This window comes from Acanthopagrus latus, chromosome 18, assembly GCF_904848185.1.
Source record: "Acanthopagrus latus isolate v.2019 chromosome 18, fAcaLat1.1, whole genome shotgun sequence".
Classification (NCBI taxonomy): domain Eukaryota; kingdom Metazoa; phylum Chordata; class Actinopteri; order Spariformes; family Sparidae; genus Acanthopagrus; species Acanthopagrus latus.
In genome coordinates, this window is record NC_051056.1 from 14,095,560 (window position 1) to 14,361,075 (window position 265,516).

At 43.9% G+C, this 265,516-nt stretch overlaps 12 protein-coding genes across 21 annotated transcripts in view; 5 read left to right on the plus strand and 7 right to left on the minus strand.

Moving 5' to 3' along the window:
* Positions 1–4,225: 4,225 nt before the first annotated feature.
* On the minus strand, positions 4,226–12,295 carry zc4h2 (zinc finger, C4H2 domain containing). 2 transcript variants are annotated; one of them, XM_037077726.1, is made up of 5 exons: positions 12,119–12,282; positions 11,208–11,379; positions 10,316–10,488; positions 5,330–5,492; positions 4,226–4,948 (listed from the first exon to the last, which is right to left on the minus strand). In XM_037077726.1, the coding sequence occupies exons 1-5, from the start codon at positions 12,169–12,171 to the stop codon at positions 4,835–4,837; spliced, it is 675 nt and encodes a 224-aa protein (XP_036933621.1). In that variant the 5' UTR covers positions 12,172–12,282; the 3' UTR covers positions 4,226–4,834. The 2 variants fall into 2 exon arrangements, with proteins under 2 accessions (XP_036933621.1, XP_036933622.1); XM_037077727.1 differs by lacking the exon at positions 5,330–5,492 and having other exon boundaries at positions 12,119–12,295.
* A 392-nt stretch (positions 12,296–12,687) lies between these two features.
* LOC119007810 (moesin-like) lies at positions 12,688–23,784 on the plus strand. 3 transcript variants are annotated; one of them, XM_037077721.1, is made up of 15 exons: positions 12,688–13,948; positions 14,413–14,460; positions 14,664–14,747; positions 14,824–14,919; positions 15,108–15,230; positions 16,066–16,217; positions 16,320–16,403; positions 16,494–16,640; positions 17,243–17,339; positions 17,995–18,158; positions 18,304–18,434; positions 18,621–18,781; positions 19,264–19,356; positions 20,620–20,883; positions 23,208–23,784. In XM_037077721.1, exons 1-15 carry the CDS (start codon positions 13,853–13,855, stop codon positions 23,370–23,372), a joined length of 1,905 nt encoding a protein of 634 aa, XP_036933616.1. In that variant the 5' UTR covers positions 12,688–13,852; the 3' UTR covers positions 23,373–23,784. The 3 variants fall into 3 exon arrangements, with proteins under 3 accessions (XP_036933616.1, XP_036933617.1, XP_036933619.1); XM_037077722.1 differs by having other exon boundaries at positions 20,650–20,883; XM_037077724.1 differs by having other exon boundaries at positions 12,688–14,460.
* Positions 23,785–26,077: 2,293 nt separating this feature from the next.
* Positions 26,078–35,962, plus strand: LOC119007809 (progesterone receptor-like). The gene is made up of 9 exons (XM_037077720.1): positions 26,078–26,931; positions 28,095–28,231; positions 28,477–28,593; positions 28,868–28,975; positions 29,055–29,261; positions 29,813–29,957; positions 31,239–31,369; positions 31,522–31,673; positions 34,763–35,962. The coding sequence occupies exons 1-9, from the start codon at positions 26,078–26,080 to the stop codon at positions 34,925–34,927; spliced, it is 2,016 nt and encodes a 671-aa protein (XP_036933615.1). The 3' UTR covers positions 34,928–35,962.
* Positions 35,963–70,500: 34,538 nt separating this feature from the next.
* On the minus strand, positions 70,501–135,310 carry efnb1 (ephrin-B1). The gene is made up of 5 exons (XM_037077725.1): positions 134,127–135,310; positions 107,869–108,146; positions 83,651–83,743; positions 77,008–77,124; positions 70,501–74,726 (listed from the first exon to the last, which is right to left on the minus strand). The coding sequence occupies exons 1-5, from the start codon at positions 134,240–134,242 to the stop codon at positions 74,332–74,334; spliced, it is 999 nt and encodes a 332-aa protein (XP_036933620.1). The 5' UTR covers positions 134,243–135,310; the 3' UTR covers positions 70,501–74,331.
* Positions 135,311–148,455: 13,145 nt separating this feature from the next.
* On the minus strand, positions 148,456–170,870 carry stag2b (stromal antigen 2b). Of its 3 annotated transcripts, none has more exons than XM_037076415.1 (34): positions 170,197–170,870; positions 168,035–168,162; positions 167,874–167,955; positions 167,552–167,695; positions 167,334–167,430; positions 167,141–167,217; positions 166,850–167,054; positions 165,432–165,583; positions 164,293–164,366; positions 164,060–164,183; positions 163,357–163,455; positions 163,128–163,207; positions 162,814–162,921; positions 162,121–162,232; positions 161,893–162,010; positions 161,695–161,798; positions 160,800–160,892; positions 160,603–160,692; positions 160,282–160,485; positions 159,805–159,875; positions 159,588–159,675; positions 159,392–159,472; positions 159,154–159,246; positions 158,573–158,747; positions 158,293–158,432; positions 157,977–158,078; positions 157,726–157,874; positions 156,610–156,738; positions 156,158–156,384; positions 155,098–155,317; positions 154,025–154,132; positions 153,809–153,935; positions 151,922–151,999; positions 148,456–150,361 (listed from the first exon to the last, which is right to left on the minus strand). In XM_037076415.1, the coding sequence occupies exons 2-34, from the start codon at positions 168,076–168,078 to the stop codon at positions 150,338–150,340; spliced, it is 3,819 nt and encodes a 1,272-aa protein (XP_036932310.1). In that variant the 5' UTR covers positions 168,079–168,162; positions 170,197–170,870; the 3' UTR covers positions 148,456–150,337. The 3 variants fall into 3 exon arrangements, with proteins under 3 accessions (XP_036932310.1, XP_036932309.1, XP_036932308.1); XM_037076414.1 differs by having other exon boundaries at positions 153,809–153,938; XM_037076413.1 differs by having other exon boundaries at positions 153,809–153,938; positions 167,552–167,713.
* Positions 170,871–171,023: 153 nt separating this feature from the next.
* On the minus strand, positions 171,024–177,201 carry LOC119007067 (X-linked inhibitor of apoptosis). 3 transcript variants are annotated; one of them, XM_037076416.1, is made up of 9 exons: positions 177,044–177,201; positions 174,647–174,938; positions 173,989–174,553; positions 173,798–173,897; positions 173,605–173,683; positions 172,372–172,411; positions 172,088–172,270; positions 171,665–171,949; positions 171,024–171,584 (listed from the first exon to the last, which is right to left on the minus strand). In XM_037076416.1, the coding sequence occupies exons 2-8, from the start codon at positions 174,884–174,886 to the stop codon at positions 171,756–171,758; spliced, it is 1,401 nt and encodes a 466-aa protein (XP_036932311.1). In that variant the 5' UTR covers positions 174,887–174,938; positions 177,044–177,201; the 3' UTR covers positions 171,024–171,584; positions 171,665–171,755. The 3 variants fall into 3 exon arrangements, with proteins under 3 accessions (XP_036932311.1, XP_036932312.1, XP_036932313.1); XM_037076417.1 differs by having other exon boundaries at positions 171,024–171,572; positions 171,651–171,949; XM_037076418.1 differs by having other exon boundaries at positions 177,049–177,200.
* Positions 177,202–177,770: 569 nt separating this feature from the next.
* psmd10 (proteasome 26S subunit, non-ATPase 10) lies at positions 177,771–180,469 on the minus strand. Its single transcript, XM_037076438.1, has 5 exons — positions 180,219–180,469; positions 180,029–180,127; positions 179,565–179,711; positions 178,512–178,678; positions 177,771–178,370 (listed from the first exon to the last, which is right to left on the minus strand). Exons 1-5 carry the CDS (start codon positions 180,330–180,332, stop codon positions 178,217–178,219), a joined length of 681 nt encoding a protein of 226 aa, XP_036932333.1. The 5' UTR covers positions 180,333–180,469; the 3' UTR covers positions 177,771–178,216.
* Positions 180,470–180,672: 203 nt separating this feature from the next.
* On the plus strand, positions 180,673–182,562 carry nxt2 (nuclear transport factor 2-like export factor 2). The gene is made up of 4 exons (XM_037076439.1): positions 180,673–180,837; positions 181,015–181,101; positions 181,640–181,784; positions 182,259–182,562. The coding sequence occupies exons 1-4, from the start codon at positions 180,823–180,825 to the stop codon at positions 182,441–182,443; spliced, it is 432 nt and encodes a 143-aa protein (XP_036932334.1). The 5' UTR covers positions 180,673–180,822; the 3' UTR covers positions 182,444–182,562.
* Positions 182,563–182,676: 114 nt separating this feature from the next.
* acsl4a (acyl-CoA synthetase long chain family member 4a) lies at positions 182,677–194,284 on the minus strand. The gene is made up of 15 exons (XM_037076437.1): positions 194,128–194,284; positions 191,676–192,135; positions 191,407–191,584; positions 191,205–191,314; positions 189,815–189,953; positions 189,564–189,714; positions 189,064–189,187; positions 188,837–188,908; positions 186,704–186,843; positions 186,442–186,614; positions 186,256–186,330; positions 185,930–186,118; positions 185,626–185,740; positions 184,080–184,237; positions 182,677–183,901 (listed from the first exon to the last, which is right to left on the minus strand). The coding sequence occupies exons 2-15, from the start codon at positions 192,030–192,032 to the stop codon at positions 183,744–183,746; spliced, it is 2,139 nt and encodes a 712-aa protein (XP_036932332.1). The 5' UTR covers positions 192,033–192,135; positions 194,128–194,284; the 3' UTR covers positions 182,677–183,743.
* A 2,771-nt stretch (positions 194,285–197,055) lies between these two features.
* eif4ebp3l (eukaryotic translation initiation factor 4E binding protein 3, like) lies at positions 197,056–201,131 on the plus strand. The gene is made up of 3 exons (XM_037076440.1): positions 197,056–197,504; positions 199,300–199,476; positions 200,552–201,131. The coding sequence occupies exons 1-3, from the start codon at positions 197,369–197,371 to the stop codon at positions 200,578–200,580; spliced, it is 342 nt and encodes a 113-aa protein (XP_036932335.1). The 5' UTR covers positions 197,056–197,368; the 3' UTR covers positions 200,581–201,131.
* A 5,616-nt stretch (positions 201,132–206,747) lies between these two features.
* LOC119007473 (cysteine-rich and transmembrane domain-containing protein 1-like) lies at positions 206,748–216,153 on the plus strand. The gene is made up of 3 exons (XM_037077195.1): positions 206,748–206,908; positions 211,211–211,503; positions 215,146–216,153. The coding sequence occupies exons 2-3, from the start codon at positions 211,230–211,232 to the stop codon at positions 215,247–215,249; spliced, it is 378 nt and encodes a 125-aa protein (XP_036933090.1). The 5' UTR covers positions 206,748–206,908; positions 211,211–211,229; the 3' UTR covers positions 215,250–216,153.
* Positions 216,154–221,669: 5,516 nt separating this feature from the next.
* Positions 221,670–265,516, minus strand: part of tenm2 (teneurin transmembrane protein 2) — a 253,418-nt gene continuing 209,571 nt past the window's right edge. For 2 of the 3 annotated variants that reach the window (XM_037077579.1, XM_037077580.1), the window contains exons 4-34: positions 258,650–258,772; positions 257,107–257,333; positions 256,205–256,400; positions 253,821–253,922; positions 253,124–253,318; positions 251,432–251,632; positions 249,420–249,605; positions 248,428–248,454; positions 242,974–243,120; positions 242,622–242,832; positions 240,809–240,928; positions 239,117–239,378; positions 238,586–238,853; positions 237,284–237,427; positions 235,720–235,969; positions 235,271–235,291; positions 234,901–235,130; positions 232,486–232,640; positions 232,092–232,193; positions 231,586–231,759; positions 230,618–231,255; positions 230,129–230,304; positions 227,446–227,681; positions 226,938–227,234; positions 226,156–226,713; positions 225,800–226,069; positions 225,261–225,671; positions 225,010–225,120; positions 224,563–224,830; positions 224,242–224,372; positions 221,670–224,088 (exon numbers count right to left, since the gene is read on the minus strand). In XM_037077579.1, coding sequence (XP_036933474.1) covers positions 223,351–224,088; positions 224,242–224,372; positions 224,563–224,830; positions 225,010–225,120; positions 225,261–225,671; positions 225,800–226,069; positions 226,156–226,713; positions 226,938–227,234; positions 227,446–227,681; positions 230,129–230,304; positions 230,618–231,255; positions 231,586–231,759; positions 232,092–232,193; positions 232,486–232,640; positions 234,901–235,130; positions 235,271–235,291; positions 235,720–235,969; positions 237,284–237,427; positions 238,586–238,853; positions 239,117–239,378; positions 240,809–240,928; positions 242,622–242,832; positions 242,974–243,120; positions 248,428–248,454; positions 249,420–249,605; positions 251,432–251,632; positions 253,124–253,318; positions 253,821–253,922; positions 256,205–256,400; positions 257,107–257,333; positions 258,650–258,772 — 7,175 coding nt within the window. In that variant the 3' untranslated portion in view covers positions 221,670–223,350. The remainder of the gene's footprint in view (positions 224,089–224,241; positions 224,373–224,562; positions 224,831–225,009; positions 225,121–225,260; positions 225,672–225,799; positions 226,070–226,155; positions 226,714–226,937; positions 227,235–227,445; positions 227,682–230,128; positions 230,305–230,617; positions 231,256–231,585; positions 231,760–232,091; positions 232,194–232,485; positions 232,641–234,900; positions 235,131–235,270; positions 235,292–235,719; positions 235,970–237,283; positions 237,428–238,585; positions 238,854–239,116; positions 239,379–240,808; positions 240,929–242,621; positions 242,833–242,973; positions 243,121–248,427; positions 248,455–249,419; positions 249,606–251,431; positions 251,633–253,123; positions 253,319–253,820; positions 253,923–256,204; positions 256,401–257,106; positions 257,334–258,649; positions 258,773–265,516) is intronic. The other variant, XM_037077578.1, reaches the window with a different exon arrangement.

Consider the following 265,516-nt stretch of genomic DNA (forward strand, 5'->3'; position numbering starts at 1 on the left):
CAAAACAAAAAATGAAATGGAGACGTCTCTGTGTTGTAACTCCAGTTTGTGTTTCAGCTCGTCAGACGGGCAGCTCCCCAGTGTGAGCGCTGCTGGTTGATTTGCCGCCTGCGCCCTGGTGTCACCCTGTTTCCCCATGATTCGCACCTATAGGCAGCCATGAGCGTCAGCTGCGGGACAGTCAGCTGTTCCTCTGCCCAAACCCACCCGTCTTCATACTGTCCCCTTGTTTGGGAGGGAGGCTCTGACTAACCACATTTTTTCAGCAGATGGCACGAGAGTCCAAATTCCTGGCATGGTACGAACACACGAGGGGACATCATTTATTCATCCACAGACGCGGAACAATCAAATGTGGGTGACTGAGCTTTTGCTTTTAATACCAATTTCCCGATTGCTGAATGTGAAAGTGAATGTGCTGTGCTGTAAATTCACTTAACTATCATTGTTACATATTCATTGTCAAGAATTGAACAAGCATCTTTGTTTTGACATTTTCTATAACTTTCTTTATATACCATTTGTGGATATATTCTCATACAATGCAGAAGCGAATGTGATCCAAGCATCCATCCAACAATGCAGTGATATTGCGACTGCACAAAGAGAGAACAAGTAAACTCAGTCCATTACCTTCCCTACGACTGCTGATAATGACCATAACGTACATTTCTTTACATGTAATAGAAAAGGGGGTACAGCCTAAATCAAGTCCATTTTATTTAAACGTTACAAATCACAATGCTCCAGGGGGCTTTACAACCTGCACAACGAACAACGCCCTCTTTCCTCAGATCCTCTGTCCAAGTAAGGGAAAACTCAGCCCCTCCAAAGAACCCTTCCAGCAGCGGAGAGACTGACAGAAACCTCCCACAGAGAGCCACAGATCAGGAATGCTTCGGAGTGCACATATTGTTTTTTTGTTTTGTTTTGTTTTTGTTTGTTTTTTTGTCGAAATGATACACAAGTTGTTTTAATCACCTGTGTTCAGCACATTTCTTTGGTTCGTTTTCACACATTGTTGCTGTTGGATTTACTGGTCTTGTGATCCTTGTCACCTTCACATGCGATTAATACGTATAATTAAACCAAATTATTAAATAAATACATATGCACATATTATGTACTTTAGCCACAGTTGTGTGTGTCACTTTACATTGCACTGTACACCCAGCATTCATTCATTTATTTATTTATTTATTTACAATGCAGTAAAAGTGATCAACATACACATATGATTTAGCACAGTACAAGGGGTATTGTTATTAAGAAAAGACAATGAACAAACAGGGTTGGAGAGAGAACAACCAAACGAACAAACCAAAAGCAATGCCAAAAAAGGGGGAGAGTAAAACCATTTCAATGCAATTAGACACATAAATAAAGGGCATACAGTTTTGCTTATACTTAATGAATACATATAGCTAAATATTTCCTATATGTAATGTATTTTTGTTGGATTAAGCTACAGTCTTGTGTGTCACATCAACATGTTTTTTGTTTGTTTTTTTTTCTTAATTCAGAATGCAATACAAGTGACGAAAACACACATATTTGACAAAGCACAGTACAAGGGGGACTAGACAAGACCAGTAAGAAAAGAGAATAGACAAAGTGTGAAAGGATGGAAGAGAGAATGCCACAACAGCAACAAAACATACAAAACTACAGCAAAGAGACAGGGAGAAAAATCAAATGCATACATAAAAAATGGTGCAATGTTTGGTTTATATTTTTTTTAATACAAATATGATTGAATGTCTAATATATGTACACACATAGCGTACATAAATAAAAGTCGCTCAGCATAAAATAATACGCCCGTGTTGTGCCTGATGTTCCCCTGTCGGCCACCAGATGGCGGTAGTGGCGCGCTGATGGCAGGAAGTGGCGCTGTAGTAACAGTAAAAGAAGCGTAAACAGACTGGCGAGGGGAAAATCAATGGTTGACTTTGGTCTTTACTAAGTTAGGTTTTCTTTTCACTCCTACATGCTTGACTAGGCTAAAAAGGAACGGGCTGGTAACGATACTCGTGGTTAATTTCCCTTTACAACACTGGACCACCGTTTAATTTCCAGGCTGCGTCACTGAGTAAATAATAACATCTGCTCCGGGATTCAGTCTCTCCACAGCGTGAGCGGTCAGGTGCTGTGTGTGTAGTTTAAAATGGAGGAGGAGGAGGAGGTGGCCCGAGCTAATCACTGCAGAGAAATGATTTCTCTTGTCCGGAGCAAACAGCAGCACCTCGAGTCCACTATGGAGACCAGGAGACTCGCACACAAAGGAACCGGAGGGAGGAAGAGGAGCGAGCGTGACAGACGAGAGAGGGACCAGAACTCCCCCGGTCGCAAATGTCAAGGTCCCGAAGTCCAGCCCGTCCCTCCTCAGCTCATCTCACTGCTGAGGCTCAAGACTTTCAAGGAGGACATGAGACGGGTCAGGAGGGGAAAACAACAACAACAACAACAACAACAACAACAACACATCTATTCTTAGGCAGTTCTTACACGAAGTCGTCAAAGTGTGATTAAAGACGTCGCCATATATTTCTCTAAACATGTTCATGAGTTTGTGTATTTCTTTCTCTTTTCTTTTCTTTTTTTCTTTTTTTTTGGCAGGCAGCGGAGGTGGAGCTCCACGACCCCGCCGTGTGCTGTGTGTGTGAGAAGGAACAGGCTTCTCTGGCCTTGAAGAGTTTTATCAGGAGGAAGACGACACAACTGCGGTACCAGTCACTGAAGGCCAGACTAAACACGCACTTGAGCTCTGGAGGAGGAGGAAGGGCAGCAGGGACGCAAAAAGTTATTAGTCTCAACTGACAACTAATATGAGCATCTATCCGGCTGATCGCCCAGACTTTTTACAGGATTTAAAGTGTTCTCTCTGCTATAGGAGGGTGCACGTCGGGAGAGTAGGTGCAGCGTCTCCCAGAGACCTTCATGACGCCTCTCACTAAATTCGGCTGCACTATCTGAATGCAACTAAGTACATTTATTCAAGTACAGTACAATTTTTTGTGGGTTACTGTAACTTTACTTGAGTATTTCCATTTGATGATTCTCTGCCCCACTACACCATAAATGCAGATGATGTACTTTTTACTCCCATTGTAATCATTTGACAGGTTTAATTACTGGTTACTTTGCAGGTTGAGATTATTAAAGGTGCACTGCATAGTTTTTGGGAAGACATTTTTACAAGACATTTTCTTTGACTGATTATTTACTTTTTTTAATGTCTCAAGAAACTAAAAATATACAAACTGTCTTTGTTTTCATTGCTGAATACACTGAATTAACAAACTGACCTTAAAGGAGAACACAGTTTCACCTGGTCTTACTTTGTTTATATGTGGCGGACCCTGCCACCTTTCTTAGCTTCAAACAGTGTTCCCGGGACCTGATTTTCCTCTGAGAACAGTTTGTTGATTAGATTATGGAAAAAATAAATATTTCTGAGTTTATTACCTCGAAAATTTTCAGTTTCAGTTTCTTCTCGAAAGCTACTATATAGTGTACCCTGTAAGGCAAAAATAATTGCAGAATAATTATTTTTACTTTTGGTAATTCAAGTGAAGTTTGACACCAGTAATATAGTTTTAATTTTCTTTAGAAAAAAAAAAAAAACTTTTACTGGTAACAGTATTTCAACATTACATCATTCATACTTTTACCAAAGTATCAAGTATAGTAGTATAGATCTGAGTGCTTCCACCACTGATTATTTCCTCCGGACTCAAGCTAGTCTCTCTGTTGGGAGAGTGTAGGCTCTTTGACAATGCTCCTCACTGGATTTGGGAGGAACTACTTGGTGGACACATGCGGGTCACAGCAACCTGGGGTTGCTGTAGCAACGACTCAGGAACGTGGAGTTGCCCTGGCAACAGATGAAATGAGGGGTTACCCTGACAAAAACACTATAGGAACTAATTTAGCAAGCCCTTGCTGTCCTTTTTCAGACAGATAGCTGCAGACATGACGGGCACAGTATTAATTCAGTGAAAGGGACAATGTTGTGGTGGAGTCAAACATATAACTACTCTCTTTACTCTCTTTATTTTGACACAGACTACACCCACCCATTTGCCCAGCAAACATTGATCCATATGCTGCTGGCGGTGTCCTTGTTCAGCCTGCTCAGCTGCAGCTGTGTTGATGTTCACACAGCTAAAAACACAACAAATGCCTAGCCTTTGTTTTAAGTGTAAAAAAACAACATGCTAACAAGGTTTGTACAAAACAGCAATTTATTTTCTCATCACTGTATTAAAATTAAACACACAACACAAATGAGTCTGGCATTTTTTCCCTCCTTTGTGGTCACTTGAACACTGTAAACATTAAAATAACATGTTTAATTTAACTTTGCAATTAAACCTATCTTATATTGGCAAAAAATACACAACAGATATCCATGGAAGCAAGCATGCATTGCAAATTAATGTAGAAAGTACAGTACAATATCTAAGGCAACAAACCATAGCAACATGGGCAAAAGTATTTAGACCAATGTTTCTTTTGTTGCATTAATTCAGCTACATGGTTAGGGGCTAGTAAACCTACTATAGGAGTCATACATTTACATATAACACATCCAAAGCACTGATTAAAACAAACAACAGGATGACATATCCAGATTCTCTATCAATCACTGACAGTTTATGAAAAAGGTACTAAGACAATTTGTTAAAGTGGGGACTGTTTGTGGAAATTGTCCAGTAGCACAAATCTGTTACTTCAGCCATATATTCCTTAATGTAAATGGCTGATCTGAGATCACTGTATCGGACTAGGTCCCTTTTAAATGGTACTTCAGCTGCAGGCAGGGTAGGATCTACTCATCTGGCTTCCTCTTGGGCTTCTTTGGGTTGCGGGAGCGGCTCTTGGCCTTGCACAGCGGGCAGATGGGAGCATTACGATGAATCTGCTGGTGGCAGGACAAGCAGGCCTGGGGAGAGGGGGAGGGGAATTATGTCGTATTATGTCCTTCTTGCTGTGCTATAAAGGTAAATAAGGAGATCAGTCAGGTTGTATCTGGGCGTGTTTGACTAAGCATTATCTTTTATTTATTCAAGCATCTTAATGGTGGTGTTTGGGATTGTTTGCTTACCATTTTCTCCAAATATGGTCTGATGAGGAGCCAATTAATATAGTGGATATTCAAAGTGCTTTTTCATTAATAACAAATAAGCAACAATGTGCAGCTTGATTCACTGTAACTTTGTCCTTAATTGAAAACAGTGGCTCTTCTGTTAGGTCAGCCCATCCACCATGAAACTAGAAAAATACAATATTTAGTCACGTCACATCCCATCAGTAAGACCAATACCTTCATCGGTGGTGGTTGCTGTCTAAAGGTGGCTGTCTGGCGTGCATCTTGCTTCCTGGACACCTGAAGCTGCTGAGCTGCCGCTGCAGCGGCAGCAAGAGATTCTGGAATGGCAGGCTCATGTGGCTCTTTCTGCCACTCAGCCTTCTGCTTCTCAAAGTAACTGTTGAAAATGAAGAAAGAGAGGAACCAGGCTAGCGGTGAAACTCATTTAGAGGTTATGAATCATGTCACAGTCGAGATTATCCCATCAACATGTCTCTCAAAATGTGGAGTGGCAAAAACAAATACAAAGGAGACATAAATTAGAATAGAACATTGTAGTCAGTCGCACACATTCTCTTTTTTAGGTAAAAAAAAAAAAAGTATAGTGATTGTGAGAGTGTTTGTCTGCATGCATGTGAATGTGTGTGGGCAGGGGAGGGCTGGGAAAGAAATTTGGCCTTGGACTTTATGCCTGACTGGCCCATTTTCAAATGTGAAAAAAGTGATATCCAATTTCTTTACGCTCTCTGGTTTCTCTCAAAATAGGTTTGTGATAGAGTTGAGCATTCTTAGAACAAATTTAATGGGTTGTATTTCCTGTAGCCATGATCCACCAAAGCCTCAAACACACCAATATTACAAATAATACACATTTATATGACATGGATTCTGTCTCATTCCTGCTTTCATATGATATTTTAGACACATTTTTTGCTATTACTGAGGTGTAGAGTGCTCATTCTTATGCTGGTATATCACTCAGAGTAAAATGTGCGAACTCCCCACAAGCCTGTGAGGTTTGATTTAATTTTCGACAAGCCTGCTGGATTACACCTTGTAAAACAATTACAGTGTTCACAATTACTGTTAGGTAAAATTTCCTTATGATTACTTTGCGGGCAGTAAGATGTCGAGGTGATAGTTTTAACATCTCCCCGGACATTATCATAATTTTCTCTCTGTGATGAGTTCTGTTTTCTGTTTTCTAAGAATAACCACTGAAGACCGACAGAGATAAGACTCAACTTTTTCTAAGTATCTCATAAACTCAAGGAGCACGCCACTGAGAAAGAAAAGAGAGACGACTACCATCTGGTAAGAAATGAACTCATCATCTGAGCTTCCACTCAGTGTGCAGCCGAACTGAGAACCCGGCCTGCCAACAATGCTGTCAGCGTGTAGAGCAGCAGCGGCACACTGCCTTACAAATAAAGCTCTTTATTTGTGAGCTAAATTTCAATTTGCAGTAGAGATAATATCCTCACAGTGAAAATGAAAAATTACAATTCAAATCAGAAATTCCCTATCGTCTCTCGACTTGTGGAACATTTCCCAAAAGTGAGCAGGAGAGACGCATCTTGGCAGCTGTACCCACGAGTGACGGACCAGATTAACAACTGGCAGATTCAGTACTGTCGAATTGGGTCTATATTTGATGGAGGAAAAAACTACAATATAAGAAGTATTTTTTCTACAACTATCCCAACCTACTTCAAAACATAAACCTTGGACACACAAAAACACCCCTGATCATAAACAAAACTAATTTGCAACAAGTGTGACCATGTAGGTGCTTGCATGCACAACACTAGACTGGTTTGGTGAATCCATTTGGACATAATGTGTGTTTTGGGCAAAAGGCCACTCCTAATTCCACGCCCCTTTCCCTTAAAGTCCTTGCCAAATCTCAGCCTCTTAGGGCAAATAACTGTTGCCAAAGGGTGGAGAAATTTTTGTGGACTGAGTGAGCAAGCTACAAAACTGCTAAAAATCTGCCATAATTATGCACACATCAAAGCAAACTTTTTAACACCCCTGACCACTTATCATTTATCACACAGGATCCAGGCCAGTAGCACGCTGTACCTTAGCTAAAACCATGAAGTTTTGCAGGTTTTCCTACCCAGCAAAATGTCTGATAAAAGCAAAAAGCAAACAAGACCTGATCGCCTCCTTCTCCTACACCGAGATCAACCCAACTTCCATATTCTAGCACCACCATGTTAGATTAGCTCTGCAGTAAACTGTCCAATTTAATGTCACCCACTGTTGATGGATATCAGACTGCAGTTTGTGCTGAGAGTCCAGCTGTCTGCCCCCCCATCATGTGCCTGCAATTTTTTGGATAACAGGGACATGTTGAGGCTTGATAACCAAATTATTGCTTGTTGGCATTTTTGCCAGTCTCTGTAGACAAAAGAATCTGGACAAATCGAAAGGAAAATTGAGTCTGATCTGAATGTCTGAATAGACATACAGACTTGTGAATCAAGAGTACATCTATCAGATACTTTTTAAGTCTTAAATTATTCAAATGCACTCCACATGACCACCATGACATGTTAAAGAATTTAAAATTAGCTCTTGAGAAACATATTTTCAGTAAATGATGAAAGAGAAAAAGGAACATTGGTATTTTATTAAGACTCAATGCAGCATTTTAACTATTAGTACTTAATAACTACATTTCAGGCACCTCAGTCACATGTTTTCCCACAATATCAAAGATAAGATGATCAACAGATGTCATGTTCAGTTGTTTACACTGGGGCTATGAAAGCTTGGTTATCATTACATAAAGATCAATGACTAAATATTGTAAAATCAGACAAATCAATCAGGTAATTCAGACCAATGAAATGATATTAACTGCTTCATAACCACACTGCCTCAAATTTAGCTTTGCTCCTCCTCACATTCTCTTGAGAATAAGCTCACACTACCCATCATAACATATGACACCCTGGTGACAAAAGAGTCAAGAGCTGCCATTCGCCCTTGACATTTGAGAAGACTGATGTGAACATATGATCCAAAACTTAAAACCCTCGTGACCTACAACCGTCTGTCATTTCAACCACTACCTTCACAGACTTTGATTTAAACCACCCCATGACATTCCTCAATGCCATAATCTCAACTGTCAGTAAAGCTATTTTGTTTGTGTCCTCGTGTTGTTGCACAATGCTACCTTGCTTCCGGGGAAATCTGACATAAGAAATCTCCCAACCTCTCTATTTATATAGTTCACGCTTCAAACATAACAAATTTGCTCATGTCCTCAACTACAACTGATGGAAACTTTGTATCCACAACAAGAGAGTGTGGTTTTGCTACTGACTCATGGATGTTACTGAGATATTTATCTAGCAAGCAGATTACATTCTGTTCTGTGGTTGTGTCTGAACATTTTATGGTTACTTGTGTGCAACCCTTGTGAAAAAAAAGCCTGATGCTTCTGCCACTAAGCTGTAATTCAGCAATTGATAAATTAAACCAAGTGTCCTTCTTAACAGACTGGGGAAATGACTTAATCTTCAGTCAGGTAAAGTTTCTTAGTAGGGCTGTCAACGAATATTCCAAATTCGAATATGTATTCGAACGGAGATTTGATTGTGAAAATGAATATTCATCACAAGCTCTTTGTCTGCAGCATGACAAGAGGCGTGCACAAAGAAACTTGCTTCGTTCACACACAAGGACATGAGACTGATCAGTATTGTTGATGGCACAGGCTTCAGAGAGTTGTCAATAAGTGGAATCGAGGTACCGCACTCCGAGCCCTGGAACAATCACCAATAGCATCGAAGAAATGTATAACACCTATGAACTATGTGTCTTTTTTAGAGGGAATATTCGGACGTCATTTTGGAGCAATTTTGACAGCCCTGTTTCTTACTCCACATTGCATTCCTTGTGCGTCACAGCAAAACAGCACTGCAGCATTATCCTGAACAATTTAAGTACTTGAGGACTTGCTTTAAAACGTCACAAAGCTTCAGGGAAGATTTCAGCTTATAAACGGGTGTAAATATTCTGCTCAAATCTGGACATGCCAGACCAGCTGTATGGAGCCAAATTAAGTGTATTTTCAGTTGTTTTCTTCACGTCCACATCTACTAAAGTTGTTGAGGACGTCGTTTTGCTGTGAGGCTCCATACATATTTTGTGGACAATGCAACGTATCCTTTAAAGGTACACTGTAGGTTGGGGATCAGTGGCTGATTATCTTATGACTAAAATGCTAAATAAAAAAGAAATTGTATAAACAAATTGACCTGAAAGGACAACACAATTTCAAACTGTCTGACTTTGTTTATATTTGTGGGACCCTGCCACCCTTCAAGGTTCAAACAGTGGGAATCTGACTGTCCTCTGAGAACAGCTTGTTTAAGCAACTAAATATTTCTGCACTAGTATTTTTACCTCATTATTATTGTAAATATTAATATTTACATATTAACATATTATATCATATTAATATTATATATTAAGTCTGAGTTTCAATTTCCTCTCTAAAACTACATAGTGCCCCTTTAAAGGACTGCACAGGAATAGGTTTCTTTGATTTGATGGTAATTCGAACATTTTGTGAATGTGTTTCTTCTCTCAAAGTCACTGATTACATGTACTAAAACTCTATGCTTGGACTTTGCTTGAGCTAAATTAATATGAACATAAACAAAATGTACTAATCTACTCACCAACACCTTCTCTACCCCTGCATCACTATATGGACCCAAACAGAAATGTCAACTGTTGCTGCACTCACTCTGTGAAAACTGTACACAAATGCACCTAGAGAGTGACCATGTATATCTTCCACTCTGCCATAAAGACAGTATTTCATATTCACTGTTCAATGTGCTTTTGAATTATAAGACTGTATTATATGATTGTTTATATGATAAAGGCATGATGGCAATGAAGGAAAGTAGCTTGTTGTCTTCAACTGTCTATCTTAAGTAATAATCATCTAGTCAGAAATGTTATGTACAGACTACACTCAATAAGAATTGGTTGTCAAAACCACTATGTTATTATGTTTACTATGTTAATATTATCATATTATCTTATGTGTAACTTTATGAGATCTTAAGATAACATAAACGACTGTTGTAAACACACTGTAAACTTAACAAGGAACATCTCTTCAAAAGAATTTCAGTGTGCCTTGGGGCAGTTTTGTGTGCTTGTGTCTGTTGATGTGTGTATACTGACTCCAGGGACAGCTTCTCCTCCTCTTCGTTCAGGTTAGGGAGTCTGTGTAGGCCTAAAGTCATCCTGAGGGCATCGACGTGCTCCTTCAGAGGTTTGTACTCATCATGCAGGCGGCGAGTCGTTTCTAGCAGTTTATTCAGGTCATTCTCCGACTGCTTGATGGTGCTCTCCATCTGAGGGGGACAGGGGCGGGTATTTTTCGGAACATAATAAATATGCAACATGCTCTGTATGTAATCTACATATACATTATAGATTTTTTTTGCTAATACACAATTATTATAATTGTTATTATCAGTAACAATGATCCTTAAAGGTGCTATTCATAAGAAAAGTAGATTTTTGAGTCCCATCTCATCAAATAATGACACTCTGGGATGGCGGGCTGACCTGTCCTACAATCCCAAAGCATCCATTTTTGACGAGTCAGGAATGAGACACAAAAATCAACCTTTCATACAAATAGCACATTTAATGGAATGAAAACAGGAGGGTTTATGTGGAGTTTTTTTGGCAAGGCATCTAACAAATGCTTTATTATAATTTCAAAAATATAATGTTCTGACAGATATAAAACTTGATGTAAACATGAACTACTTTTATATTATAACAACACTAACACTGCATAATTCAATACCACAGATAAACAAATGTACATGCTGTGAGAATTGACAACTTTCATACGACAATACATCTTGAAAAAAACGGTGTATCACTGCAACCCTTGTGGTTCTAACATGTAATTTTTATCTTTTACACTGAAAATAATAACGGCACAGCATTGCCGTTATGTGCTGTTGCTTCCCTCAGCACTGTTTCTGGATTGTACTGGCCTGAAAGCCAAACTGAGATTTCAGTAACACTTCCTCTTAAAATGGAGCTAGTAACTCACCACATTGATGTCAGCGTGGATGAGCCGCAGCTCTTCCACATGGGCCATTTTCTCTTGCAGGAGCAGGTCCATCTCTTGTTTGTACTCTTTCAGATGCTTCTCCTCAGACTCCAAAGCCTCAAACTCAACCTTCAGACGAGACTTGATCTTCTGCATCTGGACCGTCTTGTTCCTGTAGCCAGTGGCACAGACCACAGAGACAAAGGACACAAGCAGCTGTCAGGTATAATCCCTCACAGAAACTAAAAAAGACAGATATTCCTCTAATAAAAACAACAACATCTAAAATTAAAATACTCTTGTCCAGTCTCCATGCTTTGTTGTGATTTTTCTTTAACACGCTGAACAACTTAATAAACGCTCTCTTACAGTGATTTTAAGGAGGATGACCATTCCCTCAGCTGTGGGTTCACGTGTTTAAGTACACGGGTAAATGTAATCTGTACATCTCTTACACACTTAATACGTGTGACTGCCAAAGACACATCGGGGCAAACACAAACACCCTCCTACTAGCGCCGCTGCGTTCAGTGAGCTGTTGCCAGACCGACAAGCTTGCCAGCTAAGTAGCTAGCTTACCCACGGGAATAATTAGCAGTGCACATCTGGCATTTTGCTGGCACACATCTGGAATGTTGCTGCGTGTCAGATCCGAACCTGCACTTTGAGCACAGCTCGTTTGTATCTGTATTGTTTAACCCGTGGTGGCTGCATACCGAGCCCGTCGGCAACTAGCTTAAAGTAGAACAGCACTATTAACGGCAGGGTCCGCAGCGGACCGGCTAATATTAGCTAGCCCTGTGACAAAAGCGGAGCCAAAGGGGGGTTGTTCCTGGCCGGCTAACGTTAGCTAAGATAACGTTTCTCCGCACGCGTCAAACAGCTGACAGCGATTAATTTCCAGGTCCTACCGTATTTCCAGGATGTTTTCCAACTTGCACATTATTTCTTGCTCGTCCGCCATGGTTTAGCAGTCTCTCGTCGTTCAGTTGAGCAGCGCAGTCACTCGCAGGGCCACGGTGGTCTCCTTGTTGATAAAAACACAATAGCCGGGGTGAGCGCGCACGCGAGCACGCGGCCGCGATGTGAAACCGTTGCTACGTGTAGCAGCTCGAGCACTCCGCGCGCGCGCACACACAGCGTGTTATTAAACTCAAGTAGAAAGTGTAAACATTTACTTTGACCAGCTTTTCATTCATCTACTTTATACGTTTACATTACAGATAAAGGATTTTAAAAAATATTTACAATAGTGATGAGGTTATGAAACAGACACATCAGAAACATTTATGTTTCCAATACCTGATCAAACAAGCTGTTCTCGGTGGAAAATAAGGTCCCAAGAACACTTTGAAGCTAGAAAGGTGGCAGGGCCCGCCAAATATAAAATTGTGTTGTGTGGTTGGTTTGTTTATTCAGTTTATTCACTCGTGAAAACTAAAAGAGTTTGTTTATTTAGTTTTTGTTTAGGTGTAACAAACACATTTTCTCTTCTGATTAAAATGTATTTCCTATGTGGTGCACCTTTAAATCGGCATTTACACAACTTCTCTCCACCTAACCTCAGACTCACTTTTGATTTCTTCGCGGTGGAAGGAGCAGGTCAAGTACAACAAAAATATTATTGTCATATCAAGGAATAGTTGTCTCTAGACCTATGATTGACCTGTCAGGGCTGTGGCTGTGGGGAAAGAAATTGTCTGACATGTAACACTCAAAAATAGCCTCCACTTTTAGGTTATTGATTCTAAAATCAACTGCCCAAAATATGCAAATTTTACATTTTATATGTGAAATATCAGAGTGGACTCCATTTCTAAACTAACATGAGCTGCTGTTGGTTGAGGAGTGGAAAGGGGCCCTGAGACGAGGCCCTAGAGGACGTGCTAAACGTCACATCCTTTCAGCATTTGAGTAGCGTTAAACAGCTTAAAGAAATGGTCCACATGGGGCAACCGAGAGAGATGGGGAAGGTCTAATTTTTCACATTACATTAGAGGCTGCTCAGATATGGCCAAGGAAGTGATTCATTTGCTACAAACTGTTACACAGAGCCCCTTTAATCTTCAAAGTAAATACATGTGGTGCAGTAAATATTGCAATGTTTATGACATACAGTCAAATAGAAGTTTAAAAAAAAAAACTTACCAATGACTCCTCTCACAAGGATTTGTGTTCCTGGCTATGACCCTATAGACAACACAAACACTATATGTGTTGTTAGCATACAAGCCCTCAACCTAAACACCACACCATATGCCATAACAACATATGCTTCAAAAAATGAATTGGTAGGATTATTAGATTAGCAGAAAGTGGTTGTAGAGTTGGTGCTTCCACTGCTACTGGTACGTCAGGTGCTTCTGAGACACTGTCCAGTTGTGGTCCCTTTAAAAATAGATTTGAGAGACAAAGATCCTGGCTGGGTCCAGAATGAGTGACACACAGTCAAAACCAAATCAATAAAAAAAAAGAATAAAAAAAAAATTAAAAAAAAACACTTCACAGAGGATGAAGGCTGCCTCTCTGAACTGTGCGGGCCCCAGGCTGCCATTGGATTAACCAAGAGAAAGAAGTACTTGGGAACAATACAATGGCCCATTCTCACTCACCATAATCCTTGTAGGTATTGCAAGAAGTCTCATATGACTCCACGGAGAAAAGGCTACGACAAGTACCTCTCGGAAGGAGTGTTTCGGCTACAGATAAAAAAATCTTTTAAAAAAATACAAATGTCAACTGTAAGTATTATTTTTTTATGCATCTGTATTTTCTGTGTTTCATATCTAGTACACATGTTTAGTGTGACTGTAGTGGTTTGATTAGAGTTTGTGAACCTGCTCTGTAAAGGCTACGAAGTCAAGTCAAACTTTCTCCTCTTGCTCTTGTACGCTTTCATTGACGCAGTCTGTTGAGCAAAGATTACAGCTGCAGGGGTCGACAATGATTTTGCTGTGATTATTATAACGGAAGTCTATGAGGAATGGAGCCAGCTACTTCTACTCCTCTGCGCTGCTTTTCTTATTCCTGTTGTATACGTCAGTAACTGGAAATATGTGTTTCATGGTTCGAAACTAATGTGCAAGATTAACGCTTAACGGGTGTTACTGTTTTGACCCAGTCGTTAATACTATGCATCAATGAGTGGACCCCATGTTCTCAGTTGAGTCTAAAATCTACTTTGGGCTTCATTTCTTGATTGTAGTCCCCACCAACCTCTTGCGATTGGATGCTCCTGGTTGAACAGAAGAATGTAAGGAACACTCTTTTTGGTCATTTTGCTGTCAAAGAACCAACAAATTGTTTCAAAAGAACAAACAAAATGATCACAGTACACACTTTTTTTTTTCACCCAGCTCTGCATGTTCCTTGAAGCTTCTCCAGCGACACAGATGACTGAACAGCAGCGATTTTCTTTCTCTCCTGTATCTCACCATGAGTGTTTTCCCCCGGCAGATAAATGTCCGAGTTACAACCATGGACGCTGAGCTGGAGTTTGCCATCCTGCCCAGCACGACTGGCAAGCAGCTTTTTGACCAGGTACACTGATCATTACCAATCGAACGTGTGTTTTTAAAAGACAAGCACGCGGTGATTATGTAATGTGTTTGTTTAGATAGTGAAGACGATCGGGCTGAGGGAAACCTGGTTCTTTGGCCTCCAGTACCAGGACAGCAAAGGCTTCTCCACCTGGCTCAAACTGAACAAGAGGGTGAGGAGAATTTTTGTGTCAACTTTCCATCCCACAGGTGACATAGCTTGACTCCCCTGACAGCTAGATTTACGTGAAGATGTCATCATGGTTTTGGTTTTGTTAATGCTGATGATTCACTCCATCGAGGCTAATTAGCACCAATGTCTTTGCTCCGGCTTGCCCTCACTATGGCGTGCCGATCCCAGGTGACAGCTCAAGATGTGAAGAGGGACAACCCTTTGTTGATCAAGTTCAGGGCCAAGTTTTACCCTGAGGATGTCGCCGATGAACTGATCCAGGAGGCGACCCAGCGCCTCTTCTTCCTACAGGTTGGAGATGAGTACATGCACAAGGCCTGTGACATTTTTAAAGGGAATTCTATTGTAAATTTCCACTCCAGAAATGTGCCATAATTAGGGCATAATTGCACACCATTAGCAGAATCGCAATCCATTTATTTGAAGAACACACATTTAAATTCACATTAAGTGGATATCACAATGTAAAAACTTGCTGGCTTAGGCAAGCGTGATACCTTACAGGTGTAATGATAAATAACGAATCCACATCAAAACAAAATGCTGAACCTTTCTTAAAGACCAGTGGGGGTTCCATGATGACTCACCTGGATCTCTCTTGTGTTTTTCATGAGGGATTACTTGTAGACAAAAAATGGATCCAGGTGCTGTGACAGAAGCATCAAAACACGTAACTTAGCACTTCTCTTCGTGTGAGTTCCCTTAAAGGTCCAGTGCATAGGAATTAAGGGGATTCAGGGGTATAAATGGAATATAATATTCATTATTGTGTTTTTACTTGTGTAAATTCACCTGAGACGTAAGTTAGAATGAGCCTTTTTGTCTCTTAAGTCATAGTATTGATCAGAGCCAGTATAAATCTCCTTTGTCCTGTATCCTCTGTTGTCAGACTGACCTTAGTTGGTCTTGGAGGCTCTAGAGAAACTAGCTCCATGGCTGATTAAGTCATGAGCTAATAAGCAGTTATCTAAGTAGCTCACAACAGCCAAGGATAGCTAGCAAAGAGCAGCAGTTTTCCGTTATTCTGGTGATACGCTGCCCCCCTATATTTTTGTTTGGCCATATTCTACAAATGACATATTTAAAGCATTTTTTTAAAAAAAACAAACTTTTTTCTATGTTTCAGGTAAAAGAGTGCATCCTGAATGATGACATATACTGCCCACCTGAGACTGCCGTGCTCTTGGCCTCCTATGCCGTTCAGGTCAAACATGGGGACTACAAGAAAGATTATCATGTACCGGGATACCTCACCAGAGAGAAGATGCTGCCGCAGAGGTGCTGATTCCTGTGGATATTAGTTTTAACCAAAGTTGAACTTGATCCAAGTTTCAGTCATCTGAATTCTAACCGCTGTGTCCTCTTTAATCGTGACACCAGGGTTTTGGAGCAGCACAAGCTGAATAAGAATCAGTGGGAGGAAAGAATACAGGTGTGGCATCAAGAGCACAAGGGAATGCTGAGGTACAGCAGTCTATAACTACCACAAAGTCATCTATGCATTTCTTGCAAACAGGTTTTTTCTCTAGTTCATTAAATTGTCCCACAACACAGAGAAGACGCCATGGTGGAGTACCTGAAGATAGCCCAGGATCTGGAGATGTACGGGGTAAACTATTTCAACATCAAGAACAAAAAAGGATCAGAGCTGTGGCTGGGAGTGGATGCCCTGGGGCTAAACATCTATGACAAAAAGGACAGGTAAGTTACTTTTGAAAATGTACACTAGTGTACACTGTTGTGTTCTCCTGTATGGCAGGCAGTCCTGCAGTGACTTTGGTGATCCCTTAAACATCCCCTCCAGACATGCTTTAAAGTCAGATCAAACTTGAGCTCTGGGAAACTTTCCCCCTTCAGGATAAGAATGTGAGAACAGCCATCTGCACTTCGAAGGTCACACATCCAAATCAAGGAACCATAAACAAAACGTGTTTTAGCAGAGGGCGACTTGAACTTGACTATGAAGTCAAGCTTTTAGTATGTCCAAGACTTTGGTGTGTAAAACGTACATTTTCTGACACAGCTGTACTTGTGTTTATAGTGCTAATTAGCTGGATTTGGCAGGATAACACACCAAAATAAGACGGAGAGGAATGATGTACGTAGGTCATATTAGCATGCTGACATTAGCACTTAGCTGAAAAACACTGCGGTGTCACAACCTCACAGCTCGGTTGTGGACTCTGGTCTGACTTTTCTTTGTGTCATGACCATGTTTTAACTTTTTTGTAAATATTATGATGAACTCTGTAACCGTAAGTACACCAGTGACCATAATGGTTAACCATGCCAATATTTCACAGGATGACCCCAAAGATCGGCTTCCCCTGGAGCGAGATCAGAAATATTTCCTTCAATGACAAGAAGTTCCTCATCAAACCAATCGACAAGAAAGCTCCGGTATGCATTAACCATAATAAATGATCACATTATCACATTAAATGCAGTACATGACTTTTTTTTAAATTTATGGGATATTTGCTATTTTTTCAAACCTAAAGTCAGGCGGCTCGGTGGTATTCTGAACTGTGAGCTTATATTAGTCTCACAAACATTCCATTCATGGATGTTTGTGGATGGGATTAATAAAGTAACTACTCCCTCTGCAGAGCTCAGCATTAAGTAGTACTCATCTCCTCAGCATTAGCAATCTTTATGAAAACATTTTCACAACAACACGCAAGATCCCGAAATATTCTTTGCAGGATCTTTTTCATTATTATTCACTGTAGCTAGAAACAGGAGCTGTGAGAGAATCCCACATCCTCATGGCTGGTGAAATTACCAATTTTGCAGCGCATAAGTTACAGCAAGCAGTGCGATGAGAGCAGCTGCTACTTGATCTCATTCACAAACATGAATTTAGCCTCACACTTGAATTTGGCATCTGACAGCATGCACGGATTTAAGGAAAGCATCCAAGAGCTCAGAAAAATCAATGAAATTCTCCCAGACAAAACTATCCCATGAGACTATTTAAACCCGGCCTTAGCTGTTAAACAGCGCCAAGATGCTAATGGCGTGTGACCACTGACCGCTGATATTTGTGTTAAAGGACTTTGTTTTCTACGTGCCTCGTCTTCGCATCAACAAACGCATCCTGGCCCTTTGTATGGGCAATCATGACCTGTACATGCGCAGACGTAAACCTGACACCATTGAGGTGCAGCAGATGAAGGCACAGGCCAGGGAGGAGAAGAACAAGAGGCAGATGGAGAGGTGAGGAAGAAGGAAAAAAGGCTTTTTTTTTTTCTTTTCTTTTTTTTTACAGTTTATAGTGTGTTCTCTCTGCTTTAAGAAAGAACTGTCAGGAGATATAGCTTTTTTTTTCCAAATGTGTATTTATGCACAATTCTCCTGTCAGGGCTCTGCTCGAAAGTGAGAAAAAGAAGCGAGAAAATGCTGAGAAGGAAACAGAGAAGATTGCTCGTGAGACCATGGAGCTGATGGAGAGATTGAGACAGATTGAAGAGCAGACAAAGAGAGCCCAAGATGGTCTGGCAACTTTCTGAATACAAATGTTCCACAACTTGAGTTTTGTTTCTTCCTGTTTCAGAACATTAAAAGAATGGCTTAGTATACTGACATATTTTAACTTTTAGGATCTCTACGTAGCTAATGCCATATGGGCGTGTGTGTGTCTGGTGGATGTTTTTGCGCACATGTACGTGTGTGTTTCAGAGCTGGCGGAGCAGACTCGCAGGGCTCTTGAGCTGGAGAAGGAGAGAACAATTGCTCAGGAGGAGGCTGAGCGCCTGGACAAGGAACGCAGAGTTGCAGTGGAAGCTAAAGCAGCCCTGCTGTACCATTCTGAGACCCAGATCAAGAACCAGGAAAGCCTGGTACTTATACACACACACACACACACACACACACACACACACATAAACAAACACCTGCATGCTGTGTTTGATTAATTGTAAATGTAGCTGAATATATTTAAATATAAGATGTATTTTCTCCAAACCTATCTACTGTATAACTCTAAAGTCATCATTCAGCAATTATACTTTATTACCATCATCAAGGACTCATTACAATGTACTTATATATATTGATTAAGAACCCTTTAAGGTAGAAAAAACACTGGTAACATATTGACGCACAAGTGATTCACAAATTGAGCTTGATGGTATATTTCAAACAATTAACATTTTTAGCCGATTGAATAGGAAGTCAGTTGACCTGAGATGGTGCGTAGGAACAGACATACAAAGACACACATTCTCTATCTGACACGCCTGTGCACCCGCAGACAGAGCACAATGACCTCAGATCAGGAGCACTCTTAACTGTCTTCCCATTTGTGTGCGTGTGTGTATAGGCCACTGAGCTGGCGGAGCTTACCTCTAAGATCTCCCAGCTGGAAGACGCCAAGAAGAAAAAGGACGAGGAGGCACAGAGATGGCAGAAAAGGGTGAGAATTAATGAAAGAGAGAGCATGAGAGAGATAAAAGGTGAATCAAACATGAGCAAAGAGCCATGTCTGACACTACTAAGTATTCGACTCTGGTGAAATAGAAAGTGAGATGCCAGCCACAGACAAGTATATCACCCAGCTTTCAAGCTGTGATTATATGTTACACTGCACTGTCACATATAGCAGACCTCAACTCTGTGAAGCCGTAGTTGGCCGAAAAAAAACTGACATTCTGATGTAAGTATGTGCAGAAATAGTTGGTAATACCCTTGAGCAGATGCAAATAGTTGCATAAAAGTAAGGGGTACTGATTCTAATGCTAAACTTAAGTAGTGTCCCCATTATTTGGTAATGTTGCTGTCTATGATTATTTCTGTTTTCCATCCACCATGGGAGACTGTTGCACATAAAGACAAATCCTTCCAGTTATAGAAAACAACATGTTTAGGACATCAGGCCTTCATTAGTGAGTGATGTATCTTAAAGGGCAACTCAAATTTCACACATTATAGTGTGTTTACAGATCTTGAGGAGTACTTCTGCATATGTGGAAAAACTAAAGCCTTTCAAGACTCCAGCGGAAACTGCAGGTAAAATCTCATAATTTGCCTCCAGTGATGTCATTCAGTGGAAAGTTGGATCATGGGTAATGTGGGCGTCCAGTTTTGCAAAAAAAAAAAAAAAGCTGTGTGGAACAGAAAAGGAGGTATCTCTGCTTCGATTCTGACTGTCGAGTTTAAACCTCCATAATGAGTCCAACAGCGTAACAGGGGCGCAATAGATCAGTGCCCTGCTTTTCAGGACGCGGTGCCTACACTACCCACAATGCACCTTAGCCACTGAGTGAAATCACTGGAGTCAATTTATCAGATCTCATGCAGCCTCTTCTGGAGCGAGAAAAAAGCCTTTAAAACCATTTCTTTTGCTTACATGTAGCAGTACTTCCCAAGACCTTTGAACACACTAATGTGAAATTGGATTAGTTACCCTTTTACCAGGGATATGATTAGACAATATCTTCAGGGAGAGTGAAAAACAGTGCTATTGTCTGTGTATTTTGGGTCAAATATCTCTTTAGATATTACTAAACAGCAGAAGTGCCAGATGTTGCCATGGGTCACCCAGTTATCTTTTATTCTGAAAAAGTACCTTCATTTTTTTCAGTGTTGTGGCTTCATTTAGTCAGAATAGGAGGGTTTTGTCATCATTAAATCACATTTTGGACGAAATCTAGTAGGCTACTTTAATTTCCAACCACAGCACTTCACTGCAAGTCGTCTGTGTCGACAGGCCGTCGTGGTGGAATCCGATTTGGAGCGAACCAAAGAGGAACTGAAGACTAAACTCATGGGTGTCCATATCCAGGAGTCAGTCCACCCTCATATGCACGATCACGACGAGACAGATGAGAGCAGCGCAGAGGCAAGCGCTGAGCTGACTATTCCGGGCATGGTCCGGGATCGCAGCGAGGAGGAGAGAGTAACAGAGGCTCAGAAGAACCAGAGACTGCAGAAAAACCTCAAGGTAAGGTTAATGAAAACAATCAAATTTCCGATTTTGTGGATTCGTTGTTCTCTTGTTCGCCCTCAGGTCAGAGGACATGTATAGCAAGACATTAGCAGTCTTTGGACTGTCCCGGAGCTTTGGAGAGTGCAGACAAGCGAATCAAAAAAAGGTCTTCGATTTTCTTACTCAGTGGTTACGCACTTTGTAAATAAGGAACCATCCTAGCCAAATTCTGAGACCAGAGCATAATTGCCTCTGTCTGCATTTACTAAAACCCAACAAAAATAGAGTGCATTAAAATGAGCTCTCTCATAATACAAATGATCAAACATTTGCATTTGCTCTATGGCATAGCTCTATGACATTCATTGCCTGTTAAAAAGTCACTGCTATATGGGAATTCTGTACTGACATTCATGGTCCCCAGAGGATGACCGCTACTGAGTTGGTTGATCCCCTAACTTTTCATCTAGCATCACAACAAGGTCAACATCTTGTCTGGACAATTACTGGATGTATTCTCACGAAATGCAGAACAGATATATATGGTCCCCTGTCATGGCAACTGAAAATCAGTGCCGATGAGAGCTGGTCAAAACATCAAGTTTGACATAATATTTATTCTCTAGAAGTTCTTTAAGGTCAGTCATCAGCAGATGACGATGATGACTGAAGAGAGGGGGTCACCCTTAAAATACCAAAAAACAATAATCACAATTGTAGCGTAGTAAACAAGATTACATGTGATCTTGCTCCAGAAAATATTCTAATCACCTCCACATCCATCTGAGGGTACACATTAAACTTCATATACACTTCAGCCATTGTTGTGTGTCGCCAACCTAAGGTCAAAACACCACAGAAAGAGGCTTCACTGACCCCCGTTCAGGAAGAACTCCTTAACTAATTTCCTTTTGTTAATTTTCACAACACAGTATACCATACACCTTACATGATTACATCCAGTGCCACCAACAGGTTCCCACATTTTTTTTAAATTGCTTGATATCTACTTGTTGGATAGGCACCAAATTTTGACATTCCCTTGACTTTTCCTCTGAGGCCACCAACAGTTCAAAGATTCCACTTGGCATGGCTTGGTATCTACTTGTTGGATAGGCGCCAAGTTTTGTTCAGACGTTCAACTTTCCCAATTAATTTATTGCACTAACTTTGACTCCCTTGACTTTTTGGCTGATGACACTATGACGTTCACATTCTTGGTCTTGGTCTTTGGTGTTGGATGGATTTTTGTGACCTTTGTAACTGATAGTGAATGTCCCTAGACAGCCTCACAGAACTGCTGTCTGTAGACTCAAAATCTTGCTTCAATCCCTTGATTTAATTCTCCATAACTATTCATAGTAACCGTTTGATTTAGAACATTCAAGGCCTCATAAGTGTGACATGTGTCTAAGTATAGCACGATCAGCCATTGTTGCCGCCACTTCCTTGACCAACCTCATTTTTAAACCAAAGTCAGCACATGTATGCAGGTTTCTTTAGATGTGAGAGAACCAACTAACAATAGGCCATTGATTTCACCATCTGTAAGAATGTTACGGTTGCTTTTTTAAAAATATCTTTTACTCAAGTCTGTCTTTCAAACTCAAAGCTGACTGAACAATGTTCAGGTGTTGCTTGAATGGGGACAGATGGCAAAGTATTCTCTTGCTGCAATCCTTAACTTCAACATGCATCATAGCATGTGCCAGATGTCATGATTCTATTTTAGCGGGAGCTGATTAAATCACACATCGACTGCATAGTCAGTTGACCCAGGAATGAATGTTCCCTTCACCACAAAAGACAAAACCCACATGTTAATGGATGTTTGTGGGATTTTCTGACCAGTCTGAAAGAGGAATTATTATTGCTTACTGCTGTGTGGTGAAATAATTTTAAAGTGTTTTGGCTCATTAGTGGTTTTGTCCATAGTCACAGTCATATAGAGGCTATGACTCCGCTTTAAAGATGGCAGAATAATGGCACCAAAATGTGTGCTTTATGAGGAACTAAGTGCACTCCACATAATCAAACATTGATGCAGGTACAATATAATTTCTTGGGGCTTCATTTAGGTCGCAAATCTAATCCAGACAATCCAGGCCCATTCCAACTGAAATGAAATTGCTGTCTATCTCTCAACCAAAACAAGATATGATGTTGCATAGAGGACTCACCACAAAAATGGACTTAATATCTACGGACAATAGAGTGTCTTCAGATGGGGAGAGAGGGGAGGACAGGGGTGAGGCGAGGGGGGCGAGGCTCCTGAATAGTCTCCGAAAGACTCTCAGGGAAGTAGATTTAATTCACTGTGTGTTTGTGCTCTCTTTCAGTTCCTGAGCACCGAGCTGGCCGGAGCTGTAGACGAGAGCAAAAAGACCCCCAATGACCTGATCCACGCCGAGAATGTGAAGGCGGGCCGTGACAAATACAAGACTTTACGTCAGATTCGTCAGGGCAACACTAAACAACGCATTGATGAATTTGAGTCCATGTGAGAGAGGCTGCTGCGGGCCCAACCAAGACTGAGCACCAGATAAGAGTAGATGACACGTTGAGAGATTTTAGAAGTGTAGGTGTACATTATTGACATAATAGGATGAATATGATGGCAAATGATATTGTTACTGTGCGTTGATGCCTTTAATGTCTGTGATTTTAATGCAGTTTAATCTGGAGACCAGTCAGTGTAGAAAATACATGGTTAATCTCACAGGAACAAAAACATATTCATGGTCTGTTTCAGTGTTGAAAACGTCCATTAACCACACTCTCATTTATGAAAAGTGTCAATCTCAATATGCCAACTAATGAAAACCTTATTAATAGTGATAAATGAACGAAATGACATTAAAGATACTTGTTATTATTCCTTCTAAATGTTCAGTACGACAGAAATAAAATATATACTGAAACACTGTCAGTGTGTTGTGTGTGCATCACTTCCTATATGAACAGAGAAGCATCATCCAATGAGGCCAGCTGTTATTGTTGTTGATTTCTAATAGTCGATATAATATTAATAAACTGGAAACTTAAAGAAAACATTGCCACTTATGTGCTTTATAATCTGATGACTGCATCTCTGCCATGTCACTGCCTCCACCACTGCAAGAAACCAAGCAACCCAGAAACAAACAACAACACTCTTCTTTTAGTCACTTATCACTTGATAGCAGAAAGAAATGTGCCTATCATAAAAAAATGCCCTTAAATAGAATGGGATTTTTTTAATTGTGATGATTGTTGGCTCCACCTTTCTCTTCTTCTCGACATCCTCATCCATCACATGCTGTCCAAAACTACAAACAGATAGTAAAGTGAATAGCGTGAGTATTAGACCACCCAATGACCATCCCTGTACAAGATGTATTTTCCATTTTATTGTGAATATTTTGAGCTGTCTTCCATGTCACCTCTACTTTTTTGTGAATAAGCCTACAAACAAGCTTATTTAAAAAAAGTTGTTTGTAGAGTATTGTTTCCAGCTCGTTAAATACCTGTGCTTTGGGATTGTAGGTCAGTGGTGTCAGTGTCAGTATCTGATGAGATGGGAATGAGACTTAAGGATCTAGTCTCTTACAAGTGTTTACCTTTAAATAAATGTGGTTATTTTGGTTTAGTTTAGTTAGTAACTAAACCAAAATAATAATAATAAAAAAAAAACAACAATCATATTCTAAACAGACAGGGGAGCCTGCTCGTGTGTATACATGGGCATTCATGGCACAAACGATGGTTAAAAACTTTATTTCAGTGTTTAAATTTAAACTTTTCCATATATTTTTCATTAAACATACAAGCTGGTTTAATGTGTGGGAAAAACCACTATAGTGAACAAAATAAACCAACTCTCTCCATTTTCATGACTGGGTAAACTGAATAAATAAACAGAGCAGTTTCATACTGTTTTATTATGTTCATATGTGGTGGACCCTGACATCTTTCTAGCTTCGAACAGTGATCTGAGACCTTATTTTCCTCTGAGAAAAGGTTGTTTATTTAGTTATGGAAAAAGTAAATATTTCAGGGTTTACATAGTGCCCCAGTACAGACACAGTGAAATGATATGATATGTAATACACATATAAATCGAATAATACAGGTTTATACCTTTCCTATAACGCAAGAATGGCGTATGAAATGCAAATACATACACTATAGAACTTTGCCTAACTTCATGATTAGGTGTATATTTACGGTGAGTTATTAGTTTATTCATCTCTAGTTTATAGTTATTTCACTGTTAAACAATGAAATGCTTAAAAAAAAAAACTTGTATTAAAAGATAAAAGATTTTGCCACCTAATCCAAACAAATAGAAAGCAGCATGTCAAAGCAACCTGCTCAGCTGCAGTTAGCTCAGTTAGCTGTGCAGCAAGCAGTCTGGACTGGCAGCTCCGAGTATGCAGGGAAGGTGGGTTTTTTTTTTTTAAATTATAACATGTTAGACATGCTTTATTAAAGGAAAAAATACTTGGACAACAGTGTCAAATTTGATTCACTTTCTGTTCATAGTTGAAGTTTGACAGTCCTAAAGTTGCGGTTAATAAACACTTTGCAGTTCATCTTGAACTTTATTTTGATCCCTTCCTGTTGTAACTGTTAGGGGTTAGGCGCGACCAATGGTTTATGAAGCACCCCCTTGTTTGTTTCCAGTGTTTGTCACCAGTTGCACGTGCGCCACTGTGAGCTCCGTCCTGTGACTGGGCCCTGGACCAGCGGTCAGTCAGGGTGTTGCTGAGCTCCGTGACGCCTGTTGCGCTGGCTATCTCGCGAGACCTTGGGTTTTAGCGTCTGCGGCCATGTAACAGGACGCGCGGCGCTGCTGCGGCTCCAATTGAGATAATAAGTTAAAGTTAGCGCCGTCGTTCAGCTTGTAACCAGGTCACCGTGCCGGAGAGTGCAAAGTCCTCCTCCGTGTTCTCTTACGGTGACTTATGAAGTGAAGGCAGGCGGACTTCGGGCGAACAGAGCGTCTGTGTGAGGAAAACAGCTCACTTTGTAGAAAGTTCGTCAGCGCTTCTTCACAGGCGGAACAGATCGACGGGACGTCCCTTCCCTGTAGCTACTCACGGCGACAACGCCTCTGCGTTTTCCCTCCGCCTAGACACATGAGAGGAGTCTCGTCGTGGTAGGCGTCTTCTCGCCTACAAAAGTGTTGCCTGAGTTGTCCCACCCCTCACCAAAACTCTCACTGAGGATGGCCTCTCAGTCGAGCGTGTCTGATAGAGAAGAAACGTCAAAGTCATTAATAATGATGAATGAATCGGGGGATCGCTCGGATACCGCGGACGCTTGTGCGTGCCCGACCACAGCTGAACTCAGCAAGGCGGTGTCGGTGTCCTTGGGCTTGGATACGGTGTCATCTTCTCCGTTCGGCAACATGAACCAGTGCTCCTCGGGCAGCGCCTTTGCAGACTTCGGGTACACAGTGGAGAGCAGTCCTCGGGGTGCGCCGAATCTTGGAGCGCCTCGAAACATGAATTCGGGCTCGTACCCAGGAGGGGACGACTTTGGGGAGGTGTGCCACGGCACTGAGCAAGTGACCTGCATGGATCTGCTCAGATCGGGCGAGATGGAGAGCGCGCAAGCCGGGACGCGCGGCCCGGTGATATCCAGATGCGTGGCCAAGGAATCAAACTTGTACATCGCCCCGGTGACAGAGCTGCCCGCACCCCCGCAGGTGGACGGGTACACACCTGCGAAGCCGTACAATGCCTACTCTTCCAATCCAAGCCAATACAGGGATGCCCCGGGTGTGTGGTGCGCGTACAGCGGACGATCCGAGCCGGAGACGGGCGGATCCAATGGACGCACTTTGTTGTGTAAATACTGTAATTGCGGGCAAGCCTCCAATGGATCCAGGCAGGAGTGCCGCTGTGTCTGGTACGGCAAGGGGGAGCTGGGTCGCAATGGTGGCGCGCACACAGCGATGGCACATGAGTACGGTCAAGTGGAAAGTTACCAAAGTGCAGTTCCTCAAGGGCACGGCACTTTGCCCACTATCAAGAGCGAGCCTGCTGTTTGGATGGACTACACGGACCGCAATTTCAGGTAAATAACAGATTTTAACACGTTTTGTTGTTATTGTTGTTGTTAGGGTTTTATTGCAGGGAAATCCCGTCAACAGGTTGCCACAGGCATCCTCTCATCAGCCTCATCCTTCTCTCATCGGAATCAAATGGATAAAAAAAAAAATGCCGCGTGTGTTGTGGGTATGCTTTAATCTGCCAGGCTTTACACTTAAGCGTTAATGAGTGTTGCATTGTTGGATTTCCTGTGCTTTTGTGTGCGAATTTGACGCCTTATTAAACCCTTTTTTATCTCACTCTAAAGCTGCACTGTCCTCCTAGATCCTCTCGATATTTTTCTTCAAAGGAGCATTTAAACTGGGAAGCACAAATAAATCAAAGCCGACACAAACGTGCTCATTGTGTATTAGTTTTTAATTCCTCCTGTCGAAGCAGAACCATGCCCGGGAGGCAGCTGTGTGGCAGCACTTGAATCATTTTCTGCTCAGGACAGCCTCACACGCTCCTCTTGTCCTTGGCCAAGTTGTGTTACAGCACGCACAATCAAAGTTCACCCTATAACCAACCCCAGCTTTCCACAACTGGCCTTATTTGTGCTGTGACTAAGTTCGCACTAGATGAGAGCTAATATATCAGTGTCTCTATAAACAGGAGATAGAGCACCTGTTGCCGGTTCTGTGCTCCGAATGAAAGGGGATGTTTCTGGGAGTCCTCCTGAGCAAAAGCGTTAACTCTTTAATCGCAGCTTTGCTGTTATCTCATAGATAACTTCGCTTGTTGTCATACATTCAATCATAACAGGGAGAATCTCCTTTTGTAGTTGGATTGTATTTAGGGAATTAGTGCTCTGAATGCCACAGCAGGCGTCCTAGACACGCTGAGGGCAGACACAGTGACCTTAATCTGATCTTATTACAGGATTTGGTGTGTGTGTGTGTGTGTGTGTGTGTGTGTGTGTGTGTGGAAAGAACGCTGAAGGATCAAAGTCCCCTCTTGGCAGTTTCTTTACGAAAATTAAAAGAACACATTTGAAGTAATATTGTGCTAAGAGACATTAAGAGAAGTTTTACTATTCTGTGTTTGTATTTTCCAAATGACCAGAAACAGAGGTCCCATCTTAGATGATGGAGAAATATAGTGCCCTGTTAGCAATATTGATGTGTTCGTGTGTGTGTGTGTGTGCAGGCATGAAGATTTGTTTCCTGCCGTGTACCTGTCAGACCGGAGGGTGTGTCAGGTGTGCGGTGATGACGCCTCAGGTTGTCACTATGGAGCAGTCACCTGTGGCAGCTGCAAAGTTTTCTTCAAGAGAGCCGCTGCAGGTGGGTGGGACACACACGCACACACAGGCAAGCGCATCCACACAATTACCAGTCTGCCGATTTAATTTCGTACACCCACACGCCGGTTTATGCAGGCGGGCAGGGCGCGTTGACCTGACATTATGCGAGCGAGCAATTTGTTTTCAGCAAACACCCACATATCGTTGCTGTGAGTGGAAGCCCAAGCATTGTTGAACTCTCTTTTTTGTGTGTGTGTGTGTGTGTGTGCCTGTGTGTGCCACCAGGTAAGCAGAACCACCTTTGCGCCAGCCGCAACGACTGTACCATCGACAAGCTGAGGCGGAAGAACTGCGCGTCGTGTCGCTTGAAGAGGTGCTTCATGTCAGGAATGAGCCTCAAAGGTGAGGGAGATGACAGCAGAGAGAGGGAGGTATGAAGGAAGGTATAAGTGGTTTGTGTTTTTGGGAAAAAAAAACGGGGTCAGGGTGGTCAAATACCTTAAATGCACTGAAGTAGCAGTAGAAAAAATGCTCCAGCTTGAACACAGTGTAATAGATTAGTCATTCGTAGTGTAGGGTTACGTCTTGATTTGCAGAGCTGTCGCGTAAAAATCAGCTTGAAACGCGCGTCTCCTTTTTCACCCTCTTGTGTTCGATTTATCTTGGTGGGCTCTAGGTCGCAGGCTGAAGGGAGCCGGCCAGGCGAGGAACGGCGAGGAGGAGCAGCCTCAGGTTCATGGCAGCCAGAGGTTAGAGCCCGGAAGTGCAGCTGCCAGGGCTCAGGGTGAGGACTGGTGTCACATTGTCCCTTTTCTATTGTTCCTCCGTTCTGTGTGTCATTCTGTCTCTTTTACCTCCACCAGCGTCCCAGGCCCTCACGATGGCCATCCCCCCGACCCTGCGCTCCTGCTTCTCCCTCCTCAGCATCCTGCAGACCATCGAGCCGCCTGTGGTCAATGCTGGACACGACCATGCCCTGCCGGACAGCCCGGCATCCTTGCTCACCAGCCTCAACGAGCTGGGGGAGAGACAGCTGGTAACCGTGGTGCGCTGGGCCAAGGCGATACCAGGTAAATGCATCCCCCCGGGCCAAGGTAACACTTCTCAGATGAGTCCAGGCCACGTGGAAGTGTTTCTGCCAAGGCTGTGTGGGATAAATCGCTGCAGCAGTTGTTTCAGCTTTCGCGTAATCCTAAACAAACTATTCATGCCAAGAAACACACTGCAAGGCCAGACTCGTGTTGAGCAAGAGTGGACAATGAAGCACAAAGAAGTCCCATGAGAATAACCCCCATAAGGTTTAAAGCTCAAAAAAAGTAAATAATACGTTTGGCCTCAACACCATTCTCACTGTCACCAGAATTTTAAGCCTACTGAACTTGAATGATGGGGTCGGACAATCCCATGTACTGCAATCCTGTTCAAATATTAACCACTAGAGGGGGACATGTTCATAGTTAAGCCAAGAATGTCAGGCTGAAAATGGCCAGCTGTGTATGGTACTGTGATGTCTCTATTGTCACCAGTCAGAAGTCTTCACATTTATTTATTCAGCCTGTGAAGTGTCCATTTGTCATTCTCGCATCAGCAGATGTTTGATAAAAATGAGTGTTTCCAACAGGTTTCCGTGACCTCCATGTGGATGATCAGATGTCAGTGATTCAGCTGTCCTGGATGGGGGTGATGGTGTTCGCTTTGGGCTGGAGGTCCTACACACTCACCAACAGCTCCATGCTATACTTCGCTCCAGACCTTGTCTTCAACGAGTAAGTCGTGAAAAATGGACTGTTCTGTTGAGTCAAGTCAGTTCAAGTTATTTTTACAGACCCAAATCACAATCATGTTGCCTTAGAGGGCTTTACAGTCTGTAGAGTGAGCAACACCCTCTGTCCTTAGAAAAGCTCCCCAGAAAAACCACTGTAGCAGGGGGAAGACTGAGAGAAACCTCAGGAAGAGCCTCAAAGGGGGGATCCCTCTCCCAGGGTTAGGGTTAGATGTCTAGTGAAGCTTCAGCCACATGACATACTCTCCACCACGGTGAGGACTTAAAGAGGACGGGACGCACAAAATAAAAGTTAAGTTAAGGTAAACAAAGTTAGTCGAAGTTTTTTGAAGCCGGTGAATTCTCTTTATCAAACAAAGTTTGATAGGTTTGGGCCTAAACAGCCGCAGTAATCATCATGACATTGGGTTTGTTGGAGTTTCATGAGACTTCACCTGTCATCACGGTTGGAGAGAAAGACACAGTGGAATACGAGCTTCAGAGGAAGATTTTAAAAATCAGACGACGAATGTCGTCTCGTCTCGGCAAGACAGTAAACAAGTCTGTTCTGTTCCTACCGTTTCCTTTACGTCTGGTATACGTGGCCGCAGAGGGATCACCTCTGATGATTTATTCCGTTTCATCTTAACAACATTGAATTCTTTCCTTTTTTTCACTTTGACAAGTTTTCAACTTCCTCCAGCCTTGATCGAAACGTTTCTGACACCCCGACTCCTTGTCTTTTGTCTTTTCTTTGTACTTTGAGGAACTTAACACAGAGTTTGTGTAACAAATCACTGTACCTTGTACGAGTAACAATTCTACCTCCACTTATGAGCGAATTGTCTTAAGGAGGGTGTAGCTCAGAATGCTTAATCCAGCCACAGGCAGGCCCTCAGAGCAGCTTTCACTTGGCCGGTGTTCCGTGCAACATTAGCAAAACACTCATTCTGTCTGCATTAGACTTCTTTCACTCTATCGGGCTGCTTCTGACCTGCATGGTAATGGATACGCCTGCCCTTGCTGCTGACCCTCATTTTTCTCTGCCTCCCTGTCGTTCTTTTTTTCCATTATCCATCTCACTCATTTTTCTCACCTCTGCTGCTTTTTTCCTCTCTTCTTTTCCTCCACTCTCGCTCCTGCCATCGTTAATTGTCTTCCACCTCTCTGTGTCCCTCCCTGCCCGACCCTCTCTTGGCTTCTCACTTCTGCTCTTGTCGCACCGTGTGCTCCTTCTTCCTCCTCCTTACAACATTTTTTTTTTTTTTTTTTGTTCCCCTGACAGCCAGCGGATGCAGGTGTCCAGTATGTATGAACACTGTGTGAGGATGAAGCTGCTGTCCCAAAGGTTCTGCATGCTGAAGGTCACCCAGGAGGAGTTCCTCTGCATGAAGGCCCTGGTCCTCTTCAGCATCAGTGAGTCTGCTGGGGCCGGCTCTGAAATATTAAGTTTAATGTCAACTCAGAAAGTGAAATATGACAAATAGAACGCAGCCATACTTCAGAGGATTGACAGGATGGATAAAGTCTGTGAGAGTTATTGTTGTGTTCTGGCTTTGTGGTCACAGTGCCAGTGGAGGGCCTGAAGAGCCAGCGATGTTTTGATGAACTGCGGACCTCCTACATCAAGGAGCTGGACCGCTTGGCCAGTCACTGCGGGGAGACCACCCGTACACAGAGGCTGTTCCAGCTCACACAGCTGCTGGACTACCTCCAGTCGGTAATAGACACAACTCTGCCTCTCACATGAAAACAGCCGTGCTGTGACTCCATTAGCTGTTGTGTAAATGTAATTTTAGTTAGTGAGCAAGTAGATTAAAGTGCGGCTCCCACAAATCCACAGTCAAGAACGTTGGTTTGCAGCAAAATAGTGTAAACGTATTAACCAGTGTAATAGTAGTTGTAGTGCAAGCTACTTCAATCAGTTATTACAATTAAAATGTAAGCAAGGGGCCATTTTACATTCATGGAATTTAGCTTTTGTCCAAAGCAAATTACGGTAATTCATACATACATTCATACACTGATGGCGGTGGCTGCCGTGTGAGACGCCGACCAGCAAGCACATCAGGAGCAGTTTGGGGTTCACTATCTTGCCCAAAGACACTTTGACATGCAGACTAGGGAAACTGAACCAGCAGCCTTCCGATAACAAGATGCTGGCATTACCCCTGAGCCACAGCTGCCCTTGCCAGTTCATTTACAATATCAATAATATTAACACACAGAATGAATGAACATGAAAAGGCTGATAACTCATCTTCCTGTGAAAGCCGTTAGTTTCAAATGAACAGACTTATTTATTATTAACTAAATGAATGTATTCATGATTTGCACTGGGCCTGTGTGACAGCAATTTGCACAGCCATCATGCAAGGAACTTGTTACTAACAGCATAATTTATCCCACTGTACCAAACTGCAAAAGGAAACTACTGAACGTTCACTAATTGGGATAAACAAACCAAAACATGCAGTTTATGCCCCCACCCCCCCGTTTATTTCAGCTTTTGCTGGATTAACGTCCTAATTAGGGGAGGTTATTCAAAAAGATGTGAGTCTCTGTATTGTTTGACTCTGATGAAGATGCACCTGACGTCGAAACGTTAGTCCTTTAATAAAAAGTTTGTTTTCTGAATCCGTGTGCTCCACAACACTTCAGACCACATTCCTGAAGTCTCTCCTGATACAAGATTGCCCTACTTTTCCGTCAACTTCATGTGAAGCAGTTGAAACACTTCGGGGCAGGGTCTTCAGAGTCATCAGAGGTGTCCTGGGTTCGATTCCAGCCTGTGACACTGCATGTCACCCCCCCCCCCCCCCACTCCCTCTTCCCAATTCCTGTTATCTCTCAGAGCTGCTCCGTCTAAATAAAGGTTAAAAGATGTTTGGCAGGTCACCCAGCACCCTATTGCGGGTCCGATTTGACACGCTGTACTGCCAAGACACACGGCAGCCAAGGTCCAGATAGGCAGATATAATGAAATTACAGCAGTACGGAGGAGTTTCTCACTCCAGAAGAAGTCGAGGACAATTTTAAAGCAATAAAAGAAAATGTAGACTGAACAAATCCCGTTAAAGAACGTGAATTATTTGGACATCTGTGTATTTAATGGTACACTAATTCGCTACGGATAGTTGACTGTCTCTGGAGACAGTTAACACTTGAACAGACACACTTACAATTTAAGCTGCAGTCTTAAAAGCTGTTACAGTTTTACAGCCGCGAGCTGAATTTGAATTTAACATCCAGCGAAGGACAGTGTGACAACTTTATGTTTTATTTTGTCATGTAATTGTTTGCATTTAGCTGATGTGGGGTTAAGTGTTGTTGTTAAACCACAGACGCTTTCACAGCAAGCGACAGAGATGAGAACTGCCTTCAGCTCGTCAGATATGTGTAAACAGATATGCACTCACTGGCCACTTCATTAGGTACACCTGCACAAGGCAATGCAAACCAATTGAAGAGCTCTGATGTAAAATTAACATTTATAAAGCTTAAAATGTCTCTCTTTTTTTTTGGTGAGGTTCTCAGAGCAGTAATAATTCAACTTTGGGTTTATTATTTATGTCATAGGTGTTTGTCATGTTCTGCCCCTCTCATGAACATAAATGGCACCACTTCAAAAACCTCATTCATTAAATGTTTGTTTAGGTAAATACAAAGCAGAACATTATCACCTCTGTAAGGGCAATATTTATGCCACAGCTGTTGTACTGGATTATACATGACAGCATGCGGGTTGACCTGATGAGGTGGCCAGTGAGTGTCCACGTGTATTTGTATTGTTTTTTCCTTAAACAAAATCAAATAAAGTAAAACATTTTCTTCATAAAACTCAAATAACAAATGTACTGGGGTTTCAGATTTGAAGCCCCAGTTTACTTTAAGGTAACAATCCGACTTTAATGAGAGGTTTAACCAACCAAAATGCTCAAATTGAATGTTTTCTGCCGTCATTTATTGTATCATTCTTGGCTTTATTTTGGTCCATCCCCCTGCTTCATGTACGGGAGGTAGCCAAGATAATTAAAGTCTCTAAAATGTAAAAGAAAGCATGCTTAGAGAACTTTCTGAAAGCATTTATCGAGGCCCGAGTAGCTGATTATATTTGTACACATAAAACTGTTCACAGTGATTTTGGTCACGATGAAATGTCACTGTACGGGCTTAAAAACTAAGCTTTCATGGCTCTGAAACAGTAGTGTTCGGTGAATGGAGGTATAACTGATGATTCTTGGCTGCCTCCACTAGAGGGTGCAGATCAGCTGTTTTCCTCCTCAATACTACTTGAGCTTGTAATACTGATTGTGAGAAACAAACCGATTTCGAAGTAAACTCCTGACAGCGGTGTTTCGGGGCATGACCAGGCGAGCTGGAAAATGTCCCACCGCAGCAGTTTCAGCCTCGTGTCTTTCACTGTGGATTTACCCTTAAAGGCTCAGCTTTGTCTGTGTCCCACTCACATCTCAGATCGTCTAATGCCTTATGAGCTAGAGGGCAGACAGGGATTGTCTGGCAGGGCCCTTTAGGGCAGAGAACCATGCAGTTGATCAAGACTTTGCACTTCAGACCTCTTCCGGCTTTTCCCCTGCCTGCGGGGCTTAGACGGCCACAGCCAGTGTCATCTCTTTAAATCACCTCGTAGAGCTCGAAGACAGGCTTCAGTGCCATTTGTCATTTCCTCGTTTGTCCGTCGGCTTTGTTCTTTTTCAGTGTTGTACACATTAAAGCGTATCATCTTTGTTATTAATAACCCGATGCCTGATCTCTGTCTCTGTCTCTCTCTCTCTCTCTCATTCATAGATTGTGAGGAAGTTGCACCAATTCACCTATGATCTGTTCATCCAAGCCCAGTCCCTGCAGACGCGGGTCAACTTTCCAGAGATGATCTCAGAGATTGTGAGCGTTCACGTGCCCAAGATCCTCTCAGGCATGGTCAAGCCCATACTTTTCCACAATACCGCCTAGAGAGGAGTCGCTGTGATTGCCCTTTAGGTCACTTGATGCCCGGTAGCCAGCCCTTTTGACCATTTCTGGTAAAGCTCGAGAGGATATGTGATTTTATTAGGTGTAAAGCGCATGGACCCCCTTTTTACCTGCAGGGTGAGAGTGAAAAGAAGGGCATACTGCAGGTCTTTTTTTCCTCTGTAATTGCATCAGCTCCTTTTGTTCTTACTGCCTGTTATCTGTACCACGCACATCCAGTGTTTCTGGAGCCGATTAAAACACCTTTTAGCATGCATTCCTCCACATGAGCTCCTGAATGGCCAAACCACCTGGCACGCAGCCTTTCTTCACATCGATAACGTGACAGCATGTCATTTTTCGAGCGGCGAGACAGTAATGAGAAAAAACAGAGTTCACATCACCATAGCTTGTCTGTGCACAGTAGTATGACATTTGGACTCACTTTCTTCCACAATGAATGTTATTGTGTGCACCTGAGATGAACAAAGTCGTTGATTGACAGTTAATAAATGGCTGTGGCATGCATGCTAAGGAGAAAGCTGTCTTGCCTGAGGGCATAGAAAAAATGTTTTTTTCAACGCTGTTCTCATCCACAGAATTAATGGTCGACTAACAGTTTTAGGCAGCGACAAAATAAACTGCGAGCGACTGCAAGTTTCATGTATATTTATGAATGTTGGGATGTCAAAAGGGCAAACCGGAAACAATGATGAAAATAATTGCACAAAACACACTCTACTGGAATGACTCATTAGTCGACTAAATCTATGGGGGACTTTGTTTTGTTTTTTTTGTTGTCGTGCTTGTTTATGAGTGTCGAGTGTTATCCAAGTACAATTTTTTTCCAGATCGGACATTTCATACCGTTGGAACTTTTCTACTATTTTTAAAAGTGGTCTTTGCAAGCACTTTGTTGTGTACCATCATGTGTTCATTTGTAGCCTCTGACATTTTTGCTAAAGGTCCAGCCAAGAATCTGCTCATTTGTTGCAACCCTGACAGCTTAACACGTAATAAAACTGAAGCATGAGTGTGTATCTGTTTGCTGATAATGAGGGCAGGGTGAAAGACGTGCACATATCTCGTTAAAGTGGGGTCCCCTTTTGAGTGCATGCTAATGTTGATATGGTAATCTTCCTGTTTTTTCCTCCTGTCTGATAGATTCATTTCAGTCTGCAATGCAGTCAAGCGGGCGGGCAGGCTAAAGCGAACAGACAGTCGAGTCTTCTCTACCACAGCATTACCAAACCCTCAGGATTATCTCAGCCTCCACTCAGCCAGGTAATAGATCACAGCAGGGAACCAGAACATATCACAGGAGTCAAACAGGAGGCCTGGCTGACATACTTCATCTCATTATCCTGTGAGAAACAGCCATGTCTGCTTATCTGGTATCAGGAATTGGCTGTCTGTGCTTTGATACCATCTAGTGGCGGGTGTTGAATGTGCATCAGCAAACTGAAACTCAGCATTCGTGTGGTGAGACAACATCTGTTGGATCCATTGACATTTGCTTCGTAATGTAATTGGACACGGATTCACTCAGTGTTTGAACACGGTTACCGTTAAATCGTCAGAGTCACGAGATGGGAGTTTAGAGCAGTAAAGGAGACAAGTAAATAAAGAGAGCATTTCAATCAAGAGGGGGAGCTCAGGGTTTAACTGTGAAAGCTTAAAGAATACGTTCACCCAAAAATGAAAATTCAGTTATTATCTATTACAAAACTTCATCTGAATTTCCATCAGCATGTGGGTGAGAGGATAGGGACAGAATTTTCATTTTTGGGTGAACTTGTCCTTTAATCAATGAATTGGAAGTGAAAAAACAAACTTTATTAGAAGTTTTATTCATAAGAAAAAGTATAAATTGAATGAATAATATACTGTTTTGTTTTGGGGGTTTTTTGTAAACATTATTGACCCTTAATGGAGGATAGACTTGCTCCTTAAGTGTACTACAAAGAGTTTGTACCTGGTTATAAAACACTCTCAATTTCATTGATTGATGCCTCTATATGGCCCACATACGCAAACAAAAGCGTCAGTCTCACGAACTAGAGAAAGAAGCTGCTCTGCCTTCTGCTGGTATGGTATGACAATAAAACAGTTTATTTCATGGCCCTCAAAGATCAGGTCATGATAGAAAAAAAATGGAGGTTCCTTGTCATTGCTTTTAGTAAAAATATCAGTACTGGAGAGTTCAAATTGCTCTGTAACACCTAAATGTCCTGCGCAGGAAATCACACTCAAAGGTGGAATCTGTAAGAACTGTCCGGGACTGGATTTTGATGTTTGCACCAGATATACAGGAGGTTTAGAGCCGGACTGTGCTAGCAGGTTAGCATGCTAACTTCAGTATATATCTCTGTGGCACAAATACAAAGATGTCATGATGTCAAAACTGTTATTTTTGTAAGATAATTAAAAAAAAAAAAACATTGAAAAATAACCCTAACCGTTACATGATGCACATTTGACTAAAAGTACAAAGTATTAGTGTCAACAGTAAAAGTACTCATGATGCAGAATTGCCCATTTCTGAAAATTATATTTGATATCACTGGACAAAAAAATATTTGGTGCATTAATATGTTCATTACTTTAATGCTGCAGCTGGTAAAGGTGGTGCTAATTTTACAATACATCATACACAACATATTTTGATACATTAGAATATAGGGGTTGATTTAACTACATTTTTTAATCTGAACCTTCAAAGTAACCAGTAACTAAAGCGCTCGTGTAAATGTTGAGGAGTGAAAAGTAAAATATTTGCCTCCACAGTGTAGTGAAGTAGAAACAAAGAAGCGTGAAATGAAAATACCAAAGTTAAATACAAATACTTTGAAAATTGTGGTTATAAAAGTAAATGTCTGCAGAGCCGATGAGAAAATAACAATCTGTGAGAGCTGGTTTATTTTTACACGGTGCATTTAAAAGCCCCAACTGTAAAAGAAAAAGTCCGTCTGGGTGAACCTCCTCCGCCATTTTAAGTCCCATTTCCTGAACAACCTCTTTCAACAAGTATTTGTCCCTCTCATAAATGAATTGGAGCTGAACGAAGTTGGGAATCGAAAGACACGCTGAAATATCACTTATTTCTAAATATATTCCACCGCCGCACGGGCCCCTGTGGCTTCCCTTAAAAGGAATGGCGTCTCGTAGGTTTGCTGCGATCAAAAATGTATGTGTTGATGTCGACATTTGAACTTTCAGTTCAGATTCCATTTGATTTCTGTGTCTCTGCGAGTCTGCTCTGCATCAATATTACATGCCTACTCTAGCAGAAGAGGGATTTTTCCTGTTGGGTAACGGCAGCCGCAAAAAGCACAAACACACTGGCCACAAACAACAAAAGTTCAAACTGTTTCCTTATGTGGAGTTGGAGGAGAGATTAACAGGACTTTCAATGTGACGATTCGCTCCTCCAATGTGTGAGGATGGCACGGAGGAAAACAAAAGAGTGGAGAAGTGGAGCTGGTTCAAACTTGATGCCAAAGTAACTGAACACCCACGCTCCTCAAGCTGGCGAGGAAATGTGGTCGGCACGAGGTCCAGCACCGCTCGCAGGACCTTACATAAAACTCCAGCAGTAATGTCTTTAACACCAGGTTACGGCAACTCACGGCTACAGTGACCGGAAAACAATTAGATCGCGGAGGTGGTAAGATGACACCCCTGAATGGGTTGCTTCGGTGGCCTATCTAATGGAGGGTGATTCCTACCCAAGCACCAGTCCATTAACAACCAATTAAGTTCCTATTAATATTTTACCAGACAGGGCCTCTCATCCTGACGTGTTTTAAGGAGCTTTTCCCAGGAGTGTTTGAACATGAGCAGCTTTTAGCGCAGCATAAAGAGGCCTGTGTAATGGGCTGGAGGAGGAGGAGTGGCAACCTGATAGCACTGAGAGCAGGAGGAGGCGAGAGAGGAGAGGAGACAGACTTCTGCAGCTGGCCCAGGCCCGCGCCGGGCCAAGCCTGGGCCGGGCCGAACGCACACATTGCTGATTGCAGTGTTAGGAAAACCACAGTTTTTATGGCCGTGACACAAGATCAGGCATGAGTAACGACCCTGTGCCATGCGTGGGGTGTAATTGTGTTATGATAGTCGGAAGATGTGACTGATGAGTTTTCGCTTGTTTGCTCAAAATTGCAGCCGAGCAGCAGTTTTGCCCCGGGGACTGGAAGTGCTTCTCGCCCTCTCGGGCTGGGTCATAAAACAAGTCTTAAAACAGGAATATTCACCTTGCCACTGATCTGCCTTGAGCTAGTTTTGTGCTGCGTAAGCCTGGTTCGGGTGGACATTTAAAACTACAGTAGTGCAGGGGGAAACTCCCCGCCTTGAGACAACAAGGAGGAAGGAAAGAGAGAGAGAGGGAGGCAGAAAAGAAATAGAGGGAGGCCATTATGACTATAGCCCGAGGCTACTCCCAACGGATCAGGCATTTGTCTTCACTTGAAAGTATGATTTATTTTTCCACCAGTCAGAAGGGTTATGTTTGTCACCGCACACTGAAAGGACTTTTGGAAATAGCAGCAGAAGCAGATATGGAAAAAAAAAGAAAAAGAAAAGAAAAAGAAAGTGCGCTGGTTTTCTTTTCTTATGCGCCCTGCGTGTTTTCTCAAAGACTTCCCCTCTATGGTTACCTTGTTTGAGATCACTTTCAGTCTTCATTAACTTTAGTTAATCATACTGAACCTTGCGTGTAATTTATCAGCAGGAGGAGCATGTGTGTGCGTTGATGATTAAGAGAAAGCGGGGAATGTGTGTGTGCGTGTGTGTGTGTGTGTGTGTGTGTTGGGGGTGGAGTGGTGGGGGGGTAGATGTGGTTGTATCAGGTTCCCTCCACTGGGTGTAGATGTGGTCTTAGATTTCTCTCTGGGCTGCTGATTAACCGTGTGTGTGCATGTGTGTGTGTGTGTGTGTGTGTGTGTGTGTGTGTGTGTGTGTGTGTGTGTGTGTGTGTGTGTGTGTGTGTGTGTGTGTCTGTGTCTGCATGAGTGTGTGTGAGCTGGGAGTGCACCGAGGAGGAGAGGAACTTCAGCTTTAATTTCCCCCAGCTCCAGATATTACACCCCCGCGCTCTCTGTTTTTATTGGAACGGAGACCAAAAAACACCAAGTGTTTATGATGCATTAAAACACGGTGGGGAACTCGACTGTGGAATAGTAAATCTATACATTTGGCGCTGTCTCTCCGCAGCAAGAATTAATTCCTTTATAGAGGATTTCACGTGTTTTACGAAGACCGATGATTGTAACGCGCCACGAAATCATGTTTATCATCTCGACATGGAGGACAGGGGCTGGGGAAAATTCTCTCCGTCTAGGGGGAGAGAGAGAGAGGGAATGGAGGCAGGACTTCTGAGAACGAAATCCCAAAAAAACGGGCACAGGGGAGGTGGGAGGAGTTGTGGAGTTTTTAGGGGTTGCAGAAGGAAGGAATTATTCGGCATTACCCTAATGACCATTTGAACAAACGGATGGGTGAGGAGACCACATTACATTCTATTAACTCTGCTTTTGTTGTCAGTGAACTGTTAATGATGTACAAAGGGAGCTCTGCGCCGCGCTCCTGGACAATGCATGCTCTGTGCTTCTAATTATTCTCAGGAAAGTGCTGACAGCCTTTATACCTGGAGACACATTAGCTGCCTCTAATTAGAGTAAATATTCTTCTGGTATAACACTGGTATTGCCTCGCCAATCCGGCAGCGATTAGTGCTGTGTTTATCCGCGGGGCTGCTTATGCATTCCCAGCCCCTCTCCATCTCTCATTCTCCTTCTGTTTTTCGGTCTTCTTGATCATTGCCTGCGCCTCTTCCTCACTCTTGTCTTCCCTGCACTCAATTTACTTCCTCTCCTCTCCCCACCTCTCTCTCTCTCTCTCTCTCTCTCTCTCGCTCTCCGTGTCTCTTTTCTTTATCCCTTGCAGCAACAGGAGTAAGAACACCACTAGCTGTGACAGAATCACAGTGTCTGCCCATGCTCCCAAGCCATCTCCCAAGTTCATTATATCAGTACACAGTGTCCGTGCCCTCCGCCCCTCGCGGCCCCTCGTCGCTCCCGTGTTCCAGCCAAACGCAATGTGACAGCGCCGCCACAGCCCTCATTTAGAGCCATCACAGGACAGATTTCCCCCTTCCAAGGCTCCTGTCTGCAGCCTGATAGATGGCACCCGGCTTTTTTTTTTTTTTTTTCCTAGTGCATGCATGGTTGTGTGTGTTTGCCCGCGTCCCTGCATTCATCTAAGTCCACGTGTGTGTGAGGCCTAAGTCGGAATAGCGGCGTTGCCTGTCAGTAGTGATCCTTAAAACAATGTATTATAACATTACTGAGCTGAGTTTCCACCCTCTCTCACACACTGTTTTTATACTTAATGCACTCTGGATACATTGCACTGATTTTCTGCTTGCGCTTCCAGAGTGCTGCTCAGTTTTTGGAGTGCATAGCTAGTGTGTGTGCGCGTGTGTGTGCATGCGTGTGTGTGTGTGTAAGGCCTTCCATTCCTGTGGCGCACTTATTGGAGCACCCTTGGGGCGAGCTGCATCTTTAGGTGGGGAAAATGCCGCAGCACACCCTGGCTGCTACGCACACTTTTTGATATCTTGTCTCTCCCCTCCCCTAAATATTATACTTGTAGCCTCAGGCACCGGTTCTGTGTCGTACTGGGAAGGTCAAAAACAGACACGCGCACACCAGAAAAACGCACGGCGCACACACACTGGCGGATTTCAAATATCTCCATCAGGCCTCAGAGGATCAGATTGTTTTACGGGAAATCGTGTCACAGGTCAGATGATTGAATTATTAATGGAAAGTGCGGTGCAATAACAATCGGCCCTTGTCTGTTGTGATTCCGATGCGATATTCACAGGCCTAACTTGATACCACCATGTTACAATCCAAATCCAATAATGCCGACTCTGTAAAAGAATGCTCCCCCCTCCACTCCCACCATCCCACCATCAACCCTCCTCTATTGTTTCACCAGTCGAAGAGTGTCTTTAGTCTGTTGCCTTCACAGTGGAGAGCATTACCGAGTCTGTAGAACCATATCGACTGCTGCGCCACATTTCCAAGGACAAGGCGATACGTTCTCATCAAAACAGTCATGGTGAAGTAATTCACAATCATAGGACTCTTTCACAACACACTGGTCTATGAAAAGCGTGTGTGTTTTCATACATATTCGTGTGCCTGCTACAGATTGTGTGTGTGTGTGTGTGTAATCTGGCGTCGCTCACAATACACTAATCTTTGCCTCTCTTTACCAGTGCCAAATATGGATTTTGTTTTGGAGCATAACTGGAAATCAACCAAGCAAACCTAAGGCGAATTCATGATTCGCATTATGGAAATGGGAGCAGACTATTCCGAAGTCTCACATTTGCATATGTAAAGGAGCACACGGAGAGAGGTACAAGTATTTTAACCTTATTGGACGCATGAGGGATTCAATTGGAAGCAATGTGTTGCTTTATGGCGTTTTTTTTTTTTTTTGTTTTTTGTTCGAGAGGAGCTCCGTCACAACCGGAGGCAGCGCTCGCTCCCTTCAGGCCCGTTTCTCACGGAGTCGGTATGGAAATGAGTGTTATTGTAAAAACATCGGTGATGGATTCTTGACCTCGGCTCAGGAGGATTTCTCGCTCTGTTTTGAGAATGACTGTAGAGCAACACAGGGGAAAGAGACATAAGGTCACCCCTTTAGCATTTATTATCGGCCGGTGCCAGAAAACACAACTCTTTTAGACATCCTAAACATAGCACTCTGGACACATGGGCTGACAACTTCACTTAGGAGAAGGAAATCAAACAGGCTTGTTAATGCAGCTGCTGAAAACAGTCCCATTAGGAGCAGTCAGTCCTGTTCTTTGTTTTTTTATCATTTGTACTTGCCTTTTTTTAACGGCTCTCCCTATTGGGCACGGGGGCGGGGGGGGAGGAGAAAAAAGAACAGTGAAAAAGAAATGATACATGTTCCCTTAAACATTTAATGAAGACATTTCTCTCCCACTTATAGCACACGAAATGGATAGCATAGAGAATAAAGCAAGAAAAGGAAAGAAGAAAAAAAGAGTATGTTGTAATAGGTTTATTTTTTTTCCCCCCATATTCCTGAATGAAGGCGCTGCCGTGTCTAACTCCATCAAGCTTGTTTGCGTCATTATGCATTCTCATTACAGCTTAACAGAAGTTTCCCATCTGGAGAGGCAAAGTCCCTGTTTACAGCCCCGTCTTCTCCTCCTTCGCCTCCCATCTCAAACCCCATAGACGTTCTCTGAGGCCTAAATGAGCTTGAAGACAAAAAGAGCACCGTGTAGTGCAGTAGGTTTTTTTTTTTTCTTTTTTCTAATTTGCTCTTTCCCTCATTACGTTCCCGACTTTATGGGAAATAGAAAACATAAGGCGACATATGTAATTACTGCATGACTAAAGCGTAAACATGGCTCGTAGGATGAGGCTACGCTTTCGGCAGGAGGCTAATTGTAACTCTCCCCGTCTCCTTCAGAGTTATACGATAGCTCACAGTCAGACACGTGAACATGCGTTTGTGCTCACATGCAATGCACACACGCTCGCACAGACGCAGCCGTGCTGTGTGTGTGCGCAACCCAGTTCAGTTTCGCTTTCTGTCTCTCAAAAAACAGGATGTTTTCTCAATGTGGTTTTACGGTCTTTATTGCTTTATAGAGTCTGCTTTGTGACGTTCACGAGGGTATCGTATCACGAGGAAGCGATACTGCAGATATTCTATCAAGCACATGACTGTCATTGTATCTACACAGGTCCTGTGAAATATTGACCTGGAATGAGACAGATGCCTTTTGAAGGTTGATTTTTGCCCTCTGTCTGCTACTTCAGCAGACGCTATGAAAACTACAACAAAACAAAAGACATACTTCTCTCAGTTAGTCTCTCAAGCTAGTGTCCATTAATAAGCAGACCAAAAACCTGTTAGCACAATAGAAACGGGCTGTAATAAAAAATAAAAATGACTGAAAATGTATCACGACATTTTACATATATATGGAACAAATGACTTTTGGTGTGTGCGAGTAGAATCCTGACCCATAATGCTACTGAGCACATGACATCAGAACATTTAACACAATGCCCTCAACAAAACTGTGGTCCTTTTTAAATAAATCATAGCCAGCCAAAGTCAAGCCCCCTTCTAGTGAACCTCAAGGGACCTTATTTCGGAAAAAAATATGCAGAATACTGAATTGAGATCTATTTATTTTATCGTAGACTGTCATCTATTTTTGATCATGTTTGAAATGTGCTATGGATCAAATGATGCATGATGTTTATGAATTAACAAATAAATACGTTTCAAGTCAGTTAAGTCACTGTTTGTCGTTAAGGTAGTAAAATATCATCTAGTTCTGTGTGACAGCGCTCATTGAGCTACATTGTCTCGCTCAACATACGTCACCATCACCAGCATGGCCGCCGCCTCAGCACAGAAAAAGTACAGAAAACAGAACAAAAAAATGTATATATTGACAACATCAATTCTGCAAGCGAGCTGACAGGACCAGCTCTGTGGGATTTAACCATTAAAATTAGCTAGGAAGTGGTTGAATGCTAACTTAAGGTAACAGGTTCTTAAATATGTTGTCCCTCTAAATTCTCACTATTCATTATCTTTCAATCAGGAGGAGTTGAAATAATAAAATGTTTTTTTTTTTAAATTCCCTACGTTTATATGACTTACAACATGGAGCCCAGCAGGGTGACATGATCCCAGCAGCTTGAGTTTGACATCAGAGAAATATGGCCGCCTTGTGAGTACAGTCTGTTCTGCATTACATAGAGACCTTTTAGACACATTTCTTATTTACATTTGTAACACCTTATTTATTACATTTTTAATCACCTTTTAAAGACTTTATGAACTCACATAACAAGGGTTTACAACTGTGACTGTGTCAGCGACAGTTTCATTCAGATATTTATTGTGAATGTTTCAGTCACATATTTATATGGTCTGTGCTTTGTTCAGGTACCAAAGCAAATCTTTCTCCAACACACAAACAGGACTTGAGATTGCAGCAGGCCATGTGTTAAAACTACTGTATGGAACTCGCCAGCCGCAGCCTTAAAGTCTCCTCCGGCAGTTAAAACCACAACACTACAACCATGAATGGCATCCCGGCCTTGGTCTACACACACATCATTCCACACATTACTCCCCTTAGCTCTCCTTTTGATGTGTCAGAGAGAGAACTAGCCACTGTTCCACAGTTTTTTATTGCTCGCACAGCAACGTGTGTGTATATATATATGTGTGTGTGTGTGTGTGTGTGTGTGTGTGAGAGAGAGTGTTTGCTCTTCAAAGGCAGCAAAGGGGGTGCGCTACTTAAGGCCTATTAAACCTGGAGCTCTGTTCATTGTAGCCGGGAGAGAGAGCGCTGCGTGCTGAGGCAGACAAAACGGCGAAGGCATACCTTTGAACTGGAATCATGTGGGAGCTCACATTTTCACAAGTGCTGCAGAACTGAAAACAATGTTTTGGCGAGTCCCCTGATATGTGTGTTCCTTTTTTTCTTCCTCCTGTTAAGGACCAGCTAACAGAGAATCTGTTAGGGCTTTGCCCTGACGGTGTGATATTACAAGCCCACAGTACATAATCCAACATACTGTGAGTTATTAAAATATGACCATAGCAGCTCCCCGGGGCGGTATAACTCACACATAGACTGTCTCTCTCTCTCACGCACACACACTCTGGTGCAAATTCCAGTGGCACACATGCATGCACTCTCTCTCTCTCTCTCTCTCTCTCTCTCTCTCTCTCTCTCTCTCAGGCATGAACACTGTGTCTATCCAACAGCAGAAGAAGTAAACTTCACCCACAAATCAATACTTTAATGGAGTTTCATACCTCCATTACACACCTCACACTGCGGCCCTGCAAGGTGAATGAAAGCGCATCTCGGGGAATAGTCTGCCAGTCTACATGTTACTCTATATCACGGAGGTCCAGGAGATAAACATAGCCGAGTCCTCTCAGGAAGCAGGAAGGAAGAGAGTGAGACGCACTAAATCTGATCAATGCCGTAGACTGCAGTTTATGTACAGCGAATCTGAAAACGGGGAGGAATTATTATGACCTGCAGGGCGGGTTTTTGCGAAGCAGAGTAGACCCGGATTGATTTCCAAAAAACTCGTTCCAAATAAAAAGAAGCAAGCTGAGTGCGAGTCCTGTGGTAATGATAGATATGCCAGTATTGGATTCATTTATAGAGTGGGAGTGGAACACTATTGTTAGATCATAATTCAAACAACCTGCTTCTTTCAACTATGGTAGATGAGACTCCCAGGAGGATGCTGCTATAGTCATCTGCATTACGTGTGTGTTCGTGTGCATGCATATCCCACTCACACACACACACGCACACCCACACACACACATGTCCTGTGGATTCACGCGGACTTGCACGATTTTGGTGTTCGTGCAGTCCCCGGGGCGCAGAGCAGGACAGGAGATTTATGTTCTCTGTCGTCCAGACACGGTTCTCCCGGGTAGCTCCCCGCTCATTAGGGCTCCTACATGGTCATACGTGTTACTCTAACAAGCTGTATAGAGCCCCCCTCGAAAGCCTGATGGATTTCGAGGGGTGGAGTGATTCGCCTCCCCTGCAAGAAACCCGGAGGAGACGTCACAATGCATGAAGCATCGCAGGAACAACTTATCTCCATCGAGGCAGGAAGAGGACTATGAAGTCGTTCAGCCATCCATCACGGTTAGCCACGTTTATTAGGCCCTCGGTTTAATGATCCTTCCACAGACACGGAGATGCACTGAAATTAAAATGTTTGGTTTGCGCCCTGTTTGTGTAAAGCGGAGGCAGGGAGCGCTATTATCGGCGCCGCGATGGCAACCGAAGCGGGAGAGCGTGTTTGCTAATCTCTATAGTTACCTGATATGAAGTGAGTGTCGTTCTCATCCTCCGCTGGTTACAGAGAACGGAGCAAATACGAAGGCCAAATGAACAAACAGACGACTTGTTTGCGAGCCGCTCTGCTTACAGGCTTTATCAGTTTCGCTCCTAATCTGCTTGATAATGCACCCAGAGTCTATTTTGCAACTCATGTCTGACTGATCATGATGTGTACACGTGTCTGTCTGCGCTCGTCTGTGTGTCTTTGCGTGTGTGTTGTTCTCCGGCAGAGCTACTGACAGCTTCCTACGAGATCCCTGCTTGTCATGGAAATCGAACGCGATGGAGACGGGAGCTCTGCTTTGTTAAAACACCATTCCACGTGAGAAGCTCGGGCAATGCGTGGTAACATCACTGCCAATGAAGCTCATCTCATCTAAGTCTGCACCTTGGGATTTAATCCAAAAAAAAATCCCGTAGCTGTTCACTCGCAACCGGCGCGAATTTGGCTCTCTACTACTGAGGAATACATTAAGACAGTTTCTACAATGAAGATGTATTATTGCACATTCTCCAACAAACCATAGAGGCTGCGATCATAAAAAATAACTGAGCGAACCACAGCTAATGATCTCCCATCCGGCGTCCTTTTACAGCATGAGTTGCTCGCAGGTGAAGGCTGCAGGGGAGTAGGCAAATAGTGGGCCGATATAGACGGGAGGCGAGCGTCATTTACAACCTAGCGACTGCGAGATGAGCTCACAAGATAGACACCCACATGCTACACGTCCCCCCGTATTTCAAGCGGGGCCATCGAGAAGTGGCAAATAAAATGTCTGCAGTCAAATTTTACAGACCAGTAAAGTGTAACTTAATAAAGGCTGTGAAATGCCTGCTGTATTGACTGCTTTGTGCAACAACACTGATTCCAGAATGATGGAGGACACCATTAACGGCGTCATTAATGAGCCAACTCAGTGCCTTTGTAATCAAACGGCTCCGTTCGGCAGCCTAACTTCTTCTAACAGTGGGAAGTGAAAACAGTGGTGATAGCACAGGCACAGCCGCCAGTGCGTTCCTCCCCGAGCCTCCACTGATTAATCACGCTGCAATTTTTGCGCGCTAGGTCATTCACCTCGACAGCCTTGGCAACGGCGCGGAGTTTGATGGTTGCTGGAAAAGTGGCGCTTTATCATCGCTACCAAGTAGAAGGCTTTTTTAAATGCGGGACAGGTCACTTCGTTCAATCCAAAGCTGTTTGGGTTGGCATCCCGTGTCGGTTTTTAAAAAAAGATATTTGGGAGATCTGGAGAGGGGTCTCACTTTTCTAACACAACATCCAAAGTAAACCGTTTCATTTCCAATGATACTGAAGTGCAGCGCAGCAGAGACAGAGCGCGCTGCCATTGCACATTAATCAAGCTCGGGGAGGAGAAACAGGACAGAAAAAAAAAAGCATTCCTCAAGCTAGACAAACCCCAGCCCCCAGCTTGATGTGGGCAAGCCCTGGCTGTGATATGGCCGGTTTCCACGCTACGGAGCCAAAGCAAATCTAGAGCCGATGAAGTTGGCCAGGTCTGTTACAGTTAACCTCTGTGTTATCAGCACTCGAGCCAATTATCTCATATTGTCTGTCACTACCATGCACAGACACGAAGGGGGGGGGGACGGGAGCGGATGAGTGGCAGCGCAAAGTATTGCTCGTTTAGGGAAATGACAACAAAGTCGAGCTGTGTCTTCGGGGTTGCGTCCAGACACATTTCCGCCGCCGAGCCGCCGTCGCATTTGCTCCTCTTCCCTCTGATCCGGGGGGGAACACAGCGAAAGGGGAGACTGTGGTGTGGTGGAGGCAGTCCCAATCCAAGCTGCTCAGTCTGGGGGACACCGGGCCAGGCTGGCTGCGCGGCCCCTGCATGGAGACAGCGCTGGGTTTAATTATCCCCAGCTGTGCTTCATCTCCCTCCCCAGCTGGGCTCCGTGTCCCAGTGTCCTCTGCAAACACGCCGCATTCACACTGAAGTCAAGGTGAGACACACAGGCGAGCGAGCGTGCGCATACACACACACACACACACACACACCCAGCGTGCACAGACTGAAGTGCGGGCGACACAGAGGGAATATGCACGAACGGAGGCCGTGGACACAATAACGCGAACACCTGCGCAACGAGACGGTTTAATGTGATCACCCTGCAGTAAAAATATTAGCACTGCGATGTTCGGCTTTTTCGTCGCGCCTGTCAAAAATCTGTTCACTCAAATAGCTGTTTTTATGCCTCAAAATTGTGGTGCTGTTTTATTGGACTGAATTATAGTGTAGGGTGTGCTTGTAATTTTCTTCCCCCCCCTGCATGCTGCGTATAAACACAGGGGGTTCAAAATGATATGAAAACCCTCCGGGATAGTTAGCTTTCAAGGCTTTCAGGTACCCTAGCCAATTATCAAGACTAAATGTTGTCCTCTTACGTCATTCTTCATCAAACCAGATTTGTTTTTGGCTCAGTCTTTATACACCAGCAGCATCTTTTAAAGAATGCCAAGAAGGGTCAATTATCTCCTCCCATGCCTAAAATAATGAAAGACACTGTTTCAGAGCTTCTCAGATGGGAAGCTGTTACTGCTTTTCAATAGATATACTATTTCATGAAAAGTTAAGTACATTTTTGGAGATTTGGTACTTTGGACATTAAATAATCTCATTTTGGGGGCCTGTCTTTGATTTCTCTCCGGCTTTTATATGAATTCAGTCTCCTTAAAAAGTCCTGCAATATTTTCATTGATTTCTGCCGCTTTATACAATAAACAATACAAAACCTTCCAATAACATCTCTGTGAGCAGGGCTGCAGCTACCATTGAGGATACTCAGGGGATGTTGTTGGTATTTTTGTCCGTCAATTTTGGAGCATCAGCTGAAAGTTGATCTAAATGTTAGAATCAAAAATGAAGTCTTGATGATAGTTGTGTTTATTGTGCCTTCGGAATCTCTATTTGTGTCTGAGGCAATTATAAAACAAAATGTTACAGTGATTACAAACAAAAGATCGACATTTAACAACAAGCTGCTTCTCATCATCACCAACAATAGAAGAACATGAATATACCAAAATATTGTTGTGCTGGAATATCGTTGCTTGCTCACCTGTGTTCTCATGACAGGTTTTCATCAATGCCTGAAGGTATTTATATTCATTTATAACTTTAGTGTATTTCTTTAGTGTTGTAAGTATTTAGATGGAGAGACCTAACGTGACACCAATTAACAAACCCGTCCACACGTCCACCATACTTTGCTTCATCATCAGTGATCAAGTCAGCAGTTACTGTCATCAACATAACATGAGATGGGTTAGTCCGTTATTCATTAAATTAAAGATTAAATTATAAATTATTCATTGAAATATAGATTGTATAATGTGAAGCTCCAGTATTTTTCCACGTGTATACCTGTGGCACAGACCATGTTCATTTTCCTCTAACATCACTCCCGGGAACAGAAGATCAGATGTTGTACTGCTGCTCTCCAGGCTGTAAGTCACCAAAACAAAGTTAATCTGGCAATCTGTTATCCTTACTGTTTGATAGGTTACACAATACAATAGGAAAGGGTTAAATTAACTAAATGTCAACAAACAACTTGTACACATTTCTTTGAAAACTGGAAGTGCACAAGCACTGGATATAATCAAACAGTGATGTAAGCTAGGAAGTGGTTGGATGCTAACGTTAGCGGAGGGATTATCGAGGCCCTCCATATTTTCCCCATTGATCATCTTTTCAGTTGCTGATCACTCAGGAGGTGGTTGACATTCAATTTGCAAGATTTTCTATGTTTACATGATTTGCAACCTAGAAAACAACTTTATACCAGCACTTAAGCTTCCAGCACTGGGCATGATGTAAGAAGACAAGAGCTGGCAAAGACTTTGAAATGATGAATGCTTCATGTTGGGGAAAACAAACTTACAGAAATTGTTATTGAACAGTGTTGACCTCAGTACTCTAGCATCCTGTCTCTGTTGATGCTTTATAAAGCATAATTAAATATATTGTATAAGTTGTGCAGTTGCTGACATGGTTTGTGTTTATTGCTTGTGCGCCTGCCTAGACACACACACACACACACACACACACACACACACACACACACACACACACACGCTTACAGTGGCTTAAAACAGATGTGACTGTTGAGATAACAGAGCTCCACCGCCCCATACCGCTTCCACAACGAGACAAATGCTTATGAAAGCTGCCCCGGCGTGAGGCTTTTGCATGACCACCGCTCTGGCAGTTTTGATTGAATCCCGCTCTGACTGGGTTTGACTTGGTCCATCTGTGCGACTGTCCTTGGCCTCGGTTTAGGGTCTGGGGTAGAGGAGGGCTGCCGAGTTATCACACTGAGAGGCTGTTAGGGTCATTACAACCCCTCTGCTTCGATATTTCCACTTTTTTGATGGGAGCCAAATGTTGTGCTGGAATCCCCGTGTCTGTCTGTCTTTGTTCCCGTCTCTCACCATCCTGTCCAGGGCTATGCCAGCACAGCTGTGAGCGGCAGCGTGTAATAAAAGTCTAATGCGAGCAGCTGCTGGGGGTTTAAACTGTAATGAGATGGTGTGTGAGATTACCACACTTCGCTAGTCGCTGAGAGAAAGCTTGGCACCCCGACAATACTGTCCCCCCTACCCCAACGGTACAATTACACTTTAGATATGGCTAATAGAATATCCACACAACGCCTGTAAGCAAGAAGCATAATGAGCTTCAGCTTAGCTTCTTCTAACCTCTCTTTTCCTCTGTCTCTACATCTCTGTCTCACATGCCCACAGCTGTAACAGAGCGTCCACCCCAAGGAGTTGCTGTAAACTGCGAGGGGCTGATGTAGGAAACAGAGACAGCGTTTCTGAAATCAAAGGCACGCCTAGTCAGAAGATTCCCACAGAAGGGGGACAGATTTTCCCCTTCTTTTTTTTTTCGGGGCTTGATCGCTAGAAACAAAGTTTGCCTGCTTACATCAACCCAACAAATAATTCAGGCCTCGAGTCATGAATGGTTGAAAGCCCTGTGTCAACTTCATTAGTCATCATGGAGGAGTTGGTGGTACTGGATGTATGCGTACCCACATGGTGCCTTTACATTCAATAGTCGGGGGTTACAATGGAAAGGAGGCTTGCAGTGGAGTTGCTTTAGGCCGGCTGTGGAGCTTTTGTTATGCCCAACTTTATCATGCAAAATCCTTTCTTTTTCCCTCCTTTTCTCATTCTCTTGCTTATTCCCCATTATGGACTCTTCATTTGTGCTTGAGTTCATTTGTTTTCTCCTCCTCTTCTTTCTTCCTCTCCTCCCTGTCTGTCTCACCCTATTATCGCAGCTCTATCCCAGGCATGACAGGATGGATGTAGGAACATAAAAGTCCTTGTTATGATTCCGGCTCCTCCTCAGATGTGCTCTGTAACGAAAGTTCAGGGTGTCTTAGTGCGAAGCGTCTGTACCTGTCATGGCAGCCACTGTGATAATAGGCCCAAAGGTGCCACAGCCTCATCACGGCGAACGAGGAACTCTTCTGAATGTGTGCGGCTCTTCATTACCTCATGCAGAAGGCTAAACTCTAGATTCTCGGCTCTGCGGAGCTGGATATTGTGAATGTGACCCCAGGGAGCCGAGCAGTGGAATTTCAATATGCCACACGGCCGGTATTATTCCACACCTGAATGCAGAGCCTTCCAGACAATTAGTGGAGAATTGCAGAAGGCGAGGCGTTGGGTAATTTACAGAGTCCGTCTCGCCTCAGCCCTAGCCTTGGCCTCGCCAGGCAGCAGGGATCTTTCACTTTCTCACAGCAGGGGGGCTGTGATGCCGGCGGCAGGGGGAACGAAAATGGAAGCACTCAGGGAACTTAAATGGGAGCAAAGTCAATTTCTACAGGTATTTAAGAGGTGTCAAGTAAGGCGGCTCCGCACATTCAGTTTTGAAACGCTATAGTTAAGTGTCCCTGTGTCATGCTGATGTGTGCCTCCATCATTGTATTTACAGTGCGTCCATGTCTCAGTGCAGGTGGAGCCGGGCGTTTTGTGTTTAGCAAATGGCCTGTCACTGTTGCACACTGTAACCGTTTTATCAACACGCTGCAGACAACCTCAGTCCCATTATAAATGCAAAGGATGATCAAGTCATTAAAGTAATATTTGAGCCCGGACCGTGGCTAGGCAGCCTTATCAGTGTACTCCACCATCCCTTTCATTAGCCCACCTCATCATGCTATTATCATCAGCAGTAGATATAGTCTGCTGGAGATAACAGTTGTCATTTAACTCCACCACAGCCCCTTGATTAAAGTGCTCCATTAAGTGACACTCCGTCGTGATTTCACCAGAGATCCATCTCTTCATCTGCACGTTATGAGACGACATGAAAGTAATGGAAAAGTTGAGCGGGACTCCCGATCGCTCGACGACATCAAATTACAAAAAAAAAAAAAAAACACCTAAACAAATGATTGCCTTAATGCATCAGTCAGTTCACTCCTGTTCTCCTTGTCATCTGCTTGTCATGCGATGCCGCAGCTCACTGCTCGACGTGGAATGCTCATTGCCACATGAGATCTTCGCAGTATCCCAGCGCTCTCCCTCTGAAACGTGTGTTCCAGCTGTTACCACTCTGCGGAGTTGTGAGGTTATAATGAGCATGGAAGCAGCTGCTTCCTCCTACAGTAGAGGCCCCAGCCTTTCTAATCCTGATCATTAAGAAAGGGAAGGGTGTGGGGAGCCAGAGAGCACAGATTTGTGGGCCTCAGCACCCCAGGACACGCTGCAGAGACTTGGGTTACCCGACCATTTTATTGGTTGGGCCAGCAGGTATAGAACCTTATTGATCTGCCTGAAGTGGTAAAAGGGATTAACTTATGCAAGACAGCTGGAGCAAAGACTACAAAGAAGTGCAGCCGTTCCATTTTTCACCCGTCATTGTTCAAAGTCTGGCCTGAGTTTGGACATTCAGCAAAAAAAAAAAAAAAAAAAACTCTTCTTGCCACCACAGCGTGAATTTGCTCCGTCGAGAGACGGACACAGTCGCCTGATATTTCTGTATTCTCACAGCCCCAGCGTCACTATGCATAAACTCAATCTTACATAGAAAATATCAGATTATGAAATATTTATGTTCTGACCTTTCGCAGTAATGATTTCATGATTTAATTTTCTCTGGCTTTACCTTAAAGTGCTGAGAGAATACAAAACAGACCCAAGCAGCAGGCACAAGGGGGGAAAGAGATGATCTATTGAGACGATGACATTTGCATTCAGCTTGTAAATATCAACAACACTCAGACAGATTATTCATGGGCCCGGGCTTGCCTGTTTCACTCCTGTCTCTCAATAAGCCGTCAGACATTGGCACAGACACCGCTCTCTGTCTCGCAATTTCACTCTTAAATACTTTAAGCTGAAACAGTTGAGTGAGTGAAGTTTAAAAAGCACTGCGCTGTAAATCACAGACCATAACACAGCGCCGTTTAGATGAGATATATGCGAGCGTACACCATGGAATGTACTACTGTAAAGTTAATAGTGTTACATTTAGAATAACAAGCCCACTCAGCCTTGTCACGGTCGAGACGACGTGTAACTGCACCCAGAGCTGTGACTCTAACAAGACTACGTCTTTGGAGCAATTTTATGTAGATTAGTTATATGCTAATTTGAAGCATGACCTCGCTGTTTGCCAGAGAAAATCTGTCTCTTTTTTGATCTGCATATTAATGCGCAAAGAATAGATGGAAGTTGAGACATGAAAAGGTTTAATAAAATCAGCAGGTAAAAGGCAGCCTCATAATTAATCCGGCAAAGAGGACGGCTTCCACAGACAATGGCCGCACCTCAAATTCATAATTGGGCCCCTTTATTGATATTCCGCAGCCTCTCCAAGCGCATCACCTGAACCGGTGATTAATCTTCCACAGTTAAGAAAAAAAAACTGCGGCGAGACGTGCTCAACTTACCTCTCGCTATCTCTGGCACAGCTGGCTCGACCGATCAGAGCCCAGAAACTATCTCAGCCAGAATCATCGCCCCCCCAGGTGATAAATTCGCAAACTAGCAAAATTGCTAACCAAACTCATTTTTCAACTAGAAACACAAATGTGGGTGCAGTTCAGGGGGACAGGCCGGGGCTTTATGTGATGGGTCTGTCATTGCGTTTGCTCTACCTAACCTCTCCTGACACCTGGAGTCAGGGACCCCCCTCTAAATGTGTAATATTCAATCTTCCTGACAGCTCCACTAATGACCAGGAGGAACCAAAACAGAGGTAATAGGTGAGCCTCAAAATTGCTTTCAAATTATCCCTGATAATGATTCCCTTCCAAGTAATAAACTCAGTGGTGTGTGTGTGTGTGTGTGTGTGTGTGTGTGTGTGTGTGCGTGTGTGCGTCCGTGGGGTTTTGTGCATGTGTGTGTGACTGGCAGTGTGTTTACGTCGGGAGAATGTAGAATGGCAGGGCTAATTATCAGCACTATTAAAGGTAAGTACATCCAGCTGCATCCCGGACAAGTCCTAATGAAGGACAGCAGAGAGGCTGGACTCTTTCATCTGTCATCTGATGTTGGTCAATATCCACACCTTCGGACTGCCGCTCTGCTTCTCCTCCGACTTTGAGGAGAGAAGTTAAACACCTCACAGATGGATTGGTGTTATTTGTCTTTGTTTCAGTGGCATGCAGTTGAAAGTAAACCCGACGAAACCTCCTTTACCCACCTTTCCATTTGTGGCAACAAACTTGCCTCAAGATGATCGAAGGGATAAACTTTCACGCTGCAGAAAAGCAAAGTTATATTTTAAGATGATTAAATCTTTATTTTTTTCCCCTAACGACGATGAATATTTTTGTCAAGCACCATTTACAGTGAATTATTAACACAACACAACTGGTCTTAATTTGTCTCAGTGAGATGTTCAGCCTTCTTTTTTTCAGCTGGAGCTGACAGGAGACAAGTCTGGAAAGTTTATTGCATGCTTGTCAGACTTGTATCCCAAACATCTGTTACTGGAAGAGAAGACTAGATGGCTTTGCCTTGTTTAGTCTATTTAATCCACTTTTTGCTCAGATATGTACCTAAATAAATTATCCTCCTCTGGCAGTCTCAGAAAAGTCAGTAGAAAAAGCGATGTTTTATGTTTTGTTGCAATTGTGACAACACAGTTTGGCAACATGAGAATATAAGAGACGCTGTTTGAAGCTTGTTTATATAGGTACATCACTGAAATAGTAATTATCAGATTAACATGTTCATGCCTGAACAGGTTTACTGCAAACTCAAAACATAGGTAAACTTGCTGTAAGCACTGAACATACATCATCATACACCATTTCCATGTTTTGCTTTTGTTTCGTAAGGCGAATTTTAGTAGTTTTGAACGTTCGGTATTGTTGGTGTGGATTGTGCCGAGATTTGTGCAGTGTTGACTTTCAAACAACCTAAACAACCAAACTAAAAATGACTATGATGAGAGCTGAAAACAGCCTAAATATTTAATAACTAAAGCTCTGACAAAATGTGTGTTTTGTTTTTTGTTAATGAGATGGGACTAAAATGTTTGTGGTTTTTGGTTGAAAGAACATTACATTTCCCCCCTATTGTGCATTGACATGTGCAGATTCCCAGAATCCCTGGCGATGCCGTCACGACTGACAACACCATGGGTTTGTCAACCAAAGAAAACGATCAATGGACACACTTCATTTATAATTTGGCAGAAAGGAAAACACAGCATGGTAAAGGGCATCGGAGAGATGCCCTGTGCTAACGTATTAAGTGGGAAGAATACACCAACCTGGAGAGACACTTGAAGTGGTGCCATCCTGCTATTACAACCACGGTAAGTTAGCTAACTGTTGTTCTATTGTTAAATGTTAAGCGTATACTTTTGCAAACATTATGTCAGTGTCACTGGGCAACTAGCCACGTTAGCTTGTCCTGGCTGACGTTGGTTTAGCAAGCAAAAGCAGTTTGTTGCAAAATAATGAATGGATGAGCCTGGCTTCCAGGTTGATGTTGGCTAGGCTAATGTGTTAGCTAATGTAACTGAAGCTATCTGAGACAAGGAGGGCTTTAGAGTTACCGTTATGACTGGCTCAGGACACTTTTCACAGGTAAAAATGCAACATATGGGGAAAACCACACGTGATTAGCAGTCGTGGCATTTATGTAAACAGATGGAACCAAACACTTCCACTATGCTTCCTTTAGCTGTGGTGATTTCACTTCAGTTTCAGTGGAAATACTGGTGTTATCACAATGCAATTTGCCATTTATCTGGAGACAGAAGAACATGGGGGCGCTCGCAACTCATTCACAACTTCACGATGAAAGAACACTGCTTCACTACCTGGCACCTAGCTTTGCTTTACAGGCTAACATTAGCAACCCTCGCTCCTGTCCTGCCAGTCTGAACTGATATTAGAGGAGCGTACAAAGTGCAGCAGCGTCACTCCTGGACTTAAGTTGGAATCCAGGCTTTGTATGCAACCAGAGGACTTGAATGTAACATTGAGTTAAGTCAAAATGCGGGACTCTCATGCACAAATCAGCAAGAACACTGTAACATTAGCGAGCTAGGAAATGCATTAGCAAAGGACCACATTACAGCAGGGCCTTGCTGCCCTAACACTTTGCCCTATCCCTCCGTTTCAACAAGAATCGGGACGCTCTAACCTGAGGCGTTAATGTGCAAGATGGATGGGTAAAGCTAAGTGGCGGGGGAGAGACTGGAATTGGGCCGAGGCTAAATCTGAAATAGCTGCAAAAATGAACACTTGACCAAACAATTCTTGATGGCTGTTTTCTGATGTTGTTACCTTGTCCGCAATTGTTACAAATGCCTGCCACAAAAAAAAAAAGATCCATTCAAGTGTTTTCCAGTCTGTCAACTCCACGGTTAAGATTTGAGGCAAAAAAGACTTTGGTCATGTTTGAGACATGGTGGCCGTTGTTGTAGGCACTCACGGGCTGCTCGTGGGAGACGGCGGCATGGACAGAGTCCGCCGGTGAAACGTTTTGCAGGGAGAGGACGCTCGTTATCAACACGCAAGAGGACGCCTGACAAGGAAGATACGGAGGGAAGTCAGACGTGTGGCGCTTCTCTGACTTTTTGTGCAACAGATGGAAAATGCAACAGGACGACTCCATCATTTTGGAGTGTCTCATTTGCAAATTGTTTTGTTCCACACCAGCATTTCCAAAGATGACGCAATTGTGTTGCTTGTTTGCAGCGGGGAGATTTTGTGTAGGGAGTTAAGGCTTCAGACACAGTGGTAATGCACCGCTGCAGGAGGACTGCAGATCCTTTCCCCCAGATCTTCTTATACAGGGTGTTTAATGCTCAACACTGCAGAAATTGGCTCATTTAATAGAGGCAAAACTCCTGGAGTAAAGTCGAATGTATTTCAACACTTCGCCGCTCTGTGCTGTATGCCAACCTGCCATATATATCAGCCTCTATTTCACATCTTAGGCATGTAACACAGCAATTTGTACTTTTCCAATCAGTGCAGCGGAAATGCATCACTGTCAACACGCAGCACTCCAGCGGCTCCTTTTCTTCTCCTCAAATTATAACCAATGTAAGTGCCCTTAATTTTCCAGAGCTGGTGAATTATGAATGATATAAAATATTTAAAAACCAGCATAGAGCAACATTAGAGAGAGTTTCATAATCAAGCTAAGTATGCTGTGGCCCCTACTTAACCAAATGAGCCCAGAGTTGTGCACTGCGTAACTGTTTGACCTCTCTGCAGCACATTCATTTTTCCAAACATATGTTGGCTATTTCGCCACCTCTGGACTGTGAAACTGAGATGGGGGGGGATGGGTGGACGAGCTCTGTCATGCGTGTGAGCGTGATCTAAGTGGCTGTGAATACGGGGAACGGACCACTGGTTAGCGGTCGGGGAGCAAAAGTTTGGCACACCGAACGACATGTCGGTGTGATCTGATGCAGATTTCGTCTGAGGCGCTCTGAAGGAACCCGGAGGCCTCGGGGCTATGAACTTCAAATCATTCCCAAAACATGCATGAGCACACACGGAGAGGCACGAGTTATTATGCCACCAATCCAACTCCCCCCAACCCCCACCCACCACCACCACCACCAGCGTAAACACACTGGCAAGGTACAGCTGTTCCTGTGTGTCTGATATTAAATGACAAGGTGACTTGGTGTCCTGTAGGCCACCTGAGAGGTAGAGCTCCGCTAGGGGACACAGCAATCTATTCTCCTCAGCGCCGAGGGGAACTTACTCAAGCAGAGCAGCAGTTATTCCCCCTCTTTCTCTCTCTCTCTCTCTCTCCCGCTCTCTATCTCTTTCTCTCTTTCTCCCTCAGCTCTGCTCCCAATCCCTCCCGGTTTGCCTTCAAGTCAGCACCAGTTAGTAGCTTCTCCCGTGCATGCGTTGCGCGCGTCTGCGAGAGACTGCGCGCCGGGGCTAATTTCCACCGCGATGCACTGCGGTGTGCTGCGAGCCTTCTCCGGGATATTGATGTGCTGCATATTAGGGCAGCAGAGTGAATCAGCTCTGTGTGCTGTAAATATTCTATTGTCACTTTAATGCCTCTGTCAATGGCTTTGTCCGGGGTAATTCAGTCCGCCGCTGTTTCTGTCCCCTGTAGCTTCCACCGGCGAAGCATCGCGCACACACATCTGCGCGCGCGTCGTGCACACACACGCTGGTACTGCGAGAGTGAAACGGAGTAAATGAGGGACGAGGGGAGGGAAAGATGGGGAGGGCGGCCACGTCTCGCGCGCGCATGCACACACACACACACACACACACACATAGAGGGAGAGAGAGAGAGACGCACACACTTTGCCTCGGGTTTTTCTTGCCGTCACAGATGATCAGGCCCAGTTTTGGCTTCAGCTCAGCTCTGGCCAACCCCTGGTCCTGGAGCCAAACTGTTAAAAGACATTAAGTCAGCACAGAGACGCGCCACTGCCTCCTCTCCCCTGCTAACCACAGGACACTTATAGTGTGTGCGCTTGTGTGCGCTTATACCACGCATATGTGTGTGTGTGAGAGAGAGAGAGAGAGACTGCGGGCCCTGCACACATGTGCACCCTAATGAGTCTTTGCATGTACTGGCGCGCATGTGTAGCCCCTCTCCTTTGCTGAGGTCAGATGGAGAGAGGGGGCAGAATATTTGGAGCAGCCTTCCGGTCTCTCTGGGCGCACCACATGCCTGTCGCAGCTCAGTGAGCAGACTGTGAAAAGCTTATGTAAATGACGAGCCGCTCAGATGTGAAATCAGCCCTGTATTAAATTGTTTTGTTCCACTTGTCAGAGCTGATTAGTCCAAAAGCTCTCCAGAAGCTGCACAGGTATTGTGTTGATTGTATTCATATAGGAGGGCGTGCAAAGAAGGGGAAAAAAAAATATTTAAAAAAAAAAGCATAGATCACCTCGGGAAAGAGCATCTGTGTAGGAAGCAGGGTGCAATTGCTTTCTGAAGTGTGATCATTAGTCAGTTATCCCATGACAGATTAGTATGGTGGGGTTTTTTGAAGATGCTGGATGGCCCTTCACAGATGCACACTGATTGCTGTCCTCCCCCCCTATGTATCCTGAATCACTCCACCTGTCTCTTCAAAGGAGAGCCTGTTCTCGCCCCCTTACAAAAGACCAGATCACAGGTCCCATTAGCCTAACCTTAGTCCACTTCTGTCTGAATGTCATGGACCAGGAAGTACATCCCCCCCATCTCCCCCTCTCTTGTCTTTTTACACACACACACACACACACACACACACACACACACACACACACACACACACACACACACACACACACACCTCGTGGGACGCAGCACAGGTGGCACGGTATCTTAAAATTCTGAGCTGGGGAGAAATTAGAGTGGAGGAGAGAGGGATGCGAGTGAGAGAGGGTGATGGGAGGGAGGGAGAGAAAGCGAGGCAGCAAGTTCGGAAGAGATGTGTAGGCAGAGAGAAAGAGAGGGAGAGAGAGAGAGAGAGAGAGAGAGAGAGAGAGAGAAGCTACGAGGAGATTGCAGCACGACGGCTGGAGGGCTCCCAGCATAAAGCAGGTCTTTGAAAAGGGCAGACAAAGAGAAAAGGTCTCGGCCAAATACCTGAAAGAATGTTGAGAGGAAAGAGGAGCGCGGCCAGAGGGAGATAAGGCAGTTAGCCGCACACTGAGGCAGCTCCTGTGTCATTGGATCAGGTTACTTCTGGCCGGTGTGTGTGTGTGTGTGTGTGTGTGTGTGTTTGCATGCGCTCGTCTGTGCACTTGTCCATTTGAGCGCCGATGTCGATACCGGGCCTCGCCGACATTCCTGTCTGCGTTCATGGTCCAGTGAGGTCGCTGACAAAGGCGGGTTGGGGGCGATGCTGCGTGTGGCGCCTGCAGGGCGAGCCCCCAGGTTTCTCGGTACCCCCCAGATGTGAACCACAGCGCTGGGCTGCACGGCAGGGTTCAAGAGGGATGATAAAAAGTCTCAATATTTCTGTTAAACGCTGGAGAATTCTGGTTCCCATGCGTAGCTTTTTCAAGCTCTTCTCCTGGGCTTCAAAGCATCTTAAGAGGGGCGCCTGCTTTGAAAGTGATTTTCAAGTCTGGGCTTTATCTGTGTGTGGGAAATCACCCTCTAGCTATTTTGTAAGCTTAGCTACCTTTGAATAGAATAACAGAGCCTTAGGATAAAGGGGATCTACTGAGCCACCGTAGCAACAAACCCAAAAGAGGCGCAAACCAGCTTCTCCCCGCGTCGGTGTGGAAACGACAACAAATCTGGCAGGATATTAGAAGTGGATAATGTGAGGATCCAAACAAATCTAAGAAGTTATTAGTTGTGATTGAGGTCTGATAGCAATTAGTCCCGCTCCAGCACACAGACTGACTCCTGTCTAATGATGTCATTGACCTTGTCACCCCCCAGAGGTCAAAGTGTCCATGTTAAACCATGCGTAATGGTTCCGTGTTTAGACTACAAGGCCCTGTCCGGCTAAATGGTGATGGATCGCTTCTTTTCGCCGTTGGTGGTGTGTGTTGCATCAGATGATACGGGTCTCAACATGATACGCAGTTGATTAAATCAATACTCCAAGGAAATGTGTGGTGGGCTCCATTTCAATCCAATAACACAGGGGCCTTAGGTGTGTGTGTGTGTGTGTGTGTGTGTGTGTGTGTGTGTGTGTGTTTGTGTGTATCTGCGTGTACCCTTGAGGAGCGTTTGCACCGCACACAAAATAAAGGACAAGGACATTGTGTTTGTTTGCAATATGCTTTTTTCAAATGAGGTCATCAACAGTAAATGCACACCTTTAAAGAGGCACCATGATCATCTGCATCACATGAATGCAGAAATCTCTTTCCTCTGACAGGCCTGATGATGGTGGTCATTTACCGCCCCAGGTTCCCCTAAATCATAAGGGAGAGATGGAAGATGACAGACAGCCTGGCAGCCATGTGCAAAAAAAAAAAAAAAAAAAAAAATGAGGGACATTTTTCTATTTTCCTCCGTGTTTATTAGATTCGTTCGTCAAGAGGAGGGCCAGCTGCTGCTAAGGCGGAAAAAAAGGGAACAAGGCTGTTGGAGAGATGAAGGATGGCGGATTTGCATGCAGAATAGTCGATATGAAAGAATTTCCACCCATATGGCCACTGCTTTTCCGAGGTTTTGTCAGGGATTGTTAGCAGGACAGGTGCTGCCCTTAGGCTGTGCACATTAACAAATGCATGCACACTGTTCGTCACACGGTTCGCACAGCAGCACAAGCACGATGAAGTTACGAGAGAACGCAGGAGAAGGGAAAGAATCTGGGCTGTTATGCTGCCTGTTTTCTCTCCTTCTCCCCTCTTTTCCCCCCTTCTTTCTTTCTTTCTTTCTTTCTTTCTTTCTTTCTTTCTTTCTTTCTTTCTTTCTTTCTGTCTGAGCCCAGCGGTGACCCGTAGCAACCTCTAGTCTAATGACCGCCGCAGTTTGACACTCATTAAAGGTGGTCAATTAACCAGAGGGCCTGGAGTCACTTTCATTAGACGACTTGTAAAGGTCTATTTTAGTCTGGCTTTAAACACGGCGGGGGCACACAGGACTGGTGCTGGCTACCTGGACCTGGGGTCGGTTGTAGTAGTAGTGGCGGTAGGGGGGGAAGGGGCTGAGGTTTAAAACCTGCATGAAAATGAAGACAAAAAGAACCTCTGGAGAGTGATTTGTTTTGTTTGGTATTTGTTTTGTTGAACTGGATTCTGTTGGTGTTTTATGGAAACAAACTCAAATGGTGAAAAAACAGCGAAATTGCTGAACAGAGCACAGAAAATGAGATCTCATGAGAGGGAAGATGAAAAACAGAGCCATCTGCTCTGAGGGTTGGCTCTCTAAAGACGATCTGGTCTCATTTCAATCCTTTGTATCACTCCTTTTACAGTAAATCAAGGGAGAGACTATTTTTTCTTGGTTTAAGCTCGTGTGTGTGGGGCGTGTGTGTGTACTTATGGCTGCATGTGTGCATGCCTGCAAATACAGCTTCGAGTGCACTGAGGGGAATGTTTTTCCCATTGTGCATGCTTCGTGCTGTAACATATCTCTGTGCACGTGTGTGTGTGTGTGTGTGTGTGTGTGTGTGTGTGTGTGTCTGGTTTTAGGCAGAAAGCGTCTGCCGGTCCCAGGCCTCTGGAGTCATCAGCCTGTGAAGGTCAAGTCTGATTCAGAAAGAGACAAGGCAGATTGGCATGGAAATGGAATCTGCTGTCTCTGTGCCAAACGTCCAGACTGACTGACTGCCCTCAGCCTCTCATCACATCCAAGTCTATCCTCTCATCGCACCGTCCACTCCTCCTCCTCTTCTTTCGCCGCTGCCTCTGCATACCAATATGAGGCTATAACGCACAGGAGGAGCGGGCGCTGAAATGGGCCTGCTTAATAATCACGATGTCAAACAATGCCTGCATGAACGGGAAACATGAATCCAGCTGTTAGTTGCAGCAAAGGAACCATCTGCTTAAAAGCGGAGCTGTCTCTCCTCATTGCTTTTTTTCCTTTTTTTTTTCTGCATATGGCAGATGTAGCCTTAAGCCATTTTTAAGCAGTTATTTTATAATGAAACAAGAAATGCACTTATTGAGCTAATGGATTCATAAGCAGCCGCTACTAAGAGATATTGTTCAAATGTTTATTATGTCTTTATGAGAGAAGTCAAGTCAGATGAGTTGTACGAGACCTAATGTGTGTGTGTGTGTGTGTGTGTGTGTGTGTGTGTGTGTGTGTGTGTGTGTGTGCGTGCGTGCGTGCGTGCGTGTGTGCGTGTGTTCTGCTGTTGCATGTAATGAGCATGCGCTTTTGATATGAATGAGTGCAGTGAGGCGTGAGATGAGTATGTGCCTGCTGGTATGGAACAAGTCCTTGCACTTCTTGTGTGTGTACGATTATGTGACTGGACTATGTGTGTGCGTGTGTGTGTGTGTGTGTGAGAGAGAGAGGGGGGGGGGGAGTGTTCATTGGGCTGAAATGGGTCCCTGCCCTTCATGAATATTCAGTCACCCCCCGCGTTTCCACTGATGTCTCACTGATGTCAGCTTGCGTGTGGGAAAACGAGTTGCCCTGGTAACAATGTTCCCCCAAAGCTGGTCTTACTGCTGCAAAAAAACCACAGAAAAAAATCAGAAAAAGAGACAGAGAGAGACAGAGAGAGAGAGAAAGGGATTTCTACTGTAGTTCATCCCTAAAACTCAAAGCACCATGGTCCGCAGCCAGGAATAAAACACAGCTGAGTGAAATCTCCTTGATCTCATGTGGCACCCTTAAAACTAGGGCAGCACTTAGGTCACATGTTTAGGTCAGTCACCCTTCACTGGGGGATTCTCTAATGCATCCTGTCAACCGCTGTGCAGCCACAGCATCGCAGGGAGCACAAAGGCATGTCTGCGCCCGCTCATGATGCTTCCTGACTGCTCTTCTCAGTTTTAATTTTCTCAGCCGGCACTGTGCTGTGACTCTGTCTGGTAGAGCTGAAAAGCTCTCGTATAAAAAGTGTCTGTTTTGCTCTCTTTTCCATCGCGAGTGACATTGAGAGATCCTTCGCTGCTGCGCTGGCTGCGAGATGTTGTTATTCTGACGCTGTCATTGTCAAACTGACTTGCAGACAGGACACACACACACACACGGGGCATGCGCACTCGCACACACGCACTCCCCTATCCGCCATCATCCACCATCTCTGCCCCCACAGATGTTGCCCAGTATTTAGGTCAGTTCGTTTTCAGATGGGTGGTCAGCAACGCTTGTATTAGCTTGGGTTTCCAGGAACTGATACAATGAGCTAGTCAGCTCTGAGAGGCCACCCCAGAGAGGCCGGAAGTGCAGCTCTTTGTAATCATAACGGACAGTGTTCGCTTACGGATACCAAACAGCATTAAGGTCCGGCTAATGACTGCAGCTACAAGATTTAGACTGCTGTGAAAATCCACTGTACTGAAGATTAATGCTGGTGCTGGACCACGAAAGGCTGATCACATGACTGTGGACCGCTTACAGTATGTTACCGTACTGTACTTTTACCACTTAGTTAATCATTATTAAAGATTGTTGAATGTCAAACTGCATGACAGCACACGACACAAACAACAGATAATATCGAGATGTCACAGTTCATATTTCACTCTGTAGTGTGATTTGTTCAAATAACTGTCAAATCAAATACTTTATTGTTTGGTTATCATTCAGTGTATTCAAGTTTTCCTGAAATATTCATAAATTACTACACAAAGGTTCGTACAATGCTCTCAGCCCATTCAGCTTTTCGTTTAATTTTCTCAAGTTTTCCTTGAATATTCTCAAGTTCTCATTGAGACTTTTCCTGTTTTTTCTTGCTCAATTCTCAATTCTTCTTTCTTTAATTTCATCAATATTCACTCAATGTCTTGTTCAGAATTCTCTCACAATATTCTCAGGGGTTTGTTTACTTTAACATTCTCTGGTTTCTGTTCAGTATGGTAATGTTCTCATTCATATTCTCAAATTTGCATTCAGTTTTCTCAAACTCTCATCGAATATATCTTAGGATCTTGTTCAACATTTTCTACATCTAAGCGGCGACTGGACTTGCTTGAGTTTCTTAGAGACGTTTCAGTCAGCGCCCCCACAGACTTTAAAGCCAGCGACTCCCCTCCAGTCAGTTAGAACTGAAGAGGCCTGTTGGATGAGGCTGTATGGAGGCAACTGGACTTCCCTCCGTATAGCCTCATCCAACAGGCACTTAAATATAGCACGACGTGGATGAGTAAGAATCCTCACCAACATTCTCCAATGCGTTCCTCAATATTCTCAGTGTTCTGTTTTAGTGCTTATTTAATAGTCCCAAGTTATCATTTACAGTTTCCTGAATCAAGCTTACCTTCTCAAAACTAAAAACCATCTTGTCAAAAAATATCTCTCATTCTCTCGTCTCAAAACGGATTATTTCCACCTACACAATACGCAAAGCTGTTGTATTGCTCTCACAGACCATTAATTCAAACCCTGGTGTGATGAATTTAAAACCCTTCCAGCAAAATACTTTTTATCTATGTCAATATATGTCCTAAAACAAGTTGCACTGCATTGCTATTGTAATATATACAAACTGCATTGACATGATTATGCATGTTTGTCTATCCAATAAGCTTAAACTGGGCTAAACTCACAACCCAGCTGCCCGGAGTCACACTGAAAACTAATGGTTGACAACGAAAACATCTTCAGAGTTCAAACTCAGGTTGTGCAGATTTACTGTACTGTTTTTGATACACGAGCTTCGGGTTCACAGAACTGTGAACATAGTTCTAGTTTATGTGCGGATGGGGGAAAAAAAAACTGTAATAATTAACTTTTATTGAAATGTTTTGCTTTGTGTTCAGCGACTTTCTGGTATTTGCTCAATATCCACAAGTTGTCTTTCAGTATTAACAGGTTTTCATCCAATAGTTCAAGGTTTCATGTAACATTATCTGTTTATGCAGTTCTCAGTGTTTTCGCTCAGACATTGGTATTTCTCGAACAGCCCACGAGCGACTCGGTGCATTTAATTGTATTTTGGAAAGTCTGAAGACTTTAACTACCTTATTGTTTTTTTGCCAGACACACCTGTGGAGCTTCTTGTCCTTCACCTTACCGTCAGTCAGGGTACAAATCCTTGATGTAGCTCAAAAACAGGTTGAAAATAAAGTTTAGCAAACACAAACAATGACCAAAGAACAGACGGACCTTTACTCTAAAGTGCAAACGTGTGTCTGTATTTTCCGGGGTGACTCTTTTGTAGTGTTAAACATCAAGAGCAGTTTGAGTGAAAGGGGGGAAATGAGAGAGACAGAAGGAACCAAAGCTTCAAGGCATAATACTGTAATTGGAAAATTGTGCAAATGCGTTTTGGAGTCATGTTATATAAATGGCCAGCAGAGATAATGCCTGAGATTCGAGGCATGGCCTAATTGAGAGAAGGAGATGGAGGAGGAGAAGGGTGGTGACGCTGAGGGGGCGAATGAAGTGTGGGTTTTAAATTGGGTGAAGGAAATGTGGATGGAAATGGGATGTTTTCAAAGGCGCGGGGAGGAGGGAGGCCGAGTGTGAGCGAGCTGTTTCTCTTTAAAGGGGAGGGGGGGGGAAGAAAGCGAGGGAATAATTCCCACTTTCTCCCCTGGTCTCCACACCTGTGACCCAGCAGCCAGCCGCCCCAGCTATTTCTCCCATGAGTGTGTGTTCATTTTTTTTCCCTTTTCTTTTGCACTATGTGTGTAAGTCTCTCAGGTTCTCGCACTCCCCTGTATGATTGATGAGCCTCGGTCAGACCTGGATCCCTGCCACGGCCCAGACCTGATCAGGCATGTTCTGGTCATAACAATGCCATCAATATGTGGCTGACGGCTGTGCCTGCATATGTGTGTGTGTGTGTGCGCGTGTGTGCGTGTGTGTGTAATGAAACATGAAAAGGAAGGATACCATAACTCAAGAGGAGATGCTTTGCGTGGAATTGCCATTTCCTGCCCCTCTCAGGGATTAAAGAGGAACTTGTTTAGATATAGTTCCCCTCATTGATTGGAATTTGACTCACATTAATTAGCCCTTTCATGAACGATCCACATGTTACTGTTTGACTGATGAACTCCCCGCTCACTGGTTTTTCTTCTCCCAGTTTCCATCACTCGGTGCCAGCTCAGGTTTCCCTTCCGCGGCTCCGAAAGATTGACCAAAAATCTGCTTGATATTTGATGAGCAGCGTTTGATGAAAGGCATTAGCGGGCCTGCATTATTTATGACCGGCGAGTGATGCATTAACTCATTAAATATGTATATGTACATTACACGAGAACGAACATGTCCCATAGCATGTCATATTGATTCCGGTGTGAGTAACGTGTCCCCTTGCACGATCCATATATGAGAGAACATTAGGAGATGGCACACCAAAAATCGCTTAAGAGCAGTATTGACGAGCTTACCCCCCCCACCCCACACACACACACACACACACACACACACACACACACACACACACACACTGCCGGATGCACGGTCACAGTTGAGGAGCTTGCAGAGTTTCGAAACTTGCTCGCTTCGACGGATCAAGGGTAGTGTCTGCACATGCAGCAGATTTTGTGTGGGAGCGGAGTGTGTGAAATAACGTGAGGGGAAACCGAGATGCGGTGCCAACTTACACAGTTAAAGGCATGGTACCAGTGTTATTGAATTCTTTCCCTCATCTGGTTAGCTATCGCTTTACATCTCCCGCTGACAACGTTTTCATTTTCCAGCCATGGCTTCTTTTCGAGCTCCACTGGCCTCGTCACAAGCGAAAGCGGCTCGCCTCGAGCCTCGCGCAGGCAGTGATGTAGTCGCAAACATAATGATGAGTAAACTATGCTAATGCAGAACCGGTTGGTGATCATGTGAGGCTAACAACCGCCAGTGCAATCGAAAAATGAATTACTCAGCTCAGAAAAGGCATTAATCTAAGCTTCCCCACCTTAAAAGACCCCGCGCTCATTTAGTTTACTTCAGTTTGAGAGTAATTACTATGACGGCCACACGCTATGAATTTATATCCGTCAGCCGAGGAAGAAAGTTCAAGCTCGCTTCATTAATAAAAATGCGAGTGTGCTCTCAAAGGGACTCCATGAAAATCTCCAGCCAATTCCTCCTTTCTCCTCCACATTACACACTGTTGGTGGGAGGAAGTGGAATAATACAAAATAAAAGCTTCCTCGGAAGTGGCTCCCACAATTAGCATTCACGGTCACGGATGGAAATGCGTGTAAGTTAAATTGTTCCCAAGCCGCCTCAAAACTGCTGGCAGCTGTTGCTCTCCCAGGTGACTTGTTTTCATCTATAAAGACATGTGAGCCACCATGTCACACAATAATAAAAACAGAACAATCACACACACTCGGGGGTTTTGGCTGCTGTTTTAAAATGTACGGCTGTTTAAAAATGCAAATGGGGTCTTGAATGTGTAAACGCGAAGTGAGTGACATGTAAACGGACATAAATGATTCAAATTAAAGAGTCAACCCTCGATAAGCACAAGCCGAGGAAGTCTCCTAATGGTGAAGCAATATATATAGAAACATAGTATTAAAAATGCAACAGTTGAATCCACTGGACAATTGAATATTAAGCAAATATTTGATTAAATAAGGATCTGGAGGGTGTTCCCCCCCCCCCAAAAAAAAAAATGAAGGCCAAAAATGCTGCATTGCATTCTGCAACAGTAATATTCCCTTATTTTTGTGATGTTGACTCTGTTGTAGAACAACAGAAGAAGCCCATGGCAAATGATGCACACACACACACACACACACACACATAAACATGCAGTCTCACACACACAGTAGCTCAGTGGGGGGAAGGTTTTAATAAACCCACAGTAACGTGGATCTATGGGGGCGTCTCGGGACCGAGCCAGGAAACCAGATGAACGTACCTGCCCCGGGGCACGGAGAGAGAGAAACAGTGAGGGGCGGGGGTGATGGGTGGGGGAGGTGGAGGAGGTGGGGGAGCCAGTGAAGCCACAGGCACATTATGTCTCTCATTGCCCTTACTTTTCCTCCCTCCCGCCATCAGTCTCTTCACTCGCCTACTCCGTCTGCGCTCACGTCGTCAGCCACACGAACGCCGGGCCCACAAACACTGATGCGTTTGTTGGAGAGAATGCCCAATCACTTTAATAACATTTCATGCCATCTCTGCTTTCACCGAGGAGCTTAAGAGTTTGCTCCTCAGCCGGCTAAACACAGACTGTAATTTCAGACAAACGCAATGGAAATGCGGAGTGCAGCCAATCAGGTTTAATCATGTATGAAGAAATGTAATTTTGGAGGACACCAGGGCAGAGCGGGTTGATACGGGTATTAGTTACTATGCAAAAAGGCGTGTCTGTACTCCCCGAATATGAATTTATGAAGCCTGCTTGTGATTTCAATCTGACTAATGTATCAGAACAAACCCATCTGTGCAGCACTGACCCCTGAGGTAAGGGTTTAGGGGGTGGGGTGGTGGGGGGGGGTTGATTTGAGCGTGGGCGGCTGGTTTTTATGCTCCCACCGTGAACCGAGGTGGTCAGGGAGATGGGAAATGAAATCTTTGTAGCCACATTAAAAGGGAAAAAAAAAAACACAAAGAAAGAAGGAAACATCACTCCAGAACAAGTTCCATGGGAAAAATTTTATTTATCAATATGCGGTAGTTTCCAAACTGGTGGAACGTTATTTCCATTGTAGCTGGTGCCAATAGGTTACGCTGAGAAGCGGCGAGAAAAAGTGAATGGCAAAAAAAAAAAAAAAAAAAAAAAAAAAATGAAAATGAAAAGAAAATAACAAAACTTGACAGTTATGATTCAAACAAAGGGAAACAAATTCAACAGGTTTTGCTTACACATGCACGTTGAAAAATAATACTGTGGCTTCGAAACAATAGCAGAAATCAACCTACAGTGAGGCTCATACCAACATCCTTGTGCTAAATTAGGAAAGGAGGGAGAGAGCAACTTTAAAACAAAGGACCGCCTGGGAGATAATGAGTGGTGTAAACCGGATGATTTATTGGCGAGCGCTGCACGGTCACACTCTCATACATAGCCTCTTTTCTCCCTTTTCTCCCCCTTTCCCGCTCTTTCCCGCTGTCTGGCCCGATAGACTTATTAAAAAAAACGAGAAAAAAAGATTAATCTTTCTGGGCCAAAATGTTTTTGTTACATCTCATAATGGAGTGGAAAGTGTAGGTAACTCAAAGGCAGTGGAATAACACAGTCTTCATATGCAGAGTTAAGTGCAGTCTCCAACAGAGGAAAGGGAGCCTTATCATTCACGGTTTCAAAGACCTATCCGTTTCAAAGCTGCTCGGTGACAAAGCTTCAGTCCTGAACAGTTTCTGAGCAACACGAATCCCGTTGAATGGGCGATGTAAAAACTCTGAACCCCCGTTTTCTTTTCTTTTTTGTTGTTTTGTTTATTCTTTAACACGTGTGGTAACAAAGACTTTTTTTCTTGACAATACTGGACGCTGCAGAAAAAGACAGCTCACGTGTCCGTTGCAATATTCAGTTGAACTCCTAATGAAAAGAAAAAATAAAAACATATTGCAAACAGAGACCAAAAAAAAAAGAAAAAAAAATGCAAGGATTCATACAAAACACACTTTAAAAAGACAGCTATTTACAAACATCCTCCATTACAAAAATCTAATCTTAAATTTTTCTTATGAGCAGTGTTCAGGTGAAATTACATCTTAAATCGGGCTCTATCCATATATTTACATTTCTCTCTTTAATTCATTTTTTTTTTTCTTTTAACTCTCCCTCAAAAAATCTGAATAACATTAAGTGGTCACTAGGATGAATAAAAATGAGATATGGTTTGTGGTAATTTGGTAATGACTCCCTTGGCTGGTGTAGGTGAATGGATGCGCACCGATCCGAAACAAAAATATTTGATGTAGATGTGTTTCACAGAGGGGCTGCATGCTGAGTTAAAACACAGGGCCACAAAAGCACGAGCAGCTGTTTAGGTTGTTAACTCCGAGGTTAACGACACGCAAAAAGCCACTGGAGTCTTTCCCCGGGTCTTCAAGCTGGGCTGCCTTTTAACTCAGCAGTGTATATCCGTGGATGGCAATAGTATGTGGCAGCGGATGATGGGTGTCTCTGCCGGTGAATAAACATTAAATGGCAGTCTGACCGTTTGACTGGAGATAAACCTGGACCCGTCAGTCTTGGTGTGTCTAGGCGCGTGCATGCCTCTGTGTGTGTGTGCATGCGTGTGTGTGTGTGTGTGTGCACGTGAGCGTCAAACGTCAGCCCACGTCTGTGCGCTGAGCAATAGCTGTCCTTATCTGCTCCCCTCTCCTCTCACACATCATTAACTGGGACTGCGGCGCTCCGTACTTTGGCAGCCACACTGTTTGGAGCACCTAGTCCCGAAAACAAGTATGTTCGGCTGCTACACCACAGAGGCGTTCAACAATAACGCACACATACATACACACTTGCAGTGGGGGGGAAACTGCAAATATAAGCACAAATAACCCCCCCCCCCCCCCCCAAACACAACCTTAAATGAGAGCGCCGGTGTGCACACGTGCACATACTCCAGCTGCAGTAAATCCTGTCTTGGTGCCGCTGCCCTGGGCTGTGTGATAGCTGAGCTGCAGTGTCCTCGCTGGCTGAACACCTTGACTGTGGAATATTCTGCACAGCATTTTTATTCACAGCACAAGCCGGTGAGAGGATGGAAAAAAAATTAATGCTAAACTACCCCTGCCCCGCCACCTCACCCTTCACCCCGCCATCCCCATCCACTCCCCGCCATCTTCCTCTCAGGTTAAAGCCAAGTCACAGGAACATTTTCTCCTTTATCCACCGCTCTCTCCATCTCTCTCTCTCTCTCTCTGCCTCTCTCCTTTCCTCGCCCGGCTGGTGAGTGTGGGCACGGAGATGGCACACAGATTAGTCACACGCTGGCGACGACACTGACTGCGCACTCCACTGACTCATCTACAGATGGCGGCCAATTGGCATGTGACAGTACTGTATCTCAATGTTCGCCATCCAACTTATATATAGGGCATCCTACCTATGTAGGCCAGCCAATCAGTGCTGACGATCCAACCTACGCTCACCTCGCCCAGGCAGCAGGCACCAAACTGACTGTTTGATGCTTACACCGTAGCACCAGGAGCCAGAACAAACAAATATCAACCTGCCTGCTGTCTTTAAAAACCATCTCCCGGAAAGCTCATCAGGCGCGTGAAACCTTCAGTTGGTGCCAACTGGAGCACTGGAAAGGGTTTGGTGAGATCTCGGGCTTGTCTGTCTGTCAGCGCGTCAGTTTGAGTCTGTCTGTTTGAGGCTTACAACACAGTAACTTCTTCCCCAACAGCCAGTGCGTCTGCCCACAAACAGGACTGGTCTGGACATGCCCGAACACACACATACTCACCGAGGACACACCTTGTAATACACACAAGTAGGTCATAAATACCAGAGTAATGCTAAAGCTCATATCAGACCAGTGGAGAAGGGAGTATTCTCAGGAACACAAACACACACACACACACACACACACACACCTTGATATCAACAGTTCGGGGTCAAAGGTTTGTTCTCGGGAGAAACAATGCGCACGCTGGATGACATGGGTGGTGAGAAGATGGAGCGAAAAAATGATGATCTATTCAACTCTATACATTGTGCACTTGTAGGAAAAGTCTAACAAAATACAACTGCTTTGTGAACTGAATCAGGGTTCGAGGAAATCCTCCATCAAAAATAGTAAGTAAGGCAAACATCAGAGGTGCGAAGGGAGAGGAACACATTATTTCACACACTGTGTCTGATACCTGAGCTATCTGGAGAGTTCCCTGGCCCAGCGCGGAGCCCTGACTAACACACACGCACGCAGAGACACACACACACACGCGTTTTCTTTTCTTTTTTTTAATGCTTGCACACAAACTGCAGGCTGAGTGGCGTCCGGGGCCTGTGTCTGCCTGTTCCTGGCTAGTGTGCTCGGATGGTGTGTTTAATTGGGTGTAGCACAGACTGTACTTCAGGGAACTGAGATAAGTTATATCCTGCCCGTTAAAGGGGACAGCGAACCAGGAAGCAAGAGTTCCATCTGTTGGCTCACTCCAGCTCCGCCCCCCCTGTCGGAGCATGGCGGGGAGATGTAGAAGGTGGGAGGCAAGGTGAGGGGATGAGGTGGTGGAGGAGGACGAAGAGGAGGAGGGGGTGGGGGGGGGATTGTCGGACATCCCAAACAAACAGAATTAGCCTCTCTCATGGGTCAGCTCACAACCCCGCTGGTTACTGGTCAGTGCGCGTCTCTCCAGATTTGTGCAGCAGGTGGTAGAAATAACACGGGCTTGAAGAAACATCAAGTCCCCAAAATGCAAAGGAAAGTGTTTCTTCCCGAGAACGTAAATCAAGCGCTCCTCTCATTCTCCATCCTGCCCGTGTCGCTGGCTGTGCGGAGCGTGTCAGACTTTGTAGTAGATGTTGGCAGGGCTCTGCGGGGGCATCTCCTGGACAATGTAGACAGGGTGGCCATAGTCGCCGCTCACCTTCTCATAGTGAGGGCAGTAGTTGTTCTCTGTCCGCAGCGGAATGATGATGTCACTGGGCTCCGTGCCAGCCGTGCCCCCGGGCATCTTGGGATTGGACAGCGTGCTGAGCGACAGCGCCGACGGGCGGGGCTGCGAGTGGGCATTTTTCCTGGAGCGCTTGCGCATCTTGATGAGCAGGATGACGAGAAGGAGGATGAGCACGAGGAAGATGATGCAGCCGGCCCCGATGGCGGAGAACACGGCCACTTTGGAGCCGAGGATGCCGTCCGAGTTACCTGAGGAACCGGACTGGTCCTGATTCATGGTATCTACACAGAGACAGAAAGAGCGAGAGGGCTTACAGACGGTCCAAACATTGTAAGGGAGGGTGGCAGGCTCAGACAAGGGCATGCATGTTTTAATTCAATTTTATAGAGAGATAGACACAGATGTATATATATATATAGAGAGAGAGAGAGAGAGACACACACAGATGTGTATATATATATATATATATATATATATATATATATAGAGAGAGAGAGAGAGAGAGAGAGAGAGAGAAAGAGAGAGTGAGAGAGAGAGAGATTACAGCTGACAACTAATCAATTCATCAGTTTCAGCTCTACATGCCTGTTACATATGGTGGCTTTAGTAAAAACTAGTATTTAGCAGCTCTCTAATTCAAGAGAGAGCGAGAGTATACTGAATATTCACCATATTGTTACATCTGCAGTAGTTGTATTATTTTCAGATACTGGGAGGAGGATATTAAAGTTTCTTTCTAATTCAAACAAAACATTAATTTAACTTTAAAGGCTGCTTTCTGTGTAAAATGTAAGATCTGGCAGACCCCTGCACATGCAAATCATTTTCATACACTCCCTTGGAGACTGGTGAGTAATCAGAAGAGTAACGACATTTACAGTAAGCCTGTCCTGTCATGTGCAGCTCTAACTCTTCTGAGCCTAAATCAACTGTGATCACATCCCTGTTTGTTGTGTGCCCTACATGACTAACAGCCCCATTGATGTAATCTAATCAAATTAGCTCAATCAAAATAGCCCCCTAATGAAATCTGGAGTCATCACTCAACACAACAAAGATCCCGGCTCCGATATGATAGAGCCGGGGCAACTTGTACGGCATGTCGAGGCCATGTTTGTACGGCAAAGGCCAAGTGAGATATATGAAGAAAAATGAAAGGGGGCAAATCGGAACATCTGATTTTATTTTATCCTTTTGTCTGCGGGGCTCAGAGTGGAGGGGGTGCGGGGGGGGGGGGGACGGGGCAGGAATGGGGGCTGTTACTGTATGAGAGGGAGAATGACTGGCTCCTCCAGTGACTGAAATCTGAGAGGAACCAAATCTGTTTTCCATGTATGCATGCAGCTGCTGCCAAAGAGCAGCACTCACCTCCTCCTCCCCCCAGCACCACCACCACCACCTCTTTACTGTCCATGACCCCCCCAACAGGCACACAAAAGCCCCATAACTCTGGAGACTGCCGTCCACACTAATGACTGTGTCTCCGCACTCGGCTGACCACTCTGCACTTAACCATTTATAGAGGAGGGGATAACTGCGCCTTACGTCTTATCACAACTAAATGACATCACTGAAAGCTACCGTTTTCCAGCCTTATCAGTGAAATCAGAGGCGCGAGGAATTTCGTGCATTCTGGGCTCGGGAGAGCCCGAGAGAGCCTGTCAGAAATTTCATTCCTGAAATATCAGCCCTTCAAACCGCAGTGACACGTCCTTCATTCCACCCTCCACTACTTCACTTGACACAATCACTGATCTAACAATGGCAGACAGGTAAAAGCCCTGGTATGGGGGAAAAGTGACGCTAGAAAATCTTTTTATAGAGCAACTAATGTCAAATAAGCAATTATTAAATGAGGACGGCTTATCACATTGGGACAGGCGGAACAGACTGTACTTCGGAGGAAGTTTGTGGCTTACAAAGTTGTGGAGTAAGTCAAAAAGTTGAGAAGTGGTCCCTCCTGTGGATAGCAGTTACGAAAGGTGCTCACGGAAAACAGGAAGCGAGGAGGGCCCAGAGCAGCCGGGGAGGCTCGAGTGACTTCTTCAATTATCTTGGCTTTTAATCTCCATTTATTTGCAATTCTAATGAGTTTTAAGAAGATATATAATAAAGAAGCCTGTCTCTGAGTCTCCTTGGGTGCAGCACTGCCTTTGTGTGCAGCGTGAGTGAGTAAAGTGGCTCAGGGGTGAGCTTCTTTTGTTTTGGGTGCAGGTTCGTCTTGTTTATTAGAAGCTGCATTCTGATGTGTATGATTTCATTCTGTACAACACTGGTTTTACACCTATTTTAGCATGTTGACCCTCCAGAAATCAAAGGAATGCCCGCGGCGTGAAAAAAGCCATACGAGAGAATTCTTACTCAGCTGCGATTCTTATTTTCTCTTCTCAGGCTAATTGAGATTAATTATTAGAGGAACCCTTGAGGCTGTGAACATTCGTTTTTTTACATTTCAAAAACCTTTATTTTACTAAAATATTTGCACTCCAGAAACTGGAAAGCAGAGAAGAGTCTGAAGTTGCGGTTTTCTTGGGAATAACATTGGCCTGCCAATCTGCTCACCAGGGTTTCCTGGCACCTCGGGTCCAATCCGACCCTGGTCAGGCGGACTGGGACTGGACTCCGGTATGGCGTTGTCTTCTGGAGTCTCCGGCGCCGCGGGGTTCGCAGCGTTTGGGACTGTGGGAAAGAGAAAAAAAAAGCACAGAGAGACTCAGCCTTGGCAAGCTGCATGCGCTGAATTACAATGACTTGTAGCGGCTCTTCGTCAGCAAGGATTATTTTTTATTATCTTCTGATAAGTCTTTTATACTGAGAGAAGGTTATCTTCGCATGTGTTGAAAGCGTCTCAGAAGTGGAGATGAAAGCACAAAAACGAGGAAGGACAAGTTAGCGGGAGTCTGTGAAACACGGCAGTATCCCTGTCCTGTCGTAAAAAATGAGCTCACATCTACATCAGCCGCTCCTTCAGCAAACACTCAGACAGGCATTTCCAACACTGACATATTCATGAGAGCGAAGCACACACGCGCACACACACACACACACACACGTGCACACACACGTAAACACACACCTACAATATTCTTACAATACACTTAGGCATGGCAGAATGAGGGTAAAGTAGTTATATATTAACTTTTTATTGTTTTACATTATTCATCACGTTAAAAGGCCATAATATGCCTTATTTATTGCTCCGGCTTTAACTCTGGCTGAAAGAAGGACAGGAGGAGAAGAAGAGGAGAGAAGAGGAGAGGAGGAGGAGGAGGGGTGAAGGAGCTCTGAGGGGAACGCAAAGGAAACAGACAGTTTATCTGTCTGTCTGTTGTGATTTGAGCACACACACTTTGAAGTCTTTGTGCGGTAAACACCGGTGGGTCCGCGCTGGGGCTTTTACGAGGGCAGGGCCGGCAGACAGAAGACAGTTATAAACTATTACCGAAGTCGGTCGGATGGATTCCACAGCACACTATCAGATGCATCTCCTCCATTGGGCCTTATCTGCATCTGCCCGTAGGCTTGCTCAAGGGGTGTGTGCGAGAAATAGAGAGGAGGGCTTGTGAGGAGGCAATTTACATTTGAGTCCCTCGTGGCAACTTTGTGTGGCGTGTGTGTGTGAGTGTGTGTGAGTGTAAGGGGCCTAACAGTCTGGTAGTCTACTTTTCCATTTCCACCCCAGACACAGGCAGGGAGATGATTCGGGTGAAGGATGTCTGGAAGATATGACTGATATAAAAAAAAGAGAGAGAGAGAGAAGAAAAAGGGAGGATGTATGGAAAGAGGAAAGTCAAACAGGGACATAAATTCTAAATTTTCTTTTGGCATTCGGCAGACAAAACCGCACTATTAACAAATTGATCTCCTCTCCTCGCTCTATGTCCGCTCCATGTCCGGTCCACTGCATCGCCCCGTGCTGGTTGCAGCAGTGGTTGAACGTAGCCGTGAGCTGTTGTGCGCCATCAATAATTGATAAGGGAGGACAGGAGTGAGAAGTAGGAACATTCACGTATGGCAGAGGACACAGTGATCTGATTCACTCGGTGCACATAGCCCCAGCACTGTGTGTCACTGAGCATGTGCAGCGAGCGTTCTAATGTTCTGACCCATTTTTCTGTGTGTGTACTGCTGACATTTCCCTTAGCTATGCAGACAGCAACTACCTCAGAACTGCCAACCCGCCAGAAGGAGGGAGAGGGCTGGGGGAGGAGGAGGAGGAGGAGGAGGAGGAGTGAGAGCGAGAGTGAGGGAGACAATGATCGAGTGACAGAGGAGAGAGGGAGTAAGAGAGAGAGAGAAGGATTTGGAGAGGTAGGGGGAGAGAAAACGAGGAGGGGGTCGAGGTGCGTGCGAGGCGGTGAGTCAACATATTTCTAATGAGTGCAGAGATGTGATGTGTTGGAGGAGACGGGGAGCGCTGAACAACAGCGGATGTATAAAATACGGGCTCCTCGTATTTCCCCTTCAATCAATTTTCCTTCCTCTTTACTTCACGTTTCGTATAAAGACAAAAGACGGAACACGAGGCCTTTTAAAACACAATTACATATCGACATGTCGGGGCGCATAATTTCCCACTAACGGATGATTCAACGTGATTACGCTCGGGTGTGTCGCCACATAAAGGCAGTAAAAGAATGTGAACTTATTACACAGCGGGATGAGTCACCGTGATCTTATCCATAGAGCAAAGTGCAGAGGATCACGAGTGGACATATGGGAAGATCTTGGGGACTTGGCCACAGGAAGCGTTGGCATTCAGCTGCACAGGGAATGTGGCTTAAACACAATAGCATCTGGGGTCAGAGCCAAGCAGAGCCCAGGATTATTTTTTAATTTTTTTTTTTGTTTGTTTGTTGAAACAACATCGAGTGCAATTTGGCTGCAGAAGGGATAGAGTCTAGAGCCGCAAATATTGTTGGTTTTCATCTCTTATTGGTCTTTTTTAAGGACTTTTTCATTTAATTGATTCATCTGTTAGCGCATGAAATGTCAGGAAATAATGAAAAATGCCCATCACAATTTTCAGGAGCCCGAGGCTTTGTCTGACTGTCTGACAGGCTACAAGCTTAAAGGGGCACTGTGTAGTTTAAGAGAAGAAATTCAAACTCTGAATTTGAATACTGACAATATTGATGAAGCAGTAACACAAACTCAGAAATATTCATTTTTTCCTTAACTGAATAAACGAGTTGTTCTCAGAGAAAAATAAGGTCCCCGAACACTGTTTGAAGCTAAAAACCTCAAATTATGTTTATTCAGTGTATTCAGTCATGAATACAAGGAGAGTTTGTTTATATAATTTGTTTGGCACAAAAACTACATAATGCACCTTTAATACATGCAAAAAATAAAAACAGCCAATGCCATGTTTTAGAGGCTAGAACCAAGTTTTTGCTTCATAAATAATATTAATGTCAAAAACAATACTCATATTGTTGTCTTTTTTCAAGAACTTTCACAGATTTCTTTTAAACACTTTCTCAGTTAATCAAACAATCTGCTAGTCGGTAGCCAGTTGCACTGGTTTCATTATAGCTACAGGTGATATGACTGGTTGATGCATTGATGTGTTATTATAAACTGAATATATTTCAGAATGGCATCGGATAACAGAGGTGAAGAAAGTATCAAAGGTGCAATATGTACAAATTTTAGTTGAAAACATTACAAAATGTACAAAATGATCAAAGGAATGTGATTAACAGCCTTGATGTTATGACATCTATATGTCATCTTGCAAAGATATATATATAGATGTTAGCGTGGTAACCAGCTAGCCCCACGATCTTGTGCTTGAACCCTGGTTCTTTGAACACTAGCTGAGGAAACTCACTGACCCCGTCTGTTTTAAATTCAACATGCTGTCAATTCTTACATATTGCACCTGCAAGATATTTAATTAAGTAAAAGAACAAACAACACTGTCAAAACACCTCATTCCAAATTGAAAATGTCACATGGGGCATTTTTCTTTCTTCTTCTTTTTTTTAGAACTATTTTATGACATGTCATTGACAAAACAATTAACTGACTAATCAATACAAAAATCGACAGATGAATCAATAAGGACAAGAATCATTAGTTGCTGCACTAATAGTAAATTCTTTCCGTTTTATTAGCGAATCCATATAAGGCAGCCAAATCAAAGTTTCTGTCGGTGCTCTAATGCTTCTGGGCCCTTCTTCTAATAGCTACTGGGCTGGTCGAGCACATTATGCATCAAAAATTCCACTCACAGAAATAGATTTAAAAGTAGTAGCAGCTGGGCCAACAGCATCTTTTCTAACAGGGTTTTTAGGGCACGTTGATCGTGAGTGACAGCTTGCTTCGGACCGTTTTGGGAAATGAGCGCACGGCTCTGGCGAAGTTGAGGAACAGCCGGCAGCGAGAGAGACAAACTTGAGCGCAGAGGAACTTTCCTAGAACTTTCCTCGAATGAGACGTTTCCTTTTAACTCATTAATGTGAGTTCAGGGGTTTGTTTTTCCTCCCAGCTAATAGTTTAGAGCAAAAAAGCTGTGTTGCCTGCACTCATGCAACTGTGTTGTCATTTGTTGATGGTGTTGCAGGCCAGAGCTGTCGGATGCTCATACTGACCTACATGGGGAGATAATGCAGTGCCTGTCTGTTTCCGAGATGGCTGTGGGTATTTTTCTCTGTATCTGCTGAATTTGTTCCAACTCAGACCTTGCTAGCATCAGCAGCTTGTTAGCTTCTATATTCTCCCACTGAATGCCAGGATGCAACTGCTGTCATCCCACTAGCCACCATTCAAATGTCTGCACACAAATTTGCCAACACACACACAGACACACACACACACACACACACACACACACACACACACACACACACACACACACTGCAGATCTCTCAGTGAGTCTCAGTTTATTTCTGACATGCTAAGATCCAGCTCTTAAGCTGGAATCAGATCGTTGCGGTGGGCAGATGTTCCTCTCAGATGGTGGTTAGTGTCTGTTTCGGTCAAAACAACCGCGCGGAGGACGAGGGGAATGTTTACAGAGTAACACATCTGTGTACTGTACCCTGTCAGAGTCAGGATACAGACGTCCACATATCGGGTAAAAAAGCATCTAAAAGTGAAAAGTACGATTCAAACCAAATGTTGTGTCCAAGGATATCTAAACAAAGCACACTTGTTTACTTCTAGCATTTTTAGATGACTTAACCCGACCGTGCACTTTCATAGCAATTTCAAACACATTCTCATCCTGTATAAGAACCGAGCTGAGAAACAGCTGAGGAGCATCGCGGGACTTTTAACAATTTAGAAGTGGGGTCGTTCTTCAGAGTCATTTTCTATTTGTACGTTATTTCAGCGTGATCACACTGTTTACACAAACGTGTTTATGTATATAAAAAGATTTATTCAAAACTACTGAATATGACTAACAGGGGTGGGGGCCGTACGGATACAAAATAGATCGCCATCTGTGTGATTTTACTGCATAATATCCCTATATACTATGATCTCTAATGGAAATTAAATTGAGAAAGTGATCATGACTTATACCTAACTAAATATCTAATAAATCAGGGGAGAGCATCACAGCGAGGCAAAATTCCAGTAAATCCAATACTGCAGTCCATAAAGCAGTCCTGCCTATTGATTTCCAGCAGTGGCGGCGATGGCTTAATACAACCACAGAGCAATAGTAACCTCAGTATAATGTACGGCTAAAGATCTGATGGTAGACAAATCCCTGCTGTCTTTATGTGTGTATCACCACCTGACAGATGAAACATTAATGTGTTATTCAAAACGTAATCTGTAAGTCTGATGTGATTTGAATTACGTTTTCTACTACAATATATCTTTTTTATTACAGCCTATTTTAATCTCCTATTTAGCATTTATACACAGTATAAAAACATCACCAGATAGTATATAACATACTTTAATACACTTAACTGAGACAAACACATTGCAAGTGGTGTTTAGACAGCTACGAAATGACATGTGTGGCTGTCACCATATCAAATATAAATGTGAATTATTATGTATATACTTATTATATTCATTGATCATATTATTTGTATCATATATTCCATTAAAAGTCCCCTAATATAATATGTTCTTTGCATATGTTTTATTCGTGAATAACGCTTCTTTACGCCCAACAACAGAGCAAACTACATTGATGAAAACCACAAGATGTGGCTGAAAGCTCACAATGAAATATAGAAAGTCACCATTGAATATAGAGTTTAATACTTTTTTTTTTTTTTTTTAAATCAAACTACTCTTTCTTAGGTCAAGAATGAAACCTCAAATTGTGTCTCCTGTGAACACATTTATATGATTTGTGAATATGTGTCAGCAGCTAAAAATGCTTCACATCCTTACAACTATCTTCATGTCTGCTTTAAACAGAGGTGCCCAAACCTTTTTCACTGAGACTTAATGGACGTATTGTGTTGATAAGATGCAAAATGTGAAGTGTAAGTGAGAAAAGTAAGAAATCTGGTTTTCTTTCCCAACTCTGAAGTGTCTAAATAGTTTTCTCTCTTCTGTTTATGACTTCTATAAAAAGAAAGTTTTTGCCAGGATAAAATTTTAAAAGTTCCCTTTTCTTTCACTTGCCTCTCAGGGCTTCCGTAGACAAGACGTCCTGTACGCTATCTCTCTGCCCAATGTGCTAAGGTTATGAAAAGGTAATGAATAATTGGTGATCCTACATATTTAAAGAGCATTTTCACCTCTCAGAAGTAAAGTAAAACCAACCTTGGCCCGCTGGTCCCACTTTTGGCAGCCCAGTTCTAAACTAATGGGTAAGTGTATCAATACTGCTTATCAATGCTACATAGAGAAGTGTCAAGTGTTTTGTAAAAACTAATGAATAAATAAATAAAATAAACTGTGTTCCATTGATAATCATTAAATATTAATTTCATTTTTGCTTGGAATCATTCATTCGGATTTCAGAACTGGCAACATCACTTTGAGTCAATAACTGGCAAGAAATGAATTATCACCAAAACAAACATTTACAGTGGTGACACGTTCATTTCATCTCACAACTTTACAGCTTGTAGGGAGCAGGAACTGTTGGGGGCTGCTGGCGGACAAAGTCACGCTACGCACACATAGCGATAAATGAAAATGTCACACCAAAGTGAAACATGGCTTTGAGGCAGCACTGCTGTATTGTGTTCTACATGTGAGGTGAGCGCACACTTACCTTGCCCGACTTTCATGATGACTTTCATGGCTCGGCTCTTGCACACGCCTCCCTCCCGGTTCTCCAGGCCCTCGACCGTTCCATTGGAGGTCGCTGGAGGGGGGGAGGGGGGATGGAAGGAGGTGAGGAGAAAGGGGTGAAGGACAGGAGGAGGGAGGAGTCGATGGAGGGTGAAGAGACGGAAAAAGCAGGGAAAAGGGGAGAAGAAGGAGAGAGAAGATGACACACTGGTTAATGAGCACGTCCATAACGCACAGAACTAATCAATATTTACGACAAGCACTGATTAGCTGTTCCAGTGATTAGCCGTTCTCACCCTCAATCAACCGCCAGCTCCTCTCAACGGTATCTCTCATTAACACAATAAAGTGAAGTCAAATGAATGGAACAACATTAGAGCCTTCTGAGGGAGGGCGAGCGCTGAGGTGGAGAGACGGAACATGGTCAGACCTGTGTGTGTCTGTGTCTGTGTCTGTGTGTGTGTGTGTGTATGTGTGTGTTTCTGCCTGTGCATAGTTCAGCAGTGAGACATGCCAGCGAGAGTTCCAGCTGCTTGCCAACTCCTTGGAGCAGCTTACTCCCTCTGAGCCACATGTGTCATTACTTGCTGCTTGTGCTGAGAGCTAAATGCCTCCCTTAATGTTTGCGCGCCCGTGCGCGTGCATGCATCCATTTATACCTCGAAGGTTGCATGCGTGTGTGCGCGCGTGTGTGTGTTAGGCCCTCTCCATTTGTTTTCAAGAGTGGGTTCCGCTCAGACTTGAGGGGTCGAGGGTTGTTTATTCAATGTCACATTCACTTCAGACGCTGTGACACAATTGGCTGTCTATTTTAGGGCACATGATAATGACCTAGGGAGACAGAGTGTGACTCTGACCTTAACGCGGAGCACCGGCTAAGCACAAGGCTGTCGGTGCACGCTCATGTGCGCGCGTGTGCGTGTGTGGGCGTGTGTGTGGGCGTGCGTCTGGTGTGGGCGCACGCGATGGCAGCTCTAATTTTGGAATTCCCCAAATGATCTGCATCTCCGCTTAGTCTGCTGTTTCAACTCACTCCCTTCCTCTGAAATGCTTTTGTTTCTCTTCCTGTGTTATCCGTCTTATACTCTCTCTGCCTCTCTCTCTCTCTCTCTCTCTCTCTCCCTCTGTTTTTTCGCTCACTTCATTTAGTTTTTCTTTTTTATCGGAGCTATCTGACTCTGCCCCTCCCTTTTCCCTCCCTCTTAACTCAATGACCATCTCCCCGGGTGATTGCTTCAGATGGCACCCTCATTATGATGAGATAGTCTTGGAGAGGGTGCTTATCTAGTGATGACACAAAGAGGAGGCAGACGCAGCTACAGTTGGGCGTGGGGAGGGAGGAAGGGAGGAGTGGGGGAGGCTTGGGCTGCGTTCAAACAACGCACCACAAACATTTTAAATGCTTACTCTGGCTGGCATGGCGTTCCAGTGTTTCTACATGCGTCTCCCCGCTTTTGAACCGATGTCGGTGTTGAAATCTGGCTCCGCGGCAACGGAAAAGCTCATCTAGTTGATTTATGCCTTGTCATTCCTAAGTATTATTAATGTTGACATTCTGTTGCCCTGTGGGATTTCAGCTTTATGCTCAGCCGAAATTGAAGAAAAGCCAAATAATGAATTGCACTAATATTATGTTACATTATCAGATCAGACTCAGGGCTTCTAAATTACACAGGGAACCACAACATTTTGTTAGTGTGGCCGGACTACGTGATAATTTGTGAGAAAGATTGTGATAACATTGTGTCAGGATCTCTGTGGCACGGTCCCCCCCCCCGCCTCAACCCACCCAGCCGTAGACTCAACACAGCTGAGTGGACCGGACACTGGAACATATACGAGGGCCGCTTAGAGGCGCAGGAACAAAAAGATTTGAAAATTTACGTGGGGACATTAATGTGGATGAACACTCAAGGCTAAGTGAGTCCTCTGATTTATGTAAAGCCCATGCAGGGAGCATGTCTCTCTCTAAACGGGAACATTCAAAGACAGTGAGGTGAACAGGGCCTGTTTCCAGCCTTAAAGGAGCACACAGCTCGCTCTGAATGGCCCAGACGCTGCCACGAGCGCTAACCTCATCCTGCCATTTTCCAGCCAATTTCTCCTCTTCTTTCAATTTTTTAAATTTCCAGGGCAAGGTTATACTAAAAATGAGTTCTTTGAAGATCGAGCTCAAAGCCTTGAATAATCTGACTAAGAGCGAGCGTCATGCCATGAATTTTATATCCACTCGGGGAGAGCAAATCTTCTCAGTGTTAACTTACTCCTGTCATCTAAATTAACTATTCCTTCAGGACGACTGAGCGGACTCCTGCACTACTGATGTGGCGTGAGGATAAGTTGGGCCCTTGGGGTTGGGGGTGGTGGGGGTCTGTTTGGGGGGTGAACAACTGCAAAGGGAGCTGGATTTATAAAGAGATGATCACTTCATGTGTTGTTTGTACTCGGGCCATTTGAAATGTCAAATAATTCCAGTCCCTTTACTGTAACCGCTGGAAATTCATAATCCAATTAACCGTGTCCAATTTTAACCACATTTCCTTATGTGAGTCCGCCTTTTAAGTGCTATTCAAGATGGAAATCTGCTGCAGAAACAACTGTTGAGTGCATTAAATAATGTGCGGCGGGGAGAAGAAAAACACACAGACTGCTAAGCGCCACGCACTCCCTCTGTTCGTCGCCCTAACCCTTGCTTATATCACTGTATTGACATCTGTCATGTCATGGGTTCACTCAAAAAGAGATGATTGCCAGCCGCGATTCTCCAGCTCCCCTAACCCGGCTCCACAACAAGGACACACTGCCAGCTCTTTATTTTTAATCTGAAAGCCTCTCATTCACTCTATCTCCTCTTTTCCTCCCTCTCCCTATCTCTCTCTCTCTCTCTCTCGTTTCATCCCCGCGTCCTGACGTTAATCCAAATCTGGATTTCCAGATATTAAAAGGCCGACGGTCATGGCGTGTTTTGGAAAGAGGAAACTGGGGAATTGGGTCTTCCTGTGCGTCTCGATGGAGATAAAAACACTGGGGGATAAAGCAACGACCGGGCGAAGAACAAAGAGACTCCCATTCTGCTGCTGCTAATGATTTAGTGGAACAAACCGGTTCACCGTCAGCGGTCCAGAATACCCCAAGAACTGGTCATTGCATGAAGGAATGTTGCTTTTTTTTTCTTCTTCTTCTTCTTTTTTTTTTTTTAATAAAGCGGTCGGCTTTTTGGTATGATTTAAGGCCTCTCTTTGTGGGTGTGGATCACTGGCCGCAGAATGACTAGTGGGAGAACAAAAGATCTACAGCTGCTGAAGTCATAAGAGAAACCAGGTGCCAAATGTTGATGTTGGGAAATATCTACAGTGCAAATGTATCAGCCAAGAGCGAGCGAAGCCTTTGCTGGGGGAAAAGAGCTGGCCTGCAACAGAGGCTCCCGGTCCAGATATCATATACATACCACTACCGCTAGCACATTAACATGCACGCGTGAACACACAAATCCGCACAGATTTCACAAGGACGTTGAGGGTGGAGAGTGGAAAAGGGGGCTGCTCCCCTCGGCGCTCCGAGGAGAGGAGTGGGAGATGTGTGAGAGACGCGGTGCTGACTGGCCCAGACGACACAGGCTCGGGCTGGAGTGCGATGCGGTGGTCTATATTTATTCTCAGGTCTGCTAAATGAGGTCACTCAGGTGGTCCTGCTGAATACATTCCCCATCTCCATCATGAATCATCTGCTGCTTATTATTCCTGTCCAGCCCGTGGGGGCTTGCTTTCATACGGCACGATGGCGATGTGTGTCCGTGCGTGCGTGTGTGTGTGTATACGCGCGTGCTCCCTTGTGCGACATCTGCCCAAAGCACCGAACGATGGGGATAGATACAGCCCATGTGACAGACAGAGAGCAGGTTGTTTAATGAGAAAGTGGATGAGAGGTGACATTCATTGGCTACCTTTCACACACCGCCTCCCCTCCCTCCCTCCCTCCCCTCGTTCTCCCACTGCATTCAGACTTCCACTCAGACGAGCCCGAGCAGGCAGAGGAGGTAGTCACAGTAACCACCGGCGATAATGTCTACATTTTCAAAACAAACAAACAAAAAAGAAGAAAAAAAAAAAAAGCTAAATACATAAAGCACGATCTGATCACTCACACTTAGCATCAAGGACAAAAAAAAACAGAAGCACAAAGAGCCGTTTCATCCATTCGAGAGGGAAAAGCAGGGAGCTGAACACAGCAGTGTCACGGACGTGTGTGTGTGTGTGTGTGTGTCTGTATCAAACAGAGCGTCACAACAGAAAATGGCTATTTTTCTCATACCTGCGATATTGGTATCTCGCTTTTTGTTTACATTAGCGAACCGGAGTCGAGGCGGGGAGAAGGAGAGGAGAGCCTATTTGCACAAAATATTTCACTCCTGAATGAGCACAGAGAGGGTTAGATTAGGTTTATGGGCCTGATTCCAGAGATAACCCTTCCCTGGCAGATCTGGCATGCAAGCACAAACACACACACACACACACACACACACACACACACACACACACACACACACATATATGCACACACAAACATACAGAGTGAGGCTGGCAGACTGGAATAATTCTCGGGGATCTAGATGTTTGCACTTTGAACCTTTTCTAATCCTGAGTATAAGGGCATGGCTAAAGCCTGATTATGGCAGAATGAAATGGATCTAAATAGATGTCCCGGCCCATCAGCCCTTCATTTCTTTGTCCTAGAAATAGAAATGGAAATCAGTAATCAACCTCCAACCCCTCGCTCGCTCGCCGTCTCTCTCCCACGTAGCCTCCTGCGCAGGTTTGGCATGGGCAAAGAAAATTCATTCAGACTTCTCATATCATCTCAGATGAATTAGGGGCTCTCGGCTCGGCCAGTGTTTTCTTCTCCTGTTTCTTTTCAATAATAAAACCTGGCAGACAATATAAAATTGTCATATCTTTGACAGCGGGGCCGCACATTCTTCACGGTATTTTGAAAATCCGAGATTGAATTTAGGTCGGAATGAGTGTGGTTTGCAGTAATGTGCATGGACGCAGCTGATTTTCTCATCTTCATGTTCAACAACGGGGCTTTTTTTTTCTTTCCATTTAGCTCTTGCAAAGCATTATCACATTGCGGCTCTGATGTCGTGGCGTGCTGCCTGTTCCAGGAGCTCCTGCGCTGCATGTATATTAAGTAGGTATCAGCATTAGTGTCGAGGTTTAAGGTGGTGAGTGGCCCACTGTGCACAACTGTTGCTCTGCTCACTGCTCCAGCATACAGCCAGAGGGGGAGCTACTCTCCTGCACCCTGATTAGACTCCTCTCCCACGCACACACACTTACACACACACACACACACACACACACACACACACACACACAGAAGCAACAGGACACACAGCTGCACACACACACAAGCACAACCACACTTGAAATGGTCGCGAAAAAAATATACAGACATGTAAGCACTTGGGCCTACGGAGGCAAACACACACTGGAAGCACACACTGACGTGTGCGTGTGCACACACACACACACACACACATATGTGCACGGACACATTGGCTGCCTGTGTAGCCAGAAGATCAGGCAGGACTTAAGAGCTCCTCCGGCACCAAAATTACAGGGTTCCTCTGAATCCTTCCAGCAGAGAGCACTATGGGATAGCACGGGGTGCGGGGTGGGGGGGGGGGAATGGTGGGGGGAGGGAGGGAGGGAGGGAGGTGCAGTGGTGAGATGTGTGTGTGTGTGTGTGTGTGTGTGTGTGTGTGTGTGTGTGTGTGTGTGTGTGTGTGTGCAGGGTGAGGGGTGAGGTGTTTAGAGAGTGTATGGAAAGAGGAGTGTGGGGTGAGGGAGGGCAGGAGAGGAAGCGGGAGATTCCTTTTTTTGAAGACGGGAGAGTGTGCGAGTCGTGGAGGAGTGAGACCTGATCTGTCTGAAGTGTACTCGCATGCGAGTGTGTGTGTGCGTTGGGGGGGGGGGTGTCTGAGTGTGCGTGCATATGTCGGTGAGGGAATATGGAAGGAGGTGATGAAGTGAGGAGTTGAGAGGAGGAGGAGGAGAGCTCAGTTTGGAAAGAAGAAGAAGTGGGAGGTGATCTCTCTCTGTGCAGCAGAGGAAGCATATGCGTGTGTTGGATTGTGTGCATGTGAGTGCGTGCGTGTGTGTGTGTGTGTGGTGTGTCTGCCAGCTTGCTTTCTCACTCACTCACACTCACCATTTCTCTCATACACTCTCCCCTGAGTCTTGAGTTGTGTGTGTTTTGGCCTTTGTGCAACTCCACGTGTTTAGGCATCTCCCTGTTGACCTGTGTGTGTGTGTGTGTGTGTGTGTGTGTGTGTGTGTGTGTGTGCGCGTACACAGATATGTGCATGAGTGTGAATTTGTTCGGCATGTATATTAACGTGAATTTCGTGTGTGTGTGTGTGTGTGTGTGTGGTCTCTATCAGTCAAGACAGTCCCAGATTACCGAGCCAAAGGTTGGGCATTACGGACTTCCGTGGTCGGCACCACTGGGCTGGCGCTACAAGGCTACTTATGACTGCTTCTAACCTCTGCAGAGGACCTGTCAACGGCTCCCAAAGTGTCCGTGTGTGTATCCGCGAGTGTGTGTGTCTGTGTGTGTGTGTGTGTGTGTGTCTGTACAAGCCTCACAGCCCGCAGACACAGAGAGCTTCTGCATCATTTAGCTGCGGGTGTGTGTGTGTCACCTCTCCGGTGGATCCAGCGGGGCAGAGCTTTTACACCGCTGCACTTTCCACTCTCTATTTCCCAACTCAGCATGGCTTGCAAAACCCCCTTCGCTCCTGTTCAAAACTTAATCATGTGTCTGCACGGACACGCGCAAAGACACGGGAATGATGCCGTCATGAGCTCTTGCTGTATGCATTTTTTAAGTACACACACACCCACAGTCACACACACACACATGCAAACAAAAAAAGTACACACACGGTGAGGGCCGTCTGTTGGATCAGTAGGAGATAAAGGGCGCAGAATAACAGGGGGACCTTGGGGAGCGGAGCAAGTCATCTGTCTCAAACAGGAACAGACTGAGCTCCACTCCAACATGACAGATGTAGACAGACTCATCTCAGAGCACATCGCATCCACAACCCCTCTCTCTCTCTCTCCTGCCCCTCCAGTCCACACACACACGAGCACAAAACCAAACGGGGCTTGCTCAAAATGTGCACGCACACCTCTAAGCCGAAACCCACATAATAATCTGACAGGTGTGCACCGGAGGAGTTCAGATCATGGAATTGTAAAAAGAAACGGGTCGATTGGCACAATAACACAGTGCAGCCTGGAGGGAACTGGGGACTCGCAGCTTATAATACCATAAGCTGTTGCATATAGCATTAAAGTTATGAGACAGCAGCCCAAGCATCCAATATTAATTTCATAACCACGCTGCCTGTAAAGAAAATAAAAAATAACACAACTAAAGCCTCCCGTGGCTCCTAATATGGAACATTTCTTTTTTAGATATTAGCTGTTTCAACTTAACCAGCCATTCCAGCTCTGATGCATTCTGTTGTGTGCAGAAGTTTGCCAGTAGCCCACACAAACCCTCCCTAATGACAGAGTAGCTAATTGGCTGTAATGGCTCTTTTCACCGATATCATCGAGCTTGCAAGCCACAGAAAACCTCAGCAGTTTTTTTTTTTTTTTTTTTTTTTTTTACACAAATCATGTGTGGAGTACAAACACTGGGGGAACAAAAAAAAAACAGCCCGGAGAAGCAGCCTGTGTAACTCTTTCCGCTTCAGATGAGCGGCCACTTGCATACGCCTAGAAGCCCAGACTGGAGCCGTAAAAGGAAAAATAACGTTCCAGGAGGAGGTGACTGTTGTTTTCCTTTGTTAATCCTTATCAATTAGATGATTATTTACAAAAATAAATAAAAGTGGCACAGCCCTAGTGGGCGCACACCCATTAGCACCCTTGAGCACACAACAAAAACTAACAGGTGAACAAACACGCCCTCACAGGCAGAAAATCCCCCCCCCCCAACACACACACACACACACACACACTCTCTTTGAGACAGTACATCATTTAACTAACAGCAGCTGAAATGTTGCGTGTTGGGAGAAATAAGCAGAAAGGGGAAAACTGGGTCAGAGAGAAAAAGACCATACAATCACCTTCCTATTGGTTGGGAGCTAAAGGTTAGAAGAGATGCAACACATGCTGAGGTGCACATACACACACACACACACACACACACACACACACACACACACACACACACACACACACGCATGCTCACAGCTCGAGAAGCTAAAGGTTAATATTGTTCATGTGGGAGTTGCTGACTTAGTGTTTATCTCGCTCTTAACCAGTGTGTGTGTGTGTGTGTGTGTGTGTGTGTGCATGTGTGCGTAAGGCTCGCAGCAAACAATGAGCACACATTTTCATCCTGGTTTTAAGTCAGAGGAGAGCTCCACATAGTGTTTCATTAATCCCATCATCAAACCCCAGTGTTTCCTCAGTTACACTGCAGGAATCAAGTGGGCCAGATGCCAGCTCTTCTCAACCAAATGCCCATTAATCCACATCAACAACCTCCGCGCACATGACTTCCACTCCTCCTGTTGTATTCCTGTTGCCATGTTCACCTCGCTGAGGGCAGCGTCCGTGCTTTCTGATCCGCCGTCGCGCTATCTGAGCGTCTGTTTAAACTGACTGATCACTTCCTGCGTCAAATCAAAAAAGCTGCACACCTCAGCCGCGTCCTCCAGCCGTGCCCCGGGGTTAAGAACATTCTGGGACATTATACACAAAGAAATGGAGCATATTATTCAGTCTTCATTCTCCATTAATCATCATTTACGCCGGGGAGAATTGGAGTGAATGCCAAGAGAAATGGTGACAGGAGAGACAAGTATCTGCTGGCAACATTAAACCCAACTGTCCTGAAATGAACCACGAAGACGTGGCTGCAAGAGCATGTGTATTAATAAGAGTGCTGCACAATGTAGTTTTTTTTTTTTTGTTTTTTTTTGGGGGGGGGGGGGGGTTTAAGAAGAGAAAGATCTTCATTGACCTAAACAATCTAAACAAACAGTCTCTCTTCGATTTCACGACTGAATAAACCGAATAAACAAACTGACCTGAAAGGACAACGCAATCTGGTACTGTTTGACTTTGTTTATATTTGGCGGACCCTGCCACCTTTTCTAGCTTCAAACAGCGTTCTGGACCTCATTTTCCTCCGAGAACAGCTTGTTTATCCAGTTACGAATAAAATAAATATTTCTGAGTTTGTATTTCTAACCTCACTAATATTGTGAGTTTCAATTTATTCACCAGAACTACTCGGTGCCCCTTCAGTGGTTGGGATGCGTAAAATAAACTTTAATGTAATGTCAGAAAAACTCCTAGTATGTGTGTGCATGTTATCGTTTAACATTAGAACATATGTGTTGGGGCATTTTTCAGTATCTAAAATGTAGATTTAAAACATAATGTTGGTTAGCAGCTGTGCTAACTCACTCAAAGTGATTTGTGGTTCTCGATCCGTTTGGCTTGTGAGGCTAACTGTATTCTCTTTGTGATCTCTCATCACAGATTATGTATGGCCTGTGGACATTGTGTTTGAAAGCAGTAAAACCAGAGTGATTCCTCTGTCTTAACTGTTTCTTTTCATTTTCCCCCCGTCAAGCGCGCAAAGTATGAAGAATTTAATGGGGAGAAATGAGAGAAAAGTCAGAAAAACAGACGACTCTTTCATCAGAATCGACTGCTTTGGGAACCACCAGTCTACATGCAGATATGGACATTGTCAGTGCTTCTTGGTTTGTGGTTTTGGTTTTGTTGGCTACGTTTTTAGTTGGGCTCGCAAACAACAAGCTGTTTTTGCAGTTTGGGCACATTTCAAACCTCCAACATGTCATCAAAGTGAGCAGAACTTATTCCTCTTATTGCTCCTGTTGTTTGGAAAAGCCACAATGAATGCATCACGGCCGCTGATGGCAAGACGCCGATCCCCCAATTGCGCACATATTCAGAACACGAGGGGTGCAATTTTATGAAAATTGAAATAATATTGTCTCCAAATGCATTCGTAATATTCTCATTCAATTCCAACACATAAACCTTCAGCGAGGAGCACAGTAAAGCGTTCTGAGCACTTAATTAAACTCGGAAAATTACAAGAGCGAAAGAGAGAGTAAGTGCTCTGATTATCCTACTATTGTGTCTATTACAATGCCTTTGTAATAAACTTAAATCCCAGCCGTTATTCTCCCAAAACAACCACTAACATCCATTTCAGCGGGTGGTCTTGGTATTGTCAGGTTACATGTGTGCAATCAGCTGACAGATGCACACACAAGGTCTCTTAGTGCGCTTGTTACACAGCGGGAGGCTCATTGAAGTTCGCTCTCCGTGCTTCATTTGCACTGATAATCACACGAGGTGAACCATGGCTCGCCCACTAAATCCCAACAGATGATAGAACTGATCCTCTTCCGTCTCTTCCCTGGCCTTTGTGGCTGCCTACAAAGGTGATACGGGACTCTGGAGAGGAGTCGCCCGCCTCGATCTAAAAAAGGTCCACGAGCCACAAATCAGCCCTGCGCCGGCTGATAAAAGAAGCGCTGGGATGGATCGGAATGTGGTGGGAGATAGTAGTGGCATGTCAAAGGCCACGAGGCTCCAAAAATCTAGACGGACTAAAGAGCTAATCTGCGAGCTAACCCGTACCCAGGAGAGAAACCAGAGCGAAGCCCTGGAACAAGTTAACGAACATGAGCGGCTGCGGTGGTGTCGGGGGGGGGACGCAACTTCCTCAGAGAACTCCCCCGCTCGTGCTGCTGCATGCAAAAAAATATGTGCTCGCAGGGACAGCGTGTGTTTCTGTGCGCGTTTATGCTAATGTGTTTAGCCGTCCGAGCCTGTGTGCGTGTGTGTGTCTGTGTGCGCGCGCCGAAGCTCCCACACTGCGTCCATTCATCCTTTGTGGAGAGCGGAGCATCATTTTCACTGACCTTTTCAATCTGGCCTCCAGAAGAGAGTTATGACAACTGAGCCAGCCTTGTGTTCCTTGGCACAATAACACACATCAAAGATGGGAAACAAACAAACAAACAAACAATAACTCTTACCGCAGGCTCAGCAATTCCAATCCGCAAAACAGGCAATGCAAAACAAACCCAATGAGGTATGCTAAGTGAGAGGGAACGGCGCCGCGATCCAGTGTGCGAGGAGAGACAAGCGGAGTGCTGAGGCTCAGGTGAGAAAAACTGGCCTCGGGGTGATGAAGCTGCCTGGTGATCAGGTCAGAGAAAAGGAAAGATTCAGGGCTGGAACTAATGGCTTTTGCCATGTTTTTTTTTTCTTTCGAGTAATAGATTAATTTACAAATCAGCTACCACCGCACGATTAATGGAGATATTATGGAAATGCGGCCAAGTGCGAGATCCAAATCACAAAAAACACATTTCATTTTTGTTCAAGATAAAATATGTGACGAAACAGCATCACAATGAAGCGCTGGAGTGCTGCAGAGATGCCCTGGCCATGAATCTCGTTCCCCAGATGCAAGCAAACATCATGATTTGAATAGTTTGTTCAGTGAAAATGAAAATTGCAATGCAAAAATGCTCATTTCCACTAATCATGAATCATATCACCAAGCTCATTTCTCCCAAAATACCGGCAAAGTGATTTTTTTTTTTTCATCATACTGCGCAGCCCACATCATGATCACAGGCTTATGTTTACGCATGTCTCGCTTCATCCAAACCCCCAAATGCATTCAATTTACAATATGAAACAGGAAAAGCAGCAAGGCGTCGCATTTCAGAGGCTGGAACGAGCGAGCGTTTTGGGATAAATGACTGTAACGAAATACCTGACGAATGCACGACAGAGATTACAGCTCGGAGGGAAGGTAAAGAGAGCGAGATGGCCATAGAGAGAGATGTCAGAGACAGACAGAGCGAGAGACAGAGTGTACTTGTTATTTAGGAGAGAGGCGATGTCAGCCCATCTGGTGTCCGCAAATACAAAATCTGCAAGAGGCAGAACAAAGACAGCGAGAGAGAGAAAGAGAGAGAGAGAGTGAGAGAGGAGAGAGAGAGTGAGAGAGGAGAGAGAGTGAGAGAGAGAGAGCGTATGTGAGTGTGTGGGTGTGCGTCTGTCCCTGTGGCCGTGCACGTGTATTTGTGTGAGCGCATGTGTGTGTGTATGTGTGAGCCACGGTGTCTGAACCCTGGGGGAATCTCCTGTACCTGCTAACACGGAGGCGACTGAACAAAGCTGACTGCAGCCAACATGGGACCAGAGTCGGAGCAGCCCTGATAGGCACAGACACGCACACAGGCTGCGTGCAGCCGCTGACAGACACAAGGCGGCGGCGAGACAGATATATGATAGATGGAGGGTCTGATGTAGCCGATGTGTAAAGCGCCGGGGTCGCAGCGCGGCTCCAAACCGCAGCCAGGCTCCTCCAGCTCTGAGGCCGGGCTGCAACACAAGACGCAGGAAAAGAAACACTTTCCCTCCCTTCCCCTGTGATTCGCCAAAACCCCAATCAGAGAGCACAGCAGACCACAGAGAGAATGCTGCTGATTACATCCTAATACACACAAAGCCAGCAGCTGACGCACGTATACAAACACGCGCACACACACACACACACACACACACACACACACACACACTGATTACATCCTCCTCTGGTGCTCCTCTCTCCTCATCCCTAGTATCGGTTACACGGTAAAGCCACGCTGATCGAGGATCAGTGTTTTTGGGTGCAGGGCGGTGAAGGCGTTCGGGAGCTTAACCCCTAGTCTGAGAGCGGGGAGAAGCTGAGGCTCCGGACCCCCGCTTGCCCCCCCAGCACAAATAAACAGCTACAACACAAAAAATGTCTGGCAGACTCGAAACAATTTCCTGAAGGATCTGTCACTGTGCAGAGATGAGGAGGAGGAAGATGAGGGGAGGGGAGCAAGGGGGGGAGGTAAGATCTAAGAAGGAGAGAAAATAGGTGGAATGGCAAGGCGGAGGGAGAGAAAGATTAAGTTGCAGAAGAGGAAGAGAGAGAGAGAGAGAGAGAGAGAGAGAGAGAAATTGGACCCATGGGTTCGGGGAGGTAAAAATCGTTCCGTCGCTATCTACGAAGTCATCAACTCGCTGCGAGAGGCGGCGCAGCCTGAGCGCAAACAACAACACATATTTGTTTGAAGACGTGAGGCTTTTCTTTTCAGCATCCATCCATCCGTCAGGGAGGGTACACACGCACAAACTCTGACAGCACACACGCGTTCACACCCATGGGACCGCTGCCTGAAAATATCTCGCGCTCAGCTAAGCTACAGCTCTCTTGAATGTGCATTAACAGACGCACAATGCATACAGCAGCTCCTATTACGCAAGCAAATCTGTGCCGAGCGAAGGAGGAAGGACGTGTGAGCAAGCATTGTGTTTTTTGTCTGAGCATCTATTCGCATGACTGAGAGCTTATGAGTGTATATATGTATATATATTTATATATTTATATATATATATATATACATATATATATACACACATATATAAATATTGCTTATGTGGCTTGCTGCTTATTTATGCCTGTGTGTTTGTGCGCACACACGCCTCCTGTGTGTTTGTCTGCTCCTGTTACTGTGTTTGTGTGCCTGTGGTCATGCTGGAATGGAACATGGACATTTTGCCACCGAGCTGAATTCACAGAAACGGGCTTGGTCCTGGCCTGCAAAGCAGTATTTAGACTCTGTATTTATGTGTTGGACAACCACAGCAATCTCTATCACCGCCTTGTGATTCATGTTTGTTTGCTTTGCTCGGCGCTCATTCGATTCCATCAAGACGCTCCTTTTTCTGTCTTGTCCCCTCCACCCCCCACCACAAAAAAAATATGCTTTCCGCAAAGAAACGTTCACGCCATCTCCGGTCAGAGTTTCATCAGCCGCCGCTCATCGTAGCTGACCAAGCATGCAGTGGTTTCCATAGCGAGGATGCGACATTAAAACTAACAGCCTCTATAATTATACATCCATATTTCTCCGATGAGTTTGTGTAAACAGGCCCGGGCTCCAGCTCGGGGAGGCGGACTTCTTGGCAGGCCCTGGCCGAGGGTGCCACTGAATGGCTGTCGGAAAACAAAGCCATTTCAGAGTGCGCCTTGGAAAAGAGAAACCACTGTTCTAGGGATGGCGGGGAGAGAGAGAGCTCCAGCGGAGAGACACAGAGCTGTGATTTGAGCTTAGCTATTGGCCTGAGAAGAAAGACACTGAGAATATGTGTTGTTGGCAAAGCAGAGGGCAAACAACCTCAGACATCTCAGATGGAACGGGAAATGTGCATTTCTGAGTGTTTTAGATTATGGGCTGCCATTGTTTTATCCTGCGCTTATGCTTCTTTCTTTTAAACAGCAATACACCATTGTCCGTTACAATTTGCCTTATGGACAATGATGCTCATCTCCTCGTGTCCTACATTCACTTTTCCTAATCACCATGGACTCCACTCCAAAAGTGCATCCTTCCAGCGGTCTTCAGATGTCTCCTCTCCTTTTTGCCTGGAGCTATTTTAGTGTTGCTAAAGAAAAAAAAAACAAAAAAAAACACAGAGATGGTTTGAGCATGGCGTGTGGAATTAAAAAAGAAAACCAGGAAAGCAGCTTCCAACGACTGCGAGTCGCTCGTGGAGAAGGAGAGGCGAATGAGTTTGTGTTAGCTGAGAACGAAAAAACAAAAATCAACAGTGTCGCTCGCCGTTGTTTCGCCAGAGTTAGCTCTGTGGTCTGTCGCAGCCGGAGCACTGAAAGGAGATCTAAGCGATCAGTTAACAAAAATGACTCGAACACAAACTTCCCAGAGAGGCAGGATAATGGAAGGGGGGAAAAGGGGGTGGCTGGAGGAGTGGGAGCGAGGGGATGACACAGTGCGAGACAGACGCAGGATAAAATATTCTAATAAGATAAGCACGGAGCACAGCCGAGGAGGGATGAGTGTCTGCATTTGAAGATGCACGGAGCGGACTAATTGAGATGAATACATGAATATATCAGCTTCATCTAGCAGCGATGGGGTTCAGCCGTAACCAATGGTTACCATTCACTTGTACAGCCACGTGAGCAGCCCTCCCTCTAAAAAGAAAAGTCCTCATGGCCCCCCCTCCACTCTAAACAAACTCCTCTGTAATAAACGAAAGGCAATAACCAGCGACAATAACGCTGTGCCTGCTAACCCTCTCTGAATGAAATATCCAACGGAGAAGTAGCAGAGGCAGCCTGGATAGATTTGCAAAGCAAGCAGAAAGTCATATATTACACTGGCACTCTAATAAACACTGGGTTATGTTCACTCACGGGGGTGGGGTGGGATGGCGGTGGTGGTGATGGCGGGGAGGGTGGGTTAAATCTCCTTATCCCAGGCCATGCTGCTCCACCGGTGCTAACCTGACCTGTTAGCAGGGTTTACTTTGAAAACGAAATCCGTTAAGGCTTTAACGCTTAAAGCCCTAATCAGCAACATCAATGACAGCAACTCCGAGTCAATCCGGGACCGATTCTCCGACGGGAATCCAACTCTTGAAGCATTTTGCAAGTCATGGTGGTGCACTAATTGGAAAGCATGCAATAAACTGGAACGAAATGATTTATAACGGTGCCTTAAAACAATTTAATGGTTTACCAGTATCCCCTAGAATCAATATTTTGAGCTCAAATGTTTCTTTATCCCACCATGGTGTTCGAATCAGGACAGATATGAACATTTGCCAACAATGCTGCTCAATATTTCAAGTTCTGTAAGCGATTTTTAATGTCTGCAATCTGTAAAATATGCAATAAAACAATGGGTCCTTTGTTCTTTACGGCTAACACGCATGTGGGAGAGTCCACAGTGTCTCCGTCTTGTAATTAAAATACTTGAGCGTGATTTGACTGAGGGAGGTTACCAGATGTTAACATTTAGTCCTCTCAACAAAAAATCCATTTAATTGCGAGTTAGAAGTGTGTGAGTTATTTGCATCTCTATAATCTGACAATCAAAAAATGCCTTTGTCTTTTTTTCGAAACGCGCCGCTGACACATGTAACTGGCTTTCTTCTTCTCCAAGCGGCTGTGATTTGATTATGGTAATTTTATGTTAACTCCAAAAGATGACATTTAACACTTTTTTTTCTAATCAGATTACTGTTATTACACCGCAGCGAATCGAGCGATGAGCCAGCCAGTGTTTGTATTTATCAAACTCTGCACAAGCCTTCATTTTTACATTTTTTTTTTTTTTGTATATGTGTGTGTTCGTAAAGTATCTGTGTGGGAGCGCATACGAAGTGCACACATGTCACAGAGGAGCTGCTGCAGACCGGCCAAGGATTTCAGCCTTGACCTTCAACTCTCCCAAGGGCACGGAGCGGCGTTGCGAGGCAAGAGAATCTGCGTGCATACTGGCCCGACGGAGGAGGATTCCTTTGGGGGTTATTTGAATGGAGGGGTGCATGATGTGTAGGTTGTTGAGCAAAATATAACAGCGATACGGAAGAGCCCACGCAAAAAAAAGAAAAAGAAAAAAGAGAGCATGAATGTGAGTGATGTGCAGCATGCCTGCTAACCATAATCCTGCCAGGTGTGAGATCATCCCATAGCGTCGCATGCAGTTTGTCTGATGTATTCTTCGGCATTGTTTTTTTTTTTTTTTTTTTTTTTTAAGGACCGGGTCAGCACCTATGTCTGAAGGAGTCGTGAAATAAATAGAGCCTTTCCGTTACTAATCTATCCCCGAGCGCTTATCTGTGTTCCCGCAGTGGAGGCCGGACCGGATTTACCTGCAAAGTCAACGAAACCAAGCGACAGGCGTGAAAACGTCTTTGCTGTATCCGGCGCGAGAGACGAGCATTATGTATTTCACAGAGGCAATCTCCCGGAGGTGAGATAGCGCGCGTGCTCCGCTGCGGCAGTTATTCTGGTGGGGAAGTCGGTGTGTGTCAGAGTCCACGATGGTACACTGGGATGGAGAGTGACAGCTGTCAGGAGGGATCAGGCTTACCCTGCCCACTACACAGGAAATCAAGGGGGAAAAGGAGTGCACGACGACAGGCCGCCTCTGTTTACTGCCTCGTGGCCTTACCCTTATATAGAACAGAGACTCACTGGCCCCGGCTAACCACTGAAAACATATCAGCGAGCAGTCACGGTACATTATTTCAATGAGGAGCGAACGGGAGAGAAAATGGAGGGACTTTTTTTTTTTTTTTTTAACCCCAAATAAAGACTGTCTGTCTGCAGACGTGTGGGTACGTATGCTCGTCCCCTCTCTCTCGGTGCCGCTCCGTTGCTCCATTATATTCCCTCCGCTTTGAAAGCCTCCTGTCTGAAATCACTTCTTCCCTAAACACAGCTCGGCCACTTTCCTCACAAACAGCTCATTCCATATCCTGTGTTTAGACAACGGAATGAAATACAACCAGTTTTTCTGCTCTTTCGCCAGGTGGGCGGGAAGGTGTATGTATATAAATGTATACATGTGTGTACATAGGGGGCTGGTGGGCGCTGACGGACAGCGAGGGCTGGCGCTGGTCTGGGATTTAGATCAGTCCTGGGTTATCATTTACTGACCCCCTGGTGTGTTTCCGCGACCCCTCGTCCCTGAGTTTCGACCTCTAACCCCCCCACCCCCCCACTGCGACTCCTGTCGGATAGACGGGACCACGTGGACGGGACCCCCTGAGGTGAAGCGAAGACACGGGACACACAAACACATATGCACAAACAAACAGGCGCCATTTGTTGCTTACTTTACCCCGCGCCTTTTGTTGCTCTTGGAAGAGCAGGAGTAGGGACAGAAGTAGAAGCGGGGGTGGGGTGGAGTTGATCAAGGAAAAGACAGAGTGGAGACCGGGGGTGGGCAAGAAAAAGACTGCTGGAAGATTCAGTGGAATGTCCACTCCCTATGCATCTTCTTCTCGTCTCAAACGGTGTCTGCCACGTTTGACCGTTAATCAGGCCAGATAAGCCGGGTCTTTATAGGCCAGGCAGATTTACACCGCTCTGCTGGCCGCCTGGACTCCCTCCCAGCAGAGACGGTGGGATAACACACTCACATCTCCTCGGCGTGGATAAGCCGGCCTAAAGGGGCCTCAACACACACACACATACAAACACACACAAACACACACACAGGACTCTACTGTAAAGGCAAGAAAATATGCGGTGCAGGTGCTCGCTGTCTTGCTCTCCCAAGAAACACACACACACATATAACACACATGGCTATTATCTAAATGATAGATGAAGGGTGTCATGGTGTATGCACAGGCTGCGGTGGAATAAATAAAGCAAGCTCTTCCTGTTTCAAGGGACAACAACATTAACATAATACCAAGACAAATGCTACATCCAATTACTGCTGACGCGAGAGCGTTACAGTATATGAGCCTAACGATGATCTACCATCAGGCCGGATCCTGCACGTCCAGTCTCCCTTGTGAGGGATTTACAACGGGCTCTGGTTATGAGTTCACAGTCTTGAGGAAGAGTTAAGTATCCTCAACACTCGCACAAAACACACATCAGCGAGAAATGATGCTACACAGACACGAGAGAGCAAATTCAACCTAAAAGTACAGTTAATGTTTTCTCTTTGATGGCGGATCACGGCGTAGCGGAGATGCGTGCCCACGCACATGTCACTAATAGAGTTGGTTAAAATATTTATGATGTAATCAGGAGACAATATGTGGAGCAGCCCCAGCGAACAGCCGGGCTCGGGAAAAAACTTTGAGCAGACGCTGAGAGTTGCCCAAGGTGTTTTCTAAAGACATGTGGGGGTAATAAAGCTCAAAGAAATATTCCTTAAAGTCCACATGATGTGCAACAGGCGCGGTGCCACCCCCCCCCCCCCCCCCCAAAAAAAAAATGTTGCTTGATAACATCACAAGCTTCTTGCTTCCCCGTGTTCTGGCTTTGAGGGAATATCGATTGAACTGCTTCGGATCAGAAGAAAAAACACATGTGAGATTTAATTTAGCGTGGTATTTTCCACCAGAGGGAGGTGACACAAAGGAGCTTATTTTACTGTAAGGATAAAACGTAGCTTGAGTTTATTTTCCTTCCATGGATTAGATTTAACTTCATACTTTCCGAGGAATTTCAAAACTTTGAGAGATATTTTGTCAGATTGTTCAAATAAGCTTTTGATAAGAGCGCGAAGGAGGACAGAGGAGATGTGACAATGCTCTATATTATTCTTTCTCTTCCAAACTTCAACGTGCTTCACGAAAGATGATCAGTGGGGAATTAATTGTGACTGTGTCAGAAGCTCCTTTGGCATAGAAGAGGGCAGCATGTTGCGTGTTAGCTTAGATGTCATTTCTCTAATGTCACAATAGTCTCTGATCATTCCATCGATTCAGCAGAGTAATCGATCACAGATGCGGCAGAGTCCGCGACTGACAGTATCCTCAGACTAGATCGACCACAACACATGGTATGATTTTAAAAAAAAAAAACTGGTCAAGTCATTCCAGGAAATGTAGGAAATGACTAACTAAAGTAAAAATGAGATAAGGTCTGAGTGATGTCTGGAAAAACACGGCTGTCTTTTGCATTATGAAGTGAGTTACAGCGCGTTAGCATCTGAGCTAACAGCGTCTGGGATATCTTACGGCTCATCCGACAGATGAACTGTCTTCTTTGTGCCTTCCAGCCCACGACTTGAATGACAAAGCTGGCGTCAAAACACGATTTCTTACGGTCAACAAATCATATTTAAAGACTCAAACCAACAGCGCATTAGTCTGTGGCTAAATCTGAATTCCCCTCCATGTCTGTGGCACCTCCAAGCCCATTTGTTCCCTCTGAAGACCTACATCTTTGAAAACATGTTACACAAATGAGGTTTAATTCTTGCAACGAAAAAAAAAAAAAGATGAGTAATTTCCTAAAACAGTCTGTATTTTTATGGAGCCAGAACAGCGACAGACAATGTTGGCGTCGACAACAAAACCTGAACTGACCAAAGCAACACTGGCACTGAAATATAAAACACAGACACTGAAAAAAGATTTTTTTTCATTTTTTATATTTTGGGGGGATTTTTTAACGAAAATCTTCTCCAAAAGTGTGTTTTTTTTTAAATATCAAAATATAATGAAAAAAACCTTTTTGTGACTGTGTTATTTTTTTACAGCGTAATTTTTTTCATTGTCAAATATCTGTTGCAGTGCCAACACAACCTTTTCAAATACAGATGTCTTAGTGTCTCTTGTATCTTGTTCCTGTTTGGTTTTCACTGCCAAACTTCACAGTCACTGTTCTGGCTCCATAGTAATTTAGTTGTTTGTTTTGTTGAATAATACATTTGTTGGGGACTATATTTAACTGAGTATTTAGACACATTTAGTGCTTTATAGCGGTTCACAGCACCAGGACAGTGTCTGCAGGATGACCTACCACCGCACTGATTAATAATTAATTAGGGAACATGTAACCCAGTGTGGCTCATTCATTTGTTTTTGTGCTTTCTAAACAACAGTGGAAGATTATAGCGCAGAGGTTTTCGGCTACATCACGTGTAGGCTTCTCAGGCGATGCGTGTTAGCAGGTTAAATTTGAGTCTTTTCACGGGATTTAACGGCAATAAGAAAAACCTAGACCATCACAAGCCTCTTTATCCAAATATACCCAAGAGTGCAGCATCGTTTCACAGCACTGTCCTCAGGGTGCCGGCGGACTTTGCACTTTATTTAACAACAAGGAAGCTATAAAAGACGGGAGGGACGTTACGTCACCCGTTCCAACATTCTTGGTGCCAGATGTACATACAGGGAGAATGAAACCCAACATGCTGACGTCTTGTGACCTTTGATAAAGAACTGCCTCAAGTCAAAGTGCGCACCTCAGAGATCAGGCTCATCAGGCATTTCTCCAGATGGGTATATTAGTTTATTTGCTGTTGGTCTCCTAAACATGATCATAGATATACTTAACAGGGCTCTAGTTGAGTAAAAGTAAAAAATGCTCACTCTGGCAAATAAAAAAAGAAAATGCAAGTGAGGTGTCCCTTGAACATGATCCTAAAACTGTATTCTTCATTCTGTCTATATTCCCTTTGAATGTGGTATTATCAAGCACTCAAATTTAAACATTTACAAAACTCTTCTGAGTATTAAAGGTGTTATAAACTAACTAATCTTTAGCTATAACACAGTACGGGTATATATCAAAGCGATTAGAAAACAACAGGAAAACTTCTAACAACAAATTTTGATCATCCAAAAGTAAAACACTGTTATTATAAATGACGTGATCTCTAATATATAAGACCTGGCCACCATCGAGAACTGTGGACGAGCTCTAAGTTAGTTTAGTTACGGTATTATCACGGTTAATCTAATATAAATCTTACAGCCTGTTACTAACCTTAATCAGAAGCCCCAGTCCGTTATAAATCTGACATAAGTTCAGCTTAACTTGCATGCAAATAAATTACTCAATGGAAATACAAATCGAACGAAATGTGGCTAATAGCCAATTAGAGCTACAGATTCCACTATGACCCAGACTGATAACCTGTGAAACTAACAGGGGAGATATGGTGGAGCGGTCCGCCCATTCACCGCGACCCACCGTATGACCCCAGTGACATCATGACCCTTCCTTCTCTTCCAAGTTCCTACAGGACTGAAAAAAACTTTCAGCGCCGTCGAGCTTACCGTTATAACTTGTGAAACCTCGGCTGTCGCTCTGTGTTTGATCTCTGCCGCAAAATCTTGGCGGAGTTTTTAGGCTTTCCACATTTTTTAGATGTATTTTTAAACAGTGACTAAAACTAAAAATGATTCCTCATTTCCTTCAAAGGTGTTGTTTGAAACACCCATATATGATCGGGCTCTGCAGCAGCTCTGCCGGCACATAAACAGCTACAAGTCTCAGTTAAGACCCTACTATCCTTCTAAGCCCACACCAATATAAAATGCCAGATATATCTTTATACTGGGTCTTGTTATGGTTGAATATGACTTATCCTCTTCATGTTTTTTAGATTGCAACAGTGATGGAACTCCTACGACTTCAGCTGAAAAAAAAAACTAGATCCCAATCTCAGGTGACTGCTGATCAGTACGCAGTAAAGTACGCTGAGAGACCCTTGAACCTTGCTCATGTCACACTAATGTTGCTCTAATAAAGTAGAGCAGTAAAGATAAAGCTTGTCTTCAGTTTCTGTTTGAAGCCCGTGAGAGTTTGAACCAGGGGATTTTGATGATGAGGACTCCATGCCTCTTGTGATACTAGTAAGACGACAATCCTAACAGGACTTATGACAGTTTACAGTGAATTGTTACATTAAGCTTATTTCATCCTCTAACTTCGTCAAAAGTGAACTTAATAGTTAGTCTCTTGTTCCGGGTATGGGCAGTGAACGCCGTCATTAAAGTACGCGGTGCTGAGTTTGAAGCCAAGATGCTCCTCAACTCCCCCCGAGAGGCCGTACCTCCTAATTTCAAGTGAGTCACATTTGACACACATTCATTAACAGTTAAATTACAGTTATTTTAACATGTCTGTGATATTCTGAAGGGTTTTGAAAATTAATTTGAATGGCTTTGACCTACACACGCCTCTCAAAGTCCTCAGCTTGGCAAAAGACTACACACACACACAAACACACACTCACACACACACACACTGTGCGAGGTGTGTCAAATTGCTTAAATGCTCGACTGGTGTGAACGTGAAACCTGGAATATTTTTTTCCCATTCAGGTGTGAATGAAACGTGTGTCCTTCTAGTCCCTTTTTTTTTTTTTGCTGCTGTAATTGTTTCTTTTGTTAAACACAATCTTAGTAAAACTCCAAGTGTAATTGAATTGCAAGGTTATTTCTCAGCAGTTACCCGTCATGAGTCTGAAAACATGAATTACTGAAAAAGTCGTGTGTAGTGTGTAGAAAAGGGAAGTGCCCACAGCGTCTTCATGTATTTATGGAGGACAGAGAGGACATAATTATAAATATAATATATAATATATCTATGACAATTAAAAATGCTACATTAAAAAATTTTCTTTGGTAAAAGTACAATTACTTTTCTAATTTTCCAGGAATTTTCCACAAAGTAACATGTAATTTGCTACTGATTACAGGGGAAATTTTTCCTGAAAGAAAAGCTACATTTAGATCAAAATAAATATTAATCCACTGCTCACTTATCATTGGGAGTTTAAACATGCAGAATTGTGTTCTTGACTGTCGACGAATGTCACATTTTTTCATGTCGAGCTGCCCTGCTGAGCACTGACTCGCACATAATTAGAGGTGTACCGACTAAACACTGCCTCCATTTTCCAAATCATATTTGCTCTTTGCGGGAAACATCTTGGAAATTACTGAAGTGTTACAAACCGTTATAATAATACACAATTTTCCATTTGAACAAACAAATGGAACGAATGATGTTCAAGTACCTAAAAGGTTTACTTAAAGTGACGGTTCACCCAAATCAAAAAATACATACTTTCCCTCTCCAGCTTGGAACAGCTCAGCCAAATAGGACACCACTGATAATTACATCCTGCACTCTCACAAGTGTGAGCCTCTTCCCCATAAGTAGATTCAGGCTTCCTTCTGCGTGCGGATAGAAAGAAAATAGTCCCTATGTGAAACAGCTCATTACAAGTTCTGTGGATGATCTCGATTAACCGGGTCATGATTTCGTGACGGAGAGGTTGCTTTTCAGTTTTCTCAAATGTATTTATTTGCCACAAGCTGAGGGGCATCTAGCTCCAACATATCTGAAAGACGGCAGACATCTCTCCAGCTGCTAAATCCAAAAGTCCAAAAACAACCTCGAACATGTATTTTACAATTCTGAAGTGAACTGTGCCTTTAAGCAAAAGCAGTGCTTGAGCTTTTGCCAGCTGAGATTGTAGGCTTGTGCCCCGAAACTGACAGATGACTCTATCTCCCTGAAGGCCAACTCCCACTGTGCCACGAGCGAGAGACACGTCACCTCCAGTTGTTGCTGTGATGCTGCTGCAGGGGCCGTTAATATACAGTTTTACTGGGGAACTCCCGAGTGTGACTGTGTGTAACTGAGTGTGAAGCAGAGATTATTACTCCGATTGTTTCGTCAGGCTTCTCTGGTTAAATGAAGGTTAAAAAGCGTATTATCAGTAAATCAGTGGCTCCGATCTGAAGAGAAAAAAAAAAAAAAACAACTCACAGGTGATGTAGTAGTTGATGTTCCTCTTGAACTCCAGGCCCATGTAGTTGGGGCTGAACTCCTGGAATTTGATAGTGAACTTGATGTCCTTCTCCGGCTTGTTGCAGTTGACCAGGACGTTGGGATCGAGGACCGTACTGCAGCTCTCCGCCTGCTCCCTCTTCACCAGGTACAGCTTGTAGAACTCATATTCTCTGCCCTGGTCTGCTTTGGGACAGATGATGTCCAGTTTGTCCCCGATGTCCGGGTAGATCACCAGGCCCTTTCCAGCCACAAACCTGGGGGAAGAAAAAAAAAAGAAAGAAAGAAAGAAAGAAGACAAACTGTTATTAACACATAATAAAGGACGTCTGGAAAAGCCGCCACATAATTCAGCAACAGTTTATACAGTCTTAATACTTTGAGCTATAGGAGTTATGGGTTTAGATTTGTCTGGCGTGGGCTTTTAGGCAAAGCGCAGTTAATTTGGCCCCACAAAAACACTACATGTAGCAGCTTGAAACTGTTCGGCGCTAGTCGACAGAGCGTTTCACACAAATCCTCTAAAAGTTTTTTTTTTTTTTTTTTTCTCTCCTTCTCATACTTGGATCCGAATCAAAGCATACCAAAAGTTTATGAGGAGCGAAACAAAATGGCCAAACACAAAATGGCTGCCACAGAAATGGCTACAGATAGGATTACATCCAAAGAATGCCACGGATTCTTTTTTCATATTTCTGGACTTCCACGTAAGACTCCAGACTTTGGTGTAATATCTAGACTGCTTCGGCGTCGGGGTGTTGGAGTTTTCTGGAAGAAAACACTGTGCAGGGGTCAGCCGGTAGGTTAAGGCTTCCTGGTTCATCTTCCCTCTGCCGTGATCATCTACTGGAGGATTAAGATAATCCATCTGGCCTTACTGTACCGCTCCACCTCGCTCTCTGCTGCCAACTCAATCAGATCAGCGTTTGTTCTCCTTTATTCAGTAAAGGTGGGGAACAGGAGGAGACCCACTGTGTGTGTGTAAGTGTGTGTGAAGAGAGGGGGCGGGGGTACACCGAGTGCACTGAGTCGCAGTGTGTTTGGGCAGTGGTGTGTATGTTTATGCACGTCCGCATGTGTGTGCCTGTGTGTGCCTGTGTGTGCGCGAGTCGGTCAGCAAAACGGGCTGAGGTTGCGGTCTGGTGGGGGGGCAGACGGGCTGAATCATTGTTCTGGACTTGTTTGAGGCTTAAAATGTCAACATGGTTCAGCTCTGCTGTCCCAGTTAGCCAAGCATTAACCCAGACAGCCGGACTGACCACGGGTGTGTTTATGTGTGTGTGTGTGTGTGTGTGTGTGTGTGTGTGTGTTGTGGTCGCAGACAGCGAGCACAGCAGCGGGGCTATCTGCTAGATCTGCCCATGCCAGCGGATTTAAGCAGGATTTAGCGGCGCGCAATGCATTTGTTGTTCTTCCTGATCCCTCACGTTTTAACAAGACATCAGGGGCCGGGCCCCTCTCTGTCTCTCCCTGTCTCTGCCTTCTTTTTCTCTCGGAGGGTAATCTCACCTTATCTACAGCCCCTCATTTCATCATCACACACATCATTTCACCACTAAATAACTGACTCTTCAGACAGGCCCGGGGAAGGGAGGACGCTGATGCCTCCTGAAAGAGACTGATAGAGGAGTGCGTGAGTGTAGGGGGGAGCTTACGATCGCCATCCCTCCTCCTCTGATGTTAAACACTGGCGAACGGCCAGCCATTGTAAGAAAACGGTCATTTAAAAAGTCCCATTTTCTGAAGAAATACCCCCCATGAAAATGAACATGATTGGATTAAGGCCTTTTCAACATTCATGGCCATTCTTCTCAGACAGGGACATTACCAAATAAATGACTTCATTTACAAAGGAGATAAATGCAACGTGAAATGTGCAAAACCCTGTCCATCAAATACCCCCCACCCCAACCACCACCATCACCAACCACCGTTTTTTTTTTGTTTTGTTTTGTTTTTTTTTGGGCGGAATATGATGTCATGAAAGCCTGTGGCGATAGGACCTCTCGTATGAGCCTTGGGAGCGGGTGAGACGTTATTTCCACGCCATTGTCTGATGCTCATGGGGGTGAGGAGGGGGCCGGGGGTGAGAGGAGGGGTTGCGCTAATTCAAGGGCCGATAAGAGAGAGAGAGAACGCGGGGCATCCTTTGTCCTACCTCTCCTAACAATTTGCGGGTTTCTCAGCAGCAACACTTTGCATGTGTGTGTTTGAGCGTGCGTACAAGTGTACATATGTTTTTTCACGTGTGTGTGTGTGTGCGCGCGTGCATCATGCCGGGGTACACGTGCGTGTGTCTATGAAGACACGGACACAATCAGTCTCTAATTGGATCTACAAGATGCATCAGTGAGGCATAAACAAGTTTCCATGGCAACATTAGGCTTTGTTGCTGACCGCCCCCCCTCTCTCCTCCTCCCCGCCGTCTCTCTCTATTCCTCCCTCGTTCCTCCCCAATCTCAGCCCCCTCTATTTCTACAACCCAATCTCATTCCCTCCAGCTTTATCCTTCCCTCTCATTCACCTCTTCAACATTTCCCTCATTCTGTTTTCTCTCACCCTCCCCTCCTCTCCATCCTCCCCTCACTCCCCCCCCTGCCTTGCTCTCTCACTCCACACACACACACACACACACAAAAAAACACCTACAGAAAAACAAGCAAGAAGGGGAGAAAGAAAACGCCAGGGAAACATCACAATTAGACCTTGATCCGCTCAACAAGTAGGTGTTTTTTTTTCTTTGCTCTTTCTTTTGTCAAGAAATTGTTTGCGACTTCTTCTTCTTTTCTTTTTTTTTTTTTCAAATGTTCTGTTATAAATACGTAAAAAGAACGGCTCTCTAATAAAACAACGAGCCTCACACCCCACTTCTCACTTCTCACTTTTACAACCCATTTATTCCTTTATCAAAGCGAGCCGCGACCATTTAGATGAATAATTAAGATTTCCAAAATCTTAATATCTTAATATCCCTGAAGGATTTAATCACAAGCCGGCCCCTGTCATTGATTCAATTTTCCAAGCAGGCCTCCTAGTTGGCGGTTAGATAGCTATCCTAAGTGAATTCTCCGCTTCTGTTTCCCAGCCTTTGTTAACTGTCTGCTATAATGAGGCTCTGGCTGCTGTGGAGGTCTGGAAGCGCCATCGCAGATGGGAAAGAAGCAACATAAAAGAAATAGGGCAGCAATTAGTGTTTAGCCCAGTTTAAAAGCCCTCCACTTGGCAAGCTGCAGCCCAGCTCCAGTCCAGGATGTGAAACTAAACTGGTGGGCTGGGACTTTGTCTCCCGTTTGTCTCTCTGTTGGCTTAATCAGCGCCACTCCGGTGCTACACACAGCCACGCAATGGAGAGGAGGAGACGAGTGACTGAAGATTATTGTACTTTTGAGGAGGTCGAAAGGGAAAAAAGGGGGGAAAAGGGAGGTTGAATTGCATGTTTCATTCATGTTGTCTAGAGACTTTTTAAGACCTGTTGATGAAAGAGGCTCAAGTGCACAGAGGAAGCGCCGCGCAGATACAAACGATGTTTCTGGGAAATGACCCTGAACGCGAGAGAGCCTTTATTCCCCTCATGTCAAACGAGGTGGATCTGCCTGAACCAAACAAAATAAAGAGAATCATTTTCAAAACAACCAAATGAGGTTGGTTTTGTTTCATCTGGATGGCTCCACGGCGTGCTCAATCCTGTAAAGAGCTTATACAAACAGACCTACACTACAGCCCAGCAGAGAGAGAACAGAAAACAACGAAGCCGAGGAAAAAAAAAAAAAAGAGAGGAGAACCCCCCCCCCTCCTTCTTTCTTTTTACATTCCACTGGTGAATATGAGCACATGATCTCACATATGCTACACCACCCACCGCCGCCGCCACCTCCCCACACACATACACACACACACGGATGTGAGAGCGCACAAAAGCACTGTGGGGTGCATCCTGGACCTTCCCAGCCCAACTTCCCAGCCACCCCTATTCAAGCGCCCTGCCCTCACCGACTTTCATATAAAACGCCGCCTACACTAAGGCCCACTCAAAGCCCCTTACAGAGCCTCAAACCGCCCCCCCCCCCGTGTTCTCCAACCCCGTCCAGTCAACTCAGGCCTCTGCCCCGAGCGTAGCACTGGCAGGCAGCCTCGGCCTCGCTGAATGAATGGAGCCGAGACACAGGAACTGTGAGAGAAAGAGGCAGAAAAGGCTCATATCAACAGAATGGTGTCAAATTGATTTGTTCCTCCCGAGCAGCGGCATGAACATGCCATACATATCAATTCAAATCAATTATCCTCCATCACGTATGCAGGGAGATCCAGCGCTGCCGGGGGGGGAACATGCAGGTACTAAACCCTTCCTCTTTCTGCAGCCCAACATGTAGCTGCGCACTTGTTCTCTCTGGCCTTTAAAACACACAAGTGCGTCATGCAAAAACACACACACACACACTCCACACGCAATCAGCACCACAACAGGTACTCTATTCCCCTCGCTCTCTGCGTGGTAATTATCACGCCAGCAAAAGTGTTCCCTCACCAATTATCATTTCTCTTTTACATTATCCACAAAACCCGTGCAGCTGCCTCCCCCCGGTTATTACACACGACGCTCTGCGTACGGCAGCCATGTTTTTTAACGGCCTGTTCAATCACCAGCTCCGTAGGCTTACAGTTTGCATAGATTTTATGGCTCCTCATGAAACAAAACAGTAATTCACTCACACGACACGTGGTTACATTTAAGTCTCCTAAGAACACAAAGCTGCGTTATGCAAAGAGTACTGTAGTCAAGCTCTTGTGTAATATACTGTATTTATAATATATATATAATATAATATATATATATATATATATATAATATAATATATATATATATATATATATATATATATATATATATATATATATACACGACAGGAGGGATTTAAAGTCGAATCAGTAGCCTGAGGCGGTCGGCGTTTTGCGTAATCACAGGCTACAAACGCATCCTCCTCCCGCCCAAGTCAATCAATATTAAATAATTGTCTTCTAGCGGGAACTGTTTCTGCCTTTAACCACTTTCAGATCCATCAAGATAGAGCCACACGCTGGCTCTGCCTCACAATGGAAACATTCAAGCTGCAGCTTCTGAAATGGCTTCCTTCTTGATGTGTGGTTAAGATCCACTGAGGGCTGTTGACACAGTGTGATCATTTTATTCTTGGGAGAAACACTCGTATCATCAAACTGTCAGTGTGTTTGTGCGGCTCCAGAGAAATTTGCCACATCTGCAGTACAGTTGAGTCACGTTAACCGGCTGACCAGCTCTGGAACCAGTTTGCACCGTTTTTCCTGCAGCGTTCGAAGCGACACCATGGGTAAGGTGAGCCGGTCGTGGGTCTAGCCGGGGGCTCTGCCCAAAGTGCTTGTATACATAGCAGGCTTCTGTCAGGCCGTCGCAGGGGGAAGATGTTCTTAGGAAGGCCTGACTGTAAACACACACACATAAACACACGCCCCGCAGTGTACACACACCGGTTTCCTCACATGTCAAACACGGTAAACAAGTCGCCCCGATGCTGGTGCAGGCCACACACACACACAGAGGGACACAAGAACAAACACAAGAAATTAAGCAAAACAAGGCCCATCTGGTTCCAGAATTGTTTAGCAAAGCAGGAAGGATTTGACCCTTATAATAGAAAAAGCAGGACGAACCCGCCAACGGGTAGCGGTATTGGATAAACTATAAACTGAGTCCAAGTTGCATTTAAACTCCAGACTTGGCAACAGCAGCCTGCTGGAAAGCAGAACACTTGGTATTTTCCCTGCGCGCTGTCCCCATTAGTGGGACATAAATGAAGATGTCAGAAGCAAAAAAGACAGACAGAATATCCTGAATTCCACCCCGCCGAGAGCTGCTTTTGTACGTGTGAACACAGACACCCTCGCTCTCTCACAGACAAACACACACTAGCCTCAGTTAGCTCAGTCAACAGGCTGGCATGCAGAGCAAATCAGATTCAGCGTGACTCATAACAGTTGCACACAGGCGAGTTGGAACACACACGTGCGCACACACACATAAGAGTGCGGCTGACACACACCTCTCACGTTCGGCAAACAAGCTCAGTATGCTTGCCCTCGATCACTGTCACATGAGGGGCTAGCATAGCGCCATCGGCGGCCGTAATGAGCTAACAAGATGACGCCCAGATGGCCTCGCCGGAAAAGGGGGACAGAGGGAGAAGTGGACGGGACCAACAGGCCGAAGAGGACTGTGGAGCGAGAGGAGTGTCAGAAGTCATTAGGGAGGAGAAAGAGCATAATCTGTTTCTTCTTATGGCCTCTGTGGTTTCCGTCAGTGCCGAGCCCATCCCTCTCTAAGAGCAGGGGAGTTAAGGCGAGCCTGGGTGTATGCGGTTGTGATTGAACGTCATCCACGGTATCGCTGACAGCGAGAGAAGGCCCAGACTGTTGCACTCCGCGTCTCCACTTATTCATGCCGGAGCCCAGGGACTGAGCTCTTCCAGCTGGAGGGCTTGAGGGGTGAGGAGAGCAGAGGAAGAGGAGATTTGGCCGAGCCACACGAGAGAGCTTGGGTCAGTTTCAGCCTGAGTTTAGCCCTCGTTCTGGGCTCGCTCCGTGACCCACACAGACACAAGGCTCTCTCCTTCTCCCTTGGTTCCCTCCCTGGCCGGGACATAACGCATGCACAAGCACACACACTCATGCACACACAGCCAGCTGCCTCCCATCACTGAGGAGCAGCCACAGATGGGCTCTGCATGCTCCGTAAAGATCTCTCCACAGGCCCAGTCTACGGTCGCTGCCAAACCCGCCTGGCCCGAAACCCACTGTATGTGCGAGCGTGTTTGTGCGACTGTGTGTGCAGATACACGTGTGTCCATACATGCGTGAGCGGGTGACGGTGTGTGTTGGTGCGCCAGAGACCCTGAACGTGCCAGAGTTGGTGTGTGTGTGTGTGTGTGTGTGTGTGTGTGTGTTTGGGTGTGTGTGTGTGTGTGTGTGTGTGTGTGTGTGGGTGGGTGCGTGCGTGTGTGTGGTGGGGGGGCTGGACAGGATTCCCCCAGGACTCAGAGCTGGAGAGCAGAGAGTCAAGAGCTGGACGGGGATGCAAGGTTGTAATCAGTGCCGAGCAGAGCAGGAGGGGAGAGAGCAGGAGAACCTCCCGGACGAACAATGGCATCTCTCACACTCACCCAGTTGTGTTTCGTTCCCACTTGGGAGAGAAACTAGAGGGAAGAAAGAATCATAACCATTATCAAACCCACGCAGCTTTGCCCGGGTTGTTAACCAGCAGCCATTTTCTGCCGTGTATCTCCAAACCCCATCAATAAGCCCTCGGAAAGCATTTCTCAGAAAAAAAAAGCAGCCCTTTAATGTTTCTACTCAATCAACACATCACATGTACTAATAAACACACGAGCACTCACTCTCTCTCTCTCTCTCACACATACACACACACACACACACACACACTCCACAGCTCCATATTATACACTCGTTATTTAAATTCTGTTCTGGCTTCGATAGAGCCAGTCATGGTCGAATTCAATTTTTAACAATTGCCCTCCTATCTCAGCATGGTTAAAAATTACTCGAGGGATCACAGTTTTAGCCTGAATAATGAGGCAAAGTGAAAAAGCTCATTGAGGATGAGAGCCAGGCTACCGTTTGTGGCTAAAGTTAGCTATTTTTTTTCGAACTCGTGCTCAGAATGAGTCAGCTCTCAGATATACCGGGTTGGGTTGGTGGGGGGGTGCACGAGGAGGCGGTGGGAGGTTTAGCTGCCCTGCTCAGCGGTATATTTTGGCACCGACGCATCTGGGAATCAAATCAGCGAGCGATCAGCCACAAGACATCTTCCAAACAAACCCGACACCCTCTCCTAATGAGGTTTCTCTTCTTCGACATTTTTGGGGAAATATTTGCTTTCTTGCCTGGAGTAATTGGGGAGATTGATACCACTCTCCTTTCTATAAATATGAAGCCGGAGCCAACAGTCGGTTAGCTTAGCATAAAGACTAAACAAAAAACAAGGAGGAACAGCTTGCCTGGCTCCGACAAACACTGACCAGCACAACATGTGAAACTGCTGTGTCTTTTTACATTTTGTCTTTTGTACAGATTAAACAAGCAGGACCTACTGTGTTCTTTAGCGAGCATTAGAGGTGCCGGAGGCCACTTTAACCCTTTCACCCTGATTCCAGTCTTTAAGGATGTGTTATTTTGTAGAGTTCTGTACTTATATCATTAGAATATGTTTTTCTAAAAATGTTCCAACCCAATTTGGGCCTGATTAAGTTTTAGTCAAGGTCATGAGTTTGTCTGTTGCTGTAACTCGGAGAATCAGAGCGCGAGGAAGGACTTCGGCAAACATGGCTAAATATAACCGAGTAATGGCTAAATATAACCGAGCGAGACTTCATCACATTGCCTCTTCCATGAACAGTTTTGCCCGAGTCACGTCAGCAACATCCAAGACGATGGAAAGTGCAGTTCTGGTAGGAAATCGGGCATATTTAAATATTACCCGTTAGCTTCCGTTAGCCCATCTTGGACACATTTGTTTAAACCCGGAAGTGAACCGCACGGGACGTGACCAAATGGTAATGTTAGCAAGGTCGTGACTAAGTGCTAACATTAGTGGGTTATCAAATACGCTTCTTTACCTAAAAATGTAGCACCATGTCCCTCCAGACGTTCAATAACCATCGCCTTTTGAGTTGCTGATCAAACAGTGCGTGGTAAAAATGATGACGATTGGTTGGATTTCCTACGTTTAAACAGCGTGCAGCCTGAAACACGGCAGCTTAACATAACAGCTTGAGGTCGGTGGAAAAATGGCTGCCGCGTGTATATGGTTTACGGTGGTATTTAAAAATATAAAACAGAAACTCCCATGATCCCACGCTACTTCAGTCCTTTGTTTTTGTTTTGAGGAGACTGATTGACGTGCTATGAGTTTACGCTAAGATAAGCTAATTGACTGCTGTAGCTTGATAGCTTAGCGTACAAACACGAGAGTGGTGTCAATCTTCTCATCTGACTCAAGAAAATAAGCAGACCTCCTCGAATGCCCAACTAGGCCTATTTCTTTACTTGTAATAATATTGATCATTTGCAGGATATTTGTTGGGGTTTTTTTGCCTTCCCCCCGCCTGTCGTAAGCACAAGACTTACGTGTGTCACTTTCTGAATACGGAACGACCTCCCTCCAGCTTGAGTTTTATAGCAACACTTTATGATCAAGGGAGCACTGAATCGATATTTTACGAGTCTGTATGTTGTTAACAGGTGTTAATATGACACAGCTACAGAGAGTCTGGCAGGCTGGAGAGAAACCAAAGCCTTCCTGGAAGAACAAAGGGAAGACATGGCGCACAGAAAGCGAATCAATCAATCTCTGCCAGAGCACGTCTGGCTTTGACAGCACGGTTCTGAACCCAGAAGTAAAAAGATAGCGCGCAGCAAAGTTCAAAATACTTTCATTGTTCATCTGTCAGCGTGAGAGACAATTGCAAGGGAGAGGGAGGGAAAATACTAACACAATATTTATCTTGCGTCCCCTTCCCTCCTGACTCACTCTTTTTTAATGTATTCCTGCCATTGTGCGCAGCGCTGGGAGATGGATGGGTAGAGGAGTCCGGTTGGTGATATGTGTCTGCAACAAGCAGAGTGCAGTCACTCACACATTTCCCCTGTCTCCAATCTCAAGCAATGGCAATAATTCAGTCACCAACAAACAGCTCCGGGATTTTTTTTTTTTCTTCTTCTCCTTTTTCTTGTGGCATTTCAATTGTCGGTGGTTGGTGGTTTTTCTTCTGCATTGTTCTTGAAACTGCTTCCCTGGGAAACTGGGAAAGTCAAACAGCTGACGAGATGTCACCTCATGAACTCTCTCCTTGCTTTCACACACTCACAAACAGCCACGTCGGCGATCTGACACACACTCTCCCTCTCAAGCATTCTCTCTCTTTTTTTTTTTCCCCCTCCACACACGCGCGCACGCACACACATTGTAAGGATCTCTCATCAACTCCTTGTCAAGCTCAACGGCACACAACGCTGTCTAAACAGGCCGAGAGCCGCAGCTTCTCACATGCCGCTGACTGTTGCCTTTCGAGGCCAGTGACTCTTGATCATATCATGTCAGACATGCCGGTCTTATGATGGCTGCCGGCCTTTTCATTCGATCACAAGTCACGGTGGAAGCTCGCAGTAAATCTAAGGGATTTCCGTAGAGTGCAAACGCATTCCTCCTTTAACTTTTTCATTTAGCCTACAGCGGTGCAAAGCTTGGGAAAGCGTGTGTGGTGCAATAAAACTTCACTTAAACAGCCACGTCCCTGTAGCTATACCTGTTCACTGTGCATGCCCGTACCTGGGCCTCACACATGCCTGTTGTGACTGGTCATGCGGTGCTATACGGGGAGCAGGTATGACCTGAGGAATTATCCTGTGTTCGGACAGGGACACGTGCACGCATGAGTGCGCACCCACAAACTCACATGTACATTGCGCGCACACACACGCGCACATTCTTTAAAAGCCAACAGTAGCGAAACAAGAGAAGATGGGCCTCTCTGTGTGCAACTGACAGAGTGAATTACACGGTGAGCTAAAACACTAGCTTCCTGTCTCGCACAACAGCGCTAGATGGCTTTTCAGATGGATTTCGCCGAATCTTGTACAAACAGTGAGTCAATAACGGAGGGGGTAATGGCCAATCGTTGAGGAAGAACAATTCCGGAGTGATTTGTGGAGAAAATGTGTGTTTAGGCCACTTTGCACCACAGTCTGTCACCCAGCCACAACAAGGGCGCGCTGCCAATAGGTTCCATTTGCAGGGCCCGACACCAGAACTGCGTGCAGATACGCAAATATTCCCTGAGCCCTTAATATGTCACGCGATATACCTCATCGCAGACAGGCGTCGGAGAAAAAAAAAGAAAAAAAAAAGGAAATTCCGCTGATGAAAAGCTGATAATTCCGTCTCTAACGATTCCAGAAGCCATGAAATCAATGACAAATTTGTGTTATGAGCAAACGTACAAGACATTTTAATCCTTCAGCACTTTGCCTCTGATATTTATGTCTGTCGCCGGCGCTTTCATTATCATAAAGCGTGTTTAATATTTCTCAGCTGTGTGAGAGGACCGCCACACTACAGATGATTGAGTGCACTAGATTTAGAGGCTCTCTCTGTCTCCCCTTCTCTTCCTCCAGCTGTGTCCGTGTACTTCAGGTCCTATACACACGACCGTGTCAACCGAGCGAGAGGGCAACAGAGAGGAGGGGAAGAAGAGAGGGAGTGTGGTGGTGGTGGTGGGGGGAAGCAAGCACCGAGGACATGGTGCCAACCAGAGAGGCCCACCGTGCCTCAGTCCCATCTCTCCAGCTGAGGGCTTTGATTCGCCTGATTGTCTCCAATATTGAGACACACAATAAACACAACACTTGGCGGCCATTTGCAATTCTAATCAGTCCCTCTCAACCGGCCCGGACAACCCAGCTCCGACCCTCTGGGATATCACTCATCTGACTGCAAAATAATGACACAATCATCGCCATGGCTACGCTCCCGCCGCATCCCATGAGCAGCGGCGCGGGGAGGATATTAATACACAGGAGTGCTCGGAGGACTAAATGAATTAGCCAGGAGATTAGCTAGATACCAGGTTAATGAATGTGCCACGCAGGCAACTTCTTCCCGTCTAGCATTTGGGGAGTGTTCACACCTCCCCCCCCCCAAAATCACCAGCAGCAAGTAGGCGAGTAGCAGGTCCACACCTGCTTCTACAGGGCATGTTGCAACAGGATTTCAATAACCATCTCCTTCCAACACGGATTTCTGACTATGTAAACTTCAGATGATTGTTTTCTTGATAAAGCAGCAAACTTTTTTTTCCATCTATCTAACTATCTGATGTCGACATGCTGTAAAGTTACGATAGCATGCAGGCAGCAGATATGATCGTTATCCCACTCTGTGTTTATGTTGAACTATGTGAAATAGTTAGTTTGTTTTCGGATGTTGCGAATCCCCAAATCAATGCGATTTAAGAAGTTTAAGATAAGATGAAGGATTTTTTTTTTTTTTAAAAAAGGCTTTATCTTTAACAAACTCATACATCTGTGATTTATAAAAGCCCATCTGTTGGCTTTTTCCGGTGCCGTTTTCATTGGCTTGACGACGCGAACGGTAATAGATGCTTGCCGATAAATGAGAGCAAAGTGACACGCAATCATCCACGTTTTAGACGCCTTGATGTATTTGCTTTAACAGTCACCCGGAAGATGAGAAACTCAAATTTATTTCACAAAATAACAGGCACATCTTATGAAACTGGCTTATTTGACTTGCAAATCATTCAGATGATTCATAACGGCGACCGTGCTCTTCTCGTCTGCCCTCGTTTCCGAGCGTGCGCACGAGAGCGACGCCTGCACGCGTACGAGTGAGAGAGTGTGTGTGTGTGTGTGTATGTGTGTGTGTGTGTGTGTGTCGCAGAGGCATGTGAATGACAGCCTGTCAGTGAAAGATATGTCATTATCTGGCTGATGTCTGTGTGAGTTGCGACCGGGGGCAGGGTCACACCACGAGCTGGGAGCTGACACTCTGCGGACAGGAAACATTACTTTATGATTTCCCACTAGAGGGGAAACACTCCTGTCACAATCTGCAATGCCACCGTTTCGACCTCATTTCGAGGTTATTCCAATAGGCACGTGTGTGAGTGCAGAACACTCATGACAATGGCATGAAAGATGCTTATCTCTAAACCTTTTTTTCAGCAGGAGCTGTTGCTTAAAAAAAAAACACGTTAGATTCATTTTCTTTTGTTCGCAAAGCCTTGAAGAGACGAGTTGTGGTAAACCTCTCCCCTCCCCGTCCTTAACCCTTTGACTTTTTCTGTGTAACAACAATACGCGGGTTTTAGTTCAGTGTCCTGCAGTCGATCTGTTAGGACGCTGATAAGAGAGGCTGATGGATAGGTTTAATCAGCCGAGCCCAGGGATCAAGACCACGGGCTAGATCAATCAAATGCAGTGTGGTTTATAAAAGAAACAGCTTTTATCAGTGTCACAGGGGTCTCTGCCTTCACTTTCTTTTCACCGGGGGAAGAAACTAACATTAGCATTGTAAGCTCAATGCAAAAAGAAAAAATAGCATCTTTGGTGCATGTGTGTCTGCTGAAAGCTGCACTAACTAATGGGACTAAAAATAATAAGCCAAGCTCTGTAGGAATGAAAAGAAAGGCACATCTGTAATCACTAGCCGGAGACTATTAAACTTCTGCAGAAACTCTCCGATGAAGCATAAAGCTAAATGTCCCTGTTCTCTAACATACTAAACACCTCCTGACATAAACTGAAACAAAACTCCGGCTAAACCCCTTCTGAAGCGCCAAAACGGAACAGAAACTAAATATGCACAGGAATCTTAAAAAAGAAAACAACAGACAGACAAAAGCAGCTGAAAAGTATCTACACCAAACAAACAATAGATCTCCGTATGAGAGAGAGAGAGAGAGAGCGTCGGGCGTAGTTCTAACTAGGACACAGTGTTTTTAACACGCAGCTGCCTTCTCTCGTCTTAAAAGCGCCGTCTTATCAGCGGATTTGACTGACAAGTCTATTCTCTGCTTACAATCTCGGCTCATGATTGCAGAAGACAGCTACACATGTCCCCTCCAATCCAAGACAAATTAGTTGCTCTTTCTTGCCTCCCTTGGATGGGAGATCTTATCCAGGCGGACATGCTTAAGTTGTCAGTGGGTTTCTAAAACCCATATTGAACAGCATATTGACTGATGCAATCGCGGAGACACACATCATTAGGCTCATTAACAGTGGATGTAAAAAGGGGAGGACGGCCTAACTGGTGGAGCGGGAGCCTGTGTCTCCTCTGATAACACTCGCCTTTAACAAGCAGAGCGAGAGGCAAGATGCACGCTGCCGGTATTAAAATGAAATGTGTGTGTGTGTGTGTGTGTGTGTGTGAGTGTGTGATGTGTGTGCTAATAAATAGCTTGTTTGACATGACGCTATTCTCATTCACACAGTTTGCTCTGTGATAACCGGGCGGATTGTGGCCTCGTAAAAGACGCTCCATGTGTTGTTTTAGGAAGCCATTACAAACTGGGCCGTCTCCATTACAAGGGCTATCTGATCATTATTACCGCCATCTGTAACGCACACTCAAACCTTAATCTGCTCAAGCCAACCACAGCTGACACACACACACACACACACATACACACACACATACAGCCACAGCACCTTCCGCTGGGATATGGATATATATATATATATATATATATATATATATATATATATATATATATATATATATATATATATATATATATATATATATATATATATACACACACAAGTGTATGTATGTCTAAACGTGACACAGCAGCCGCTCTCTCGTCACATTGCAGCTTTCGGGCCGACACGTTTCAGCCCAGCCTGCCTGAGCGGAGCTGAACGGTGCACCACAATCCTGTTGAAGCCACCGGCTTGCAAGTCTCTTTGCAAGCCCCGAACCCCAACACCCGTGCAATGCAATCGCAATCTCCCAGCCAGAACTGCCCGCACCCTTCAAAGGCTCATCACAGGACGCACATCTAATGCAGAGAGAAGGCCGGTTAAAGCCTCAGCCAGGCACACTGCTTTGAAGCGACTGCTCCAGCCCCTCAAATAGGAGCCAAATCATTTCCCTTCCCTTCCACCATTCAGTTGTGTGAGAGGTGCACCAGGCGGCTCTATTTGGTGGTCGCATGTGGGGCGCCTTCAAGGATCACGCCACTCCATTCCAGAGCAGGGCCACCGCAGGAAATGAGACTCTCCCGGATGCACGGGGGCTTCTCGACGATAAATATATTCATGCATTCATGTATATTTCAAATACGAATTTGACTCAGCCCCGCATAATGCACATGCAAGGGTCCGACTTTGTGATTCCCGACATGCGCGAGGTGCTACAATCAGAGATGTATAAATAAATCAGAAAATGCAGCAAACAGAGCTACTAAAAGCGGCAGCAGCACGGGCCTGGGCCCCGGCGCTCAGAGAAAGGACTCACAGAGGTTTGTCTGCAAAGAAAAAGCTTTCATCTTGGAGACAGGAGAGGAGAGGAGTGATGTGGCGGAGGTTCGGGCTGTCATGTTTCACAGTGGGGGGATGTGAGAGACAGATGAGGAGAATAGCTAAAAGTAGTGAAAGTTTTCAGCGCAGGGTGGGGTGGAGTGGGGGTAGGTGGACTGAGGATGAGACAGCAGAGCAGCGCACATTAAGACGAGCGAGTTAAAATCACAGCATGAAATATTATATTACAGAGGAGAAGCGACCACGGCCACTCATTAAATCGAGCCTTCTTTCTCTGCATACTTCGCAATAAAGCGAGCGCGGAGGGGTTTTTAGGATATTGTGTTTGCTTTAGCAGACCTTCGCTCCTATTTCCAATATCGGGGAGATGAGAGGCTTCCAATGGCAAAGCACATCATGGGGGAGAATAAACACACATCTGATGGGAAACATGTGTGTGGGAGATGAAACGGCCTCCACTTCATATGAACGGGATGAAATATAGACCTGTGCCCTGCTGCGCTCCAATCACGGCTGTAAGAACTCGGCGTGGAGGGGAAACGGCAGACCCCCGACGGGCTCCCTCACTCACCACACACACACGCGCGCACACACACACACACACACACACACACACACACACACACACACACACAAGCTGCCAATATGGCCATTCTGGGGTGGATTCATGTGGAGGCCAGAGTCTGACAGTGACATCTCCATTCACTCTCAAATTCTTTTTCTCTTCCCAACATGCATGCACACACACACACACACACACACACACACACACACATGGAGAGCCAGAGGCCATGGGAGGAGGAGCAGCGCCGGGGCATAAAAAAGCCTTTCTCCCTGCCGTGGGTCTCTGTGGGGTTTAGCATGGCATTATGGGAAGATTAGACTTTAGAGTGCTCCACTATCTGATGTCATTGTTGGTTTTGCGTTGTGCGGACGGCTTGTGGAACTCGGACCTGATGGCAGGCACATTTCTCTCAGAACAAAACTGCTCGGGGCTGCAGTTGTGATTGATTGCAGGTTCCTATTGTATCTGTCTGGTATGGCTCTATTGGAAGAAGCATTAGTCGGGACAAAAACTCGCGGAAAAACGCTCCGCATCTGACTCCATCAATCAAGTCAGCAATCAGAATAATTCAATTATGAGAGTTAAATCCCGCTGGCTTACGAGTCCCTGCTCCAACAGCCCAGAGACAAACTCAATTTACTGACAATCCATACATGATAGCATTAACTTCACTTTTAGGCTCAAATCTTTTTCCATTACTTACATTTCCTAAATATCGGGGGAAATGCAAAGGAAACAGCCGAGTTACGCTGTTTACTTCGGCGAAGGACAACTCGCGGAAAAAATTAAATAAACAAGGGCAACTATAAATAATAAAATTGCAGACAGGCTGTCCAGACAAGTAAACTAATTTGCAAGTTGTTTAAAAGGAGGCCTTATTTGCACAACACAGAAACTTTAGAAATGTTTTTTATAGATCTGCTAAATGGCTTCACATCAGAAATGCAGGACTGTGGAAAGACTGGGAGAGGGAGGTCGCTGAATATGTGTGTAATTGTCTTTTTCCCCCCGTTTCCGAGGTGTGAAAGGGAATGCAGGGTTGCACTGGGGTGTCCCAGGGAGAGGCGATTGAAGCGTCAGTCACAGCTGCCACACAGAGCCCCGGCGCGCAAGCAAATCCCAGGCCCGGCCCTCGTGGGCGGAGGGGCCGCGACTGGGCCTGGGAGCAGCAGGAGTCCCATAGGCCCTTTCTTCCAGCTCCTCTCACCAGCACAAGGGGGACCAGGATCATGCTGGGAGTTTGCTTAGAAAAGGCTGAGCCAAGACTTGGCAGAATGGGTTAACGGAGGCACGCATACACACTCACACACAGACACACACACACACACACACACACACACACAGAAACTCGAATGCTTTTTGGGCTGTCTGTCTTTGCCTGTGGGCATGGTGGGAACGAGAAAGATGAAGTAGGGAAAAAAAAAATCAAAGATAAATCAAACTTCCAGTTACCGTCTGAAAATTTTTGGGACACACATTGAGAGACAGACAGACACACACAGACACACACACACACACAGTAAGAAAGGGGCTGCTGAAACAAGATTACTGGAGAAATGAGTGGTTTTTGCTCGATGCCTGGGGAGACTAATAGTGGTAAAGTCCTGAGGATTATACACTGTGCCATTTCCATGCTCCCCCTAATAGTCTCCATGTCCTGCCTCTGTATGCCATAGATGGATTATGATGCTTTATAATTAACATGGGGAGGGGGCTGGTGGTGGTGTTGGGAGTGGGGGGGCTCTGCGTGTTACAGTCCGCCCATCTGCCATGCTGACACACTTACGGGGGGTATCCCTCGGGAAAAAGGGGGCTGCTACCACACTATTCCATTACTTTATCATTCTATCATTCTATTATCCTACCACTCCATTCAATTACACTGTCACTCCATTAGTGCACTCATAACAGTGAACAAAGAGCTCCGTGATGATCATTAATGATATGTTCAGAGCTGGTCGGGTATGGTCATGCTTCATCCGGAGTCTGCTGGTAAAATATCATCTGTTACACAAGTAAAGCTCACTTTGGTTCCACTTTAGCAGCCACAGGTGAGTGATTCAACACTTCCCATTTATATTATATTATATTATATTATATTATATTATATTATATTATATTATATTATATTATATTATATTATATTGAGAGATATTACATTATTTTTTGAACACATTACATATATTTTCCTGTAAAGTTTGACGTGTTTAACAAAAAATAAAAAAGACAACTTAATTCAAGTTAATGGGAGGAGCCAAGATTTGTTTTGTTTTCTTGTTAGTTTGTGCTTTCTGTTAGTTTTATAGACAGGGCTGAAAAGTTCAGCAACGTACTACTAAATCACTAGTGAAGTAAGTAAGTTAAACTCCAGCTGAGTTGACTTGGAGAGGGGGAGGGGGTATCTACTCTATGGTTTGTAATTAGGAGATAAGGTTGAAAAAATTATTTCCAAGGGTAGTAAGTGGACCTTGAATTAAGATTTTTTATCTTATTATTTCGTAACATTTTGAATGTAAAAAAAAAAAAAAATGTCAGCAAAAATTTCTGCTAAAGCCAGTAAATTGAGTAAATTTGTTTTGAAGATGTGGTTTAAAGAAAAAAGAAAGAAAAAGTAAAATGTAGAATTGCTACCGAGGCTAGTATGTGGACACCGCCTGTCTTATTATTCTGCAATTTTGGATGTGTTTGAAAACTCATGGAAAAGCAAACATGTGAAGTTAGTAAGTGAACCTTGAGTAAGTTATTTTTTAAATATATATATATAAATAAACATTGGTATATAATTATACTGATCTGTTTGTAATTCAAGATATGGTTGTTCCAGAAAAAGTAAAACGCCTACTAAAGATGCAAAGTGGACCTGGAGTTAAGATATTTTGCAATTTCCCAGATGCGGTTGAAAGCGAGAGGGAGGACGTTTGTAAAGGATGAGTAATAAAACTAGTAATTGGACCTGGGGTTGTAATTGGATGTTGTAGTTTTGCAGCTGAAAGCTCCACAAAGGCCCATAAAACAACTTCATCTAAAAACATTTTCTGTTATCTTGCTTTTCCGCAGAAGGAAAAGAAAAAGGAGAAAAAGTCGTCCGCTCCCACATCGTAATTTAACAACCTCAAATTTTCAGCAAAACCATGTCATTTTTCTTTGTTAATAAACATGCACTCCTCGTCCTCTCCCACCCGTTTCTGTCATTGTTTGATCCCTCATCCCCTTCCCCAAAGTCTTGGCACACTAAATTCAAACCTTCCCACAAAAGTCTTTCGAGTGCCACAAACCGGGGGAAACAGATCCCTTGGAGCCTGTATGCCACTGACAACTCATGACGTCTTAAAGAACTTGCATTGCAGCTGGCTGTTAAGGTTGCCTGCCCGCTGCTTGGGCCTGGCGTCTGATGAGGTCTGCCTCCACAGCACAGAGGGGTTCTCTGAGAAAGAGTTAAGTCTATGAGGTCAGTCCAGAGGAGGAGGTTACGAGTTCCCGAGTCGGAGCCGCAGGGGTAATGGTTTTAGAGATGGCTGTCACACAGATCCGTTCCACTGTCCAACACCGCCGCTGATCTCCACCAATCCGAGTCCGCTCGCTTTTCAATCGCTCAACTTCTCTCTCCCCGTCCCGCTTTCTTCTTTTCTCCCTCTCTTCCCCCTCGCACTGACACATGGAAGTAATCTGGGAGCTCTACGGCGGACTGAAAGGATGTGCGGTTGAGCCCAGGGCCGCGTTTCAACGCTCTACATTAGCTTCCTTTCCTCTCCTGTTTAATCCCCTTATTTTCAACTGCTCTTATGTAAAAGAACTAAGATGGCAAACAAAAGGCAGACTTTTCCCTGCTTTTTGCCCAACTTTTTCCCCCACTTCCTGTAACTCTGCCTCCCTCCATTTTTGCACTCGATTCAGCTGAGGCGCAGGCGAGGTGACAAGAAGAAAAATCTTAAGGGAAGCCTTCCAGCACCAACGCCTGTGCCGCTGCTTGGCAGAGCTGGAGCTGATGGGAACTTCCTGGTTGCTGCCAGCCAGGCCTCTGTCTAATGAAGCCGGGTCACTAACTGCCTGTAAGGCAGCCACTGTTCAGCCACTCCACACTCGTCCACCGCTCGGCCCTCAACACTTTCACAGGGGCACACTGGCACGCTTCTAACACTTCCTTAATGCTCCACTGTGGCCATACAAAGAACAATGGCACACCGACACGCACTCTCAAGCACCCATTCACTTCCATAAGCTTATACTTGTGCCTTTCATATGAGACTTAGTGTTGCCTTAATTGTAGCGAGAACACATAAACTGAGTGAAAATGAACCGTACCCAGACCGACTCGCAATTTATTTGGCAATATAATTAGATGAGAAATTACTGCAGCAGATGAAGACAAAACATTTTTTTGAAAGCACTTTGTGTTTGGTTTGGCTGACTTGGGTCAAATTAGGTTAAAGTAGTTTGGTTTTTATTAGCGAAACAATTATGTTGATTATGAGTAATGCGGGGTTTCAACAGGTTTGTCAAAAGTTTTCAGTGACTCACAACCGACTAACTAAGCCCATGTCTGTCCCGCCTGTGTGGGAGTCTGTCGGGTTCAAGCTCTGGTTTTCAAGATTAAGATGCACAGTGTGTCCATTGTTTGCTCGAGGGCTGCAACCTATGATTACTTATGATGAGAAAATGCAGAAATGACTTAGTTAATTAATAAATGTATTCAAGTATGTTTTCTTTTGTTTGCTAACTTACAAGCAATTAGAGCTGAATTGATGAATTGATTTAGTTACCTACTTTTCAATTAAAGGTGCATTATGTAGATTTGGGGAAGAGATTTCAATCAGATAGATAAAGATCATCATTTTTTTTTTAATGCCGAATCAAACTAAATAAATAAACTCCTTGTTGTTGTGACTGAATAAACAACCTGACCTTGAAGGACAACACAGCTGACTGTGTTTTCATTTGGCGGACCCTGCCACCTGTCTAGCTTTAAACGGTGTTCTGGGGTTTGCACCATTATCTCATTAATACTGTAAATGTTTAAAAATTGAGTTTGAATTTCTTCTAAAAACTACATAGTGCCCCTTTAACCACCAACTTTTTTTGATAATTAATTCATTGTTTAGAGATTTTTTTTCATTCTCTATGACAGACAAATTAATTATCTTCGAGCTGTGGACAAAACATTGGAGGGCGTCATCTTGGGTTTTGGTAACAATGATCCGCAACATTCTCTGACATTCTGAAACCCAAACAGCCGATTAGTAGAGAAAATAATCAACAGATGAATCGACAATGAAAACAATCGTTAGTTGGAGCCCCGTGAGCGATTATTAATTATAGATGTGGGCGACAGGCAATAATACACCAGGAGAAAATGAAGAAAATAATTCAGCCATTTGCTTATTTTTCGTTGTCTATCTCTGGGCGTATTAGCTTGTATTAAAAAGGCTGTTGCATCGGGGTGATGAAGCGTCTTCATGCGTCGGGTTCTTAATTCCCTTGATAAACCTCTCAGACATTCCTGTCTGATTCATTTAGCAATCAACAGTTTCTCAACCGAGCTCCTACGAAATGTAACATATCACAATATATTGATATTGTGACACTGCTGGTGATTGCTTTTGATCAGCTAACTGATTAATTGACTAATCTTCGGAGCTCTCCTGCCGAGTGATTCATTGGATTCAGCTGTCGTCCAAGTTGTGAATCAGTCCCTGTAATATGTCTTCAAAGAAAACAAAAAAAAAGAAAAACAAGTGTAACTCTGGGTCACGAGGGGCCAGTCGGGGACTCGTACTCGCACACCAAAAGAAGAAAAAGCTAGAAAATTAGTTGCAAATGCTACAGTTCGGGGGAACGGAGCCGGGTTTCATGCGCACCACTGCTTGGAAATAAAGAAATGGACGCATCAATAACACACACACAAAAAAGCAGAATGATCAGTTTTCAGTGATGTGGCAGCCAAACCACCAGCGGATAAAGTGAGTCCATCTGGAGAGAGACCATGATGGAAAAAACTGTAATTTTTCACCGCCCCCCCCCCCTTGAAATAACCCAAAAGCACTGCAACCCTCTTTTCAGAGCCCAGGTGCCTCACGTAGATGACCAAATGAAGACGCCGTCGTTACACACCGCTGGAACAACAGACATGTCGACACAGAAGTGCACTGGCACATAAAAGCAAACGCAGCTGTCCTTATAGCGAGACACAGGGTGCCTTTGCAGCACCGAGGGCCAGTTGCTCTCCACAAGTATTTCTTATTGGTTGGCCCTCTCTCTTTCTCTCTGAGTGGGGCTCAGGCTCTAAGTCCTCTCTGTGTGTAATGAGATCTTTATCAGAGGGAAACACGATCAGAGTCGAAAGGGGGGAGACAGGGGGGGGACTCTGGGAGGCAGGGAGAGAGAAGGGAAGGTGTGTGTCGCGAGGGGGTAGAGGGGGCGAGCAGCAGGGAAGAAACAAAAACAGGCCTCTGACCCTCGCGGCAGTGACCCGCACTGCAGAGGGGAGCGTTCACCGGACTCGTCGCGAACGAACCAAATCCTGTTTCTGGTCTCGTCCCCAAGTTTCGTCCGGCTCTTGTTCAACAGGTTGCGGCAGTTTCGGGTTCCGCGGTTGCAGTTTGTTTTTTTAAGCACCCGCTTAAAAAAAAAATCCTCGTTTGGATTTAAATGTCAGCTTCTCTGAACACCACTTTGCAGAAGTCAAAGGTTTCTTGCTGTGACAGAGTGAACCTTTAAAACACTTTTGATAGCATCTGTTACTAAAAAACAAAGAACGAGCAGCTGTTTGTTCTTTTTTCACTAATTACCTCATAGGAAAAAAACTATTTCTTGCCCCCATTATCTTATTGGAAAAAAGCTAATTATGAAAACAAAACCTGATCTTTAATTAGGCCTTAGTGTGCTCGCATTCTGCTAATAGAAGGCAAATAAAAATAATGTTGTTTGGAAAACAGATCAACTTGCAACCTCATTATTTCCAGGTGGCTTTTTTTTTTTTTTAGATTTCTCTCAAAAAATCATAACACTTTTGTTTATCTTCTTTGGGGGGGGGAGAAAAATAACAAGTCAGAGCTAAATATCACTAAATATCACAGTGGTATTCAAAATCCAGCTTAATCATCAAACTCACTGAACCTTTAAACCGTGCAGGCATTGCAATAAACCAGCCCAGCCAACTGTTTAAACTGTATGCCAGGCAGCCGAGGTCAATGGACAGCAAAATAAGATGAGTAAGTAAAGACCCAGAGCAACGGAGGCTTCAGCTGACTTCCATCGACACAAACGCCTCTCTGCCTGCAACATTATTTTGTGCTCTTTTTTTTTTCTTTTTTTTTTTTCTTGCAGACATCAAAACCCGTCACGGGGGCCAGAGAATTTTTTCTGCAAACCGCTTCCAACTTTCATCGACATGCAGAGGAGTTCAAAATCAGTGCACACACTTCTGGCCGGCCCGCGGCTGTTTCCTCTTCTTCAGAGGTGTGCGAGTTTTTCTGTGCGTCTCCCCCTTCCCCCCCGTCACCATGTTTGTCTCCCGATCTGCTGCAAACAGGCCGACGTAGCTACAGGTCATGAGGTAAATATTAGCGGAGGAGGGTTAGAGGACGTGCAGGAGCCACTCATGGCAACCTTGTCAGATTATCCTTAAATTGGCGTCGCTGCAGCAGCGTTCCCGAGCACAGTATGACTGTGTGTATTTGTGTGTGTCTGTGTGTGTGTAGTATGCCTGTGCATTGCTGTGCCAGCTTCAGTCAAACCAATGGGACGTGATCAGTCATAACAAAGTGACATTTTCTGGCGTAATCCCACTCAGCTAAATGAGAGCTAATCCGATTTGCTCTGATCAAATGTTAGACGGTTCCTTACCGGCCGGGGACGTTGACACATTCAGCCTTCTTCTGCAAGGCTGCTCCTTCACCCAATCCTCCCCACCACCTTCCTCCCTCCCTCCTTCTCTCCCCCCCTCCCCTTCGCCATTTCACTCATCCAGCCTCAAATTAAATATCAAAAAGGTCTGATACAACCCGTAGCAGAACTAAAACTCGGGGATGTTTCCTCCTCCTCCTCCTCTTCCTCTTGTTCTTTTTTACCAGACGGCGCTACAGCGATGATGTATGTTGCCTGTTCAAGCGCGCTGGGGGGAAATCAATTAAGCAAACCCCAGTTATTGATAATGCAGGAGCCGGAGTGATAGCATCCTCACATGGAAATCCATAACAGCAGGAGTGCTCGGAGGGGCCTAAGCCTGCGCACACACACACACACACCGAAATAGAAGGGAAAACACACACATGCACGCCAGTGGCCCAAACCTGCTGGTTTCCTATACTTTGCCTCATAACTCACGGCCTGTAGGGAGGCGCTGGTATTGTTATATTTTGTGTGTATGTGGTACAGTGTGCAAGCAAGAGGGGCCAGATTAATTTATTAGCTGAGGCAGCATTGCTCCCCAAAGTGGGAACAGGAAGTAAGATGTCGTAAATCTAGATAAGTCACTAGATAGTGTACTGTACATTTCTATAGTCTCCCCTCCCTCTGTTATCACTGTGGAGCAATATGGGCCAAGGCGCAGAGACGGGGTTTAAAACAACAAACAGCGAAGACGGATGCTGATTGCCCTACAAGTATTCCTTTCTCATCGCCCATCAGACGCCGCTGTTGACTGATACATTTCAGAGGGAAAACAGGTTTGTCTTTTGTTATTGCAAAGCCAGCGCACAGCAAGATAATTGTCTATTGTTTTCTAAGCACAGAGAGGAGCGTGATAATTAGATTCGGAGTACGCTTCTTCTTCTTCTTCTTCCTCCTTTTCTTTCTTTTTTTTTTTTCAGAGCGCGTTATTGTTCCACTGTGAACTTTATGAAGTCCTCCAGCCCGGCGTGCACGGTGGGGACTTTTTACAAGGAGCCGAGAGGAGGGAACAGATGGAGAAATGATCTCCCCCCCCCCCCCAATCCCCTAAAAAAAAAAAAACAGCGTGGTAACCCTTCTGAGACATTCCCTCCAGGTGACATCATCAATCAATAAATTCCCCCCAACACTTCTTTTTTTTTTGGTGTGGGTTTTTTTTTTTTTGAGTGTGTGTGTGTCCTGCGTGCCAGTGTGAACGTGTGCCATCTCTCCTATCTGATGATGACGCTCATTGTTCCACTACCTCTGCAGTCAAATAAAAGCTGATGGGCCGTAGTCTCGCCATTAGGACCGGGCCACACACACACGCATAGCTACACACAGTCCAGTGAACATGGCAGCAATATTCATACTCGCTGACTGCACAACGAGCTCCTATGACATCTGACATTTGGGGGATAAATCATGGATTCACTTGAATGAGTAAGTTCTAGTTATAAGCTGGTCGAGCTACTCTCCGTTTCCCCTCGGTGCTGCGAGCTCGAGTGAAGGTCAGCTCCTCGGCTCCAAATACAGCAGAGGGTAGAAGGTTTTTTTTTCCTTTTTCATTTCTCCCTTTATAGTTACATTCCCCTACCACCACCACCCTCTCTCTCTCTCTCTCTCTCTCTCTTTCTTTCTCTCTCCCTCTCTCTTATGTGCTTTCCAGCATCATGCAAATGTGGGAGTCAAGTCTAAGTGGGTGATAATTGTTACCAGAGCGTATTTTATTATCAGCAGTCTGGGCTCACTCTGCTTGTTTTGATGGCAGTAATATGAATTTTTTTGAGAAACAGAAAAAAAAAAAAATGAAAAGAACAAAAAAAGAAAGAAAGAATGTCTGGCTTCAGCTGCCTGTTTTCTTTTTTGTTTTTTAAAAAAACTTGCCCCTGATTTTTGATGTGAAAAAAAAAAAAACGAGACTGGATCGAAGCCAGGACAATTAAGGGGGAATTTAAAATCATTTCCAGCGTTTGTTCTCTCTGAAATCTGCAACCATCTTATCACACATTTTGTGATATTTTGTGAGTGGTTGTGTGTGTGTGTGGGGGGGGGGGGGGAGTGAACTCAAACAGAGGAGAGCTGGGACGCAGTGAGGGCCTCCTCTCAGGGACCCAGGGCCCCCAGATCCCCTGTATAAACGGTGCTGGTACACCTTGACACACTTGGCACTCCTAGCCTTGACTTTTTCTCCCTTCATTCCTTCCTCGGCTAATGAACATCAATTAGGAAGAGAGTGTAAGAGAGGAGAAGTGGACGAACTCTCCCAACCCTCGTGACTGACGTGTCCGGGAGCAGACTTCGCCCTCGTGTGTGGTGATAAAAAAATTAAAAGATTTAAAAAAAAAAAAAAATGCAGCCATAAACTCTCTGTAATTAACCATCCATTATTGTGTTTTAAGTGAGGCCTACTGTGCACTGCGCGCCGCCTGTACCTACTGTGGTCTCTCCGGTGTTGGGGAAACTCCCCACTGAGGAATAAATCAACAGGAAAGACTCTCGCGGGGCGCAGGACTTCAACCCAAAACAAATGACACCGTTTCTTCACATTTAACACAAAATTCAAGCCAAGTTAAATGACACACAAAGGCAACTTTTCTCTCCCCCCCCCACCTCACAGTTATGTTAGTCCTCCATTACGCACACACACCCATTGAGTTTGGTATGCTTGTACAAACGAAACACGAGAACTTACTTGGAATTCTGCGAGCTCCAAATTATAGTCTCCAACGACTTGGCCGAGGGCAGCGCCGACCTGCACATTAGAATAAAGATCCAGAGGTAATACTTCCAACAACCGAGTCCCGCCATTCTGGACTGGACGTGCTGGACGAGTGAGCCGAGAACTCGGGAAGCGTCGGACAGCGCGCCTTGGCAAGCCTTTTATCTTCGGGAAGGTGAGCTACGATCAGTCGGGAGCATGTGAGGTCGATATCAGATACATGTCCTTCTGTCCGACTAGTTAAAAATCTGCTCCAGGCCCCCCCGTGTCCTTGACTGAACTGTCCGCAGGACGTGGCGAGAGATGGGGCAGAGGCAGAGGGAGAAGCTCCCCCCCGTTTGGTTCTTGATCGGATCGGAGAGGAAAGCGAGACCCCCCTCGAGTGTCCTGGTTGACCTGTGGCTGAGACAACCAACAAAAAGAAGAAGAAAAAAAAAACCCAACAGCCTCCTGGCGACCTGGGAGACAACTCAGCGATGCGATCTGATGAAAAATCACAGTCTTTTTTTTTTTCTAGTATTATTTTTCTGTCTGGAGACACAATTCGCGCGATGCGGCTGCCGATGAAGCGCTGCGCCGTGTCTTTGTCAGCGCTCCCCCGATGGTGTCTGTACCTGTCGCTGTATATAGCCTACAGATGACCACATTCATCCATCAGTCACAACTCCGCAGCACGCCGGGAATCCCGAGCTCCACTTCATTCCAGTGTTATCTTTCACTCCTCCTCCTCCTCCTCCTCCCTCTATTCTTCTCGAAAGGAATTGAGTTTGTATTGTAAATGTCCCCTCTCCCGGCTCTCAGCGTGCGTGTTGCGCTCCGGCAAGGGGTTACAGCCTCTAGTCCAACTCGGGCATGCTGCGTGGCCGGTGCGTAAAAACACGGGCACGTCTCTCCGTCTGTCTCTGTCTTGTTCCGTCGCCGCTCCGACAAGCGAAAAAAAAAAAGAGAGAAAAAGTGCCGCGGGATGATCAGACCTGCTCGCCAGCCCGACTCAAGCCTCTGATTCCGCTTGCCAACGCTCCCATGCCCGGTGTACGCTCTCCTTTTTTTTCTCTTTTCTTTTCTTTTTTTTTCCCCCTCTCCCTGTCGTGCAACAACACTCTCCGCGCTCCGCCGAGTGCAGCAGCTACAGCGCAACTGTAACCCGAGCCGAGCGGAGCGCAGGGGGAACAGCCCACAGTGCGAGCCGCGGCCAATCACAGCGCTCTGTCCGAACTTGGAAGCAGGAAGCGAAGGCATTTATGGGGACGTGGAGGGGTGGAGGGGTGGATGGTGGGTGGATAGAGGGAGGTGGGGGGGGGCTGCTGTTATTGAGTTGACCCCGCATCTCCACCCCCACCACCTCGGCCCGAGCCTTCGACCCAAATTGAAATGGACTTTGAAGTTATTCGTCATACTGAAGGCTCTCGTAGAAAAGACGAGCGCGATAGGCTATTGGAGCGTGCGTAAAAGTGCTTACCGGGGGGGGAAAGTTTGGCCCCTTTAAGTCCAGGACGAGCCTTCTTGTCCCTGTGGATCCCTGCACTAAACATTTATGCCATAACATCGCTATCATAGAGACCTATCAGAACCTCCCCGCGGAGGACTGTAATTAAATCTGCGGTGGGTGAGATAATATAGTTTGTTATATTTATACAGTAAAAGTTCAGCAACACATCTTTACAATATAGTGTGTTGGATTACAGTAGATGTTATTTTGGTCCTCTCTCTCTCTCTCTCTGTCTTTTTTTTCCTCCCTGAAAGGAATGATGATTAATGGCCTCGTTGGATCCCTTTCTAGTTGTCCCCTTTCGGGATAATGAACTGCATGAGAACTTAGTCTCCAGTGTCAATGGACAATGGACGGTCGGTAGCCTATAGTCATTGGGCCATTCATTCATTGAGGAAGAAATGCTTGACACATAATTGATCATGTCCATGTCTGTGCCCCCTTTGTGTTGCGTATGAGAGAGGGAGAAAGGAGAGTTTCTCTTAATTTCGATGCATTTATCCAATCAATGCCGCCCCCTAATGGTCGTGATGAAATCGATTCACGGGGGTTTGAACAGGAGGAGGAGGTGGTGGTGGCGGTGATGGTGGGGGGGATTCAGCATAATTGGAAAGGAACGATAACAGACATTTAAAGACACGTCTCATGGTTCCAGGAATTATTTTTTTATTACATCCTGTTGTGCCTTGACAGCCCATAAATCTCTGTAAAAAGCTCCACATCAGCTTCACACCCAAACCACTATGCACTCTCATTACGTGTATTTATAATGTATTGTATGCGGTCTGTGTGTGAGAGCCTGCGATAACAAGGGGGCCACATAAGTGTAGGGATTTCTGGCACAAGGGCGCCCACTTCTGAGGTGTGTGGACAAGGGGGGGGAAAAGTCTGAAGAGGTCATAAAGTTGTTCTTAAAACCACAAGTGTTGCTGGAGTCCTGCCATGGCTGCGTCCATCACGGTGTTGTCATAGCGACAGCAAACACAGGCCAGTTGCCACAAAAGCTGGCATGTCCCCCCCCCCCCCCGATGGCCAGGACGCCTGAGATACCTGATACTCCGGTGGCCAATCAAATGGTCGCGGACAGATACCTGATCCGCTGCCAGCCAATGAGACGCCTCCCGTGCCCCACTTTGACGAGTGGCACAGCTGTGGGCGAAACTGAGCGGCCAATAGGAACGTAGCTCCTGAGCGATGACCGTGGGCATGCCATGCTGTTGGTGTTTTAAAGGGGCACTATGTAGTTTTGGAGAAGACACTCATAATTTTAATGAGGTAATAACACAAACTCAGAGATGTTTATTGTGTCCGTAACTGAATAAACACGCTGTTCTCAGAGGAAAATGAGGTCCCAGAACACTAAAGTTAGAAAGGTGGCAGGGTCCGCCACATGTAAACAAAGTAAAACAGTGTAAAATTATGTTGTCTTTTAAGATCAGTTTGTCTGCTCATTTTATTCAGCCATGAAAACAAACAGAGCTTGTTTATTCAGTTTGTATAGACATAAACACATCAGCCAATGAGGGTCTTTCTCTTCTGAATAAAATGTCTTCCACAAAGCTATGTAATGCACCTTTAAGACTTTGATCGAGCCGGGATCAGCAGAATCAAAACGCTTACACATAATGCAGAGATTTACGCCAGTGCACGTGGCAGAGGAGCCACATGTCGTCATACACAGAGCGGGAGGATTATAGAGGCTATGTAACGGATATTGGACGGTTCACATTATTTGTCGTCAACGCAAAGCTTTGTGCAACGTGACACATTTGCCATACGCCTCTATAAGGGACAAAGCAGTGTAGGTTTCACATTCACACACCAGGCAGTAGAAGGCAATTGGATTTTTCTCCCCCCAGCTCAGACAGCCACCTACGAAACCGTGGCATTTTCAAGGAATGAGGTCACCGTGTTAATGTGTATAGGTGGCTGTGATTAGTGTGTCTATTAATAGCCTGAATGTACTTCGATACCACAGACGCTCTACAGACGCTTCAAAATGGAGGCGGGCTGCAACTTTGGATCATTTTCATGATTGATCATCGCTTTTTGATTACTGATGAATCATTTAGTCTACATTGTATGCAAGTTAACTGTTCCCAGAGCCTAAGGAGCCGTAATACCACGGCTCAAACACCTACAAGACCAATAGACTACAGCCAATGCTATTGACTCTGTGGGGTTGTACTTAGCTGAATGCTAGCATGCTCATAATGACAATGCTGACATGCTGACGCTAGGCGTGTACAGTGTTTAACATGTTCACGAGCTTAATTTGATACCGAATGCTATGTCATGAGTTCAGGGAAGGTTAAGTCGTAGTCAGAAGTACTGGGTGAAATCAAATTTTGAGCAGATGAGGCGATGACGCAAATGTCAAGAGATCACTAAAGTTCATCCTGAGGGGGGAAGTAACAAAGTTTCATGGTAATCTATCTGACAGTTGTTACTTCGTTTGAAACTACAAATGTCAGCCTCGTGGTGCCGGTCTCATAAATCTGCGTATAAATTATACAACTCAAAACACTAAAACTGCAGGAAGGTTGTCAGGTTAAGGCATCAAACCACTTCGTTAGGTTTAGGAAAAGAGAATGTGTACAAAGTAAGTTTGAAAAATGTTACCTGTTACAAGAAGCGGTTATTCTAAGGTAAAACAGTTACATAATGTTGATTTAAATAAGCTCAAACAAGTCATTCTTGACTTTTGAATGGGACCTGAACGACAGTCCCCTGGGGGAGAGTCCTGTGTTTGCTCGGACCCTCTCGCTCTTTGTACCTTGTCACCTGACACTGTTTGTGCACGGTTCTTCCACAGAACTGAAACGTGCAATATGTGACTTCTGCTGCGAGGGGGCTTTCTACCAAAAACAAAACAAAAGACATTGGCTGAGACTTGTGCAGGGGGGTTGGGCAGAGCGGCAGACCACTGCAGCTCTATAGGAGACAGTAGGGTAGAGAGCTGGACTTTCTGGAGGAATAAACACACAGAAAACTGGATTCTGCTTTGATCCAGAGCTGTTTACAGACGGGAGGAGAACTCAGATATTAATTTTTTAACTCTTGGGTTTATCTTACTATCATCCTGACAGCAGCAGCGATCGGGGGTGACCTCCCGGCGGGAGTGACCTCTTTTGCTGGTTGTTTACGTTCTGTAATGTTGACTTCTGACTGGAGGGAAACCTACTTTATTCTCTTTTCATGTAGACATTACAGAGAGGAGCGGGAAAGAGAAGAGAGCAAAACAGAGTCCCTTGTGAGTTCGGAATTCACTTAGAGTTGGCCTCAATTTAGAATCACAGACACACACACCCTTAGTATGCGACATCGTTGGCATTAACTTATGGCAAGTGTTTAGTAATGGCTGTTTGGGGATAAACACTGCATGAGTAACGCAAATAAACACAAATTATCCTGCGGTTAAACTGGCTTTGTTGGTAGTGAGCATACTATTAAACCGCCATTTTTGACGAGACTCTTATGTGACGGGCCACATTCATAAATGTTAATAAACAAGGTAGTGTTGTGAAGTTTCACTCACCTTTGATTAGTCTTTTTAGCTGACTTCACTATCACAGAAGCAGAAACACGTGCACCTTGTATCCATCTGTGGCTATGTAAGATCAATAACTGTAATATCACAATGGTGATATGAAGTAAACTTTGTCTTATTGACTGAACATTTAAACAACAATTTGGTGTTTTAAGTCCAAAGTCGTCATATTTGGACACAGATTGAAGTGACCGGGCTGCACCAGAGCGAAAGGATCCTAGTTTTTAGGACACATCCTCTGGGGACCGTGAATATCGAACCCTGCGCAACTGCTGTAACCAAGTCCAAAGCATCCACATCCAAAAGAGTAGTATGATGTTAACTGCCATAGAGCTGTGTCAATGCACACAGTGGAATTCACTATTTGATGCAAGACTAATATACTCTGTAAGAAATGTGCCAAAGGCCATCTTTTTACAGTATCGGTGTATTTTTTATGGCAAAATTACTGAGTCGCTTATTTCACTGTGGGCATCAAGCCAGATTGATTTCAACGACTCACAGACTACACCCACCTTTCTTTGAGAAAAAAACTGGGTGACACGCTGTCGCCCTTCCTTTTCTCTCTCCTGTCGTTTCCCTTTTTTCTTTCCTTTTTTGGAAACCTGACATCCTTTTAGGGAGCATGACCTTGGTGCTCCTCCAAAGGCTCACTGCACACGTCCTATCTGCTAGTAAACAGCGCTCTGGCAAGCACTGTTGCACTCTGGCAGGACCGTACCATTTTCATGGGCGTAAATAGGACCATTCCCTCTCCCCACCCCAGCATTAGAGGGAAAGTCAGAGGACGAACCCAGTTTTTATGATTCATCCTGTGGGGACCATGAATATCCATCCAAAAATGTGTACTGACGCTGTAGGATGTGTCACAACATAAGAGAAAACTTTACCCCTCTGGTGGCACTAAATAAAAATGGTCATCCTCTTGTGACTTTGAATGTCTGTGCAAAATTTAAATTCATGCAATAGTTGTTGTATTTCATTCAGTTTTGTATGCTGCAAAACAAAGAGAAGATTGATATCCTCTTGTTTACAGTTTTGCTTGATGAATGACTGAAGAGATGAATCAGTTATCTACTGTTTTGCAGATGAATACTCTGTTCAACGTCTAACGATTTGTTCCAGCTCTAAAATGGAGACTCATTCTCTGCAGCTTTTGTTTTCCTCTCTCTGAACCTCCAAGATGAACCCTGCTGCCAAGGACATAGTTCCTTCCCAATCTGATATTTACACATAGCAAACACTGAAACCATGACATCACCATTCCAGGGTGAAGCCGCTGCGGGCCCGCAGTCAAGCCCGGCAACCTCGCAGCGAAAATAAATCACAGTTAAAGTGGCCTCCTCTTGCTTTTAATCTGCCCTTAATGAAGTCTGGCACATTTCCCTCTGGTGTGGCTCCGTGACACGGCCGTGATCTACGGGGCCACGCTGGAGACCGGAGGGCTGTGGCCTCGGTGGAGCGGCGGGGAGACGTGGCTGCAGCCCGGGCCTTTAGATCCAGGTATGAGCGGAGCCCCCTTTGGCATGCACGGGGTCAAGTGGTTAACCCTCGTTATCTAAAGAGGACGAGGAACATGTGACTCGGACGTTCCAGCTGTAATCAATATCGAACAGCCATTAACCAGTGAGACAACACATCCTCACAAACACAGACAGACTCATACACACACACACCCACACACACACACACACACACATACAGACACACACTTAGCAGCAAGATTCCCGTCTGTGTCACGCACAGTAAAGTGCTCGCCAGAGGAAAACACAAGGGTATAAAGGCAAACAACATGGACATACTCCAAACACTTGGCCCCCGTGAAACAGTGGGAAAAACTCTGTTAATGTAAACGGACTATTTTCGGAGGCTGATACTTGAAAGTTGTTGTGTGAGCCGTTCATGCTGCTTTGATTTAAACTGTAACAGCGGCGAGGCCAAACACAACAGCTGGGGCATCCGCAGACTTACATTTCCTGTTTGTGGTACACTTGATTGCCGTCCAGACGTCTTCCTCTCCCTTCTCCCTCCCTCGCTTCACTCTACCTCCTCTCCTTTTTACTCATCTGAGCCGTCGTGACTGACAGGAAAGCACTGATTACAGACAAATAACAATCTGCGCTAAACATGTCCTCCTCAATTCAACATCCCAGCAGGAGATGCAAGCAAAAAAGAAGAAAAGAAAAAAAAACCCTCTCTCCTCTCCTTCTCTCATATCAGTAATTAGGTTTAATAACAAGCCGAGACAATAGCCGTTTCGTGTAACCATCTTTGTATACATATAAACATCTCGGAATCTTGATAACAATCCTGATTAGTAGCTGCTTGTGATCCTCCTATCTTAACTCTCCACAACTCCCCGCATTATACCTTTTTTAGCCTCTCCGATGAGATTAGAATTTGAAAAGAGAAATTGTTCTTTGATGCTTAATATCAAAGAACTCAATGCTCAACAATTCCAGATGAAAAAAAAACTAGGCTGAAAGTTGAACCACACACACACACACACACACACACACACACACACACACACACACAGAGAGAGACACACACACACACATACGTTATTAACTCGCTGTGATTATTTGTTAGCGTAAACTGGATTTTGCAGGCCCCTGGCCCAGAGGGTTTAGGGAAGAGCTAAATTGATGGAGAGAATATGCCAAATGCTGGCCTGGGGGGGATGTTCTGTCCATTCTAATAGAATTACAAGCTTCTGATAGATGAGTCTTTTCTCCAAGGCTACTTGTCTGTCAAACATTAGGTCACACTCAGCTTCCAGACCGGGAGGGGAGGGTGGGGCGGGGGGGGGGAAGCATAGCACTGCGAGAAGAAGAGGGGGATAGAAGGGGGCTCAAGGCACAGAGAAGAAAACGTCTGAAGAGGTGCCTCGCTCCCTGCCAAGAAAAGGAGGGCAACAAAAGTGAAAAAAGGGGTTAGGGGAGAGAGGGAGGAATGGGAGAAAGAGGAGAGGGTGGGAGCCGGTGAAAGAGAGTGAAATGAGTGAGGGTTGGGGGGTTAAAGAAAGAGGAGAGAGTGAGAAGGGTACAAAAGGGTGCATTCGAATCCACTCTAATTAAGGCCTGCGTGATGGACAGGACCTGCGGACGTGCCTCCTTTTCTTTTTGAGTGTGTGAGTGTGTGTGTGTGAGGGGACGGTGTGACGATGGGAGGGGCTGGGCCTCTAGTAGAGATGTCTACTGCCAGCAGCCCTGAATGGGACAAAGACCTGAATAGAAACTTCAAAGCGACCTCTGTGAGCTCAAAGCCCCCCCCCTCTTCTTCACAGTCTCTTGGCTGTGTGATGGTCAACAAGCCCCTGCTCAAGTGGTGTGTGTGTGTGTGCAATAGGCATGTGTGAGTCTGTTTTCCAGTCTGTTATTTTCTGACTGCTACATGCATTTCTTGGCAGCTATGTGTGCAGTGTGGATTTCAAAGTGTGTCTCTCGCTGTGTGTGTTTTTTGTCTTATGCAAGGGTGTGTGTGTGCGTGTGTGTGTGTGTGTGTGTGTGTGTGTGTGTGTGTGTGTGTGTGTTTGCTTTAAGGAGCGGACTGCAGGATGCAGATATAATTGGAGCAGAGGATCTGACTCATTGCTCTCCCCCTCTGAACTGTGCGCTGGCTCTCTTTGGCGGGATTGGAATTGAAACAAGTAGCCCACAGAGCTGACGTGCTGAAGAAATTATTGTTGCTAAATTATACAGAGGGCTTTCGCATCTAATTTGATCCCAGTGTCCTTACTGATTTTGGCCTGTGTTATGATCTTGCGGCGTGCGTCATCTAATTCTATTTGGCTCCCGCTCAGGCCGTCTAATGATCTCCCACTTATCACCCCCTCCTCTCTACAGTAGATACTCCCTCAGAGTGTCTCTCCCGGCAGAGCTAATGGCCTCACACGACTCTGACTGACTGCTGCAGAATGTTTGAGTCGTCCTGGGGCCCCCTGAGAAAAACAGGAAGACCAGGGGTGACGGCCAGGGCAGGCAGAAAGATAAGATTTGCGTGTGTGCATTGTGGGCTTTTGGCATTTGTGTGTGCGTGTGTGTGCGTAGCGTGAAGGTATCTGCCTCGGTCTGAGCCCACTTGCATCAGTCAAGAGTCAGGTCAGGCTCCAAAGCTCCTGGGATCAACGTGTCATTGTTGCTGGCTGGTGTCGCTGACATGTCCTCGGTGACATCATCACCCGGAGACACTGGGCAGATCATCTGTCCCTCTTCAGTGCCTCGGCTGAAGAGCCATTAGAGTCCACGTCTAATCAGACTGCTAAAGAAAAAGTAGCCCCGACATCCTCATCAGCATTGCCTTTTCTTTTTTTTTCTTTTTTTTCGCTTCCCCTGGCAGGTGCAGTGTAACAGCGTAGGCCGCCGCCTCTTTGATCGTGTATTTATATTTTAAGAGGTAGTACAGAAGCCCCTGCATGCAGGCCCAATCCCCATAATGACTGTGCCGGCAGAGAAACATCCTCTGAATACGTCTTTTATTTCAAATCGAGCGGGTTGCTGCCATGTTGCTACGGGGAGAAGGGAAGAAAAAAAAACACGTACATTTGAACCGTTGAAAATCACATTGAGATAACCTTATCTGCAGATAGAATGTTATCTGTCATCCTGATTATGTCATATGTTTTCAGCTGAGCGTGTTTCTGCGCGGCTATAAATAGAGAGGCTGTAAAAAATCCTGGAGGAGGTCTGTCGCGTATAATGCCCGCACACACACATGCACAGTTACCGTGGCACGCCTTTAAAACAAAGTCCCAGGAGTAATCTAATGTACACACTTGGGCACATGTCGGCACGCAGAACAAAAAAAAAAGAAAGAGGCACTGCACTCGAGCACGCACCGTTGCCCAAACACACCTTTGGCAATCGAAGATATACACCCAAGAAAAAAAGAAAAGAAAAAAAAAGGAACACTTTAAACCCGTGGAGACAAACTCCTAAATCTGAGGATGTCCTTGTTAGTAAGCAGCCGAGGGTACACGAGTGCTCTCAGCCACATCATCAAAGCCTCAGCAATTACTCCCATGCTCCCTCACTCTGGCATAAATCTGCTCTTATCTCGGCTCGCTGCAGGATCAGGGAATATCAGCTCCAGCATCTGCTCCATCTACAAACCCGGCCACTAAAAGCACAACAAAGTGGCTCTGCAGGCATAAATAAAAGGAGGGAGGGGCACCGGAAGAAGTGAGGGGGGCACATATAGAGAAATCGGAGAATGAAAGATAGGCAGAGGGCGGCGGGGGGTGGGGGGGGCTGTATGTGTTGCCTGCTTGTCTCATTTGCCTCGAGCGTTCGGGGCGCTGTCACACTGTGATCTGTCAATCAGGGACAAAGAAAAACTTGACTCAGGCTGATTTCCAAGCGGCTCTGGATAGATTCTACGGGAGGAAATTAAGACATACGGGGGGAGAGAATGTCGACGGCTCGGGTTGGGGCGGGCAAAGAGGTCAGAGTTGAAGATTTACTGGTCAGGGGCAGATATGATGGTGAGGCCGACGTGTCATGTTTTCATCGGAGGGGGTTAAGACAGCCACTGACCCCGTTTTGTCGTAGGGGGCCTACATGAACTCCAGAGAAGTTAGGATCAATGGACACTTTTTGGAATACATTATGAACCAAGTTTGTGCAGAGGAGTCAGCAGATACCAGAGAGCAGAGCTGCTCACACCTGGATGAAAGATGAACAGGTCGCCCCAAACTATTTTTAGGAGGATGTTTGTTTTCCTCGCCGCTGGACTGAAGCAACATCTTTCATGCTGACCCCTTTATCGCAGCTGTGACCCTGACCTCGCTGCCTCCTCCTCCTCCTCCAGCTCCCCCGTTCTGCCTCTCGTCCCTCCCTGTCCTCTCCGCGTTTCCTCCTTCCTCTTCTCTGGTGTTTGCCCCTCGGTCATCCACTCCCTTTCCCTTCAAATATACACCCTGCGAGACAGACGGAGAGACACACAGAGAGGGAGAGAGACACACAGAGAGAGAGAGAGACACAGAGAGAGAGCTAAAGCTGGTACATTTTTTTCCCTCTTTCTCCAGCAGATAGCACTCAAATTTACAGCCATTCAAGGACTATTCAGCTCCTCGGACCCGCCGGTCGTGAATCAGTTATAGAGACAAAATGTTACAAGTGAGTGTTATGAGGGAAATACCTCAGCTCCAGGTGTTTGGCTAGCTGGGAGGGGTCGCCGGGTGAGAGGTGAGGGGTCACACGCCACCCCTCAGGGCGCCCTGACCCCCACAAGACTGATGAATAGCGTGCTAACAAGGACCAGCTCTCTCCATCTCTCTCGCTGTGTCTGCACTCTCTCTTCTTGTCTTTGGCTACCTCTAATTTTTTTTTTTTCCTCCCCGCACCCCTCGCTCTCCGGAGGGCCGATCTGGCAGAGGCAGAGTAGTAATACTTATACCTGCTGAACCTTTAAAGTACCTCGCCATCTGTCGTCTCCCCTGGATTTATAATTATCATCATATCACATTCAAACTAGGCACTGTCGCACTCTTACATAACCTAACCCCTATCTACCGGCGCATGCGATACTTAAGAATAGATTGAATAAATTATTATTGGGTGAGGTGTTAAATCTTGGCCGGCGATAGAGGCGCTTTCTTTCTAATGAGGCTCCCCCGCTGCAGAGAGCTGGAGCGAGGGAGCTAAACCAGCGGCACATGTATCATGTATGGGCCGCCCGCCCCTCCCGCGCATGTCACGCGTCACGCGCACACCCAGTCAAACACACACATGCACAAACGGACACAGCGCACATTTGACGAACACCCTCCCCTCCCTCCTCCCCGGGGCCGTTTGCACAGTCATATCATAGAGCCAATTAAAGAGATGAGTCTTATTAGTGGAGGTGTCCTGGCCCTCGTTAATCACCGGGGTTTCCTGGCAGGGGCTGGTGACATGCAGGGGGCTCTCCGTCATCTTTATGGGAACTGTCTCATCACGCCCTTATAAGACACTCATCCAAACTTTACCGAGACTCATGATTTAGCAGAGCTTTCTTGGCCCAGAAACGCGTTCAGTCATCGGCGGGTCACCTTTGAATGAGCTTCAAGGGATTTGGAAAATGGAGGCGCGGAAATGTAGGCCTCACTGCGGCGCATTGCTCCCTCGCAGGCTTGCGTGTTTCTCAGAGTTCCCCCACCACCACCACCCATCCACCCATCCATTCCTAATTGAAAAAAACATAATCTGGTTTCCTCTTCCTTGCAGGGGGAAGAAAGAAAAAAAAATCACTATTCTCCTCACTGCACAGCTCAAGCCCGCTGGGACGAGCCAAAGTGGCTTCACAACAATGATGTGAGGTGAGGAGAGGAGGTGTAGAGAATCAGATTCCAGGGTTACCCAGGGTAAATATCACTCGAGTCCCCGCTGAAAACCCAACTTGTTTTCTCGCTTTGCCGGGGTCCAGTGCCCTGCACAGACCACCTGCAGCTCTGCCGATGACAGATCCCCTCCACACATTGGACCATCTCAGCTCCTCAGTGTCAAAGAGGGACTAATCCTCCTGCTTCTGTCCTCCGAGCACAATAGCCCCGTCACTCGTTCACTCACTGAGCATACCTTTAGCTGCTCTGCCTGTGTGTCAATACGAAGAAAAGCCGACAGGAGGCAGACAGTAGGTTCCCACGGCGCTCTATTCATAGCTTTCCACTGGAATCTCTGACCTGTTCTGGCCTGTCTCATGAAACCTGCTCCTCATAATGAAGGGCATTGATCCTTTTTCTCATTTCACATTCACCTTGACATCTCTGTTACGGCCCACGGAGCGTCTCCTCTTAATCCGGGAGAGATTCTTTCCCTTTATTTGGATACCGGATATTTTATTGGGTGCATGGTCGGCGCTCAGAAATGTCAAGGATGGGGGTTACTGTGGTGCAGCAGAAGATGAGTGTGGACATCTGAGCATCAGTGGGCTAGAAGTTTGCGTGTTGTCCCTGTTCCTAATCTGAGGCCCTGGTAAATGATTTTCCAGAGGTCAGCTGCTTTCTTATGCCCTTTCAAGCTGAGGAGATTACCACCAATGCTCCCATTGATGATTTAACCACGGAATTAAAATTCTGCAGGCCATCTTCGCGCAGAACGCTGGAAAAGTCTCCTCCTCCATGCACAACAGCCCTGCAAAGATCTTCATCTTCCTTATCGTGAGTGGCTGCGCTAAATGCAGAGTCGATATGTTCATTCTGAATTCCCATGAAATACTTCTCAGTCCCTGTTCGACAAGTTTCCCCAGTGAACTCTGCACATGCACGTGTGATATCACGAATACCAGTCCTCCTTGACCCTCTCTGAGGTCTCAGCACCAGCTGAACTGATAGGGCCTGCAGGTTATCAGAGGTAAATACAAGCTGGCCCTGCAGACGCTGTGGCTCTGATTTAAACTCAGCAGCCCTGACCTCAGTAACGCACCTTCACCTAACTCAGCCCTGCAAGATGCGCCGCTGTGGGAACAAATGAGCGAGAAAAATGTAGAGGGAAAATAATCCATCGCGATGTGGACATAAAACACCTCCTCAGTGCTCATAAAACTGGTTTGACAACCTGACAACAGCCATACAGCGGTATAAACGCTCTCTCTCTCTGGTCTTTTTCTGCATGAGCAACACTAACAGCGCATTAGAAAAAGAGGCTGACAGCTCAGAAGACAGGCTAAAGTGCTTTCCCGCACATTACTCCGACGCGCGACATGCAACAAGCAGACTGACGTAGTGATAGATGAGCCTCTTCATGTATCACAGGGCTGGACATGAAAGGGAGCTCTGTGCCAGGTCCTATTCTAACACGCCCGCATTGATCTGAGCTCCTCTTTATTAATCATGCACTTAGCACAGAAGTATCTGCCGCTTTCATCGGCTACCTCGTGTCCTCACTTTTATCATTTACAGCAACTACGGCGCTCTTTTGTCTGCGGTGAACAAGACATTACTCTCGCTACAATGGGCCCTTTTTATACAGATGTAAAAGCTGTCACATACAGTGAGATGTGTGCATTGAAGATGCAGAGGGCCTGAGAATACATATTCATAGCCTTTTCAGTAAAGGGAAAAAAAAGACACATATTAAAAGAGAGTGACACCTAGTGCAGTGACAGCAGACTGCATGTCTGCCTTAGACTATACTGCCCCCTAGAGCCACGACAGTGGATAACTCAACCATCTCCCCAAAGAAACTTTGCTCAGCCCAGGAACTTAGTGCAGCCTGGATGTGATTAACCCCAGTTTCACCTGTAGCTAGTTCATTGTGGTCAAAAGTAAAAAGTGCCACAGATGAAATGTGTTGATTTTTATTCAAAAGTTACTGTCTCCAGACAAGTACAAATCAGAAAACAGAGTGACTGAAAGAGGAGGATGGGATAATAGACAACAACTTAGAGTGTAGGCAAGAGTGCAGAAAAAACAAAACAAAAAAAAACAACACAGAAATGGCCAAAAGGAAGGAAAAAAAATTAAATTTTGTATATATACACATGATCTAATAAGAATTTATACCAATGTAGTGGTAAGTAACAAACAATAAACAGTACTTTTTCCTTAAAAGAATTTTCTTTTTTACTTACATAAAATAATTAGGCAAAACACATATAGGCTGTTCATCTACTTTATCACATTACATCTGACCACCTCATGTTTCATGTTCTAAGAAGCCAATTATCCACCTTTAAACATGACTGATCCTCTGACATGGAAGATTTACTGTGAGAGAAGGTGACCTTCACAAGCATGTTTAAGGCTTAAGCATGGAATGACTACAAAATAACAAGCTCAGTAGACAAAACATTTCATTAAAACTTGTGTGTGACAAATATATGTCAAAATCTAAGCTTTGTCTAGCTGCCACAGCGCTGCTGAATAACTTTCATCTTCAGTATTGTCTGAATGACTACCTTTCACGGTTTACATTTGAAATCTTTTTAAGTATTTTTGTGACAGGACTTATCATGTTGAGAAAACCTTAAAGCTGAATTTCACAAGTCTTTTCATTAGTTTTATCCAAACTAATTTACATGTAGGAAAAAAGGTAGAAACCCGAAGACATTATCAAGACAAAAAGAAAAAAAAAGAACAAAAAACGTAAAAATACAAATTTAAAAATCTTCCTTGACGCATGGCTTGACATGCTTTCATTTTTTTTTGTTTTACTTACACATTTCTCAAACTTTGTGACTGAAGGTTGAAAAGTTGAAAATAAGAAAACAAAAAGCACATATATAAAATCAGCACCGATTCATATATAACTTTTATTTAAAATGTAGAGATACCCATTTCAACATTATGCTGCTGGATTTTAAGAGAAAAAGATGTGTAATTCTTTGACCGAGCTGCTTTCTGCCAGAGCCCACACAGTGGCACTACTGGGATAAAAATCTGCTCGTTGTTGGGAGGGGGGGGGACACAATTCTCTCGTAGATGGTGGTTAAGGAGTTGTCCAAATCTTGGGGGCAAGCTCGAGGACTTACTGCTTAACAATGTGGAGCGTTCAGTGGACTCTGGGAATCTTCACAGCATAAAGGGATCATGACTGATTCTACGTGACATCTAACCATCTTAACCACCAGTGGTTATCAGGACCTCACATCAGGCCCAACAACAGGGAAACAAAACTTAAGAGATAGAGGGAGGAGAAAAAAAAAAAAAAGAGAGCACAGAAACATAAAAGACCTCCATCCACTTGGCTAACACAGTACAAGCAAGCTACTACAGTCTGTTTATAAATTACTACTTCACACCTGGTAACTTACTACAATTGTAAAAAGGGTTAGACATAAACAAAAAATGTTTCTTAAGTTAAACACACCAATTCATCCCCGTTTAAAAAAAAAAAAAGGAAAGAGGAAAAAAAAGCTATATGGATTTTTCTTTCTTCAGACATGTCTCATCTCTAATAGGTTTGGAAGTGGCCTGTTACACTATTTCTGAACAGGAAGAGCTTACCCAAGATTATAAAAGTAAATATTTGAAACAAAGTCCTCTCTGAGCAAGCAACACTGAGTGTGGGTCGTCATTGGTCCACGTGGAGTACAAGCCAGAATTTTTTTTGTTGTTTTGTTTTTTTTCTTACAGAAAACACTTCTGTTTTCGCATCTAAAATTCTCTTTAAATACAAAGCGCCTCTTCTGTTATCCCAGCGTCAAAATCATCTGGCTATTAGCTTAAAACATGGACACCCCAAGGACCTAGAAGGAAAAACAAAAACAAAACAAAAAAAACACACTTTAATCATCAGTTTTCAAGTTTAAAAAACTCACATTTAATATGAGAAGAAGCATTTGTAGAAATATGAAATGCAGCTATCAAATAAAAATCCAACCTTTTTTCTTACATATAGCATTTACAAAAATAGTAACCTTTGTTAAATACACAACTACTTAATAAATTATTATATGTAATATAATAATATAAGTAATTAAATTAAATAAAGAACATTTGGGTCATATTTGTTAAAACTCAAACTAGTTGTATCTCTGAATAGTCACTCATCATTACAGGATATGTTCTCAAGGTGTTAAAGATAAGGTTTGCAGCTTAAAGAGTGAAATTCAAGCACTTTTAGCACTTTCAAGGTGCACAGAATAAACATTTACAGACTAAAAGCCTTTACAATCACATCCAAATTGTCAGCATAAAGTTAACAGACTTATACCCACAGCAATCAATGTACAGTCATTGTTTTTTTGTTTTGTTTTTTTACCAGCTGTTCATATTAACTTTGTTTTGTTGATGATTATTTTTTCTTGTGAATTTCAACATCGGGACACATCAGACAAACAAATGATAACAGGTCTGTTAAAGTTCAAGATTCAAGAACTCTGTGATGAGGGATTGTGTGAATGAAACACCGAATTGTGTTGAAAACAAGCATTTTTCAGTTATTTTCTTCGTCAGACCACCTCATCTACAGCCACATCATTACCAACGCTGTGTACGGAGCAGAGGAGAATGGATGTGTGGCAGACTTGTTGCGAGCTAGGGTGCAGCGGTGTCGAGCTGTAAAAGCTGAGCTGTTAAGTGTGCTGCATGTTGGTTCTTTGCTCACAGAAAAGCTTAATGGAACAAGACGCGAAGTGTTTGGTGGAGAGAAAACAGATTTCTGCTGTGATATTTTTCGTGACAATGAAATTATTTTGAGTTGACACAAAACACTCTCTGCACTGAGCGTGTCTCTGGGGGAGCCCTGCATTTCAAAAGGCCAATGTAAGAACAAACCCTGAGGCAAATCCCTAGGGTTTCCTAGGGTTGTGACAGGCTGAAATAAGAATTTAAGTCCAGCAGCACAATCTGAAACAAATACAATGTGGCGTGTTTACATGGGCAAAAAAGGTAGCTCTGAAATCGATGAGAAATGTTGGACTTGGCTGCAGTGCATACAGGGCGGTCAGCTGAACTTGTCTGAATGTTTTGCACAGCTGCACTGACTGACCCAAATACAACATGCTTGCGAGTGGTCCATCTAATGTGATTGGTTGTGAGCCACTGTGTACTAGCATCCACAGTCAATCTAATTTTAGTTCCAACTCGGTTTACTTTGTTAGAGGAAATCACAAATCGTGTCAGCTCTCAGTGAGCCTCACAAGCTTCTCCAGCTGGCCATTACACAAACACACCTGGACTCTTTGTTGTTTTACATATAACTGCGATCTATGGGCACATTCAAATTTCAACTACATCATCAGCCCACTGGCAGTCAGACAACAAGGTGAAACCGATCTACGTGATACATTGTAGATACTACTCACCGATTCATCCATGATAGAAGCAGGGTCAAAGTAGTCTGGCTTGAGCTCAGATCTCTCACGGCGGTTCTTAGAGGGTGGCTGGAAGAGAAAGGAAGCACGTTACTCCAACAACTTTTCCTGTTCCAACAGCTGTTTTGGCAGACAACCAATGTATATTAGAACAATCTTTGCCCTTACTAAGAATTAGGGGTGAACGACACTGTGAATAAAACATTAACATTTTGACATTATGGATTTTTTAAATGTGCAACACAATATTAAAGAAAGAGGAGAGGCATAATTTTCAGCAGCACTGAACTCCTGCAGCTCAATTTGGAAAGAATTTATCACGCAAACAACGACTGGAGTGAATTTAGAGAAACCAGGCCAGTTGTTCAATTTTCTGGTAGATTCAATATGACATTTGGAACCTTTCTCATGGAGTGCAGCTCAAGCGTAAGCATCCAACATAGACAAATGTCTCGGATAAAATTTAATACTGGCTTTACACTGACCATACATGGTTTTGTGGTGTTGGCGTCAATGGTCATATAAATTAGTCATGTTGCCTCATGTTGTACCAACAGTTGCAAGACCCCGTTGACACATTACATTTTTCATCATCTTTTTAAAAACCAAAAGGCAGATATCCCCTTCCTCGGAGCCAACTATTCCTTTTGATCATTTCCTTTTGTCTTCCTTGCTCACTTTGAAGTTAAATGCAAAAATCAACACAAGATGCTCATTATAATGGTTGTGTGCTAAACAAAGCAGTCTTTTCATAAAACGACTGACTGATTTCTCCCCAGGCAGGCAGAGAATTCATGCGAAACCAGCAAAAAAATGTAATAAATTTAGGATATATTATAAACTTGGTCGTGAAAAAGATAACTTGCTTAGTTGAGCTTCAATAAAAATCAAACTGAGTGGAAAAACTGAGAGGGGCTGGTAAATTCTGCAAACCAATTTACCATGAAACAAAACAAAAAAGGACTACAGTATTTTACTGTGGGTATTTAAAATGATTAGTGCTGAGCTGCCTTCACATATACAGACATAGATTACATAAAAAGGAGAAAAAAAATGTCTTTTAAAACTGGAGTTTCCTTCTATTTGTTCCCTGTTAAATCCTTTTAGTGGGAGATTTTTCCTTATGCGACTCTAGGGTCTAAACTTCCATGTCATATGCTGAACACACTTGTAAAGCCCTTTGAGGCAAATTTGTGATACTTAGCCATATAAATAATAATTGATTAGATGTTAAACCAACTAGTCAGAAGAAGTGGAGAAATTATGCAAATAAATGTATTAAATACATTAAAATCATGTACTTTCACAGCCTAATCTCCATAATGCTGGTCTTTAAAAAGGCAGTCGATTTTTTTTGTGCGGCTCCATACGGACCCAAGATGGTGCCGCTGACTGCCTGCGCTGCAGTCTGGCAGGCAGGGTCTTTGGGCTGCTACTTCTTAGCATGCAATCTGAGGCTGCCAACTATGAACATACAGGGCTTCATGAGAATTTCAGGCTGTTCGGAGATTTCTTTCGTCACCTCAGTGTTTCGAGGTATTAAAATTATGTCAACATTAACATGTTTGAGGAAATGTTTCTTGCTACTCGACTTTACAGCCGGTATTGTGACTATAAAATCACCAGACCATAATGGATCTCCAGATGTCACATCTGGCCTTACTGTGCTACGACCAGATGTTACATTAGTAGAAACAACAGCAAATAATGTTGCTTCGGGACGAAATCTTATGAGGTGTATAAAATAACGGTAATTTGCGTTCTATTGATGTGATTTGATCTTCTGAGACAGTCTGATAGTTGAGTGAGGTAAGAGACTAATGCAGGACACTAAGGTCAAATTTAATTAACACTAATTCAGCGAAATGTGTATCTCACCAGATCAATGTCCATGGTGTCAAAGTCCATGCCTTCATTGAGGTCATCCATACGACCCTCAGATGACATCATCACATCCTCCACAATTGGCTCTTCGTCTTCCTCCATAAGCCCAGTGCCGCGACGACTGCTAAAACAAACCATTGCATAATTATAGAACCCTGCTTTACATTACATTTTCACTTGCACATCTATGTGCACGTGTGTGTGTCTTACATAGCATGCTGCAGATTGGTCCTGAGCTTGGCATAGTTCATGGCTCTTTCCTGCTGCTGGCGTGCCTCTTCTTGCTGTCTCTGTGCCAGCATCCACGTCACCTGGGAACTGAATGCACAAGGGTGTTTAATTAGCAATGATTTTAATACACATACATTTGGTGATTTAACTCGAGATAACAGTAGGATGTCAGATACAACAACAGTATAGAGATGGCTCACTGGGCAAGCTCCTGTGAAAAGTCAGGTTGGATAAATAAACTAGTCAGTCACCATCCCAGTAGGGCCAACACTTGGCAGGCTGTTAAGTACGAGCATTTTGCTACCATTTGCCCTCAAAACTAATAGCATGCAAATGGGAAATTACACTGAACCCTGTCCTAATGTATTTTGGCTCATATTCCCATCCTCTGCTTACATTCTCAGAGAATAAGTTATCCACTGAACTAAATGATGAGCCTGGATGTGGGCCTAGATATCTCTATAAAATCTTGTGGTCAGAAGCATTAAGACATAAGGAAATAACAGATACTTAATTAAAATAAAATGGTCATTAAAGAGATTCTAAAATGCTGGGGCAACGCAGCAAATGAGGAGATGAAACGTTAATGCTGGATTGTGGAAGTTAATAGTGTAGAAAACGTTTTGTGTGTACACCATGGAGTTGTGAGAAATGTCCATATTAATTATGTCCCCCTAAAGCAACTTATCTTAATAGATGTACATTAAAACCAAGAGTTAACACTAATGACATAAACAGCATCAGTGAACTGTAGCAACTTTCATAGTAAAAATTGTTACCAAAGATATTAGTTTCTGGCGATCTGACAACCGTGGTATTGAAATTTAGTAGAAAACTACAACAAAAACTGAAGAAAGACAAAAATGGTGAAACCTGAAAACTGTTCAGTTTGCATGTTATGCCTATGAAGGACTTAATCTACTGTGACATTTAACCTTTGTTAAACATATCTTGTATGTACTGAACCGTGACCCCCTGTAACGTGTATTGTACCAAACTGTGAAGTGACTGCATCGTTACACTTCAGGAATGCAACAGTGGGGTATGCATACTTGTAATCCATGGGTGTCTGGTGGTGCTGAGGCGTCTGTTGATGGTGCTGTGGGTGTTGGTGGGGCTGCTGCTGGTCGTGAGGAAGGGGATATACCCCCATGAAGCTGTCATCACGACCCCTCTTGGGGTCTCGCATGGCAGTGGAGGTGAGGTGCGGGGACGGCAACATGACTGGGGTCTGCATGCTCTGCTGCCACACCTCGCTGCTGCTGCTCTCCTCTGGAAAGGAGGGTACCAAAGTGTTAGATAAAGTCAAAGCAAACATGTACATTCATCTGACAGCCCAACATTTTGCCAAAGTTGACAAAATCTCTTAAATATGAATTATGAGTTTCTGAACAAGGATATGAGGTCTAAAGAGATGCAGAATATTGGTACTGTGTTACTGATTTCAAATATGGCATATTCCAAAACGACATGGAACACGATACTGGGTGGTGCTGACCGTACACCCAGTGTACCTTGAGTGCTGAATATGGAATATAAGAATTATGGTTAAGTAGAGAACACCAGAAATAATCCAGAGAAATCCAAAACTAGGAAAAGGGGTTGCAACCCCACCAAAATGTGAAGAAGTATCCCTGAAACCAATTTGATTTGAACCACACTATAATCTTGTGCCGTTTTTTTTCCACTGGGCACTGCATGTTGCAGCCATATAAATGGAATGATTTATCAATTTCATAATTAAATATTCTACAGACATCCTTGGTCATAAGCAAACCCACAGATATTCAAACTTACAAAGACTAATTTAAGTGACTGTATGTGCTCGGTAAGGAGCAGTTTGACTCTTTCCCACCATCTGCTGTTTAATCTCCTCACCCATCAGCTGAGCCAGGCTGCATTTGGGTTAATCTGGGCTCCAACCCTGCTTTTGTAACATCAGTGCTGTGCTGCACTGTAATTTATGTGGTTCTCATTGAGACATATTCTCAGTGCACCTGACTGGTGTTTATAGGTCACAATAGAAAACTCAGTTTTGAGGCTGCCTGCATTAACTGAACCACACTCCACTTAACCCAAAGCCAATTTTTCTGATGCCTATGCGTGCAATACCTTCTGGCAACTTCCTCTTGGCTGCTGAAGTTCCAGCTGTAGCAACAGGAGGCTTGGTCTTCTTGGAGCGGATGGAGGAGCCTCTGCTGGAATAGCCACTCATCACTGACATGGTATCGTCATCACCGCCAGCCTGCAGGGAATTCCTGTAGGAAATGAGCGGGAGCCAGCAGTCCTCTCGCTGCAGTGCCATCTGGAACGTCATGAAGCGCTCCAGGTACATGTGGCTGTGGAGGCGCAGAGGGTCACATAGACAAGATGAACAAACTCATAGATCTATGAAGAGAACAAAATTTACACACAAAACCAGGTGCACATTCCAACTGGAGGCCTCACTTCAACCACTCACGCATCAGAACCACCAGTTGCACCAGTTGTCACAAACACCTGTTAGACTGAGACAGTGAAGCCCCCCATATCCATCAGCTAAGCAGAAAAAAACAAAAACTTACACAGTCCTCTTGTCTTGTCTCATAAGCTTGGAGGAGAACTCGCTGAGGATGTCCAAGAAAGCCAGGTTGAGGGGAGGGCCTCCTTCTCCCTGGGGACTAGGATCCTTGAACGCAAACTCGATACCATCCCTGGGAGATGCAGAGAGAGAGAGAGAAGAATAACAAACTGTGAGCAGAGATAAAGAATTGCTTGTAGGGACACAGTTGACATAAAAATCTGGAATGAAACTAACAAAAATCCAATGTGTCAAACAGTCATCAATATTCTTTGGTTTCCCTCAGAATGTTTTTCAGCAGGGCAGAGAAATGTGTCAACACTGAAAGTCAAACCACAAATCTCCTTGCAACCAAGGATATTGTGGTTATAATAAAACCTTCATTAATACTGGATAGTAATCTGACTGGTCTTGATGATCAAACTCGATTAGTATGTCAGGTTTGAATAAGTCCTTTTTAATTAAACAAATTCCAAACCAAAGATATCTGATTCTTATTAAAAAACAAATCCTATGCATCACTGCATATTACACTTGTCTACACCCAGCAGTCATCTCACATCGTGATATAATATAATGCTTTGCTTTATCACATTGAAAGTTTAAACATTTGACATGGTAGTAAGAAACCAAGCACAATCTTTAGCCTGTCTTTCATTACTTTAACACCAGTTGCACACCCAGCATATCACATTACATAGTGCGCCCATATGGTGCACAACTGTAGCAGACACCCAAGCTAACATAGCAACCTCGCATACATCAGCTTTCCTGGAACCTCACTGAGATTGTAATTCAATAATTTACGTGTCTGATTTTGTATACTCAATTACAAAGAGATAACAAGGAACATGTTGTGCCGCTCCTCTGATTAGCATGTGGGTTGCTTTTTTTTTTTTTTTTTTTAACAATTTTCTACAACACTTTTGATGCATGGGAACAGGCAAAATTGCAACATATTATCCTTTAATACTCTCTGAAATCCAGAGAAAAAAAAATAACACGGGAAGAGGAAACACAGTATTCAAGGAGTAATTTGTCCAACATGACAGTTCCCAGATGCAAGGCCAAAAATGCAAGAAGAGCAATGCACTATATTAACAGCAGAATAAAGTCTTACTTGTGCAGCATCGCAATGGCATCTCTGGTTTTGACTTGGTCGAGACCGAAGGTTAGAGAAAAACGACGGGCCAACTCTTTGATTCCACAGAACGCAGAGGAGGAGCGATCAAACCCATGACCCAATTCAGACAGCATTTCATTGAACAACTAGCAGGGAGAGAGGTGTGAAAAACAGATCAACAACCGCAGAAACAAAAGGGTCAGAACTTTCGTCAGAATTAATCAATGAGCGAAAGTGTGTAAACTGACCTGCTGCAGACTGAGGATGAGTGTCTTGGCACACTGAATCTTGTCGATTTGCCGAGTCTTACTCATAGTCTCCTTGATGATGTCACCATAATCATTGTAATACTGTGAAGAAAAGGCAAAAATACTGGAAAATGAAAAATCATCACAGCATTCGCCAGTTAATTATCATGCTGTTAATGTAAAACAGACTTTGTTTTAATCCCTGCAGTACATCAGATGCGTCTGTGAAAACCATGTGTTGCTCCTGCACAGTGTTCCTTATAATGTACAACTGCAAATTTAATGTTTGTTTTTAAAAGCTAAAACTTCAACTTACCCTCATGTACTGTTTGAATATGTCTGCTCCAGTCCTCATTTCTACCACACAGTAGATGATCAGTTTGCAGTAGGCCGCCAAGAGGTTTCTCCTCTTGTGCAGAGCTTCAATCTTTACTGCCTCATCGTCCTGCTGGCCATCTGGTCGACAAACAAAAAAATAGGTGACAGTTTAAAGTCTGTATACTGAATTTCAAAACCATCCTTCTTGCTCTCTCCTTGTCTACTGGAGCAGAGGAGAAAGTAAATGAGCTGCTTGAACTACACATTTGCATTTGTACCTGTGCTATTTGTGTCATCGTCCTGGTCTATGAAGACATGGTTCAGGATGAAGGAGAGCAGTTCGGACTGCAGCGAGTCCTCTGGGGAATAGACCAGAGGCTCCAGGTGTTCTCTGCCTCCGGACACCATCTGGTGGCTGAAGATGAGCAGGAGATCACACAGGATGGTGAATGCCTGCAGGAGAGAGGAAAAATTAGGACAAAACCTCAGCACGTGTAGGTGCAATACAAATGGACTCTTTGCACATAAGTTTTTAACCTAGGTTGTTGAGTGTAATTCTAAAGGGCACCTTGTTAGTTTGTGAAAGATAGACTTCTTACATCAGTTGTGAGGCACAGATGGCTTTAGCAAAAAGTTTTTCCATCACATACTGACAAGTAAAATAAAAAAAGAGGAGCTATGCATTGAACAAGCCACTGTGATTCCAATAAATGGCAGCAAACCTCGTAAGAGCAAATGGGTTTTACAAAAATATTTTTAGTTGTTGGTGACCATTTTAAACATTACACCCTTCTCTTGCTTTGCTTTTAAGCAGATCTTATTACTACATGTAGATTTGCTATAGTCGCGTTTGTGTCACCTGTTCTTTGACAGCTGTGTTGACATTGGTGAGGTAGCGCTGACACATCATACAGAATGCCCTCATCTGCTTCCTCAGGGTCACCAGGTCATCCTGTTAATTTTTTGATATAAGAAAAAAAACAAAGACATTTTTAGTGGCACACTCCCACTTGTGTATGCAGTTCAAAACAGTGCAGGGAATTAATGAGGGACATAAAGAATACAGGGATGATGGGGTTGTCTTAAGGAGGCCTCACCTTCCTGGAGCTGCCTTCAGATGACTTGGCCAGATGCCACAGGATCACGTAGTGGGTACACTGCAGTGAGTGGATGACTATCTGCTCACAAGACAAAAAAAAAAAAAAATCAGATGGGTTCAAATTTATCATTACACATGAAAAACTGATATTTTTTGAGTCATGTAACAGTTGGTGCCTGTGTATAATTATCAACCTGTTCAGGCATGTCTCCATTCTCTATGCCTGTGTTGAGAAGCTTAAAGTTGCTGGTGAAAAGGTCCCATCCCGACAGGTCATGTGCACTGTAACCGAAAAGAGAAAGTCTCAGCCAGTTTTAGACACAAGCACAGAATTACAGCTACATTTTTGTTAACTGTAAAGGGGAATATGAAGAAAATGAACAGGTTCTCCAGAGAGAATAAATTTCATACTTGTGAAATGCTGTGATCCTCTTTAGAGTTGACAAAACTTGATATGCATCATCTTCATCAGCATCTTCACCCTGGAAAAGGAGACATTTCACACACACACAAGATATTTACTCATCTGATAAAGACTTAATCATGTGGAACAGAAATGAATGCAAGTTTTTCAGATTCTTCAAATAAAACTGAAATATCTATGAGTGAAAGTGTGAGAAATGACATGGTATGTGAAGAAGCATTAAAGTTTGACATCCTTGTTAGGTATGTTCTAATTATTCAAGTTTGAGACTGAATTTTATTTGTGGAATGAGAGTTTAGTGTTTATTGTGAAATTTACTGTCACCATTTAGTTGATGGTGGTGATAATATGAAGGAGTAGTGGAGCTGTTGGATGTAAGAGGTTTAGGTCCACTTTAATGAAAAACAACTGACAACAAACATGCATAATTAAGTGTACGAACATGTGCATGTAGTCACTCCTACCTCTTGTAGAAAATCCTCCAATAGCCTGTTGAACTTGTCCACCAGCTCATCTAGCAGCTGGGAACGGGCAATGTCCACCCTATTAAAGATTGTGAACTCCTCATTGCAGAGGGCATGGTAAGTCTTGGAGCAGACCTCCAAAACTTCAGTGTCTGTGTGCTTCTCTACAATTTCCCTGATCTGACGCAGCAGGGACTCCAGATGCTGGATTAGAGAGAGAAAAAGTGACACATCACGTGAGACTGCAGTCAATGATGAAAATAAACCCATTTGATTATTGTGTTAATTTAACTGACTGCGTCTGTCTGACAGGTGTCCTACCTTCTCCAGACGTCCTGTAGTATAAATTTCAAGGTCAAAGAACTGAGGCAGTTGCAGCAAGTTAGTGACCTTCTCTGCATCCACAGCGTACTGTAAAACAAACATTGAACATAATATATTATGATTGAGGAATACACATTTGAAGCCAGCAGCGCTTTAGAGTACTGGTTAGAAAGCACAGAATAGATGTAACAAACCTTGGCCAGTAGAGGGGGCAAAGCCACAGCAAACAACTCAGTCATTCTGGTTCTGTCATCCATCTGAGTCTTCTTCTCTTTAGCCGTCATCACCTGATTAGAGATTCAGAAAGTTGGATGTTTGTCCTCACAACTAGTTTGTGTTCATTTAGGGAAAGGTGTAGTCTTGAACAATTTGTACATTTTGTTCTCCAACCAGGCTAATTCAATTGCAGTTTTCACACATTTAAACACATTTAAAGACAAAAACAACCTCTAACAGTTAAATCCAATAGAAATGTAGGAATCATCTCACAATCTTCGCAGGCTTGAGGTTATTAATTAGTTGGAATGTCAGATTTTGTAAACAGAACAGTCAAGAGGCAAATTATAGCTACGCCTCAGCTTATTTTGAATATTGCAAATGTTTTGCAGGTTCTGCCATCTCAAACCTGACATCACAGAAAGCGTGTGTCAACATGAGCACCAAACATCGAAGCATATTCATCACCGTCAGTATTTAATGTATTAAAAAAATAAATAAATTTACTGTGACACTCCACAAACACAATCAACCATGTGTAGAGAACAATCCTTTTATCTATGAAAATGTCTTCACTGTTGCAAACACAGCTGTCACACACACAACAAAGAGGTAAGCAAAGGTTGAAAAACAATCAGATACAAGACTAGCATTTATAATAGCTGGAGCACGGTTATTTAAGGGCACATTAACTGTTCACGTGCTGTGAGAAGGGAATGTTTAAACATGTCTGTGGATTCAGCTTTCACTCACTCAGGACTCAAGTTGAGTGATCAGTTTTCAACATATCTTTCAGTGTCACAGTCAGGCAATACCTGACTCACCCTTAAACCAATTTTGGTCAAATGCTGAAAGTGTGCCAGCCATTCTTACCCGTTTCCCTGTGCCTCTTCCAACAGGGGGGTGGCATTCAGCGGCCTGGCGTACAGTGCACAGCATGATTTCAATCAACGCCGTTTCTTGTCTTTCTGTTAGCGCTGGAGATAAACAAACAAAAACATATAAGAATCAGAATGATCAATGTCACATTTGTAATCTGCAACATAGGCTTGTGAGGAACCAGTGCCATACCTTCCTCTCCTGGCAAAGGGTCATCTAGCAGTAAGCTGATCATACACTCCCAGTCCTTCAGTAGCTCTGCACCACATTCCCAGAGGGAGTCTACTAGGTAGGCTGCATGCTCATGGAGCTAAAGAGAGACATTAATGCAGATGAAGGATGGATGATTGGCTTGCTTAAAAGTCTGACAGAAATTGTAGCCTGTGTGCAACAGTTAAGGAAATTAGCCTGATAATATACCTCACTCTCCAGGAAGAAGAAGACAGTGGTCTTAATGAGGTTGGCATTGGGGCTTTGTCTGCCTCTCCTCTTGGGGGCCCCCTCCTCCTCTGGTTCCCGCTGGCTGAACAATCTTTGAGATTATTAATCATTAGTTTGGTATCCCACAAAAGCAAAAGGTCCACGTAATCCTCCAGCCGCATTACTTAAAAAGCAGCAAGAGATCTGCTAAATTTATACTGCCACACCACAAGCTAAGCTGAACGGACTGAATTGTAAAATTAAACTTCAGAGAGCAGCTGTTGATCATCTTACAAACTTCACTTCTGAGTTTCAATTGGCGTTAATGTTGACGTGAACAGAAAAATTTACAGTGGCGTGAAAGCGAGTTGTTTGCATGCACACAGAAGTATTAAATGCATTTTCCCTTTTTGTCTCAAATGAATAACCTTTAAAAAGTGACTCAACACCTGGTGGAAAAGCAGTGTTTTTTCTACCTTAAGTACACCTCTACCTCATGTCAGCAGAGTAAAATATCTATTCACTGGAAGTCAGCAAAGGCAAGATTTCAGTGGGGTGTTAAATTACTCTTTAAATTCTCACTTGCCCCCTTTTCATTCTTCTCCTTCTCTGAACTGCCTCCGCACTAATTTTCCTGAACTCGCTCAGATCTGACTCCAGTTCAGTGATATATTTCATTAATGATGGACATACTTCTTAAAGAGGAATTCTCCAGCTGCGATGGCAACAGGCCTGTGTGCTGAGTAGACCAAGTGATAGACACTCTCACAGTCTTCAGGGGTCAACACCTCATCTGTACTACTGTAAAGACAAACACAAAGAGACAGTCAACTTAAGTTCCAAAATAGTTGTGACTAGAACACATACACTTGATGTAATTCTTGATAGGTTTGTACAGAGCCTTGTCATTGACGTTAACACTACATCCCACTCATATGTGGTAAGCCACTTGAAAGCTGGGACAACATGCACACGCATCATGTTCCATCAAGAACACAGCCACTTACTTCAAGACCAGAGTGAGTAGTTTGATTGCTTGTACTGCGACGTCATACTCTTTGTCAAGAGTCATGGAGACGATGCGGTCCTGTGAAAAGAGAGATGAGTCATTTGGTCAAAAGGATTAATTGGAACAGTCAGTTCAATCACACGTGTTTTCACAGGGCATCAGCCCAGTGTTTGTGTGAATTGAGAAAAAGTTTGAGGTGTTGAAGTTGTCCAGCAGGTGGTGCTGACCTTGAAGCGACTAGTGAAGAGCTCCAGTCTTGCGTTGAGTTCTCGGTTGTAGTAGAGGCCCTGCAGAGCTGTCAGACACTTCAGACGTACCTCGCCTTGCTGGAGTAGAGAATTAAAAAACAGCCATTTATCCTGTGCATAATTGCAGTACGCAGCAGCAATCAGTAACTTTTAACATATGTAAATTATATACTCCAAGAAATAAAGAAGGTTTTTAGACTGATCAAACTTGAAAACACAGGCCTGTTTACCAGTGTTTACCCAAAGATTTTATTAGGAAATAAACGTTAAAACACCTGGAAAAAAAGTCAGATGCACCTGTTTTTATTTTTGTTTGCCTATTAGACCTGTCAATCAATGCTAGAATAGCAGCGGGTTTCATTCCTTTGTTCTGACTCTTTGTAACTACACTTTGCAATTGAATCACTGATTGTACCTTCAACAACCGTGCACGCCCACACGGGTGTTTTCACTTACTCTGACTGATTACACATCTGTACAGATTCATGTTGTGCACTGCTGAGAATTATGCATCATTGCCAGACTTCATGTAATAACAACACTGAAGTTATCCCAGAGTAACAGGTGTAACTAAACGAACAGCATAGTGAAGGAGACTGGATTCTGTGCGTGCCCATACACTCCTGGGACAAATGCCAATGTGAGAAAAAAAAAGACGTCAAGAAATCTTCATGTGACCCACCTTATCATGCATTGTCCATCCCACATACTTCAGATAGCTGTCGTTGAGGAAGGCATCGCTATAGAGTTTCATCCACACTCCAATCTCTTCTATACAGATTGCCCTGATTTCTGCTATCGAGTCACTGTTAAAACATTGCACAAGTATTTGTTAAACAGAATATAGAAAGTCTTCTGTGACACTATAAAAGATTTAATGTTTTGAAAATATATGTGCATTGTGTGAAGACATACCGATATCGGTGAACGAACACGCCTTTGAAGATTGCATTCATCATGTTTTCAATCTCGTCCTGATTTTCTTGGAGCTGAAATGAAGAGCAGAACAATACACATGAGCAAATGTATGCGGTCAAATGCAAAGCCTGAGTGACTAGAATGCTACAACACGAAGTGACCAGGAGGCATTGTTAACGTAACAAGACATGTGTGACAGCTAACTATGCCACCATGCTGTGGTGTGGCTCCGAAGAGAACTAACAGATGGATGCCCGGTGGGGCCTGCTGTTACGTAACCTAACAAACCGACAATGCTAGCTAAATAACACTCAGCGTTAACACAGTCACGGCAGGTCTACCACCTGCAGAGGTGTTGCCGTTCTAAAAATGGGGGGAAAAAATGATGGTTACAAGCTAGAGTCATTCACAGCTATTTACTCTTACACATATTGCCTAGACTTGTTAACTTGGGTAGAAGGGGTGGCGTGTGCAGGTGTCTTTCATGATTTGCATTAAGAAGGTGGCATTCCAAAACAAATACTGTTTTTATTTCAACAGGTTTCCCATAACTCTGTATGGGTATTCATTTTACATACATGATATTAAAGATTAGTGCATATACATCACAGTGAGAGCACACTAATGTACACAACTACAGAAAGTACTAATGTACACAACTACAGAAAGTCACAACTACAGACATTAACTGTGTGTTTGTGATTTTCTGTCCAAGTTAAGCAAAACTTCTCTTCAGCTTGGGGTGTTCCACATTGGCTGATGGACCCGATAAACAGCTTTTAAAAAATCTCCTGATACTTGATGTGACATTTGTTTGATTCTGTACCAAAGAAATATGAGTTCTTACATCCGGAGAAAAAGATGTATAGGCCAGGACTTCATTATAATGAAATAATGTATTCCTCACACATTTGACATGTATCAAATGTTGCAGCTTCTGCGATTTGGATATTGCACTTGACCATATTGGAATTTTAATCATATTTCAATTAATTGTGCAGCCCTACAGGCCATCTGCAATCGAGTCAGAATTTGAATAATGCAATGTGTTTGTTCGTCTAAATGCAAAAGGCTTGTGGCTTGGGTAAGAGGTGCTCTGAAACAAATCTGGCAAATTTCGAAGGGACAACTCTTACCTCTTTGCGTTTCTGCAGGAGCAGCTCCAGCCTGTCATTTGCCCTTTTGGCCACAATTTTATTCCTCTCTGCCTCATACTGGCGCTGGGTGTTGTCCATGTTGATGCTCAGGTTGAGAGCTACATTCACCAGGGCTGTCATCAGCTTCATGGCTGCCAAAAGCACAAGTAACATCAGTAATAAGAAGAAGCAACACATAACAGTAAACCTTTACAGTAATGATATTGTCAGCCAATTATTAACTGAATTGAGTGAGTTTCCACACCTTTTCCATTTGTATTTGTCTACAGTCTAATGGGTGTATGACATAAACAAGCCACTGACCAAATCAAGATGCTTCCGTGACCAAACATCAAAAGAAGATAAAATATGGAAAAACTGAAACTAATGTTTCTGTAACCGAGAGAAAATAATTGAGACGCTGTTATCCTTTAGACTTTTAACTAATTAATGTTCAAGTTAAACAAAGTCAACAAACTCCATGAACTTAGAATCAAAATCACACCACCTTAAGTTGCACCCAATACATTCTTTACCTCACCTGCTTGCAGTTAAACATTAGAAACAGGGTGCCATCTTAAATAGCTCTATACCAACTGACTTGCTTCAAGCTGGCAGTTACAACCAGCAGTGACACCAAAACAACAAAACACAAAATCAAGTCAGAGGTGAACACTTACAGGTAAAGATGACTTCCTACACCATATAATACATGAATGTTCAGTGGTCACGCCTACTCAATTATAACCATTGTTGTAAAATGTACAATGCTGTTGCATAGCTGATATTGGCTGCGTGTTCTGCATGCCAGTGTTTATTGTTGAGCACAAAATATGGACCCGGCAGGTGTCTATGAAATTTTACCTTAGCAGGTAAATCCAGCTATGCCATGCTAAGTTAATGATAAAAGTGTACGGTGTCCAGCTCTTACCAGTGCTACAAATCTAAAAGGCGGTCCAATGAGGGTAAATAAGTTGTACACATGTTAGTCTGCCATGGCCGTTTAGTGGCTTTATCAGGCATTATATTCATCCTGCACATCACCCACAACACTACAGAAACACATGTCTGACAATATAAAACTTCATATCATGCAAGTCTAGTTTCTACAGTTCAAAATATTTGAAATCAGGAGGAAACTGCTCAGTATTTGCACTGATTTTCTTTCATTCTCTTTTCTTTTTTTTTTACTTCTTCTGTTAAACAGAAATCCTGCTGTGCAATCCTCCATCAACCTTCAAGAGTTGAGCACTTAAAATGTTTGAGAGCACTAGAATTAAGCACATAGAGCAAAAGCTTTTTCCATTGGTACTGTGCCCCCAAAGTTAACCTAGCTGGCTAGCTCTGCATGCTCGAAGAACATGCCAATCACTGCAAATCAGCACTGACATTCAAATGTCACACACAGATCGTCTTACCTGCCAGTGTTGAAGTGTGTCTGAAGGCTCGGACTTGGGAGTCCGATAGTCCGGTGAGAAGGGAGATGACTGTGTCCATCATGTACTCATCATAGATGATACTGTATTGACACTGGCGCACTAACACCGAAATGAATTCACAGAAGCTTGATTTGAACTTCTTCCACTGGGGCCCTGCTATGGTTAGAGGGTAGTCACCACTATCCTACAGAAGCCACAGGGGGAACATCATCAGCAATGCAGTGACGAAAGAACTGACCAAAGTAATTATCGTATATGAAGTGAAGTTACCTCATCAAATTCTTCTGTCATTCGTCGGATGATTTCAGAGTTCTGCATGTTACGGAACATTTCCCCGCTGACCACACCTGATAAACACAGAGAGATGGGACAGAAGACAATTAACTAAATGGTCAAGAAGAACTACATTTTTTCCTGATATATTATAGCGAGTCAATCATGGAGCAGGATCACTCAAACATACCTTTACATCCTGAACACTGGATGAAGAAATTGATGAGATCTAGCAGAGCAACGTCTCTGTCGTGTTTGTAAGCGACAATCCAGTCATCAACAACAGACTGCAGGAAGACAGCAAATTTATAATCATACATCACTTTGGACCATTTGGTTGTTCATACAAAAAGGAAAAAAACTTGGAAAAAGCAAATAAAATAAAAATGTACTTAATGGCAATCCTACCTGCATCGCACTCCTGCCCATCTTCACCACCTCAAATAGCATCATGTTTTCCATGCCATTCTCCTGGTGGTGGCCATTTAACCGACCTGCTCCCTTCCCACCTTTGCCTTTCTCCCCTGCCGCCTTCTTCCCCTTCTTCCCACCCTGGAACAGAAGAGAAGACTGTGAAGGATAATTCAGTGTGGGAATCATCACAGAGATTAAGAGAAGACAAAGCTAATTAGGCATCATTATCACAAACTAAAATAATCCAATATTGAGTCATATGATCAGGATATCCTGAACCAAACCAAGGGCAAAGGGCATTGTGTGCCTTCAATACCTTTCCTTTCGCCAAGCTTGGATTCCTTCCATCAGGATCCTCAGAGAAGTCTGTGTCTGAAGAGAATCGGGTGTCTGTGTCCCTAGTAGACACAAACAAATATTAGAATGAAAATTACATTAAATGACAACCTTACAATTTGAGTGGAAGCAAGCACTTACTGAGTATAGGAGTACTCTGATGGTATTTCTGGTGCTGCTATCATTTCTGTAACATCTTCTGGATAACTTCAACTTATGACTGGCTTGAGATCCTCAGAAAATACCAGACAGGGGATGTAGCATGTGACCTAGAATATGAAGCACACTAATTTAGAGAGCTACACACAGTATTATTTCACATTTCAACACAGCAGGCACAATACAACGAAGGTGTTTATGTTCACTGAAATCACATCCTCCATAGTGAGCGAGTGTTTCTTTGATGCCTTTCAGAAAAAAAAGAAAGGGTTTCACATGGTAACAGGGGGCGGACACTAACGCTCCTGTCAGGCTCAGCTGTCTGGCCATTGGCTCCCTCTCTTTCTCTGCTCCCCTCGGTTTACAGACAACGTCAAGCTAGGAAAACTGAGTATCTTCCTCAATGACCATATATGGACGTGGACTATCCGCCCCACAAACATCTCAACCAATCCAAATCGAGTATCAACATCAACAAGATACTGCAGGCCACAGAGAAACTATGGCATGGCTGTGATGTGTAAATTGGTGGCACATACATCAAAGGGAAGAAAGAGCAAAGAAACTTTTCAAATCAGGATTCTCGCTTTGTCCGTGATTCAGGGACAATGTGAATGTGAACAGCAGACAGGGTAGTCAATGAAAATACTCGGGAGGACAACTGTTCAGTCTTGAAAAAGGCAAACTTAAACTCCACCCATCACATAAACCCCTTTGGGTGCTGTAGGCAAATCTCCTAGTACACGCAGTGGTGACATGCAAGTGTGTAATTCTTAAATTACGATACCATTTATGAGAAGTGGTTTGGGGGAGAAAAACACACACACACACACACGTAACATTAGCCATAACATGCTCTCAAAATGCACACGGTGGCCTATGTATGCTAAATTAGGGATCGTACCAGACACATATTTAACACAATGAATTTTAAAAAAGCCCAATGTAAAATTACCCACGACTTCACAGGCGGCGAGTCGTGCAACATCAGTATTATTCATGTGGTAATTAGGATTTGGTGAGATTAAACTTAACCGGGATATGTACTGGCTTATAATTAAGACACTGTTAACGTGCCTATTTCCGTGGTAGCGAGGGGATAACGTTACTGCATGACAAGACGACGGGATTCTATGGGTGTAGACTGAAAAAGTGGCGCCAAATCGCCCAGTGTATCCAATAAACTTGTTCCTGCGAAGCGAGACAAAACGATTTTTCATGAGACGAATTTCTGAAACCCAACAGTGTGGATTCCTGCAAGTCAACTGTGGCACAAACTACCGGCACAGTTCCCTCCAACCACGCCGACACGGCTGCGCTCTTCGTCGGCGCCTGTCAAAATTGACGCCGGTGCGCCGCTAGTGCTAGCGCCACTAGCTACGCAACCGAGGTTTTGGCGTCTTTTCCCAAGCGTCAGCTGCTTGAAATTTAATAAAGTAAGCCTACGATACTCATTGTGAAAAAACTTCGATTTACCTAACAACAGCGGTCGGAGCAACGCCTCGACGTTAGATATCGAGAACACGCCAGCATTTATTAACGCTACCGTAGTTGGATCATAATAACAAAACAACGCAAGCCCTACTGTACTAGCGCATGCTAATTTCGGCTTGAACACAATACTAACGTTTCCGAAGACAAAAACTGCCCTCTGTCCACACAATGGTCACGTCCATTGCACACCCGAAGATAAACCAAATACTCACAACGCTGGTGCGACAATTAACGAGCTGATAATAACTCTCGGTAGTTAGCTATGCTAACAGCTAATGCTAACGTTACCTAAAAAAACATCACGTCCTTGCGTCCTCCATCTTGCCTCGGGAGTTCCAGTACCGTATTGCATAAGCAACAAACACTTTGTTTACAAATATATAAAGTGCAACTAAGTCGCTTGAAACAATAAAATGCTTCGTTTGGCAACGAACTCAATATTTTGCGTTTCTGTGGCCAAAATCCAGTTCGTTAGCCTGCTAACAACCGAAGTAGCCATGTACCGCGAGCTAGCGAAGCGACTTGGTTCAGGCAGACATCCGCGCTCTGGGCTCATCCAACATTAGCGCTAGCCTGGCTAGCGAGACGGCTAGCAAAATACAAATCAACTAACTTCCAGATAGCTCTCCGCCATTTTACAGCTAACTTACCTTGTTGTGAAATGTAGTCCCGGCAGAATCGTAACTTTAACTATACTTATGCAGCCTCCGTCTGAATCCCACTACAAATCTGTAAAAAGAGTTTAAAAGTCGCGGTCAGAGGCGGTTTCGGACGTTCTCTCACCCCGCTTGCTCCGTAGTTCGGTTTGTTGTTTCGACGACCTGGGAGGAGGAAATCCTGGTGCAGAGCTACCACCTAGCGGCCACAATGTCCGTATTAGATACGCCGTTGCTGATCTGACATCGAGTGGCCACTGACGGGTACTGCAGCTGAAGAATGCTACTTCTCGGTGTTTGTCCTCTTCGAGGCGAATGTGAAAAACGACACAGAATTAAGTCCAGACGTCTGACCTATTTCAATAAAACACTCACTTTAATCCATCTCACTCTAATTGGTTTTGAACAAGGGAGGACGAATTGAGAATGTCATTAAGATCTCATTACGTTACAGTGTAACTGCCTTCCATTGTTTGAGAACCAAACACTAAAATGATTAATTTAAGTACATTTTAATTTGGCCACCATCAATCAATCTGCTGATAATTAATGTAGGTTATCGATATTAATTTCTATATCTATAATCTATTTGAGATATTAATATCCACAGGTCTTAGCAAACCTCAACTGACCAGGTTTCCAGCTGATAAGATTCTTAATGGTCTAATTCATCCCGTAAATGCAAAAATATTTGTTATAATAATTTTATTTAAGCCATACAAACTTGACCTGAATTGGTCTTTTCGAAAACTCTCAATCCAACATTTTTATTTAAAAAAAAGTCTAAATGTTGCAGTAATCCAAGAGAAACACATTTCATGTGGAGTTATTAAAATTTTATTCACTCTTGAAGACACACACAGATCGCATGATGGAATAGTAAACTAATTTCAAACCACACTGATTAATTGCAGGCCCTAACCTAGAAACAATTTTTGTCAGTTGTAAAGCAAACTCTTTATGGATTTACCTTTATACATTTCTATACAGAGCAGCAACCATTGGGAAAACCAAGTCTTAAACATTCAGTACGCAGGAAAAAATAGAAGAGAGGGGAGAAATTGATATTGATACTGATATTACACCTCATGAACTAAACAGTTTATAAAACTAAATAAATCAACAAAAAGAGACACAAGTATTAAACCTAGAGAAAGGCACCTCTGGCATGAAATAGTGTTGCAAAATTGGGTTTTATCCTTTAGTGTGTATTTACAGGTTTCAGACCTCATTAATGAGAATAAAGAAAATCAACACCACTTATTAATATTATCTCATCTCAGTATCAACAGCTATTTACCATCTCAGTGACTATGAAAATATTCTTTCATCATCATACGCATACAAGCAACACAGACTGTACAGATTTTATATATATATATATATATATATATATATATATATATATATATATATATATATATATATATATATATATATATATATATATATATATATATATTTTACAGGCTATCTACATTTAATAATAAAATAAAATATTATGAAGATTGTGAGAAAGCAGCATTGGCATTTGGCATGTTTCTGTGATTCCCTTATGCAATATAGGTCTTGATCTTCTGTGTTATGGATGCACAGCAGATTGGACACTTATGGAGTGATAGTGAACACTCCTTACAAGACACCAGATGACCACACGGAATGAAGACCATGCAAATATCTCTGTCCATACATATTTTGCACTGCCTCTCCCTCTGCAGCTTCCGTAGTTTCTCCATTGGGTCCTCCTCTAGAGGAAAAAGTCATAAAAACATCAACGTGTGTTAGCTCACATTCAAATCACAGCTGCCCAAGCTCTGTTTTGTGTAATCAACATTGGTGTGTGTTTATGCCATGCGCCTGGTTCAGTGTACAGGAGGAACGGTACCTTCTTCCGGTGATTCAGCTGCATCACTCCTTGGTGTGTTGTTAAGACAATCCTCCATAAGTGCTTCCAGGCTGGAGTAGCCGGAGCCCGTCCTACTGATTTTCTCCAGGGTGGTCCTTTCTACCACACTGGGATCCAGACCCATCTCTATGGCCTTCTGAGCCATGGCAGACCGCAGCACCTCTGTGCACAAAGAGAAAACATTAGTGTACACAAACAAATTTTAAAATTATTGTTAAATGCTCAAAAAGGGGTAGTCAAATGTAAAAAATATAAATGTTTACCATTTCTATCTCCTGAAAATCCATTCTGATGACTTGCAGCCTGGGAAGAAACATGGTCATGGTTACTTTCAGAATAACCCAAATAAAATAAATAAAATTTAAAAAAAGCCCTAGCAACCAAATGGATTTTTGACATTTTCCAATGATTGACTTTTCTGAATCAAGACGTAATTTTACAACATAGAATTACATTTTCTACCTCAACCCCCATTCAATTGTCGGTCTGGTTGGACATTGAGCATTTTCTGCAAACCATTCACATGAAATAAGATCTAGCGCAATCTGACTGTTCTGAGTTAAGCTTTAGTGGCAGGTGATTCCAAAAATGCAGCATATGTTGTAAAGTTTATAGCAAACAGTTCGGTAATAAGTATTATACTTCATTTCATCATCTGTCCAACTGAATGCTAAAATTCTGTATGTACATCAGTTTGGTTAACACCAGGTCCAACCAAGTCCACTTTTTACAGTACATGCCCATATGTAGACAAAGCTATTTGTTGCTATAATTGGTTCTCCTGCCTACAAACAGATCTGCTCCTAAAGTGATTTCAATGTTAGAGATGAGGGATAAAATCAGCTTCAGTGCTGCAATGGACAGTGTTTGCTTAAGGATAGTAGCACAAAGAGGGAATTTTGTGCTGAAATCATATTGGGAGGTATCTGCAGTGCTTGATTTGTTTAGACTGATGAAGCCTCATAAAAGCTTTGGTTGAACTTAAGTCATTTAAACAAACAATGAGGACAAAAGCCACTTTACAATAATGTTTTAAAATTACAAATGGTCGGACAGACTGGCTGGCAGATATAAATCAGACTGAACATGTGTACATGCACAGAAGGAACCAGGCCATGCAGAGAAATTGGATAGATATTTTCTAGTCTGGTACATTGAGATTTTCCTTTCTGTGCGTATGTGTCCAAATACTCACCTGTAAAAAATGAGTTGATTGAAATATTTCCTACACAACAAAGTACCACTTTGAGTGACAAGGTTTCCTTTAATCCAAACACACTGCTGTCACAGCAACAATTTTTCTATCCTGGGGCGCACATGTGCAACACATGGTTATAAAATCGTCAGGAAATCAAGTATTCACTGGGTTTTACTACACTGTTATTTTGATTAAAGAAATCTGGTTTCTAGTTTACATGAGGTTTATAAAATCAGATTTCAAAGTCAACAACAACAACTCAGACACTTAAGTGCACGTAAAAATAGTGAGTGCTTACTGCTCTGTTTCGACGAGGTTCTTGTAGCTGGATGTTGTTGACAAATTCTTGTCCTTTTTCTGACAACAGGAAGCTGCATCTGATTTAAAAAAACAAAAAACAAAAAACAAACAAAGCATATAATTGTATTAAAACAAAAAACAAATGGTATATGAATGGCATAAGGGACAGAACACACTGAGGTTGTTATTACCCAGGGTAGTGTTTGGCATGTTCTTCCCAAGGGTCTTCCTCGGGCTGCCAGCCTTTCAAACCTCCACCACAGCGGAAACACAACACCATGTCTCCAGTCCCTGTGAGGACACACACAATTTAATCTCGCACAAATATTGCCTTAATTTTTAAATGTTGCTTGTGCTTTCTGTAGTCCCATCAGCACTCTACCTTTGCTGTAGAAGCCAGCTCTGGCAAGCCTCTCTGGGTCTATAGGGTGCTGCATGCCTGCAAAGCTACCAAGCCTCTCCTCAAATCTCCCCATTGAGACACGAGTGCTTGAATTTTGACTGGGGCTGTACTCCTCCTCCATACCCCCCTGGAATGGGATGTTTCCCACATCGTGCCCGAGGATGAAGAAGCAGTGGGGATAATGTTTGTTGTGTTCTCCCCATGCGGTGTCCCCTGCTTCCCAGTTGCCCAACATGCCACCACAGCAGAAACACTTCACCCGGTCGCACTCCATTATGTAGTAGAGGCCGGCCTGGGCCAAAGCTCGGGGACTCACAGGAGCACTAGAGGGCCAGGAGGAGAAGGTCTTAAGCCTGGCCTCCTCACTCCTCATGTGAGGGACCACTGGGTAAGTGGACTCATCAACAACCTCTCCTGTTCTCAAACGATATTGCATGTCCTCTACTTCCTCATTGTAGGTTGAGCCGTTAGTCAGTGTAGTATCATAAAGCGGGTTACAACCGGTGCGGTGGGTGCAGCTGAGAAATCTGCATGTTGGGGACACCTGCAAAAGCAAGAAAGTATGATTTTTCAATTAAGAAAAGAATGAAAACAATAAATGTCATCATGTGTGTTTTCCCATTTCCATTATGATTACCTCCTTATGCCTCTCTGCAGGTGTGTCTCCCCTGCACCAGTTTTCCACCGTCTTCTGGCAGCTGAAACAGCGGACCTGATCAGCATGGCCAGTAAAGTAGAAGCCGGCCCTGGCCAATCTTTCTGGGGACACCTGCTGGGCCAGGCTGGAGCCACGGAATGAGTCCAGGCGACTGTTCATCAGGGAAAAATCCTCAGAGTGATCTGTCTCCAAATCATCGTCTTGTCTGAGATCACACATGATAGAGCCAGGCAGGAAACTGCTGAGTGGACTAAGTTGAGGGACAGAATGCCTGCAAATAAAAGAGAAAGAAAACTAAAATTACCACTTTGCTGTTGTACAGATCCATGCGTAACTCAAGTTGAATTTTACATCGATCTCTATCCAGAAAACCATGATATATGTTGTAAAGACTTTGAAGGAAATACTACCTGGCTAAATGGACAGTATCACTGTACTGATATGTACAATTCTAGTGAATTCTAGTGAACGACCATAAGAGTATTGTTGCAGAACATAGTGATCTCACAGTGAAGTTGACCTCATGGATATAAAATTATATTACTAAATCATTTTATCCTGACAGGCGTGTGTGTAACTTTGTCAAAGTCTTGAGTTATCGATGTGTTTTGTGAGGTCAAATTGGCCTTTGACCACAAAAATCCCTAAGTCCAAGATGATATTAGTTCCAAATTTGAAGAACTTCCCTCACGGCATTGTTGAGATATAGCATTCACATGAATGGACAGACAGACTGAGAAACAACCTGAAAATATAATGCCTATAACCACAGAATAAAAATATGCCGGCGGTATTAGATGTGTTTACGCTGAGAAGCACATTTTCTAAAGACAGTCAAATAATATCATAGAAATCACTTTTTGGTACAATGATGTGCGTCTAACTTCAGAAAAAAGTGAACAACCTATTTGGAGGCCAGCAATACGATGTATGTCAATTCAGAAAGCTGCGCAGCACATTAAATGGTTGCTGTGCCTTTAAGAGGAGCAGCCAGACTGTATTCACATGGAGTTATTGGATATTCCATGTGAGGGATGGGCACTGGAGAGGCAGGATTACACAGGGCACTGCTAAACACTGGTATTGTAAAGGGTGCCGCCTAGGAACAGACACTAGGCCATAAGACAATAACAATTTCTCATAAAGGATGGTACAGAATAATAAGCCATACACTGACTGATAAGATATGTCTCATATGATAAGTAGGATGTACAACTAGAGAGAACAGCTGTATAGAGGTGTGGAATTACATTTTAGGAAGTAAAGGTACACAGTGTCTATGTTGCAACACGTCATGAGAACAGCATGCCACACACCCACTCATATTTTCCCAGAGGGTGGAACTATCATGTTCATAGTTTCACCACGGGGAGGTTTTTTTTTCTTTATATGAGACTTCATGTTTACATTTTTTAACTGCATATTGTACTGAATGTATGACATAAACAGAGTCAATCCCAGCATAGATGCAGCAAAGGAAATGAGTGCTGTTTCCCCAACAACTGTCAATTGGAGGCTACAACACAAGTAAAAAATAAACTTAAAAAATAAACTTTATTCAACTTAAGTTTTGACTTAAGTATCACATATTAATATAAAAGACGTGTTGTCGCTACATCAAGTTAGCGTTGGTTGCGTAACTTTTAATCAACTGCTATCTCTAAAGAAGTATGTTTACTTTATTGAGCGGAGCAGCTTGTGATCTTTGAACTGCGTTGCGTGTCGACATTCATTCAAGAAACAATCACCAGATCGAGGGCAAAGTTCAGGCATAAAGTTGCGTTATAAACAGTCACAGATGCTAAGATTTCATGACATTTTTAAAGACTCTCGCTGCATCTGATGGTACTGCAATCAAGCGTACATCATACGTCAAACCATGTGAGAGCAAGTCATGCCTCAAGACATCAACACACCATCACGTATACCATAAGTAAGATTGGATGACTTATCCTGCAAACTCCAGAAAGATCATGAACGTTTGAGTTAAACAATGGCGACACAATGGCCCCATAGTTCAGGGCAGGCAAACATCGATCGTATAAAAACTGGCTGCTGCTCACGTTTGACAACGACACCGCGCTAACCAGACACACACACACACGTACACTGCATTAGCTTACTGGTCAGACGAATTAAGCAAAATGAGCTACAAGTACACTCGTCAGTAAGACAGAGAAACAGTTGGTTTGAACTTTAAGCGGTGCTCTTGAAACTGTAATGTTAGGTAAACGTTAGTTAACAGATGTAATATAACGCTAGCTACAAACATTAGCTAGCTAACTTAAGTTAGCTTAGCTCATCTACCTAACGTTAGAGAGGTCGAAAAGTTATTTCATGAACTATCGTTGCAAAACAATAATTAACGTCTAGTACCTTACAGCCAGCTCGTCGGTCTCAAATTTCAGACAGTCTCTGGTGTGAACACCGCCTACAGCGGAGTCCAATAATTGAAGAGGACTGTTTTATTTGACGCGACCTCAGTTTGAGGAAGTGAAAGCAATCAGTGTTGCGCGCACCCTCTCCTGCGCATCCCAGGTGACCACTCGTGTGACGTCAGGAACCTTCGGAAGAAATCTGCGGGAACTAGCTGGGGGTTTGCCAAGGAAACCCCAAAGTTAACCATAACACACTATGTTGGCGTTAGCTGTCAATGTTGGGGAGCAGTATACATCACCTAATCTACGCTCAGTCCCTACAGAACAACAAACCACAGAAGTCTGTCAGAATGAAGCCTTTGCCAATTTAGGCAGAAGAGACCATCTCAATGAATTAAATAAATAAAAAATATTCTCTATTCTCTCAGATGGGATGGTTGATGTTTCCTATGTCAAAAGGGTACTGTTTGTTGTTGCCAAGAAGCAATTTTACAGCTTTGTGACTTGATGGGAACCACAGATAAAGAATCAGAAATGTGTAATTGCATATCTTGAGAAAAATGGGTTAAAAATTGAAAACATCAGCTGCCGTCTGCTTCTATTCAGCCCTGTGTTTAAAAAGACACACTGTCCACTGTGGAAAGATACTCACAAAACCCCACATACAGAACTTGGAACAGAGCTACTGGGTCAGGCTATGAATAAAACAACAAATACAGACTAAACATTGTCCAGTGTGTGGAGAGAAACCATCGCTTTAATCACTGAAGGTAGCAACAGGTCAAAAGCTAGACAGCAAACAACACTTTCTGGATCCAATTCTTGTATGGACAATGAATAAATCATCTCAAACATACTTTATTAACTGGCTGTACGCTGATCTTTATTAAGTCATTTTAGCATTTTCATTCAAACTTCATAGAAAAGAGGCTGCAGTGTATGATAGACTGAGCATAGTGCAGAGTGTTTTTAGTCAGACATCTAAGGTCTGAGCAGTTTCACTGTCCCATCTGAGGAACAGGATGCAGTACAGTCCAACATTTCTCCCTGCCACCGTCTTATCTTCCACCTGCAACACATCTGAATGTGTCACACCATGCCGCTCAGGAAGAACTGACTAGAATGAGAATTCTCATTATGTAACTTATTAATAGTTCTCAACTCAAATGTATCAACCCTCTACAATCCGTTGGAGTAAGTTGCTCAGGCCACCTTTGGCTAACTGGAGGGGGGTCTTCTCTTCCTTGTTCTCAATGTAGATGCTGGCCCCATGTTCCACCAGCAACTTGGCTGCCTCTACACGCTCCTCGTCACATGCCAGGTGGCTGGTGGGGAAAAGAAATGCAGGCAGAAAAAGGCAAGTGAAAAAACAGGTTTTCAATTCAGGTGAACTGACCTTTTAAAAAGGTTTGTGTCTGTGTTTAGTGTACTATATGTTTGTGTCACTTTTACTTATTTACACATACAGCGCTGTGTTGCCCTGTGAGTCCTGGATGTTGGTTGATGCACTCTGTTTGAGAAGCAGCTGGATGAGCCGGTAGTTTCCCTTGGCAGATGCTCTGTGGAGGGGAGTGGATTCCAACTTGTCGGTGGCATTGGGGTCCGCTCCATTTTCCAACAACATCACGGCAATCTGTAAAGAGGGAAGGGCGGGTTCCTCACACATCATCGACAAGTAATTCACTTTCAATCCAGTCACTTCCCTACTATGGAAAATACATGTTTTCAGATCCTGTCCTGCTGGTTTCAGAGAGGAAGACAATTTATACATGTAATTCCATGTAATGTTGCTAAAATTAGCATACAATAAATACAACTGGGCTAGGTATATTAAACTAAACATCTAGTTAGTTCTTAATGTTGGTATGTGATTTCATGTATGCCAGAACTACCTCCCTGACAAGTGATTATATATCAAATACACAAATACTTTTACTTTCATGATTGTTTAAACGGTTCTCACACCACCATAAGAAAGTCATTATGTAATAATTTCAGTCTGGCGATGGAGGGATTGTATTCTGTTTAGCTTTTTAACTTACAGCATATCACACACCAAATGAATGGGAGGGGATCAAGTAGCCTTATCAGTTCTGAACCAAAAGCTACTTTATCAGGAACTATCCATTGACACCTATGGTACAACAGTATAAAGTGATGTTGTTCTCAAATATGAACTGCACTGTCCAACTAAATTATTAAAACTACATCTTGAAAATTATTATATCATACAGTGTACTGTACATGTACATACCAGGGCCATAACCAGCCATCACTTTCATAAACGATACATATGACAATTATTTTCTGGATGGAAAGTTTGGCTGTTACATCATCAGAATACAGTACCTAAGAAGAATACACCACCACCACCAACACCAAAATGTTTGGAGTTGTTTTTACAAATACATACATCTAAATATTGGAAATAGAAAATGATTGTAAATAAAATATATTTTTGTCAGCATGTATGGAATTATGTGTGTGGCATTGTACATATAAAAACTGTCAAACCTTACCTCATATCGGTCTTTAGAGGCTGCATAGTGCAGAGGGGTGCATCCATTTTGATTGACTGAATTCAGCTGAGCTCCTTTAGATATTAGAGCCCTCACTATGTCTTCTCTGCCAGCTGACGCTGCAATGTGAAGAGGGGTCCACGAAGCCTGGGAAGTTACACATCATTTGTAATTATTCCTATATAACAAAAACAAGGTAAACTGAATTAATTTGCCATCAGAAATAGCCCCACTATGTCTAGTTGTAACTGCAAATATTTAATTTCAGTTCCCTGGTTGCAAGGGGTGAAAGAGTCTCAGAAAGGTATTAATGTATTAACTTCTCTGCCACAGATTTGCTTGCTTTTGTCGTTGTAGTATTACATTAGAAGATACACCTTTCTATTATTAAATATCACCCCATTCACCAGCTAGAGGATAAACATGCAGCATAACACCTCCTGTATAAAAGCCAGTAGACCTACATCATCTTGCAGATTCACTTCAACTCCCAGGTCAAGCAGAAACTCCACAATGTTGGTGTGGCCAGCAGAACAAGCCCAATGCAGAGCGGTTCTATGGTCCTAGAGTCACAGAGAGTCAGAGAGTCGAGGGTAAAAAAGGTGGAAATCATGACGACGCATTTTTCATTATGTTTAAAACGTGCTTTCTTACCTGGTCCGTTTTGCACGCAAGCGATTTATCTGTCAGGATGCACTGTTTTAATTTATCAAACTGCCCCGTGTAGGCAAAGTTACAGACCTCCACATTAGATACAGTGCCCTCCATTGTTAAATATACTTTAAATGCCAAACTGAAAGTATAGTAGCCTACTAAGAGTCGTGATGTCTGAGAAATGTGGGTATCAATACATTGGATTTGAGGAGCAATGACTCAGGAAATTATGAACTCTACTTCCGCATGTGCCGTTTGTTTTCTCTTCAAAATAAAATACATCTCCTAAAAATACGAGACTGAATTTACACGATCATTTATTAATCCATTAGTTATTATCCTATTTCAATCATGAAACAAACAACGAATGTGGAAAGTGATTCAATAGAATGAAACCAGGCAATATTTGTCCTTTACTGTATTTTACGGCATTATTTTGGCAGGCTGTCTTGGTTGCCCGGGGGAAGTACTTTCTATAGCAAAATGGCCGTGTTGGCTGCTAAATGAACTAGAAATAGAAAAGCAACTTAAATTGATGCTTATGAAGATTTTCCAGTGTCCTGTTGATAAAAGTGTTCATTAGCGTCCCAATTCAATTCATACTATGGCCACCACTCTCGTAAGTTTCAAACTTTCGCTTCAATTTCGATGAAACCAAGCAGCTAATGCTTCGCGTGCTAACTGCTAGCTATCATTACTTTCCAATGTGCGCCAAGCTAAACAGCCGTTGATAACCTGTACACCAGTTCCCTATCATTAATATGAATCGGCATTTAATAAATGATTGTCCCACTAGGATTTCCGGACGCATGTCGACCAGTCATGCAGGTATTCTGAAGAGTTTGTCAACATATATTATGACTGCATGGATAAGAAAAGGAGGGTGAGTGAAGGTCTTGTTTTGCTCTATGAAATAACTGCTACAGTTCTGTGTGATGATTTGTATGAGCACATTAAAGCGTGACCGATATATCGACATGGACAATAGTAACGTCAAATTCCAGGTTCACAGATATATCGGTGTGTAATTGCTAAAAGATGTGTGTGCGGTAACTCACCGCGTTTCATTTCTTAGTTTGCTCACTAGGGAGCAGTGAACACTTCGTTTTCAACTGTAACTTAAGAGTCCCATTCAACACTCATGGTATGAAATAAGGGATCCAAACCTAATCCTAACCTTGTATATTTCTGTGAGGCACTTTGAGATACTTTTTCTGTATGAAAAGCGCCATATAAATAAAGATTGATTTGATTTGATTTGATTTGAAAACGTTCTCAGTTGATATTGTTTTTTTCTTCTCAAAGATCAACAACAGTATTGGCCATGCTGTAGAGCACACTGCCATAGTCTGTTGATTGTCCATGCCATTGTTGCTTGCACTGTTCTCAACAATCATAATGTACTGGTTCCTGTGTCTCAGAACTTGACCCGACTCTACCTGGACAAGGCGACCCTGGTGTGGAATGGCAATGCTGTGTCAGGACAGGATGCTCTGGCCGAGTTTTTTGAGTCGCTGCCATCGAGCGAGTTCCAAGTTCACACACTGGACTGTCAGCCAGTTCATGGTTAGTGGGGCCATTTCAAAATTGGGAATGCTTGATGTGGATAATACGAATAAATACGTAGCTGATAACATCACATTTCTGTATTTTATAAAGAGGTTTATAAGCTGTACTTTATGCACATTTGAGGGTAAAAGAACACTTTATGATGTAGTGAGCTGAATGATGATTTAATATTTTGTAGCTCTAATAAGATTTGTTGTGCTAAATCTTATTTTCTCCTCTGGAAAAAAAATAAAAATGTCGACACAGGTGACAACAATTATGGCTCTCTATGATAAAGTCATAATATAAAGCTCACATAATCAGTGTGTGCATCCCTACTCAAAATGCATCCAAGTGCTATAGTTGATTTTCAGATGTGTCTCATAGAGTAAAATAAAGCAGGGCATTTCATGTCAAGCATATCAAATTAAATTGAGGTGTAAAAAAGTGAAGGCCCACTGATCCAGCATCAATATACCCTTTCTTTCACAGAACAAGCAACCCAAGGCCAGACCACACTGCTCGTGGTGACTGGAGGGACAGTAAAGTTCGAAGGGAACAAACAGCGCTTCTTCAACCAGAACTTTCTCTTGACAGCTCAGGCTACACCCAACAATGACCAGCCTGTTTGGAAGATTGCTAGTGACTGTTTCCGATTTCAAGACTGGAATAGCTAATGGGTTTCCTCATCTGCCCTCTAAAATGTATAAACACCCAACCGCCGAGATCTCGGAAAAATCTGAATGCGTTTTGTTAATTTCCATATTTTTTGTAATAAAAATCAAAATGTCATACACTTGAGTAAGAAAAGACTTTTACTCTCAAAATGTTGAACAAGGCATGTGCTCATAATGGAGTAATAAATACAAAGAGGATCACCAAACGACCAACTGTACAGTGACTGTCAATGTCTGCGTTCTTGAAGTTTTAATGATGAAAAGCCATCAACACGACAACACCTTGAAAAATACAAAGACACTCCTATAATATTAAAATGAACTTCAGATAATCCTATGATACCAAATTGTACATTAACCTGTTAACTGAGGTAAAATACGCACAGTATTACAGTATGCCAGTTCTGACTAGCTAATGCTAATAAGCATTTTAGTAGTAAGTTAGTAGTTTCGCATGCTTGCTCTTTAATAAATAAGGTGCCAACAAGAATTTTGACAGAAGCACATTGAACCCACCATTTGATAACTCCATATATTAAACATTTGCTTATCTTCCTGAGTCATTTATGTTTACACATTTTGGTCTTACTTTCTGAATAAATTGAAACAATAAACATATAAATAAAAAGTCAGAAAAAAATAAGTGGACAAGCAGACATGATCATGCCGTAACTTTTCTTTGCTCTTTTCCAAGAGTGATGTCAATGCATCGCAGGGTGGGGATCTTTAGCTTGAACACCTCAAGTAAACTTCACATGGCGGTTTAGCCATTTTTTGTAACAAAAGCGTAAACTATTTTTTGTTTTTATCTAGATGCCACTTCTGCTTCATTACACACAAGTACTGCAGACTGAAGGCACAGTAACATCAGTACTCCAACTTTACAAAAGAGCATAACAAGCCTCCGTGATGATTACAGTTGTTAATATTTCTCAAATGGAATTAACAACAAAGCATCAGCAACATATGGAGGACAGCAGTACTTTTTAAAGGCTACAAACTAAGCGCCAAAGGACTGAAGTGGATGGCAGTTGAGTGCTGTAATGGTTTCGGACCCTTACCGTGGAATAGGAGTTGCCTCTAGAGTGCATCTCTTTGACAATCAGAACTTCTACACACAAGAAAAGCAGCACACATGGATCAACAGCTACAACTATCTACAGCTTCAGCTTTTTTGTTCAAGAAATCTTCATTTGGACGCCTGTAGTTCACAAACAGCATCAAATTCTATTGGGTACCGGGAATATTATTTACAAATCAAAGCAGTGGTAGTGGTGATAATTTTGACTCTTGGGAGAAATTATTTGCCCCCATACATTCTCTCTATGTGGTGGATATAGTGGTTCTTCAGCTCTTTCCTCTTCAGCTTGAACGCATCTGTGACAAGACCTGTCTCGGGGGTCCACGGCTCTGGGCTCAAAACCACCTTCACCGGTATCTCAAATCGCTGGAGTTTAACTGTATGGATGAGGTAAAGAGGAAGAGACAAACAAAGGACAGTACAATTGATAATTTGTTCCTTTTCCACTGAAATATTAGTACATACAGGTCGACAAAGGACAGAAGCATGTGTAAAGGTTAAGATAATTAGTATAGCCTTATCACAACATCATGAAAACAAATGATCAACTCTTACTGCTTGAAGCGACCTCCTTGATCTCCCTCAGAACCTCTCTTTCCATGTCGGGGTGAGTGCAGAGCTCCTCCCATGTTGCCACGATGCCTCTCTGTTTGGCCAGTTCTGTCAGCTTTTTCTGGTTGGGTACCACAAAGCTGATCACATAGTTCTGTTCACTGCAATGATCAACATTAGAAACAAGGTTGGCCAAAAGTCTAAGAAAGGGTGAAAAGCTACTAGAAGAATTATGTGTGGGCCCACTGTCAATACACTGAAAATAGGGATGTGTAGGGATGTCAGGTTTTTTTTTTAACCCCAATTCAAGTCATTTAATATTTAGTATCTGCCGATACCGAGTCCCGATCCGATACTTAGTCTTAACTAATTTTCCTGGATAATACAGCTGCATTAAGAAAAAAAAGTACCTGCATCCAAGCTGTTTCTTAATAGGTTTTAACATTAAACTTAATATGTTCTAACTTGAAAGTGAAATCAGTGTAATGTAATGATAGGGCATACCGGGGATTCAATAACTCCAGATGAGCTGGTTATCCAGAGCAATGTGTCGCTGTGTCAAGGATATTTCCCTTTCCTTTTGAGGGTATCCGTGAGTTTGTTGCTTTTGTGTCTTTGCCTGTATTGCTTGAGTGAACTTGTATTCTTTGAGTGTTTGTTTTTTCTATGTGCCGTATCAAATGTGTATCAAATGTGTTACCCTCTCGCGAAACCGTCGTATTGCAGATGTTACATGTTGCCGTTGGACTGCTTTTGCTTTCCATTTTAAGTTAATTCCACACTGCAGACATTTTATCCACAGGTTTGGTAGAGTTACGTTACATGCGCGTCTGCCACAAATTGTGCTCTGATGAAAAAATAAAAAACTCGGCCTTGGGTCCACGTTCAAAATTGCAGATTCCCAATCAGTGAAAAAATGCCAATATCGGCCGTGATCCAGATCCTGCAGATCGGATCGGAACATCCCTAATTGAAAGCAAATGCGACCACGTCTTCAGTGGATTCAACATATTCTTAGCCCTGGGCTAAAATTATGTAGTGTGAAAAGCCCTCAGAAAGGTTGTAGCTTGCACCAGAGTGCATACCTACATGAAAGAGTGGCTTCATATGACTGACAAGACTGTCATTAATAAGACATAAATGGATATGTTTCATGGTGTCTTTCCTTAAGTCCTAATTCTTCTTCCCAATCGTCTAATTAAACAGCTTATAACATTCTGGGATATGGTTGCCATTTTAGGTTTTCAGTAACATTAAATACCTTGTACAGTAGTCCACATGTATTCCTACCCTTGGACGCATAAGAAATGTGACTTCACATTTCTTCTAATTTTGAAAAGGTGCAATATGTATGAATTGGCAGCATTTCATCTGAGTAATGGCGCACCAGGAGGTTATTGCTGTTTACATCACTCACACAGGAATGTTGCTAGCTGCTAGGCATGCTAACTTCAGTAGACATCTTTGTCACGTCAAAGCTGTTCTTTCTTCATTCTGTTGATAATTTTACTAAAAAAAAAAAAAAAAAGTTTTAGGATGACTAACTCACCTGTTTGCATATGCGCAGATGTTGTCTATGAGTGCGCAGTTTTTCAGAGCAGACTCGACCTTACCGAGAGACACATACTCTCCGGCCTGCAGTTTCACCAGGTCCTTCTTGCGGTCTGAAGGATAATATAAAAATGTGCTCACAACACAGTGCTATGCTACTGAGTTAAAACAGTTTGTGTGTCAGAAGACACAGCCACACTGACATCAGAACGACACTGTGAAATTAAGTATGAATAGAGTGCCTTTATAAACAGATACCAATGGAAGTATAGTGATATTGCTTTAGGAACAAATATACACACCCACTATTTGTAGACAGCCATCTGGGTATATCTCTCCTACATCTCCGGTGCAGAACCATCTCTGCCCATTTTCATCAGCAAAGAAGTCCTGATTGTTGCTGTCATTCCTGTAGTAACCCATGGTGACATTTGGGCCACCAATCAGGATCTCCCCTCTTGGATTTGGCTTGTCTTTGCTAGTGTAGCCACCTGAAAAAATTGAAGAAGAATGAAGAAGCTCAACACACCTAAGTAACTACCCTGTAATTAAGACTCGAAATACCACTTTTAGTTACATACCAATCCTTTTCATTTTGCATTGTGAGGAGCATGTTTTATTGTCATACCTTCAACCCAGTCCCTGAGTCTGATCTCACAGCACAGAAGAGGAGCTCCGACGCGGCCGGTGCTGATGTCTGCAACTACACAATGAGAAAATGATCTTAATAACATAACTAAATTAAAATGTCAAGCTAAACCTAATTTCAAGCTTCACACCCTATTCCTAGACGTCACTTTAAATATCTTCTTACCCTCTGTGATGGTGCCTGCTCCACAGGTTTCAGTGAGGCCATAGCCCTGGCCCACTGGACAACAGAAGCACACGTTCATAAATCTCTGAGTGGCTGCAGACAGGGGGGCCCCTCCAGACAACATCATCCTCACCCGTCCACCTAACAGCTTCTTGACTTTCCTGAACAACAGGCTACAAAGAAAGATTGCTGTGTGTGAGATCTGAAATTGTTACACAAGCACATTTATCTGGGGTCTGAAGGAGACATGGTGGCTTCTTACGCATTGCAGAGTGGTGCATCATAGCCTCTCCTGATCTGCTCCAGTTTATAATTGTAGCCCAGTGTAAACAGCTTCTTCTGAATGAAACTCATTTCCTGCACTTTGCTCATCACGTTTTTGTTGATGCGGTCCATAATTTCCTTTTAAAGGAGAAAACATTCATTGAAAGGATTAATTCATACAACTGATGATTAGTAGGTTAAAAAAAGATTGCATGGAAGAGTGGGCAAACACAGAGAGGATGAAGACCAGAGAGAAGGAGATTGAGAGTGCCCAGGAACAAGAACTTTGTTGATTTTTTTAAAACCAGCTTTGTATAACTACAGTTCTGGTAGTATGCACACAAAAACCTGCCAAAAACATGTCATATGGCAGCTGTAAGGCTGTTCTATCAAATTCAGATTCTTGGACAGAGAGTGTAGTCAGATCTTGAATGAGGGGACGTCTCACTAAACTTCAACTGAACTGACTAAACTAGACAGTGCTGATGACTATACACAAGGATTCTGTTACTTCACTGCCTATTTCTCACTTAAAATGTTTTCAAAAACATATTTCAGCAGATGTTTTAGCTGCAACGGAACTGGAAGTCACCGTCATGTTTGTTTTTGTACTGGGAAAACAAAACTGTGGAACACTGCTGTACTGATCCAATATGAACCACAATCCTGTCCATTGTGTATTTTTCTCCACAAATGTGTTCAGGAACATATTTTAATGTTCCGCTTAGATGTAATAAAATATTTTTTTCTGTTTCAATACCAACTCCAAGCCAAAATCAAGTACTGCCCAACTGACAATATGTCAGCCATTGGCAGGAGCGATTAATGATCAAAGCCAGCCAACCTTGAAGAAAACTGGGACCACCATCTTATGCCCAAAAAGTAAATTTCAGCTAATGTAGGCCCGTATGTCTAATCTCATCAGTTCTTTTTCATTAGTAAATAATAGATTAAAAAAAATACATTATTTGAAAAAAAAAAAAAAAAAGATTATATGCAGAACAGGATAGGCATTTATTTATACATCAAATATAACTACAAGTTACTGTTAGAGTAGCAACAGTATTGTTTAGACTATATACTCTCACGTGAAAAAAAATCTGATGTAAGGTGAATTAATATTTTTCTTTACACAATACAACTTGGATGAAGAACACAGAAAGCAGTCAATATGAGTGGGCTAAGTATGTCGGAGCCTTCAATCATTCCTTCTGTCCTCCTCCCTCTGCAGAGGTGATTCACTGCCTGCAGGCATCTGACTGCTGCTGGAGGGAGGAGGGGCTGCAGCAGCAGTTAACAATCATTTTACAAAATTTTAAGATTTGGGGCACAGAATGCTCACCATAGTATGTAGACTCCATACATATAGCCTTTTGTTTTGTCTTGTTTGTAACATGGACTGAGCTGGCACCTTGTGCAGACGGAGCAGATTGAAATGTTGCCTTTCTACATGTTTATGCTCAATGCACCAGTGTTTTGATGTGTGCTTTACTCACAAAAGTTTTATGGCACTTGACATAGACAGGGCTGGGAGAGCAGAGGAGTCTGTCAGAGATGACAGCCCACAAAACATTAAAAATGCGCGTCGGAGCTTATTAAAACAGTGCTCACTTAAGTGTCTTTAATAATGAAGGGAGAATGAGCTGGATAAAAGTCATGGTCAAGAGTGTTGCTATCGATTTGTGGATCCTAGCAAGTCTCTTAAAATGACATTATGCATTTTATCAATCATCCCCACTTTGGTTGGCTACATGCTTCTTGGTGTATTGCTGCAGTACTGTTGCATAATTGGTCAATTCAATGGTAGCTTGACAAAACGTAGCAGCATACTCAAGAGATGACAAAATGCGTATGAGTTGGAAGGTTTTCACTGCATAGAAAGCCCATCTTAATGCAAGGGCCATCCTTCCAGCAGTGTAGTACTTTTCTTTTGCATGATAGACCTTGAAATATTATATTAAAGGATTAAAAGCAATTAGATAAAATTGCTTGTGGCAATTAAGTTAAATTCCCTCACAAATTAAAATTTAAGTTGACCTAACAACTTTTAAGGCCTTAAGACATTTCAAACACTCTTAAAAAGAACTGCAAATCCCCTGTGAGAGTAGTGATAGAAAAACATGAATCTTACTGGCACAGCTGCCATCAGGGTGGGTCTGAGCACAGAGCTGTCTCCTTTGCTTCCTTTCTTTATCTTAGTGGACTAAAGGGAACAAAACAAAAAGGAAAGACAGCACCAATGATTAAGCTAATAGCAAACATGTGGTCAAACAGCAACCACACCCAGGTATATTACAAAGACATATAGCATACACAATGACAGACCCAACATAACCCGCGGTTGGTGCTGGGTATTACCTGGTCTGACAGTGTCTGAGGGGATGAGTAGCCGATCCGACAGCCATATGTGACACAGGAGATTTCAGCTGTCATTTCCAGAACATGAGCCAGGGGCAGATAGGCAATGTAGGTGTCGTCAGGCCTGTCATCATACAGTGAGAGAAAGTAAAGGTTAGGGCCAGCAGCTACATTTTTCTGTTCCTCTTTCCAGTTTACACACCAAGACTATCATTGTGTGGTTTCTCAGTTTTTGATACAGACAGCATAGAGACATCCACCTCTAACTAGCTGATGTGTGTGTGTCTGGGTTATTCTAATCGCAGAAGCCTGTCCAAGCACACATTTATGTGGAAAATTCCAACGTTATCAATGTTGTTTTCATTGGACTAGACAAAGAACATTAAAGGAAAACATTCTCCAATGGGAGCTGTGAGGTTGGGGCAAGAATGGTAAAAGAAACCTTGCTGTGAATATTGTATTCTTCTAAATCTTATACAATGACCAACGCTGAAACTCACCCAAGTCCAGGAATGCGTTCACACTGGCCCGTCATTCCTGCAATAAGGTTACTGTGGACGATCATGACTCCTTTGGGTCTGCCTGTAGAGCCACTGGTGTACATCACCACAGCCAGATCAGACGGCTGTGGCTTAACAAGAGCCCTCCCCACTGCAAGACAAAACAAACAGTTATTGTCTTCCACTGTATGCGTGAGCACTTTCACCACTGAATATGACAAAGAAGCAATGCGAGTCAGAGAAATACACACTATTCTCAGGCAGCGCGCCCAGCTCTTGTACGGCCTGCATGCTGTGGATGGAGAGCCCTGCTGGGTAGCCTTCTGTGCTCACTTTCTTCTGGTCCACATAGATCACATGCTTTAGTTTCGGGATCTGTGGTAGCACATTCTGGACAGACAGAGAGGACAAATCCGTTATCACAATCACATGATATCCTTTTACAAATAAGGATTTCCAGCCACATATTCACTGACATAGTCTTTTTAATGGGCAGGAGTTTGGCTGACTTAATAATAGAAATCATCCACTATTGGAAGACCGACAAAAATGTTTAAAGAAATCAGGGAATCTATAAAGCCAATTGGAGGCCTTCTACAGAGGTGCAAACATTTTAAATCAAATCTATACATAGAACTCCCCATTTCTCACAGTTTTCCCCTGACCTTTCCCATAATGAGGATTATCTCTCTATATAGGAAGGTACACCAGCTGAAAAGCAACTACCGGTATACAGTAAGAACAAATAATGCATTTCTCAACAGAAACTGTGTTCATTAATTCATCCAGGCAGCTGCTGTCAAGACACTATATTTTTCAGGTTCTAATACCAACTATTATTGTCGGTGTAGTTTCAAATGATCATCTTATAATGATTTGTGCTACTCCGCCTCTCTGTCCGTATGAAACTTACAGATGCGGAGAAAAGGGAACAGTTTTGCTGCGGCTCGGATGCACTTTCAGAGGCAAGCCTGCGTTTGTGAATGGAAAAGCTGGAAATGCAGATCAGGGATGTGACAATCCGATGTTGTTCACATGAAGTAAAAGAGATATGACCCACACCTCAACCCACAAAGCAACATTACAGGAACAAAGAACAGTTATGTGGTAATTGGTAGCGTCTTTGGTAACTTATATGAGAAAAGAAATCTTTCAACTATATGTGGAAAAGCTTCATGGGGTCTTTCCTTCCCACTCTTCATTGCATTGCTGCAATTGTCCCTGGCAGCAGAGCCAGGTGGCTCCTGCAGGTATAGTGATGAATATGTGACATAATTCAGAGTAAAAAACTTGCTGGTCTTATGGTGATAATGTAATTATGTAATTTAGAGCAAAAAACCTAACTTTGTCACTTTCAAGGCAGGATGCATGATGGGTCAGGATCTCAACCACAACACATTATAACTGCATCCGTATGATTATAAACAGTCGTAGGATATGTATTTAGATTAACAAGTGGAAACACGTTGAAAGAAACCACAGAGAACTGCTATGTAACGTCATGCCTCTTTGTCTAAATTTACACATTGGTGTGGCTTGACTCCGCCACTGCTTGGTTCAGTATGAACAAACAAAAGGTGGACAAAAGGCAAGCCTTTGCTGGACCAATAATGCTCTTTGTGAAAAGAGCTACTGACTCACTTTCAGTTTTGTCTCAAGCAGTTCGACACTGGTAACTAGATGTGTAACTCCAGTCTCGTTAAGTCCAAATGCTATCGCCTCCTCTCCCAGTGTTGCGTAAAATGTCACCACTGTAATGAAAACAAAGCACAAAAATAGCAGTTAACGCACTGTTTACATTTTGTAACGTAACATCTTGTACTATACTGTATAATTTACTTACATGGAAAATTACGCTTGAAGCATGCCTGGGCAGTGATCATCCACTCTGCTCTGGTCTCACAGAAGATTGCAATACTGCTTTTGGGCTGCTGCCCCAGAGCTGCCAGTCCACTGCCAAACTTGGTGGTTATAGTGTCAAGGTCATTGTAGGACATCCATCTATACTCTCCCAGGATCAGCTAGTAGGAGAAACAGTCAGTTAAAAAATCAGACGATTTTTCCTCTAAACCATTGCTCACAAAAAAAAAATATAGCAACAAGAATCCTCACCTTTTTAAATACTTTACCGCTGGGTTGAACCTCATTCTCTTCGCTCAGTACATCACGGGTGCCGAGACACTGTCCATCTCCAAAGCGCTGCACCGCATGCTGGAATAACTTATCAAGCGTGTCTTTGCCTGGGAAGTCCTCCCTGGCGAGGGAATCGAAGTGGTCAACAGAGCGATACGGTCCCTCAGCACGGCCTGAAGTGGAGCGTGCCTTTATCCGATTGGACAGAGCTTTTCTTTCCCCTGCACCTGTGATATAGTACCAGGGCAGGAAGGACAAGACAGAGTACAGCCATACCAGAAGGTGGATTGGAAAGAGGAGAATAGATTGGAGGGCCGAGTCTGACTGGAGACCCATAGTGGAAAGAAAAGTGAGCAGCAGCTGAGGTCCAACTAGTTTTGAATGGTGCGTTGGTCCAAAAGATGTCCGAGTACAGTCCACTACTCCAAAAATGTCACACCTTGGAATAAAAAAGAAAATAACATCAGATAAAAATGTACACAGCACACGTGGAAAAATCTACGATGAATAAATGCAATTTACAGACAAAGACAAAAGACAAAGAAAAAAAACAGCCTGGACTCTGGACTGTTTTTCACCCCAGACATCAGTCAGATGTTAACAGCTGCCTGGAAGAGGAAGCTGGTTGCCTGGTGGCACACTTCCCATAAAATAAGAAATAAAAAACAGAACGCAGACAGTGGTTTATCAAAATAAGTTGGCTACTAACTACAAGCTATAACCCCTCACTATCTGAATGATGTTTAAACCAATCCTTTTATACCATCTGGCTGACTAAGGACTACACTCAAGTGCTCATGAGAGACTCACCTCCTTCACGCTCTGTACCAAACAGTTACTGTATGTCTATCTATCAGCTTTATATTGCTCAATCACATGGGAGGTATGAGCAACTGTCCGCCTTTCACCAATAAAAAGCAGGTTATCTGAGGGGTCATGGAAGAGGAAAATGTGCTAAGACATGGCCCCCTCCGACCAGTCTGGCCTCTGTCCAATGACCACAGCCCAGTGAGTTTTGTTGAAGAGGATCAGGCAGCGGACAACCAATGACAATACTCTTGAAGCTCACCCCATGCGGGTGGCCAGTGAAAGGCCACTGTAGGTCAAGCTCTGCTTGCTAGTAACCTCACAGTGGAAGGTGGATGTGATGGAGATGGAGATGATGGGGGACACTTGTGAAAATGTGAAGCTGTTGTGGCTAGTTGCTGTCATGTAAGACCTACTTTGATGTCACAAAATAGATAAAAGATACAACCTTAACAACAATATTAGATAGAAAAAGCAACTTCCTCTACAGGGGTATTAACAAAACCAAGAACCCTATCACCTATATTCCTAATCTATGATAAAACAGAAACATCAGCGATGTGGAAATGCACCCAAAAACGTCAGTGATTTACAAATTTAACAAATCCTCCCTATCCCCTCCTTACACATAGGAGTGTGATTCACATCCCGATGAATCATGTCTCGAATCTACGTCACACGCATCTGTTTTAAACATCTGGCTGTACTCCAGAAGGTAAATAAAGACTGTGAAGATGTTTGAAAGACGGAATTTTTGCCTTCAGGCACTGAAAGCAATTCAGTTCACTGTAACAGTAGCGAGCTGGCACGCATACTTGTGTGATAACAGCGTATAAAGTAACATGCGTGCACTTGTTCAGTCACTTATGTCTTTTGAATATGGGACTTGAATTAGCAGGCAAACTCAAATAACTTTATTTGCAGAGCATTACGGGAGACAAACGGGCCACTGCTGTGCCTGTGGCGAATGCAAATAATGTTGAGCACCATATTTATAGCATGGTGTCAATGAAAAAGCCTACTTGACGTTTCGCACTTGATAACTGCTCTTACATTGGGCCCAATTGTCCAAATTTCCTGTCATGCAGTTGTCACGTTTAACGGGTTATCTCTATGGCAACATAACGTGGCCATTTTGGGTCGATATTGCTATTTTAACCCGCGTTTTACGATTATATACCAAGCAGTACGCAAATTCAGTGGGACCAGGGAAGTCCGAGTGTTCAAGGACGCATTTAAAAAAAACACTTAAAAAGGTTATATTTTACAGAAACACATAACATACTTATTTATCAGAGATAACCATCAACGCAATAAGATGACGTATGAGCTACACGAGCCCCGGTACACGGCGGTTATTTCACAATAGCACAGGAAGCGGGATGGTAGCGCAAATGATGACAAAGCCGCCCCACGCTGCTGGTACAGCTCACTGAGCAACCGGCGGCAAGTCCATTAACGTTAGCGGCAAGGATGTAGCTAACACCAATTCAACATTGCCAACACGAATTAACCCGAAATCAAATCTACAAAAGGATAAAGGCTTTATAATGAGATTACCGTAACCGGTAGCCAAGCTAGAGGGTGATACCCTGCTTAACTGGCAAGCTTGAGGCGTTCTTACCGTCAGCAGTGTTGAAAACCCCGGCCGGTCGGTCGTGTGTGTATGGCTGTCTGTGAAATGACCGACAGTTACCTCTTCACAGACATAGAAAACCCGGAATTACTACGTCATCTGATTCCATATTTCTGGACCAATGAGCAGCCGGAGCACTCGGTTTTTTTCCTCTACGTCCGCCAGATGAGACGTTTGCATTTACAGGAAGTAAGCACCGTCTCTGCCCTCAGATGTTCCTGACGCTGGAGGGTGTGTGTGTATGCGTTCCTTCGAGTTTGTATTGGTTACATATATGTTTGGGAGCCATTTGTGTATTTTCTGTAAACATACTGATAAGTAAGGACATAAAAAAAACTGATGCAGAAAAAACAAACCCAAACCGCTATTTCCTTTTCCTTTAAAGCTACTTAGAGTTTGTTTTAGTAAGATATCTCATTTAAATGTTAAACCTCTTTCACCTTGACTTTAAATTCATATGTGTATGGCCAATGTATTAAGAAACTAAACCATAAACATCCCGGGTAGCCTAGACTATATACGTGTTTTGTTCATAAAATCTTTGGCCTTAAATATTCTGGCCGATGTTGCCATCGATGGTTGTGCAATAGGAGCAACTTCCGCTTAGGAAACTGGAAAAGAGCTGAAAGTGAGAGGTGAGATTACAAAGCATTTCTGATGTATCACTGTAATATGAATATAATACGAATGGCCCTAGATAAGCACTTTAGCAATTTTATAGCCGTTTTTCCACCAATGTTGTCTTTCTAATACATATTTTTAAGTGGAAAAAATAGTGAGAATACACATTTTAAGCGGAATTGATTCAAAAGGTGGAGTTGCCTTTCTCGTCATTTTGTTTCTGCTGTATAGAAACTGATATTGCTGAAAAAACAGGCTTAGAAAAGCTATCTTTTCAAATAATGGCTTTTCAAACTGCCACCAATTGCATGAGAATGTGTTCTTTTCTTTTAATTAAATGTATATATTCTGGTTTGAGTAGTATTTGAGTAGTAAGGTGGTCTTACTATGCATAGGTTGATCTAAAGTGAAACAAAACCACTGGATTATGTCGATATTCACATATTCAGTTAAGTTCATATATACTTATTTACTAAATGTCTTTACTATATCCATGAAAGCAGTTTCTCTGAACTGAATTTGAAGCTTTAAATGTTCTTGTCTCATGACATGAACTTTATTTATAGCCCCATGCATGTGTTTTGTAAAACCAAATAAGAAAAATATGTGGTTAATGTCTGTTAATAAGTTCCTGTTCTGTACAGTTGGCTAGGAGGAGCCTTATTTGAATTGATAAGAGCTTGTGTGTAGCCTCAGGACACAGTGTGTACCGGAAAAGCATGCAGCCTCTGTTCTCTAATGTTGACACTGATAACTTATTTATTTGACAAAACATGATACTGATTACATCTGAAGAAGAAAAAAAAAAGATATTATAATTGTATCCTCTCACACCTCTGTTACAGTCCTTCAATCTCTCTCATATAGTCCAATTTGTTCATAAATGAATTACAAAAAGTACATCCCACTGTACTGAGATGTCACATGCATAGACCTTTAAACACTGCCCCCCCCTGTAGTTCCATCGATGTCGCCCTCAAGTGGTTGGGAAATAGGAGTCTAACTTCCTCATAGGAAACAAGGAAGGAACTGTCAACACAAATAATCATTTAAAACAAACCCTGAATTGCTTTAAATATTATAGATAAAGGGTGAACAAAAAAGGACAAAATCACATCGTGCATCACCTCATTATATCAACACAGGCACTTACTACAGGCTGTAATAATAAATGTATTGATGGTGTTGCAATCGATGTGCAGCTGTAGTATGCTCTGCGTGAGAAACGTGCTCACTGGTCCACACATTGAGACGCCGGCAGGGGGCACTGTAGTGGAGTGAGTCCACGAGGCGGAGGTACGCGTGTTTTGGGGAACCAGAGAAGCTCTGGGCTGCAAGTTTCTCTTTAAAACACAGATTTTAAGGTATGTATTTTAACCCATTCAACCAAAGATCAATTTAGTGTTACATTGGTTGTATAGTGCAACCTCTCTGTTTAGCCTCATAAATGCAGTGTTTTCTTATTTTTTAAACTATAGATTATTATTCTAACGTAGTGAAAAATCTCATACAGTCGGGTCTAGAAAATGCTTGTGTGCATCTCCCCATAAAACATTTATTCGAAAGCCCATTTCTGCCAGTTAAAGAAAAGAAAAAAAACATGAAAATTTTAACTTTCTTATGTGAAAAGTCACGAGACAAAAAGTCATAAATATGTATTTAAAAGACGAAATGAAGACATAACAGTTGACATTTAAATCAAATCAGATCAAATGAATTTTATTTCTACAGGCCAAAATCACGGGCTTTAGCATTTGTACAGAGAATTACATCCTCTGTCCTTAAACCCCTGGGGGGGGGGAACTCTTTCAATGGGGGGGTTGAAAGAAACCCCAGGAAGAGCCACAGAGGAGGGATCCCTCTCCCAGGACAGAAAGACATGCAGTAGATGTCACATGTACAGAACAGAACAACAAAATCACAGTTTACAAGTTTCATCGACTGAATATGTGATAGAAATTGACACAAATTTATATCTCATATTGTTTATACTTATTTAATGGTAATGACTTTTCATGTCATAATTTTGACCTTTTAATCTCAGTTACGATTTTTATCTCACAATTCTAACTTTATAGCTCATAATTTACTTTTCCTAACTATTTATATGTCATTTTCACTTAATATGAAATCACTTTTACTTTTTATTTATCATGCTAACTTTTTATCCCATTATTACATTATATCCGATTATTTCTTTATTTCATAACTTTTTTCTACACTGTCACCGCCCCTACGGACTGTGCTGTATGAGAAAACATTCGGCCCACAAGCCCATTGCCCCACCACGTGTCCCATCGCTCCTGCACAAAAACATCACGAGTGGCTGCTGCAGCTGCGATGCTACACATTACCACCATCTATATATACAGCACATGGTAGCTACTTGTAGCGACGGACAACACTGAGCCCCCACCTTTGTGTCTGCAGCACTTTTCCACTTCACAAGTTAAAGTTGTGAAACTTTTACATTAGTTGTAACGTGCTCACAACTTGGAAGCCATTTTTTCGTTGTTGAAGGCTGTGAGCGAGTGTTGCAAAGGCGAGTTTGAGGACTTTTAAAAACAGCAGTACCCCTCCACCCGCAGTAGCAGGAGCAGGAGCTAGCATGTCGACCGCCGCCGCAAAAGAAGTGAAAAGCTGCCCCATCCCGACCAAGGTGCTCACCCTGAAGGACTGGTCCCAGCTACCCGACTGTTACAGCCAGACCCCCGGGGGAACCCTCTTCTCCACCACGCCTGGAGGTAAGGACCGTGGTGACGCGCAACTTCCGAGCGCTGCGTTTTCCCTCTAAGGACTATTATTTCATATTTTAGTCTGTTTCAGCTTTGTTTTGTTTTCTGTTACACCTGGAAGAGAAATGTAGCTTACTAAAGCTGTAACTCGCCAGTTTTTGTGCATACGTGCAAATACGCAGCTGAACAAGTTCTCGCGAGACGCTGCAGAACAATACACGCATGGATAAAACAGCTGACTAAAGTTTTGATTTAAAATTCGACTCGAGCTCGAACTTATGATGGACCTGTATGAACAGTTACATAAATAGGATAAACGTGTATACAGGCTTTGTTGCTCACGTTGATTGCAGCCCCCCTGTTGTCAACAAGTCTGCTGTTGTCTGATGACTAGTCAAAGTGAACCAAGAACTGAAATCATGTAGTACTTTCCCCCTATAAGTAGTGTGGAGTGTTGTCAGGATTTCGTTTTTTACTCTTCTTTTTACAATTGAAACAATACAGTAGTAACATAACCATGTGTTTTTGAAATGTCTAACAATGGTAAATTTGACATGAATATTGAACATGCATATTTCAAATTAAAATTTTTATGTGACCCTTCCCACACATGCTGAGGTGCTGATCCCACAGTCAGCCACTTGCTGCTGCATCAAAAAAAACAAACCCTGACTGCTAAACACAACAAGAGCCCTCTAACCCCGTGACTTGGGGTTTGAAGAAGGGTGTATGTGACCAGCTGCCAGAGCAGCCAAGCGATTGGCCCCTGCATTGGTGGAGGAGTTGGAGGCCGTCCTATCCGTGCTGCTCTCTGCCATGCATTTCAGGAACTGTAGAGAACATTCTGTACAAGTTGAGAGGAGGAGGGAGAGGAACTGTCTAATGCATGGGGAGCACGAGCAACATGTTTGTTTTATCTGTGCCACAAAATTGACAGCATTGGTAAACATGGCGTGTGTCGAAGTTGCACACAGTTTTTGACTTTAATTCCACTTTCATTTCAGTCTACTGGTCTCATGCCATGTGTTGCCCCCATGTTTTGCATAACTGCCCTGCACTGTAATGCAGCCTTGCAATGCGTTGCTTGCGTTAAAGCATGCATTCCAGCCCCCCTTCCTCACCCCACTTCCCCCCCCTGCTTTGGTTCCCTTTGTCCAGGATGAACTGCAGCTGTTACATAACATGTTTTTCCTTGTCGAGGGGTGAAGCATATACTGTATGTAACAGTTCAAACTCCAGTAAAAAATATCAGCAGAGCACTCCTTGACTCAGCCATGTCCTGGTCAAACTTATCACAAGACAGCCTTTATGATACTGTTTGTTTGGAGTTGGCCCAAGTCCAAATAGCTGACGTAATACGTGCCTTTATTTCGATATCTTGAGAAAAGCCATCCTTGAGTTGATACTTACCTAGTTAGCTCGTTCCCTCTGCTGTCAATGTTAAAGCTTTTACTCAAAAATAAAAACATGTGGCTTCAATCTCATTTCAGTCTCCCCCCCTGGCTTCAAAGACAGAATGTTTTGTGCTCTTATTTCCTAGAACTCATTTCAGGGACAGCCTTCATCCCTCCCCTCTGCGCACACGCTGAACCCTCCTTTCCCCTCTAAAATTCCCTCCTGTAGAGGGTAATGATATATAACGCTGCAGATATGTATTTCGCAGAGATTCATAGGCCCAACTAGGCCCTATTTTGATTGTGATATTTCAGCATTCAGTCTGTTGTCTGTAACCTTTTTAGGAAGTCATATCTAAAGTTTGCTAAATGCAGATCAAACATCAGATTTTCTCTTTTTAAAACCACAGGTACCCGCATCATCTATGACAGGAAGTTCCTGTTGGATTGTCGAAACTCCCCTATCGCCCGGACCCCCCCATGCTGTCTGCCCCAGATCCCAGGGGTAACAGTACCTGCTACACACCCCATAGGCAAATTGCAGGATCTCAAAGAAGAGGTAGAGGAGGAAGAGAAAGACATGGCAGGTAATCATACCAGTACTTAGTTCTTGTTTTCTCTTAGCTTGACTAGTTTTATACACACTCCTTAATGTCTGCGAGCACATACAGACGCATACAAAACAGATATATTGAGGTTTTTTTATTTTTTTTTTAAATGAACTTCACAATGCACAATTTCTAGCGTTATCTAATAGAACAGCACACATTACGGCTTTCCTTCTCACCATGCTGCTTCCATGAACTTGCAACCCTTTTGTTTTCCACACTGAGTCGTCATGAGTATTCATCATGTGCTAATACGGCAAATAGGTGCAGCATGTGTCTCTGCAGTGCCATGCCTACATTTTTGCAGCCTGGCAGTTGTGCAGTGTCGAGGACTGGGTCAGGAGTGTTCAGTAATTATCGCCATGCACTCGTTTAGTCTTTCACGGGTCGTGCCTTCATGGACATAACAGGCTTTCAGAACTAGGCCAGTGGCTTTGTACTGAATGATTACTGTGTTTCATACCTCATAAGATGGGCGATCTCTTGTTTTCTGGCTGTTAGGTTGTTGTTGAGGGCTGAAGGATATCAATAACAGTAATGTAACAGTTATACGATTTTACTGAGGTGTCTGTATTCCTGACGGCCCTCTCCAGGGGATGTAATGCCCTGTTTGAGATCAAAGAGCTCATTTTGGCAGTGGTTCTCTTGTGGGGCTGCCTGATCCAAGGTTTGGGCTCATGGGCAAGTTGAGACAGCTATTTACTATTGAGTGAAACCGACCAAACATCAGTCTGTCTCTCCATTCCTTCTGTCAAACCAAAGACCATAGGGATTAAGGATGACCCCCTTTTTTTCCCCCCTTCCCCCCTTGTCGGTGTTGGTAAACACAGGACAATTCATGCCGTTTGGATTTGTGAGCTACACCCTTTTTAGTCTGTTTGTTTTTTCTCTTGACAGTTAGGGTTGATAAAGTCTGTACTCTGTGTCCTCTCTGTAGTCCGTTGAGGTGTGGTTGTGCTTAGGTTGCAAATACAAAACTTTTTGCTGCCAGCTGACTATCAGATATCTTCCTTATTAATCTTTTAACGGTTTCCTTCTCTCCCTTCTTCAACAGATGACAACCAGTTTGAGATGGACATCTGAGCTCCAGTACTACCTCCTGTGGAGAGTTATTAGTTAAAACACCTCCAAGGTCATTACTGACTGTAATGCATTGCATATTAAAGCTTTTTTTCACCTTTTTTTTAAATAAAAAGCTTTTTGTGAGGAACCAAAAAGAATGGAAAAGTTAAACTATAGGATGTTTTTGATCCTAAAAAAAAGTATGTTAAGCAAAGACATGGTGTTATGGGTTGATTTGGTTGCTCACTCACTTCAGAGCTGCAGCAGGATTTGAAAAAAATCTGTTTTGATTTAGCTTTTTTTTTATCTTTTGTAAATAAGAAAATTGTACTATGTAGCCTATTTTTAAGTTGGGGAATATGAGATGATTACATTACGACATGTAGAAATTTTTACTGCAGGCATCAGTTATGTTTTGTTGTATTTCCCCAGAAATAAGGACAGCTTACTTTCTGTGATAGGCAAACACGCGTCTCCTAATAACTGGGGCCGTGCCTACTGAAAATCAGCTCTTACTGTTTTGTATGGAAATGTGAATAATTTCAAATAAAGGCTGTTCCAACAGTCGGCAATTATGTGTTTTGTTTTTTATTTTTCTTATTCAAAGGTTACTCTGATAAATGTACACATTTTTATTGTGTTTACAAGTCTTGGGGAGTACTACTGCCTCTTGAAAAAAGTACTATTAAGCCGTTTGTGGCTTTCGAGGAAGCTGCATGTAATTGGATGAACTGCTTCCAGTGCTGTCACTCAGTTACGTTGTCGGCAGTGTTGATGCCAGGTTTTGAAAAGAAGAATGCATGGAATAAAAAAAGGTGACGTGACAGAATGAGTTCAGCAGTGTTGTAGGAGTACAATGGAAGACCAATGGACTGCTTTTTTGCCCACAATGCAACTCACTGGAGGGAACTTATTAGATTGCATGCAGCTTCCTCTAGAGCCACAAAAGGCTTTCTATGTGGAAAATTGATGGAGATACCCTTAGAATGTATACCTCATTATATATTAAGTAATGTTCACGACTAGAGCCTACCTATATATTGGTTGACTGATACTTGCCTATTGAATATATATTGTAGCGGAGTATTTTGTCCGATATGAAAACAGTTTTTGTTTTATTTTACAGATTATAATGCCGAAAAATAATACTGGGGTGATAAAGACATGGTATCAAATGTATGTATGTATACTTTAATATGTATATATGAAGTTTTTTCAGGCCATTTATGATATTTAAAACTCCCAGTTAACTGTTTCATTGTACTGTAACAGTATATGAAGAATATAACATTTGTTCACATTGGAATCTTTTGTCTATTAGTGATCACAGTGTCAGTGTTGTCTAAAGTCTAGTAAAAAACGTTCATTATGTAATATTTTCTTCCCTCATATAGCTGCATGCTGTCAAGGAGCTCAACCATGTGCAAATATAACACTGAAAATTGATTACACATTTATAGTGGGAAACAAAGTCTAATTTACTTCTTAGCCAATTAATTTTTGTGTTTTTTTTGTTCATTTGTTAAAGTGTTTCCCTCAACTGAATTTGAAGTCTTTCATAACATGAAACTTTGTCTTCTGAAGCGCTTTGCATATGTTTTATAAGAGCATACAGGGTAAATCTCTGCTTAATGTCTGTTCATGCCTGCTTACTGTACAGTGTCCACAACAACAGAGCCTCAGAACACCTTGTGTAATGGAAAAACATGTGGCCTCAAAAAACCTAAAGGTTAAGCAGTTCACCTGCTGCATAACCATCTATGTATGGAGTGGTATCTGTCTGTGCGCTGCCCCAACACAGCCAGACTGTGTTGAATTGATTACAATTTTTAAGTAGTCGCCTCGGGCAGATTTATTCGCTTTAAGATCAGTCTTATAACTCATAACTTTATGTTGCTCAAGATAGAATATTGAACAGTATCTCATCTTTGCACACGTCTTAATCAAGACTTAATGACTAGTGAAGATCGACAAATATTTTCAGATTTGTTCAGTGGATTCAGACCATTAGCACACGTTAATGAAAGGCTGAAGGAGCCTTAGCCCTGTGTGCACTGTGTATTTGGCCTCTCACTTTATCCACAGGGTCAGGTCTACATACAGTATGCCTGCCTGTTTTAGACGCTTATCTGTAGAATACAAGAGCTGAATGCAGGAGCAGGCCTGCTCCTAAGGAATGAGGGCAGCTGCAGCCCAAAGACAAGCCAGACATATTAAAACCACCCTGCAATGTAGGGGTGGCATGTGGGGTGTGACACCTGCTGGTATTTGACCAGGCAGTCATCTCAAATATGTAATTGTGGATTTACTGAGGATGTACTGTATGGCTTGTGCTGAGGCAGATATGGCCACAATAAATAATTGTTTCAGCACTGATGACATGTCGGGGTGTATCTTCAGAACTGAGCAGAGAGCAGATAAGCAGGTCATGTATGATGTGGGTCAGTCTGCACAGCTGTTCTTATTCCACAGCCTTGCAGATGTGGCAAGAACTTTGATTTGCATTAAAGCTAATTACTGTTTTTCGGAAAGGAGGCTCTGATTTATTGACTTTATCTGAAATAATAAAATTCTGAGCAGGTTTACCATGTGCTTAGTATTTGGTCATTCTCATTTAATAGATGCAAAGTTAACGTGCTGTGAGCCATAGTGCAACTCTGCCCTACTGCAAACACCAGACCGACATGGGACCGACAGAGGCACAGAACGATAACGATAACTTTTTTGCCAGAAATCAGGGTAATGCTTAATCAGTTGACATTTTGTGTGCACTTGGCTGTTTTTGTCAAACGTGCCTACTGACCTGCATGTACTGTTTGAACAAGTGTGCGTTTGTGTGTTTGTGCAAGGAACATGTGAGAAGAAGACCAGGTGACTGAGAGGAACGCCACGTGATCCCGTCATGTAGTTTTGAGGGCTGTCCTGTCTGGCAGACACGGAGATATGAAACTGAAAATAATACGCAAATCCACTCCTTATTTGTCATATGCACCATGATTAGTGGCCACTTTAATTTGATGTAAACATCACGTAAAAGTCACTGCAACGTCAAATCACTCATGCAAATGATTTCCAACACATAGTAATCTCTTGTTTTTAATTAACCTTGAATTTATGAGTGGGTTTACAACTAGAAATGTATCCAGAGGTGATGTATTGGCCACAGTAGGAGGTCCTTGCTAGTGCATATTTTTTCAGTGAGCATGTGACATTGACACATGAGCATGTAAGTAACTATCAGGACAAGGTACGCGTCATTGAGCCAAAACTGTTTGCAACAAAACAAATGTTTCACAATGCTTGTTTTAATGTCTAGACAAGTAATGCATTGTATAAACCTCCATACAGTGCTGTCTAACTGCATCACACAGATTACACTGAATCCAATTAGTGACCATAAATGTGTAAATCTTACACATTTCTTGTTTCTCACATAAAGCCGATCAATGGTTTGATTGTACATACATCAACAAAAACAACGCCTTGTCACATTAGCCACTCCACTACAGACGACCAGCCTTTTAGTTTCGGTGAACTCTGGTTAACTTGCTCCATTGCCCTTTTCCATAAACAAAATATCTTCCGTCTTCTTCTCCTTTCCCCCCCTGCTCCCCCTACACTTTCCACTGTAAGAGGGTCAGCTTGACTGGTAGACGAGGCTCTATTTTTGTCATCCTGCTCCCGTCGAAGCCTTTGGTGCAGACTCAGGCTGAATTGCCGGGGTGACGATGTAAACAGACACTGTAACACACAACCTGTTTGATCACATCTATCATGGTAGGGAGGGGACAGGGACTGAAGTGGGCAGCTTGTTTGTCTCATGTATGCACACACACTCTCAGACTTTAGATTCACATTTCATTTATTTAAACATTTACACAGCAGTAATTCAGACAGCTCTTTAAAAGAGTCACTTTTGTTAAGTCTGTTTACACCAGTGAAATAATGCTAAATTCCTTTATCACTGCTACGCTCTGAAATGAAAGTCACAAGCTGCTCTTTGGATCATGCTCGATTCATATACAAGGATGTTCAACATTGATTCAACCTGTCTCCTGGCTCCTCTTGGCGAGGTTTCAACAAAAGACGGTGTATTGAAATTTTGAAAATATAAAAAAATCAAAAGAAGAAGAAACACTTTTGACCTGTCAGCTTAAGCTAGGTTGATAACAAACCTTGGCTTTGTTCACTATGCAACAAATATATGCAGAATGACAAGGCAGAATATGCTGATTTACCATGAATTTGGCTCAATCTTAGGATAACGCCTGTGGCGGCCAATGGACCAGCCCAGTTACGACATTTGTTTATCACATTCACATGAAATGCTTATCAGCCACCTTCCACATCAGGAGGCAGAGGTGATGGCTGCCAAACAGTATCTCTGTACTCTATCGTAACATACTTTACCATGTGTTGCATCTGTCAAAAGTCAGGTCCTTGTTTTTTGGAGTCACCACTGATCTACAACTCTGTCTGTTTACATAAGCTGCCTATTGTACATACTCATAGTGCAAGCCTCATCACATGTTGCTTGACACTCTGGTATCACCTTGCAGAATAGAGACCATTTCCTTTTAAGTTCCACTGTCAGTGGCAGCTGGCATGTTGGCTCTCTGCCACCATGCTACTATATTCACACTGAAGTCATGTAATGTCATGCCTGGTGGAGGAACTGAAACCAAGTTTCACAGCCCTGTCTACCAGCTATATGACCCGTTGCATGTGTGCACGGTCCATATGCATGGGTGTGTTTATCTGACAGCTGTAGTGACTTTGTACTTTACAGACTGATAATATACATACAAATCTTATCTCCATCTCATAGAATATGATACTTGTAAAGTGGAAAAGCAGCTGAAGCTATCAAATATTATAAAATTATTTAACACTTACAGATGGCACTCTGCAGTATAATGTGTACTTGATACTTGTGGCATATTCTGCTGATTGCACTGTTTAACATTCTGAATGCAGGACTTTTGTTTGTAATGGACTATTTTAAGCGGTGGTATTGCCACTTTTACTTTTCTTCCACCGCTGGCTTTCATGTGCTGCATATGTATATGCACTATACATGTGTGCACTTGCACTTCAGTCTGTCTGTGAGGCGTCCCGTCGCCGCTCATCTAAAAAGGAGCACTGACACTGACACTGAGTTAAAGCCCAACATGTGCAGTGAGGCCCCTGAGCCATAGTTCTGGCTTGTCATAACAGAAACCGAGCAGGCTCACTCAGATATAGGCTACTCTTCTGTGAAGAAAAACATAGCTTAAAAATTGTTCAGACATAGTGTTTGGACCTTATAGACCAAATAATTGCCAATGACTGCATTAGTTCAAAGGCATTCAGTCTCCTTTGTCTTAAACTGTACTTTAAATGAAAGCTGAACCTTTCTCAACAAAGCTGTGTACCATTATTATTGTAACACTCTTTCTAAGAAAACTATTCAGGTCTTGAAAGTGTTTGGCTGACAGAAAAAGATGTTTAAATCAAGTGCTCCTTGTGTGCTGGATCTACAGCAGAGGGCCCTCTTTGAGTAGCAGGTGTTGCTGATCATTACATTTCCATATCAAAACTAAACCACAACAAATGTCTAATACCTAACAACACAACATTTACACAACCGGTCGCCCTTTAAAAAGGCAGAACAGCAACAGCAAGCAGTTAAGAGTATAATAGACTGGGAATACACTGACATCTGCTGGAAGAAAGCCAGCAATACACCCAAACGGGTCTGCCGTTTGTGTCGTGGATGAAAACACAATCGTGCGGTAAACAGGAGCTCCAAAATTCTTTTAAATTTTTATACACACTCATTTGTTTATCAGCTAAAAGTTTTCATAAGCTCATTAAAAATCTGAAATCAAATTCCAAGGGCGAAACAAATACGGTCACTAAGTAATGATTAACGTTTATTGGTCACTCATCTCAATTTATTTGTCACCCACCTGAGCTACCCTGCCCCCTCCTCTGTATTTCCTCATGAGCGAGGTGATGCCTGTTCAATCTTTTATCAAGTCAGGTGATCAGGAGTCAACGCTTTTCACCCTTGACGTCCCTCTCGTCATCGCTGTGGCTCGTGATTGGACGCACCGAGCAGCGGGCAGTCGCAGCAGCCAATCACGGCCTCAGCTGCCCACGCAGCACTCCCCGTCCGTAGCTTACAAATGACATCACGTCCCGCAAACCGTCCGTGATACGCACCGGGTTTCTGGTGACAAGAGGGTCGCTCATTGCGGTAAACGAAATTAAAAGAATAGCGATAAACAGTGACGACAGAAGAAGTTTCTTTCTCAGCTGACATCGCCGCTGTTTACCTCACACCAGGATACTATTTTTTTTAAAGGTAGGCTGTTTACTCGTGTCAGTAACTTCTCTATTTTAATATGTTTAGGAGCCGAGTCATCATTAACTTGGGGGGCTGGAAAAACCTTAACAGGACTACGGTTGGGGGTTGTGGCCTGCAGGGGCCACTTCCCTTTTTAGAAGCTTTTAATATTTCTTAAACATTATATTGATAATTGATAATACGAAAAATGCACCTGTTCCCCACTACTACCAATGTAAATATTCATAGGCCACTAATAGGTATGAAGGCTAATATAGTGTTTTAGCTAACACACTAGCTTAATAGCTAGACCAATCATGATGCTATCTGTTAGTTTAGCACGTGGCAGCAAGGAGTTTTTCTTCCTTTACCGTGAATTGGTAATTTTTTTTGTGGAATCAGTTTTTTGTCGCGACTTTGCTCTGGTGGGGTGTCTTCCTCTAAACCCATTATTCCTGCGATGTCTCCAGATGTGGAGAAGGTAGACACAGATTGCCAGACAACGCAGCTGCATATACAGCTCAGCCTATGTAAGCACAGTCGTAATAAAATTAAGCTCCTTTGTCTCTCTGTGAACTAGGCCAACGCAGCCTTGTTCTGTACACCTGCATAAAGAAAAAGGCTCTAAATACATACATCCCTCATACATTTAGGGATGGAAAATCATTTGTTGTATTAGTGTGTAATATTTCTTCTCTTATCTTTAGATGTCGACATTACATGTGGTACATTTCCTGTTCCTGTTCTATATAGTTCTCCCAGTATCGTTATTATGCTATTAATCTATAACCACAACATTGCCATGTACTGTATATCAGCTTAACCTCATTTGGAACTGGCACCACTGAGTGGGTTTTACAGAGTTTAATTTAGATTTACTTGATCTTGTGCCCTGTTGTGTTCTTTTCTTAGCCTACAGAGGTAGCATTTTAATTCAAATTCTCCATTTTAGAGGATTTTTTATATTGTTAATTGTTTAATGCTCCTATCGTAATCAAACATTAGCAAACTGACTACGCCCTTTCACTCCTTATGTCAATATTGCCATTAGGTACAAATGGATTTAATGGATTCAGAGACGTGTGGTGCTCTATCCATGTGTGTATTATCACCATGATTCTGTTGTGGAAACACTGTCTTAGCTCACACGGCTTACACACAGGGGAAAACCAAATGACACACATGCAAATGAACACACTTGTACAATAAGAATACACAAATGCTGGGTAACCTTTATATGCTGCTGGAGACACCCTCATTGGTTTCACATTACTGATTATTTGGAAGCTCCCTTTGAAAGCAGTAAGGTAACACTCTCTCGACACACATGAGCGAAACAAAGGTGAGACAGCCATCACAGAAACCTTCCTGTTAACAGTGAGAAAGAGAGATCTGATAACTGTGTTGTTTTACCACTCCTCGTTGCCTAAAGGTACTAAGAAAACAAATCACCAGAGACCACTGTGCTTTGTCTGGAACATGGTAACCGTTGTTAGAGAGGCCTTGCCATCTGTCAGTGGCTTTAAGGACGCGTTCAGGTAAAGAGACGTCCAACAATCTTTTTAAAAGCACTGCACACAGAAGGCTATTGCTGATGGTAAACCAAGAGATAATAATTGAGACATTTCCCTTTGGGGGAACTGTGATTGTATTCAGAAATTAGGTGGGGGCGACCAGAGAGCCAACCATAAAACTTGTTGGCTCAGTAATATTATTACTAGATCATAGAGATTAAAAACATTGCTGTTATACTTTGAACCCAATAAATACAATGTAAGTTTTTCCAGAACAGATAACAAGAGTTACTAATGCGTCATATGTTTATTATCTACCAGTGCAGGAAATGTCTCATGACACGATTCGGTTTACTGCTACAGCTACTGCATTGCTTCATTAGAGGCAGGAGATTGGATATGGGTGGAGTGGCGGAGCAGAAGGGACTTGGAGTGCTATTTGGATGTTTATAGTGTAAATGCACAATGTGACTGAGGAATCCAGGGAGGCCTAGCAGTTTTCCATCTGGCTCAATATCCTTTGTAATGTCTATTCTACATGAGCAAATCCAGTGAAGGAGGCTAACACGAGGATAGTGGTGGACCCAGATCTTATCAGAAGCTATTGCTGTTGGGAAATGATGACTTCTTACTTAATCGGTCTAGAGTAGAAAATATAACCTTCAGACACTCAATTGTTTGCAGACATTTATTGCATTTACTAAATCAGTCAAACATTAAAACAGATAGGTGGCAGCATCAGGAGGAAGCATTTTGTAAGTCTTCTTTCCCATGTTGTCTCACACAAACTATCAATGTGTGATGTGTGATGATTTGATATTCACACTTATGCGTTTGTGTGTCTCTGCCTCCAAGTCGAAGTGAAAACCAAGTGTGAAAATTGTTAAGCACTTCCTCTGGACAAACAACCCAGTCATAATTAAAATCTTAGATCATGTGACTTAAGTGCTCCTCCTATGTTGGGTCTTGAGGGCCTCTTGGAGGGCCACGTGATGTGATGAAGCACACTGCCAAAAAAATGAAAAAATGAAATGTCAAATACCTTGGCCCACACACAACCACCCAAGTACAACAATGCATTGCTTGTTAAAAGCCAAAACAGCAACCACCTGCACATCTGAGAAGAATATACTTGAAGCAGTCTGACATCTGCTGGGAGAAAACCAGTAATACAGCTCACTCAAACAGGTCTGCTGTTGTATGGTGAATAAAATCCGAATGATGTTGTTAAACAAAAGCTTTCAAATATGTGTTAATATGATATTGTATTTGCTAATTTCCACGAGTTTATTCAAATCTGATGTGGACCGATTCAGTCTTGTATCAAATCAGATAATCAGGAGTCAACGCTATCTCCTGTCGTTCCGCTGGTCATCGCTCTGGCTTGTGATTGGAAGCCATAAGCAAGCACTTAGTTGTCGCAGCAGCCAATCGCTGTCTTTTGTTGCTCCCTGAATGCCCCCATCGTACCCCCCATAACCTACAAATGACATCAGGTCAAGCTAACGAGATACGCATTTGTTTCCATTGACAAGGGTCAGCCAAAAATAGTGATAAGCACTGAGGACGGCGGAAACTTCTTTCTAAAAAGACACTGCTACTTTCTTATCACACACTACGATGCTATTTATCCAAAGGTGGGTGGTCCACACACGTCTTTTGTGGTTATAACATTAATTTATTTTTTGGACTGCAGATGCCACTTCTGAACGTTAGTAGCGTCAACATTATATTGATAGCCTTACCAAATGTTGTAATGTCCGTGTGAAAATGTTCCAATACTACTCCCAATATTGATATACGTAGCCCATTAATAAGCTACCAATAAATGCAAAGCATTAACGTTAAGCTAGTAACAAGCGAGCTTAATAGCCAAATTCTAAACAATGTTAGGCTTAATGTAACTTGATTTTGTAGCAACAAGTTTTTTCTTACTTCACCATAAATTATATATTTTTGTGATACCAGTTGGGCTCAGTTCATAAGGTTTCTTATGTGTGTTTGTCTGTGTGTGTATGTGACACAGTTGTGGTTCTGATTCTTCCTAATTAGGTCCAATGGGGAGTTTGTCTATACACCTGTTAGTCCTGCGATGTCTCCAGATATACAGAAAGTAAACATAGGCTGCCAGGCTACAGAGCTGCAGAGCTGCAATGGACAGCACAGGAAAACCAAGTGCACAGATACAACTAGTACAGGCCGGTATAGCCTCTGCAGTCTATCCGTCTCATTCCCATGGTTCAATTGATTGGCCTCACCCTGTACATTGTGAACCCTGCTTCTCACAGCATTTGTAAAGCCTGTGGCTAAACAGTCAGATAATGGAACTTATATGTGGTAAGGCTGATGTGGGTTGATATTGACCGTTCACTCACAAGACGCCTTCAACCATAAAATGATATCTTCCTGTGTGGTTGTGTAAGCTACGTTGTTGCCATATAAGACCACAAAGACGTTAAATGATGCAAGACACATCGAATGATCATGACACACACTAAACCGTCTTTGGTCTGGGAAGCAGTTGCATCATTTTATTGCCTGTCTGATAATGTTGTGTTCTCGTAACTGGACCCATAGGAATTTGCTAGTTAATGTGACTCTGGAGGGTACAATTTTGTACAATTTTGTATTCTCAGCTGGCATTGGTGAAAACACACGACATACTATACATTCTCTGTCTTCACTGTAGTTGTTACACTTTTTACTATTACTACTATTAATAGTAATAATAGTACCACTATTTACTATTTAAAATTAGAAAAATGCATTTTTTTTTTATATCATCACTGCTTTTTTTGTCATTTAGGCCTTTCTCCACACCAAAGATGAATTTTGAGCAGCCCCCTCCATACACAAACAATGCCCCCTCAGCTCCAGGCTACCCAGGCCAGGGGGTACCTCAGGGTTACCCTCCACCGGTGAACATGGCACAGCCAAATCCAGCTTACCCTAACTACCCTCCTGGACCAATGGGACCTGGAGGTCCTTATCCTGGCCCAGGACAGCCTCCTTATCAAGGCTACCCTGGACAACCACAGTATGGCTGGCAGGGGGGACCGCCTCCTGGGCCTATGTATGGGGAAGCTCCCAAAAACACAGGTGAGTGGTAACACACAAAAGAGATTGGTGCAAGTGCGTACAGTATTCAGTAATCATGTCAAAACAGAAATGTGGACCTCTGACGATTTGAGAAGAGTTATCCTGAACAAACAAATGTTGACAGGCAAAAGTAAAGTAAATGTGCTTTTGAATGCAGGATTTTCCACGGATGGTGTCAATTGAGTTTAGCAAAAATAAGCAGTCCCATATGTAGAAAAAAATGTATACAAAAGAAAAATTCAAAAAGAATCCATAATCTTGACCAAAATGTTCCCCTTTTGTCACATTTTCTCACATTGTGTTACATTTTGCAACTGGAATAAATTGACTTTTTTTTGCAGCTAGCCTGTTAATCTGATGCGTTAGTGTGCAGCCAGGCAGATTTTCTACTGAATGGAGCTGAAGACTGGAACTAGAGCAGTATGGACAGAGTCTAAATTGACCACTTTGACCAGCAAGGTGATGGTCATGTGACTGACCGTTTTAGCCGAGCTAGCACTACCACTAGCTAGCTAGCTAATCTGCTTGCATCTTTACTTATGGTTGAGTACTTGTGTTTGAAACATAGCTGTACTTTTACTTGAGTACAGATTTTGGCATCTCTACCAGCCTTTATACTATACACATTTAAGTAGCTACTCTTTATTGAAAAGGATATATTTTAACAGAGTAGAACTTAGCTGTGCTCTCTCTATTATCTGATATTTCTCCTACTAGATAATCTGAACAAAGGTAGTGGAATTTGCTATGTGACAGATTCACACATTAAACAGTCCGTGGGAAATTATTGTGATAGAGTGATTGAGAAAGAAGGGGATCTTTACATATTGTTGTCAAAATCTGACCAACTAGGTGTTATATTTACATGAATATTCATAATAAAACTATTTCTCAATGTATTTCTTCCACAATCAATGAAAATTTTCATTTTTATTGCATTGTTCAGATCACAATTTTCGAAACCAAATGGAGGTTTCTTCCAGTACTACTTTTAACTGGCCTACCAGTGCAAAGCTTCCCTCTTGCAGTCTGTAGATTGTCACCCTATCTGTTTTTATGGAAGACATTTTGACACGTCACAGTAGAAAAAAGCACAGGTTTAAAAGATCAACATCTATCATTTATCTATCGCTTTCTTAGCCTGACCAACAGACCAGAACACTAAGATATTCACTTTACTGTCATGTAAAACAAGGACCAGCACGAAATCCCTATGGTTGACCCATCAGGCTTTTCTGTTAAAAGAATTACTTAAGTATCCAAATGTTTCTCAAAATAGTTGCCCACAATTAAGTTATTGTACTTGTCTGCTGACTGATAGAAAAATTAACTGATCATTTATAATACTGAGACTGCAAAAATTCCAAACATATCAGTACAAGTGAGCAGTCAAGCCAAGCTAAAAGAGTAACTTCTGTATTTTTAAACCTGAACCTTATTTTTGTGTCAAAGTGACTGATGGGAACAACAGTTTTTGAGAATGGTCCGGTATTGAGCGAGACCACTGCAGCTGCAAAGGAGGCTGCAGTGTAATTCTTCATGGCGATTGCGTGCTGTCAATGTACGTCCACTAACAATGCTTGTTTTTGCCATTGTTATAGGTGTCTGACAAAATTATTGAAAGGGCACAACAGAGTAATAAAACACTGCTCTTGCTTTCTGCAAAAAACATTTTCCTTGCCAGTATTCAACAGCATAACATTCATATTTGAAGCTTTGTAATCCATCACAAGCTCATTGGTTTTGCTGATAATGAGTTTCAGGCAGTTGTCGTTGCATCATGTGACAGAGCTCCTATCAGTCTTCTGTTCTCCTTCGTAAAATTAATTGAAGACAGCATCTTTCTCACTGGAAACTGTTCACTGGACTTATACATGTCATATATAGTATATGAGTCTTGACAGACGTGGATGTAAGGCATACAACTGCACCGTGGAAACCCTAGTATGAACTGTGAACCATACAGAGATACTCTAGCCTGGTCCCAGAATAAAATAGCTGTAATAGAGCTTAATATGTCCACTTTAAAACAAGTAGTGAGGAGTGATTGCTCTCCTCTGTGACTTTAGATAAGAGTGGCTGATCAAAGGAGACTGCTCTTGAGAACCTTCCATTGAGTCATTTTGATCGTGACCCTTTTGAATATTGGCCAATCATTAAACAGTACCCTATCATATTCAGTCTATGTAATGAACAGCTGGTCAGCAGGGTTGGGACAGTTCTTGGGTGAATATATTGGCTTTTGCTGGTTGTTTTTTTTTTTGGATGATTTTGGTTTTATCTAATGATCTACCACCAAAGACGAAGGCTGGTATTCTGCAGGCTAAACCAATAGCACTAAGGTGCCAGCCACAGCGGAGAGAGGCAGCAGGGAGATGCAGCTTGTGGAGCCAGAACATTTATACATCTAATTTGGTGAATTAAGTGTTTGCTGTGGCCCGATCAGATTAAGTTATTTTCAGAAGCATGAAAAGATAACAGAGACTGTTTTGGTGAGTTTTAAATAAACTTTGGAACCAAAACAGTGGCTGGTGTAGGTTCGCAAGTGAGTGAAAGGAACCTGCTTACTTTAAAGACACGTTCTTGTCATCACTGAGGTATTAGGGACTCCCTGCCCTCTGTGTGTGCTGCACACAGCAAAATGGTTCATTAACTGTGTTTATATAGCACTTTTTGAGTCTACCGATCACTCAAAGCACTTCACAACACTTCACACATTCATGCATGTGGCAGAGGCTGCCATGAAAGGTGCCAACTTGCTCATCAGGTGCGATACAGCGCTCCAAAGCTCCCGCTGACATGCTCACCCAGTCACATACACAGACACACACCAGTGGAACAACCATTGGGAGCAATTTGTGATTCAGTATCTGGTTCGCAGAGGATATAAACTCCCACCTTCTGATTTGTGGAGGACCCCCTACATCTACTGAACCACGTGTGCAAATATATCAAAAACCGTTGTTTGTCTGGCTGACGGCCTGTTGGAAAATTTTAACATGTCACCTAACCCTGCTGGTCACCTTGGCAACACAGTCACCTTTGTCATGAGTCACTGCTCCTGGTTGTTAAAGGCTCGATGAGAGTGTCCCTTCACATGAATGATTAATCACCAACACATGGAAGGGGATATATATTTGTTCAGGCCTGCTGTTTGTGTGTTTTATTTATTATTTTTTTTATTGAACAGATGGTGATGTTCACATATGGGTACCACATCTTTTACCCTGACTCATTTAGACGTATTGACCAAAGGTGAAGTAAAGGGAAGTACCTTGTTGGGGCATGGGAGTGTGTAGCTCTGAAAGCTCTCATTTTATTGGTTTAATGATACCTCAAAGCAGTGTTAATGTTACTCAACTGGAACACTGTCTGATAATGGCTCTGGGCTGCTATGGCATTACCATGGTGATGTGCCTCCCATGATGAATGTAATTAGAGGAAAATCATAGCAGCCATGGTTACACTTGAACTCACTGCTGAAGACTTGATGGTGTAATTCTGAGAATTATCTTTGGTTGTATGCAATTTCAGAAAAAAAGAAGTCACTAATTGCCTTTTTTTAAGTTTGTCCTCCCTTCTTCTGTATACCACCACCTTGACTCTTTCATCCTATGTTTCTTTCTCTTTTTCTCTCTCCAGTGTATGTGGTGGAGGACAGGAGAAGAGACGACACAGGAGACACGTGTCTGACAGCCTGCTGGACAGCTCTGTGTTGCTGCTGTCTCTGGGACATGCTCACATAACGTATTCCCCAACTGTTCACTCCTATTACCCACTTGCCCCCTGTTTCTGTGCCTCGAATCCCATCGCTCTCTCCCCTGCCTCGCGCTCCCTTGAAACTACCCTTCTATTTCCCCCTTGATGTCTTTAGCTCGCCTATAATTATAATCTTCAAGCCCCCCGTCTTGATGTGAAGCCCTCCACACTGACTGACAGACTGACCCTGTCTGGGGGCTACTCTGTAGCAGCTTGTAACTGAGCTTCTATACATAACCTGAATCTCAGGCTGCTTATATAATCTCACACACAACATGCTCACACACACACGCACACACACCAAGGTAGATACATAACAACACTTACACACATACAGTGTATTTTGATCTCAGGCACAACTTGTGTGAGGCTCTTTGGCACTTTATGATGATTACCTCTGTAAGATACAATTCCTGCCTGCCCTTTCAATCATCTCTAACCCTCCCCCCTTCAGCTCTGCTACGTCCCATTGCCAAGGACAACCCCTTATCCTGCACACTCCATGCCCCAAAGTCCATGGAGACCCTGGCAGCCAATGAGCCACAGGGTGCTCTTAGGAAGCTGATGCTTGAAATGTAACCCTTTCAATTGCACAGAAGCTGTTTTTTGCCGACGTTTGTCCTTAAGTAAAATCACATGGCAGTGATTCGTGTTTAATTACTGTTAATGTTTGATGGCCTCGATGTTTCATTTTTTCATGGCGATCTTGATATAAAGAATTATTCCACTTTTATTTTTATTACATATTGTACCTTGCAGATAAGACTGAAAATATGAACCAACATAAAAGCAGTGATTGCCTAACAGAAGAAACCAAATGATCTGTCAGATGCCTTTTTTGCTTTGGATGATATTCTTGCAGTAAAATAATTTATTATCCCATGAAATGGAGGGCTTTGTCATTTGTGTTTATTTGAGGATTGCAGTATATGTGTGTGACTGGGGTGTGTGGGAGGTTAAAAGAGAGCAGGGAGTATAGATCAATTTACTGTAGCTGCCATGTCCTGGCTGCATCTGTGTGACTATTTATAACACAGCTGCTGGAGCACGATGTTGGTTACAACATGGCTACCTGCCTGATGCAATTCACAAAAGCTACTTAATACTTAGACTAGTACAGAGGGGAATACTTTACTCCCCCCCTCCCCCACTCCATAAATCTGACAGGAACAGCTACTAATTAAGATTTTACATTCAAAACAAAGAACTACTTCATAAATTATGATGCATTGTTATAGATTAAACTACCCAACAGTATATAAATTAATGAAAATTAACACCACCAGAAACAAATTCAAGTACTGATTAGGTTTTAACAATGATGGATTATTCTATCTAATCATAATCAGTACTTCTACATGTGATGCCTTTTGTTTCTGGTAATATTGCTGTAACCAGTAATTATGTTTAATTGCCCACTTGGGGGCACCTGAACCAAGTTGTGAGCACAATTTTGACATGATTATCACCCTTAAAGGTGAAACAGCCTCGTGTTAGCAAACTTTTACATTTACACATCCATCAAGATTAACATTTTGCCGTTAATTTGGAGAGCTCTTTGGGGTCCACTCGGTGAATGTACGTCTGTTATTGACTCTCACTTTAGCTTTATTTTTTAGCCACGTATGATATCCAGGTCTTGTCTTTCCTGTGTGGCATATTCTGCGCCTGTTTGTAAATGTTATGTTCTTGTTTCTGCACTCCGAGGAATTCTTGCTAGAAATTGCTAGAGGCTGAATTACACACACAGGCACACACATGTCTACCCAGAATAGATACACTGTTCTGATATCTCACTTTCATTGATAAAAATGTAATTAAGGTGCATTTAAATCTATAAAACAAACAAATGTAACAAATGTAAAATAACATGTAAACAGGCCTTTACAGCTTTGTGATATATTTAGATATGAGAGCATTTGAGAATGAGAAAGAGTAATAGATTTTAATAAGAATACGTATAGTGAAGGAATTAAGAGGTAAGTAAGAATAAAATATGCAAGTAATATATAAAATAACTAAAAGAATAATGTTATTAAGCCATATGTGGCAACTATATATGTATTCAGATTCATAAAGAATTTCTACTAGAAAGAGATGTAAGATATGTGCATAGTACAACATGATATTGACTAATGATATTGACTAATATTGATGATGATATTGATATTGACTAATGATATTGACTAATATTGATGATGACATTGATATTGACTAATATTGCAGCATGTATTAGTTGACAGTTGTTAATAAAATGAACAAATGCTACAAATAACAGCAGAATATTGCACCTGATACTGCACGGACATGTGGCACTTGTGTTATTGAACTGTATTATTATATATTCTCTACTGGGACTGATGAACACATGAGACACACATCCTCTGGCAGTAGTGGTAACACTTAGCGGACTAATTCAAATGAATAATGAACCATTGTTTACACCATCACGGCTGTCCACGTGTTATTAAGCTAATTTTTCAAACCAGAGATGAATTCTGCAAATATATCCGGTATTCATAACGGTGTCAGAACAGAATGGCTGGAGGACCACTGAGTTTTTGATCTAAATAATTGTTGACAGGAAAAAGTAAAGTTGAAGACCTGTGAAAAACCCAAGTTTTTCCAAAGATGGTGTCTGGTGTCTGATGAATTGGAAGAAAAAAAAAGTGTATATATATATATATACATATACACACACTTTTTATATATACATATATGCTTTTGGGGGTGAATAAACACTAACTTGAGTAAAACGAAACAGTAAAACAGTAATTATCTGGTAGGGGCGAGGAGCACCAGAGCCTCATTGTCTCCTCAGATTGCAGACATTTTCAACGCTGTTCCTTTTCTTTGAGTTAGCTGCTAACTGCAGTCAGCTGCTTCTTAACTCCCCTGATGGTGGTTGACACACATACTATGTTAGCAGCGATCATCGATTCGGCACTTCTAGTAGCTAGACTACTTGCTGAAAGGCACAATAACGAGCCCCATACAGATCAAGCAGGAGTAATGACACACTCCATCGCCATGAGCGGGCTGTGTAACAGTGGCTAATATTGAGAATATTGAGTCTGGATCCATCAAATGTCTGTCTTTTCCACTTCAATTCATTGATTCTCAAAATAGTTGCCCATTAATTTCCCGTCTGTGTTGACTAACTGATTCGTGAATGAATCGATTCAGCAACTAGGACTGTAAAAATGACGAGTCTGTAAACATGTAGAGAGATTTAAAAAAAAAAAGAAAAAAAAAGGAGGGTGTTAAAAAGTGTGAAGTCATGCCAGGTTTAAGATAAAAGGTGCGTTTAATGCTGTAGCACCTACCAACTGAGCACCCAGAGAAGGGTGTTGCACAAGCTGTGAAACAAAAAAGCACACGTCACCGTGAAATATTCAGAATGAATGCACAAAAAGAACAGCCTAGAACACAGTTATCACCTTTATGTATTACAGCAAGCAGTGAGCCATTACTGCTCCTGTGGCTTGCTTCTGATAAGCATGGCTGATCAAAGGTGAGCACTCTGCTATCAAGACTGTTGCCTTGAGTCATTTTGATAGTGACGTTGAAATTTAAACATTGATCATTAATCAGTTCTTTGTCATGTCATTATCAGAGTTCAGCTCCTGATAAGTAGTCAGTGAGCTTTATCGGTTGAACAGGAGCCGGTCACCTTGGCACCTCGGTAACACACTCACCTGTGTTGGGAGTCCACGCACCTGGTGGTTAAATGCTACGACTGCCTCCCTCCAGACGAGCAATTAATCACTGACATAAGGAAGGGGAGATGTATTTGTTCAGGCCTGTTGGTTTCATGCAATTTCAGAAATGGAATCACTAATTGCTTTCTTTAAATTGCCTTCCATTCTCGCCCCCTCTCGTCTTCATCACCTCGTCAGCTCTTCTTGTTCTTTCAGCCTCTGCTCCTCTGACTCTCTCTCCCTCCAGTGAGCGAAGATGACAAAAACTTCTCATGACTGGAATGCTCCCTGGTCAATCTGTCCGTTGTCTGCGCCCCTCTCAGAAACATGCCGATTTCTGAAACCGCTTAGACCAACCTGCCCCCCCCTCCCCCCTTTTATTTCATCCTAACTGAACGCCTTTGTCAGGCAGGTACACACCTAACCTCTGTATGGTGTTGAGGACAAGCTCTCAGGTTAAAGTCACTTGATCATTCTTTACAAAAAAGTTTTAAATACTAACATTGGGTAAATGTCCAGTGTGTAGGATTTACTGGCACCCTGTGGTGACGGTGCAGATTGCAAACAACAGAGCAGCAGAACCTCGCCTCACCCTCGAACACACAAAAAGAAAGTATTTTGTTTTTGACCATTATCATCATCTTAAATCCTTCAACCAGAATTGAATTCTTCTTCCTCTGTAGTTCAGCTTCTCCCACTGAGAAATAATTGGTAGCTGACCCCGCCTCGGCAACTTCCCGTCGCCGAGGACAGCTACTTACCCATGATGCTCAGTAAAAGTCCACCAAGACCCCAGCAGCTAATGAGCCACAGTTGGGTCTTAACTTGCTGAAAAATACATCCCTTTTATTTGCACAGAAGCTGCGTTCAAGTGAATTCACATGAGAGTGCATGGAATGCAGCTTTAGAGAAGACAGTGATTTATGTTTTATTAAATGGCTTAAATGTTTCTTTTGTTTTCATGGTGATCTTGATATGAAGCATTATTCCAGTTTCATTTATATTGCATACCTTGTCGACAAAACTGAAGATAGGTTGTGGTTTGTCAACAGAAGATGATTCGGCTTTGGATGAGAATATCACATTGAAATAAGATTTACTCATGAGAGGGAAGGGTCCATCATGTGTGTTTGTGTGGGGCATTGGATCATATGCGTGTTAGTTAGGGTGTGGTTATAAGAGAGTATGGACCAGTCCACTGGAGGTGCGACGGCCGGGCTGGATCCATTCAACTGTCTGTAACACAGCTGCCAGTGCAGGATGTCGGTCACAACATGGCCGCCTGCCTGATGCACTGACATGTCTCACACAAGCTTTGCTTCTTAATCTGGTTCGCCGCAACAGTTCAGTTTTTACTCCATCCCATTTATCTGACAGGCTGTGTCACCAGTTCCTTTTTTTTTGTTTTTTTTGTTTTTTTTTTTAAGATTTTCTGAGGCATAGACACCTTTATTTGACAGTGGATGGATCAGAAAGGGGAGAGAGACATGCAGTACAGGTCCTCTGGCCAGATTTGAACCAGGGTCCCCTGTGTTCGCGGCATGCGCACTAACCACTAGACGACCTGCGTGCTCTTAAATCTTTTTTTTTTATATATATATATGACGCATTGTTATAGATTAGCCTAGACTACCAAACAGAATGTGAGGAAATAGAAAATAGTAACTCCACTTTTGACCAATTAGAACATTAGGCGAATGTTATTTGGGATTCAAATGTTAACACTGACAGGGAGCATTCATCAGAATAAAAAAAAAAAACAAACAAAAAAAACGTAGACTTTTCTTAATCTAATTATTTTTTGTCGTTGCTGAACTACTTTAGTTTTGTCACTGACAACCACTTCCTAACTAAACCAGCAATAACTGATTTTAATTGCCCACTCAGGGCAATGGAAACGAGCTGCGAACACAACATTGGGACAATTAACACCTCTTAAGCTAAAACTGCACGTGTTAGTAACTGTTTTACACAGTGTTAGTGTGTTAGTAAACTGTTTTCCACATCCAGGAGGAAAGGGAGCGGTGGTAAGAAGTTATGTGGGATCCTGTTTGTGTCCACTTGGTGAATGTAGGTTTAATACTCAGCCTCCTTTTGGCTCCTTACAGAAATATACTGTGGCTGGATCTGTAGTTGCTAAAGGTAGCATGCAGTTGGTTTGTACACTAAAAACCTCTTATCTCGTTATACATTGCCATTTGATCCACTGTCATTGTTCAAATATTGATTAATCACACTTTAGCCTGTAGAGAAGGCGACGCGGCATCTCAAACTGAATAGAATGAAATGATCCCAGGAAATAACATTTATCTGTAAGCACTTAGGAGTTAACAGGGGTAATTGTAATGGCTACTTAACAAGCACATCCGGATCGATGAACAGTAAGTGTAAAAATATTTTGCTTTTGCTTATCAGCTGGCGATCAAGAATGTAATCAATGAGTTGCTGTGTGCGCTCGCTCACTGGCATGCCATTAAGACAACACTGTGCCTTTTATGCATTCGCTCTTTAGATTGCGTTATCAGTGAGGCTGATGCATAATTGACAAAGGAGGGGGAGAAAAAAAAAAAAAACCCTGCTCGTTACAACAACACTCCAAAGACTGTGTTGAAATGCAACCGATGTTAATGCGTGTCAGAAAAAGGAACATCAATAATCTTCAAACACAAAAAAAAAAAACCGAGATGAAAGTGAACTACACGTCGCTCAGTTGAAGTAAACAATTATGTTTTATTGATAAGGTTCTCAGAAGAGTCTCGTTTCAGTGAATGTATAAGAATCATCCTTTGATAATACTGATTTGGTACATTATGACATCCAGCACGAGTCTCTTCACAGTGAGAGGGATCCATTACTGCTACTGCTGTTGGGATCTAGGACAGAAATATCTCTGCTTCCAAACAAAAAACAGTCAAAAACAACAAACTGGGGATCGATATTGTAGATATGGAATATTAGAGTGCCACAAAACTCTAGAGTAGTAAGACCAGCTAAAGATTTTGCACATTACAAGCCACTTCCTCTTAGAAATATAAAACTTGATATTCTGGACAATATTCTACTGTGCTGCATAAAGGTAGGTCTATACACTGTACATCGAAATATATTTCGAAAAAACAGATTTCACAGTTTTAAAGACTTTATTTAAAGTATAAACCGTTTTTTTTTAAAACACTTTATTACATAAATTATTCTTTTTGAGAGTGACTATTATTTGCCCTGGCAGCAAACTGAAATTAATACAAAAACAAAATGAACATTTCTTACATATTTTACAAAAGAAAATAAACTCATCCATTAATGTTCATTTGGAATAGAACTGGTGACTCATTCATGATTGTCATATAGTACTAAGAATAAATAAATAAAAAAGAATAAAATAAATACTAACTTAGCATGTTTTCTGGACTGTGAGTGTTGTGTTTGATCGTTCTGTACAGAAGTGCCTTGGTGAAAGTCTCACAATTCTACCGCGACTGAAACGTACAAAACTACGGCATCTACAGTATACGCAACATCCTGAAATTTAGTGTAGTCAGACACATATGTAGTAATATGATTCTTCTCCCCATTTCAAAATAAACAATGCTGTGTGTGATACCACTGTCCACAAATATAGCCATCACTTTTTTTTTTTTCACTTTGTTTTTTTAAAAAGTTTATTCTTCTAGTCCAGTAACAGCTCGGATTTTGTTCAAGGATGCTGTTAGCTTGTGTCTCGCTTGGTTGGATGTGCGCTGCCGCAGCAGCAGAGGACTGGTCCGTGGTGGACAATGGGAGGCCTGAGACAGGGAGACGACTCATAGTATTGGACGACCTTTAACATTGCCTTATCTGTCGCTGTTTTATGATGTCCTCCGTTGATGTGTAGTTGTAATGGCTGCACTCTGAAGTGGCTTTGTCTCCGCTTTGGTCCCTATGCCTTCAGTGTCTAATAGAGACGGACAAGCCTTCGCCCGCAGATGCCAGCACAGTACAACTCCACCGTGTGTTCAGTAGCTGTCATGGCCGCTCTCAGTGTGACCCAAAAAATATGGGCGAAAATATCACTATCTTTTTTAAAAAGGGGAATCTTCTTATTCATTAAGCAACAGTTCTCAAAGTTCTTCAGTGCTTTTTCAGTTGTTCAAAGTTTTTTCCAAAGAAAAAAACAAAAAGGAACCATTTGACCAAACTTTAAATTTTTTGCCTGTGGCAGTAAAATCAACAATATGTTTTCTGATAAGTCATTCTTTTCAAAAGTCCCTGCAGCGTTCCGCGAATTACCCCGTTGGTTGGTTAATTCTCCATGGGTATTTGAGAGGAGTAGGGCTGAGGAGGCTGGGTAGGAGAAGGGAGCAGGATCTAGAGAAGTGAAAGTGCCCTTTACGCAAGTTCAGGTGGGCTGTTACCTCCTGCCCATCTCGTTCTGTCTGAGGAACTGGATGTTGTTGCTGCTGTCAGCCAGTTCTGGATACTGCTCCACAGGCAATACATAGTAGCCATCGTAGCCTTGTACTCGGCCTGTCGTTAGGAGCTGCTGTCTCTCCCCCTCCGTCCAGAGGCGACTGCCTCCCTTCCCGTCCCTGGCCCTCTGCTGCTCCTTGGCCCAGGCACCTGCCAGGGCTCTCTGCCTGGCCAGCTCCAACAGTCTTACCTTCTCTTCATCCACCACGTCCACAGCCAGTCCATACCGAACACTCAGTACTAACGACGGAACCGCGAACTCCACAGTCACTCCTCTTCTCGAGCGGCCACTCACCGTCACATTGATGCCGCTCTCCAGTGACTTGCGCCCGTTGGTGAGCCCCAGGGCCAACAGGTCACTGTCTGCGGAGCCAACTTTTACAAAGTAGTGGCAGTCCTTCCCATCCTGGGTGTAATGTGTGCCCTCCAGGTACTGGGCGCCATTGAGCACCAGGGTCACTTTACGGCTGTCGTCGCTGGCTAAAGCTGACACACCAGCCACCACTCGGCCTTCCTTCAGAGCTAGCATTACTCCTCGGCCAATGATGGGGGTGCTGGTGCCGAACCAGTGACCGGGCTTGTTCTTGCGTCTTCGTCGCTCCTTGTTGAGGAGACGCCCCTCCAGGGCCATGAAGGCCTGGTTGTGACGCTCTGCTGCCTGCTGCACACCGGTGATGAGCTGCACGAGAAAACAGAAGAAAGAAGCAATGTATTAACACACAACTGACGACTAGTATCTATCAACATGTGTATTCATGCATAAAGCTGAATCAATGTCATGGGGTCATCATTGGCTATGATCCTGAGATATTTTCAGCACCGTGGTCCGTACCTGTCCGTTCTCACAGTGCTGGGTGGCCTGCAGCTCATACGGTGGCTCCACAAAGTAGAGCGAGTGTCTTGGGAACCCTGGGATTATGTTACTAAGCTGGAAGCCAAACATCACCAGCCAGCTCTTCACATCTACAGCAGACAGGAGGCAAATTAATTTTACTGAATGACAAAGTCAAACACGGAAGCAAATGGATCATTTCTTATCATAAAAAAAAAGCGAGTGTATTTGCCATCTGGTGTAATGCAAAGCTATCAGCTACTGTGCCATCTGTACTGCAGTGTTAGTTACTTCGCATTCATAACAAACTGTTTCCTCTACCTGTGACATAATTCTTGACATCCAGCATGTCACTGAGGGGGTTGTTGTTCTTGAACATGTACAAGTTAAATGGAGCGGGATCCTTCCCGATCTTGGGCCAGATGCTGTAGTCGGGCGAGGTCCAGCGCCCGGCTAAGACGTCATAGTCGCGCTGGGTGAAGTGGACGAGCTTAGTCAAGGGGTCATACAGACCGCCGTGGAAGCCGACTACCAGCTGGAACTCCGGGTTGGAGTCCAGGTACACTTCTCCGTAGGCTGTGTACTGCACCTGGAGGAGACAAACACTGTGTCAGGTACAGAAGAGCCTCCCCGGAGCTGATAAGGATTCAGTGTCCTAGTGCAAGGATGCACTTTTCCATGTGCAGGTTTCATGCTGTTTTTACGACAATTATTTTTTGAAGCACTAATTGCTGATTAAGTGAGATTCAAAGATACTTTGTGTCTTACCTGTTTGATCATTTGTCCATTGCTGCTGAAGACAGCCAGAGGTGTGCCAGTGTTGTCAGAGGCGATGTAATATTCTTCTCCACTGCTCACCTCCATAGCGAACAAATGTCCCTGAACACGAGACAGAGATTTGATACACTTATATCATGTTTTAGGACAAGGTTCTCTGCCATAAGTTGGAGCTGTATTGCTCTAACAACATTTATCTGTATCCGGTTATCAGGTCAGAGGATATTGCTAGATATTGCTACCTGCAGGTCATAGTACAGCGACGAGATGTCCGAGCTGGAGTGGTTGAAGATGTGCGTGACCCTGGTCGGATGGTTAAGATCAGCATAGAAGAACTGAAGGTGCTGTCCCAGACTGTTCCTCGTGGACACCCTGCGGCCCAGCCCGTCGTAGTGGTACACAACGCTCCAGCCGCCAGGGCCCCGGTTGTAGGCTCTCAGCAGCTGGCCTTTGGAGTTGTAGTCGAAAACATCTGAACCGCGCTGGCTGAGAAAGCCGTCCTCATCCAGGCGGTACTGGACGTCTCCCAGGCGCGTGATGCGGTCTCTGAGGTCATACCGGAGGGGCAAGATGCGGGCGCTGTTCCCAGGATTCAGCAGATGGAGGTTACCGTTCAGGTCGTAGCTGTAGCGCCAGGTCGACCAGTCATTCACCTGGGGCAAAACAAGGACGTTTGTTAATGTGATATCAGCTGATACAGTGTGTCCTCACGAAAGGAATGTCAGAGTGTCACGAACACTTAAAGGCCAAAAGATACCAACTCTCGACATGGAATATTCACCTTGACGCCACTGAGCTGTCCGTCTCCGTCGTAATCATAGCGGTACTGAGTGGTGTTGGCATAGGGCCCGATCTTGAGCTCTCTCTTCACCACCCGGCCCATGCTGTCGTACTGCACCGTCATCCAGTACATGAGCGAACGGAAGATCTCGTACTGGACCTCCTTGATGCGTCCGTGGGTGTCGAAGTGCTTGCTCAGCGTCATGACAGCCGTGGTGATGATCTGATTGATGTCATAGTAAATCACCCCGAACTTTCCAAAGTGCTCCACCTGTAGCAGAGGTTTAGAGAAGTGGTGAGTCCTCCGGCAGCCAAGGACACAGATTAAGATTTTGAAAATCAATAAAGTATCTGTACCTTTCCGGAGATCTCATCGTACCGGTAGAGGTCAACAGGCAGTGGCGTCTCGCTGATGACTGGCTTCATGCTGGCGATACGGAAGCTGTTGTCATGGTAAGTGTAGTCAAACCGGGCGTTGACCATCCCCTCCTCGCTGAAGCGGTAAATTTGCTTGTCGATAAGCGGGCCCATTTTGCGATAGCGGATGGTGCAAGAGAAGCCCCCGCTCTGCAGGTTGACCATCTTCAGCACGCCGGCCGTCTCGTCATAGCCGAAAGTGACCGCGGTGCTATCGTACACGATCTCCGACAGCTTGGCCAGCTTGCCGTACTTGTAGAGGACACGGCGCCCCGTGCCCAGGAAATGTGTGGCCTGGGGTCTGCCATCCTCACAGAAGTCGTGGATGATGGAGGCGTTGCTCTCTGGGGGGTTGTAGGTGTTGCGGATGTAGCCGACTGACACGTGTGTGAACATGGTGTGGCGGGCCACACTAGGCATGGTGACAGCTGTGACCCGACCCGAGGCGTCAAACTCAAAGACGTACTGTCTCTGGCTCTGCAGGAGCAGCACCATGGACTGGACGTAGAGAGAGAGGAAAAATACAGATTAATATAATAGTATTATTAATGGGTGACTTCCCTCCTGTGAAATATCCCCAGGAGTAATTTACTCTAAGCTGACAAATTTGAATCTTCATAACCATGAAATTGATGTATTATTTCACTCAATTCTGCAATCTAAATTCCTTAATTGCTAAATTTTTATAACCAAATTAAAATCTTAAAGATAAATGTACTCACTTTGTCGAGGTAGCTGTAGCTCCAAACCTTCCCGTCCACAAAAGAACGAGACAGGATGCGTCCCTGGGGGTCGAACTCAGTCCTCTCGCTCATGCTCCCCCTCTGCAGCCCGACAAGCTGTCCGGTGGTAGAATAGGACACATTGACCACAGCCAGGCTGCTGCTGGGCAGCCACATCGCTGGCCGGCCCTGAGCGTCGTACATGATACGCAGCGTGAACTTCCTGTGATCATCGTAGATCTTCTCTGTGCGCGTGTTGCGGTCGAAGTCGATGGAGAGAAGATTGCGGCCGTGAGCCTGAAGGAAAAAGGGAAAATAGAGAGGTTAATTTGAGGAAATGTTTATAGGTTAAATAACATTTTTTTCAATGTTATAATCCAATAGTCATCTACCTTTCTTCACAACCATTTACTGCACCTTTAAATGGTGTATATACAAATAGCAACAAACAGTGACGAACCCTGCTTATTATACCTTTAGACGCATGACACATAAAAGGGCAACTCACTCTCAGCTTCCTCCCAAACACAGTGACTTTGCCCTTGGTCTGCTCCTTGCGCAGGCGCCATTCGATGGAGTTTAGGCCGTTGTCAGTAGGCAAGGTGATGTTCCTGCGGCCGATCGTGGGGCTGACGGAGCCTGCCAGGATGTGGGGCTCCGTATGAAAGCTGATGCCCATGCCATTAGCGTACATCACTCTCAGGGTCCCATTGTTGCAGAGCTGGTAGCTGTTCCTCACCTGGTCTGTTGAGGGGGACAAAGAGACATATAGTCATAACGAAAACATCCACACAGGGGACAAGATGAGTTCTAGCTGTTGCATTCAAATCTTGCCGACTTTCAGAAGGAATGACGGACCTCAGCAAATCCATAGCCTGGAGTATTTGATTGGGGTCAGACACAGTCAATAAGAAAGTTCTGCCCTCAATCAAAGGAAAGAAATGTGCACTATAGGAGGGTTCCTCGCTGAATTAACTGACCTGGAAGTGTCTATGTAGCAGAAACAATGATAGACGGGTTTGGTAAGAATAAAAATGGTCATTAGGTAAGGGGAACACTGATATGGGACAATGTCATGTGCAGGGGTATATCAGGGGTTCCCAACGTTTTTGACAGAAATGCAGCATTTGCATCGCGGTAAACATGAAACCGAATTGCGTGTGTTTGTCATATTGTATGTTGAGCTGAGCATCTTCTGCTTAGTGTCTCCATTAACCTCACTCTCTGTGGGCGTAAACAATGTGCGTGCCATAGTGACGTAAACAATAAAATGTATTGATGAGAAGAAGAAGACGAAGCAGAAGAAGAACCGAACCCAGGAACCTAGACACATGCATTAATCTATGGCGAGGCATCAGAGCGGCGGGCAGCTGCCTTGCTCAAGGGCACATTCGCAGTGCTCGCGGCAGCGAACCGCCACCTCTCAAGCTGCCAGTCCAAACTCCTCACTGACTGGTTTGACCAGGTCAATCAACCAGCCCTTGACTGGCCCCCAAGTCAAGTCCATACAGCCTGATCTACTGCCGCTCATGTTGCAGAATGCATCAAAACTCGAAAACTTCATCGCATGGAGGTTAAGGGAAAACAGTCTAACTTTTACAGACTATAAAAACAGTGCACTTTTTATATATGTCCTGATGCATGAAAAATTAAGTTTACACAAAAACAAAAAGTCCGGTCCGAAGCCTGGAAGCTCATTTCAGTAAGAGCCAGATCACGTCCTTTAAATATTTATAGACATGATTCCTATCCCCATAAACTATTCAATGCACTGCATGGAAGGAGTCAGGCTAAACTGACATCCTTCTATAATCTCCCTATCTCTCCACAGTGTAATGACTCACTCTCAAACACAACAATGGAGACAGATAAGCCCGTGCCTAATGCTGAGGCTAATTTCTCCCTCAGATGTCTGAAAACAGGCGTCCTGATCACAACAATGTGAAGATGTGAAAGTGAGATAAAATTATTTTCAGCTCAGATATATCGCCGGATGCATAGGGGAGGAACGTTCTTTTTTTTAATTTTTTTTATTTCATTTTCAAAAGGTGAGGGGATCAGATGGTGTCTCCCTTTGAAGCCCCGCCATAAATGACAGTAATCCATAAGGCCAATTTGTAATAAAGCTCCAGGCCCATTTTAACAATGCCTCAAACAGACAAGTGAAGCTTTTTCCATTGACTTGGCAGCAACAGCCTTTAGATAAATCTTCTCTGCTCTCTCTGTCTGAACAACCTCGTAATAAAACCGAAGCGGAGGGAGAGGGAAAAGGGAGAGAGTGAGCGAGAGAAATGAGAGCTTGAGGGCCAAGGAGAATTCACTGTGCAGGAGTTAATGAAGAGAGCGAGAAAGAGCGGAAAGAGAGGGAGATGGTTAAGTGAGTATGTCAGCAGAGAGCCGTGCTGAAACCCACACAGTGCGGCGGAAACCTTAAATGACTTACAGCGCTGTGAACAACTCTCCCCTTTTCCTCCCGCAACGCAGGTGGATCACCAAATACATCTACAACTTACTCTCTCTGAGGCCTGCGGACTCCTGTCGTCTACAGACTGCATTCGCACTTGTGTCACGCCGGCTCGCACTGGTCAAGGGAGAGGAGACAATTATTCTCCTTCCTCTTTCTCCTCTCTAAACAGACCAAATAAGCTCAGGGATCATGGGAACTGGCTGAGCGCTGTATTTGTACGTGGGTTTTTGCGCCCGCGTGTGCGCGCGCGCGTTAGAAGAGAGAGCTTGAGGGATGAGGAGGATTCACTCTACATGAGTTAATGAATTTTGCTGTGATGATATTCAAAAGCAGGATGATCCCAGCTGGGATTAACAACTATATATTGGTAATTTTACTCAGTGAGAGGCGGTGAGAGAGGGCTGGATGTGGATAGGGAGGGAAAATAATCTCCTGGAGCATTCACATAACTGAGTGAAAATTACAAGACTTTCAATTAGAGTCGGCAGGCCGGCGCATATTCACCCTCACAAAGGAGGCCCGTGCTTTTTGATTACTAACATTAAGTGGTGTGTCTCGTCAAAGCGGCTTTAACGCCAACACAGCCGCCGCGCGAGTCTTAACAAAATAAAACTTTGATTTTTATTCATACGAGCCGAGCATTCGCCCACCTTCACGGCAGTTTGACAAGTATTTAAAAATTCATGAGCAGCTCGTGTTCCACTGCCCTGTCCTCTGTCCCTACCTTGCACCACAGTGTAAGAGGCCTCCACAGAGGACAGGTTGGTGATGACCGTGACATCGTCGTCCCTGCTGGAGCTCTCAATGTCGATGTTGATGGAGCGCTCGATCTCGCGGTGGAGGCTCGTCACCATGCCCGTCGGGTACGTCACGTTGGTCAGGCGACCCTCGCTGTCGTACCTTGGAGACGGACAGGTAGAGATGGGAGAACGTGGTGAGGGCGACTGACAAGCGTTTGTGTTGTGCACGCACCGCTGTCAGGGAGGAACATAAGCAGGTGATCTCAAATGAATCGGCTGTAGTTACAAAAGCTAACACTGGGGGGCAGCAGTACTCTGTGAGCCGCCAGATGTATAATTGGGAATGCACTGGAACATGATGAGCATAAAAAACAGTGAAAGTCATTAATTTTGCATTTCAGATTTGTAGGAAAATGGGGGGGGAAACACACAAACACACATTCACACACTCTCCCAGCAGCACGAGCACTCACTGGTAAAATGTCGTCCATCCAGTCTCATCAGCTTTGGTAGCCAGGAGGCCCGTGTTGCCGCTGTATCCCATCAGAGCCACCTCCTGGCCCAGGGCGGACACACTGCGCAGCCCTCCGGTGGGGTCCAATCCAAGAGTCACCACTTGATTCTCAGGCAGCAGCACCAGTCTGAGCAGACCGGCTCCTCCTCCCTGGCCCTGTCCGTCTCTTCTCACCTTCACCGTGTTGTTGCAGTTGTCCACCAGCATGGCCAGCTCTCCATCAGGACCGTAGGTGAAGTTGAAAAGCGGCTCCCCGGTCACCAGGCTGATTGTCTGGATGTGAAGCCCCTCCCCGTTGAAGATGTACAGCTCCTGTTCCCTCGGCGAGGCGACCTCGTACTGTGCAGATCCTCCGTAGCCCACGCTGGAGAGGGCAGGGCCGGGGCGGTTGGCTCGCACGGCTCTGATGCGTATGTTGTTGAGGTCCGCGATGAAGAGGGTCCCGTCTGGGGACACGGCCAAAGAAGTTGGGGAGTTCAGCCCTGCATCGGGCGCGTAGCCCTCGTCGCCGTAGAAGCAGTTGCAATTGACGTCATTCTTGCAGTCGCAGTCGGAGGGAGTGCCAGCCAGGAGGGAGATCTCTCCGTTGGTGCTCACCTAAGAAGAGGAGAATCAGGGGTTAATCATAAGATTGGAAAAAGACTTACACAGCGATGAAAGAAAATGTATTACCTTAAGCAAAATTAATTTTGAGTTATCAAAAAAACCCCAAAACAAATGAAAAGTGTCTGAACTGAATGTAGTCTCTGGAGATCTGAAACACTGGTAAAAAAAAAAAAAAAAAAAAAAGGAAAAACACCCACACAGCCTGACCAGCTGTGCTGTCGGCTCTGCTCGACAACCAAATAACTTTAGACTAACAAATTCATTCCAAAACAACCAGACAGCCAAACAAGCGTGCACAGACAGCACTTCTCCTACTCATACCTGTCTGACTCTGTTGATCTTCTTCTCGTCAGTTTCGGCGATGTAGAGGATGCCGGTGTGGGACAGGGCGATGGCTGTGGCGCTCTCCAGGGCCGCGTGTATAGCCAGCTTGCTCAGGCTGTAGTCGATGCCCGGCACTTGACAATGCATGGGCCGCCCTGCTATGATGCTCACCTGTAGGCGACAGCAGAGAGCGTCACGACTCTTTTAAAGATTCACATTACTGCCATTAGAAGACAGAGATGGTAGCAGAGGTTTGTTACTGAAATTGTGCAAATTAAACTTTCCACAGCACAGTAAGCCTCCAGAAAGTCAAATATACTGAGAGCTAATTAATCAGTAATGTTGCAACCACTGCAAAAACTTAGAAAAGTATTCTAGAGGTTGAACTTCTACTTCTAAATTGGCTTGAGAAAAGCCTAATTGGGACTAAATCCTGTCAGAAACCAATAGTGAGTGTCCACCCTAAGGGCTTTGCATTGGTGATCAAGCCTCGGGGTGCAGACCTGGTGGTTCTCAGTGATGCGTAGGATGACATTGTTTTCCAGGACATACAGGGAGTTGTCCATGGGATTCACTGCTAAGTCTGTGGGCCACTCGAGACGAACCTGTTAGGAGGGAACAAAAGTTAGCCCTGAGATGGGAGGTGTTTTGAAAGAATGCCAAGGTTCATACAAGTCTATTCTTCATTTTTTTAAGTGACTGCAGTCCTCACTCTCTTCTGATCCCTCCATTTGTCCATGGACTCTTTAATCCCCCCCTAAATCACTCCCTCCCTGACCTCCCGGCTGGCGCGTGTCCACACAATCGTCATAGCTCAGCACTCACGGGGGCTGTTAGATCGTCATCTATCACGCCATCAACTCTTGTCTCTCCCGCACTTCCCCCTAACTGTCGTACCTGGCTGACGTCCATGCTGGAGTCACAGCTCAGCGGCCGAACGGCAGTGAGATCGTTGGCCCCCAGCAGCGTGGAGATGATGCCGTTCTGGTCCACCTTACGGATCATGGTGGCATCGACGAAGTACATCAGGCCATTTTTATCCACCGCGATACCTGTCAAAGAGGAGATGAGTGACGACTCATAACTCACCACACTGCGGGCAACCCATAGACATTTCAAGTCAATTAAACTTCACTCTTCCCACCGGCTGAAAACCGATAGCAGCCCTGACAGCTGAATTGCTCAATGCTTCATCGAATGAGAGGGAACAAAGTGATGGAACGGGCACTGAACTGTTGGAGAAGTGTTAGTTTTGGGATGAGTCATCGGGATGTGGAGCTGAGCTCATGCTCCTCCCAGAGGGCAACTGTAGACTGCAACTGATCCGCTGCACTCTACTCCCATCCTCAGCTTATCCTTGCTGCTTCATTATTTGTTTTTTTATTTATTTATTTATTTATTTTTTAACTTTTTGTCAACCTGTTTTTTTCTCTCCATTTGTTCGTGCTGCCTTTTCTTCTTTAGCGTTTACCAGTGGTGCTGTGTCAGCCACGTCGGTCTAACAGGCAGCAGGCACTCAGACAGGTGTGTTTGTTCGAGGCAATGCGTGCGTGCCCCAAAATAACTTCTAGACGCACTGTGATCCACAACAACAGATGGAGGATACAGGGAAGGGCACGGAGCAAACGAGAGGGGAAAGGTAGGGAGAGACAGTGAGTGACGAGGAAACAGGCACAGGGAGCGGAGAGGGCGAGCTGATGTGCGCTGGCTGACTTTGCCGGTGAGGGAAAAAGAGGGAATCGTTGGCTCATTGTACCCTCCTATCGCTCCCATCTTCATTCTTTCTCTCTCACACACACATACTGTATATACGCTAACATCCGCAGACCCACACGTATACACACACTTGTGTCACTGACAGGAAATGTGACAGTGTGACATCCTTGACAGTTTGGTGTCACAATGTTCTGAGATCCAATAATCCACAAAAATAATTCAATTAATAAGTTTACCATTAACCTGGTTTATAACCTCCTTCTGTCTCCGTCCTGCTTTAGTTGAGTCGCGAGATGGGAAGCGTTGCGAAAATTCAAAAAAAAAAAAAAAAAAAAAAAAAGTCCAGGAAACTTTAGGAGCGCCTTCAGCTTACACGTCATCGCACTTAACTACACATCATGATCTTAGTAATGGTCTGCCTGAGAAAAAAAAAATTAAAAAAGGGAGATTATAAAGATGATGGAGAATCTTTATTTTATCACATGAAACTGGTTCTCCTCATTTAACCCATCCAAGAAGAGCAGCGGGCAGCCAACACCAGTGGCCAGGGACCCACTCCCGATCTGAGCCGGTGCCTTGGTCAAGGGCGCTGACCGGAGAGTTAACCTAATATTCATGTTCTGATGTTGGGAGAAACAGGAGCACCCAGAGCAAACCCACGCAACCCAGCACCGTCTTTGCTATGAGGCAGCAGTGCTAACCACTTTGTCGCTGTGCTGCCCACAGGCAGTTTCTTTTTAACAGTTTGATCACAATCTAAAGAATTAACTTAAATGCCATTAATTATGAAACTGTTATCATGACTGAATATATTAGTTATTCACCCTAGAGGCCTATTGAACCGCCCTAGGGCTGCGGCTAACGATTAGGTTCAATATAAACGAATCAAATTAAATAAAACGGCTGTCATAATTTCCCACAGCCCAAGGTGACATGCTTGAACATTTTGTTTCATCCGAACAACAGTATAATATTCAATTTACTATGATTTTTATATATATATAAAAAAAGCAGCAAGCCATCAAATTTTGGAAGCAGAGAATGCCAGCTTATTTACTTCATAACTGACTTAAACTGAGGCGATGTGGCCTCAAAGGTGCAATATGGATGAACTGGACACCTGTTGATTTCATACTCGTAACAAACAGGAGCCGCATGTCACCAGAGCAACTGCTAACTGCTGCTAACTGCATTCTGTATTAAACATCCATGACTGCAGTAATTGTTAGCTCAGTTAGCTGTGCAGCTAGCCGGACTACCATGGTAGTGTCAGTATTCGCTTGGTTTGGAGGTTTTCAGGCCCAGGGCTAGCTGGTCCTGTTAGCATTTTTTTCACATTATAATTGGTGATTTTAGTAAATTTCTGAATGTTTTTTAACTGTAATTCTTAAATGTTGCTCCTTTAAAAATGATATTGCAATTCTCTGGGGCTATTTTGATATTTTGAAACCTCTTCAAAAACACACACAATTCTAGGACCTTGACACAAAATCAAATATCACAATATTTTTTTTTACCAAATACCTTAATATTGCAGCAATATTGTAGGGTGGGTAAAGCAAGACTAAAACGGGTGGCTTTTTGTCAGTTGCTCACCTTTGGGGCTCATGAGTGTTGCCTCAGTGGCTTTGCCGCCATCACCGCAGCGTTCATCAAAGGGCAGACACTGCTCTCCCGTCCCAGCCACCACCTCTGCGTTGTCTGAGAGCAGGCGGCCTCCCGTCAGCGAGCGAACGCGGTAGATTCTGCGGGAGTTGGTGTCGGAGATGAACAAAGCCCCAGAGACTGGATCCACAGCCAGGAAGTACTTATGAGTCGGGTTGTTACTGCGGACGGGAAAAAAAAAAACAGACATGGTTAAAGTCTTCACAGAATAGCCATTTTTTTTTGTTTTATTTTCAGTGAAGCACTATTGTTGCTGGAATGTGCACTCGAAACTTTTAATTTATCGTTATAAGGATCTTACCTGTGTCTGAAATCTTTGTTCCTTCAAGGGAGAAAAAGGAGATAAAAGCACAACAAAACAAATGTTAATTCACACAGTCTGTGGAGAGCAACCTACAGAGAGAGAACACAAAGCTGGCTGTGGTGTGAGAAGCAGATTTTAACCACGGGTAAAAACACCCTGGAGAAACGGTACAGTGTATAATTCTACTTCAATCTCGCCATCCCTGGTGTCTCACCTTGTTTTCCCTCTTTCTGTTCTATGCACTGAAAACATCTAGCCTTTCCCCGTCTTCCTCTCCTCCCATCTTTCTTTAATCTAACCAGCCTTTCTTGTTCTTTCTACTTCCTCTGCAACATCAAAAAACCTCTTAATCCAAATCGGCCGATTTTTTTCCTTTATTATTGTCTCTTCTCCTTTCCTTTTAAAAATGAGCTTTGTGTTTTTATTTATTTATTTATTTATTTTACCTTAATTCCAGGATGCCAGTTGTGTTCATAGATGGGTAGACCCTTCGTACAAAGTTGAGGTCCCCGACATAGAGGCTGCCATCGATGCCCATCGCTAAGGCGACCGGCGCCAGCAGCTTGTTGCCGTCTGCCAGGCCGTTACAGCTGGGGCAGGAGATGCTGCGCCTCCGGCCGTTTCCCATGATGCTGGTGACTACTGGGGGCTGCTCGGTCACAAAGATGTTTTCGCCACTTCCTTTGTGAAGGATGCCTGGGCACACAGAGAGGGTGGAGAGAACCGCAAGTGGATTCAGAATCATTATTTCAGTTCAGAGGCTCTTCAGCTGAATTCTGAGTTCAAATAAAAGCTTGTTAATTATATGATACATGGGTCATACAGTACAATGGCTCAGGGGATGCTGGTCTGTCAGCCAGTCCACCACTTTGGTTAAATATCTGAACAACAACTGGCTGGATTGCCATTCAATTTCTTTTCAATTACTCTGCTCGGTTGACTAGCAGGACGCTTCTCTCTGCATGTTCACGAGCAGACAGGACCGACTCCTGTCTGCAGTTCTTTGTCCTGATGGGATAAAGTGGGACGGGATACCAGAAAATGTTTATTTAATCATTTAGCCAATTAGCAGGGAGAGGAAAGACACTGGTTACTGATCAAACACTCTATAACAGTGTTAACTGTTGCTATTGGATTATAGAGCTATTCAACACTTACATAAAATTACACTTACAGCAGCTTTAATTTCTGAACATATACATATTTGCCATTAATTAAAATGCAAAAGGATGAAATCAAAGCTGTTTCCTGCCGGCTGTTTATCTGAGTTCCCTTCAACAGGTTCACAAACAGGTCATATTGGGGGTATTCTATCATTCTGGCATAGCATGAGTCTTTTTTGCGATAGCCAAAGTAAAACAGTGTGTAGCATTGCATCATTCTCAGGAAAAAAAACATTACTGTATCTCTGTCGCAAACATCAGGCACGGTTACAGTCCCCCACTTCTAAAAATACCTCCGCACACCACTGGTTGAGTCAATTCCATTAGCACATTGATTGTCGCAGCAGGTGAACATCAGTGCATCAGCCCATTTATATATTTTCATGCTTTTTACTGCGCAGTGTAGATAATGGTATGGCAGAATGATGCAACAAGAATGACTCCCCCCCCCGGCCCACCGCCGCTGCCGCCCTAAATCAGTTTCTGCAAAATGTATCTTCTCCCCCCAGCGACCCGACCCCCTGCCTCTGCTCAAGTTGCTGCCGCTGATTGGCCGGTGCACATGTTTACTCGGCAGGACCGGCGCGAGCGTGGTGTGAGCGCATGAGGGAGTCAAACTAGGTGAGACAACACGAGAGCTTCTTGTGAAAAACTGACACTGACAGGTAACTGGCAATTCCATGCGAACTACGGGGAAGCGCAGTGCGGTTGCCACCCTCCCCAAGACAATAGCAGGTTTAGTGAGCTATACAGTACTGTAAAGCTGCTACACATGGGGGAATGGCTAAATATAAACATGGAGGCAACAGGGAAAAGACTGTGCTGCTTTGTGATGGAATATACGTACCACTGCGCGTGTTCAGTATATGATGCTTGTCGAGCGACCAGCCTCCCAGACTGGTGGGATCCAGCTCGAAGCCCTGCAGGATGGCCGTCCTCTTCTCCCAGAGGATGAGACTGGCGCAGGACTCATACTCATAGCCCACTGATACTATATAGGAAAAGGAAGACATTGAGGAGAAAAAAAAAGTGATGAAAAAAACCCCCAAAACATCTGAGAACAGAAACAACAAGAAAGGAGGCTGTGCAAAACTTTCATCAGAGCCTCCAAACTTCATTTAAGCTGTGAAAGGTGTGATACGCACAAAAGCTAGTTAGCACCTGTACCAAAATCTGCTCTCACACCTAGCTAACACGCTCACAGGCTGCTAAATCAATTAAAAACCTTGTTAATTGGACAGATTGCCCGGTGGACCTTTAATACCTAAGGGCCAAGCTGGGTTTCTGTGCCTTAAACTCTGCTGGTGGAAACATTACCCCCCACCCCCATTGTGCACATTTGCTGACAGGGTCTCCGCTAATTCGACCAGATGCAGTAATGACGTCAGGAGTGAAAACTAGTTGAGATGTTTTGCATGCGTGCTGGTGTACCTATATTCTGTACGTGTGAAGGGGTGTGTGTGTGTGTGTGTGTGCTGTCGTGCTCCTGCCTGTTAAAAGTGTTTCAACACATCGACTCCCACTGGAGTCGCGGAGAGCGCTGTTGCTGCTGCCGGCGTCTTTTCAGCTCCACTGCAAACAATAGTGTCTGCATCTGCACCGACGGTTACCAAAACATGACCTCATCAGGAGACGTGCTCTTGATTTATATTCTTTGAGAAATTCAAAATCACAGCTACTCCAGAGAACTGTGGCATCTTTGAGTGGGTGTAATTTCCCAAACAGCGTGCCCCTCATGATTTCGGTCCGCACTCGAGCCCCCAGATGTCCACTGCATCTGTGGCCTGACAGCCGTGTTTGGCTGACAGCATCTGTGAGCGACTGTGACAGCGGAATGTAATAGCACCGAGGCTCCCCTGGACTCCTGCTTGCTGCTCCAGTAGCTAACTGCTAACTCACCCTGATGGCTAATAACCCTTCACCACAGTTACGGCTGGCTGGCTGAACCACACGCGGCTTCAGTGAAAAATAGACGTGTGGAGAAAAAAAAAAAAAAAGGCACTTAACTGTGGCTATACTGCGTAGTGGATGGAGGCTTGCTTTCTGGTGTATTATCTCTCCTTGGGGCTCCTTAATTAGGACTCTTTCCCTCTGTCATAGCCAGAGTTTCTAGTCCCCCAGCCCCAAACGCAGCTTCTCTTTCACGTACCGACAGCTTCAGAAAGCCCGTAGACCCTCTGCCCGTACGCGTCCGTCTTATCCCAGATGTAGGTGTAGGCCAAGTTGGGCGAGGCGTGGAACCACTTCTGGAAGAGGTGGCCCTCCACTGCTACCATCAGGTGAACCTTCAGCAGGCCCATGGACACCACGGCAGGAGTCATGGTCACCTTGAGCAGGGAGCGGTAACCCTGTGTCCTGGAGCTGAGGTAGCACAGCTTTAGGCTCGTGCCAGGCACCTCGATCTGCTCATGCAGCACCTGGAAGACAAAGACAGGAGATGACAGGAGAGAGGGATTAGGGGGGGATTAGAACCAGTGGGAGTAATGGGGGTCACGCTTCCACTGACGGCTGAAGGACAAAAAAGGGAAAAAAACAATGGAGGAAATAAAGAAATCGAGGGAACAAATGGGGGGAAAAGCTATGGAAGTGAAAGGAGAAAGAGGCATACAGGAGAGCGGGAGGAGAAGCGAGGGAACCAGAAGGGAGATTAGCCGGCTGCCAGAGGTCAGTGGTACTGCACCTGTGTCTCCGGTATGATGGGTTTCTCCCCTGGCTTGGAGCTGAAGAAGGAGGAGAGAGGGGATGCAATCACAAGAGGGTCAGGCCTGACGAAGCCGCTCAGGTCGCAGCCCGGGATCGTGTTCTCTTCTGTCTTAAGCACCAGAGTGTCCATAGCATAAAACTGGCTCCAGGGCAGCCACACGGTGCGCTCCTGGCTCAGGAAGGGGGCGCGCTCGAACCGCAGAGTCAGTGATGCCCCACCGTTAGCTATCAGGTCAAACCTGGAGAGGTTTGCGAGAAGAGGAGGGGAATGAGGTACAGATGGGGAGTGCTGTGGTGGACGATTATAGGGACTCATACACTATCAGTGCTTGTTTCTTATAATATAATATTTACTCCACTGCTTTAGGAATAATTCATCAATAACAACAACGAAAAAAACACCTGGAATAGATATTTGAAATTATTTACTTATGATGCACCAAACATTTACAACATACATGCAGGAGAGACAACAGATAAATGGACTGAAAAATAAAAAAAAACACAGCGTTGGAGCACCGATTATCACGTTGAAATGCTTTTTTTTTTTAGAGGTTCTCTCATAACCTTTCGTTATAAGATTATGGTCATCGGCTGTGGGTTAATGATTAGGACGCATACACATGTTTGCCGTGGCAAACCGCCTGAGCTTTGTAAGTGTCCGGAACCACTGCAGCCAAGAACCTCAAACAACGGGGAGGAAAGCAGCACTCATTAAAACCAAACAAAGTCAGACAGGGACATCAAAACATGTTCATTCAAGTCACAGGTCGGTGAAACTGGTGAGCAACTCCCCCCTGAAATACAAGGTCAATTAAATGTTACTAGAAGTTCAGATGTTTCGGTGTCAACTTGGCCTAACTGGGAGGAGGAAACGCTGTAAAGAAAGCATCGGTGAGAGGAGGAGGAGAAGAGCGCTTAAAGAACCTGAGACAGCGAACACAGACACTGCACATTTAATGAGTGGAGGTCAGTGCGAAGAACCAATGAATCAAATTTTGAAATAACATGTAACGGATGTCAGCCAGACTTAAATTCAATATAACTTGTAGGGAGAAAATTGGACCGAAAAAAAGAAAGAGAAAAAAAAAGTGAAATTAAAACGGTCCGAAAACTGCCAGAAACTGGAGTTCCTGCAGAAGAAATAGAAAGACATGTCAGGTGAGTTAACAAAATAGGGCTATTTAAGCAAAGGACTGTGGTACTTAAAAGGTTGTTTGTCTTTAAAAGATATAAAACTCGAAAAACAGGTCTTATTTACACAAGTTGTTTTCGAGCATTAGACTGGTCCGATATATTGCATTCATTGTCTTGTTTTCATGTGTTTATGCACATTTTTCCATTATTCACATTTAAGTTCTTTGTTTTTTATTGATATATTTTAAATCAGGAGAGTGTAGTGGTTAACTGGAGACATATTGTTCTTGAACAACATTTGCTCTGTTCTTAATTCAAATCCCCTTCCTTAGCTGCATCCAATTATTTGTGGCTGCAACAGTCGAGTTTCCTCATGGGATCCTCTAGTCTTCTAATCTAATCTAATCTAATCTAGTCTAATCTAATCTAATCTAAACTAGCCTAATCCAATCTAATCCAATCTAATCTAATAATACAGCCTGTGTGGTGAGGTAGTTGCAGAGATTCAGTGCCGCGTATCTGTTGTACATACATTCCATCCTGCCGTGTCAGCGTGTATCCGTAGTGGGGGTAGTTGACAAAAGACACGTTCACCCCCACCAGAGGGGTTCCATCCGTAGTCAACACCTGACCCCGGATTAGAGACGCCAAACTGGAAGAAGACAAGAGAGACAGATTGAGCGTGGCGATCAGTCAGTCTATCAGCCCAACAGCCTTCCAAACCATCAATCATCTGGTTTTATTAATCTCGCCGTCTTTCAATCATCCAATTTGCCCCGTTCATTTACTGCCCTGGTCCTCTACCACTCATTAATTAACAACAATCAGCAACCCCTGCCATCTGCATTAGCTTGTGTCAATCATGTAAACAAAGCATGACGATGTGGATGGATACGTGCGTGCATGTGTGTGTGTGAGTGTGTGTGTGAGTGGAGAGCTGATACCCCTGGGTAACATTTAAACATCATCATCACTTTGATGAGTTATTTCCTTTGAAATACATCTAAAGTCGGCTTGGGTAAATGTATGCAGACAAGAGTTTCACAGCTCCGCTAAATCTACGGGGAATCTTGGCCGGGTCTGCCTTGGCTCTGGGACTTGTTAAGATCTTGGCTGGCTCTATGAACCATTCTCAAGTCTATTTGATATTTGTATTTTTCATGGCAAACTTTCACATAAACGTCAAACCTTCCAAGAACTTCGGAGTGGTGATACATTGATTGCTTCATCATTTATTCATTCACTTACATAACTTGTTATTTGGGAGTAGCATAAAGGGACCACAAACTATGGTTTTGTAATCTAATCTTGTGTTGCTTGATGATAAACACATTGAATCGTTGTTTCTCCTGTACATGTAATCTCACTGGCATATACAGCTTTTAAACAATCAATTAACCCCTTTCATCATAGGCAAACTAAGATGAGTGTGTGCGCTGTTGTGTCAAAATATCTGATTGATCAAATATCATGGGCATGAGCACCAGCTGGCATGAACTTTGTTTCTGTTGCCAGTAGAGTGCTGCAGGGATGGTGAGTTTTTGTTGACTGACCCAGAAGTTGGCATCAACCTGGTTCCTTTGACAAAAAGTCAAAGGGATATTTACGTTGGATTTTCGGACCAAAAATCCACTCAAAAAGCCTGCTGACTTTGTGACGAGGGAACTGGAAGTGCAAAAATGCTAACTGATTTCTGGGTTTTAGGACTAATCCGTGCGGCACTGTGTAACTATGTAACTACTGTAATTAGCTCCTCCCTTCTTTTTCCGTGTCAAGGAAATAATAAAGGTGTGCTGCGCATGTATTGGACACCTGTTGAATTCAAATAATAAGAGGGCAGCATATCACCAGAATAACTGCTGCTCACTCCAGTTACAGTTAGCTCGTGAGCTCAATTATCCTGCAGCTAGTGGTTGTATAGGCCGACTCTGTCTGGACCGGAAGCTCGGGACACCAGGGAAGTGTTGGTGTTGCTTACTATTGCACTGTCACATCTTGATGTACAATATGGCTAAGGGCTAGCTAGTTTGCACACTAACTTCAATAGATATCCCTGAAGAACTATATGTAGATGTCTGTGAGATAATGTCAACAGTGTTACTCCTTCACATCATATAAATAATTTGAGATAATTTTGGAACATTTAAAAACTACAAAAACCTCAATATTGCACTTTTAAAAGTTGTAAATCTGATCTGTCTGTGAACACCTCTGTCAGTCTCTTAACGCTGTGTGATGTTACTCTTTCAGGTCATGGTCGAGGTGGCTGTCAAAGTCCCTAGTGGTGTAGGATATCTCTGGTGCTGTGAATACTAATACGGTGTTTGTGTGTTTTCCTGCAATACCTGGAATTGAACGGGTTCTCCCCGGGGAGGATATGGGTGCTGTCACGCCCCACGAGCATCTTGACGCGGTCATAGAAGGAGCGGACGAGGGGCTGGGACATCGGGCTCTGCTGGATGACCAGGAGAGGGTCCCGGGAGCCGCGGCACAGGGGGCTGTTTTGACAGGGACTCTGGATGCAGCAGTCTGGGTCCATGCAGTCAGTCAGTCCGTCTGAGAGGACGGAGAAAGAGCAGTGGTGAGGAGGTGGTGTGAGAACTACCTCTTCCTTCCTTAACGTCCCTTCACAAGTAACTTTTCCCTCTTATTGAGGCACTTCTGGCAAATATTTTCTCCCCACTCCGCCCAACTCACCTCCTTCGTTGTCCTTATTGTCAGCGCAGGAGGTCTCCATCGCCACGCTGCAGCCGGGGCCCCTCCAGCCTGTCTGGCATTCGCAATGCCAGCTCTGCTGTCCCATCGTGCACTGGCCGTTCCCGTTACACAAGTTAGGACAGCCGTCTGTGTGGAGAGGACAGGAGGAGAGGAGGGGAGGGAGGTGAGAAGGAAGGAAAAAGGGGGAGGGTGATGGAAGAGAAGCAGGGTGATGCTTGTTTGTTGTCCTCAACAACGTAACACAGATGAACACACATTGTCACGCACACACACGTGCGTGCTCATATGGTTATGACAGACCAATGAGTCTCACTCAATTGAATAAACCACATGGTAGCACAGTGTAAGTATTGATTGTTCAAGAATCAATCTAATACAGCAGGTCAATTCTCATGCACACCTTCCCATCCGTGTGTCTCTGCAACACTGGGACTGCTGCTAACGTGTGTGTGTGTGTGTGTGTGTGTGTGTGTGTGTGTGTGTGTGTGTGTGTGTGTGTGTGCGTGCATGTGTGGACGGAAGCGGATGGAGCACTTACTTGATAGGGCCCCCACCCAATCGTCACTCTCTCTCTCTCTTACTTATGATTCAGTGTAGGTAATGGGATTCTGATGGCCTGAGAGTAACGCTTTCTCATGAGAGAATGAGATTATGTTCGATGGAGTGTGTGTGTGTGTGTGTGTGTGCGCGTGCGTGCGTGGATGTGTGCGGTGGCAGTCTATGAACTAATAAACCTTCACTTGAGCTTATGCAAAAAGCCCTACCAGAATCTGAGGCCCCGGAGCCAAGAAAGTTCTGTAACTGGCATAGCAAGGCCACCCTCGACTCCGAGAGTGAGTTTAAGGCAAGGAGAAGCAGGCATGAAAAGGGAGGCTGGATAAGGAAATTTGCAATTATAGTAGGCAGTGTTAGATCATCACAAGCGCTATCTGGTTACTTGTGGTTGGTGGTACCGGTAAAGGAAGTGTCAAAAGGAATAGCTTGACATTTGGGGAAAGTCACCAATTAGATTTTTGGATTGAGATGACTGTATTTGTCCAGCCTGGGTCCAACCTAGCAGCATGAAGCTCATTCATTAACATGCTTTGTCTCATTTGTTTAATCTGTAAAAATGTGTGTACAAAAATTAAACTTGTGGTCTGCAGGGGGGGTTATGTGTGGTGTTATTTCTTGGTTGGGAGAAATGACTCCTTGGAGTTTTCAACGTGTCCATAACTGGGATGAAGGATGGGTCTCGGTCCAGGTCCTTTTTGGATTTTCTTAGATTTCTTTCTCACTTTCTTAACATTGATATAAAAAGGGTTTGATGATTGATTTCTCAAGGCATAATGCATGGATCTTGATGAAGATAAATCAGGTGTATGTAGGTATCAACGTGTGAGTACAATTTGATGCAGATCCTGATCTGGTGAGATCATAGAATGGTTTAGGGTATGGCTATTGAGTTTGATGTCGGATTAGATTTGACTGAATAGAAGGGGGCTGTTGGGCCTTGGCAGAGTATTTGCTCTACTGAGTGTTTGTCTTTTTTCTAAATAACATATTATTTTTACTCTTTATACGTTCTGGCTTGCATCCCGGCTTGGAAGTAATTCATTACTTCTACTTAAATTGGTGTAATTAAGTCATTTTTGTGGTTACTTGTACTTTTATGAGCTGTTTTTTTAAGTCTGTAATTTTACTCATAGTTAAGTATGCACTACACCACATAATCTACTCCGTATTCATACTTTTTTAAATGATAATTGAGTGCTATGTACAATTTGGATAAATATCTTAACCCTTATTCTGAATTTTTGTAGCCGAAAAAGCTGTCAGATCACGAATGGGCCAATTAAAACCCTGACATATGGACAGAAAAACCCACAAAAACTGTGTAGCAGGATTGGGTCAGGAGAGTGCACCATGACCACTGAGCTGAACAGAGCAGGAGTTAATTATACTGAAGAGCTGGAGAAACAGACACCCCTTTGATTGAATGCCTGCTACTGATAATGCCTTAAAACATCAACTCAGACTCTGAGCCTTGTTTGAGAAGAATGTTTTTTACTTTTACTTTTACAAAATTAACATCATGCATTTTACCTGCAATAGTTTTACTTGTAATCGAACAATGTTTCAGTTATGCAACTGTACTCGTACTTGAGTTCAGATTTTGAGTACTGTTTTCACCACTGTTTGGATCTTTCTTTATATTTTTTCTTGAACTTTTTTTTATTGTCATGCACCGATAAAGCAAATTCCTTGTACGTGAAACCTACATGTACTCCCTGTAAGACCACAACTTCTCATTTTCACTGCTAACTAGCTGCTGGCTTCAGCATCAGCTTCATACTGAATGGACAAAAATGAGAACATTATCTTCCCGGAGAGAAAGAAGATTAGAGCATTTCCCAAAATGCTAAGTTATTTGTTTAAAGGGAAATGTACATGGTTCAACGCAGTAGATGCAACTTTGACATTCAGAGTTGCCCCAAAGGATTACACTGCAGCCATGTCTGCCCGACCAATTCCAAAACCTTTGGTAAGTATGACTCCTTACACAGCCAAACATTGTAAATGTACGGCTAAGTTTAAAATGACCAGACGCCCCCCTTTAAGATGACTTTATTATCAACATAATTCCACTAAACTAGTTCCAAATAAGAACATAGATTTGTTTCTGAAAACTCATCATGACATTTTCATTTTCTTTTGATTGACATTTTCGCACGTCAATGTCTTTTTCACAAAGGCCTTTTAACTGCTGACCTTTCTTGCCATTTTCCCTGCATCGCTTTGAATCCTACCTTACACGAGACTGTGTGTTTGCCACTTTACAATCTATCAGGGAGTGGGGGGGGGGGCATGATGACACACAATGACAATGTTTTCTCCAGCAGCACAAAGAGCCCCAAACAAACTTGTCACAGTGATTTCCTCTTCAATAAATGAGCGAGCGGGATGCGACACTCTTAAATCTACCCACGGGAGATGGAGGCAAAGACAGGGTTGACTGATAAAACAATACGTGCATGCACGCAAAAGGCACTTACTCACACGCACACACGCAGCACGACGCACCCTGGAGATATGACCTGACATTTTCCCGCTCAGTCGTAGTGTGCCGACACAGAGCGAGGAAGGACAAAATAACCCAGTGAGAGATTATGAATATGAAATGCTTTTCATTGAGTCCTGCTCAGTAGATTAATGAACATATTTTCACTCAAGTTGCACTGTAGGATTTTGCCCTCTAACAAATCGCCGCATCAATAAAGCCATGCATTATGAATACAAATAGTGCAATCTAAACCGTGGCAGCAGCTAAATTAACAGGCATTTCACCCCGATTGGCATTTTATCATATGCCTCAAACACCAGGCGATGAGGGAAAGTCAACAAAGGACTTTGAGGAAGACAGTGCGCCATCTTGTTCCCAAGAAGAGGGTGGAAGGATGTGTGTGTGCGTACGCAGGTCTGTGTGTGTGTGTGTGTGTGCGTGTGTGTGTGTGTGTGTGTGTGTGTGTGTGTGTGGAGGGCGGGGGCAGAGAGGCTTAACCACGTTTTTCAGCTCAACAAGAGGAATCAAATCAAAGGTTTTTATCTTTAATTATTACCATTTTCTGCATCAGGGGACTGATCATGACGCTGTATTAACAGTCAGGCTGGAATAGATTGTCCCCCAGTATTGAGCTCGGGGAACAAAGGCAGTTAGCAGTGATTGCCTGTTAAATGGAGTTGCCATTTAAAGCAGCCAAATACTTATGAAGCACCCGGACAGGACAATCCATAGTGGGCATTGATCGGCTTGCCTGGGCAGGCCGGCACGAGGCTCCTCTCTCTTTAATGCCAGGGCCCAGTCGATACCCCCTCATACTAACTAGAATAAAGTGGGATTTCAGAAACTATTAAGTCTCCCCTCCCCACTAATGTAGTTGGACTCTGATGAAATCCCCTTAAAAAGGAGGAGAAATTGCCTTGGGTTATGGGTCAGCACACACACTCTTGTGTGGCTTGCAGTGTGTGTGTGTGTGTGTGTGTGTGTGTGTGTGTGTGTGTGCGTGACTGAATAGAGAAAGATAGTGTGTAAAACTCCAGAGAAGGAGGTGAGACAGGGATAGATAGAGAGAGAGACGGGAAGGATGAGAACAAAGTGCATGAAAGAGTCGAGACTTTTGCGCTGAAAAAGTTCCGCCATTCTCTCCATTTCCCACGTTTCCAGCGCTGTCTCCTCTAAAGGTCATGAAGTAAAGGTCGCGGGCATAAATCTAAGACCAGATAACTCTGCACTTTCTCGGATAAACCTCCGCTCGTCCGGCCCTTCCTATCCTTAATAAGGTAGCCTTACAGAAATTACATTGATTGTTCTTTGAGCTGTCTCTCCGCTTCCCTTTGGCTCCATCTGTTCTCCTTTACTCTCCCCCTCTTTCTTGCTCCCTCTTTAACCCGGCGATTTACCTTTTTTTTCTCTGGGCTGGCTCTTCATAAGACAATGAGAGCCATTCCATTAAGCGTAGAGGGTGAGAGGACACTCTCAACGGTGCTCCGGGGACCTGTACTGTCAGGCAATCTGTGCCGCTCCGACAGAGGTTCAGCTGCGAGGCTATCTATTAAGCATTCTTGCTACGCGTGTGTGAGACATCTCACCCCAGACCTGCACCTTTCTCCACTCGCGTCCATGTCTTCACCTTTGCCACGATTCTGTTTATCTATGTGTGATCTGACTAAGCTGTTTGGCTGTTTATTTTTTATTTATTCATTAATTGTTTTAAGGCCGGGTGGGGGATGGGTTTGATGAAAAGATAGAAAATCTGGAGTTAATGCTCGCCGAGTCACTCACGCACAATCAAACACACACGTGCGCACAGAATGAATTTATTAGCCGCTCTACCATGGCCGTGACCGTTGCCACAAATCCCCCAAACGTAAACACACACGCACTTTTTTTTTTGACACCGCATTAAGGCCTCGCATCAGTGGCCTATGAAATTCACCAATTACCTCCGACGTTCTTTGCGGCTGTCATCGTTTCTCTCCTCGTGTGACGCAGCTGTGTTTACGCAAAAACATGACCGGAATACCTGAGCAGAGTTATGTGCTTGTGTTTCCACGCTGGAAAAAGATATGGAGGAGAACACACACCCACACTCACGCGCATGCACATCCACACATTCACAGCACAGCCCCTCAACACTGCTGATACCACACTTTGGCTTCTACGGTACCCCACAACACATCTAGGCTCAATGACAGCTAGCCCCTGCTGCAGCGCACCGCTGTAAATGGGAGCGCGCTGCATGGAGGGAGTTATCATTGAGGCTGGCACCCTAATCTACGGACAGATAGCACCACAGAGTCTACAGAGCCAAGCCAGGCCAAAACCCACAAATGCAGCAGCTAGCTTCTACCACCACAGGCTAAGAAACAGAACACCAGAGTCAGATACGGTACCTGCTTTGTCAACCATGCTCCCATGGTCTGCAGTGGGAGAAAACGTGCAAAAGGTAAGAGATGGGGAGAGTTGTTTTTTTTTTTTTTGAATAAATGCAAGCAACATCATGCAGAGCTGAAATGAACAACAGGCAAGCTGAGATAAGCTAACACTGAGAGTGTCTGGTGCTAGTGAAGTGTGCTTTGCGCCAAGCTGAGGCCTGACAACTCTTTCATCTCGGGCTGATGCTGCAGTCAAAGCTGCCCTACTTTCTGATGGGGGAAACGGGGAGATCATAAACTGTTATTCCCCTGTGCGTGTATATATGTGTTGGGCGTGCGTGCCTGTATACGTGTGTGCTGCTCCGTGTGTGTTTGTGTGTTTGTTTGTGTGTGTGTGTGTGTGTGTATCAGATTGCAATCACAGTGCTTGTGGTGACAGGGAAATGAGACTTTGTGTCTCAAAGCACTGTGGGTGAATCAAAGGAATCTGGCACTCATCCATCCACAGTGACAGTGATTGACTGACACAAAAAAGTCACGCTCACACGCGCCGGCACAACTGTGTGCATGCACACGCACGCACACACACACACGCACGCACACACGCACACACAAACAAGAGCTCTGTTTTGATCACAGTGAGGTGAAGAGTTTTACCTTTCATCGTATAACTTTGGTGTTTCAAAGGCCAGAGAAACTAAGACTCCTGGGGTCGGCAGTTGAGAGGCAACCTAAAAACGGTTAAATCACGCTCTTTTGTAATCCTCTCTCCCCCACTTTCTGGGAAGTTTGCTCCCCTCCTGACGGCTCGCCCACCTCCTACGTCAGCCCTCCCTCTTCAAATTCCCAAAGGTCTCCCTCTTGCCTCCACTTCTCAACTCCAGATTCCTTTAACAAAGTGCAAAGGAGCTGCTGACTGGGTGCTGGTGTTTCTGTGCACACCCACGTGTTGGCACACACACACATTAAACACACACCTCCGCACACACAGAACACGCAGAGGCGCTTACCGATGGTGCAGTGCTCTCCGTTCCAGCCCTGGTGACACTGGCACTTCCCGTCCTTGCAGGTCCCGTGTTTGATGCAGAGCGGGTTGCACACACGCTGGTCACAACCTGCGCCGGTCCAGCCCTCCTCACAGCGACACGCTCCGCCCATACACACCCCGTGGGTGCCACAGTCAACTGAGCAAACCTCTGAGGGAGGGGAGAAAAGTTTAGGTCAGAAACTTCCCGGACTCAAAAGGTGATGTTTTATGTGGAGTAGTATTTGACTTTTTCTCATATGTGCAAAGCGGGGATCGTATTCTGTTAGCAGTGATTTGGCAACTTGTAGGTTAAGATGTCTGGAGGAGTTTTTGAGATGTCAGGGTTACAAAAAATCATTGTTTCAACAGCATCAAAATACTTTAACCAAACTACTGCACAAGTTAAAACATAATCATCTAAAGGTCAATGAAACAACAATAATACACAACCAGGAAATCTAGAAATTTTACTTTTGGAAGTAAAGCCCCCCCCAAAAGCTAAAAAAGAAAAGCCACAGTTCCACACTTGACTTCATCCCCTGCGACAGAGAGTAACAATGTCAAATTAAGCTGCCAAGTGCCTAAAGCGACGCAATCAAACAATCATAAACAATCAAACCCGCATTACACTAAACACAATTCTTACACCTCCAATTAAAATCAGTGATTATAGCATTGTGAACTGGGTTTACTTCCCGAGCCTTCATTACAGTCACTGTTTGCGAGGCTCAGATGTTGCAGGCAGCGGTGGTGCATGCGGTGAGATGTGACAATCCGGCGCGTGTGCTCAGGACCCCCGCTGTGCAGGGAATGTACTATGTACAGACGTTTTGATGCTCACTTGCTGAGGGATCCTGCGGCGTGAAACAATGTTGTCTTTATTAAAGTTAAGCATTGCTCCTCTCATAACAAATGCTACAGCTCTGTTTGTGATCCCGGGATTGGAAGTGTTGCAAGGTTGTCATGGCAGAGGTAGCTGTCTCTGTTACAGCGGCAGCTCAAGAGCTTTATTTTATTGAGATACAGACTCACGGAGGTTGAGTATTTTATTATGAAAGGAAGGCGTGTATGAGCAATATCTATCTTCAATTTTTCGACTCCATTCACGGGTGCACCGGGGACAAGTGAGCCCCATGCACAGAGGGCCATTCCAGGCTAACCTCTATTTTCCTCTTGTAGCACCACTTCGCCTTCTGTTATCTGTATGTGTCACTGTTTGTAATGCAAACACATCTCCAACATTTTATAGAGCCAGTGAGTTTAAGAAAACATCTGGCTTTGGCACACAACAGGAGCCTCTTACTTTGTCTCACTCTCAGGAACCGACGGCCTTTAAAAGTAAGATTTAAACTTTTCTAGTGAGTTGCTCTGTGCGAGTGTGTGGGTCGCTGTTGAAGTCTGTGGGCGGGGTTGCGTAGGTCTGTTTTGCGTTTGTTGGTGTTGTTTGTGGGTGGCGATTCTTCATTTTTATTAAAAATTTGTTCTTTGTTGCTCTTTTGTCACCGCTTTCTTATTCATTATATTCTTTTATACATGTTACATGTTGTTACACTTATGTGCGGCCCATTGTAATAAAATGTGCCGTATGAATAAAAGTCTGTTGTCTTGCCCGATTTTCCGGAATTTGAGCACTACCCTCATAATCGCAGAAAGCTGTCAGAACCTTACTGTTACTGACAGTCTATTGAGAGAGATGATTTGATATAACCCTGACAGTAAAAAACTTGTCACATTGTGTTCCTGTTTGTTCCAATTTGGCTTGGTGAATGTAACAGTTGCTGTATCCAGTTTCCTCGGCAAGTTGTATTGTTTGTGGTCTTGTAGATTCCATCCAAGCACAGTTTGAAAACCAAAAGCCGTATGAAATAAAATGGTAAACCAATTAGCCATGTATCTCAGGGGACCAATATGTTGGAAACGATGGCTTCTCCGCACTCCGTCTTTCCTCCCTGTGTTTCACTCTTTCAGCCGAGGCAGCCCCGCAGTCGCACTCACCCATGGAGCAGTCAGGTCCCATCCAGTTGGGGTCACAGCTGCACAGCCCGGTGTCTGGTATGAAGGCCCCGTGGCCGTGGCACTGGTCTGGGCACTGAGCCCTGGGCAGCTCGCAGTGGAGCCCTCCCCAGCCTGGCTTACAGTGGCACTCCCCATTCACACAGATGCCATTGTTGGAACACGTCGGATCCAGGCAATCCACTGCACCGAGCGGTACACCAACGTGAAGCGGAAGAAAAGATCGAGAGAAAGAAAACAAATGAGGAAAAACCAACAGGAGCGAGAGAGAGTGTCACATTAGAGGTAAGGCTAGAAACAAATTAAAAATTATGAGCCTTTCTTTTTTTTTTTTTTTTAAAGAAAAAGATGAGGCAGAGGACATGTTTTCTTTCTCCGTGTACACAAAAAGATAATGAAATAAAAGGAAATATTTCCAGACATATTACTAAGGCAATTAAAGCTCACAATAATAAATAGCTGAGTCTATAATTGGGGCATAGTAGCAAATGTGCTCCACTCTGAAAGAGCAGCGAGCCTCTCTGACACATTATTCGCAGTGAGCGCTTGTGTATGCATTAGTGTGTATGCGGGTAATACATAGGGGAGAATCTGACACTGTCAGTCTGCCAGCTTGACAGGCAGCTCTGAGTCCGAGCAGTGAGTGAAAACCAATTTGACAAATTACCTCCTCCCGGCAAAGCGCCCACCCACCCCTCTCCTGGCGTCCTCTCGCTGTTCCATCCCTCTCTCGCTCCTCGTCCTCTTTGTCTGACACCTCTCCTCCCCCCTCCTCAGGCATCATTGACCCCACCAGCCCCCGCCCCCCCCGTCGCACCCCTTTCCCACACACACACACACACACATTCGTGCAAAAAAAAAAAAAAAAAAAAGTGCCCAATCGCACATAACCTCGGCCCCTCCATTTCTGTTTGCCTGGCAGAAACGGAGGGATCACAGTTATCGATTTTCATGTCGCCGGCACTCCAGGTAAATTGTTTGAGGGACTCTGCTGTGATGAATATCAGATTTGAGACCAGAGGAGGAAAGGGAGGGTGGGGGGGAATTGGATGAGAGGGAGATGGAGAGGAAAAAAAAAAAAAATGAAGAGCAGGAGAAAATGCTGACCTTGTTCTCCGGCCCCGTGTCTCGACTTCTGCTGTCTGTCACTGCCCTCCTTTCTTCCCTTTGTCTTTCTCCCCTGCTCTCTTCATCTTCACCCCTGGCACACTGCGCTCTCTCTTCTCTCCCCCCTTTACCAATTCTCCCTTTCTTCATACATATTCACCTCTCGCCGCTGCCCCGACTTATCCCCCCATTTTTCTCCCCCTCTCTCCCGCTCTCTATCTTTGTGACGACGGAGAATGTGGCGGGGCTGATCCCTCTTAACAAGGATCAATAGAAGCAATTTCATCCCTTAATAAAATCTCTGACGTGTTTGGCTGCGGCATCATACTTCATCTGTATATATGGAGGGGAACGGACACTCAGTCAGGGGACGATTATGCCATGATGATCTGTCCAACTGGAGTTAGAAGGAGTGTGTGTGTGTGTGTGTTTGTGTGTGCGAGATGTGTTTTTTGCTGCTGCGCAAACATTGGTGTTTTCCGACTTGTCAGGGAAAAAAAAAGACACAAAACGAGACCGTCCCACATCCTCGAGGATCACCACACCATTAACCCTGCCTCCTCTCACCCTCTGCACAGCTCTGCCCTTTGTAGCCGATGGAGCACACGCAGTTGCCGTCGGTGCAGGTGCCGTGGCCGCTGCAAAGGGGGTCGATGCACTGCGTGACGGGGACATCGCACTCGGGTCCCTTCCAGCCGCTGTAGCACACACAGGAGCCCTTGTCGTATTGGCCGTTGCCACTGCACAGCACCGGGCACGCCGCTGGAGGAGAGGGGACGGGGGAGGGAAAGAGTGGGGGGAGAGAGAGATTAAACCCCGAGCACGACAGAAGAAAAACAATTAGCCGGCTTTTCAGGGATTCTCAGAGCGGCGAAAAGCCAGGGCGCCCACCCACACACACACCCACAGCCCGCCTAACCCCACCAACACTTCAGCACGCATGAGGGTGAATAGAGTGGTTAAGGGGCTGGAGAGTGGCAATGACATGAAGAGTAATTACAGGCAGAGGTAACTAAACTATTCATCAAAGCTGTCTATCCCAGGTGAGCACGGAGCGAGCGAGACGTTAGCTGGGGGAGCTGCCATTCATCATCAGTCATCTTGTCTCGGCTCCACCTAAGGCCACGCGCCATCTTACTGCTCCTGATCCTCTCTCTCTCTCGCGCGCGCCCAAATGCGCCAGCTCGCCTAATTAGACAGCAGAATATATATATTCCCCCCTTCTACGACGGAAGAAAACACATTTTGTAAAGCAGCCCGATACCTTTGGAGCAGTCCATGCCGTGGAATCCTGGGAAGCAGTGGCACACGCCAGAATTACACTCTCCGTTGCCATGGCAATTGCGCGGGCACTCTTGCACCGAATCTGTGAAGACGACAAAGTGAGACGGGGGCGGGGGGGGGGGAGAGGAGAGGTGGGTGAATGAGAAGGAGAGTTTGATGGCAGGCATCAAAGCGTTCGATTAAATCACTGGCGCCATTCACCCTCTTTAAGATAGCACGGATCGAGTCAAGGCGCTCCGAGTCTTTTGCAGTCACACGGGCATCAAAAGCCGACGCCCTCCTCCAAGATTCCGAGCATCCCCTTTTTTTCCTTTTGGTGCATCTTTCATAGTGTGCGGAGAATGCGTTTCGACTCGGCCGTTTCCTCAGCACCGTCATCCATCCATCATTCGCCTGCGTGCCGTGTCAGAAAATGTTCTTGAATTCTCCGACACCCCCCCCTCCTCTTCCCCAAGATCTGCCACTTTCCCCTTTCGTCTCACTTGTTTACTCCTCGCTCGGGCCCCGCCAAGGTCATTAATACTTCATCCAGGTGTGGTTGCTTGGCGCAGCGAGGCGGGTTTTTTAGCTGGACTCCTCTGTATATATGTGTGTGTGTGTGTGTGTGTGTGTGTGTGTTTCTGACGCAAGACTCCAGCGCTCCATCCACTTCTTAGTGCCTCTTAACCCACTTACCAGATGAGAAAGTTTGGTGGGAAGAAACAGGGTCGATGCTAATGATGAGGAGGCATTTTGGACCTTCATCCGTCCCTTCCTCCTACCCTTGTTGCTTTTTCCAGCTTCCACTCATCTTACACAAAAGCATTACTCAGCCCTTCCACGCTGCCTTCCTCTCGAACGCTTCCTCTCTCTTATTTCTGTCCTTCTCAGCCAATCCCCCCCCCCCCCCCCAAAAAAAAATCTCAAACCCCATGTCTCCCTCTTACCCTAATGCCAACCTCTCTTTCACTCCCCTCTTCAGCTCCTCCTCCCCCCCATCCTTCACTCCACTTCACTCCATTCTGGCTTTGCCCCCACCATTATATCTTTCCTCCAGCTACCCCTCTCTGCACTCACTCTAATTCTGCCCTCGCCGCCTCTGCCTCTCCTCCTCTCCTGCACTCCTACTGCTGAAAGCTCTACCGCCAGATATTGACGGTGAAGGATTCTTTCACTCGGCTTGACTCTTTCTATCCGTCCCCTTGTTCCCACACTCGTGCCTCCAACACAGTTGAAATTATTTGGGGCGCTGCTTCCGGTTCCTAAAAAACATCCAATTTACAGGGTTGCTGGTGGTGTTTTATTTGGATTCATCTGTGGTCTGGCTTTCTGATGATTTCCGAGACAATTGAGTGTTTGCTCCCGGTTGATTTTCTTCCTCTTCACACTTGTACAAACACCATGGAAGTGATTCTACACTCTCATATATAATCATTTTTGCTTTTTCTTTTTAGGCGCATACTGTCAATTCAGCCTACTATGCTTTGGCAAACACAGTCTACAAATCTTTTACCTCACTGAGCGGTCCCGCCTACTTGACAATGTTGTGTTGCTCGTGACAATGTTGCGCACATGCTGGTGGAGAGTGTTTTTTGCACCCTGTGAAGTTTTTGTCAAACGGGGGGGGGGGGGGTCTGTCTGACTAAAATGCTACCATGGCCCTCTTAAAGCAGCACTCCACCAATGTTACACTTTTCTGTGGCTCCAAAGAGAGCAAATTCTGATGAAACTGCCTCAAGTGAAGTCAAACACAAATCTTTTACCTCACTGAGCGGTCCCGTCTACTTGGCAACGTATTGTTACTCGTGGCGCTGGTGGAGAGAGTTTTTTGCACCCCTGTGACGTTTTTGTCAAACTGGGGTAAAAAAATTGGACTAAAATGTTGGCAAGTCCCTCTTAAAGGGATACCCCCACCAATTTTTCACATTTCCAGAGGGAGCAAATCTGATAAATTCCCTCAAGATCACCTGAGGGAGTCACAGAAATAGTTTTAAAGAAGAAAGAAGACGTCCGTAGCCCGCTCCTCATCTCTGCTCGAGGCTAGCGGCTGGATGCCGAGTTGCATTGTGGGCAACGTTTGGCACCAGGTTTGACAAGGAAGAAGAATGTGTAGAATAAAAAAGACGTTATCTCTGGCTCTGCCGCTTCAGTTTTTTTTTTTTTTTTTACTTAACAAAAAAAACTGTCCATCATCCCTCTGACAATGTAATAGGCTACTGTAGAAGTGCCATGCTACGTCAGTGGAGTACTCTTTTAAATCACTTGTAGTGAATAGCTTCATCCCCCCATCTCTGAAATGCTGGTGCTTAATCTCATCTTACCTCTCTCCCTACTTCCCCACAACTCCCTCCCTCCTTCCACCCACTACAGCTACGAATGTCTCACCCATGACGTTTGTGCTGAAAGAAACCGTCTCTCTCTCCCGGCCGTCGTTGTAGAAGGCCAGGTGCCAGGCACCGGCGTCCAGGTACTGGACAAACACCGCCTCATTGAGGACCACAGTTTGGATACTCCTCCTCTCCCGTGGAGACTCCACCACGCTCCACTTCTCCTTCCCGTCCAGGCGCTCCATATAGTCGTACTGTGGGAGAAAGGAGGAGAGCAAGAGAGTTTGGGGTTGAAAGGATGTGAGACTGATTCAACTATGACTCAGGTATGAAGTGCTGGGGTGGCACTTTTTCCGACTTTGAAAAATGACCTATGGTTGTATAAGCAGGAAGACTAAAAGATGAGGGGAGTAAGTGTGGCTGGAAGGGAAGCATGAAGAATGCAACAGGGAGCTCCTTGGGAGTTGTCATTCTCTTTGGGTCTCTGGGAGCAATGCAGAAAGGTTCTTTTATTATTATTATTTTTTTTACTGCTGCACAGTAGCCACAACTTTATGGTCTTTTACCAGCTGAGGTCCAGCCAGGCAGTGAGGTGGTTATCTGAACGCAATTATTCCCCATTCTACAAATCAAATCTGCTGTTAATTGAATAGCTTCTAATTAATACGAGGCACTAAAAGTTACATTACTGTGAAATTTAATTAAGTGTAAATCCAAGACTAAATTAGTTTTTTTTTCCAAACTAATATAATGAATCACACATGAATTTTAGGATTTCCCATGACACATGAAAGTTTTTTTTTTTTTTTTTTTTTTTTAATGTATTATCCATTCCAGCCGATCAATACGAAGATAAAGTGTCCCTAATGAATAGATGGATCGTTCTGTGATTAGCCCATTACCCCGAAGGTGCAGAAGATGGAAAGTCTGCGCCTGCTCGTGCTCGGTGCCAGATTTTACCTGTGCGTGTGAGGGGGGCAGGCCCTTGCGGATGTACACTCCAAACAGAGCATCTTTGCCGAGGGAGATGTTGAACTTGAGGAACTGCGGTATGCTGAGGTGGAGCAGGGACCTCCAGAACACTCCCGGAGGCACCTCCTGGGTCACCCGCCTCCCGACCTCGATGCTGCCTGTGTCTATACTGCTGTTGCGGCCTGCCCACGGACCTGGAGCGAGGGGGAAAGAAACTGCATAATCTGTGATTAGAGGCTTCGATTGTCAGAGTCAATAGTTAACCGTCACTGTTTACTGGAAATAATTTGCTATAAAAATTCACGGCCATTGAATGGTGGAGGACGAGCACCATTAGCTCTGCAAACTGAGCGCCCACAGTTTATGTTAAAACGAGTGCTGTTACATGTGACGGTGGGATGCAAAATGATGCCTTTGTAGCGGAGCCGGCAGGACCGTGGACTTTGTTGTCAGGACTGAAATGAGAGCGAGCTGATAGGACTGCAGGGCACAGCTTTCCAAGCAGACAGGCACGCACGCAGAAACACGCAGCATCCTGCAATCAGGTCAGTCATCTAACAGCAGAGTGTTGGGGCCCAGGCAGGCAGAGAAAGACTGAGTGTGAGTGTTGTGTGTGTGTGTGTGCGTGCGTGCGTGTGCCCGCGGAATAGCGAAGAAATAAAAGTAACAATGAGAAGAACAACAGCAGCATCTGGCCTAGACGGCTGGGGAACACAACACAACAGTCCTCTCATTAATACAGAATACAGACACAGAGCAGCAGCCCACACATACCCACACGTTACCTATAGCACACGCTGTGTGTGTTACAGAGCGAGATCGAGCGAGCAAAAGAAGAATAGATAGAGAACCGCATGGGGGCCATGAAAGAGAGAAGGGTGGAGGGGGTGTGTGTGCAGCCGGTGTTTTACCTCGCCGCTGACTGAAACGATAAACCTAGCTCGACACAACTCAGCGGAGTGGTTAAACAGCACATACTGATAGCACAGCTAGTACTGTGTCATGAATAATGAAAACGCTTTAGTTGGTGGGACTGTTTTAATATGTTGTGCGCAGCAGAAACAGCGTTTAAGAGCCCGAAAGTCTGTCCTTCAGTACTTTCTGACTTTGTGCTTGTTGCACTCAGGCCCCAGCCAGTTTGTCCCTCGTGAAGACTGAGAATATAGAGTGTTATCTTAGGAGTGAATGCTGCATTTGCTGGGGACTATTTCCTGCTGCGGATTAACGCACAGCTAGCATGTTAGCGAGTTTATTCAGCACCAGGAATCGGAATGGAAATAATGAGTTTTCAATAGTTTCTGGACAACAATGGAGCTCTCTTCCACAGAGGTAAAACTATATCAGGCTTTGGCTTTGGAGACACAGATAACACTTGTTCTCAGCTGGAATTTGTTGTCAAAAACAAATACATATGGATATCACTGCCCTCATCCTTTTTCGAGGGCACCTTGCGCTGTCTGCCAGACCCGAGTCCTGCCCTCGCAGCTCAGTGTGTGAGTGTCATGTGGGGTGTGAGTGCTGTAGTTCATACCTCTGCCTCCAGAGGGCAGCGTGGCCACATCACTGTTGACAGGCAAGCCAGCTCCCAGTCCGTTGTTCAACACAGGGCCGTCGGACGGCTTCAGCTGCCATGTCAAACCCAGCAAGTTGATTGCTGCACACAAAGGGACGGAGAGAGAGAGCGAGAGAGAGAAGAGGAGAGGAGAGGAGAGGATGGGAGGGGAGGGGAGGGGAGAGGAGAGGAGAGGAGGGGATGTGAGGACATATGACTTGAGTGGTGAATTGTCTGCGAGCCTGGTATAAAAAAAGCCACACTTGAAAGCTCATCAAGCCAAAGAAATACAGGAGGCCAACGCTCTATGTCTGATCTGTCATTTATACGCCACCCAATGCAGCTTTTATAGAATGCTGCTTTTATACTTGCGTTAGTGCATATCAATCAAAAACGGCTGTTAACAAAGTGGCAGGTAAACCCGCAACACAGGGAAAAAAAAAAAAAAAAAAAAAAAAAAAAGAAGCAGGTCTTACAAAACAGACAATTAAAAACCATAAAAGGGCCTTGTCTCGTTCCCTTTCTTTACCTCAACCTCTCACAATCCTCCTTCAACTTGACAACATCTCCTGCTTTTATTTTGGAAGCCTTTACACCGCCTCGTGGAGAGCAAGTGACAGATCGGTCTCTGAAGAGATCGCTCCATGACTCTCTCCTCTGCCTTCTCCTCATCCTTTGTCCTCTCTGTTGTGTTATTGTGTGCTGGTGGGTATATGACTGCTGGAGCGTGTGTGCTCTTCATTTTGTCAGCTTTTCACTCCTCCCGTGTCTCTTCCCTCCCTTATAGCCTGCTGCCATGCGTCTCCACCCCCGGAAGAAACCTCCAGAAAAAACAGTGAGTAAAACAGTCCCTTCCTTCGCCGTGCACAGAGGTAGCTATTCTGTGTTTTAGTCCCTCTAATGCTCTCGAACGACTTCCCGAGTAAGACCAGTGGAGATGCATCGTTTGCTCATGTCTGAATACCTAATAATATGCACCTGCAGCGCTGTACACATACATGAACGGTGTGATGGGAGCCTTGAGGATGCTCACGGATGCGTGATGGTGTACGATGCATTATGTACGTGTTACTGGCCTCATCCTCACCGCATGAGCCCTTATAACACCTGCACGTGGAGCCGGGGAATCAATTTCCCTCTTGTCAAAATCCCAGCTCCACTCGCCCGAGGTTTTCGCACACATCCAGGGAGGAGCGTAAAAGTTGCAGGAGAAGGGGGATGCGGCTCTAGGAAGTGCTGCCGGGGCAGACTCATTCTCACCCCACGCCGATTGTCCCAGCGCTCTCTGTTTCTTTGTTTCTTCCCTTTTATGTTTCTTCTCTATCCCTCTTTCTCCCCTCCCTCGCTCCTGGTCAAAGGAAAGCGCTGACACCTCGGCTGCTGCCCGGCCTCCACTGTCAGCTCTTTTTTATTTTTCATGCGAGAGGGTGGGGTGTGGGTGTTTGGGGGGGGGGGCTGGAATAGAGAACAAGAGAGACGGAGCGAGAGGGAGCGAATGCGGAGAAAACCACAGTGTCCTTCCCCCCCATCTCGTCTCCTTTCTCTTACATCCACCTCTTGCCCTCTCCTCTCTCATCACGCTGACCTTCATCCCTCTCCCTCTTTTCCCTCTAATTCTCCCTCTTTTCTTCCTTCTTTTTTGTCTTATCTCTGCCTGTCCTTTCCTTGTAGATAACGCAGACACGCATCCGCGCACACATTGCGGGCGCACGCACGCGCAAAGATGGTATCCGAGGGAGAGGGGGGGCAGCAGTCGATGGAAAGATTACCTATTGAATCAGCGAGAGACAGTAAGCAAGAGTGAGTCTATTGTGACGGTGCGCTCAATCTAGGTCATCCCCAAGAACACATCAGACAGCCCCTATAGTTATCTTACTGTGCATGTGTGTGCATGTGTGTGCCCGAATGAGTTTCCTCTTTTCTGTGTTCGACCGGGAAAAGAGCTGACCAATAGATGGCACTCTTACTCCTCGGCGTCGGGAGCACAGAAAAGCCAAAGCTTTTGTCAACAGGTTTCTTTGCAGCAACACGCGAGAGCAGGAGAGCCGGAGAGAGAAAGGAAGACAGAGACAAAGAGAGACACTTGTTATCATTTTCTTTACAAGCGCCATCCCTCATTTTAACAACACTTCTTACTTTGTGTGTAATTTTAGCCAAAATGAAACCGCTGAAATTGATGTATTTAGCTTTGTGTTGCCATAATTTTAAGCATTTTCTTTTCGGATCATAATTGCCGTAATTACTGTTTTCAAGCTGCATTGGAAGGCTTTATTAAACGCCATGCCAATGAAAAAAAAAAAAAAAAAAAAGCCTATCTGAATTCGACTGACAGACACGGGGAGAACAAGGGAGAGAGAGAGAGAGAGAGAGAGAAAGAGAGAGAGAGAGACAGACTCCGTGAGACAGGGCTGTGCTCCCTCTTTTCTAATCTCTGTCTCATCACTCGAGTTTCAGTTTTAAGAGACGTGCGCACACAAAACACACATGTACACACGTGTGGAAAGATCACAGGGACACAGGTTTAACAAGCAAACTAGCTGGATTAAAAATAGATCAGTTGCTTCGCGAGGTTTTTATGTAATCTTGATGCATAATTCAGGGAGGCAAAGTGCTTGCCAGTATCATCTGCAAAAGACAGCATCTGAAACAGCGGCGACACACGTGATCCTTTGACAAAAAAAAAAAAAAAAGGAGGAGAGACAAAATAGAGGACGGATTGAGGGATGCGGGAAATCAAAAGGAGGAGGTGGTGCCGGCCGCGGTTTTTCGGAGAGAAGGGGGCCAGTGGTCAGGAGCATCTTGCTGAAATCTCGATGAACTTTGGCGGAGAGGGGGGGAGAGGAACAGACAGAATACTGGAGGACAGCGAGAACTGAGAGAATATTTAAGAACACTTCAAATCCCCCGAGGATGAGGGGAGAAAAAAAAAAGAGTAGGGAAAAACAGGCTGCAGATGATGTTGCAGAGAAGAGAGGAAGAGATGAATAAGGGGGGGCCTCCATGGATGAAACGAGGAAGGGAGAGGAAGACGGCAAGTGGAGAGGAAAGATTTAAGGGATGAGCGGCCCTGCATTCATTGACTGGTTGGGTAAGAAAAGATGGCCGTGATTCTTGCACTGACAGTAAGTGGTTCGCAACACAGGCAATCAAACAGAAATACAAACGCTCGCGCGTTGGGGCCCTTTTTTGGAGAAAACATTTCCATGTGTCTGAGTCGAGGGTGTGACTGGATTTCTGCATGAGGGGAAAAACAGAGAGGAGATGGAGAAAGGTGACTTTGTGGCAGACTGAGTGCACCGAGTGTCCCCTGACTGGAAAATATTGTATCATCATCATTCTGTTCTCTGGAACATGTTCCAAACCCTCTCTCTCTCTCTCTCTCTCTCTCTCTCTCTCTCTCTCTCTCTCTCTCTCTCTCCCGCTCTTCTCCTCCTCTGTGTTCGCACGTCTCTCGCCCGTTTCCGTCTCACCTCAACCATATCATTGCCTATTTAAATGCCAGCATCTCCCATTGAACCAATTGCACTGCTCCTAATTGCACCACAGAGGCAGAGAATGGCCTCTCGCATGTTTTTCTGTGTAATCTCTTGCAATGCGACTTAAATTACACAAAGAGCACGGGTGTGCGCACTCACACGTGCACGCACGCGCAAGCATAGGCAGCACACTCTTCTTCGCCATCTCCCCTGGCCATCCTGATAAATGCATATTAACTGTTCTAATTCACCACTAAATTAACAACTCTGACCTCAATTAGGGCGGTAATTGTAGCCAGCCCCCCATCCTTGGCCCAGCTGCTAATTGGTTTAGGAAGCCTTTTCCCTGCCTTTCTACCTTTCCGCAGCCCCCACCTCACCCGCCGCCTTCCTCAAGGCCCCTCGTTTAGCGAGCCGGTAGACATTTTGTAGTCCAAAACAAACACGCGCACAAAATAGCAGCCACCTGAGAGAACCTTTCCTCCTTCGCTCGCACCTTTCTGCAGCGCTGATATGGGAGACACTGAGGAAAAAGCAGTTTGCTGCCTTGCATTCTCAATATTCAGGCCGTTTGGGATACTTCTGAGAATTTACCACACAATATCCACTTATGTAGTCTATAAATAAGGCAGCTTTCTCTGTCAGCTAAGTTCTGAAGGCGCTGCTTGCTGAGATCATTTAGAGTCTCAGACAGAGCGACGGAGGCGGCGGTCGGCTGCTGCCCTTGGGGGTCATATACACTGAGAGAGACAATTTGTCTGCTTCTCAGCGTGTGTGTGTGTGTGTGTGTGTGCGCGCGCGAATTCTGCGTATGCATGCTTAAAAAATTGCATGGCATTAACAACAACTGCACGCGCGTGCACGCACACACACTGCAACCCCCGACGGGACCTTCCTCACCCAGCTGATGCAACTGAACTGTAATTGACTGCAACACAAAAGGTTATGTGAGTTGCTTGCAGCTCCCACCTGCAACACAGCGTCTGCGGCGGAGAGACAGAGAAAGAGACAGAGAAAACGGCAACTCACTCAATCACACGGCAGAAATGGTTTCCTTATTGGCACTGAAATATTGAGCCGCCCTGACGCAGATGTAGCCACATGCATGTTGCTTGCGTGCGCGCGTGCATGCCCGCGTGTGATGGGCTAAATGAAAAGAGATGTGAATCTGAGTGATGTCCTCCTTTCTGAATCCTCATTTCCTCTTCAGATATCTCTACCCTGACCCCCCCTCCCCACCCCCCGCCCCCAACTGACAGCCCCTCCCTCCCTCTGCCTTCTCTTCTCCACATCAACCCACTCTGCCTCGTCTCATCCCTCCCTACCTCGGTCCTTTCCCTCTCATCGATCTGTATTAGAAACAGGATATGAGGGACTATGCTATCTTATCACACATCAGAGAGCTAGAGAGAATGAGTGAGGAGGAAAGACGGAGGAAGAGTATGTTCTGGGGGCCAAGAGAGGGAGAGGACCGAGAGACGACGAGAGGCGGAGGAGAGAGGACGGCGATTTTCTTTCACTTCATCCATCTCCTGTTTAGAACACAGGACTGGTGAAGCTCCATGGGGCCTAATTGGACTAACGATTGGGCCCAGATAAGACCCGCGCTAATGAATCAAAGAATGAGGAAATAAATGAAGGAAATGAGCCCACGCACTCTGATGCAGGCAACGTGAACGCTGGTCGAGTCAGCTGGTCCGTCAATTCGGTTCGGAAGCATTTTCCCACCTGAGCACGTCCAGAAACTTAGTAGAAAGTCAAAGGATCAACATCGATGATGCCACCATGTGCTGTCTGGACAAGCATGCACCCTGCTTAGTATCACCTGACTGGTGCAGGTGACCCATTTATCCCTCTGGTGCAGATGGTATAGCACCTTGTGCCCGGTCCTGGCCATGCCCTGCCCTTTTCCTGGACTGGCAGCGTGTGGTAAGATCCTAACCTTTATCAGTACGACAGGCCCTGCTGCTACAGACACACGCTCCCCGTCTGATCCTTATGCCCAGGTTCCTGCATTCACCATATGCCCAACCGTGCCCTCACCTCAGCACACACGCAAGCACACACAAAACCAATGTATATGGACACACACAGACACACACACACACACGCTGGCATGAGCGACACATCCTGACCTCTAGCTGTTCTGCCACAGATCAGCAGAAGGGAAGCCACATGCGGAGTGAGAGGGGACTTTGGGGTCAAGGAGCTGGGATTGGAAGGTAGCCACGTCGAGAGACCTGCAGGTCCGACGACCGAGGCAGACAGGACGCACGCTCAATGTTATTCTTTGGATATTAAAATAACGGGGAGAATCAATCAATGAAGGAAATCAACAATCTTCCGAAAAAAAAAAGCTCCAAACTTTCATGCATAATTGGGAACACATTTGCATTTTCTCCCTGGTTTCTCTGCATCGGCTGTTGCTAAAGTTGTGGTTCTCAAAAACCCTGGGTTAGGACCCCCCAAGGTGTTGCAAGATAAAAACTGAGGAATCCAGAGATGATTAATAAGACAGAAAAGAAGGGGGAAAAAAAACACATTGCTGCTCCTAAAGCTTGTTTTTTGTTTGATCTTAACTTTACCTCTCAGAGTCTTCAAAAAAAAAAAAAATCCAAGAAGGGAAAATCACTCTCTGGAGCAACAGGCTGCAGCTCATAGACATGACCTGAGATAACGTGCCGCTAGTAGACATCAGTTTTACTCCAAAGTGCCAAAAATGATAAAATATGTTACGTTTCTTTGTCTTTCTTCTAATTTTTCAATTTATTTTCTTTTTTCCAGGAACATGTCAGGCAGTGGTTACCAAACTAGAGGTTGAGACCACCCCTGAGACAAATCTGAAAGGCTGTAAGATGCTTAAAAAGAAAGGAGGGAGAAAATAAACGTCTGCCTCAAAAACATCAGAATTTCAAACTTCCCAAACTAAGAACAATGATTACTTTCACCTCTTGATTCCTCTGAAAATTGTTCAAACAAATCTTTCAAAGAAAGGAACACAACGATTCAGTTGAACAGCGACTTGGGGACCTGAAATCATTGTATTTGTGCTGCAGAAATGCATAACTATCCATTTCACCTCTGTATTCCCTCTAAGAAACTATTAAGAAAAGCCTAAGAAGGTAATATCTGTATTTTGGTTGAATGCTCTCGGCTCAGAAAGGAGGAATTGCTCTGCTCTAAAGGGTCAAAAGCAAAATAAGTTGGGGACCACTGTAACAAGAAGATTTGTTCTGAGGAAATCAGGTCTTGCTTTTAAAAAGTCATCTATTTGGTGATTGGTTGTTACAGCCGGGGGCACTAGCATGAAGATGTGCCATTTTACAGAGGCAGTATATCACCAGATTGACTGCTAACTGCTGCTTACTGT

Excerpts from the sequence above, each read along its gene's own strand:
- stag2b (XM_037076413.1), bottom strand. The coding sequence starts at position 168,078 with ATGATAGCAGCACCAGAAATACCATCAGAGTACTCCTATACTCA. Across the intron at positions 163,456-164,059 it reads GATGGACAATGCATGATAAG|CAAGGCGAGGTACGTCTGAA; the intron begins GTGGGTCACATG and ends TCTCTACTCCAG. Across the intron at positions 155,318-156,157 it reads CAAGAGGAAGTTGCCAGAAG|AGGAGAGCAGCAGCAGCGAG; the intron begins GTATTGCACGCA and ends CCTCCTTTCCAG.
- LOC119007067 (XM_037076416.1), bottom strand. The coding sequence starts at position 174,886 with ATGTGTGATCTCAGACAAGACGATGATTTGGAGACAGATCACTCTGAG. Across the intron at positions 174,554-174,646 it reads CTGCAGAGAGGCATAAGGAG|GTGTCCCCAACATGCAGATT; the intron begins GTAATCATAATG and ends TTGCTTTTGCAG. Across the intron at positions 173,684-173,797 it reads CATGCCAAACACTACCCTGG|ATGCAGCTTCCTGTTGTCAG; the intron begins GTAATAACAACC and ends TTTTTAAATCAG.
- acsl4a (XM_037076437.1), bottom strand. The coding sequence starts at position 192,032 with ATGGGTCTCCAGTCAGACTCGGCCCTCCAATCTATTCTCCTCTTTCCA. Across the intron at positions 189,188-189,563 it reads GAACGCATTCCTGGACTTGG|GCCTGACGACACCTACATTG; the intron begins GTGAGTTTCAGC and ends GTATGATGACAG. Across the intron at positions 186,844-188,836 it reads CCCTGATGGCAGCTGTGCCA|GAAATTATGGACCGCATCAA; the intron begins GTAAGATTCATG and ends CTCCTTTAAAAG.
- LOC119007810 (XM_037077721.1), top strand. The coding sequence starts at position 13,853 with ATGACTCCACGGAGAAAAGGCTACGACAAGTACCTCTCGGAAGGAGTG. Across the intron at positions 16,218-16,319 it reads GAGAAGATGCTGCCGCAGAG|GGTTTTGGAGCAGCACAAGC; the intron begins GTGCTGATTCCT and ends TCGTGACACCAG. Across the intron at positions 19,357-20,619 it reads CACAGAGATGGCAGAAAAGG|CACTTCACTGCAAGTCGTCT; the intron begins GTGAGAATTAAT and ends TTCCAACCACAG.
- efnb1 (XM_037077725.1), bottom strand. The coding sequence starts at position 134,242 with ATGGCGGGACTCGGTTGTTGGAAGTATTACCTCTGGATCTTTATTCTA. Across the intron at positions 108,147-134,126 it reads TGGAGCTCGCAGAATTCCAA|GTTTGTGGCTGGAAAGGGCC; the intron begins GTAAGTTCTCGT and ends TTCTTCCCCCAG. Across the intron at positions 74,727-77,007 it reads CGAGGTGCCAGGAAACCCTG|ATACCATGAATCAGGACCAG; the intron begins GTGAGCAGATTG and ends GTCTCTGTGTAG.
- nxt2 (XM_037076439.1), top strand. Across the intron at positions 181,102-181,639 it reads GCATGGATAAGAAAAGGAGG|AACTTGACCCGACTCTACCT; the intron begins GTGAGTGAAGGT and ends CCTGTGTCTCAG. Across the intron at positions 181,785-182,258 it reads GGACTGTCAGCCAGTTCATG|AACAAGCAACCCAAGGCCAG; the intron begins GTTAGTGGGGCC and ends TTTCTTTCACAG.
- LOC119007809 (XM_037077720.1), top strand. The coding sequence starts at position 26,078 with ATGGCCTCTCAGTCGAGCGTGTCTGATAGAGAAGAAACGTCAAAGTCA. Across the intron at positions 29,958-31,238 it reads CCAGACCTTGTCTTCAACGA|CCAGCGGATGCAGGTGTCCA; the intron begins GTAAGTCGTGAA and ends TTCCCCTGACAG. Across the intron at positions 31,674-34,762 it reads TGCTGGACTACCTCCAGTCG|ATTGTGAGGAAGTTGCACCA; the intron begins GTAATAGACACA and ends TCTCATTCATAG.
- eif4ebp3l (XM_037076440.1), top strand. The coding sequence starts at position 197,369 with ATGTCGACCGCCGCCGCAAAAGAAGTGAAAAGCTGCCCCATCCCGACC. Across the intron at positions 197,505-199,299 it reads CTTCTCCACCACGCCTGGAG|GTACCCGCATCATCTATGAC; the intron begins GTAAGGACCGTG and ends TTAAAACCACAG. Across the intron at positions 199,477-200,551 it reads GGAAGAGAAAGACATGGCAG|ATGACAACCAGTTTGAGATG; the intron begins GTAATCATACCA and ends CTTCTTCAACAG.
- zc4h2 (XM_037077726.1), bottom strand. The coding sequence starts at position 12,171 with ATGGCGGACGAGCAAGAAATAATGTGCAAGTTGGAAAACATCCTGGAA. Across the intron at positions 11,380-12,118 it reads GAAAACATCCTGGAAATACG|GAACAAGACGGTCCAGATGC; the intron begins GTAGGACCTGGA and ends CACTGGCTACAG. Across the intron at positions 4,949-5,329 it reads AGCAACCACCACCGATGAAG|GCCTGCTTGTCCTGCCACCA; the intron begins GTATTGGTCTTA and ends CCCTCTCCCCAG.
- psmd10 (XM_037076438.1), bottom strand. The coding sequence starts at position 180,332 with ATGGAGGGCACTGTATCTAATGTGGAGGTCTGTAACTTTGCCTACACG. Across the intron at positions 178,679-179,564 it reads CCTCTAAAGACCGATATGAG|ATTGCCGTGATGTTGTTGGA; the intron begins GTAAGGTTTGAC and ends CCCTCTTTACAG. Across the intron at positions 178,371-178,511 it reads TCACAGGGCAACACAGCGCT|CCACCTGGCATGTGACGAGG; the intron begins GTATGTGTAAAT and ends TTTCCCCACCAG.
- LOC119007473 (XM_037077195.1), top strand. The coding sequence starts at position 211,230 with ATGAATTTTGAGCAGCCCCCTCCATACACAAACAATGCCCCCTCAGCT. Across the intron at positions 211,504-215,145 it reads GGAAGCTCCCAAAAACACAG|TGTATGTGGTGGAGGACAGG; the intron begins GTGAGTGGTAAC and ends TTCTCTCTCCAG.